The 288,358-nt window shown below is 45.4% G+C and overlaps 2 protein-coding genes and 1 pseudogene across 5 annotated transcripts; all 3 read left to right on the top strand.

The window, feature by feature from the left end:
* The first annotated feature begins 79,431 nt into the window (after window positions 1–79,431).
* LOC141270688 (uncharacterized) lies at window positions 79,432–167,765 on the top strand. 2 transcript variants are annotated; one of them, XM_073680786.1, is made up of 12 exons: window positions 79,432–79,518; window positions 79,648–79,827; window positions 79,911–80,034; window positions 80,118–80,215; window positions 132,716–132,865; window positions 132,995–133,174; window positions 133,258–133,381; window positions 133,465–133,562; window positions 133,761–133,851; window positions 140,343–141,876; window positions 149,711–149,724; window positions 166,792–167,764. In XM_073680786.1, the coding sequence occupies exons 1-12, from the start codon at window positions 79,447–79,449 to the stop codon at window positions 167,526–167,528; spliced, it is 3,402 nt and encodes a 1,133-aa protein (XP_073536887.1). In that variant the 5' UTR covers window positions 79,432–79,446; the 3' UTR covers window positions 167,529–167,764. The 2 variants fall into 2 exon arrangements, with proteins under 2 accessions (XP_073536887.1, XP_073536888.1); XM_073680787.1 differs by lacking the exon at window positions 149,711–149,724 and having other exon boundaries at window positions 140,343–141,902; window positions 166,804–167,765.
* Window positions 150,919–221,787, top strand: LOC141270620 (uncharacterized). 3 transcript variants are annotated; one of them, XM_073680689.1, is made up of 12 exons: window positions 150,919–151,152; window positions 204,636–204,780; window positions 206,875–207,024; window positions 207,154–207,333; window positions 207,417–207,540; window positions 207,624–207,721; window positions 213,222–213,329; window positions 213,459–213,638; window positions 213,722–213,845; window positions 213,929–214,026; window positions 214,226–214,316; window positions 219,701–221,787. In XM_073680689.1, exons 3-12 carry the CDS (start codon window positions 206,968–206,970, stop codon window positions 221,134–221,136), a joined length of 2,496 nt encoding a protein of 831 aa, XP_073536790.1. In that variant the 5' UTR covers window positions 150,919–151,152; window positions 204,636–204,780; window positions 206,875–206,967; the 3' UTR covers window positions 221,137–221,787. The 3 variants fall into 3 exon arrangements, with proteins under 3 accessions (XP_073536790.1, XP_073536792.1, XP_073536791.1); XM_073680690.1 differs by lacking the exon at window positions 150,919–151,152 and adding an exon at window positions 193,185–193,309; XM_073680691.1 differs by lacking the exon at window positions 206,875–207,024.
* Window positions 188,452–286,132, top strand: LOC141270625 (uncharacterized; annotated as a pseudogene).
* The last annotated feature ends 2,226 nt before the right edge of the window (window positions 286,133–288,358 follow it).

Raw genomic sequence — 288,358 nt, 5'->3', positions numbered from 1 at the left:
TATTATGAACTTTTGCGTCACCGCATTTCTCTAGTCCCACCTTTTCTATGTCCTCTTTATCACTGTATTAGGGTCTTGCATTGTATGGGATCTGCGGTCTTTTGTGGACATTTGGGGTACAGATAACTCTCTGATCGACTGTTATTGACATATTTTTGAGGAATGGAAAAAATGACAGTTATTACATCATTATTTTTGCACTTTCAATGTCCAATTACTGTTATATCAAACATTTCCTGGGAAAAATTAGTTTTATGCCTTCTCTTTCCAAAATCCTGAACTATTCTTTTTATCATGTTGCCTTGGCAGCTACCAATACACTGTGATCACATATGGAGTTGCCAATGATCTGAGTAACCATCAGGAAGTGACCATTACACCTGCAATTAGCCAGATGTAATCTCATAATGTACAAACTGCCTGAGAATCCTAATACATGCCTCTCAAATTTTTAAGAAGGGAAAGAGGGCCAGAATATGCGACACATGTTCTTTCTCACCTGGCTACATTAGGAAAACTTCATACAGTGATGGACAACCCCTTGAAGGCTGTGTTTACACGACCGATAAAACCTTTTGTTGTCCTGTCTATTATTAGACCAGAAAAATGGAAAGAAGCTCAGGATTTCTCATTGACTCCACAGCCATACTATCCCCACTGACTATAATGAGCTCAACTTTCTGTCCAGCTGCCCAGCACATTTCAAACCTAAGTTCTTGTTCCTATCAGTCCAAACTCAGGCCATCAGCTAGTTCTCATTTTTACCCTCAGGCAGTCTCCTCTGACCTACTATCTGCCCTCAGGCTGTTTCCTCGGTGCTCTTCTCTGGCCTTAGGCCATCTCCTCCTCAGGGATCCTATCTGCCCTCAGGCCATGTGATCTTCGTTAATCTTCTCAGTGCTTCCCTCTGTCCTCCGGCTATCTGCTCAGTGCTCCACTTTGCCCTTAGGGCGTCTCCTCGGCACTTCTCTCAGTCTGCCTCCTCACTGCTCCTCTCTGTCTTTAGATCAACTCCTCAGTGTTGCTGCCTGCCATCAGGCCGTTTCCTCAGCAGACCTCCCTGGCCTCAGGCCGTCTGCTCAGCACTCTTCTCTGCCTTCAGGCCATCTTCTCGGCACTTCTGTCTGACCCACGACGTCTGCTTAGCACTCTTCTCTGCCTTCAGACCATCTCCTTGGCCCTCCTCTCTGCTCTCAGGCCATCTCCTCCACAACTCCTCTCTGTCCTCAGGCCATCTCCTCACCACTCCTCTCTGTCCTCAGGCCATCTCCTCACCACTCCTCTCTGTCCTTAGGCCATCTTCTCACCCCTCCTCCCTGGCTGTCTTCTCATCACGTGTATGAATAATTTTATACTAAGTGTCGCTTTAAGAGTTAACTTGCTAGATGTGTTATTTCAGCTAAAATGCTGAAGTAACAAAACGTAGCCTCGAATAAGAGACAAGTAAAACTGTTCCGAGAGGCTTCTGCACTTCCGATCTTACGCAGTGTGCCTCTCTCTGAAGCCGGCATGCGTACACCCGCCTTCAGAGGATCAATGATGCGAGGGGAAGAAGCCACGTGCATGCGCGAGGTATGTATAGTTCTGGAGATAACGCCGGAGCTTGTAAGTCATGTTATCACGTCCACAGGGGCATGATAACATGCTAAGTGGCCCGACTAGCTTGGTGGGGACACTAACACCCCAACAATTAGTTAAACACCTCATTTACATATCATACTCGGACTTGAGAAATACTTCTTCTAAAGATCTGTTTTTGTATATAATGTAATATAGGGATTGTTAGGCAGAGTATTTACATCTTCAGACACAACTGCTAGTCGTTCTGGCGGCACAGAGGACCTGTCAGGTTCCCTTTAATAAGGATACCTTCAAGCTATTATGAGTGTGTGGATATATATTAATATAAATATTTTTTGTTATTCAAAGGGAAACTGTCACATTGCATAATGCTATTTTCCGACAGATATAGGGTTAATCTGCTGGTTAAGAGTGTTATGAAGGTGCCTGGACGCTGTACTGAAAGTAGGAATTATTTTTTTCCTCCCAGGAGCTGCCGGCTTTCAGTGACAAAGGTGTCACTGATTGGCTTCAGTCACTGCTCACAGCACAATGACCAATAGATATGTGATTAAGTGGATAGATACGTGATATGATAGATGGGTTAAGGACCCAGAAGGTTAAAAACGCTTTGCCTTGGTGTGTTTCTTATTGTCATTTTTTGGTATATGTCTTGTGCTGTATGCAAAGAGCCGTGAAGATGTTTTTAATTTTACCTAATAAACGCTTAGATTTTTATGAAGCTTATTATTTGGAGTTGAGTTGCCGTGCATCCGGCAGGTGAGTTGATTGGATTCTTTATTCCGTTGATATGATAGATATGTGATGAGAAAGAGAGAAATAGATATGTGATAGGGTAGATAGATACAGTCATGTCCAAAAGTGTTGGCACTCTTGAAATAGTTTCAGAAAATTAGGTATTTCTCTCAGAAAATTATTGCAACTACACATGTTTTGTTATACACATGTGTATTTCCTTTATCTGTATTGGAACAACACAAAAAAACTGAGAAAAAAAGGCAAATTGGACATAAGTTCACAGAAAATCCCAAAAATGGGCCAGACAAAATTGTTGGCACCATCAACTTAATATTTGTTTGCACACCCTTTGGAATAAATAACTGCAATCAATCACTTCCTATAACCATCAACAAGCTTCTTACAACTGTTAACTGGAATTTTTTACCACTCTTCTTTTGCAAACTTCTCCAGGTCTCTCATATTTGAAGGGTGCCTTCTCCCAACAGCAATTTTAATATCTCTCCACTGGTGTTCAATGGGATTTAGATCCGGTCTCATTGCTGGCTACTTCAGAACTCTTCAGCGCTTTGTTTCCATCCATTGCTGGATGCTTCTTGGGGTCATTGTCCTGGTGGAAGACCCATGACCTAGGACGCAAACCCAGCTTTCTGACACTGAGCACTACATTGCGACCCCAAATCCTTTGGTAATCTTCATACACTGTGTGCAGAATTATTAGGCAAATGAGTATTTTGATCACATGATACTTTTTATACATGTTGTCCTACTCCAAGCTGCATAGGCTTGAGAGCCAACTACCAATTAAGTAAATCTGGTGATGTGCATCTCTGTAATGAGGAGGGGTGTTGACTAATGACATCAACACTCTATATAAGGTGTGCTTAATTATTAGGCAACTTCCTTTCCGGGCTCTGAAAAGTCCAAAATTGTGAGATGTCTTGCCGAGGGATGCAGCAGTCTTGAAATTTCCAAACTTTTGAAGTGTGATCACCGAACAATCAAGCATTTCATAGCAAATAGCCAACAGGGTCGCAAGAAGTGGGTTGACCAAAAAAGGCGCAAAATAACTGCCCATGAATTGAGGAAAATCAAGCGTGAAGCTGCCAAGATGCCATTCGCCACCAGTTTTGCCATATTTCAGAGCTGCTCCATTACTGGAGTATCAAAAAGCACAAGGTGTGTGATACTCAGGGACATGGCCAAGGTAAGGAAGGCTGAAAAACGACCACCTTTGAACAAGAAACATAAGATAAAACGTCAAGAATGGACCAAGAAATATCTTAAGACTGATTTTTCTAAGGTTTTATGGACTGATGAAATGAAAGTGACTCTTGATGGGCCAGATGGATGGGCCAGAGGCTGGATCAGTAAAGGGCAGAGATCTCCACTCCGACTCAGAGGCCAGCAGGTGGAGGTGGGGTATTGGTATGGGCTGGTATCATCAAAGATGAACTTGTGGGACCTTTTCGGGTTGAGGATGGAGTGAAGCTCAACTCCCAGACCTACTGCCAGTTTCTGGAAGACAACGTCTTCAAGCAGTGGTACAGGAAGAAGTCGGTATCGTTCAAGAAAAACATGATTTGATGCAGGACAATGCTCCATCACATGCATCCAACTACTCCACAGCGTGGCTGGCCAGTAAAGGTCTGAAAGAAGAAAAAATAATGACATGGCCCCCTTGTTCACCTGATCTGAACCCCATAGAGAACCTGTGGTCCATCATAAAATGTGAGATCTACAGGGAGGGAAAACAGTACACCTCTCAGAACCGTGTCTGGGAGGCTGTGGTGGCTGCTGCACGAAATGTTGATCGAAAACAGATCAAGCAACTGACAGAATCTGTGGATAGAAGGCTGTTGAGTGTCATCATAAAGAAAGGTGGCTACATTGATCACAAATTTTTTTGGTTTTTGTTTTTGCATGTCAGAAATGTTTATTTCTAAATTTTGTGCACTGATATTGGTTTACCTGGTGAAAATAAACAAGTGAGATGGGATTATATTTGGTTTTTATTAAGTTGCCTAATAAATTCTGCACAGTAATAGATACCTGCACAAACAGATATCCTCCTAAGATAGCCAAATCTAAAAAAACACTCCAACTTCCAAAAATATTAAGCTTGGATATTTATGAGTCTTTTGGGTTGATTGAGAACATCGTTGTTGATCAATAATAAAAATAATCCTCTAAAATACAACTTGCCTAATAATTCTGCACACAGTGTATTTCATTATGCTTTTCACACAGTCAAGGCACCCAGTGCCAGAGGCAGCAAAACAACCCCAAAACATCTTTGAACCTCCACCATGTGTGACTGTAGGTACTGTGTTCTTTTCTTTATAGATCTCATTCCATTTTCGGTAAACAGTAGAATGATGCTTTACCAAAAAGCTCTATTTTTATCTCACCTGTCCACGAGACACTTTCCTAGAAGGATTTTGGCTTACTCACGTACATTTTGGCAAACTGCAGTCTAGCTTTTTTATGTCTCTTTGTCAGCAGTGGGATCCCCCTGGGTCTCCTGCCATAGCTTTTCATTTCATTCAAATGTCGACGGATTGTTCGCGCTGAAACTGATGCAGGACAGTTATTTCTTTGGAACTTGATTGGGGCAGCTTATCCACTATCCAGACAATCCTGTGTTGCAACCTTTCATCAATTTTGCTTTGACATCCACGTCCAGGAAGATTAGCTACAGAGCCATGGGTTGTAAACTTCTTGATTATATTGCGCACCGTGGACAAAGGAACATCAAGATCTCTGCAGATGGACTTGTAACCATGAGATTGTTGATATTGTTCAAAAATTTTGGTTCTCAAGTCCTCAGACAGTTCTCTTCTTCTCTTTTCTGTTCTCCATGCTTACTGTGGCACACACAGACACACAATGCAAATATTGAGTCAACGTTCCCTTTTTTATCTGGTTTCAGGTGTGATTTTTATATTGACCACACCTGTTACTAGCCAGAGGTGAGTTTGAATGAGCATCACATGTTTGAAATAAAGTTGTTTACCCACAATTTTGGAAAGGAGCCAACAATATTCTCCATCCCATTTTTATGGTTTTATGTGAAATTATGTGAAATTTGTCTTTTTTCTTTGTGTTGTGCCAATATACACAATGGAAATAAATATGTGTAATTGCAATAATTTTCTGGGAGAAATGCTTCATTTTCTGGAACAATTTCAAGGGTGCCAACACTTTCGACCATGACTGTATATGATAAGATAGATAGATACATACATACATAGAAAGAAGATAGCCAGCGATATAGATAGATAGCTAAAACAAGACTTAACACTATCTATTTGTCCGTCAAAAGCTCATAGCAGATTTCTGGGGGACGTATATTTCTTTTTTTTTCTTTAGTGTACATACAGTATTTTCCACTGTAGCTGAGGCATATCTAGGAGCCACAGTTACAGTGAAAATACCCAGTAGTAAGTTACTGGCTGAGCTGATCTGGGTGAGCTAGGACCTCTGTGTTAGGCAGAGACCCAGTGATCATGTGACTGCTGAGTGTAATAGAAGCCTTGACTGTGCTGAAGCTTCTATTCAGCACACTGCTTTCATTGAGTGCTTTGTGTCTACCGGAGAGAAGACAGTTTGCATTGATAAACCGCTTCTGTCTTCTCAGGGGACACTCAGAGCTGCGCAATATGAGCTCAGTAGGTCAGTGCTCACGCTGCGCACTCAGTGCTACTTCAAGGAAGGCGGGGCGGGACACTTGGCTCACTGCCTGGGACAGTCCCAAATTTGGGTCTCTGTTCCACTTTCAAGGATTCAGGATGGTTAGGAGCAATGCTAATGAATAGTTACAACACCGCTAAGGAAGGGATTAAAGAGATTTTCCAACCATCTGTAGCTGATAAATGATCACCCCATCAGTTCCCTACACTAGAGCGACCAGTCCCCACAATGAGAGAACAATATGTTGTCTTAAACGTTTCCTTATCATCCCCAGTAATTGTAGCATTACATGGGATCTTTATGATATGTCGGCTCATCTTTTCCCCATTCAGGTCTCTATAATATTCGATTTTCTCAGCAGAGATCTTCTATATAAGAGAATATTCCTCATTTACCCATCAAGGATGGATAGAAACATGGACAAGATGGCGGAGAGGATATTACATCTCACCCTAGAGATCCTCTTCCGGCTTACTGGAGAGGTGAGAGATTCTGATGACGTCACATTACATCATTCTTATCTATGGGAATAACAGATGGACAGAACTGGAGAGGTGAAGACTCTGGAAATGTCTGTAGTGAGATTTATTAATGTGTCTCTCCATAACCAGGATTACACAGTAGTGAAGAAGACCTCTAGTGAGCGCTGTCAGGGCCCTGTGTCTGAGGGATGTGGAAGACCCCTAAGTCCAATCACTGGGCCTCAACCTTACCCCCAGATACATGAGGACATCGATGACCAGAAGATCCTAGAACTCACCTACAAGATGATTGAGCTGCTGACTGGAGAGGTGACACTGCTGGGAATGCTGGGACATTATACATAACTCTATGAAGGGATCGGGGCATGATGGTATCATTCTATGTGTCAGGTTCCTATAAGGTGTCAGGATGTTGCTGTCTATTTCTCCATGGAGGAGTGGGAGTATTTAGAGGGACATAAAGATCTGTACAAGGATGCCATGATGAAGGTTCCCCAGCCCCTCATATCACCAGGTAATAGACAGAACTAAATACACACAGCCTATAATTATCTGTATATAAAAAACTAATTCAGTCCCTGTATGTGTTTCCTCCAGTTCTATCCAGTAAGAGGACAACACCAGAGAGATGTCCCCGTCCTCTTCTTCCACAGGACTGTAAACAAGAAAATCCCAATGTTCCTCCGGATCATCAGGTAGGTGGAGAGAAGGTGTCATGACATCTCCCCTATGATGTGTAGACGGCTGTGAAGGTCTTGTGTTCAGTCTCGTTCTATCCACCAGTATTATAAGTTTTATACTTGTGTAATGAGAACGGTGGCGATGGCAGGATTACAGCTGATAATAGATGTGACTTCTCCATCTGTCTGTGACTTTTACAATATTTGTTCCAGGGTGAAGATTTGACCCATATTAATACTACAGAGGAATATGGGGAGGGTGAGGAGTGGTGTAAAGTGGAGATTCCTACATATGACTACCCAGGTGAGTAGTAACCACTAAATCCACATAAGATGCATATTTCTCACAGTCACTGGCTGTAATATGTTTGTGCTGATTTTTTACTTTCATTTTATTTATTTTTTACAAATTCCCTTTTCAGTCAAAATAATTAAGTAGGGATGAATTAATTTTATAGGCGATAGCATGTGCTGTGCATTTTTAATTTCGAATATGGACATCAAATATGTCGATCTGAATGAGGATTATTTTCCTTTACCCTTGATAGCATGAGGAGTAAAGAGAGTCCATCCATTTCCAGGACAGGAAAACAGTAGGTATAAAAAGTTGATCCTTCCCTACTGCATCTGTGGTTTCCTGTCCTAGGTTTGAGACCTGTAGCTCAGGTGCTATCTTGGTTAAGATGAAGAAGGTAGTTTTCTTCTGTTACCAGTGGTGCTTTCACACTGAGGCTGCTCCTGTCTATTTTTCATAGTACCTGGTTGGATACTATCTCCCTGACCTTCCTACTGCTACCGTATGGGGTCCTATTTTAGCTTGGACCATGCATTCGCTGGATACAGCATCTAGGGTTGCCCAGCTGGTGTTTACTATGAAACTTTTTTTTTTCAGGATTCCTGATGAGGGGCTCTTTTCTGATTGTTGGGAATGTCTGCATCATGTGATGTGACACTGGTGTCTCTAGAACTAGTGTCCAGTTCACTTTCTGTGCATATGTGACATCCAGGATGATAATTAGGGCAGGAAGATCTTCTTTTTTTTCTCCTTATACCTGAGGATACAGGCTACAAACATCCAGAAATGACATAGGACACTGGGATATCCTCCAGTCATATGTATACTGTGTGCATGGAGTTGATTACGGATGAGGTGTGGTATCACCTCAAGTTCCTCATGCCTCTGGATTAATATGAAGAGCCCATTGTAACAATGCTGCTCACTTTTTGAGGTGGATGAGGTATCACAGGAATAATTTCTATTTAAAAGTCTGGCTGGTTTCTTGCAGTCCTCATAAACCACATCACAGGAATCTCAAATACAGTCCTTGTCCAGCTCAAAGTACAACATAAAGCAAAAATTCAAAACAATAGTGTTGGTTGGCCCACCTGGCTTAGAGTCCAGCTTTTTAGTCCATTAGCAAAGGCACTTAATCCAGAAGATCTGCACAGATCCATGCACACAGCACTGTGTGAGACAAACAGATCTCAATTTACAAAGTGAATCACACCCAGGGTTGGATACATGATGAGTAGCAGTCTCTCCCAACTCTTCAGCTGCTCACAATCAACCTGTTAAGGCCGATTTACCTCTTTTAGTCCTATATGTGCTAAATAGTGATGAGAGAGTTTGCTCGCCACTGCTCGTTACTAGCCCGATCATCTCACTGCTCGAGATGCTCGGCGAGTGCTTCTGGGATGCTCGGGCGGGAGCTAGGCGCCCCGCCCCGCATGTTTGACGCTCTTTAGACAGCCAATTAACATGCAGGGATTGCCTGCCACTCACTGTAATGCCGTAGCCATGTTGGTTGTGGCATTACAGTGATTGACTGGCCGCATAGCATCATCGGGTCTATTTAAGACCTGGTGACCCTATGCTCTTCAAAGTGTACCCCGGAAACAGGCAGAGTAGGGAGAGGTGCTGCTGAGTGAGGGAGAGAATTGGCGGTTTATTAGTTAGGTATAGATATTCCACAGCAAGATACATATCCATCTGAACTAACAGTCCTTCTAAGGACTAATCCAGCTGCGTACATTAATAGTGATAGCAGGAGTTAGGTAGGCAGAGTTTGTGGACACTGTACACAGCAGAATAGGGTCCATTTCACGTTCTGTCTGCTGCTGCTGTTACAGATATCCATAGCCCTACATATTAGGGCTATTTTTTTTTTTGCTCTTAATCCTGGTTATTTGTTTACAAAGCAATACAGTACACCATTTTACTGCTCCATTTGCTTGTTAGCAGAATACAGACAATTTTTTTTTTTTTTATTCGCATTGCTGTATTGTGGAACCAGAGAAACTTTTCCATCATTAGACTTGATCCCATATTACTGCAGTAATAATCATGACATTTTTGGAGCGGGCAAAATATTACACTCCATTTAAAGTCTGCCACTTGGGTGTTGTTCATCTTATTCACACTTGGTCGCTGACCAATACCACATCTATAAGGCCACTTCCTAAAACCATGGTCATCAGATGTGATCCCATATTACTGTGGTAATAATTGTGACATTTTTTGGAGAATACCAAATATTACACTCCATTTAAAATGGGCAAGGCACGTGGCAAGGGACTGGGGAGTGGACGTGATGGTGATGGCGCATGCAGAGGCCGAGGCCGTGGGCAAGATGAAACTGTGTCTGCTGAGGGAGCACAACAAACACCCACATCATGTCGAACTACCTTCCTGTCCCAATTACAAAGGTGCCACAGAACACCACTCTTGAAGCCAGAGAAGTGTGAAAAGGTTGTTGGTTGAATAGCAGATAATGCTTCCTGTCAGTTTGCCACCACAACCACCCTGTCTTCCACACGGTCAAGTTTTCAGTAGCCGTGAGTCTGGACCACATATTCCTCATGCTGATCCTCCTTCCTCCCACCATGCCGAGTGGCCAGAGACAACTGATCCCACACTTGGACACTCCAAAGAGCTGTTCACTTTTCCGCTTATAGATTTGGGCCTCTCACCCTGCCCACTTCAAGCAGGGCTAGAAGAGATTGTATGTAGCGATGCCCAAATATTTGAGGAGCCACGGTCACACAAAGGCGATGGTGGGAAACTGTCATAACAGATGAGTGATGATGAGACACAATTGCCACCAAGTCAGGAGGAGGTCCAGGGTGTGTACGTGGAAGACGAGGTGGTGGACGATGAAGTCACTGACCCAACCTGGCAAGGTCACATGCATAGTGAGGACAGCAGCACAGAGGGGGAGGAAGGTGTAGCACCTCAACAGGCAGAAACAAGCAGTGAGGTGGCCACAGACATAAGGCGGGCAACCGTTCCCCGGAACACCAACACGATGGAAGTTGCCAGTCCAACTGCTAGGTCTTCCAGAGTCTGGCTCTTTTTTAAAGACTGTCCAGATAACCCCAAAAGGCCATTTGCAACCTCTGCCATGCCAGCATCAGCAGGGGCAGCAAAACTACCAGCCTGTGCCAGCATGTACAGGCACATTACAGCAAAGCACCCGACTAGTTGGGCCGAATGCCAGTGTCCAGAAGCGGTATCTGCGGGTGACACCACTGCCTGTTCCGCTGTTGTGTTGTTGTCCCGCCCTTCACCTGTCGTTGCACACTTGCAACCATCACTGTCAGTGTCCACGTCCTTGTCCCAGCGCAGCGTTCAGTTGTCCCTATCGCAGTCTTTTGAACGCAATCGCAAATATGTAGCCAACGCCCCACAGGCCACAATACTAAACTCACACATTTCTCGAATGCTTGCACTTGAAATGTTGCCTTTTAGGCTTGTGGAGATGGAAGCTTTCCACAACCTGATGGCGGTGGCCGTCCCTCGGTACTCAGTCCCCAGCCACCACTATTTCTCCTGGTGTGCCATCCTTGCATTACCCAGGCACGTGTCCCGGAACATTAACCGTGCCCTCAACAATGTAGTTACTGGGAAGGTCCACCTAACCACAGACACATGGACAAGTGCTTATGGCACGGTACATCTTGCTGACGGCACACTGGGTCAATATAGTGGAAGCCGGGGCCCAGTCGGACTCTGGGACGGAAAACGTCCTCCAGACGCCAAGGATTGCGAGTCCTGAGTCAATCAGGGTTGCCCCCACATTCTACAGCTCCTGCACCTCCTCCTCCTTAGCCTCCATCTCTGATTTGACCATATCAGTCGGAAGCTGGAAGCACTGCAGCACTGCCTCGGCCAAGTGGCAACAGGTGGCAATCCGCACACCTCTGCAAAGTTTTTTGACAGCTGTAAAAGAGCAGGCAGATCTGTGGCTGTCACCACTGAACCTACAGTCAGGCATGGTCGTGTGTGACAATAGCCGGAACCTGGTGGCGGCTCTGAAGCTAGGCGAGCTCGCACATGTACCATGTACCATGTACCATGCCTGGCTAGTGAGCTCAACCTAGTGGTTCAACATCTTTTTAACCCCTTAACGACCGCCGTAACTCATTTTTACGGCGGCAGTTAAGGGTACTTTTCCTCAGCGCCGTGAAAATGCGTCACTGAGGAATAAGGCTGTAGCATCCCCCAGATTCGGAAATTCTCTGTGGTCTCAGCCACCCGGGGTAGTTGAGAACCCAGAGAATATGATCCGGGCCGGTTTTTCCGGTCCCTGATCACATGATCACAAAAAAAAAGTGTGCCCGCGGTTACAATCGTTTCTCCTCTGACATGATATACATGTCAGAGGAGAGAGAAATGAAGCCCCCCCGAGCACACCTGATACGTCTGCGTCTTCTTCCCCCGGCCCTCAGGCATCTTGCTGCAGAAAAAACTGGCGGGCACGTGCTCAGTGCGCCCGCTGAGGTCTGCCCGCCGGTATCCAGCAACAACAAGGAATTTTCCCTATTGGTTCCCTTTGATCACTGTGATAAAAATAAAAAATATATAAATCAAACCCCCTTTGTCCCCCCCTTAGTTAGATAAAAATTATAAAATATATATATTTTTTTTCCATTCTTTGCAGTTAGGGTTGTGTTAGGGTTAGGGTTGTGTTAGGGTTAGGGTTGTGTTAGGGATAGGGTTAGGGTTCTGATAGGGTTAGGGTTGTGTTAGGATTAGGGTTAGGGTTGTTTTAGGGTTAGGGTTGTGTTAGGGTTAGGGTGGAGGTTGGGATTTTTTCACACGTAAAGAAAAAAAAAATGATGACGATATGGTGACTAGTGTTGAGCGCAAGTGCTTGCTACTTGAGTTTGCTTCGGGTGATCGGATATGCACCGAGAATCGCGGGTGCTCGAGTGACATGCTTGAGTCTCCGCCTCATATGCTTTGCGGCCAAAAAAACCTTGCAGGGATTGCCTGCCATGCACGAGAGATCCCCCGCATGTTGTTTTTGGGCGTCTAACAACCGTGAAACATGCGGGGCGTGGGCTCGAGCATGTCACTCGAACACCCGCAATACATGATGCAAACTCAAGTAGCGAGCACTTGCACTCAAGACTAATGACAACTTATTCAATATGATGACCAAATGTTATCAAATTCTGTGTCATACCTCTGGGTACAAAATGTTCACTATACCCCTTGATAAAATCCTTGAGGGGTCTAGTTTCCAAAATGGGGTCACTTGAGGGGGAGTTTCGACTTTTTAGGTGCATTAGGGGCTCTCCAAACAACGCGACAAGGCGTCCACTCTCGATTCCAGCCAATTTTGCGTTCAAAAAGTCACACAGTGCTCCTTCCCTTCTGAATCCTGTCGTGGTTTTTCCCCACATATGGGGTATCGGCTTACTCAGGAGAAATTACACAACAAATGGTATGGTGCAATTTCTCCTGTTACCCTTATGAAAATCCAAAATTGGAGGCTGAAAAACACTTTTGTGGGAAAAATGTGAAAATTTTATTTTTATGGCTCAATGTTATAAACTTCTGTGAAGCAACATGGCGTTAATTCAAGCAAATTTTACATTCAAAAAGTCAAATGGCGCTCCTTCCCTTCCGAACCCTGCAGTGCGCCCAAACAGTGGTTTTCCCCCACATATGGGGTATTGATGTGGTCAGGAGAAACTGCACAACAAATTTCGGGGTCCATTTTTTTGTTACCCTTGCAAAAATAAAAAAAATTGGGGTCTAAAGTAACGTTTTTGTGATAAAAGTTAAATGTTCATTGTTTTCTTCCACATTCCCAAATTTCCTGTGAAGCACCTGGAGGGTTAATAAACTTCTTGAATGTGGTTTTGAGCACCTTATAGGGGTGCAGTTTTTAGAATGGTGTCACTTTTGAGTATTTTCTGTCATAAAGGCCCCTGAAAGTCACTTCAAATGTGATGTGGTCCCTAAAAAAATGATTTTCTAAATTTTGTTGGAAAAATGAGAAATCGCTGGTCAACTTTTAACCCTTATCACTTCCAAACAAAAAAAAAATTTGGTTCCAAAATTGTGCTGATGTAAAGTAGACATGTGGGAAATGTTATTTATTAACTATTTTGTGTGACATATCTCTCTGATTTAAGGGCAGGAAAATTCATATTTTGAAAATTGCGAAACGTTCAAAATTTTCACCAAACTTCCAATTTTTTCACAAATAAACGCAAGTCATATCCAATAAATTTTACCACTATCATGAAGTACAATATGTCACGAAAAAACATTCTCAGAATCAGTGGGATCTATTGAAGCATTCCAGAGTTATTACCTCATAAAGTGACAGTGGTCAGAATTGTAAAATTTGCTTTGTCATTAAGGACATAATTGGCTCCGTCCTTAAGGGGTTAAAACCTACCCAGATATGCCTGAGCTGCTTGTCAAAGTACGCTGCGTGTGTGCCCATTCTCGAAATTCACCTACAGCTTCCGCCGCCCTTGCCGTGCTTCAGCAGCGTTTGCAGCTTCCAGCTCACCGACTTGTGTGCGATGTCACCATGCATTGGAACTCAATGTTGCAGATGTTGGGAAGGATTTGTGAGCAGCAGAGGACAGTTGTTGAGTACCAGCTTCAACACGCCCGTCGTTATTCAGGTCAGCCTCCGCACATAAGAAGTGATAAATGGGCATGGATGTCAGACATCTGTGCCGTTCTCCAAAACTTTGAGGACTCCACCAAGATGGTGAGCGGCGATGATGCCATAATTAGCGTCACCATCCCGCTTCTCTGTCTACTGAAACGCTCGCTGCTCACAACTAAAGAGGAAGCATTGCAGGCACAGCACGATGAGATGGAGCAAGGAACCATACAGCCCAGCCTCATCTCATCCCAATGCAGATTGGGTGATAATGAGGATGAACAGGAGCTGGTTTCCTGCGCTACATACAGTACTACCCACACAACATTCATACCGTCTTTTCAGTGTGGATGGCCTGAGGAGAAGGAGAGCATGGACAATCGTCCTCTTGATCAGGACAGGGAAGACTTGGCTGTTCGCAGTCTGGCACACATGGCTGACTTTATGTTCCTCTGCCTTTCCCGTGACCCTTGTGTTGTACACATTTTGGCTGACAGTCATTACTGGTTGGTCACACTTATAGACCCACGCTACAAGGAGAACTTTCTATCTCTCCATCCCGTGGCGGAGAAGCCTAATAAAATGTTGCAGTTCCAGAAGGCCCTTGTGGAATTATTAAAAAAATTCCCATCTGAAAACGCTGGCGGCAGAGGTCACAGTTCCTTGGACAACCAAGGAGTACTGACGAGGGAGACACAAATATGACACATCAGAGGCAGGGGAACACTGTCAAAGGTCTGGGACAGTTTTCTCAGCCCCTCCCAGCACCCAGGCCCTGATGCGCAAGGAACTCTGACAAGAAGGGCAAAGTTTTGGAAGATGCTGAAGGAGTACCTTGCCGATCGTACCAATGTCCTCCGTGATTCCTCTGTGCCTTTTAACTATTGGGTATCCAAGCTGGACACGTGGAATGAACTAGCTCTCTATGCCTTGGAGGTCCTGGTCCGCCCTGCCGCTAGCATTTTGTCAGAGCGAGTTTTAGTACCACCGGGGGCATTATAACTGATCGGCGCATCCGCCTGTCAACTGAAAATGCTAACGGGCTGACTCTTATCAAAATCAACAAGGGCTGGATTGGCCAGACTTCTCAGCATCATGATAGCAGCGGAACATAAAGTCAAATCCAATAGCTTTTTTTGGGGGGGGTCTATTCCCATGCACCTCTTCACACCCAGACATAGGTATACGCTTCCTGATTTTGTATATTCTCTGTTCTCCTTCTCCTCATCCTCCACCACCATATCACCAGGTTGACCATGATGCAACACCCACATAATTTTTTTAAGGGTGTTTATGATGCCTGTAGGAAATTTTTTTAGATGCCTACCTCTGACATTCTTTATGTTATACAGTATGTTCATGTATACCCCCCAGGGGTAAATGTTTTTCAGCCCGCATTACCAGTATAGGAGACCCACTCCTTAACAATGGTATCAATTTTTTTAATGAGGCCCTCCTCTACATCTCTTCAAAGGGGTATTGGGGTGCGTCCAAATTTTTGGCAGCCCTTGCAGTCACTGCATACTGTAAGATGGCCGCCGGACAGGTCCTTGAGTGGAGATATGTATCATCGAGGTTGGTAGCTTCGGTGATGTAAACCCGGGAAAGCATGCTCCAGCACATGTAGTGCTGAGACAGTTAATAGGGCGTATCAGGGCCGGTTTTTACGAGCAGTCATAATAGATGGAAGGGAATGGCTGCTCACATATCCCCACCACAAGGTGTGTTTTTTTGTAAATAAAATGGAGACTGAGTGTCTCATTCAGTGTCTGTGGCTGGAGGTGTGGAGACCTCCAGCGTGTTTGTGCTGAAGGACACTGACCGCGAGTGGGCGAACCTGCAGTACTGTATGGACTGTTTATTTTACTGTTTTGTTACTCTGTGCTGGACTAGGCTGTGTTTCATTTACTTCTAAAGTGTGGTTTATAAAGTTACAATAAACCTGCCTTGGATATTTTTAAAGAAATCACTTCCTGTGCCTACCTCAAAAGCAGCTGAGTGAGTAAAACCCTACAATTGGTGCTAGAAGCACAGGCACGAATCCCAAGGGGCAGTGTGATTGATACAGGAAACCATTTATGTCCTGGGTGAAGGCCACCAGCCAGCAAGGGTCCTCCGGCAGCATGGAGGAGCTGCTAAAGCAACTGGTGCAGGCTAACCTCCAGCAGCAGCAACAGTGGCAACAGCAGTAGCAGCAGTGCAAACAGCAGCAGCAGATGCAGCAGCTACACAAGCAGCTGATGGAGCTCCTAGCTGAGGTGGTCTGTGGCAGGGCAACTGCCCCACCCCCAATTCCAGGTGATGACTCACATGTCAGGAAGACAGTAAAAAGAGCCTTACAAAAGATGACCCCAGGTGATGACATTGAGGCATTCCTGATTGTGTTTGAAAGGGTGACGGAACGGGAGAAATGGTCTCCTGAGCAGTGGGTGGAGGTTCTGGCGCCATATTTAACAGGGGCGCCGCAGAAGGCCTATTATGACCTCACCTTGCAGGACGCAAAGGAGTATGCCAAATTGAAAACTGAGATCTTGGCACGCTTGGGAGTGACTTTGACTGTCTGGGTGCAACGGGTGCACCACTGGGCCTATTGCAATGACAAACCTCCCCGGCCCCAAATGTTCAATCTCCTACACCTGGTCCAAAAGTGATTGAAACCTGAATCTTCCTCCCCAGCACAGATGGTGGAGAAAGTTGTCATGGACAGGTTCATACACTCCCTTCCGAGGTCAGTGCAATCCTGGGTTGCCCAGGGAGATCCCCGTAATGCTGATGACCTGGTGGGGTTGGTGGAAAGGTACCAGGCGGTAGAGTTACTTAGGGAAGCAAGGGGTCGTAGCATCTCCATACTGGGGTTCCCAAAGGGGGGCAGACACCCAATAGAGGGGCACTAGAGCCACAGCTGGGGTACATCCTAGATCCCAGGAGGGGTCCGAGTTGCTGCCAAAGGCCCCGTCCAGTGTCGTAGTTTGTTGAGGTGTCACACCCCAGGTCACATAGCCGCCCATTGCCCCATGACCAACAAGCCAATGCATTGCAGCGCTGGACGGCGCTGCTCGTATTTTGCATATCCTGCCTCCAGTGCTGTTCCTCAACCAGGCGAGGGTCCGCAAGCATGCCCCGTGTCAGTGAATGGAGTACAAATTACTGATTTGTTGGGCTCGGGGAGTTTGGTAACCCTAGTGAGGGCCACAATTCCTCATCGGCTGATTCCGGGAAAAAATGTCGGCATCTGTTGTATCCATGGGGACGCTAAGGACTACCCTGCGGCCTGAGTGGTCATAGACACAAACTGTGGCGCCGAGTCCCACAAGGTGGATGTAGTCAAGGATCTGTTGCACTCTGTTATAATAGGGCAGGACTTTGCCTTGTTTTGGGACTTGTGGGAGAAAGGGAGGAAGCCAGGTTGTCCGGACAACAACCAGGTGGCTCCTAAAGAAACCTCATTGCAGGCCCCTGCCGATGGATTTCCTTTTTGTGTGCTTGTTGGGGATGAGGATGAGCCAGCATCCCCGGAGGCAAACATCGGCTGATTCCGGGAAAAAATGTCGGCATCTGTTGTATCCATGGGGACGCTAAGGACTACCCTGCGGCCTGAGTGGTCATAGACACAAACTGTGGCGCCGAGTCCCACGAGGTGGATGTAGTCAAGGATCTGTTGCACTCTGTTATAATGGGGCAGGACTTTGCCTTGTTTTGGGACTTGTTGGAGAAAGGGAGGAAGCCAGGTTGTCCGGACAACAACCAGGTGGCTCCTAAAGAAACCTCATTGCAGGCCCCTGCCGATGGATTTCCTTTTTGTGTGCTTGTTGGGGATGAGGATGAGCCAGCATCCCCGGAGGCAAACATTCCTTAGCTGGAGGTGTCCGGGGGAAACTTTAGAACCACCCAGCTCAGAGAATTAACTCTAAAAGAGCCATTTGATAATGTCACTGTTCTGAATGGTGTTGCTCAAGAGCCGGGGACTGACACCTGATATCCGTACTTTGGCGTAAATAGGGAGTTACTATATCAGGTCACCAATTTCAGAGGAGAGGTGATAGAGCAGTTACTAGTGCCAGGCTGTACAGACGCAGGGTGTTAGATATAGCAAATGCACATGTCTTAGGTGGTCATCAGGGGGTAGAAAAAAAAATAGGAAAGGATCCTCCAGAGTTTCTACTGGCGCAGGTGTCATCGAGAGATCGTAAATTATTGTAGATCCTGTCCCACCTGTTAGCTGACCTCTCCGGTGGCTCACTTTAGTGCCACTGCCTATCATTGAGGTCGCGTTCGATCGCATCCCCATGGATCTAGTGGGACCACTGGTGAAGTCCGCCAGAGGACATCAGTATATCCTGGTGATACTAGAATATGCCACACTGTATCCGGAGGCCGTACCACTGCGAAACTCCTCTTCCAAGTGTATAGCCCGTGTGAAGACCCGGGGTCTTCCATGGGCGTAGCACTATTCAGACAACACAGGGTGAGGGTAAAACAGTGTGACAATACTTTATTGAACCACAAAGCTGACAATAAACAGATAGAACAGTCCCAGCAAGTATCCAAGATGGTGCAAATTATAGAGTCCTCACCCTTCCGCTGGCCCACCTGGGATAGAACAGCTGCGATTTCGGGGCTTCCAGGGCCGACTACCCCCACTAGTGGCCCCCTGCTTCTGGCAGGCCCCCACAGAGAGGAGGTAGTGGCAAGCTGAGGAAGCTAGCAGTTCATCTAGGTACAAGGCTAGGAGACCCGAGGATCCCACCCTGGCTTCTCCGAGAGTTTCCATGGGTTCCAGGCGACCGGAGGTTCCCACCTGGCTACCCTGAACAACATATCCATGGGGCCAGGTGACTTCATCGTCCCAACCTGGTCTCCCCACATGTATCCATGGGCTCTCTGATACACTGGAGCAGATCCAGTATCTTTCCAGTCAGGGCCTCGTACCCTTAGACCGGAATCATGTAGAATCCAAATCTGTGACTTTTTGGATGGAGCCGCCGTGCAATCCATCTACTGTCCTGAAGGATACCTCTCATTCTCCTTGTAAAGTCTTTCTGATGCTCCTTGATTCTGCTTGCAGCACTACAGACATCCCAGTTTATATTTGCATCTGTCTAAGGTCATCAGTCACAGATTGGGGGGAAAGGGCAGTGCTCAGATCTCATTGTTTGAGCTAATCAATTTATATAGTTGGTATACAGTGGGCTCTTTAAATCAACATTCAGCTGGCTTTTAGTACAATATATAATTAGCATATTAGCAAACATCTTTATTTTCAAATGAAGAGAAGTCAAATATTCAGTTTTAAACAAATAGTATGACATTCTTGACCAGCTACAGAAATACACATACATTTATAAGTCAACAGAAACACAAAGATAAGACCCTGCAAATCACACAACTCAGGACCTCAGTCTACCATCCACGGGCAGATGGCTTGGTAGAGAGGTTTAATAAAACTTTGAAGGTGATGTTGAAGAAGGTCGTAGAGAAAGATGACTGGTTCTGTCTACTGCGTACCTTCTATTCTCCATCAGAGAAGTCCCACAGGCCTCTACTGGATTCTCCCCTTTTGAGCTGTTGTATGGCCGACACCCCCGCAGACTCCTGGATGTAGCAAAGGAGACCTGGGAGGCGAAGTCTACAACCTACAGGAGTGTAATCGAACATGTGGCCAAGATGCAAGAGAGGATTGCAGAGGTGATGCCCATTGTGAAAGATCACCTCCTCAAAGCACAAGAGGCACAGTCGAGGGTGTACAATAGGTCGGACACTTCAACCCTGGGGATCGGGTACTGGTGCTGGTACATATGGTGGAGAGCAAATTTCTGGCTAAGTGGCAGGGCCCCTATGTAGTAGTGGAAAAGGCTGGTGATGTCAACTATAAAGTCCACTAAGCAGGGAGAAGGGAGCCCTACCAGGTGTACCACGTCAACCTGATCAAGCCATGGTGAGATAGGGAGCCCGTGGAAGCTCCGTGTATGGTGGCAAACTCTGAAGCATGGTGGCAGAGTCGCTGTCACCTGTCAAAAAGCAACAGTGCCAAGAGTTACTACAGCGGAACAGGGACCTGTTCTCGGATCTACTGGGGTGTACGCAGATCATAGAGCATGAGGTGCTTACGGAGCCTCATGTCCGAGTAAACCATGAAGCCATATCGGATTCCTGAAGCTTGCGGAGAAGTATTCTCGAAAGAGGTGAAGCTTATGGTGAGTCTGGGAGTCATTGAAGAGTCCAAGAGTGGCTGGTCTAGTCTCATAGTCTTAGTGCCGAAACCAGATGGAGAATGGCAGTTTTGCAATGACTATAGGAAACTGAATGAGGTCTCCAAGTTTGATTCATACCTAATGCCGAGGGTAGATGAACTAATTGAAAGGCTAGGGCCAGCCAGGTACATTACCACCCTTGACCTCACAAAAGGGTATTGGCAAATTCCTATGTCCCAAGATTCCAAGGAGATGACAGCCTTTTTAACGCCAGATGGGTGTTTTCAGTACACAAAGATGCCATTTGGGTTGCAAGGAGCTCCTGCTACCTTCCAAAGAGCCATGCACCGGATCCTAGCTCCCCACAAGAAGTATGCAACGGCCTACCCGGATGATATCGTAATCTACAGCCAGGATTGGAGAAGCCATCTAATGAAGTTCAGGCTGGTGTCAGACCATGCCCCACTAAGGTGGATGAGTGAGAAGAAGGGGAACGATGCCCAAGTGACCTGGTGATTCCTAGCCCTTCAGGATTTTAGCTTCCATGTAGAGCATGTGCCCGGGAAACTGCATGGCAATGCTGACGCATTGTCGTGGGTCCACTGCTTGTTAGCGGAAGGTGATACCCCCCCTCCCCATAATTGGAACAATATTTTTACTGAGGCCCTCCTCTATGTCTCTTTAAAGGACTATTGGGGTGCGCCCAAATTTTTGGCAGCCCTTGCAGTCACTGCATACGCAATAACAGTATAGAAGACCCGCTCCTTAATAATTTAGAACAACAAAGCATAGCCAGCTGATGGCCCTCTAACAATAGTGAGGGCCGACTACTGGCCCTCTAAAATAGTAAGGGCCGCCTGATGGTCCTATAAAAATAGGCTTTGTGACTTTCAGAGTCCCTCCTTTATAAATGAAACAGGATGTGTCTGATCATGTCTCACACACCACATGGGCAGATAAGGTAGTAAAATGTTAAAATGACATTTACTGGTGAATGTATTTTTCATTGTTGAAAGCAATGCAAAAGTGCAAAAACGCATCAAAAACACTATGTGTGAACATAGCCCAAGGTGTGGAGCAGCATTTTTTTGTGTGTGTTTTTTTGCCTTATGTACAAGTCATTACCCTGGAAAGAATGTCCCGTAACTTTTTTTCCAGGAACATCCATTTTGGCTTCGTTTTTGTGTGTTTTTATTGTGAGTCTGTAAAAGTGACTTAATACAACATTGTTCACAGCAGTGACCTGTGAGTCAGAGATGCTTACAGCGGTCTTCCCCTTGCTGTTCCCATGTCATTTCAGCTCTGTTCCTATCAGTTTGGTCAATTTTTAGGCCTCCTGCAGACCTCCAAGGGGGGGGGGGGGGATGCCGGAAAAATGCTCTAGTTTCCCATTGACTTACATTTTGCTCGTTGCTCGGGTCGAGCACCCGAGCATGAGCACCCGTGCATTTAGGTGCTCGCTCATCACTAGTGCTAAAGTATTTCTCCAGGTTTATCTCACATCCACTATGTGTCCTACAGCCACCTTACATACCTCCTCCCTCTGCCTAAAGCAAAGGGCTTGGCACCTTCTATCACTAGTCAAGGGATTCTCGAGAAGGATAAGGTATTACCATTTAACTCCCGGCTTTATGTTCCACATGGATGCAGAAATCCTGCAGGGCATGAAACCAGTGGGTAGCCTGAGCATTTTTTCCCTTTTTATCCCTCATCCACTTAAGGTGGGCATGGTCTGACACTAATAGATAATATCGCAATGTGTCCACCTCTCACTTTATGGCCAAGCATTCATTTTCTACAATGGAATAATTTTTCTCAAATATCGACCGTTTCCTACTCAGGTAGAGAACAGGATGCTCCTCTCTGTGTATCTCTGGAGAAAGGACCGCTCCTAATCCGACTTCTGAGGTGTCTGTTTGGAGTACAAATTCCTTCTTAAAGTCGGGGGCAACCAGAACCAGCTTCTTACACAGAGCTACTTTCAGTTCTTGTCATGGAAAACAAAAACAGTTGGAGCGCCAATGGTGAAGAGCCTGAGGTTTGAGGGAGGAAGAAGGGGGAGATGTTGTGACCACTCACCTGTTCCTGTTGTGCCAAGGAGCCCCGCACAACAAGGGAAAACGCTTCCAGGTGGGAGTCTGTATGATGACCGCCGCTTAACAAGGACTGCTGTTGCGCTAGAGAGCGTATTAAACAATAAAAGGTTTGTGTCTTATAACCTTAATTCCTTGTCTAGTTGTTCTAGCGCTTCCCTAACACCGCACAATTCTTTCCTTCAGTTCTTGTAAGGCTGTCTCCGCCTCCGATATCCATTTGACCTTGACTGATTTTGTCCCCCTTAAGGAGGTCTGTCACCATGGCAAAGTTTGGAATGAACCTCCTGTAGTACCCCACGATTCCCAGAAAGGCCCTAACTTGCTTCTTTGAGAGTGGTTTCAGCCAATTCTGGATTGTGTCCACTTTATTGATCAGGTGTGATTTTGCCTCTATATATATTACATATCCAAGGTATTTGGCCTTCTCTTTCCCCGTGGCACATTTTTTGGGATTTACAGAGAACCCCGCCTTCCTGAGAGCATCAAACACCGCCTGGACCGTTCCCAGATGACTTCCCCAATCTGAGCTGAAGATTCCAATATTGTCCAGTAATTGTCACTGTACTGATGTCAGATATCCCGGGACCAGGGGCTCCTTCCCTATCCCTAAAGCTAGGGGCCCCTTAGCTATCCCTGCTCCTCAGATTACTCCTAATGGTGAAAACACCAGGGTCACTTGAGTTCCTGAGCTACTGAAACAGCCCTTATCTGTCCTCTCCCCAACCCTGGGAAGTAGGGAGTAGTAGTGTGTAAGAATACACAAACCAGACTAACAAGGGAAGACGTACAGGGAGAAATGGAAATATCAGTCATACAAATATGCACTCACAAACAACAGAGTGGAACAACGGGGAGTTGAAAGGAAAAAAACAGAGGATGAGGATTTGCACACAGACTGATCACCAAGCAACAGTCTTTAGAATAACACACCAAACACCTCCTAAAACAACCAGCTCCTCCAACTCCAGAACCAGGCAGTATGAAACTAAGACTGGCAATCTAAGATTGCCAGACGCGAGTATATAGCAGAGGGGAGTGGCCAACACTGAACAGCTGAGACCATCAAAGCAGGACAGCTTTGGAAGTTCTCAACTGAACAGATTAACTCCTGCACTGCTAGCAGAAACCTGCACCGTTTAATATAGTGGTGAAGTGCTTCTGATCAGTGCTGGAGTATGTGAAATTAGACACCACGGTTTTCTGGCTCCTCTCTGTCACGGTGAACTCGTGACAAGTATGCTGCAGCGTAATTCTTATGGGGTGCGAGGATCCAATCCATGGCCCTATGGAAGGTGGCTGGAGCTCCCTGCAGTCTGAATGGCATCTGGACATATTGGAAGCTACTGTCGCGCATAGAGAAAGCCGTCTTTTCCTTGGCAACTTCTGACATGGGGATTTGCCAATATCCCTTTGTTAGATTCAAGGTGGTTGTGTACCTTGCTGGTCCAAGTCTGTCGATCAGCTCATCAACACGCGGCATCGGATATGCGTTGAACTTAGAGTCTTCGTACAGCTTCCGATATCATTACAGAATCTCGATTCTCCTTTGGGTTTTGGATCAAGGACAATCGGGTTAGACCACCCGCTCTTAGATTCCTCAATGACTCCAAGATTCAGCATACGCTTCACTTACTTGGAGATCAGTTCTCGGTGGGCCTCTGGAATTCGGCATGGTTTTGAATTCACCCACATATGGTGTTCCGTCACAACCTCTTGTTCTATGACAGCGTGCACAATAGGATGATATCCTATGGAGGGAGAGTAGGAGAGTGCAGGTTACGCTCACCTGGTGGAGTTGTGACAGGCACAACTATGTAGGTGTGAAGAAAAACCTCGTGGCTGGTGGATAAATCCTCCAGGAGCTATTGGATCCAGTTGGATGAACACGTAAGTGGGCTGCGCTGCAGGAATAAATTAGTTCTTCAGAAATGATGATGATGAAAGGCTTTTTATTCACAACGCGTTTCAACGCCATACTGGCGTCTTTTTCAAGTGAAAATAACAAATGTCACACAATAAAACATTTGTTTTTTTTCACTTGAAAAAGACGGCGTTGAAATGCGTTGTGAATAAAAAGCTTTTCATCATCATCATCATCTCTGAAGAATTGATTTACTCCAGCAGCGCCGCCCACTTAGGTGTTCATCCAACTGGATCCAATGACCCTAAATGAGGCAGATGACTCTAATACACATGTATTCACATCTGTAGGTGCGGTGGCATGGCTTGCAAATCTGGCTCCTTTGCATGACTGCACATCATGAATTCCTTGATGTTTTCAAACCTAAGAAATTCAAATCTCTTTTTTTTTTTTTAATATAGCGCCAACATATTCCGCAGCGCTTTACAATTCTGACAATTTACAGACATTATCGGCACTATCCCCATTGAGGCTCACAATCTACATTCCCTAACAGTATATCTTTGGAGTGTGGGAGGAAACCGGAGAACCAAGAGGAAACCCACACAAACACGGGGAGAACATACAAACTCCTTGCAGATGTTGTCCTTGGTGGGATTTGAACCCAGGACCCCAGCGCTGCAAGGCTGCAGTGCTAACCACTGAGCCAGCGTGCTGCCCAAAACTTCAAAATGTCTCCTGAAATGGAGAGCACTGTCTACTTTTCTCTTTTCTCTATTTTTGGTTAGGACTCATAAGAGTTTCAATGGGCCACCATAAATGTGCACAACTCATGTAATTGTTGAGAATGTGATATGTTGGTATGTGGTGGTGGCGAGACTGAAACTCCTTGGTTACCTTTAATAAAACTCTCCATTGCCTCTGCTGAATGTCTGACACCTAAATTTAAGACACTTCAGCTCTGGACTATGTTAAAAAGTTCTCTCTTAATGTCTAATGTTTCTTCTAGAAACTCATTATGTCTGACAGAAAATAGTTTGGATTGCCAGGAGCCCCAAGCACATACTCTACTTACCTAAAGATGTTTCACCACTCATTACTCAATCATTCACAATGAAGACTGTTGGGGTGGAGTGCGATCACTTTAGTAGATATGTTATTGTCTGTAGTCACAGTTGTTGTCTACAGTAGTTAGTGCCCAAAATCCTCTGTATTAACTTCTGCTTCCACTTTTGTTGTTCCTAACTAGGTCCCATTTTCAAATCTGATACACCGTGATTTTTACTACATAGTGCATTACCCTAATATCTCCTGAATCTGATACCCAATATGTGGTCAGAAACTGCCATTTGCAGACCCCCAGATGTACCAGAATAGCAGAACCTCCTTACCCCACAAGTGACCCCATTTCTAGAAACTACACCCCTCAAGAAATTTGTTACTAAAATAAGTGGATACAGCTAAACAATGTTCAGTTTTCCCATGGATAATTAGAAAAAAAAGTACCACTTAATTTATTATGCTACTTCTCCTGAGTACAGCAGCACCCTATATGTGGTACAGTGCTGTTTGGGTATATGGCGGGGAAGGGAAGATGCACCATTGGGCTTTTAGAACTGACATTTTGCTGGAATAGACCACCTAACATGCAGAATAGCAGAAAATCCCCAAATTGATCCCCATTCTGGATATTACACCCCTCAAGAAATTCATCTATAGATGTAGTGACAAGTTTGACCCATCAGGCATTTTCCGGAAATTAGCATGCTGTGGATCTTGCAACCAAACCATTTTAGTGTCTATACATAGTTCCCAGTTTAAGGTTCTGGAGACTTGCAACCCCGTAAATGATGACATTTTCCCCAGTCCACTTGATGTTGACTGCTGATGGGGCACACTGCAAGGCTTAGAAAGGAGGGAGACATTTGGAATTGCGAGCACGGATTTTACAGGGTTTGTTTTTTTGGGAACCGTTTCAGTTTTCCAGAGCATTTCGGCTTCATGTAATGTAGAAAGCCCCTACTTTTCTGTTGACAGATGATGAACCTGAGATGGGGTATGTTTGTTTTTTTGCTATATGAGTTTAAATTTTTACTGTTATCATTCTGGATTAGAAGCCATTTTTGATTGCCTTTTATTCTGATTGTTTTTGAGAGGCAGAATGAACAAATGAACGGCAATTTAAAAATGGCTATTTTATTTTGCTATTACGCATTTCAGTTCATTCCTGTTAGTATGATGAAAGCGATACCAGATTTCTATAGGTTTTTTATATTTTGCTACTTTTGCACTCTAAACAAATAGGGTTTTGCATGATTTAAATTTTTCAGCTGTAAGAGGGGTCGTTCTTTTGTGGGATGTATTGACATTTCATGATGCCATTTGTGCCTTTATGACTAGTGTTGAGCGAATTTGTTCAGCATTTCAAGTTCGTGTTCCGGCTTGTTCGCGCCAAAAAATCATCTCCGCCCATGAACATCCCTGATTTGCCACACTGTCACGCAGATGTTATTTGCGTGACACCGTGGCTAATCAGGGATGTTCATGGCCGGAGATGATTTTTCGGCGCGAACAAGCCGGAAATTCGCTCAACACTATTTATGACTATTAGGCCACGGTCACATGTTCAGTATTTTGTCAGTATTACACATCAGTATTTGTAAGCCAAAACCAGGAGTGGAATAAACAGAGGAAAAGTATAATAGATTCATGTTGTTATGACTCTTTTGTCGGATATCCCGTATTTTTCGGACTATAAGACTCACCGGACCATAAGACGCACCTAGGTTTTAGAGGAGGAAAATAGAAAAAAATTAAGCAAAAGATGTGGCCATGATGCACTGTTAAAGGGGAAGGGGGTCTGCTGCTGACACTGTTATAGGGGTAATGTCCCCCATCCTGGTATACATGGACCCTTCCTTCTTGTTATACTTGGCCCTCATCCCCATCCTGATATGCATGGCACTCCTCATCCCCATCCTGGTATGCATGGCACCCCAATCCGCCATCCTGGTATGCATGGCACCCCTTGATCCCCATCCTGGTATGCATGACACCCCTCATCCTGGTATGCATGGCACCCCTCATCCTGGTATGCATGGCACCCCTCATCCAAGTATGCATGGCCCCCATCATCCTGTTATGCATGGCACTCCTCACCCTGGTATGTATGGCACCCCTCATCTTGGTATGCATGGCACCCCTCATCCCTCTTCCTGGTATGCATTGCACCCCTCATCCCTCTTCTTGGTATGAATGGCACCCTTCATCCCTCACCTTGGTATGCACGGCCCCCTCATTTCTCTTCCTGGTATGTATGGCACCCTTCATCCCTCTTCCTGGTATTCATGGCAACCTTCATCCCTCTTCCTTGTATGCATGGCACCCCTCATCCTTCTTCCTGGTATGCTTGGCACCCCTCCATCCTGGTATGCTTGGCACCCTCTGATTCCCATCACGCTGCCCACAAAAAATAAACAATTATACTCACCTCCTCTGTGCTCCAGTGCTGCGTCCTGCTCTGCTGCCGACACGGATATCACTGTGTGAGCCGCGCATGGCGTAACTGCCATGCGCCCTCACACAGTGAGATGCTGTGCCTTAATAGTAACTGCTCCCTACGCTGCGACTGTGTGTGTGGGGAGCAGTGACTATTCACTCACCTTAATAGCGTGCACAATGTAGCCTGCTGCGGTTGGCGGTCTGTGTACCCGCTTTTAAAGACCATGAATATTCACTACAACCCATTGAAGTGGATTGTAGTGAATATTCATGATCTTTAACCCTTTCGCAACCTTGGGTTTTGTCGTTTTTATTTTTTGGTCAATATGGCCATGTGAGGGCTTATTTTTTGCAGGACGAGTTGTACTTTTCAACGCCATTACTAGTTTTACCATATCGTGTACGGGAAAACGGGAAAAAAATTCCAAGTGCGGTGAAATTGCAAAAAAAGTGTAATACCACAGTTGTTTTTTATTTTATTTTTTTACCACGTTCACTGAATGCTAAAACTGACCTGCCATTCTTATTCTCCAGGTCATTACAAGTTCGTAGATACCAAACATGTATAGGTTCTTTTTCATTTAAGTGATGAAAAAAAATTCCAAAATTTGGTTAAAAAAAAAAAAGCGCCATTTTCCGAGACCCGTAGCGTCTCCATTTTTGCAGGATCTGGGGCTGGGTGAGGGCTTATTTTTTGCGCGCCGGGCTGATGTTTTTATTGATAACATTTTGGGGTAGATCGGATGTTTTGATCGCCTGTTATTGCATTTTATTGCAATTTTGCGGCGACCAAAAACGTAATTCTGGCGTTTAGAATTTTTTTCTCGTTACGCTGTTTACCGCTCGGATTAATTCTTTTTTTATATTGATAGATCAGGCGATTCTGAACGCAGCGATACCAAATATGTCTATGTAGGGTTTTTTTTTTAATTATTTTATTTTGAATGGGGCGAAAGGGGGGTGATTTAAACTTTTATATTTTTTTTTTGTTTTTATATTTTTAAAAACTTTTTTTTTCACTTTTTGCATGCTTCTATAGTCTCTATAGGAGAGTAGAAGCAGCAACTGTCCGATCGCCTCTGCTGCATACAGGGGATCAGCAGATCCCCTGTATGCAGCAGAAATGGTCCTGTGCTATGAGCGCTGACCTCTAGGTGGCGCTCATAGTGACCAGCTCATGACAACCGCAGGCGTCTTCTGCAGACCCTGGGTTGTCATGCCCGCCCATCGGTGACCCGCGATCACGTGACGGGGGTCGCCGATGGACGGGGCTTAGGACGCGCTTCCCGGAAGCGCGCGTTAAATGCCGCAATTCCACCCGCGGCTGTTGCGGGCACATGTCAGCTGTAATAATCAGCCGACATGTGCTTGGTTCAGTGCGGGCTCACCGCCGGAGCCCTCACTGAACCGGGGGATTACAAGCTATTAGGGAAAATTAATATTCATTGCTCTCCACACCCATGGGCGTGGGGAGCAGTGAATATTCATTTTCTTAAGCAGCGGGCCCAGTGTAGGTTGCAGCAGGCGGCTGCTGCCTCATTTGCCCCGCTCATCCCCCGCTGCCGCTCCCTCCACCACACACAGCCATAGTATATATTCGGATTTTAAGACGCACCCCCTACTTTCCTGCAAAATTTTGGAGGAAAAAGTGCGTCTTATAGTCCGAAAAATACGGTGTCTTGCTGAGCTCCTGAATTAGCCCTTAATCTGTTCCCTACTCCACCCAGGGAAGTGGAGAATAGTAGTGTATAACAATACACAAACGAGAGTGACAAGGGAAGACATACAGGGATAAATAAAAATACCAATCATACAACTATGCACTCACAAACAACAGAGTGGGACACCAAGGAGTGAAGGAATGAAAAAAACTAAATAATGGAGGAAGAGGATTTGCATGCTGCCGAGTCACCAAGCAATAGTCTTTATATAAACACTCCATAAGCTTCCTCAAACAACCAACTCCAGAACCAGGAAGCATGAAACTAACACTGGCATCCCTGATAGCTAGAAGCGAGCATATATAGGAGAGGGGAGTGGCGAACACTGAACAGCTGAGAGCATTACCCAGGAAAGCTTCCAAATTACCAGTTTAACCCCTGCACTGGTAGCAGAAACCTGCACAGTTTAATATGATGATGAAGTGCTTCTAATGAGTGCAGGAGTAGGCGAAATCAGACGCGGAGGTCTTCTGGTACCGCTCTGTTGTGGTAAACCTGTGACGCACGTGCACCACTTCGGCATTTTTTCATACAACACTGAATATGTGAACATGGCCTTACGACATTACTTTTTTTTTTTACCAACTCACAATTGGTGCCGCTACGTTATGTCCCTCGAGGGAAAGATTATATGTTTCAACCTTTAATGAAATTTCATTCAAGATCCACTTACGATTCTGACATTTGTAGAATAGAGGTAGAGAGGAGTTCTCACAGTGGTTAGCGGCAACTTGCCGTCTTTCCCACTGACCATTCTGTTTACTACCTCCCGTGGTACAGAGTGAAATGTGATTAAAAAAAGAGAAATTTGACTTACCATACTCCTTGTGCTGTTCCAGTGATACTTTTCTTTTGCCTTTTTATGCTTGACTGCACAGATACCACAGATGGGCTCTACAGATACCACAGATGGGCTCTACAGCCCATCACTGGTCTGAATTTATACAGCATGAGGTGCAGCAGCCATGTACGTTATATATGACACATCCTCTCCACAACCACACAAAGGCCGGAGGAAAGCAGTAGAGTGGCAGTGCTCTAAAGGAGTTGTCCACTACAAGGACAAACCCTTCTTGATCTAAATATTTGGTCCTGATAAAATAAAAAAGCTTATACTCCCCTCCCGTGTTGGCGGCGTCCCAGCGGTGTCGGCACTCGCGGTCCCGGGGCTCTCGTGCAGTTGTTATGACACGCGGCCAATCAGTGCCGGCGTAACTGTTTCTGCCTTCGTACGAATTGAATATGAAGAGGAAGTCAGGGCTGCGGCTGTTCAATCCGTACGAAGGTGGAGAGAGTCACTGGAGGGTGATGGAGAGAGTCAGCACTGATTGGGCAGCGAGCTCACGTGTTTTATCCCCTTCACCCCAGGGCCATTTTCCGTTTTTGCACTTTCGTTTTTTGCTCCCCTTCTTCCCAGAGCCATAACTTTTTTATTTTTTGGTCAATATGGCCATGTGAGGGCTTATTTTTCATGGGACAAGTTGTACTTTTGAACAACACCATTGGTTTTACAATATCTTGTACTGGAAGACGGCAAAAAAAATTCCAAGTGCGGTGAAATTGCAATAAAAGTGCAATTCCACAATTGCTTTTTGGGGTTTTCTTTTACCATGTTCACTAAATGCTAAAACTGACCTGCCATTATGATCCTTCAGGTCATTACGAGTTCGTAGACACTCAACATGTATAGTTTCTTTTTTATTTAAGTGGTAACAAAAAATGCAAAGTTTGTTAAAAAAAAAAAAAAAAGTCACCATTTTCTGAGACTACCATTTTGGGGTAGATCCGATGTTTTGATCGCCCATTATTGCATTTTATTGCAATGATGCAGCGACCAAAAAAAGGTAATTCTGGCATTTGATTTTTCTTTTTCATTACGCCATTTACCAATCGGATTAATTCTTTTTATATATTGACAGATCGAGCGATTCCGAACGCGGCGATACCAGATATGTGTATATTTGATTTTCTTTTTATCGTTTTATTTTCAATGAGGCGATTTAAACTTTTATATTTTTATAATATTTTGAAAAGCATTTTTTTTAACTTTTTACATGCTTCAATAGTCTCCATGGGAGACTAGAAGCTGCGATGATCAGATTGCCTGTGTGTAACAGAAATGCTCACTTGCTATGTGCGCCGACGGCTGGGCGGCGCTCATAGCATCCTGGGAATGACAACCGCAGGGGTCTCCTGCTGAACCCAGGTTGTCATGCCAACCCATCGGCGACCCGCGGTTATGTGACATGAGCGCCGATGGGCGGGACTAGTGACGTCCTACCGCTGCTGCCAAGTTAAATGCCGCTGTCAGAGTTTGACAGCGGCATTTAACATGGTAACAGCCACGAGTGAATCGTGATTCCAACGGCGGCTGTTAGGGGCATATGACAGCTGATCAGATCAGCTATCATGTCCCTGGAAATGTGCAGGCTCATCGCTGGAGCCGATGCCGAAGGGAGAGACGCGCCATCTGCCGTACATGTACCGCAAATGTCGTAAAGGGGTTAACAATCACACGAGAGCCTCTGGACCACGAGTGCTGACATCATTGGAACTGCACCGGCACAGGAGGTGAGTATAAGCTTTTTTATTTTATCGGGGCCAAGCCTGTAGTATGAGAAGGATTTGTCCTAGCACTCCTTTAATGGCCATCGATTCAACCAGCAATTAATACTTGTTTTTATTATTTTATCACATCCCCACCAACAACTTTTTAAAATCTAGTACTAATCCCGTCTTATACTTTCTCTAAATTCATCAGTTTTTTCAAGCAGTACTATACTGCTACTCTGTTCTGCATTAAAGGACATGTTACTGTCAGTAATAGTGTGACAGCCCTGATGATTTTTTTATAGAAATTTTAAATTTTATAAAAAAAAATGTTATGGTTATTTTATTAAAAAATTATAATTATTTTTTTTCTTGGCAGATGACTGCACCAGGATATCAGAGGGACATGTGACAGCTTCAATTTTTAAACCAGATGACCTTGATATCACACAAGATACAATTGAAGTGTTTCCCTTTTTCCCAGATATTCCATCATCTTTTCACAATGAAGATCTATCTTTTGATTCTTTTAAACAGGTCCAATCTTCTGACTCATCACTTGCTATTAAAAAAAATGAAACTTACCAAACAGATGATAGAAATCAAAGTTCTCTAGCAGGCAATATGCCATTTTCATGTTCAGAATATGGAACATGTTTTTCTCTGAATACTTCTTTTGTTCCTTACCAAAAAATTCACACACTGGAGAAGAGATTTTCATGTTCACAGTGTGGGAAATATTTTAACCAGAAATCAGATCTTGTTAGACATGAGAGAATTCACACAGGGGAGAAGCCGTATTCATGTCCAGATTGTGGAAAATGTTTTAACCAGAAATCATATGTTCTTAAACATCAGAGGAGTCACACAGAAAAAATGCTATTTTCATGTCCAGAGTGTGGGAAATATTTTACAGAGAAATCAAATTTATATAGACATCAGAGAATTCACGCAGGGGTGAAACCTTTTTCATGTTCAGAATGTGGGAAATGTTTTACAAGTAAATCAAATCTTGTTTCTCATCAGAGAAGTCACACAGGAGAGAAGCCATTTTCATGCTCAGAATGTGGAAATTGTTTTACAAATAAATCAAATCTTACTACACATCAGAGAAGTCACACAGGAGAGAAGCCATATTTATGTTCAGAATGTGGGAAATGTTTTAAAGATATATCAAATCTTGCAACACATCAAAGAAGTCACAAAGGGGAGAAGCCATTTTCATGTTCACAATGTGGGAAATGTTTTCTCCTGAAAACAACTCTTATGAAACATCAAAGAATTCACACAGGGGAAAAGCCATTTTCGTGTCCAGAATGTGGAAAATGCTTTTCAAATAAATCCTATCTTGTTACACATCAGAGAATTCACACGGGGGAGAAGCCATATTCATGTTCAGATTGTGGGAAATGTTTTACAGAAAAATCAAATCTTGTTTCACATCAGAAAACTCACACGGGGGAGAAGCCATATTCATGCTCAGAATGTGGGAAACATTGTAGAGATAAATTCACTCTTGCTAGACATCAGAGAACTCACACAGGGGAGAAGCCATTTTCATGTTCAGAATGTGGGAAATGTTTTGGAGACAAATCGCATCTTGTTAAACATGAAAGAATTCATATAGAAAAAAAGCTATTATATCTAGAAAGTGAGAAATGTTTTTCTTGAAATTAATAATTTGTTGGGCATCAAAAATACTCGAATGGGTGAGAAGCCTTATATTTTGACAAATTGTACAATAAAACGTAGTCTAAAACAAAGGCAGTCAAAGAAAAGTAAATGAGGAAGGAAAATATGTTGAGTTTTTAAAATATAATATAAAAATGTATCTAGGTACTAATAGAATTAAGAAATATATCTAGTTATTAACAGACATCGATTATCCAAACGGCAAATAAAAAGTCACATTTAATGTGCACTGAATATTTTACATTGTGATATTTTTATATCTACACTATTTGGACAAAAGTAATGGGACATACCTTTTAATCACTGAATTCAAGTTAGTTTGTAAAACTTGCGTAAAGTCTCAAAGATGATTGCCGAATACTGAGGAGCATAGTGCATTAAAGTCGCCAATGCTCTCTTAACTTCATAACTGTAGGGCTACAAACTTCCTCAGGCATTAGTATCAGCACAAAAAACTATTCTCCATCTAGGAACTTCATGATATGAGTTTCCATGGACTAGCAGCTGCATGCCTTACATCACCAAGCACAATGCCAAGCTTTGGATGGAGTAGTTTAAATCACATTGCCATTGGAATATGGAGCCATGTTTCGTCCGTTGAATGACAAAACATGCTTCTTTTGGCTTTTACCATGAGAATGTTACCTGTCTGACTGCATTATGCCAACTGTAAAGTTTGGTGTAGGAGAGATAATGCTGCGAGCTTGTTTGTCATGGCTTGGCATCTGCCCCTTCGTTTTAGTGATGGGAAATCTTGTTGCTTTAGCATAGGAAGACATTTTGGACAATTCTTTGTTTCCAACGTAGTTTGAGGAAGGTCCTTTTTTAGTGTTGAACGAATTTGTTCGACATTTAAAATTCGTGTTCGTGTGCGGGGTTCCGACTTGTTCGCGCCAAAAAATCAGCTCCGCCCACGAACGTCCCTGATTTGTCACGCTGTCATGCAGATAACATGCCAAACAAATTCGCTCAACACTAGTCCTTTTCTGTTCCAACATAATTGTGCCTCAGTGTACAAGCCAAGGTCTATAAAGGCATGGTTGGGTGAGTTTTTCACACAGAACTCTGACCTCAACTTCCAAATCATTTTAGAAGAACTAGAACGAAGATTGTGAGAAAGGCCCTCTTGACCAACCTGATTTTCTGACCTCTCAAATGCTCTTCTGCTTGATTGTGCAAAAATGTCCACGGAAACACTCCAAAATCTTGAAGGCCTTCCCAAAAGAATGGAAGCTGTTACAGCTGCATATGGAATGGGATGTCATTACGGCTCTGTAGGTGTCCCAATACTTTTATCCATATTGCTGTGTATATATATGTGTATGTGTGTGTATATATATATATATATATATATATATATATATATATATATATATACTGTATATATAAACATACACACCATAGAGTGACAAGAATTGCAAGGTCTATCTTTGAGAGCAAGCACGCAAATTTTCATGCCGTAAATGCAATGAGACTGTACCCTGCTCTTTGGTTTAATGTTTATGTAATCTGTTTTTAAGGGTGATATTGTAAGATTGGAATAAACTAAACAGTTATCCGTGTACACAGAAGTTTGCTTTGTTTCATGGTGGTCTTTCTGTCTCCGGGGATATGTTCCCTCTTTTTTTAAAGTGGCTGTACCCTAGAGATACGAGAACCAATTTGCAGAACTCTGGTTCATTGTCCAAGTCAGTAATCTGTGACCACTTGACGAGTGGCCTGTGACTCGCCTTACCTCCCGCCATTCCCAGCTCCTTTTTCGGTTAACTGGACTAATCGCGGCATTGCGCAAACATGAAAAGCTGGGAATTCTGGGAGGTAAGGATATCCATAGGTCTCCCGTCACAGCTTATTGACCTGGTAGAAGGACAGGAGTTCTGCAAATAGATTCGCCCATCTGTACTATACCCTCAATGCTCTTTGTTGTGTAGTTGTATTGTAGTCCTCATTTTGTGCGTATTGTCTTTGTACTCCACTATGTACAGGTGCTTCTCACAAAATTAGAATATCATCAATTTTGTGCAGCTGAAGGCTGCTATCAAAACAACCTGGGCTTCCATAACACCTCAGCAGTGCCACAGGCTGATCGCCTCCATGCCACGCCACATTGATGCAGTAATTGATGCAAAAGGAGGCCCGACCAAGTATTGAGTGCATTTACTGAACATACATTTCAGTAGGCCAAGATTTTGGATTTTAAAAACATTTTTCAAGCTGTTGTTATAAAGTATTCTAATTTACTGAGATAATGACTTTTGTGTTTTCATTGACTGTAAGCCATAATCATCAACATTAACAGAAATAAACACTTGAAATAGATCACTCTGTTTGTAATGACTCTATATAATATAGGAGTTTCACTTTTTGTATTGCAGAACTGAAATAAATTAACTTTTAGTTGATATTCTAATTTTGTGAGATGCACCTGTATGTACTTTATAAATCAAGTTCTAATACTATAGTCCCAATCTGATTTGTTCTATATGTTGAAATCATGCAAACATTTATCATTAAAAACTCACTTAATCTTTAAACGTAGTCAAAGTTTCATGTTATTATTGCATTGATCCCATAACCTGCATCATCTAAGAAACACATCCTAATAACTGCATAATGTGAATGAGTTTGGAATGTGAAAAGAAGTTTGGTGATATGAAAGATCACTATATGAACAGACCTTTGATACTTTATTCCAGGCAATAGATGCACATTTAACATTTTTAGTTAAAGTAATACCTCACTCCAATATAAGGGTATACACATATATCGGTATCATTGGCATTTTGTGTTGTGGCTATCATCAACCATTATCGTTAGATCCATGAACGCAGGGAGTATTGCTGAATAATACATTTTGGTTCTTATAAAAAAAACAACTTTTTTTCTTATTTGCGGTAAAAAGCAAATACCATACACATAACAGATCCATATATATGTACATCACCCCTGACAGCCATTCTGAAATAGTGAGGGGATGATAGACTTTGTGGAATTAGCCTTTTTAAACTACCTTGCCTGGCTATCCAATAAACAAAACTGACAGCCCAGCATGCCCCTGAAATCCATAGGGCGGCTGAGCTGTCAATCTCTGTGACACAGTGAGTGGCGAAATCATGATGAATGGATCTCTCAGTCATTTGACACTTTTGGAGGTTGCCTATTACTTCTGCAGTACTGAAGTTGGGAAGTATTGATGCAAGTGCAGTGTCATATTTTGCTATAACAAATCTGTCACCTAATAGGGGGCCACTATGGCGAGAACTGGCGCTAATCATACTGCTTAGCAGGCTCCACAAATTCCAAGGCTTTTCACTTTTTAATCTCATTACAGAAATTTTTAAATTCAAATTGTCTCTTCAAAGAGGAAGAGGACTTGAACTCTAGTGCCACCTATTGGAAGTAGCAATCCTAAAAGTCAATATCGACCCTTTAACAAGCCCTAACACATGACTTTGATAAAAGCCATACTAGACACTCTTTGTTCCTTCTCAGTGCAAAGCATGAGATCTAATTTGGCTGGATGACAGTCCTCTGACTGGTGTCTATAAGTCTCTCCTTGTTGGGAGCACCAAGCCGGCGTAAGTAGACTTATAAGCCATGCAATTTTATCCTGTGTCATGTTACAAGGCTCTTAAGAGTGTTGATATTGACTTTTAGGATTGCTACTTCCTCTTCCTTTCTGAAAATGCAATTTACATATTTAGTTTCCCAAAGGCACATTGCATGGCCTATAAGTCTCCTTACGCAAGCTTGAAACACTCCACAAGGAGAGGTGAGAGATGTTACAACTTAGAAATTTAGACATTTACAGTAGGGCACCTGGATTGCATCTTGAAATTTGCTACTGATCAATGGTGCTGAGATTAAACCTCTATATGTGGTTTGCCCCTAGAAACACAGTGATACTGGTCACATTGAGAGATCACTTTCTTACCCTTGATAAAGCAGCCGGCGACACCGCGAAACGTACGTTGGGCTATAGCCGGGGCCGGCTCCAGGTTTTTGTGGGCCCCAGGCGAAAGAGTCTCTGTGGGCCCCTTTAACACATTCCAGGATTTAAGATGCACCCATTCACTGTGTAAGCCTCCCAACATGCCGCCCTGTGCCGGCAGCATCAGTCAAATTCCATGTTCCAGAGGAATGAAATGCAACATTACCCCCTTACATATGCAAGGCCCCAACATGCAACATTAACCCATTCCCTGTGCAAGCCCCCACAACATGCACGCATCACCCCCTTCCCTGTGCTAGACCCTCAACATCACCCACTTTTATATTCAGGCCCCCAACATGCAACATCACTCCCTTATGCAATCCCCCACAACATGCAGTGCCATGCGTGTATCACCCCCTTTACTGTGCAAGCCCCTCCAACATGAAGGCCTGTGCATGAAGCATCAGCACATTTCATGTGCAAGACCAATGACACACAACATAACCCCCCTTCCCTGTGCAGGGCCGACTACATGCTACATTAAAGAGGTTGTCCACTACTAGGACAACCCCTTTTCATAACCTACTCTTGACCCCAATAAAATAAAGCTTATACTCACCTCCTGTGCTGGCGCCATTCCTGCAGTGTCGGCACTCGCGGTCCCGGGCTTTATTATGCTATCTGGGCCAAAATAGGGGTATGAAAGGGGGTTGTCTTAGTAATGGACAACCCCTTTAACTCCTTCTCTGTAAAAGGCCCCAGAACATGCAGCACCATGCATGCATCACTGCCTTCCCAGTGCAAGACCCCCAACATCACCCACTTACTTATGCACATCCTAACATGCAACATTAACCCATTCCCTGTGCAAGCCCCCACAACATGCTGCACATGCATGCTTCACCCCTTCCCTGTGCAAGACCCCCACAACCTGCAGAACTGTGCACGCAGCTTCTGCACATTCCCTGTGCATGACAAAGGACATGCAACCCCCCATGTAGTAACCTGATCCACTTTTTATGCCCCCAGATCACAGTATCACACCACTTCCACTTAGTCCTATATATACAAAACTAAAATACATAATGCCTGTCTCCACACTGACCCATTATGCAGCTCCTCAGTCTTCTCAGGATCTGTAGTGAAGTATCACCTCATCTCCAGCAGCCTCAGCGGCACCACGCTGCTTCCTGGTATCGGTCCGCACTGAACTGGAGGAGGCCCCGTCCCTTCCAATCACATCATCACCTCCCGGGAGCAACTCCATCATAGACGCTACCCAGCTGATACCAGGAAGCAGCATTGTCCTAGATGGCCAGTGGGCCCCCCTGTTTGTCCAGGGCCCCGGCACTTGCCCAGGTGCGCCGGCCCTGGCTATAACAGTGATGCCATCTTCCATGTCTCCCCCAGACATGTGCATTGCATTTATGCTCATATGTCCAGCGGCAACTGCGGCTCTGTGGTATCCATACCACTTAGTAGAAATAAGGAGTTTGACTTACAAAAAAAAAAAAATTTCTGTCTTCACATCTTCTTATCTTAGCAATTTCAAACTTAATGTGCTATTGAATATATTGTTGTATTTATTAGGGCATAGGGTACTGTGCAATCGTTAAATCCCGTTGTATTTATTAGGGCATAGGGTACTGTGCAATCGTTAAATCCCGTTGTATTTATTAGGGCATAGGGTACTGTGCAATCGTTAAATCCCATTGTATTTATTAGGGCATAGGGTACTGTGCAATCGTTAAATCCCGTTGTATTTATTAGGGCATAGGGTACTGTGCAATCGTTAAATCTTTGGGATCTTTTTTGCTGATGTGTTGATGGGTCATTATTTTCCTACCGGACTCTGGTGCACTATTTCCATCTTTGCATGACCCCATTTTTGGGCGTTACTTAATTGTTATATCTACACTGAATAAAATGTTCATAATTTTTTAAACTTTATGCTGCAATGTTCTCCTTTTTCTAAATGTACTAATTAGCAACGGTTGCTTGGGTAATTTTCTGTTTATTTTATACGGTACATTGCCCAATTTCTTTTGATATATGATGTATTTGGCACTTTTGAGTTTTCTAATTATTGTTCCTGTGTTTTCCACAGTTGCCATTACTAATATGGATTATAGAGCCCGTGACAGCACGTGGCTCTCTATTGGATGATGTTCTAAAGGACAACAATGAGGTTGGGTCTGGGGGCTACAGAGACGTACAGGAGGCTGCTGCAAAATTTAAGGACCTACTCAGGAAACGCACTAGGGTTTGGTGGAACCATGCGTTCTTAGTAAAATATTTACAGAGGGGACTAATCCCTAGGGGCCTTTGGGTCCAAGTGTTTGCATCATTTCCAATACTTGATGAATCATTTAAAAGCCAATGGGAAGAGCTATCTGATACATGCTCCAAAGGCTTTCTTACTCTACTGGGGGACATGAATGCTAACTCCTTACAAGAAGTTGAATCAGAGATTGAGAGTCTCCAAGTCATTCTTAAAAATGGGCTGTCTGATGAATCTATAAAAAAGCTGAACGAAGAGATTGATACTGAGTTACAGAAGTGGGCCCATGATATTCAAATGAATAAATGCAAAAAATTCCAGAGAGATGTTCGGGATCAACAGATTCAACAAGTGTACAAGTGGAGAGGCCAATATGACCGTGCCTGCTCCAAATACCGAAATACATCATACTCTAGGTCGAGATCAAGGTCGGCCCAATCTAATAAATCACAGGAAGACGATTGTCCCACTACTTTGATTGGCGTCCCTCCAGTGGCACCGCCTATCAGCAACAAAATGTTAACCAGACCGTCCAGTAAGACTAAAGGCCCGATCCATGGTGAACCGGGGGCCTCCTCTCGGGGAGGGCTCCAGGTAATCAATCTATCTTCTCATATCTTAACTAAGGCACAGGTCGAGGTCCTGGGGAGGGGACTCACTTTCTCCCCACTAACGGTTTCAATTTTTTTACAGCGGTGAAAGATTTACAACTTATCTCCCTCAAACTCATCCTGAAGAACCTACATCACAGAGGTCCTGCAGTGGGGACCGTGGGCGGAGCCGAGGAGGAGACCTTATGTTGTTTGAAGGAGCTATTGGAAGAACAAGACAGTCGTCTACCAGGTGGGTTCCCTCAATCAATCCTAACAAAATCAACAAGATTTCCCCCCATGTCCCTTAGTCCAGCTGTTGATATATTCACTAAACTCATCACGGATAGTGTTGAGCCACCCCCGTAGTGTTCGGGTTCGGTTCGTCGAACACCGGGATGTTCGAGGACTGTTCGTCGAACTGTTCGTCGAACACCTTAGAACACCGTCGAACACCGTTAAAACCAATGGCAGGCAAACAAAAACACATAGAAACACATAGAAAACACCTGCAAAGGTGTCCAAAAGCTGACAAACTGCTCAGAAGACACTCTCTTTAAAAAAGCCGGCCGGCAAATTCAGCAGCGGCATACACCGGTACCCGACAATTTAGACAAGAAGGAATAGAGCATCACACATAGATTAGATAGATAGAAACATGTCAGTCACACATATAAGAAGCACAGTGACAGTGTTGGTTACTGCACTTGTCATTTAGTGTAAAGGATTTATTAAAAAAAATATTAGTGTTTTCATGCACCGTCTCTTTAAAAAAGCCGGCCGGCAATTCAGCATCTGTACCCGACAATTTAGAACAGAAAGAATAGAGCTTCACACATAGATTAGATAGATAGAAACATGTCAGTCACATATATATGAAGTACAGTGACAGTGTTGCTTACTGTACTTGTCATTTAGTATTAAAATAAAGGATTTATTATTAAAAAAATTGGCGTGGGGTTCCCCTTAATTTTAGGCTCTAGCGGAGGTTAAGCAGACGGCTGGGGCAGATGTTTGAAGCCTGGGAAGGGGGTAATACCCACGGAGCTTCCCAGGCTACTAATATCAGCCCCCAGCTGAATACATAGCCTTTACTAGCTATTAAAATGGGGGACCCCCCCAAAAAAATGACGTGGGGTCCCCCCTAATTTAATAGCTAGCAAAGGCTAGGCAGACAGCTGGGGGCTGATATTAATAGCCCAGGAAGGGAGCCATGAATATTGGCCCCCTCCCAGGCTAGAAACACCAGCCGTCAGCCGCCCCAGAAATGGCGCATTCATAGGATGCGCCAATTCTGGCACTTAGCCTCGCTCTTCCACGCTGCCCTGGTGCGGTGGCAGGGGGTAATAGGGTTGGGGTTGATGTCAGCTTATAATGCCAGCTGACATCAAGCCCAGGTTAGTAATGGAGAGGCGTCTATAAGATACCCCCATTACTAACCCCATAGTCAAAGTTAAAAAAAACACAAACACCCAGAATAAAGTCCTTTAATTGAAATAAAGACACAATCCTTTATTGTTCTAAATTAAACCATACTTACCATCACGCCCATTCCAGCTGAAGCCAACGATCTCCTGCAATAAAAGAAAAATAATAAAGCAACCTCATCCTTACCTTTCCATGGTTCCCACGACAGCTTCAGCTCTGCTACATCGAGATGACTGGCTGGACCGCAGCACAACGCTGCCATCCAGTCTGTCATCCCGCAGACACTGAGAAGCGCAGGCATGCTTGCGCTCCTCACTGTCTCGCTGTGACGGCATCCAGATGAGCCGAGGTCATGTCCAATGAACTCGGCTCACCTCATGCACGTCACTGACAGCGTGGGAAAATTCTCACGCTGAAGCGCTGATTGCAGGAGAATTTTCCCACGCTGTCAGTGACGTGCAGGAGGTGAGCTGAGTTTATTGGACATGAGCTCACCTCATGCACATCACTGACAGCGTGGGAGAATTCTCCTGCACTCAGCACTTCAGCGTGAGAATTTTTCCACGCTGTCAGTGACGTGCATGAGGTGAGCCGAGTTCATTGGACATGACCTCGGCTCATCTGGATGCCGTCACAGCGAGACAGTGAGGAGCGCAAGCATGCCTGCGCTTCTCAGTGTCTGAGGGATGACAGACTGGATGGCAGCGTTGTGCTGCGGTCCAGCCAGTCATCTCGATATAGCAGAGCTGAAGCTGTCGTGGGAACCATGGAAAGGTAAGGATGAGGTTGGTTTATTATTTTTCTTTTATTGCAGGAGATCGTTGGCTTCAGCTGGAATGGGTGTGATGGTAAGTATGGTTTAATTTAGAACAATAAAGAATTGTGTCTTTATTTCAATTAAAGGACTTTATTCTGGGTGTTGTGTTTTTTTTAAATACTTTACTAGAAATTCATGGCGGTCATGTCTAATACTGGCGTGACCCCATGAATTTTGGGCTTGGGGCCAGCTGATAATACCAAGCTGGCCCTAACCCCTTTATTACCCAGTGAGCCACCGCACCAGGGCCCTGGATGAGTTGGGTACAGCGCCAGAAGATGGCGCTTCTATGAACGCGCCATTTTCCGGGGTGGCTGCGGACTGCAATTTGTAGCGGGGGGGGGCCCAGAAAGCTTGGGCCTCCCTGCGCTGCAGATTCCAGCCCCCAGCTGCCTAGTTGTACCTGGCTGGACACAAAAATAGGGCGAAGCCCCACGTACTTTTTTTTTAATTATTTCATGAAATTCATGAAATAATTAAGAAAAAAAGGCCTTCCCTATATTGTTGTGTCCGGCCAGGTACAAATAGGCAGCTGGTGGTTGGGGGCAGCCCGTTCCTGCCTGCTGTACCTGGCTGGACACAAATATAGTGCGAAGCCCCACTTCAATTTTTTTTAATTATTTCATGAAATTCATGAAATAATTAAGAAAAAAAGGGCTTCCCTATATTGTTGTGTCCGGCCAGGTACAAATAGGCAGCTGGTGGATGGGGGCAGCCCGTTCCTGCCTGCTGTACCTGGCTGGACACAAATATAGTGCGAAGCCCCACTTCAATTTTTTTAAATTATTTCAGGAAATTCATGAAATAATTTAAAAAAAATTGACGTGGGGCTTCGCACTATATTTGTGTCCAGCCAGGTACAGCAGGCAGGAACGGGCTGCCCCCAACCACCAGCTGCCTATTTGTACCTGGCCGGACACAACAATATAGGGAAGCCCTTTTTTTCTTAATTATTTCATGAAATAATTTAAAGAAAATTGACGTGGGGCTTCGCCCTGTTTTTGTGTCCAGCCAGGTACAACTAGGCAGCTGGGGGCTGGAATCCGCAGCGCAGGGAGGCCCAAGCTTTCTGGGCCACCCCCGCTGCAAATTGCAGTCCGCAGCCACCCCGGAAAATGGCGCGTTCATAGAAGCGCCATCTTCTGGCGCTGTACCCAACTCATCCAGGGCCCTGATGCGGTGGCTCACTGGGTAATAAAGGGGTTAGGGCCAGCTTGGCATTATCAGCTGGCCCTAAGCCCGAAATTCATGGGGTCACGCCAATATTAGACATGACCACCATGAATTTCTAGTAAAGTATTTAAAAAAAACACAACACCCAGAATAAAGTCCTTTAATTGAAATTAACACACAATTCTTTATTGTTCTAAATTAAACCATACTTACCATCACGCCCATTCCAGCTGAAGCCAACGATCTCCTGAAATAAAAGAAAAATAATAAAGCAACATCATCCTTACCTTTCCATGGTTCCCATGACAGCTTCAGCTCTGCTACATCGAGATGACAGGCTGGACCGCAGCAGAACGCTGCCATCCAGCCTGTCATCCCGCAGACACTGAGAAGCGCAGGCTTGCTTGCGCTCCACAGTGTCTCTCTGTGAGGGCATCCAGATGAGCCGAGTTGATGTCCAATGAACTCGGCTCACCTCATGCACGTCACTGACAGCGTGGGACAATTCTCCTGCACTCAGCGCTTCAGCGTGGGAGAATTCTCACACTGAAGCGCTGAGTGCAGGAGAATTCTCCCACGCTGTCAGTGACGTGCAGGAGGTGAGCTGAGTTCATTGGACATGAGCTCACCTTATGCACGTCACTGACAGCGTGGGAAAATTCTCCTGCACTCAGCGCTTCAGCGTGGGAGAATTCTCACGCTGAAGCGCTGAGTGCAGGAGAATTCTCCCACGCTGTCAGTGACGTGCAGGAGGTGAGCTGAGTTCATTGGACATGAGCTCACCTTATGCACGTCACTGACAGCGTGGGAGAATTCTCCTGCACTCACCGCTTCAGCGTGAGAATTTTCCCACGCTGTCAGTGACGTGCATGAGGTGAGCCGAGTTCATTGGACATGAACTCGGCTCATCTGGATGTCGTCACAGAGAGACGCTGAGCAGCGCAAGCAAGCCTGCGCTTCTCAGTGTCTGCGGGATGAGAGGCTGGATGGCAGCGTTCTGCTGCGGTCCAGCCTGTCATCTCGATGTAGCAGAGCTGAAGCTGTCGTGGGAACCATGGAAAGGTAAGGATGAGGTTGCTTTATTATTTTTCTTTTATTGCAGGAGATCGTTGGCTTCAGCTGGAATGGGCGTGACGGTAAGTATGGTTTAATTTAGAACAATAAAGGATTGTGTCTTTATTTCAATTAAAGGACTTTATTCTGGGTGTTTGTGTTTTTTTTAACTTTGACTATGGGGTTAGTAATGGGGGTGTCTTATAGACGCCTCTCCATTACTAACCTGGGCTTGATGTCAGCTGGCATTATAAGCTGACATCAACCCCAACCCTATTACCCCCTGCCACCGCACCAGGGCAGCGTGGAAGAGCGAGGCTAAGTGCCAGAATTGGCGCATCCTATGAATGCGCCATTTCTGGGGCGGCTGACGGCTGGTGTTTCTAGCCTGGGAGGGGGCCAATATTCATGGCTCCCTTCCTGGGCTATTAATATCAGCCCCCAGCTGTCTGCCTAGCCTTTGCTAGCTATTAAATTAGGGGGGACCCCACGTCATTTTTTTTGGGGGGTCCCCCATTTTAATAGCTAGTAAAGGCTATGTATTCAGCTGGGGGCTGATATTAGTAGCCTGGGAAGCTCCGTGGGTATTACCCCCTTCCCAGGCTTCAAACATCTGCCCCAGCCGTCTGCTTAACCTCCGCTAGAGCCTAAAATTAAGGGGAACCCCACGCCAATTTTTTTAATAATAAATCCTTTATTTTAATACTAAATGACAAGTACAGTAACCAACACTATCACTGTACTTCATATATATGTGACTGACATGTTTCTATCTATCTAATCTATGTGTGAAGCTCTATTCTGTCTGTTATAAATTGTCGGGTACCGCTGCTGAATTGCCGGCCGGCTTTTTTAAAGAGACGGTGCATGAAAACACTATTATTTTTTTTGATAAATCCTTTACGCTAAATGACAAGTACAGTAAGCAGCACTTTCACTGTACTTCGTATATATGTGGCTGACATGTTTATATCTATCTAATCTATGTGTGAAGCTCTATTCTTTCTGTTCTAAATTGTCGGGTACAGGTGTATGCCGCTGCTGAATTGCCGGCTTTTCATGTTTCACTGTTGGCACTGTTCCCATCGATTTGGGCAATCACTGTAATGCCACAACCACCATGGCTGTGGCATTACAGTGAGTGGCAGACAATCCCTGCATGATTGGTGCTCTAAATAGCGCCAGCCATGCAGGACACGCTTTTGGTGCACGAACAGTTATCGAACATAACCTCGAACAGCCGAATTTTTTGCAAATCGTTCGGGTTCGTCGAACAACTCGAACACCGCCCAAAACAGCTCGAATTTGAGATTGGCGAACAGTTCTAGTCGAACACCGCTCATCTCTAATCACGGATGATTTTCAAAAACTATCTACCAAACATAGATTTGATAATTTGACATTACGCCATCGTCAGGCATTACAACAACTACAAACATTCCGTGACCAGCAAAAAAGGGCAGCAGTGTTTACCTGCCCAGATCTTCAAAGCCAAATGCACTACCAGGATGCAGCAGACCCACATAAAGATGGCGGATACACAGGTGCAAAATACTGATGAGACAATCACTCACAACCTACCATTTCATGGAGGGGGTGACTGCTTAGTATTAGAATTGCACAAAGATAGACTTGTATAGGGTGCTGTTCACACTAGGGTAGTGCACAGTATCCGGCTTACAGCCTATTAGTTACGCCCATACTATTCGACTAGGCGGCTGCCCGGTACTATCCAAGTGCACCCCCTGGGAACAGACACCCTAATTTACAATGCCCGCACTGATGGACCTGGGTGCACCCTGGAATAAAAGTGTGCAAAATTACATATATATAATATATGAGGTATTAGTTGATATTTTGGCCAAAATACGTAAGCTCGTAATCCGCGTCAAGGGTCCTCATGCTTACGAGTCCTACTCTAAACACTCACAGCAAAAACCACACTAAGAAGAATTAAAATTCCCCTAAAAATTCAAGAAAAACCAGCAAAAAAGGGCAGCAGTGTTTACATGCCCAGATCTTCAAAGCCAAATGCACTACCAGGATGCAGCTGACCCACATAAAGATGGCGGATACACAGGTGCAAAATACTGATGAGACAATCACTCACAACCTACCATTTCATGGAGGGGGTGACAGCTTAGTATTAGAATTGCACAAAGATAGGCTTGTATAGGGTGCTGTTCACACTAGGGTAGTGCACAGTATCCGGCTTACAGACTATTAGTTACGCCCATACTACTCGACTAGGCGGGCTGCCCGGTACTATCCAAGTGCACCCCCTGGGAACAGACACCCTAATTTACAATGCCCGCACTGATGGTCCTGGGTGCACCTTGGAATAAAAGTGTGCAAAATTACATATATATAATATATGAGGTATTAGTTGATATTTTGGCCAAAATACGGAAGCTCGTAACCCGCGTCAAGGGTCCTCATGCTTACGAGTCCTACTCTAAACACTCACAGCAAAAAACACACTAAGAAGAATTAAAATTCCCCCAAACATTCCATGACGTAGTTATTAAGGCTGCGGACAAGGGGGGCAATATCGTTATCTGGCCTTGCTAGAAATATGAATGTGAGGCGTTTCGCCAATTGAGGGACCCACATACCTATATAAAACTGCCTTCCAACCCTGTGGCCTCCTTCTCGACCCAGCTCTGGGACATACTTGCACGGGCCTTTGAGAATCCGATTATATCCAAAAAGCTATTGAAGGGGCTTACAGTCTGGTTCCCCAGGATCCCAGCCTTTTACCTTTTACCAAAAATCCACGAGGACCATGTCAACCCACCAGGGCGTCCGATCGTGTCTGGTATAGGTGGGCTATGTGAGCCTATCTGCAAATTTATTGATCACTATCTTAAACCGATGGTGGAAACTTTGCCATCATATGTGAAGGACACGACGGATGTCCTCACCAGGGTTTACGGGGTCCTTGTGGAGGAGGATACTCTCCTCGTCACTGCCGACGTCGAAAGCTTGTATACCAGCATCAACCACAGTGATGGTTTGTATGCTTGGGGGCCTCCAACCTGGACGGTCCCTTGTGTGAACTTATCCTCGAGCTGCTGGAGTTCGTCCTGACCCACAAATTTTTTGTTTCTAAAGTTTTTTTTTAAATCCAGAAGCGTGGAAGAGCCATGGGGGCGGCCTGTGCGCCCTCCTATGCCAACCTCTTCCTAGGGCAGTGGGAGATTTTTGGTTTTGGTGGGGGGGGGGGGTGGTTGAAAGGGGGGCGAGCCGGCCGCCAGCCATGTGCTATGCTGGCTGAGACGTATTGATGATATTTTAATTAACATACGTTTTTGACACCAAAAGGGTGGACTTCCTGGACATCTCCCTCAGCGTTGGTGCTAATTTGGGTATTCAAACTGATGTATACAGGAAGCCCACCTCTGTCAACTCCCTGATTCACGCTGGGTCTGCCCATAGTCCAGCCACTATTGGGGCCTTCCCAGTTGGACAGTTCCTAAGGATGAGGCGGATCTGCTCATCCGAGCAAAGCTTCGAACATCAGGCACTTGATTTGAAACAAAGATTTACACAACGTGGTTATAGCCAGAGATGTATTAAACGTGGATACGAGAGGGCCAGAAAAGTCCCCGTGTCACCTTGCTCCACCCCACGAAAATAAAAAATATAGGTGGGGATAAGATCAGGTTCATCTCTGTCTATAACCACAAGTGGTCAAATATGAGACAAATTATGAAAAAACATTGGAACATTTTGATGACGTGCCCTCCCTGAGAGAATGCCTGGGGGATTTTCCATCCATGACACCAAGGAGATGCCCCAATCTCGGTGATATTTTGGTTGAAAGCCTCTACGTCCCTGACATACCTCGCCCATTCGGCTCTAGGGGTCCTACCTTGGGATGCTTTAAATTTGGCCATTGCCTGACGTGCCCCAATGTCCTTAGATGTTCTACCTTTGGTTCAGCAGATGGCATGAGAACTTATAACATTAGACGTCACATATCCTGTAGTAAGTCTAATGTCATCTACTACGCCACATATGAGTGTCCCTTAACTTATGTCGGTTTGACATCGAGAGAGTTACGTGTGCCCATACGTGAACATGTGAGAGTCATTCGGGCCTCTTTTCTGAGGTGTGAGGGATGTGGATACATTTGTTAGGGGGTAGTCTTTTATAGTTTTTATTTTTTTGGTTTGATTTTTATGTTTTCCTCCTCCTTTGGTATTGATGGATACTTGAGATTCAAGGCTTTTGGACCAGGGTGCTATCTCAACTCACATCTTGGAACAGTGGACATTTCGGGACAGTGTCCAGATCCAGTTTTGAATATTTATACCATTATTATGCTCTTATGCTGTATATTTTATTGTCTCTGGACTATGTTATGTTCCTATATACTTGCAATTTTTGTTATTATTTCTTTTTCTTTCCTTGATGCTTTTCTGTCCCCATGTCCATGCTATCCAGGTTTCTGTCATGAAATACTTACCATCGCACCCGTGACGTTGTGCGCATGCGTGCGGTTGGGACCACGCCGTCCGCGCGCCCGGCTATCTTGTTGCTGCTCTGCGCCTGCACGGGGTTTTTGCTCTCGCGCATGCGCGATGGCGTTATGACTGCCTGGTCGCATGGGCGGTGTGCTACCGGCTGTACTCACGCGCCTTTCTTACGTCCTTTATCTCCAAGTCATGTGTCTCTGATGATGCGCACCCGGTTCTAGCTGGCCACTTCCGGGTGCGCGTCACACTGATCACATGACCGTCAGGTCCTTTAGGGTACTGTATAAATACAATTATATTGGTCACATTGAGAGATTACTTTTTTGCCCTTGATAAAGAGGCCGGCGATGCCGTAAAAGGTATGTCGGACTGTAGCAGTGATACCATCTTCCACGTCTCCCCCAGACACGTGCATTGCACCTTGGGTAGGTTAATACTCCTTCATATCTTTCTGTCTTCCACCCTCCTTCCACATGGGTGTTAATGAGCATTTATGCTGATATGTCCTGCGGCAACTGCAGCTCTGTGGTATCCATACCACTTAGTAGAAATAAGGAGTTTGACTTACACAAAAAAAAAAAAAATTTCTGTCTTCACATCTTCTTATTCATCTTTGATCTGAACCCTGATTAATTATAATATTGGCCTAATTCAATTTAAAATTTAATGTGCTATTGAATATATTGTTGTATTTATTAGGCCATAGGGTACCTTGCAATCGTTAAATCTTTGGGATCTTTTTTGCTGATGTGTTGATGGGTCATTATTTTCCTACCGGACTCTGGTGCACTATTTCCATCTTTGCATGACCCCCTTTTTGTCCGTTACTTAATTGTTATATCTACACTGAATAAAATGTTCATATTTTTTGAAACTTTATGCTGCAATGTTCTCCTTTTTCTAGAAACACAGTGAGCAGAACAAATTCTGATTTAAATGCTTAGCCAGTGCTGGTGTTTAATCATAAAACATTAGGCAAAAGAAGTATCAGGCAGCCCAATGGTCAAACCAGTAAAAGCTTCAGAAGAATGATGAGGAGCACTGCCATGTTAGATCACAGATGATGTGATTTAGACAATTAAAACAGTGCACACTGAGAAATAATTGCAAACTAGAGATCAGCAAACTAATTCAAATTTAATCAAATTCATGCCAAATAAATTGATGAAGCTGGCGAATTTGAACGATATGCAGTTGGCTTTGTGCGAGTTACCTAAAATGGTTGTCGCAATTTTACACATTGTAAAAGATGTCATCAGGCAGAGAAGGATGACATGAAAGTGACCACAGCCTGACGGGCTTCCCCATAATGTCATGCAGCAATCATATCACATGGTATACCACAGCTAATCAGGAGGGACAATCATAGTCTGTATAAAAGCAGAAGGAGGAAATTCAGCAGTCATTTTTTTGTGAATCTAGATAGTGAGAGGACATCACAGCTCTTGGCCATAGAGATAGAGAAAGGAAGCCATAACACATTGAAGAAACTGTACAGATAGTGCGGGACCGCACTGGAATGAAGATCAAGTCTGTGGGGCAGGGCAGTTTCTGCTAATTGCATGATCAGTGAAGTTATAGTGCTGCCACAATTCAAAAACATATTTGCTTTGCATTTATGCAGGAGCAAAGCGAGCTACCAATATTGATCTAAGAAAAATAAAACCTTTTTATTCTATGACTCAAAAGGTGTTTATGTCCTCACTGTGCTGATTTTTTGCACACCTGTTTTATTATAACAATGTGTTGTACATACACACCAAAACTACGGCCTGATGCTTAGTTTTTCTTATTTTTTTCTATCGTGCATAAATTGGTCATTCCTTTTTGGGAATGGGGAGAATTGTGGTTCAAAAAGCAAAATTAATTGTAGTGTAGTAAAATTTATGGTAAAAGAAAATGTGGCAATGGACCGAATAATTAAAAAAAAAACCTATGGCAACTCGCAATAATGTGGAATCTGCAATCTGCAGACGCAGCACCACCACTTACTTCTGCAATCTGGACAGTTGTACTGCCAAACACAAGTCATTATTGCCCTTCTTTGTCTGTGGGAAGCAGATATTATGGACCATAATGCACATATTACAGCAGAATGATGTTACCTCTAACAGTAACACCGTCAGTTTGAATCAGTGTTCAGCACATTCTTCTTCCTTCTCTGCTACTTTAACAGTTAATTGTTTCAATTGCAGACTTTTCATTCTATAAATGACATCTCTGTCTCTTTTCCACCTCTGTTTTTATGCCTTTTCCACCTCAGGCATAACATGCCGGATGATAATAAAAATGTTTCAAAACAACCTTTTCCAGTTGATCTGTTAGGTTAGAACTGTCACAGTTTGACGGAGGTGGCCGTCAAAACTGAAGTGCTTAAGTCTATTGGTGATTATAGTAGTAGCGGAACGGGAAGCCATAGTAGCAATGTGACTGAAAGCCAGGGCAAATCTAGAGGTGGGAATCAGGAGGATGCAGGGTAAGGAGCTCAAGACATCAAATGAGTCAGAGATGATGGTGATAACTTTGTGTAGCGGACAAGACATTGGAACCTAATTCTCATCTTTCTGATAGCTAGGCCGTATCCTCAAGTAATAACTGCTTGGTCTTATGATCACCGTTGTACTCTGATTACTCCTCCTCTGTTGCAGCATTAGTTATGCAAAACCTATTGTAAGGCTAGGAGACAACAATGCGCACCCAATCATTCACTTGTGTGCTAACTCACTTCCAATCCACTTGTGTGCCAACTTCCACTTATTCAATTTGCTGGTGGTGCAATCACTGCTGTACCATTTGCTGGATCCCACGGTCTATAGGAAAATTAAGTGTGCTCAACCACCATGTAAATGAATGTAGCAATTATAGACAGGTACAGTACACATCTTTCTTGGTTCCCTGGGTCAATGTTTTGAGCAATAGCTCTGCACCGCAAGAAAGTCAAGTGTTGACGCTTCCAAGGTTGGGTCCTAGGTCGGGTTCCAACACCAGGCAGCACTTATCTACCTCTTCATTCACATCCTCCTCACTGGACAACACCATAGCTTTCCTTGTCTTCATGCCTTTTTCTCTTCCTCCCCATCTTCTTCCTCAGACAGTCATTTAAATAAATAAATCATTATTCTCTTTTCTTGAATTTTGGTCTCCTCAGGAATTAAACCCACAACCTGCATCACTGAAGACAGCAGTAAAGCCTTTGAGCCACAAGCTGCATTGTAGAGACTGGGAGTTTTCTATACTTAAAACTGCATTGTAATGTGCTTCAATACAGGACTAATGTACTGGAATATACAGTAGAGATACATCTTTATATACCAGTGCATTTCTATATACCTATATTCTAGAGGACAAATATTTTTTTCTTTCCATAAACTTACTACAAAATAATAAAAAAAAATTACAATAATTATATTAATGCACTTTAAAAAAATAAGCATCACAAATCACCAGTTAAAATGGAAAAATGTGGTGTCTCTGTAATCGCAACAACCTGCACAATACAGTAAACACATTACTTACAGTGATCGGTCAATGGATTAAAAAATGGCGTGATTGATTTTTCTCTCAATTAAACCAGAAAAAATAAATAAAAATGTAACGCTGAGGCCGTGTTCAAACACAGTGTAAATGCTGTATTTTGTCTGCTGCTTTTTATCTGCACGTTTTCTGCAGGTGTCCGCATCATATCATGCAATATCAATGTTCAGTGCTTAGTGCTGTTTTTTAGGGTCTTTTCTTCTCTAATTTGATGTATTTTTGGTGCAAATTTGAAGCTGCGTTTTTAATGTTTTTTTTTAAAGTAAGAAAAGCTTTAATTCTGCACTTAAAAATGCAATGGCATTTCTTTAACCCCTTCACGACCTGACACATAGGTACATCATAGGTCTCCTTCCCCTGTTTGATGCAGGCTCCGGCGATGAGCCCACATCTTTTCCGGCACATGTCAACTGATTTTATCACTTGACATGTGCCCCTAACAACTGTGGGTGGAATCGCGATCCACCCGCGGTTGTCAACATGTTAAATGCCGCTGTCAAACTCCAACCGTGGCATTTAACATGGCAGCGCCGGAAGCGCGTCTCTAGCTCCGCCCATCGGTACCCCTGTCATATGATTGCGGGGCACCGATGGGTTGGCATGACAACCTGGGGTCGGCAGGAGACCCCTGTGGATGTCATAGCCCAGTGGCCGGCGCTCATAGCAGATGAGCATTTTTACTACACATAGCAGGGTTGAAGCTCTGCTATGTGTTACACAGGCGATCAGTTGATCTCAGCTTCTAGTCTCCCATGGAGACTATTGAAGCAAGTAAAAAGTAAAAAAAAAGTTTTTAAAAATATAAAAGTTCAAATCTCCCCCCTTTCGCTCCATTCAAAATAAAACAATTAAAAAACAATACACATATTCGGTATCGCCGCGTTCAGAATTGCCTGATCTATCAATCTATAAAAAGAATTAATCCGATCAATAAACGTCATAACGAGAAAAAAAATTGAAACGCCAGAATTAAGTTTTTTTGTTAGCTGCAATATAGCAATAAAATGCAATAACGGGGATCAAAACATTGTATCTATTCCAAAATGGTATCGATAAAAAAACGTCAGCTCGGTGCACAAAAAATAAGCCCTCACCCGCCCAAGATCACAAGATCATAAAAAATGGCACCATTATTTTTGGACAAATTTAGAATTTTTTTTTCACCACTTAAATAAAAAACAACCTATACCTGTTTGGTATCTACAAACTCATAATGACCCACTACTTATAATACTCATAATGACTAGCATTTAGTAAACATGGTAGAAAAATAAAAAAATTGTGGAATTGCACATTTTTTAAATTTCACCGCACTTGGATTTTTTTCCCATTTTCCAGTACACAATATAAATAAAAAAGTTATGGCTCCAGAAAAAAGGGGAGCAAATAACAAAAACGCAAAAAAACTAAGTAAAAGGGGTAAACATGCATGTTTTTCAGGCTCCATATAGAAACCTATTGAGAGAAAAAAAAAGGACCAAAACAGCACAGTTCAGCAGCGTCTTTAGACGCACAGTAGGCAGAGTTTTTATTAACCCCTTCCAGACATGCGCTGTATATATACTACTCTGCGGGAGCTGCGTTCCTGCAAAGAGCAGTTATAAATACAGCATAATGATTGTGCAGGCCTACGCCACGGTGATCAAATGCAGGTGTCAGCTCTATATGAGAGTTGACAACCCGCAGAAACGCCCATGATCAGTACTAGCACCGATCGTGGGCGTTTAACACCTGTGATGCCGCTTTCAATAGTGACAGCGACATCGCAGAGGGAGTGAGCTCCCTCTGTGATCCCATCAACACGACGCGATCGCATCACGTTGTGCTGATGGTCTCCATGGCGACCCCCGGTCCCAAGATGGCCGCAGGGTCACCTAGGGACGGTAGCCTGTCAGCTAAAGCTCAGGGCACGAGCTGACACGCCTCCTCCCTCCATGTCAGTGCAGATGTATCATAAAGTATTAGAGCAGTGATCAGGGCAGGAAAAGTTGATGTCCCATCCTGGAACAATGTGAAAATGTAAATAAAAAGTTAATAAGATTGTAAAAATATTTTAAAAATCCTAAAATAAAGAACAAAAAAAAAGAGAATACATTAATCCAATAAATAGATTTATGTAAAAAAAAAAATACACATATTTGGTATCATTGCATCCGGAACGACCTGACCTATAAAACTGTTCCACTACTTAACTCCTTCAGTGAACACTTTAAAAAAAAAAAAAAAAACTAGGCAAAAAGCTATGCTCTATCTTCATACTGCCGAACAAAAAGTGCAATAAAATGCAATCAAAAAGACGAATGTAAATAACAAATGGTACCGCTGAAAACCTCATCTTGTCCCGCAAAAAACAAGCCACCATACAGCTCCGTCAGCAGAAAAATAAAAAAGTTATAGCTCTTAGAATAAAGTGATGCAAAAATAATTATTTTTTCTATAAAATAGTTTTTATTGTGTAAAAGCCCCAAAACATAAAAAAAAACTATATAAATGTGGTATTGCTGTAATCATACTGACCCGAAGAATAAATCTGCCTTATCAATTTTAACACAAGCGTAAATGCTGAATTGCTGGTATTTGTTCATTCTGCCTCCCAAAAATCGAAATAGAAAGCGATCAAAAAATGTCTTGTGATCAAAAATTTTACCAATAAAAGCGTCAACTTGTGCCGCAAAAAACAAGCCGTCACATGACTCTGTCGGCCAAAATATGGAAAATTTATAGCTCTTAAAATATGGCGATGCAAAAACTAGTCTTTGCAAAAAAAAAAGCGTCTTTTAATGTGTGACAGCAGCTAAACATAAAAACCCAATATAAATCTCGTATCGCTGTAATCGCACTGACCCGAAGAATAAAGTCGTCTAATCACTTATACAGCATGAGGAACAGCGTAAAAAAATAAATAAAAACAATTCTTCACCTGCTGTTGATATGTTCATTCTGCCTCCCAAAGATCGCAGTATGGCTCAGCTCACATTTATCCCGCGTTCTGCGCTTACACCGGGGTTTCCATGTAAATCTCTGAAATACATGATTCAGACTGAACCCACGGCGAAAGATTCCCTATAATGAGGCAGATGGAGGCACTGAGGACACCGTCTGCCCTGTGATCCGGCTGTGTCCGTCTTTTTAGGCATGCATGAAAGTGCAGTTGGCCACAGTTTTGTGCACTTCTGAAAAGGACAACACTGAACAGAGGCCAGACTGAACCCAGAGTAACTCTGCTGCCTCATTATAGTGAATTGATCTGTCGGGGGTTTCATCTGTCACGTCAATCGGAGATTTAGATGGAAACCCCTAAAGTAAGTGCTCAACGTAAGAGCGCCGGATAAATGTGATCCAAAATGTTATGTAAAATGTTCCCAATAAAAGCTTCAACTCAATCCACAAAATAAGCCCCCACTCAGGTCCGTCATCTGTTATCGGAAATATAGGGGGCCTCCACGCTACTGGTAGTACAAAGTCTCAGGAAATGCGCTATGGCTCCTCACCCCCCAAAAGAAATTCAGCTCCCAAATCCCCCTCTCCCTTCTGAGCCCCAGTGTGTCTAAACCACATTTGGCGTCCACATGTTTGGCATTTCTGTAGCGATGAGAACCCACCTAATTTACGGGTGCGTGTCTCCATAAGCACGAGCTGGACACAATGTACAGGCACTACAATGTACAGTTCACTACAACAGCAGTTTGAAATTTCACTCAGCAACATCCACTACTACTTGTTTCTGGAATATACCCATGGAGTCAAAATCATCATTACACCTGTAAATAAGTTCTTAAAGGGATATATTTTCCAAAATGGGGTAACTTGAGGGGGAATTCTGCTCTTTTAGCACTTAGGGGCTCTATATATGGAGTCTGCAAACTATTCTAGGAAAATCTGTGCTCCAGGAGGCAAATAGCGCTCATTCCCTCCCGAGTCTCGCCGTGTGGCTAAGCAGTACTGTACAGCCACATAAGTGGTATTTCTACATTCAGCAGAAATTGTGGGACAAATTTTGGCGGCATTTTTACCTATTTCCCAGTGTGAAAATGTAAAATCTGGGGCTAAAACAAAAATTTGGTGGTAAAAATGTAAGAATCTTTTCTTCACTGCCCAATGGTATAAAATGTTGTCACACACCTGTGGTCCCTAGGGAGGTGTACTTTGTAAAATGGGGTAATTTATGGGGGGTTCGGCTGTTCTGGCACCTCAGGAGCTCTAGCAATGTGACATGGCACCTTTAAACCAGTTCAGCAAAATCTGAACTCCAATATGGCACTTCTTCCCTTTTGAGCTTTGCACTGTGCCTCAAAAGTAGTTTTGACCACATATGGGGTATCTGCTTACTCAGGAGAAATTGCAAAACAAATTATATGGTGCAATTTCTTCTGTTACCCTTATGAAAATGCAAAATTTGGAGCTAAAAAAACATTTTTGTGGGGAAAATGTGATTTTTTTTTTATGGCTCAACGTTCTAAACTTTTGTGAAGCACCTGGGGGTTCAAGGTGCTCACCACACATCTAGATAAGTTCCCTGAGGAGTCTAGTTTCCAAAATGGTGTCACTTATGGGGGGTTTCCACTGTTTAGACACATCAGGGGCTTTCCAATTTTACATTCAAAAAGTCAAATAGCGCTCCTTCCCTTCCGAGCCCTGTTGTGTGCCCAATCAGTGATTTTCCCCCACATATGGTGTATTGGTGTGCTCAGGAGAAATTGTACAACAAATATTGAGTTTCATTTACTTCTGTTACCAAGGTGAAAGTAAAAAAAAATTGGGTCTAAAGGAAATGTTTTGTGAAAAAAAAAGTTAAATGTTTATTTTTTCCTTCTACATTCCATTAATTCCTGTGAAGCACCTGAAGGGTTAATACTTCTTGAATTTGGCTTTGAGCAGCTTGAGGGAAGAAGTTTTTAGAATGATGTCACTTTTGCGTATTTCTGTCATAAAGACCCCTCAAAGTGACTTTAAATGTGATGTGGTCCCTAAAAAAATGGTTTTGTAAATTGTTGGAAAAATGAGAAATCGCTGGTCAACTTTTAACCCTTCTAACTTCCTAACAAAAAAAAAATGTTTCAAAAATTGTGCTGATGTAAAGTAGACATGTGGAAAATGTTATTTATTAACTATTTTGTGTGACATATCTCTCTGATTTAAGGGCATGAAAATGTAGCAATTTTCAAATTTTAGTTTTTAACATTTTCGCCAAATTTGCGATTTTTTCACAAATAAACGCCAGTCATATCAAAGAAATTTTACCACTATCCTGAAGTACAATATGTCACGAAAAAACAGCCTCAGAATCACCGGGATCCGTTGAAAGTTATTACTTCATAAAGTGACAGTGGTCAGAATTCAAAAAATTGGCCTGGTCAGGAAGGTGAAAACATGCTTCGGGATGAAGGGGTTAATTCATATCCACTTTGCTTGGACCGTTAGGCTGTATCCACACTTGGCATAAATGCTGCATTTTTTGTCAAAGCAAACTGGATGTGATTTCAGGAAAACTCCTGACCGCTGAACACCGAAAGATGCTGCTAAACTGCGCGTTTTTTGCGCTTTTTCTTTTATAGGCTTCTATGGAGAGTGTCTAAAAAGCATGTAAAAACAGCTGTGTTTTTAAGTGCAGAAAGAAAGACTTTCTCTACTAGAAAAAAAGAAACATTAAAAATTTGGCTTCACATCGGCATCAAAAATACATCAAATAAGAGGAAAAGGAGTAAAATGAAATGCATCAAAAATTAAATATTCAGAGAAGATTGTTATTGTGCAGTTTGATGTGAACAGAGCATAAAATGTGTAGATAAAAACAGCAGAAAAAATGCAGCATTTAGACTTTGTGTGAACACGGCCTTACAGACATGTTTGGCAAAAGGGCACTTAAAAAGTACTACTGCTCATCTTGCAAAAAGATAAGAACTCACATAGTGAAGATTACATATGACGCGCCCCCTGGGTCGTGGGGTACCCGGTGCCGGGCCGGTAGATGCTGGAGATTGTCACAGTGGCGGTGACCCGGTCCGTGACCCAGGGCGGTCAATAAAAGAGGGGAATTTTGATAGGGGATTTATAGAGTTCGTGACGCCACCTGTGGAATGCGGCTAAAGGGAGCCGCCGCTGCGGAGCAGTCCTCTGAAGCTGATGTTACTGCAGCAGGGATGGTGTGGCTCTCCACAGGAAGAGCTAGCTCCAGGGCAGTGTAGATGATGTTGCAGGTTGTGCTGGGCGCTGTAGTGCAAGGGTTGATGGAGCAGCAAGAAACACAGAGACAAGGAAGTGCAGTCCCAGGGTCTTTACTCAGTTATTGCAATCCAGATTACAGGCGCCAAAGTAATCTCCCTCGTCGTGCTGTGCTTACTCAGTGAGGAGTTCAGTCCACCCCCAGATAGGTCCGGAGTACTTAGCGGGACCCACTTCTGTGTCCTCTCCCTGGCCATTTCCCTGCACCTCACACCTAGTATCTCCAATCCGGTACCCGCGGGCTTTGGCGGGCGATGTCTGTTCCGTCCCCTGGGTCCTATATGGCTACCTTCTCGGTGAGACTGGCGTGGACTTGTGGCTACAGGACATAAAGTACTGCAGCCTCTGGTTTCTAGCTGAGACTTGCAATCTTCTACTAGTTGAAGGACCAGTTCCCCTTAGATGGCCTGACCCCTCCACCACCGGGCAGATGCGGGCGTACGGGTGGCCTTCTGTACGGCCCGTACCCCTAGGGTCCTTTCTTCTGTTCCTGACCACTGTCACTTTATGAGGTAATTACTCTGGAATGCTTCAACGGATCCCGCTGATTCTGAGACAGTTTTTTTTGTGACATATTGTACTTCATGATAGTGGTAAAATTTATTTGATATGACTTGCGTTTATTTGTGAAAAAACTGGAAATTCGGGGAAATCTTTGAAAATGTTGCATTTTCAAAATTTGAATTTTCATGCTCTTAAATCAGAGAGATATGTCACACATAATAGTTAATAAATAACATTTCCCACATGTCTACTTTACATCAGCACAATTTTGGAACCAACGTTTTTTTTGTTAGGGAGTTATAAGGGTTAAAAGTTGACCAGCGATTTCTCATTTTTACAACAAAATTTACAAAACCATTTTTTTTAGGGACCACAGCACATTTGAAGTCACTTTGAGGGGTCTATATGACAGAAAATACCCAAAAGTGAAACCATTCTAAAAACTGCACCCCTCGAGGTGCTCAAAACAACATTCAAGAAGTTTAGTACCCCTTCACGTGCTTCACAGCAATTAATTGAACGTGAAAGGAAAAAATTAGCATTTAACTTTTTTTCACAAAATTTTTACTTTAGACCCCAATTTTTTATTATCACAAGGGTAACAGGAGAAACTGAACCCCAAAAGTTGTTGTGCAATTTCTCCTGAGTACGCTGATACCCCATATGTGGGGGAAAGTCATTGTTTGAGCGCACGACAGGGCTCAGTAGGGAAGGAGCACTCTGACGTTTTCAACGCAAAACTCGCTGGAATTGACAGCAGACGCCATGTCGAGTTTGGAGAGCCCCTGATGTGCCTAAACAGTGGAAACTCCCCACAACTGACCCCATTTTGGAAACTATACCCCTCAAGGAACTTATTTAGATGTGTGGTGAGCACTTTGAACCCCCAAGTGTTTCGCAAAAGTTTATAACATAGAGCCGTGAAAAAAAAAAAAATGTTTCCCACAAAAACTATATTTTAGCCGCATTTTTTTATTTTCACGAGGGTAACATGAGAAATTGAACCCCAAAAGTTGTTGTGCAATTTCTCCTGAGTACGCTGATACCCCATATGTGGGTGAAAGCCATTGTTTGGGCGCACGGCAGTGCTCAGAAGGGAAGGAGTGACGCTTTGGAATGCAGACTTTGATGGAATGGGCTGCTGGCATCATGTCATATTTTCAGAGCCCCTGATGTGCCTAAACAGTGGAAATGCTTAACAAATGCCCCCTATTTGGAAACTAGACCCCCCAATGAATTTATCTAGATGTGTGGTGAGCACCTTGAACTCCCAGGTGCTTCACAGAAAATTATAACGTTGACTTGAGAAAAAAAAAAACAAAAAACATTTTTTCCACAAAAATGTAAATAAAAACTATTTTCACAAGGGTAAAAGGAGGAAGTGGACCTCAAAATATGTTGTGCTATTTCTCCTGAGTACACTGATACCCCATGTGTTGGAGAAAACTACTGTTTGGGTGCATGTCAGGGCTTGGAAGGGAAGGAGTGAAGCTTTGGAATGCAGACTTTGATGCAATGGTCTGTTTTCAGAGCCCCTGATATGCCTAAACAGTGGAAATGCCCAACAAGTGCCTCCTTTTTGGAACTGATACCTGATTTGTGAATTATATAATGTAGTGTCATTCGTAAGTTGTGTAGGACAACCTGACAAACACTAGACAACTCACGTAGGACAACCTGACGAACACTACGTCAGTTGTGTAGTGTTCGTCAGGTTGTCATACGTCGGAAATTAATTTAGTAGTGCATGGAAGTATGGTACCTTCTGAAGCATTCTTTCATGCACAGGTCAGGTTTGTCGGAGCAGGTGTCACATTGATAAATGGAGTCCTTGCGTATTCCCCTTTTGTAACACATTCGGCACTTCTTTTGTGACTTACCTTTTTTTCCGCTGTGAGAGACCTCCCCCGGGATATGCTGGCGTGGTACAATTCGAGGTCCTTCAGTTCTGGAAGTACTGGGGCCCGCTCCATCACCACTGCCAAATATCAGGGCCTTGATCACTACCTCCTGGAAGTGAAGGCATAACGTAGAAGTTTGGCCTGCACATCGTGATGGAAGGAAAGCGTTGTGCATTGCCATCTGTATGATGTGCACGGCAAGCTTCTTGTACCACACCTTGGCCTTTCTCAAAGCACTGTACGGCTGGAGCACTTGATCAGACAGATCAACTCCCCCCATGTACACAGTCTGGTTTGATGACCTGTGAAGAGGAATCACGTACAGTGCTGAGGGTGCTGCCATCACCATGTATGGTGGTCAAGAGAAGGACATCCCTTTTGTCCTTGACCACCAATGTGTGGTCACTACATTGGGCTCTGCTCTTATCCCTTCTGAGCAGCTGCCCAAATTAGCATCTTTGGTAGGCCTCTCCGCAGGCTGCGGTACCTCGCGCAGAGAAGGATTTGAAGAGAGGGACACTGGTATAAAAGTTATCCAGGTAGAGGTGATAACCTTTATCCAGCAGTGGGTGCACCAAATCCCACACAATTTTCCCACTCACTCCCAGAACAGGGGGGCATTCAGGGTGTTGAATCCGGGAGTCCTTCCCTTCATAAACTTGTGAGTGTACCCTGAGGTACTCTCACACAGTTTCTACAGCTTGATTCCGTACCTGGCCCTCTTACGCTTAAAATGGATTAAGGACTCATCCACGCAGATGTCCCTTTGGGGCACGTACACTTCAGCAAACTTGTTGTTGAAGTGCTCGATGACCGGCCAAACTTTGAAAAGACGATCAAAGTTTGGGTCATCGCGTGCAGGACACCTTGCATTTTCGTTGTAATGCAAGAACTTGTGGATGGCCTCAAAACGTGTCCGGATCATAGCCATGCTGAACACTGGAGTGTTATACAAAACGTCAACACTCCAGTATTGCTGAACTTCTGGCTTCTTCAGAATCCTCATATGAAAGACCAGACCCCAAAACGTCATCATTTCTACTGCGTACAAATTAGTTTGGCCCACCATGAGGTTTACAAAATCCTCAGAGAAAAAGACTTGCAAAAAGTCTATTTCTGTGAGGCCGGTGGTGTCAAACTTCATTCCTGATTCCGCCACAAAGTCAGGAATCAGTGGCTCATAATTTTCAGGGGGCGAGGTCCATATGGGGTCAGTAGTTGGGGGCGCTGGTTCATCTTGTCTCCTGGGACGACTGCGTGGTGGTTCAGCAGCACCTGAGGAGGAAGAAGAGGAGGAAGAGTAGGAGGATGATGAGAAGTCAGAAAAATAAAGAAAGGTGGGATCCTCTCCCTCGCTGTCAGTGTCAGAGGCAAGGAAAGGGTATGCCTCCTCCGCTGAATAGCGAGTTTGAGATGAGCGGGACATTTTTTTTTATGTGGTGCGTGTGTGTCCGTACTTTATTTAGAGTGTGTGTGTGTGTGTCAGTGTGCTTGGTGTAAACTTTTTTTTTCTGATAAAAAAAAGGAACAACCGTAGGTGGTGCAAACAGTGAGTATGAGTGCGGATCGGTGAACTAAGTCATCGATCAACGCTCGGCGGCTGCTGGATGTGTGTACGGATGTGGTGCAAAGGAAGGGAGGAGTGTAAAACAGTGAGAACGAGTGCGGACCAGTGATCTGCAGTCACTGATCAGTGCTCGGCCGCTGCAGTAAGCCCAAAAACACCTGACAAAAGTCGAGCGATCAAGTACTAATCAAGTAATGATCAGCACTTGGTGGCAGAAATGAGGATGGGAAGGGGGGTGAGGGGGATTGGGGTGGATGAGGAGGGATCAAAAAATCCTACTTACAGTTGTCTTCTGTCAGATGTCTTCTGCAGCAGCAGGAGCAGCGATTGTGGTGTCACAGGCTTCTGTGGCCCAGCACGGCGCACAATCGGACAGTGCGACCACCCTCTACAAAAGAAAAAGGGTTAGTGGAAAAAAGGTGTAAACTAGCGAGCGCGAGTGCTGATCGGTGACATGTCTCACCGATCAACGCTCGGCGGCTGCTGGATGCATGCACGGAGGTGGTGCAAACTGGGGGGGGGGGGGGGACAGGGGCCAAAAAAAAGAGTCTTGGAAACCAGCGAGCATGGACGTATTAGTACTGCCCACGTCAGAAAGGGGTTAAAGCCCCTCGCAGCCACCATATGATATCTCCTCCTGCCGGGGTAGATAGAAATAAACAGGTGACTAAAGGGGTGTGGTCAGGGGTGCAAACAAAAAAATAGCTTGGCACACCGAGTGCACTGCACAGTTTGTCTCTCTTTCGCTTCTGGAAAAGTTTGAAGGTATCGACATCACCCCGTACAGCAACAGGGCAGAATGTTGTATGCACTCCTCATCCTCAGAGGATATATTCATTGGGCCAAGAGGGAAACAGAAGATCTCTAGTGCACAAACATCGTACACACGCGGCTCCGCTCCGTCCACCTCGTACACACGCGGCTCCGCTCCGTACGCCTTGTACACACACGGCTCCTCTCTGTACATGTCATACACATGAGGCTCTGCTCCGTACACACGAGGCTCCGGTCCGGACACCTGGTACACACGCGGCTCCGCTCCGTGCACCTTGTACACTCACGGCTCTGCTCCATACACCTCGTACACACGCGGCTCGGCTCCGAACACACGCGGCTCCTCTCCGTACACCTCGTACACACGTGGCTTCTCTCCGTACACCTCGTACACACGCGGCTCCACTCCGAACGCCTCGTACATGCGCAGCTCCGCTCTGAACGCCTCGTACATGTGCAGCTCCGCTCTGAACGCCTCGTACACGTGCGGCTCCACTCCGAACACCTCATACACGTGCGGCTCCGCTCCGAACGCCTCATACACGTGCGGCTCCGCTCCGAACGCCTCGTACACGTGCGGCTCCGCTCCGAACGCCTCGTACACACGACGCTCCGCTCCGTACACCTCGTACACGCGGGGCTCCGCTCACCTCGTACACACACGGCTCTGCTCCGTACACCTCGTACACACGCGGCTCTGCTCCGCACACCTCGTACACACGCGGTTCTGCTCCGTACACCTCGTACACACGCGGCTCCGCTCCGTACACCTCGTACACACGCGGCTCCGCTCCGTACACCTCGTACACACGCGGCTCCGCTCCGTACACCTCGTACACACGCGGCTCCGCTCCGTACACCTCGTACACACGCGGCTCCGCTCCGTACACCTCGTACACGCGCGGCTCCGCTCCGTACACCTCGTACACGCGCGGCTCCGCTCCGTACACCTCGTACACGCGCGGCTCTGCACCGTACACCTCGTACACACGCGGCTCTGCTACATCCACACTGTAAACCCCTCCTGACCCCACACATAACCTTCACCTCATCCAGCACCATGACAACCAGCACAGCAGAGTCCTGCATCCACTGAGGCCCCTGATCATGTGACCCCTGACTCCTCCCCTCCTGTGACCTCATCACAGGTCCTGTGCGCACAGAACATCCATATATGTGGTGGCGGCTCTGCAGGTGGAGGTATGTGGAGATCCCCCATTACTGGGTGCAGGGGGCATTAACCCCTTCTGTCCCCAGCTTATTTTTGGAGTTTTCCCATCTTCTCCCATATAGCTGTATTAGAGAGTGATTGAGGTCCCGGTGGACCTGATCCCTTTGTTCCCTTGGATTTGGCTTTTTCTATCTGTAAGATTATTAAACCCTAGCGGAGCCTAATATATAGATTGTATATTATTCCAGTATTCTTACTGTTTTTGTAAATGGTGGGAAAGCAGTAAATATGGAGATGGTTGTAGGTAATTTATCTTTAGGATGCGTTCATACAGCAGAATATTCTCACAGATTCCCGTGTGTTCTGTACAACAAATCCGCGTCCCATTGCATTTAATGATCTATTTTGCCGATAACATTTCATAATTTTAAGGTTGAAGGTAAACTTAACCCCTTTATTCCCGAAGGTGGTTTGCACGTTAATGACCAGGCCAATTTTTACAATTCTGACCACTGTCACTTTATGAGGTAATTACTCTAGAACCCTTCAACGGATTCCCCTGATTCTGAGATTGTTTTTTCGGGACATATTGTACTTCATGATTGTGGTAAAATTTCTTCGATATCACTTGCGTTTATTTCTGAAAAAAATCAGAAATTTGGCAAAAATGTTGAAAATTTAGCAATTTTCAAACTTTGAATATTCATGGCCTTCAATCAGAGATGTCACACAAAATAGTTAATAAATAACATTTCCCACATGTCTACTTTACATCAACATGATTTGGAGCCAAACATTTTTTTTGTTAGGGAGCGATAAGGGTTAAAAGTTGACCAACGATTTCTAATTTTTCCAACAAAATTTACAAAACCATTTTTTTAGGGACCACATCACATTTGAAGTGACTTTGAGGGGTCTACATGACAGAATATACCCAAAAGTGACACCATTCTAAAAACTGCACCCCTCAAGGTGCTCAAAACCACATTCAAGAAGTTTATTAACCCTTCAGGTTCTTCACAGGAATTTTTGGAAGTAAACAATGAACATTTAACTTTTTTTCACAAAAATTTTACTTTAGACCCAATTTTTTATTTTTGCAAGGGGTAGCAGAAAAAAATGGACCCCAAAATTTGTTGTGCAATTTCTCCTAAGCACGTGATACCCCATATGTGGGGAAAAAATAGTTTGGTGCACAGCAGGCTCGGAAGGGAATGAGCGCCATTTGACTTTTTGAATGTAAAATTTGCTTGAATAATTAGTGAACGCCATGTCGCGTTTGGAGAACCCCTGATGTGCCTAAACAGTGGAAACCTCCCACAAGTGACCCCATTTTGGAAACTAGACCCCTCAGGAAACTTATCTAGATGTGTGGTGAACACCTTGAACCCCGAGTGCTTTACAGAAGTTTATAACATGGAGCCGTGAAAATTAAAAAATTCCATTGTTCCCAGAAATGTTTTTTTTTTTTTAGCCCCAAATATTTTATTTTCAAAGGGGTAACAGGAGAAAATGGACCCAAAATTTGTTGTGCAATTTCTCCTGAGCACGCAGATAACCATATGTGGGGGAAAACTATTGTTTTGGCACACGGCAGGGCTCAGAAAGGAAGGAGTGACATTTTGGAGCACAGACTTTAATGGAATGATCTGCGGGTGTCATATTGCGTTTGGAGAGCCCCTGAAGTGCCTTAATAGTGGGAAATCCCCACAAATGACCTCATTTTGGAAACTAGACCCCTCAAGGAATTTATTTAGATCTGTGGTGAGCACCTTGAACCCACTGGTGCTTCACAGAACTTTACGTGGATCAGTAAAAATGAAAAAAAAAAATTTTTTCCCACAAAATGTTGTATTAGCCCCAAATTCTTTCATTTTCACAAGGATAGCAGGGAAAATGGACCCCAAAATTTGTTGTGCAATTTTTCTTATGTACGACGATACGCCATACATGGTTGAAAACTACTTTTGATGCACAGTGCAAAGCTCAGAAGGAAGAAGCACAATAATTGGAGTTCAGATTTTGCTGAACTGGTTTGGGGGTGCCATGACACATTGGCAGAGCTCCTGAGGTGCCAGAAGGCAGACCCCCCATAAGAGGCTCCATTATACAAACTATACCTTGTGAAGACACGGGGTCTTCCGTGGGCGTAACACTACTTAGATAACACAGGGTGCAGGTAAAACAGCGTGGCAATACTTTATTGAACCACAAAGCGGACAATAAACACATAGAACTGTCCCAGCAAGTACCCAAGATGGTACAACATTACACAGTGCTTACCCTTCTGTTGGCCCGCCGAGAATAGAGTAGCTGCAATTTTAGGGGTTTCCAGGGCCGACTACCCCCACCAGTGGCACCCTGCTTTTGGCGGAGAGAAGGTAACGGCAAGCTTAGGAAACTAGCCGAAAGCAATGAAGTCTAGGGCCAGATGACCTGATTGACCCAACCTTGATTCTTTAAGACGTCTCTGAGGGTTTAGCAATGGTCAATGGAGCCGATCTGTATTCCTCCAGCTGGGGCCGAAGTCCCCTAACCTGACATGCTGTAGTATGACACAGAATAGAGGCAGAGACCCCTTTTTTATAGATCACAGTTGCCCTTGCAGCCATAACTCACAGGTCAAGGGTTAGGGATCAAGGAGGAAGAGGCTTATGACTCATTGAGCATTTAATTAACTTGCATGTTTTGGTATAATACATAATCAGCATATTATCACAGTATTGCTCCATGTCTCTATCTTGCAAGATTTGCAGACAATATGTTACAGTACATCTCAACTCAAGTGTCAACATTCAGGATTATTCAAACAGTAGTCTGTTAATCAACCAAAGTAGAACACCAATGCAAAAGTCAACATGAAGATAAAAGCATATAGCTCCTGGCTTACTGAATTTGTCTGGCATAATTAAGAAGAAAAGCTGTGATGTCACACATCTCTCAGTGAATTAATTTAGGGGTGCAGTGAGCATATTCACACCACAGGTGGATCACAGAATTTTCTACCATTGGGCAGTGAAGAAAAAAATAATTACATTTTTACCACCAAAATTTTGTTTTAGCCCCAGATTTTACATTTTCAAACTGGGAAATGGGTCAAAATGACACCAAAATGTGTCCCACAATTTCTGCTGAATGTAGAAATACCCCATATGTGTCTGTACAGTACTGCTTAGCCACATGGCGAAACTCGAGAGGGACAGAGCGCTATTTGCCTTCTGGAGCGCAGATTTTTCTAGAATATTATGTAGACTCCATATACAGAGCCCCTAAATGCTAGAATAGCAGAATCCCCCCCCCCCCCCCCTTCAAATTACCCTATTTTGGAAAGTACAATGGGTACGGAAAGTATTCAGACCCCTTTAAATTTTTCACTCTTTGTTTCATTGCAGCCATTTGGTAAATTCTAAAAGTTCTTTTTTTTCTCATTAAAGTACACTCTGAACCCCATCTTAACTGAAAAAAAAACAGAAATGTAGAATTTTTTGCAAATTTATTAAAAAAGAAAAACTGAAATATCACATAGTCATAAGTATTCAGACCCTTTGCTGAGACACTCATATTTAATTCACATGCTGTCCATTTCCTTGTGATCCTCCTTGAGATGGTTCTACTCTTTCATTGGAGTCTAGCTGTGTTTAATTAAACTGATAGGACTTGATTTGGAAAGGCACACACCTGTCTATATAAGACCTCAGAGCTCACAGTGCATGTCAGACCAAATGAGAATCATGAGCTCAAAGGAACTGCCCAAGGAACTCAGAGACAGAATTGTGGCAAGGCACAGATCTGGCCAAGGTTACAAAAGAATTTCTGCATTACTCAAGGTTCCTAAGAGCACAGTGGCCTCCATAATCCTTAAATGGAAGAAGTTTGGGACCACCAGAAGTCTTCCTAAACCTGGCTGTCCAGCCAAACTGAGCAATCGGGGGAGAAGAGCCTTGGTGAGAGAGGTAAAGAAAAACCCCAAGATCACTGTGGCTGAGCTCCAGAGATGCAGTAGGGAGATGGGAGAAAGTTCCACAAAGTCAACTAGTCAACTATCACTGCAACCCTCCACTAGTCAGGCCTTTAAGGCAGAGTGGCCCGACGGAAGCCTCTCCTCAGTGCAAGACATATAAAATTCCTCATAGAGTTTGCGCAAAAACACATGAAGGACTCCCAGACTATGAGAAATAAGATTCTCTGGTCTGATGAGACAAAGATAGAATTATCACCAAAAAGTTCTAAGCGGTATATGTGGAGAAAACCAGACACTGCTCATCACCTGCCCAATACAATCCCAACAGTGAAACATGGTGGTGGCAGCATCATGCTATGGGTGTGTTTTTCAGTTGCAGGGACAGGACGACTGGTTGCAATTCAAGGAAACATGAATGCGGCCATGTACAGAGATATCCTGCATGAAAACCTCTTCCAGAGTGCTCTGGACCTCAGACTTGGCCGAAGGTTCAACTTCCAACAAGACAATGACCCTAAGCACACAGCTAAAATAACAAAGGAGTGGCTTCAGAACAACTCTGTGACCATTCTTGACTGGCCCAGCCAGAGCCCTGACCTAAACCCAATTGAGCATCTCTGGAGAGTCCTGAAAATGGCTGTCCACCAATGTTCACCATCCAACCTGACGGAACTGGAGAGGATCTGCAAGGAAGAATGGCAGAGGATCCCCAAATCTAGGTGTGAAAAACTTGTTGCATCATTCCCAAGAAGACTCATGGCTGTACTAGCTCAAAAGGGTGCTTCTACTCAATACTGAGCAAAGGGTCTGAATACTTATGACCATGTAATATTTCAGTTTTTCTTTTTTAATAAATTTGCAAAAATTTCTACATTTCTGTTTTTTTCAGTCAAGATGGGGTGCAGAGTCTACTTTAATAAGAAAAAAAATGAACTTTTAAGAATTTACCAAATGCCTGCAATGAAAAAAGAGTAAAACATGTAAAGGGGTCTGTATACTTTCCGTACCCACTGTATACCCCTCAGGAAATGTATCTACAGGTGTAGTGACGATTTTGCCTCCATGGGTCTTTTCCAGAAACAAGCAGCAGCTGATGTTGCTGAATGAAAATTGCAAACTGCCGTTGTAGTGACCAGTACGTTATAGTGACCAGTACGTTGTTCCCAGCTCATGCTTCTGGAGACATGCACCCGTAAATTAGGCGGGCTCTCATCGCTACAGAAAAGGTTTAGGCACACTGTGGGGCTCAAAAGGGAGGTAGGCATTTGTATTTAGGAGCACAAAATTTGCTGAATTTGTTTTGGGGGGCAAGGGCCATTTCGCTTTTCCAGAGCCTTTGTGTTACTAGTAACGTGGAAACCTCCTATATTTCCGTTAACAGATGACGGACCTCAGTGGGGACTTGCTTTTTTTGTGGATTGAGTTGGAAGCTTTTATTGTGATCCAAAATATTATGGAAAATGTTCCCATTTATCCTCTGCTCTACGCTGAGCACTGATATCTATGTAAACTGCCCCATTGATGTAATGTGCATCACTGAAACGCTTTTTTTATTGAAATTGGTGCTAATATCATGAGTCTATAACATTTTATACACTTACATTTTGATACAGTACTCGTTTCACTGTGGATGTTGACATAATCTTACTAGCTTCCGCCATCATCTTTACAAGGTCTTTTGCTTTTGTCCTTGGGTTGATATGCACATGTCGGACCAAAGCACATTCATCTCTGGGACACAGAACCCGTCTCCTTCCTGAGCGGTATGATGGTTGGACATTCCCATCTTGTTTGTACTTGCACATAATTATTTATACAGATAAATGAGGCACTTTCAGGTATCTTGAAATTGTACCCAAGGATGAGCCAGACTTGTACAAGTCCACAATTATCTTCCTGATATCTTGGCTTATTTTTTTAGACTTTCCCATGATGCTAAACAAATAAGCAGTGTGTTTCAGGTGTGCATTTAAACACATCCACAGGTGTGTTTCTAACGCAGATGTTGCCAAAAAAACTATTCGAACCTTCCAAACACATGACATCATCATATGGGCAGTCCAGAATTGTTTAAAGGCATAGTAATCTTAGTGTATGTAAACTTTTGACTTTGCAGTAAGTAATAACAATGCCTTAAAACATTCTCGCTCTCTCATTATTCTGGCATTTGGCAACTATTTAAAATTATGGTAATCCTAATTGAGCTAAAACTGGAAAGGTTCATTCTGATTTCATGTCCGATATTGAGAAAAACATGCATATGTGTCTTTTTATATAATGTAAACTTCGGGTTTCAACTGATTGCACACCCAGGCAGACACGCACACATATACACACAGACATGCACATGCAGACACTCAAAGACATACACACGCACAGAAATGCTTCATTAAAAAAAAAAGTGCTTTTCTTTCAAAAATAATGACATTTCTAAATGACCCCAAACTTTTGAGCAGTAGTGTATACACATGCAGGCATATACATACAAATTCATATAAATATACTCACATATTAGGAGTGTTATTAACCTACCTTGGCTTGTCTCCTGTCTGGCCCATATGCTTTTGAAGCGCTTCTATGGTGGGATCTGGCAGTGCAGGGCGTGCTGAGTGATGTCACTTTTTGCAAACGCGTCTGCTGTGACACTGTCAAGCTCTCATGCTCCCTAGCCCATCCCGCCACTGTCCTGTCGAGCTGCGTGCGCGCGCTCCCCCTCTCTTAAAGGGGCCGCGCGCGCCGTCCTAAGGAGTCCCCGGCCAATGGCTGGAGGACCTCACCATATATAAGGCACCTCCTCCAAAATGGAGGTGCCCGAGCAATGTTGTTGCATAGCCTATCACTCTGCTTCAGCCCTCAGGTCCCGTTACCAGTTACCTGCCAGATTCCTGCTTGATACCTGCCTGTTACTTGTCTTTCTACTTGCATTCCTGCGGTCCGACAGTCTGCCTACCAGCCCTGCCAGTCTGTCTATGGATCTGATTGCTCGCTCACCTGGGAGCACTCATCTGCTACCTGCCTGCTAGCCTACCTGGAGGCTCTGCCGTCACGTGCTGTGACCACCTGCCTGTCCAGAGACTCTTACCCGCTCACCTGGGAGTGTCCGCCTGCTAGCCTACCTGGAGGCTCTGCCGTCACGTGCTGTGACCACCTGCCTGTCCAGAGACTCTTTCCCGCTCACCTGGGAGCGTCCGCCTGCTACCTGCCTGCTAGCCTACCTGGAGGCTCTGCCGTCACGTGCTGTGACCACCTGCCTGTCCTGAGACTCTTACCCGCTCAGCTGGGAGCGTCCGCCTGCTACCTGCCTGCTAGCCTACCTGGAGGCTCTGCCGTCACCTGCTGTGACCACCTGCCTGTCCAGAGACTCTTGCCCCCTCACCTGGGAGCGTCCACCTGCTACCTGCCTGCTAGTCTATCTGGAGGCTTAGCCATCACTTGCTGTGACCACCTGCCTGTTCAGAGACTCTTGCCCGCTCACCTTGGAGCGTCCACCTGCTACCCGCCTGCTAGCCTATCTGGAGGCTTAGCCGTCACTTGCCGTGACCACCCGCCTGTCAAGAGAATGTCCCCGTCACTTGCCGTGACCTCCTGCCCTTCTACCCAGAGACTGTCCCCGTCACTTGCCGTGACCTCCTGCCCTTCTACCCAGAGACTGTCCCCGTCACTTGCCGTGACTACCTGCCCGCCTACCCTGGGAGCCACCCGCTTCCTTACAAGGACTGCCCCTTTGTATCGTTGCTCAGAGGTTCCACCTCCCAGACCCGTTACAGTTTGCTCGGGCCATGGAACCTGGTGGCACCCAAGCTCCCTCGCTCTCGGACTTGTGTCATGAACTTTCCCGTCAGAGGTCCCAACAGGAGTCCATCCTGAGTCACCTGCTTAGTGTTAACTGCCGCCTGGACACATAGTCTACCTCTTCGGGAGCTCCACACGCACACTTACTACCCCGGCACCGCTGCAGCCCGTCAACACCATGGCATCTCTTCCCGGTCCCCGCCTCTCCGCTCCTCCTCGTTTTGGCGGAGATCCTAGCCAGGCACGGGGCTTCATTAACCAGTGCACTCTGCACTTCGAACTGTTGGCACACCAGTTTTCCACCGATCGAGCCAAAGTAGCCTTCATCATGTCCCATCTCACGGGAGAGGCACTGGCTTGGCTAAATCTTCTATGGGAGAGAGGAGACCCCCTGGTGTCCAACCTGCCCGCCTTTCTCACGGCTTTCCGGAAAGTCTTCGACAAACCAGGACGGAAGACCTCATCCGCATCATCTCTGCTACGCCTCCATCAAGGAAATCTCACCGTGGGCCAATATGCCATATGGTTCCGTACCCTTGCTTCGGAGCTGGCCTGGGATAACGACGCCCTGGTGTCTGTCTTTTGGGAGGGTCTGTCCGGCCATATTAAAGATCAACTCGCCGGTCGGGACATTCCTACCACCCTCGACGACTTAATAACTCTTGCCACCCGGATAGACATTCGGTTCCAGGAGCACGCCAAAGAGGTCACCCGTGAGAGGAGGTTTCCACGTCTAGCCCCTACCTTCCAGAAACCTGTCACTTCTCCCGTTACTCCCCAGGCGCACTCACCCGAGCCTATGCAGGTCGACCAGACCAAGATGGTCAAGACCCGTCAAGAGTTACGCCGAGCCGAGGGGAGCTGCTTCTACTGTGGCAGTAAGGAGCACCGGATCCGTTCCTGCCCGGAGAGGTCGGAAAACGCCTGTGTCTAGGATCGCTCAGAGAGGTCGTCCTAGATAAGAGTAAACCCTCTCCATCTCTGTTGCTGTCGGTCTCTATCATCTGCGGGGAGAACCGTTATTTTGAACTAGCCCAACTTGACTCTGGAGCTGCCGGAAATCTCATTTCTCAGTCCCTGGTAGAGAAATACCGCATTCCCACCAAACCTCTAGCTGTACCCTTATCTGTCGCTGCCGTAGATGGGGGCCTCTTACCACATCCCATCCAACTCATCACCGAATCCATAACCCTGCAGGTGGGAATGCTGCACTCAGAGAGCATCTTCTTTCATGTTCTGCCTGGACTCTCTCACGCCCTCTTGCTAGGCCTACCTTGGCTTCAGAAACATGCACCCGTGGATGATTGGCAGACCGGAGAAGTCCTTCGCTGGGGACAGGACTGCCATAAGACTTGTTTAGTTCCCGTCCATCCTGTCCGTCCTTCTCCTACCCCAGCCAATCTACCTGGTCTTCCGGTTCCCTATTGGTCTTATGCGGACGTCTTTAATAAAAAGGAGGCAGAGACATTACCCCCTCATAGACCATACGACTGCCCAATCGACCTGATGCCCGGCGCTACTCCTCCCCGTGGGCGTATTTACCCTTTGTCCGCTGCTGAGACCCGGTCCATGTCTGAATATATTGAGGAGAATCTGGCCCGGGGATTTATCCGGAAATCGACCTCCCCGGCGGGAGCAGGCTTCTTCTTCGTCAAAAAGAAGGACGGCTCACTCCGTCCCTGTATAGACTATAGAGGCCTTAACCAGATCACGATGAAGAATAAATACCCCCTTCCGCTCATTCCGGAATTATTTGACTGTCTGAGGGGGGCTAGAATCTTCACCAAGCTGGACCTCCGTGGGGCGTATAACCTGGTCCGTATCCGTCAGGGGGATGAATGGAAGACGGCATTCAACACCCGGGACGGCCACTATGAATACCTGGTAATGCCCTTCGGTCTCTGTAACGCTCCCGCCGTCTTTCAAGAGTTGGTCAATGACATCTTCCGGGACCTTCTCTACTCCTGCGTAGTTGTGTACCTAGACGACATCTTGGTCTTCTCTCCGGATCTTCTCACTCACCGGAGGGATGTTCGTCAGGTCCTGCTCAGGCAGAACCACCTCTACGCTAAATATGAGAAGTGCCTCTTTGAGCAGACCTCGCTTCCGTTCTTGGGCTACATAATCTCTCAGACCGGCCTACGAATGGATCCTGAGAAACTGTCTGCCATCCAGAAGTGGCCCCGACCAGAGGAGTTGAAGGCTATTCGGCGGTTCCTGGGCTTCGCCAACTACTACCGCCTCTTCATACCGCACTTCTCTTCCCGGACTGCCCCAATCTCTGCGCTCACCCGTAAGGGCACTAATCCCAGAGAATGGCCGCCCGAAGCAGAAGAAGCCTTTCTTTCCTTAAAACAGGCTTTCTCTTCCGCCCCGGTGCTGCATCGTCCGGACGGCAACAAACAATTCTTCCTGGAAGTGGAAGCCTCCTCCTCTGGAGCCGGAGCGGTACTTACCCAAAAGTCGTCTTCCGGAAGAATGGTAACTTGCGGCTTCTTCTCCAAACTCTTCTCCCCTTCTGAGCGCAATTATTCTATAGGAGACCGAGAGTTATTGGCCATTAAGCTGGCACTGGAGGAGTGGCGTTACCTGCTTGAGGGGGCTCTTCACCCGGTAATTATTTATACGGACCACAAGAACTTGGCTTACCTCCAGAGCGCCCAGAGACTTAACCCGCGCCAAGCCCGGTGGTCCTTGTTTTTTGCCCGCTTTGATTTCGTTCTTCATTTTCGCCCGGCAGACAAAAACATCAAAGCTGACTCCTTGTCCCGATCCTGGTGTCTGATCTAGAGGAGGAGCCTAAGCACATCATTGATCCCGCCAGAGTAATGCAGGTGGCCCCCGTGAATCTAAATCGTCTCCCTCCCGGTAAGACGTTCGTAACAGTACCTGATCGGAAGAAGATCCTACACTGGGGTCACTCGTCTAAGCTAGCTGGCCACGCCGGTCAGAAAAAGACCCTCCAGCTTATTACCCGGCATTACTGGTGGCCTACCCTGCACAAGGACGTAATAGACTTTGTTTCAGCCTGTGTGTCCTGCGCCCGCAACAAGGTTCCGAGACATCTGCCAGCCGGTCGCCTCCTTCCTCTTCCAGTACCTGCTGCCCCATGGCAGCATATAGCTATGGACTTTATAACGGATCTCCCTGTCTCTGCCGGTTGTACGGTCATTTGGGTGGTCGCTGACCTCTTTTCCAAGATGGCTCACTTCATTCCCCTGCCGGGCCTCCCGTCTGCACCCGAGCTGGCTAAAGACTTTATCCGCCACATCTTCCATCTCCATGGCCTGCCCGTCCACATCGTGTCGGATCGTGGGGTTCAGTTCACCTCACGCTTCTGGAGAGCCACATGTAAGCTGCTGGACGTCACCCTGGACTTCTCCTCTGCTTACCACCCACAGTCCAATGGTCAAGTGGAGCGGATCAATCAGATCCTGACCAGTTACCTCCGGCACTTCGTTAATGCCCACCATTCGGACTGGGTGGATCTCCTACCATGGGCCGAGTTCTCTTACAATAATCACGAGAGTGAATCTTCCTCCAAATCCCCGTTTTTTGTAGTCTTCGGTCAGCATCCTCGGATCCCATTTCCCGTCTCCACCTCGGTGGACAATCCGGCTGCGGAATCTCTCGTTAGCGAATTCTCCTCCATTTGGGAGAGTACCCGATCCGCACTCCTTCAGTCGTCCGAGCGGATGAAGAGACAAAAAACGCTGACAAAAAACGCCTGGATCCTCCACAATTCCGTCCTGGAGATAAAGTCTGGCTTTCGTCCAAGTATGTCCGGCTCAAGATTCCTTCCTACAAGTTAGGGCCTCGGTTCATCGGCCCACTGGAAGTTATCAAACAAATCAACCCAGTGGCCTATAAATTGAAACTCCCGGCCAACTTGCGGATCCCTAACTCCTTCCATGTATCTCTCCTCAAACCCGTGGTACTTAACTCTTTTTCCAAGTCTACAGGTACGCCTCCTGCTCCGGTTTCCGCTGAAACATTCTGGCCACCAAAAGGGTAAGAGGAAAGACCTTTTTTCTAGTGGATTGGAAGGGGTTTGGTCCTGAGGAGAGAACGTGGGAGCCCCGGGAGAACATCTATGCCCCTCTCATCCTTGATAAATTTCTGTCTGGCCTAAAAAAGGGGGGGCCTAAAGGGGGGGGTACTGTAGCGTCGGCTCTCACCTCTCCGCTCCGTGCCCGGCGTCCTCCTCCCGCTCTGCTGGCAGCGCGCGCTGCCTCCCGGCCACCGTGCTTAGTGCGCGCGCTCCCCCTCTCTTAAAGGGGCCGCGCGCACCATCCTAAGGAGTCCCCGGCCAATGGCCGGGGGACCTCACCATATATAAGGCACCTCCTCCAAAATGGAGGTGCCCGAGCAATGTTGTTGCATAGCCTATCACTCTGCTTCAGCCCTCAGGTCCCGTTACCAGTTACCTGCCAGATTCCTGCTTGATACCTGCCTGTTACTTGTCTTTCTACTTGCATTCCTGCGGTCCGACAGTCTGCCTACCAGCCCTGCCAGTCTGTCTATGGATCTGATTGCCCGCTCACCTGGGAGCGCTCATCTGCTACCTGCCTGCTAGCCTACCTGGAGGCTCTGCCGTCATGTGCTGTGACCACCTGCCTGTCCAGAGACTCTTACCCGCTCACCTGGGAGCGTCCGCCTGCTACCTGCCTGCTAGCCTACCTGGAGGCTCTGCCGTCATGTGCTGTGACCACCTGCCTGTCCAGAGACTCTTTCCCGCTCACCTGGGAGCGTCCGCCTGCTACCTGCCTGCTAGCCTACCTGGAGGCTCTGCCGTCACGTGCTGTGACCACCTGCCTGTCCTGAGACTCTTACCCGCTTACCTGGGAGCGTCTGCTAGCCTACCTGGAGGCTCTGCCGTCACCTGCTGTGACCACCTGCCTGTCCAGAGACTCTTGCCCGCTCACCTGGGAGCGTCCACCTGCTACCTGCCTGCTAGTCTACCTGGAGGCTTAGCCATCACTTGCTGTGACCACCTGCCTGTTCAGAGACTCTTGCCCGCTCACCTGGGAGCGTCCACCTGCTACCCGCCTGCTAGTCTACCTGGAGGCTTAGCCGTCACTTGCCGTGACCACCCGCCTGTCAAGAGACTGTCCCCGTCACTTGCCGTGACCTCCTGCCCTTCTACCCAGAGACTGTCCCCGTCACTTGCCGTGACCTCTTGCCCTTCTACCCAGAGACTGTCCCCGTCACTTGCCGTGACCTCCTGCCCGCCTACCCAGAGACTGTCCCCGTCACTTGCCGTGACTACCTGCCCGCCTACCCTGGGAGCCACCCGCTTCCTTACAAGGACTGCCCCTTTGTATCGTTGCTCAGAGGTTCCACCTCCCAGACCCGTTACACACTGTATACTAACAGGGATGTAAAATCACCCCTGTCAGTGTACATTGCTGTGCTGGAGGTTACTGGGGTTCATCAACTGAAGATCAGCTGATCAGCCCCGGTGAACTTACCACCATGGGAACCTTCGTCTGAAGGTTCCCACATTGGGGTCACGTGAGCATCAGCTGATCAGTCACGTGACCGATCAGCTGATACCTGACATCACTGCAGGTCCTGGCAGCTCAGTATACTGCGGGAAGCTAGCCCTCTCCCTGCAGTATACCGCCGGGAGCAGCGCATCGCCACCGGGGGCCGCTGGAAAGGTGAGTATGAGGATTTTTTTTTTTAATTTTACTTTTTTTTGTCTCTTTTTTTTTTTTTTACACCGCGGGCTGGACAGAACAAACCACTGCCTCTCCCAGGCACGCCGCTCCCGCTGTTATCAGCTTGAATGGGCAAGTCAATGGGCGCGAATTCACGGCGGGATCGTGCTAGAAATGGTCATGCTGTATTTTTTAACGCAATGCGAATCCGGAGCAGAAATTTCCGCATCATGTGCATAGCACATCCGAATTCACACTGTGATGCATGGCAGACCTATATTTTGCAGCGGGAAAACCGCCTCGAAAATGCATCAAAAACGCTACATGTGCACATAGCCTTACTCAAGGTTTTTGAAGGAACTCCGCAGGTAGGTTGTTCCAAACATCTTTGAGAACTAACTAGAAATCTTCTGTGGATGTCGGTTTTCACAAATCTTTTTGTCTCTCCATGTAGTCCCAGGTAGATTTTGAGCCTCTGCAGTTGGTGTGATGTAGTAAGGCCTCAAGTTACAAACTGCCTCATCTCCAGTATTTTGAGTGACAGTTTGAAAAGGATAAAGGGGATTTTCCAACCATTGATAATAAATGATCACTAGGAGCAAATTCATGACTACAGAAAGAATCCCAAGCCCCTGATAACTTCTTACTGATGGGAACAGACAAGTGCTGTACTCGGCTATCTTCATCACTTTTCCTGAAACAAGCCACCAGTACATACAACGAGATAATCCAACATCAATATGTTTCCCTTAATTATCTCCAGTAATTGTATTACACAGAATTCTTTTTGAAGTTACATAGGCTCATCTTCTTCCCATTCAGGTCCCTACATTATCGGATCCTCTCAGTTGAGATCTTCTATATAAGAAAATTCTGTTGACTGTACCATCAAGGACTGATATGGACAAGGACAAGATGGCAGAGCGGATATTACGCCTCACCCTAGAGATCCTCTTCCGGCTTACTGGAGAGGTGAGAGATTCTGATGACGTCACATTACGTCATTCTTATCTATGGGAATAACAGATGGACAGAACTGGAGAGGTGAGGACTCTGAAAATGTCTGTAGTGAGATTTATTAATGTGTCTCTCCATAACCAGGATTACACAGTAGTGAAGAAGACCTCTAGTGAACGCTGTCAGGCCCCTGTGTCTGAGGGATGGGGAAGAACCCTGAGCCCAATCACGGGGCCTCCACCTCACCCCCTGATACATGAGGCCATCAATGAGCAGAAGATCCTAGAACTCACCTACAAGATGATTGAGCTGCTGACTGGAGAGGTGACACTGCTGGGAATGCTGGAACATTATACAGTAATGCTATGAAGGTATCAGGGGACTGACAGTATCATTGTATGTGTCAGGTTTCTATGAGATGTCAGGATGTCACCATCTATTTCTCCATGGAGGAGTGGGAGTATTTAGAAGGACACAAACATCTGTACAAGGATGTCATGATGGAAGTTCCGCAGTCCCCCACATCACCAGGTAATAGACAGGACTAAATACACACGGCCTATAATTATCTGTATGTAAAGAATGAATTCAGTCCTTGTATGTGTTTCCTCCAGTTCTATTCAGTAAGAGGACAACACCAGAGAGATGTCCCCGTCCTCTTCTTCCACAGGACTGTAAACAAGAAAATCCCAATGTTCCTCAGGATCATCAGGTAGATGGAGAGAAGGTGTCATGAGATCTCCCCTATGATGTGTAGATGACTGTGAAGGTCTTGTGTTCAGTCTTGTTTTATCCACCAGCATTATATGTTTTATACTTGTGTAATGAGAACAGTGGAGATGGCAGGATTACAGCTGATCATAGATGAGATTTCTTCATTTGTCTGTGACTTTTACAATATTTGTTTCAGGGTGAAGATCTGATCCATATTAATACTACAGAGACTTGTATGACGGATGAGGAGTGGTGTAAAGAGGAGATTCTTACATATCACTACCCAGGTGAGTAGTAACCACTGGCTGAGGCTACTTTATCAGCCCTGCAGTCCGGCAATGTCGTTATCTAAATGTATATAGTCAGCAGTGAGGACCGCAGGGATCTGTGCTAGGGCCGATTCTCTTTAACCTCTTTATTAATGACCTTGGGGATGGGATTGAGAGTAATGTGTCAGTTTTTGCTGTTTACATCAAACTATGTAGGATATTAATATCTGATCTTGACATTACGATATTGCAGAACGATCTGGATAAGATGACTGAATGGGCAAACACTTGGCAGATGAGGTTTAATGTAGATAAATGTAGAGTAATGCACCTAGGACGGAATAATTGTATTGCTGAAAACGCATTAAATGGGAGTATACTCGGGACTACAGAACAAGAGGAGGACTTGGGTATTCTGGTTACCAGTAAGCTGAGCAACAACACTCAATGTCATGCAGCAGCTGCAAAAGCAAATAGATTTTAGGGTGTCTAGAAAGGGAGATAAAATCCCGCGATCCCAACATGGAAGGCCTCTAATATGATGAGCGGTTGGAAAAGTCAGGCTTGTTTTGCTTATAAAAAAGACGTCTCAGGAGATCTCATTTATATATATAAATATATGTGTGGTCAGTACAAAGGACTGGTACATGACTTATTCTTTCCAAAGACCATACTAATAACCAGGGGGCACTCATTACGGGTGGAAGAAAGGTAATTTCGGCAGCTAAATAGGAAAGGGTTCTTTACAGTCAGTGCAGTCAGACTGCGGAATGCCAACCACAAGAGGTAGTAATGGCTGACACTATAACAGCTTTTATACAAGGGCTTTTTGTTTTTGTCTTGTTGAGTTTTGCTACATAACTTGTATCTAAGGGGTAACATTTCTCCTTGCGGAGAGCGACATGTTAAGCATTTCACGGTGAGGAGACTTTTAAAGCCGCAATACTCACTTTGCACTGACAAGGGGCAGTACCCCAAAACACAGTGTCTGCAAATTGAGTTTCTGGTTCTGGCTTATATCCTAAGTCATGTGATAAGGCTTGTTAAAGGGTCATTATTGACTTTTAGGATTACTACTTCCTGTAGGTGACACTAGAGTTCTAGTCCTCTTCCTTTCTGAAGAGACAATTTGCATATTTCCCAGAGGAGCATTGCAACTTTAAAAGTCTCCCCACCGTGACATGCTTAACATGTCGCTCTCCGCAAGCAGAAATGTTACTCCTTAACTACCGGTCTGACGCCTCTCACCCAGCCAAGCCAGAACTCACACTTTGCACTGACGAGGGGCAGTACCCCGAAGCATAGTGTCTACAAATTAAGTTTCTGGTTCTGGCTTATATCCTAAATCATGTGATAAGGCTCGTTAAAGGGTCACTATTGACTTTTAGGATTGCTACTTCCTGTAGGTGGCACTAGAGTTCTAGTCCGCTACATAACTTGCCAGTTTTATGGATTTTATATACAGAAATCTTGTAAAAATAATTTTTTTCCGGTTATTTTATAATTGATTTTATTCTTGGCAGATGACTTTATGAGATCAGAGGGACAGCTGACATCTTCAATGTTTATATCAGATGACCTTGATATTACACAAGATATAACCGACGTCTATGCCCCTATTCCAGAAATACCATCATCCCTTCACAGCAAAGATCTATCATCTGATCCTTTTAAACAGGTCCTATCTTCTGATTCATCACAGACTATTGAAAAATATAAACGTCACAAAAGGGGCATTAATTATCAAAATGATCTTGCAGCAAAGAAATCATTATCAAATGCAGAATATGTAAAAAGTTTTCCCCTCAATATGTCTTTTGTTACACATCAAAAAAATCACACAAAGGAGAAAAGATTTTCGTGTTCAGAGTGTGGGAAATATTTTAATCAGAAATCAGAGCTTGTAACACATGAAAGAAGTCACACAGGGGAGAAGCCATATTCATGTTCAGAATGTGGGAAAAGTTTTGCCGATAAATCAAATCTTGTTAGACATCAAAAAATTCACACAGGGGAAAAACCATATTTATGTTCTGAATGTGGGAAATGTTTTTTCCGTAAATCGCATCTTATCAGGCACCAAAGAGGTCACACAGGTGAGAAGCCATTTTCATGTTTAGAATGTGGGAAATGTTTTATAGACAAATCAATTCTTGTTATACATCAGAGAAGTCACACAGGTGAGAAGCCATATTCATGTTCAGAATGTGGGAAATGTTTTAATCAGAAATGATAGGTATACATTAGAGAACTCGCATAGTAGAGAAGCCATTTTCATGTTCAGATTGTGGAAATTGTTTTGTTGACCATTGAAGTCTTGTTAAACATCAGAGAAGTCACACAGGGAATAACACTTGCGTATAAAAAATCGATCCCATTCTCCTTTAGAAAAGTGGTATGATTTTTTCCTCACTTGTCATTCGTGTGCTGTCCGTATGTAATCTGTTTTTTTATTCAGCAGCTATTAATCATTTACAAGATGATTTACAGTTTCCTATGCTATAGAATTATAATGTATCCGTAAAAATCGGATGCCATACTGATAGTCTGTATAGCATCTGATTTTTATCTCACCCCCATCTGATTTCGGTGTGAAATCACAGCATGCTGCAATTTTTTTCACATGCCGAGTACAGCAGAGAAAAAAATATGCATATCTGCACTGCTTCATTGAATAACATTGGTCTGATTGCAATCTGATTTATACGCAAGTGTGAACAAACCCTTAGCCATTTTCATGTTTTAGTTGGAAATTACATTTACTTGTACATGAGAGAACTCACGCAGGGGAGAAACCATATTCATGTTCAGAATGTGGGAAATGTTTTTAATCAGAAAATATTTTTAGTTGTACATCAGAGGAGTCACACAGGGGAGAAGCCATTTTCATGTTCAGAATGTGGGAAAAGGTTCACCCACTATTCAGATATACTTCACCATGAAAAAACTCACACACGGAACAAGCCACTAGAATTCTTAGAAGCTGAGAAATGTTTTACTTGAAAATCACGTTTTGTTGACCATCAAAACAACTCAAATGGGGAGAAAATAAAGACAGATAAGCAAACGAGAAAATGAAAGCAATTTAGAACATACATACAAAATATGTGAAGTTACTAATAGACATCTTTTATCCAAAAATCAACTAAAAAGTAATATTCTATACACATTCAGTATTTCAATTTGTTTTATATACACTGTATGGACAAAAGCATTGATGCTTCTTTTTCTTACATCTGATAACCTTACTTTTCCATTCTACTATACCAGATTCCTCCTACGTAAAACCCATCCAACCACCTGAAAAATATAACAAAAATACAAAAAATGTTTCCTCCTATTATGTATGAACAGGCGTCTTTATCTTATTTATATTAGAATAATAAACATGTTCATATCACAAATTCCTTATTACAAATATAGTCCATTCCTTCTTTGTAAGAACATCTGGTGGGAGCCATTCTTTTTTAAATCACTTTCTGTGCTAAGTATAGTAGTTTTTTCACCTTTATTAGGAACTGATTCCCTTCTCTATTTCCCAATACATATATTATTGGGTCTACAGGGACATTGATTTTACATACTTCCTTAATTGTCTCCGTAACATTGTTCTACAGCCAAATTGGTTCAGAGACAAAAACAGTTGAACTGAACTAATTTTGTGGTGCTGAAAACAAATATGATGCTTAAATTTGCTGACTGGCTCTAATTTTCAAGATCCAGAGGAGGTTGTAATTACTTGTGACACCTTTCCTAGATGCTTATAGAAAATTGCGTTTTTATTATTTCATTATCATTATTGCATTGTTAGTAGCTAGCCTTTTACATCATCTATTTAGTCTATAGAGCCTTCAGTATTCTATCATCTTTGGGTGACCAATCAAAAAGCAACTCAGCTTTGATGACGTAATCCTAATTACAGTTGCATCACCTACTTTTATATACCTTACCTTTGTGTAAGGTATACAGTTTTAGGATTTCTTAGCTTAGTTTCTTAGCATATTGACAGGATTCTATATGTTTTTTCAGATTTGCCTCGTTCTTGCATTAACAAAACAGATAGTTTTTGCTACATATGCAAAGACTGTCATGATAAAGAAAGCCTACAACCTGTATTTTAGCTGCAGAATAGGAGATGAGGACAAGAGTTGGGCTCCACACATATGTATCTTACCCAGTGGCTGCATGAGAAGAGGCAACCTATGCCTTTTGCAGTTCCAATGATCTGTAGAGAGCCAACTGATAACACTACCAATTGCTATTTCTGCATGGTGCCCCCCATTAGTAAAGGAGTTTCAAGGAAGAAGTGGACTTTACAGTATCAAAACATTCAATCTGCTATACGCCTAGTACTACATACAGAACAACTGCCAATTCCAAAAGCACCAGATACATTTTCAGCCTAGTCAAGTGAGGAGGAAGAGGGCGCTTGGTGTCATGAAGAATCCTCCTCTAACGACCCAGTCTTTGTCAGCAACCTCAACTGAACCACACCTTATCACACAAAGTGAACTGAATGATCTTGTTAGAGATTTGGATCTGCCCAAGAGTAAGGCTGAGCTCTTAGGTTCCAGACTACAGCAGTGGAATCTCCAAGCAGGCGCTGTTCGGATTTCTTTGTTCCACAACTGTGATAAAGATCTTGTCCAATACTTCTTCATGTAGGGTGATCTTGTGACATGCAACGACATCACCAGTTTAATGGAAGCTCTGAAGATAAGTCATAATCCAGAGGGGTAGAGGCTCTTCGTCAATTCGTCCAAACGTGCCTAAAAGCCATCTTGCTGCATAATGGCAATGTGCTACCTTCAAATCCAGTTGGTTATGCAGTCCACATGAAAGAAACCTATGGCAACATGAAACGGCTGTTGAGGTACCTGAACTATGACCAACAGTTGTGGCCCCTCTGTGGTGACTTACAGGTGGTTGCCCTCTTACTTGGTCTCCTGGGTGAATACACAAAGTACTGCTGCTTTCTGTGTGAGTGGCATAGTTGTGCATGAGAATATCAATACAATAAGAGACTGGCCTCTCCGACATTCACTTCATCCAGAGAGTAAAAATGTCCTGCATCCAGCACTTATTGACCCACATAAGATTTTGTTACTACCATTGTATATCAAGTTGGGCCTAATGAAGAACTTTGTAAAGGCGATGGATAAAAATGCAAAAGAATTCAAGTATCTCATTGATACATTTCCAAGACTGAGTGAAGCAAAGATAAAGGAAGGAGTCTGTATTGGACCTCAGATTAGTAAGATTCTTCAAGATGAGGAGTTTCTTCATTTGTTGCAGAGCAAGGAAAAGGCTGCATGGGTAGCATTCACATTAGTGGTAATTTTATTTTTTGGACATACTCAAGAGCAGATAACTATGAAAAGTTGGTGGAAAATCTCCTCCAAACATATAAGGATCTTGGCTGTAACATGTCCTTAAAGATTAATTTCTTACATTTGCATCTAGACATTTTTCCTTCAAACTGCAGAGCAGTGAGTGACGAGCATTTGAGAGATTTCACCAAGATGTTGCAGCTATGGAAAAATGATATCAAGGTGTAAGGTAGCCAGGAGCAAGATGATGCTCCATAGCTCCCTGGCACATTACAAATAAATTGTGTCCCAGTCTATAAGTGTTCTGCTGTGTAAGGTGGGTTACACTCAATTGGAGGCCAGAGGCCTTCGCTATCTCCGTGTCTTCAGCTCCAGGGGCAGCCACACACATCAGGGGACACCCAGTTCGTTTTAACAAGTACAACTTTACAGGACAGTTCAAGTACATCAGTCTTTAACACGCAGTATCGGGCACAGCACCCTTCTCTGGTTCTTGTTCCATCAACACAGTACTTTTCAATCATTTTCTTATGTTCAGCTCGGACTATCCCTACTTTAATTGTTAGCCCTAGGGATTCCCCTTCTGGCACTGCAGTATTCCCGAAATCCTCTACGTTTCCCTCATGCGGTTCCACATCCATCTTCCTCTGTATTGAACGATTGTCGTGCTCTCCATAGCCTCCGACTTGAGCATTGAGCTCCAGATGTTACAGGAATGTCCACTGTGAGTTTTGTATGACCTCATACCGCCAGAACTTTTTGTCTATACTGTGCTCCCAGCCCACTGCATCTTGAACTTTACCTTGCCTTCAACGAACACTTTCACTATCACTCACTAACTGATTGTAACTGACAAAACCGGGAAGTGGTTTCCTTTTTACTGGCCCTAACCCCTCCCACTGTAGGCTGGACCGTTCATTAACTGTCTCTTTACTCTGTCTTCCCGAGCAGTCTGTTTCTGGGCAGACTTAACCTTTCACCTATGTCACTATCTCTAACTTAAGCACTAAACTATATCCTATACTTTCCCTGCACCTGAGCTGAGTGTACCAGATTTACCTTAGGCATTACCTTTGCAGTATCCACACAGCAGAATCAGTACCTATCACACTTTGCATTGTTTACATTATCCCCTATATATTTTACATTACACACATCACCATAAAATGCATGACAGTATTCACAATACACAATTGTTGCCTTTAGCGGCAGAAACATGACAATCTCTGTCACACCCTTACAAAGGAAAATGGAATCCATCAATACTTGCAGATTACTGTTGGACAATTGTAAGAGATGATCCCATGCAGGAGTACAAGAGACAAGCAAAAAAGAGCAGTCACTGAATGAGGACCACATTTTGTAGTGCAATTTCTGTAACTTTATATTCACAATAGTGTTTAGACATGCTTTAGTTATTTGAATTGTTGCTAAGTTTCATCTAAATAAATATCGGAAAATTGGCATAATAAAATATTCTGCATCTTTATATTTGCAAAAAGAATAATGTTTCAAAGTACTTAAACTTTTATGCTTTAATAATATGTAGCAGTAAAAGGAAAACTCTTTGATATCATAGAAACAAGAGCACACTAAAAATTGTCTTGTCAGATTTGAATTCAGAAGGTCAAAATCATTAAGAATTTGCTCATTTCATAACTGAACCTGACAACTTTTGAAAATATGTAGAACAGTGTAATCTGAACACCCAAAATTTACACTTTAAAGCATAACAATAACATCTGAACGGTGTCCCCAACTTAATCTGACGCTCAAGGTCCCCTTTTATTATCCATCTTGGATCCAATACCTCTGATGTCAAATGAATCCTATGTATAATGACAATTGCAATATTCTATACTGCGGATTCTTAAAAGCAAAAGGTCCGAGTATTCTAGACCATTGTTCATTTATTGGTGATATTTCTTGATCCCATTTACTTTTTACCAGAGCAGAGGTTGGCCCATCCGTTTCCACATTATTGCATTATTATTATTTATTATTATAGAGCCATTTATTCCATGATGTTTTACATAATAAAAAACAAGTACAATAATCTTGGTACAAGTCACCGACTGGTACAGGAGGAGAGAGGATCCTGCCCGCAAGGGCTCACACTCTGCACGGGATGGGTGAGGATAGAGTAGGTGAGGGTAGAGCTAGTAGTGCAACGGTATGGTGAAACGAGGTTTGCAAGTTGTATGCTTGTCGGAAGAGGTAGGTCTTCAGGTTCCTTTTGAAGGTTTCTATGGTAGGCAAGAGTCTAATATGTTGGGGTAGATAGTTCCAGAGTAGGGGGGATGCATGGGAGAAATCTTGTATGCGATTGCGGCAAGAGGAGATAAGAGTGGAGTAGAGAAGGAGATGTTGTGAGGATCGTAGATTGCGTGCAGGTAAGTGTCGGGAGACTAGGTCACAGATGTATGGAGGAGACAGGTTGTGGATGGCTTTGTATGTCACTGTTAGGGTTTTCAACTGGAGTCTCTGGGCAATGGGGGGCCACACATATGATTGAGAAATATTACTGTTAGAAATTACACATTTAGTAAATATTGGAACGATCTCACCATTTGTAGCCTTCAATCCCAGATCTCACTACCCAATATGGTCCAGGTTTACCCTGTATGACATCACTGTGTCCAGGGTTTGTGCATAGGAACTTTACTCCTGACACGTTTCCTCTTGTAAAAGAATTATCAGGAGAGACTCAGGGCTAGTGTGTAAAAACAAACACCACGCTCACTATACACCATCACCGGTCTTCCTCGCAAGTTCCAATATTTACTAAATGTGTAATTTCTAACAGTAATATTTCTCAATCATATGTGTGGATCTCTCCCTATTAGGCTCATTCTTAAATGCCCACTATCTACGGTCTTGCAGGTTATTAGATACAGATCTCTAATTAAGTGTAACTTGCTATTGCTTGGACAGGATTCATGACTAGTGTTGAGCCACCCCCGTAGTGTTCGAGTTCGGTTCGGTTCGTCGAACACCCGTGTGTTCGCCGAACTGTTCGTCGAACTGTTCGTCGAACACCTTCGAACACCGTTAAAACCAATGGCAGGCAAACAAAAACACATAGAAACACATAGAAAACACCTTCAAAGGTGTCCAAAAGCTGACAAACTGCTCAGAAGACACAACTAACACATGGAAAAGTGACAAGTACATATAGTCATGCGAAAATAAAAGAGGTGGAGGAGTAAAAGGAGGGGGAGACACAGATATAGGCATGTCATGCCCTTCTAAAATCCAAAAAGTGAGAAGCCGACACGGCCAGTCCGCTCCTGCCCGTGCCACCTCCGTGTCGCCGGGTTTGTGCCAGAGCCGCGGTGAACCCTGATGGCCAGCCCCCCTCTCCCAATACTGGTGCCTGTCCGCTGGTGGGTCGAGCGAGCCCCCCTGTGGTGGAGGCAGCTCTAAGCTTTTTAATTTAAATTGTCTCTCTAATTTGAATGAATACACTTTAAATCCATTTACAAGGATCTATTGGAGGGCAAGTCTCATGCCAGCAGCCGCGTAATTCCAGCTCCAGTAGCGTCCACTAAAGCTGCTGCAGTTAAAAAGCTTTTATAAGGATCGAGCTCGGCTGTCCACCGCAAGGCATCCTACTGCCAGTCCCAGCCCCTATGCCTTGGGGTGCCTCCTGATGCTCTTCACTGAGTATCCCATGGTCCCGAAGCATTTCCTTTGAAAAAATTAAGTGTCTAAACTACAGGTGGTGTAGCTTGCTTAACAGCCGGGATAATCCGCTGACTAGCAGACACTGCTACTAGGCACAAAGTATTTCCTGGGCTAGATGCAGTTAAAAATTTGTAATTAGATACTCTCGTTGGATGCTGAGAAAGCATTCCATAGAGTCTCCTGGCACGCCATATATGATTCTCTTAAAAAGCTTGGGGTAGGGGTCTAGGGGACCCTTTTATAGCCAAAATCACGGCCCTGTATCGCAATACGTCACCTAGGCTGAAGATAAATGGAACTGTAGCACCCTGAGGGCTCGGTTGCTACAGACGTATTGCACCTCACCCAGAGGTGTGATATCTCACTCTCAGGTAAGGATGGAGTGTGGATCAGGACCCGACACCAGCATGCATTACACCACATTGCCGTGGGGCAGGGCGACCAATATGCCCCTGAGATGGGCACGACAGTCCCTGTCCCTGGCTGGAGTGGGGGGAGGGAACACTGAGGAAGGGGAACCCTGTAGTGCAGGAGCAGGGAGGAAGCAGTTCCTGGGTGCATTGAGAAGGGAGTATAAAAGGTGGGCACCATCTTAGTTCAGTGCAGAGAAGTCTGAGCAGAAGTGGCAGGGAGCAGGGGCTCTGCATGAGCTCTGCTCCGGAGGCGGGCCTAGTAACAGAGGCCCAGGCCTGGAAGAGGGAGAAGGAAGGAAGAGGAGCGGAGAAGGCTCCAGGAACGAGGAATGAAGGGATCCCAGGGGTGCGGACGGGCGAGTCGCCACCGCATGCCCGAATCCACCTGCGTGGAGGGGTCAGGCCAAAGGGGGAGACCGGTCCCCGAACTAGTGGAGGCAGGAAACGACCCTCAGCTAGAAACCGGAGGCTCTGACATTTTATGTGGCGCAGCCCCTCGCTACACCCGCTAGGAAGGCACCACATAGGGTCAGGGAAACTGGCGCCAAGTTTACCAAGAGGAGGCCCGAGGCAGCCGGACAGAAGTGTTGGTAAGAAAGGCCAGACAAAGGACACACAAAGGGGCTCCTGTGAAGTGCTCCAAAGTTATCTGGGAGTTGTCTGAGCCCCTCACCTGGTGAGCACAGTACGACGTGGGCAGCCGTTACCTGCAGACGTGGTCTGGATAATAAGAACTGTGAGTAAAGGCCCTGGACTGCATCACTGACTCCGTGTCGTTACTGCTGCTGCCCTGCACCATCACCCCCATCCTCCGCATACACTGCCCTGAGGCTATACTCCTCCCGTGGGGAGTTATGCTACGCTCTGCTGCACCCACAACACCAGCCTCAGCGGTCTGCCCTGTAGCGGCGGTTCACTCTGACCGCAATCCACGGGTGGCGTAGTCGGACATTTAAACATCAAAACCACCTAAATAGTTCCGCCACTGGTTTGACCGCCCTGAGCCACGGAACCGGGTCGCCGCCACGAAGACTACAACCACCAGCATCCACCAAAAAGGGTCCGGCTCCGGGTGTCCCAAGGCCCAGGGGGTGCGTCAGAACATTTTCATCACCTTTCACAATCACCAATGGGACAAGGCAGGGATGTCCTCTGTCCCCTCTCTTATACATCCTAGTGACGGAGCACCTGCTCTCATCAATTCGCCATAACCCCAATATTAGGTGGATTGAGGTGGGAGGCACCGAGTACAAGTGCTCTCTATTTGCTGATGATGTCCTAGTATATATCACTCAATCACATATATCCATCCATGCTGTTATGGCTGAACTAGATCACTTTGTTACATGGTAAAATTTTAAAATCAATGCAGCGAAGTCTGAGGCCCTCGATGTCTCCCTCCCCAAATCCATATAGGATTCCATCCAGTCCAACTTTCCCTTTGCCTGGCCCTCACAGGGTATCAAATACTTAGGAATTCCTATTCATAGAGACCTCTCCCATCTATGTTATCTTAATTTTGGGCCCTTTATTGAACAATTCCATACAGACCACGGTTGGCAAGTTAGAACTGTAAGATTCACTACGTGAACCGCTGGTGTTTTGTGGAAAAGCACATGTACACCGCGTTCCAAATTATTATGCAAAAAGTGTTTAGGAGTGATAAGGGAAGAATTTGTTTGTTTGTCAGTTAAACTCATTGATGGTGATGTGTGTCAGGGCTCTTTATATCACTGTAAGCAATTGCAGACACCTGTGCTAATTAGTTTGGCAGGTGTTTCCAATGAAAGGCAAGACTACTTAAGAAGGCTCTCTCACATTATTAAGCAGCCTACATTTTCTGCCAAAATGGGAAAGAAAAAGGATGTGTCGGCTGCTGAGAAGCAACAAATTGTGGAGTGTTTAGGTCAAGGCATGACTACAATCAACATTGTGCGATGATCAGGATGAAGTGTCTTGGCAATCAAGAAGTATGTAGCTGATTCACAGTACACACGTGTGCGTGCTGATAAGGGCAAATTGAGGACTCTTTCCTACAGGCAATTACGTCAGGTTGAAAGAGCAGCGGCAAAAAAGCCTTGTCATAGCAGCAGACAAGTTTTTGAAGCTGCTTGTGCCTCCAACGTCCCCCGAACAACAAGATGCAGGGTCCTTCAGAGGTTTGCAGCTGTGCATACGCCATCCTGTCGACCTCCTCTATCCACTTCACACAAGCAGAAACGGCTCCAGTGGGCCAAACATTACATGAAGACTGATTTCAAAACTGTTTTGTTCACGGATGAGTGCCGTGCAGCGCTCGATGGTCCAGATGGATGGAGTGGAGGATGGCTGGTTGATGGACACCCCACGCAAACACGGCTACAGCGCCAACAAGGAGGAGGTGGAGTAATGTTTTGGACTGGAATCATGGGGAGAGAGATTGTCGGCCCCTTTAGGATCCCTGAAGGCGCTAAAGATGAACTCCATAATGTATGTGGATTTTCTCAAACAGCACTTCCTGCCATGGTTCAAGAAGAAGAACCGTGTATTTCACAGCAAGATCATTTTTCTGCATGATAATGCACCATCTCATGCTGCACATAAAACATCTGCATCTCTGGCTGATATGGGCATAAAAGGGGACAAACTTATGGTGTGACCCCCATGCTCCCCTGACCTCTACCCCATTCAGAACCTTTGGAGCATCATTAAAAGGAGTGTCTATGATGGCGGGAGGCAGTTCACATCTAAGCAACAGCTCTGGGAGGGTATTCTGTCCTCATGCAAAACAATTGAAGCAGAAACCATCCAAAACCTGACAAATTCAATGGACGAGAGAGTTCAGAAGCTCCTTTCGAACAAGGGGTCCTATGTGAAAATGTAACATCACCTAGAATAAAGTTTTGAGTTGAAAACTGTTTGATTTCAGTTTCTAACAACCTGCTAATGCTTATAATTTCAAAAATGACCATTTTTTTGGTCTTTATTAAAATGAAAAGGTTGATCGAAAAGTTTGGGGGATCTAAGAGTGTGGCAACCCAGTAGTCATGATTACTTCGAATTCTGACAATATCATGCTGCAGGTAGTGCAGCAAGAAGGCACTTATGTGTCTTGCGCATCTCGGAGCCCCAAAATTATTTTCCGGGCTAGATGCAGCTAAAAATTATTTTTAATTTTAAATCTGGTGGAGCTTATTATAGATGGCCTAATAGGATCAGTGCTGCACACTGCTACAAAGCCCAAATTATTTTCCAGTCAAGATACAGATAAACATGATTAGTAATTTGAAAGCTTAAAACGTTTGGTAGGGTGATTTTAACCAATCATCAAGCTTTTACTCTCCCCAGGATGACACAGGGGTAGAAAAGTCGTTTCGGATCCATGATTTGTTCATCTTTATGAACGTGAGTCTGTCTACATTATCAGTGGAGAGCCGCGTGCGCTTATCTGTCAGCACACCACCAGCAGCGCTGAACACACGTTCAGACAGAACGCTGGCTGCGGGGCATGACAAGATCTCCAAGGCGTAAGTGGCTAGCTCCGGCCATTTATCCAGATTGGAAGCCCAAAAAGAGCAAGGGTCCAGTGACACAGTCGTGGCTTCAATGTTTACTTGGAGATACTCCTGTACCATCGTCTCTAGGCGTTGACTATGTGTCAGACTTCTTGTCTCCTGTGGCCTTGCAAAGGATGGGCTAAAAAAGTGGTGAAATGATTCCGCAAAATTGATGTTACCAGCAGATACTGTGGTTCTGTTACGGTTTGAGTGCTGAACAGTTGACGGTCCCACGGTTGGCAAGTTGGAACTGTGAGATTCATAGAATCATAGAATCATAGAATGGTAGAGTTGGAAGGGACCTCCTGGGTCATCTGGTCCAACCCCCTGCTCAAAGCAGGATTCACTAGATCATCTCAGACAGATGTCTGTCCAGCCTCTGTTTGAAGACGTCCATTGAAGGGGAACTCACCACCTCTCGTGGCAGCCTGTTCCACTCATTAATCACCCTAACTGTCAAAAAGTTTTTTCTAATATCTAATCTGTGTCTCCTCCCATTTAGTTTCATCCCATTGCTTCTAGTCTTTCCTTGTGCAAATGAGAATAAAGATGATCCTTCTACAATGTGACAGCCCTTGACATATTTGTAGACAGCTATTAAGTCTCCTCTCAGTCTTCTTTTTTGCAAGCTAAACATTCCCAAATCCTGCAACCGTTCCTCATAGGACATGGTTTGCAGACCAGTCACCATTCTGGTCGCTCTTCTCTGAACTTGCTCCAGTTTGTCTATGTCTTTTTTAAAATGTGGTGCCCAAAACTGTACACAGTATTCCAGATGAGGTCTGACCAAAGAGGAGTAAAGACCGATAATGACTTCACGTGATCTAGACTGTATGCTTCTGTTAATACATCCCAGAATTGTATTTGTCTTTTTTGCTGCTGCATCACACTGTTGACTCATGTTCAGTCTATGATCTATTAGTATACCTAAGTCTTTTTCACATGTACTGTTGCTTAGCTCTATTCCTCCCATTCTGTATATGCTTTTTTCATTTTTATTGCCCAGATGTAGTACTTTGCATTTTTCCCTGTTAAAAACCATTCTGTTGGTTGCTGCCCACTGCTCCAGTTTATTTAGGTCTTTTTGAATCCTCTCTCTCTCTTCTCTAGTATTAGCTATCCCTCCTAGCTTTGTGTCATCAGCAAATTTAATCAGTTTACCCTCAATTCCTTCATTCCTTCACTACGTGCACCACTGGTATTTTGTGGAAAAGCACATGTAAGATTCTGCAACAGTCTCTGCTGATACTCCTGCATGCGTGCATCCCTTTCTATGGCAGGAATAATTTCTGCAAATTTACTTTTGTACCGGGGATCTAACAGTGTGGCAACCCAGTAGTCAGGATTATTTCTAATTCTCACAATTCGAGGGTCATGTTGCAGGTAGTGCAGCAAGAAGGCACTCATGTGTGTTGCGCATCCAGGAGCACCAAGTCCCTGTTGTGTTGGTGGCGAGGTAACAATCATGCTTCCTTCCTCTGTCCTCTCCCCCCAACCTCGCACAACAGAAATGTGATCAAGGTCTCCCTCATCTGATGAGTCTTCCATCAGTTCGTCCTCCACTTCTTCCTGGGCTCTTGCACCTTCCTCACTAGTTTGGCTGCTACCATGCGCCCTGGTAAAACCATCTCCCCCACCCTCACATGCCTGCCGCCTTGGTGCTGCCGACCTTCTGGACCTTGCAGATGTTAGCCCTTCCGCATACAACTCCTCCTCCTCTACTTCCTCCACCTCCTCTTGTGCCACCAACTGACTCCGAATTCTGTTTAACATGTGCTCCAGCATGTAAATCACCGGAATAGTCATGCTGATAATGGCATCGTCAGCACTAAACATCTTCGTCGCCATTTCAAAACTGTGCAGAAGGGTGCATAGGTCCCTGATCTGAGACCACTCCTCCAGCATGATTTGCCCCACCTCTGAATCTCGTTGGCCCAGGCTATACGTCAGAACGTATTGCACCAGGGCTTGTCGGTGCTGCCACAGTCGCTGCAACATGTGCAGAGTTGAATTCCACCAGGTAGGCACATCGCATTTTAGCCGGTGAAGTGGCAGGCCCAACGACTTCTGTAGAGATGTAAGTCGCTGAGCTGCGGGATGCGAACGGCGGAAGTGAGCACACAGCGACCGTGCCCTCTGCAGAAGGCCATCTAGTCTGGGATAGTGGGCTAAAAATTGCTGGACAACCAGGTTCAACACGTGAGCCATACAAGGCACGTGTGTGACATTGCCCCGGCGAAGGGCCGCACCCAGGTTTGCAGCATTGTCGCACACGGCCTTCCCTGGTTTCAGGTCCAGTGGAGACAACCATTCATGAAATTGGTTCTCCAGAGCTGACCACAACTCCTCAGCTGTGTGACTCACATTTCCCAGACATTTCAATGTAAAAACCGCCTGATGACGTTGAGCCCTACTGCCAGCATAGTAAGGAGGTGTGCAGGATCCCTTCTGCGCAGTTAGAAAGCTTGTGGCATGACCAGACAGGCTTTGGGTGCAGGTGGAAGACCGAGAGGAGGTTGAGGAGGCAGAAGCAGTGGAGGAACTTTGACATAAAGAGGATTGACGCACAACTCGTGGGGACGGCAAGACTTGGACAGCAGCCCCTTCTCCTGCTGTCACCATAGTTACCCAGTGCCCAGTCAGCGACATGTAACGCCCCTGTCCATGCCTACTCGTCCAAGTGTCTGTGGTGAAATGCACCCTGTCACACACAGAGTTTCTCAAAGAAGCGGTGATGTTGTGTGCGACATGCTGGTGGAGCGCAGGCACACCTTTCTTTGAGAAGTAGTGCCGACTGGGCATCTGGTACTGGGGCACTGCGACGGACATAAGGTCTCGAAAATCCTCTGTGTCCACCAGGCGGAAAGGCAGCATTTCTGTAGCCAAGAGCTTGCAGATGGTGAAATTCAACCTCTTAGCTTTCTCATGGCTAGGAGGAAATGGTCTTTTACTTGTCCACATCTGAGGGACCGAGGGCTGGCTATTGTGCTTAGACGGGGTTGATAAGGGTGTCCCCGGGAAACTGCCGGTCTGTGAGGAAGATGCAGGCGGACATGTTAGGTTGCCTTCATCCAAAGGTGGTGCTATCGATGTCGGACAGCGCTCAACACCAGCTGGTGTTACCACCTCCAAAGAAAATGATGACCTGCCAATCACGCTGGCTGTTGCGGGTAAAGAGGTGGCAGGTCTGCGCCCCAAAACAGGTGTGACTGCTGTCCCCCCAGTCACAGAGGATGAAGAGGCCGCGGATGCACAAGATATGGCAGACGGTGGTCGGCCCGGCCGGCTAGGCCGCATTGTAGCACACTGAGCTTCTCACTGCAACTTATGCTTCATGTCCATGTGCCGGTTCATGCATGAAGTACTCAAACTATGTATTTTTTGGCCTCTACTTAGCTTTTGCTGACAAATGTTACAGATAACACGAGTTGGGTCATCTTTATCGATCTGAAAAAATGCCCAGGCTATGCAAGGCTTAGCACCCATGCGACCTGAAGAGCCACCACGACTTGTGGTGAGAGGCAGAGTTGTGTTTGAGGATGCAGTTGTTGACGTGCTTCCAGTACTACGTCTCTGTCCAGGAAGGCGCAACCTGACCTCGTCGTCACTAGCATCTTCCTCCACCTCCTCTGCTGACCTCATCTCTTGGCTGACTGTGGGTTGACAGTAAGTGGGATCTCCGACCTCATCATCATCACCCTGTGCGTTATCACACCCGTCGTCCTCAGAGCCAACCTGTTCCTGCCCTGACAAAAAACTAAAGTTGTCGCTCCAATCAGGTATTTGAGTCTTATCATCGTCTTCCTCATTGTCTCCACCAACAGGAGTTACAGTTTGGGAATGAGGGTCTACATTATGGTCAGAACCTTCTGCGTCTGGTCCTGGATCCGACTCATAAAGATTCTGGGCATCAGTGCAGATCATTTCCTCGTCTGGATTCACAGAAGCGCTGGAGTCGACCTCTGATTCCCAGGCTATAGTATGAGTAAACAGCTCTGCAGACTCAACCATCTGTTCTACCTCATACTCAGACGGGCAGCTGGAGATTTGGGAGCTGTGAGGAAGCAAGTGCGATTGGGGTGACACCTTTGAGGACTGGAGTATTTGTGATGTTGAAGTTGATGTGGAGGAGAGCCCACTTAAAGGAGCATTTGATATCCGTTGAAGCACCTGCTGTTTTTGTGCCTCATCTGGAATTTGTAGCGATTGGCGTGGCCGTAAGAAAGGGATCTTATCACATTGTCCGCTAAAAGAAGTAGACATTTTAGTTTGGCTGGAAGATGGTCTTTCTTCTGCAGATGTTACTGTTGCTTTAACACCTACCCCACGGACACAACCTTTTTTCCCCTTCCCAACACGCCTATTCCCCTTTCCACCAGCAGCAGGCCTTTTTCCACTCATTTTGGTGGTTAACTAATTCACAACTCTGGAGTTGTTTGCACAAAAAAACAATGGATGGTAACCGAGCAGAGCTGAGTGGCCAAACTGTGGTATTAGGCCAAAACTATTGGCTGGGTTAGATGCAGAAAAAAATTATTTTGAATTTGCAACCTGATGGAGGTCAGTATAGATGGACTAATAGAGAAAGTCCGACACACTACTAGAAGGCCAAATATTTTTTCAGAGCTAGATGCAGAAAAAAATTATATTCAGTTTGCAACCTGATGGAGGTCAGTATAGATGGATTAATAGAACAAGACCCACACACAGCTAGAAGCCCAATATTTTTTCAGAGGTAGATGCAGAAAAAAATATATTCAGTTTGCAACCTGATGGAGGTCAGTATAGATGGACTAATAGAACAAGTCCCACACACTGCTAGAAGCCCAAATATTTTTTCAGAGGTACTGTAGATGCAGATAAAAATTAGTTTTAATTTGCAACCTGATGGAGGTCAGTATAGATGGACTAATAGAGAAAGTCCGACACACTACTAGAAGGCCAAATATTTTTTCAGAGCTAGATGCAGAAAAAAATTGGTTTTAATTTGCAACCTGATGGAGGTCAGTATAGATGGACTAATAGAGAAAGTCCGACACACTACTAGAAGGCCAAATATTTTTTCAGAGGTAGATGCAGAAAAAAATATATTCAGTTTGCAACCTGATGGAGGTCAGTATAGATGGACTAATACAACAAGTCCCGCACACAGCTAGAAGCCCAAATATTTTTTCAGAGGTAGATGCAGAAAAAAATTATATTCAATTTGCAACCTGATGGAGGTCAGTATAGATGGACTAATAGAGAAAGTCCGACACACTACTAGAAGGCCAAATATTTTTTCAGAGGTAGATGCAGAAAAAAATATATTCAGTTTGCAACCTGATGGAGGTCAGTATAGATGGATTAATAGAACAAGACCCACACACAGCTAGAAGCCCAATATTTTTTCAGAGGTAGATGCAGAAAAAACTATATTCAGTTTGCAACCTGATGGAGGTCAGTATAGATGGACTAATAGAACAAGTCCCACACACTGCTAGAAGCCCAAATATTTTTTCAGAGGTAGATGCAGAAAAAAATTATATTCAATTTGCAACCTGATGGAGGTCAGTATAGATGGACTAATAGAGAAAGTCCGACACACTACTAGAAGGCCAAATATTTTTTCAGAGGTAGATGCAGAAAAAAATATATTCAGTTTGCAACCTGATGGAGGTCAGTATAGATGGATTAATAGAACAAGACCCACACACAGCTAGAAGCCCAATATTTTTTCAGAGGTAGATGCAGAAAAAACTATATTCAGTTTGCAACCTGATGGAGGTCAGTATAGATGGACTAATAGAACAAGTCCCACACACTGCTAGAAGCCCAAATATTTTTTCAGAGGTACTGTAGATGCAGATAAAAATTAGTTTTAATTTGCAACCTGATGGAGGTCAGTATAGATGGACGAATAGAGAAAGTCCGACACACTACTAGAAGGCCAAATATTTTTTCAGAGGTAGATGCAGAAAAAAATATATTCAGTTTGCAACCTGATGGAGGTCAGTATAGATGGATTAATAGAACAAGACCCACACACAGCTAGAAGCCCAATATTTTTTCAGAGGTAGATGCAGAAAAAAATATATTCAGTTTGCAACCTGATGGAGGTCAGTATAGATGGACTAATAGAACAAGTCCCACACACTGCTAGAAGCCCAAATATTTTTTCAGAGGTACTGTAGATGCAGATAAAAATTAGTTTTAATTTGCAACCTGATGGAGGTCAGTATAGATGGACTAATAGAATGATGCTATGCCCAAAAGATTTAACTTCACTAGGTGCAGTAAAAAAATTGGTATTCTATACACAGGTGGTATATCTTGCAACACAGATAGGCTACTCCACTGACTAACACACTCTGCAATAGGCCAAAAAGGATTAGCTTTGCTAGATTCAGCCAAATGCTGTGAAAAAAACTTGCACAGCACTGGCACAGACCTGCCTGGCAAAAACTGATAGGAACTCATGTAACCTAGTCCTGAAAAGGACTGCAATTACAATTAGTCTTTCCTCCCACAACCGATCTATTTAAGAGCACAGACCTCCCTGATAAAAGTCGTAGGAAATGCTGTAACCTAGTCCTTAAAAGGACTGCAATCACAACTATTCCCTACTCCCAAACTATCTGTATATTTGTGCGAAAATTGGCTTGAAATTAACAAGGTATAGCGCACACAGCAACAGCGGTGCCGTCTAACACGCAGCTGCAGCAGTGAGAAAATGGTGGCGACGGGGAAAATGGCTTGGTCTTATAGGGCAAGGACATGTGACATACACTGCCAATGACACATGCCCTTGCTTGTGTGAAAAAAAGCACTTCGCTCCGTGTGTGCGCTGCTGATAGGCTGACAGATTGCACCTCCCCACTGTAAATGCGGGAAAGAGAAAAAAAAATGGAGATCTTCATTGTTCCTGCAGAGATCCATCCCCTGCCCCTCCCCCCACCCCGCTGTACACTCAAACTGCGTATTAACATTAATTTTCATCATTACTGAGAAAAAATCCAGTTATGATTTTGGTGCACGAACAGTTATCGAACATAACCTCGAACAGCCGAATTTTTCTCAAATTGTTCGTGTTCGCCGAACGGCTCGAACACCGCCCAAAACAGCTCGAATTTGAGATTGGCGAACAGTTCGAGTAGAACAACGCTCATCTCTATTCATGACCCTGTAGAGGCTATTGTACACACAGAGTTGCCTGAATTTATTCTTTTGCCTTGCTGCACTTTTTTCACATATAGCACTTGGTTGCACTTTAGGTTTTGTGGACCTTTTTTAAGGTTGTAATATATTTTATATAAATTGAGAATAAAAGGTACATTTTAATGATATTCCCCACTATTTTCTAAAATTGTCAGGTGGTGTATTGGTCAAAAAAGGTGGTGGCTGGCCCTGGGGAGTCGGTAAAAGACAGCCAGTCTTCGCTGGCTGTGGTTTTTTTTTTTCCCTTTCTCCTTGGTATGGGTTCAGTTGCAGAGCTCGCAGAGACTTTTTCTTCCTTAAAGAATCTTTTCGCCACTGCACCTATACTCAGTCAACTCGATGTTTCCGAACCCTTTATTGTGGAGGTTGATGTGTCGGATGTCGGAGTTGGGGCTGTGTTGTCTCAGGATCCGTCCCCTGGTCAATGGCATCCATGCGCCTTCTTTTCTAAAAAATTGTTTTTGGCTGAGAGAAATTATGACATGGGTAATGGGGAACTTTTGGCGATCAAATTGGCGTTTGAAGAATGGCGACATTGGTTGGAGGAGCTGTCCATCCTATTACTGTTATTTCTTCCCCTAAGAACTTGTCATATCTCCAGTCAGCTAAACGTCTCAACCCTAGGCAAGCCAGATGGTCCCTGTTTTTAACTAGGTTCAATTTTGTTGTCACTTTTCGTTCAGGGGTCACAAATGTCAAGGCTGATGCTTTGTCCCAGAACTTCCCTGGTGGTGGTGACCATGAGAACCCTGCCCCAATATTACAGAAAGGGGTAGTCATTTCGGCACTGTATCCTGAACTGGAAGTTGACGTGTTGGAAACTCAGGGGGACGCCCCTGCCTCCTGCCCTTCAGGAAGGTTATTTGTACCATCTAATCTTCGCCACAAAGTAATTAAGGAACATCATAACTCTGTGCTTGCTGGGCACCCAGGTTGTAAGGCAACCGCGGACTGCCTCTCTCGTCGTTTTTGGTGGCCGGGTTTGCATCGGGATGTGATTGAACACGTATCTGCTTGTAGTATTTGTGCACGTTCTAAGGTTTCACGTACCCATCCGTCTGGTACTCTTCTTCCGCTACCTATCCCTAGTAGGCCATGGACACACTTGTCCATGGATTTTATTACTGACCTACCAGTTTCTGCATGGAAAACAGATCTGGAGTTCCAGATTTCGAGGATTGTAGATTCTCGTCTCCGTCGTCCTCTACAATACTTGGTGCACTGAAAGGGCTATGGTCCAGAGGAGAGGATGTGGATTTCAGCATCACAGGCGAACGCTCTCAGGTAGGTTTGTTCATTCCACACCTCTTATCCTGTGAAACCCAATCCTGAGTGTCCGTAGGCCACTCGTAGACTAGGGGGTACTGTCATGGGTGTGTCAGAAGTGACAGACAGTCGCCCTGCAGTTGGCTGCAGGAGATCTCTACGTTTGGCAGTACAGACACCTTCTTAGAGGCTATCTTCCTCTGGCTACCTTCCTCTGGCTAATTAACACTCTGGCCTGGGTGTATAAATACCTGCTGTCTGCTGAAGGAAGGTGCCGGCGATACTCACATGACCCTTTGTGAAGGCTCGGAGTAAGTGCATTAATTCATCCTCTCTGGAGCTATGAGGACGGGTGTTAATCTCTCTGAAGTCCACTAAAAGCTAAGCTATCTTCCCTTGTTTGTTCCCCCTTGTTATCTTTAGTGGTCAGTGGGGATCGACTAGTGCTCATCCCCCTCCCTTCCCTAGCCAGGGCCCAACGCCAGGGAAAGACAGGGTGAGATTCGCGTGCCGGGATTGGTGAAGAGCCAATACGGGGATGTTAGTGGAGATAGGGTGATAGTAAATCAGCTTAGGAGGTCTCCACTTCCCCCCCTTCCCTCTTCCTTTTGTGTTGCACTAAGTCTTTCCCATTCCTTGCGTGACAGAAAGTTTGTTGCAGACAGAGTGAGCATTCCATAGAGCTCCTCTTAGGGGAACTGGGGAGGTGGTGGCTGGACGAATGGGTATGGGGTTAGAAAGGTTGCAGAAATTTGTGATAGATCATGGATGGGAGGTAGAAGTGACTGTGGGGATGTGGTGAGGAGGACCAGGATTTGGTGAGATATCACCGGCAGTGAGGAGGAGCAGAGTAAGTGTTAGTAGGTGGGAGCGGGAGAGGGCATGAGATGGCTGTCCGTGCTTGGAGACAAGGGATTTATGTTGATGAACAGATCTGAGGAGATGGTGAGATGGATGGGGAGGATGGAGGGAGAGATAACCTGTTCATTGCAAGGTTTAGGGATTAGTATGAAGTTAGGGACTATGGGGGTGAGAGTGGAGACACACCGAAACATTGTTTACTGTGAATATTTATCCTATTACAGTGGGGAAAAAAAGTATTTAGTCAGCCACCAATTGTGCAAGTTCTCCCACTTAAAAAGATGAGAGAGGCCTGTAATTGACATCATAGGTGGAGGAGTGGGTCTTCTCCTCTCTAACAACTGCACCTTTAGCCCTACTCCTCCTCTTCCCTCCCTTATTCTCCCTTCTTTTGAAGTCCACTCTGTCCGCATTTACTCCCCCTCCAACCTCCAAGTGGCTGTCATATACTGACCTCCGGGCCCGATCACTGCCTTTATTGACCAATTCTCCTCCTCCTGGCTTCTTTACTTTCTCTCTGCGGACATTCCCACAATCATCATGGGTGATTTCAACATCCCCACTGACACTCTCCAGTCAGCAGCATCCAAACTCCTGTCGCTTACTTCATCCTTTGGACTTACTCAGTGGTCCTCCTCAGCCACCCACACAGACGGACACACACTAGACCTTATCTTCACCCGACTCGGCTCCCTATCTAACCTCACTACCTTCCCCCTAACCCTATCTGACCACCATCTACTCACATTCTCATCCCTGTCCTCCTCACCTGTCACCCATGTCCGGCAACTAGCACACCCCTGCAGAAACCTTGCACATCTAGACACTCACACACTCTCTGACTCTGTTCTACCACTGACATTCATATCCTCACACCATGACACAGACAGCGCCACCGCTTTCTACAATGCCACTCTCGCATCAGCTATTGACTCAGTCGCCCCTTTTGTGCATGGCAGAGCACGACGAGTCAGCAGGCAACCCTGGAACAACAACCTCACTAAACAGCTTCGACAATCGTTCAGGGTTGCGGAGCGGCTTTGGAAGAAAACATACTCAAGATGACTTCACTGCATTCAAACAAGCAACACTCGCATTCAAATCAGCACTCACCTCTACTAAACAGGTCTACTTCACAACCCTCATATCCTCCCTATCCTACAACCCCAAACAGCTGTTCAACACTTTTAACTCTCTCCTCCGCCTTCCACTGCCCCCGTCATCTCTGCTGAGGAGTTTGCCACACACTTCAAAAACAAGATTGACCAAACACGGCAAGTCTTTACTGTCCGATCACCACAACCCCTTTGTTTTCCACACCATTTCCTTAACCCCATAACCTCCCTTCCCAACATCACGGAAAGAGACCTTACTCGTCTCCTCTCCAAATCACACCTCACCACATGTGCACTCGACCCCATCCCACCTCCTCCCCAAACTCACCCCCACACTCATCCCATCCCTAACCCATCTCTTCAACCTATCACAATCTTCTGGTACTTTCCCCGCTGCCTTCAAACATGCCACAATCACGCCCATCCGCAAAAAGCCATCCCTCGACCCAACTGCCTTGTCCAGCTATCGCCCCATATCGCTGCTCCCATTTGCCTCCAAACTCCTTGAGCAACATGTTCACGCTGAACTTTCCTCTCACTTCTCATCTAACTCTTTCTTCGACAACCGACAATCCGGCTTCCGCCCCCACCATTCCACCGAAACTGCTCTTACCAAAATCACCAATGACTTACAGCCAAAGCTAACAGACAATTCTCTGTACTCCTTCTTCTTGACCTGTCCTCTGCCTCCTACTACAGATCCTCTCTTCCTTTGGCGTCAAAGACCTTGCCCTATCTTGGATCTCCTCATACCTTTCTAACCGCACATTTAGCATCTCCCACTCCCACACTACCTCCTCACCCCGCCCCCTCTCTGTTGGAGTCCCTCAAGACTCTGTCCTAGAACCCCTACTCTTCTCAATCTATACCCTTGACCTGGGACAGCTCATAAAATCCCATGGCTTCCAGTACCATCTGTACGCTGATGACACCCAGATCTACCTCTCTGGCCCAGACGTCACCTCTCTGCTTTCCAGAATCCCATCATGTCTAGCAGCCATATCCTCCTTCTTCTCCTCCCGCTTCCTCAAGCTCAATGTGGACAAAACTGAACTCATTATCTTTCCCCCATCTCGCATATCTTTCCCACTTGATCTTTCTATCACAATAAACCTACATCACTCTTTCCGCTATACCGACAATCCGCTGCCTCGGAGTAACCCTTGACTCTGCCCTGTCCTTCAAACCCCACATCCAAGCTCTCGCCACCTCCTGTCGCCTCCAGCTCAAAAATATTTCCAGAATCCGTCCTTTCCTCAACCCTCAATCTACTAAACTGCTTGTGCATGCCCTCATCATCTCCCGCCTTGACTACTGCAACATCCTCCTCTGTGGCCTACCTGCTAACACTCTCACACCCCTCCAGTCCATCCTCAACTCTGCTGCACGACCTCCTTTCATCAGTACGGGCATTGAAGATGAAACGTGGCTGGGTCTTTCAGCATGACAATGATCCCAAGCACACCTCCAGGGCAACAAAGGAGTGGCTTCGTAAGAAGCATGTCAAGGTCCTGGAGTGTCCTAGCCAGTCTCCAGATCTAAATCCTATAGAAAACCTTTGGAGGGAGTTGAAAGTCCGTGTTGCCCAGCGACACCACCAAAATATCACTGCTCTAGAGGAGATCTGCATGGAGGAATGGGCCAACATACCAGCAACAGTGTGTGCCAACCTTGTGAAGACTTACTGAAAACATTTGACCTCTGTCATTGCCAACAAAGGATATATAACAAAGTATTGAGATGAACTTTTGTAATTGAACAAATACTTATTTTCCACCATAATTTGAAAAAAATTTCTTTCCAAATCAGACAATGTGATTTTCAGGATTTGTTTTCTCATTTTGTCTCTCATAGTTGAGGTCTACCTATGATGTCAATTACAGGCCTCTCTCATCTTTTCAAGTGGGTGAACTTGCACAATTGGTGGCTGACTAAATACTTATTTTTCCCCACTGTACCTTCATTTCCTTTATCGTTCAATTCTGGTCTATTTCATTGCAATACAATTAGATGCTGCGCTTAGAAAAGGCACAGCAGACTAAAGTCTATGCAGATTTTTAACTGGCAATATATTTGCAAACAAGTGCATTCAGGTGTGAAACTGGGAGGAGGCCTGGACTTATCTTCTTGATCAGTTAATCAAGCTGAGCCAGATGTAAGATATTGCAGTCAGAGTAAACAAGTGAGTGGGGAGCGGGTAGAAGCATACCAGGGGTAAATAGCCGAGGCAAAGGAATATCAGGGTATGGAAAAGCTGTATTGCAGTGTCATATACATGCGGGAAGAGGAGAGAAATGGACATGCTGATTAGAGAGCGTTGGTAGCAGATGACCAGGTGCATTCCGTATACATCATATTAAATTCTGGTCTAATTCATTACAATTCACTTAGATGCTGTACGTAGAAGATGCACAGCAGCCTAAATACCATTCTCTTATTACTGAAATTTTTCACTAACAAAGCCGTAACTTTTTTTTTCCAAAAATATATCCTTTTTTTTTCCCTCTTTAAAGGGAATCTGTCTGAAGGATTTCTTACCCCAAACTATTTATATGCACATGTAGCTCTTTCACGGAAAAATCCAGCAATACCTCTACATGACCAGTTAGTTACTGAGAAATTAGCATTTAAATTGATATGCAAATGAATATGGTAGGACTGAAGCCTATACCACTCCGGCTCTATTCCCCCATAAGTGCCACCTCCTCTTGCTTGACTGACTGCTCCTTTGCCTGATGTCACTGAAGTCACACAGCATAGAGACTGTAAGTCAAGGAAGAGGAAGTGGCTTTGGGCAGGGAATAGAGCTGGAGTGACAGAGGCCTCAGTTCTACAGTATTATTTGCATATCCATTTAAACGCTGATTTTTCACTAATGGAGGAACAGACTGGACTTGTAAAGGTATCACTGCATTTATGTTTGAAAGAGCTACGTTTTCATATTAATAATGATAGTAATGATTTTCATCCTAAATGTCTATTTATTGTAATAATCTAATAGCTTTTATAATGTGTTTCAATTAAAAAGTCCCTATCGAAGTCCCTAGTCCCCCTCTAATCAAACTCAAAATGCTTTAATTTTTTTTACCTATTTCCATTTTAATGATGTTTTGTTTGAAAATTCTTAGTTCTTTCTTAAAATGCACACTGATAAGTGCGCTCTTTTGCCTACTCGTCACTTTTATTAAGAGTTGGTGAGTGAGCGCACTGTCACTGTGCACTGAGAATATTGCATAATGACAAAATCCTACTGAGCAAACGTCAGAATTGGAAACCAACCCATGCTCAGTAGAGCAGGGACTATCCCAGCCCCTGAAACTGTCCCCACCCTGAAACAAAACATCATCAGTGACATCAGAGGCTGCAGCACTGACATCAGCCTCTGCCCCAATGACATTCCATTTGGATGACGGAACATCATCCAAATGGAAATAGGTAAAAAATTAAATAACTAAAGCAGTTAGATTAGAGAGGGAACAATATGGACTTTTTAATTAAAGCATATTAGAAAAGCTTTTAGATTATTACAATAAATAGAGAAACATTTAGGATGAAGATCATTATTGATTTCAGACTACCCCTTTAAGACCTGCATAACAATTTAAGCCTTGGCCTTTCTCTAGGCTGGATAAGATTCCTTATCCTTCCACTCCAGCAACTGCGATATAAGGCAGTGACTGAGAGTCATGGGTGGAGTAACTGGAAAAGTCATGAATTTCGTAACTGAAAAGTCACGGATGGAGTATATGTTTCATTTAGGTTTCTCATCTACACTTGGTGAAAGGCTCCAGGTTAATCTCTCCAGGAAAGCCTTCAAGTTCAGGTTAGTACTGAACTTGAAGGCTTTGTAGAGTGCTAGGTGCAGAAGCCACTATTTCTCGTCCACTACTGATTTTGCTTGTGGTAAGGTCTTCTTTTTAAAGGCTGTACTGAGACCTAGAGAGATCTCTAGCTGGACACAATGTGGTCTTTTTCTGTGGACAGAGCAATGTGGTTGCTTTCAATCTACTTGCAAAGCACAGGTTCAGGTTGCTGCTATTTTATATGCAAGACAGACAGGCAACGAAGTCATATTGTTAAGTAAGTGCTCAGATGAGCAGGATTTTTGTTTTTGTTTCGGATCTCACAACCTGTATGCTTGTTACCAGTGCTGAATATACTTTAATAAAAGCCAGAAATGAGCCAATATTTGGACATTTGAAGCCCATCTGTGTTTCTGCGCTCTAATCAGTGAGCTAAATCCTCACATATTATTATTATTATTATTTATTATTATAGCGCCATTTATTCCATGGTGCTTTACATGTGAAAAAGGGGTATAATACAAGAACAATTACAATAATCTTGAACACAATGTGACAGCGACTGGTACAGGAGGAGCGAGGACCCTGCCTGCGAAGGCTCACAATCTACATATGGTGGAAGATGCGGGCATTGGGATCCTTAAAAGATGTTATGCTGAAAGAGACAGTGCATTTAACTTTCAAAAATGGAGGAGCTTATAAAGCAGCTGATAAAGGCTAATGTTAATCTTCATCAAGGCATGCACTACTGCATCAAGAGCATGAGGAAGCCGTGAAAGCCCAGAGTGAGCCTCTTCACCTGTTGGTTATAGCTTCCCAATCGTCTGCAAAAGAACAGTAATAGCTGTTAACGCCACGCCGGATCTCCGCTCTAACAAACAGGGTCTCCGCCGTGTCACTTCACTCTCCCGCACTGTGGCCGGCGCTTCCCTCCCCCGTGCTCTTCCTGCTTCCAGCAGGCTTCCAGCCGTGTCTTTAGGGCACGTGCTCCCGCCCTCTTAAAGGGCCAGCGTGCGCACTTGCTATTACGTCCCCAGCCAATGGCTGTGGGACATTACATATATATATATATTGCTTCCTCCCCACTGGGGAAGTGCCTGAGCAACCTTCCTGTTCTACAGTCTATGTTGTGTACTAGTTCATGTTACCAAGCCTCCTGCACTCCAGTGCAAACCAAGCCTGCTGCACTTCGGTGCAATCGTGCTGCACTCCGGTGAAACCCTGCTGTACTCCGGTGCAAACTAGCCTGTTGCACTCCAGTGCAATCCTGCTGCACGCCGGTGCAACCAGGCCTGCTGCACTCCGGTGCAATCCTGCTGCACTCCAGTGCAAACTAGCCTGCTGCACTCTGGTGCAAACCAAGCTTGCTGTACTCCGGTGTAATCCTGCTGCACTCCGGTGCAACCAAGCCTGCTGCACTCCGGTGCAATCCTGCTGCACTCCAGTGCAACCCAGCCTACCTGTCCTACTGGGTCCAGCCGCTGTGCGTCCGATGGTCTGTTTTGGAGTAGCACCTGGGCCACCTCCCTCGCCCCCCCTCGGATCATGGCATCGTAAAGCCGCCGTGTGTCTTGGTCTGTGGCACAGTGGTTCCACAACCCACATACGTGACAGTTTGCTCAGGCAATGGAATCCTCTGGGACCCGGCTCCCGTCTGATCAGACCATGTACCAAGAGCTCTGCCGACAGAAAGGCATGCAGAAGTTGACGATGCAGTAACAGTCCCTGACTACCAAGCTGGAGGCTTTAAATATCTCACCTGAGTCCTCTCATGTGCAAGCAGCCCTGTTGTCTTCGGGACCTTCTCCATCTGTTTATTTTGTCCAAGGTTCAGGACCCCGACTCGCCGCCCCATCACACTTTGATGACAATACGAAGCTGTGTCGGGGGTTCGTTAATCAGTGCCGGTTACATTTTGAACTTCTTCCTCACCTCTTCCCATCGCACCAAACAAATGTGCCATTCCTGATGTCGCATCTTGGAGGCGAGGCCCCGGCATGGTTAAATCCATTATGGGAAAAAGAAGATACGATCATTTCCAATTTGCAGGCATTCTTGGAGGCTTTTCGTAAAGTATTCGATGAACCTGGGCGAACCACTTCTTCGGCTTCCACTCTTCTCCGTTTACGCCAGTCCAGCTCATCGGTGGGAAAATACACTGTATGCTTTCGCACTCTGGCATCCGAGCTTGGCTGGAATAACGAGACGCTGGTGGCGACATTCTGGGTGGGGCTTTCTGGAAATATTAAGGATGAGCTAGCCGGTCAAAATCTACCAAATACCATTGAGGACTTGATCTCTCTCTCCATCCATATAGACCTTCGTTTCCAGGAGCGTTTCCGGGAGGTGGCAAGTGAGAGAGGATCGCAGCGCCTGGCTCCATCCTTCCAAAGGCCGCTTGTTCCTCCGCCATCCCCTGCCGTGGCTTCTCCTGAGCCCATGCAGGTTGACCACTTTGCTTTCGCTAAACAGTGACAGAGGGATCGCTGTGATAAAGGCCAGTGCTGGTACTGTGGAGACATAGGTCCCTTCATTCGTGCCTGTCCGGTGAAGCTGAAAAACTCCAGCATCTAGGGTTGGTAGGAGAGGCCTCCCTAGACGGAAAAGACAACTCTCTACCCCTGACCTTTACTGTGGCCGTGACAACCGGTGAATCCCAGTTTATTGAGACTGCGTATTTGGATTACAGGGCTGCAGGGAATTTTATCCTTCAGGCTGTAGTGGATCGCTTCCAAATCCCAGTTCGTCCGCTCCAAAACCCTCTGGCAATAACATCTGTTGATGGGAGAACTCTTTGGGAGACGGTTCGTCTGATCACTGAGCCACTCGAGGCCCGTAACAGGATGCTTCATACTGAGAAGATTGCCTTATATCTGCTTACCAACATGTCTCATTCCATTCTCTTATGTCTACCATGGCTACGACAACACGAGCCTGTGTTGAATTGGAGGACTGGGGAGGTGGTGCTCCGCTGGGGACATTCCTGTCATGAGAATTGGCTGGTCCCCGTAAGTACGCCTAAGGCCCGGTCTTCTCCAGCATCGCTGTCTGGTTTTCCGTCCGCCTATTGGTCCTTTGCTGATGTATTTGACAAAAAGGAAGCAGAGACTTTGCCGTCTCACAGGTGGTATGACTGCCCTATTGACTTGACTCCCGGATCTACACCCCCTAGAGGCAGAATTTATCCTCTGTCCCCAGCTGAGGAGAATTTGGCCCGGGGGTTCATTAAGAAGTCCTCCTCTCCAGCCGGGACCAGGTTTTTCTTCGTCAAGAAGAAAGATGGATTGCTCTGACCCTGTATAGACTATCGGGGTCTCAACCAGATCACGGTGAAGAATAAATATCCTATTCCACTAATCCCTGAGTTGTTTGATCGATTAAGGTGTGCCAGGATCTTCACCAAATTAGATTTAAGAGGCGCCTACAATCTAATCCGCATTCGCCAGGGAGACGAGTAAAAGACGACCTTCAACACCAGGGATGGGCATTATGAATATCGAGTGATGCCCTTCTGTCTCCGTAATGCACCGACAGTTTTTCAAGAGTTTGTCGATGACATCTTCCGAGACCTGCTTTATTCCTGCGTTGTAGTGTATCTGAACGATATTTTGGTATTTTCCCCTGATGTGGCCTCCCACAGACGAGCAGTCCGGCAGGTTCTTCAGCATCTTGACGAGAATCGACTCTACGCCAAGTATGAGAAATGCTTTTTTGAACAGTCCACCCTTCCCTTCTTGGGTTATATTATCTCGGATACCGGACTCAGGATGGATCTTGAGAAAGTCTCTTCCATCCTTAAATGGCCACTGCCCGTTGAAGTCAAAGCAATTAAGAAATTCTTTGGCTTTGCAAACTATTATCGACAATTCATTCCTCACTTCTCCACTCTTACCGCTCCCATCTCTGCCATTACCCGAAAAGGAACCGACCTCAGCCATCCTCTAAGGCTGAGGAGGCCTTCCGCTCCGTCCTGCTTCATCCGGATTTGAACAAATAGTTCTTAGAGGTGGACCCATTCTCGTTAGGGGCTGGGGCTGTACTAACTCAAAAGTCTTCCTCGGGTCGCCTGCGGTTTCTTCTCTAAGGCCTTCTCTGCTCCAGAGTGTAACTACTCCATCGGTAACCGGGAGTTACTCACCATTAAGTGGCTTTGGAACAGTGGCGATACCTGCTGGAGGGCACAGTCTATCCGGTGGTCATCTACACGGACCATGAGAACCTCGCGTATCTTCCGTCCGCCCAGAGACTTAATCCACTCCAGGTCAGGTGGTCTTTGTTTTTTGCCCGCTTTAACTTTTTGTTTAATTTCAGGTCCGGTGACAAGAATATCAGAGCTGATGCCCTCTCTCGCTCATTTCTGTCCGGGGACCAAGAGGATGATTCTCAAGTTATCATCGAATCATCCAAGATGGTTACTGTCACTCCAGTCAGACTGTCGCGAATTCCCCCAAGAATAACCCTTGTGGCCGAATCCGAGAGGGAGCGAGTTTTGTCATGTGGTCACTCATCCAAGGTGGCTGGTCACGCGGGACAAAGGAAGATGCTACAATTGATTTCTCGCCACTACTCGTGGCCATCCATGAGGAGGGAGATCTATGCCTACGTGGCTGCCTGTACGATTAGTGCTCACAATAAAATCCCCAGACAACTTCCTACCGGTTCTCTCTTGCCGGTTCGTGGCAGCACATAGCAATGGACTTCATTACGGATTTTCCAATATCCAAGGACTGCACCATTATCTGTGTAGTCGAAGATCGCTTCTCCAAAATGGCTCATTTTACCTTGTTATCTACTCTTCCGTCTGCTCCCGAACTGGCTGACAGCTTCATCAAACATATTTTCCGTCTGCACGGATTTTCACGTCACATTGTGCCCGATCGAGGTTTGCAGTTCACTTCCAGATTCTGGCGAGCTCTCTCTAAGCATCTGGATATTGTCTTGGACTTCTCCTCGGTCTATCACCCTCAGTCCAATGGGCAAGTGGAGCGTGTCAACCAGGTCTTGGATAACTACCTGCGACAGTTCGTCAATGCCCACCACAATGACAGAGTGAAATTACTTCTCTGGCGTGAATTTACGTACAACAATCACGTTGGTGAAGCCTCGGGAGAGTCTCCTTCCTACATTGTTTTCGTTCGGTAACCCAAGGTTCCTCTCCCAGTGACGGTTCCTTCTGATGTTACTGCGGCAGATGTCCTCTCCAAGGATTTTCTAAAGTTGTGGGAGGACAACAAAGCCACTCTAGAAGCGTCCTCTGCCCGTATGAAGTGACATGCAGACAAAAGGCGCCTGGACCCTCCATGCTTCCGCCCTGGTGACAAGGTATGACTCTCGGCCAGGTGCCCAGGCCAGGCTGAAGGTTCCTTCTTACAAGTTGGGTCCTTGTTTTATCGGTCCTTTCGAAGTGCTGAAGCAGATCAATGAGGTCTCCTATAAACTGAAGTTACCGCCTTCATTTCGGATCCCAAATGCTTTCCATGTATCTCTGCTGAAGCCGGTCGTCCTGAGCTCCTTCTTCAAGGATCCTAGTACCACGCTTATGCCAACTGCCTCGGATGATGTTTTTGAGGTGGAGAACATCTTGGCCATGAAGAAGGTGAGAGGCAAGACTTTCTTCCTCGTTGACTGGAAGGGATTTGGTCCCGAAGAGAGGTCCTGAGAGCCTAAGGAGAACATTCACGCTCCGATTCTCCTCCGGAACTTCCTCGATGGCCTGAAGAGAAGGAGGTGTAAAGGGGGAGGGGGGTACTGTTAGCACCATGCTGGATTCCCGCTCTAACAAACAGGGTCTCTGGCGTGTCACTTCACTCAGCTACGCTGCAGCCGGTGCTTCCCTCCCCTGCTTCCAGCAGGGCTTCCCTCTTAAAGGGCTGGCTCGCACACTTGCTATTACGTCCCCAGCCAATGACTGTGGGACATTACATATATATTGCTTCCTCCCCACTGGGGTGGTGCCTAAGCATCCTTCCTGTTCTACAGTCTATGTTTTGAAGGTTGTGTACTAGTTCATACTACCAAGCCTGCTGCACTCTGGTGCAAACAATCCTTCTGCACTCCAGTGCAATCAAGCTGCACTCCGGTGCAACAGAGTCCTACTGGGTCCAGCTGCTGCGCGTCCATTGCTCTGTTTTGGAGTAGCAGCTGGTCCACCTCCCTCGTTCCTCCTCGGATCACGGAGTCGTAAAGCCGCCATGTTACGTCCCTCCAGGCACTCCTCGGTCCATGGCACAGTGGTTCCAGAAACCACGTACTTGACAATAGCACTGGAACTGATTATTTACTGTAATGAGATTCAGAGATTTGTGTGTTCGGATACATTAGTTGGTCACCAGAAGCTTTGCTTCCTTCTCTGACCCTTTTCATTGACAAGTTTTTTTATGTCCACAAGTTCTCTTGTCATTGTATGTTGTTTCTCAATCACACTATTCTCAGTATGGCCTCAACACCACTGAATGAAAAAAAAACACTTAAAAGGTAAATAAGAGCCAGGATAAAGTATTTCCAAGTATTATTTTTTTTCTTCTACAGAAAATGTACAGACTTTTAAGAAAATATTCAGATCTGTTGATCTGATTGATCATTGATCCTAAGGTTAAAAATGAGAAATATCTCCTTGTTTGACCATTTATATTACTGTTTCATCCATTCTCAGAAATCCCTTGGACAATACAGTATGTATCCACCTAGATGGTGTTATGCAGGGCAGCCATAAATACTGTTCTTTTGGCACAGGCTATGAGACTTCAGCTTAACTTATTTTTTGTGTGCTGTCACATTGCTTTATCAGGGTTGTACAATTGGTACATGTTAAAGCCTGGATGATCTTATTTGGCTTAACTTTGGTTCCTCTTGGGGCAAATTCCTATCTACCACCGTCCTGCTACTGGAGAACTGCCCACTCTACAGCTGAATTCATTGCTGTGTTCCGTCCCTTTACTGGAATTTGGGGTCCCAGAATATCCCCACCTACATGGCTGTGGTTGCTTGATTGGCAATGTAGTCTCACCATATCACAACCATCCTGCCTCTAGACCAATGCATGCTCTTCTACCCAAAACTGTCCACATTACTTTGGGCATTGGAAGCACTTCTGTTGGAGTGATACGTGCTCCAACCAGAGCTTAGAGCTCTAATACACATGTATTAACGTCTGTATGGCCTGAAAATCTGGCACCAAGACTTGCTTCTACCGCAGAACAGCCCACCAAGAATTCCATGATCAAGAAATTCTAATTACAGCACAATCTCTCGCGAAAAGGAAAAGACAGAAAAATCCTTAATCCTAAAAAAAAAACCTATGTTGCTACTTATGTACACACATGGGAAGTAAGTTGTGCCAAGAGCTAGCAGTGTTGATGTGGCATGTATACCTGTTAAATTTGATCAGTAAAACAGTTGTGCAAAAATGTAATTTTATTTTAAATCAATATTCTCACTTCTCAACAAAAATTCCATAACCCTAAAAAACTATTTTGCTAGATAAGTACATGCACGGAAAGAAACTTGCAGCAACCACTAGCAGCATTGTTGCAGTGCATAATGAGAAATACTAAGTAGGTTCACGTCCCAAAAGCAAGCACTTGGAACAGGCCACTGGAATTGTGTAGCATGCATGGGTCTAATATTGGACTATTCCAACAATAAAGTGTGTAAAAATAGTTATCCTCTTAACAACAGGCACACTTTGTGAGTTATGTTTCATTTTTGGGGGAATTATCAAGATTTTTATTTTTTCTTTAAAAAAAATATTGTTTAGCCTGTGTCACAATCCAGGAAATACACTTTTTGTGACACACAAGCCTTGTTTTCAGGATTTTGATTTAGCAATAACACTAGTAATACAATTTTCTCTGTGTTTTCTGTGTGAAAAGTAAAAAAATTAAGGTGTTGTTTTATCACAGTGAGTGACTAGGCAGGTACAGCACCTCCATATGTCACTTGAATAATTTGATTATTATTCACAGACTAACAGGCACTCCCATTTTCGATGTGCTTCAGCAGTGTCATAATCTCTTTGTGGATTGAGCTATATGCTCTGACTTCCTATTCCTATGCTGTAAAAAAGCCTAAAATGGTGCTGCTTGGCCAACACTCATCTGTTATACTGACTGTGGTAGCTCACCTGATTGGCTGCATCAGACCATGTGATGTGATAACTGCATGGCATTATGCGAAAGCCCACAAGGTCATGCCTGAACTCTTTAGCATGCTCTTGGAGTCTTCAGCAATGTGTGAAATTGCTCCGGTCATTTTTTTTCCCATCCTCATTAATTGAATCGCAGCATGTTCAAATTTTTGAGGACTTACGAATTTGATGAAATTCAACTCGAAGTCAATCCTCTGGGAATTGATCTGTTCATCTCTGATTGTGACTGTCTCAGAAAGTGTGAGTGTCACATTGTTTTTGTATACTTCTTTTATTAGTATAATTTGTTGTACGTACACACCTATACTATGGCTTTCTTCCGGTGTAATTTTTCTTTTACATTTACCTAGCATAAATTTGTTGCTCCTTTTTAGGAAAGCAAAAATGAATTCTAGTATTGTAAAAATGTATTGTAATAGAATAAATTACACCAGTTTGTTCAGTAAAGTTTATTTTTGTACTCTGGTCTCACTCATTCATTTCTATTTTGTTGAGCACTGGCCTGCCATGTCAAGCAGCAACATGCAGTCTGCAGTGGCATACCCAGTCAGGATCCTCATTTTTCTGTCATATTCAGGGATTCGGAATGGACCCTCAGTCAGGGTGTCTGCCAATGTTACAGTTCGGTCAAAGTAAAATGATGATACTTCTAACAGTGACACTGCCAGTTTGAGTCAGTGTTCTGCACATTCATCCTCCACCACTTAATACTTTCAATTCTGTCAAAGACATCAATGTCTTCTCTGGCCCCTGGTGAAGTTCTTTTCTTCTAAGACCGGATCCACACAATCATGTGGTCTCTCAGAATTTGACAGCCTCACGTATGCCCATGAGGCTATTGAGTTTAGGCCTGGAGCCCCGTCATCAGTCCATGAATCATGGACTTTGACACACAGATGTGTGAATGCGGCCGAAGCCACCGCACTACTGATGCTATAGAAGATGTTTCAAAGCAACTTTTTTTCCAGTTGATGTGTTAGATGAGTACAGTCATCATTTGGACAGGGGCACAGGAGGTAAAAGTCAGGACTCAAACACATAGTTGTGTTGTTGGTGGTAAGGCTGTGTGCCCACGTAGCGTTTTTCAAGCGTATATGCTGCGGAATTTCCGCAGCGTAAACGCTTGAAAAACGCATGTATATCCGCACCCCATGGTCCCCAATGGCATTCCGCAATGTCAATGCCCATGCTGCGGATTTTTCCGCAGCGTATATGCTGCGGTCAAAAATCCGCAGCATGTTCATTAATTTTGCGGAAGCGCAGCGGAATCAATGTGCGGATGGTACCCAAGTCTGGATGAGAGGAGACTCTCATCCAGACCTGGGTACCAAAGAACCTGTAAAAAAAAGAAAAAATAAAGTTTATACTTATCTTCTGATGTTTTCCCTCCGTCGCGCTGTTGTCTGAAGGACCTGCCACGTCATTGAGTCATGTGACCCACCACATGACTCAATGACGTCACCGCAGGTCCTGCACACAACAGCGTGAGCCGCTCAAGCCTCCGGACGGGGCACAGAATGCATCAGAAGGTGAGTATAAAGTTTATTTTTTACCATTCTGAACAAGTTGTCAAGCACTTTTCCAAGTGATGCTTGGAGAAGTGCTTGATAACCCGCATGCGGAAATGCATGCAAAGACGCCTCACAAACGCTTCTACCTGGCGGGAAAACCGCATGTAATATCCGCATGCGATTTTCCCGCCAGGGAGAAGCGTAAAAAATATGCTTCAGGTCCGCAACGTGGGCACATAGCCTAATAGTAGTGGCTCTGTAGACATGGCATTCAGAGTTGCGGCAAATCCAGATGTGGGAACAAGGAAAGGCTGCATGGAGCTCAGGGCATTTTTCACAATGAGACAACCGTCAACCGAGTCAGGGATGATAATGATTGTGTGGTGGACAAGACAAGGGAATCAGATCGAAGTGTAGAATAGGTGATGTCAGCAGAGGAAGAGATTGTTCTCTTCCTCCTAATTGCAATCATCTATCTAGTAGCCATGTCTCATGCCCAAGTAGTATTTTATCAGTGTCATGGTCATCACTATAGACAAGCGAAAATATTCGAGTGGAATTGAATTCTACTTAAGTATTATAAAAATCTGCATTCTGCTAGCCGCCCATTTTTCTCAACTATAAAGGGCCATCAAAAGGTTAAAAAACCAAATACTTATACTCACCTTAATGGTCACCTCTTTGTCCCTCCACTCATCAACATCACCTGTCTGGTCAACGGTACGTTTTCTCATCACCACCATGAGCCTAAATCCCCGGTCCTCTTTAAGTTATGCTGGGATGTTTCATCACATTTGCATGCAAGGTCACAGCGCACATTGTGAAGCAATGACATCATGACTTTACATGTACTTGTGCAGAACCTTTCCAGGCCTCATCAGAGCCAGCAGTCCCAGCCTATCGTTAAAAAGCCCGGAGATTCAGCGCATGTGGCAGTAATCAGTAGATGCGACCAGGCAAGTGTCGGTGAGAAGCGAAGGGGCCAGAGAAGTGATGAAGGTGAGTTTAAGTATATTTTATGTTTATTATGCTCTAGGATCTGGAGCATAAAGGACTTTCAATTCGCAGAGAATAACTTCTGTGTAAATGGAATTTCCAGAGAAAATCTTCATAAACAAGCAAATTAGAATTTTGCCCAATCCGCTCATCTCTAGTCATCACCATCATCATCTACTACTTGCAGGACTCTGATTACTTCTCCTACTTCTTTGTTGTATCATTAGTTATTTACACCCAATTGTTTGCCCAGGAGACAACAATATTGGCTCATTCGATCAACAGTCTTTCGTAAACTGATGATGTATGGTCAGCCTCAATACCCAGCTCTAAGTTCTCACATGCAGGAGAACGTGAGCTACTCCTCATACTTGGCATAGCGTTCAAAAATGCATGAATTACGGGTAGGGACAGAATATGGCTTTTACGGACTACTAAGTCAATGTTTTGACTGGTACCAAGATAAGTGGTCACACTACCATGGTTCGGCACTGGTCTGGGTCCAACCCCAGGTTTTGCTAATCTATTCCCTCCTACACTTCCCCCACATCCTCCTCAATGGACATCTCCCCAACAGCAACAGACCAGAATGTTGAATTAATTCCCCCTATTCAGAATTTTCATTTGCTGCTCCAAGGGTCATAAACAATCCCTGATACATAAACATCATACACACAGCTCTGCTCCACACACATCTCACACAGCTCTGCTCCATACAAAGCATACACAACTCCGCTCCATACACAACATACACAAATCCGCTCCATACACAACTCGGCTCCATACACAACATACACAACTCTGATCCATATACAACATAAAAAATTCAGCTCCATACACAACTCCGCTCCATACAGAACATGCACAAATCCGCTCCATACACAACTCTGCTCCATACATGACATACACAACTCCACTCTATACACATCAGAAAAAACTCCGCTCCATACACAACATACATAACTCCGCTCCATACACAACTCTGCTCTATACGCAACTCTGCTCCATACACAACATACACAACTCTGCTCCATACACAACATACAAAATTCAGCTCCATACACAACATACACAACTCCGCTCTATACACAACATTCACAATTCCGCTCTATACACAACTCTGCTCCATACATGACATACGCAACTCCACTCCATACACAACTCTGCTCTATACACAACTCTGCTCCAAACTCAATCTCGCTCCATACACAACATACACAACTCCGCTTCATACACAACACCGCTCCATACACCACTCCGCTCCATACACAACTCCGCTTCATACACAACACCGCTCCATACACAACTCCGCTCCATACACAACTCCGCTCCATACACAACATACACAGCTCTGTTCCATACACATCTCCGCGCCATACATAACATACACAACTCCGCTCAGATCATATGCAAAAAGCTCTGCTCCATGCCCTTTATATATACACATCTTTGTGCACATCTTACACACACGGCTCTACTCCATGTACAATGTTATGGAATCCTTTGGCTCCTCCCATCCAAGAGATTGATCACATGACTGTGACCTCATCACAGGTCCTGTGCACAGAACAGCCATATATGTGGTGGCGGCTCTGCAGGTGGAGGTATGTGGAGACCCCCCATTACTGGGCGCGGGGGACATTAACCCCTTTGCAGTTTTTTTTTATCACTGCACTTTAAGACCCATCATTACTAGTACATACAAAAGTAGAGACTCCAACATCTACACACTATATCCCCTCATGCTGTATCTCCGGGTAATTGTACTGTTACATAGGATCCTCTATGGTTTTACACCGGTGGCTGATCGCTGTAAGTAGATCTCTTAATTGTTGCCTAACACTTTTGGAAGTTGGCCATTACTTGTGCCGTTCAGATGAGAAATCGGGAAATAATGATAATAATGCAGTGTCATATTTTGCTGTAACCAATCTGTCAAATATAAGAGACTATTATGGTCAGACATGGCGCTAATCATACTGCCGAGCAGGATCCAGGAGTTTGCTGGTTTTCACTCTTATTTCCCGTTACAGAAATCTTGCAATTTGTCTCTTCAGTGAGGAAAAGAACTTGAACGCTAGAACCATCTGTTAGTAAGTAGTAGTGTTGAACGAGCACTAAAATGCTCGGGTGCTCAAAGCTCGGGCCGAGCTCGCTGTGATACTCGGGTGCTCGACCCGAACAATGAGCCCAATGTTAGTCTATGGGAGACCCGAGCATTTTTGTGGCGGCACCCCCGGCAGTCTTTTAAAAGCCTAACAAGTGCCGAAAACGATAGTGACAGTGCTCAAATGACATGGGGACAGCATGGGGATCACCCCAGGAAGCATTTCTGACCCCCAGGTCACTGCTGTCAACAACGTGGTCAGGGGTATTAAGCCACTTTTAAGGGCTCACAATAAAACGTTAAAAAACGAAACAGAATAAAATTTCCTGTGAAATATGTTAAGGAAGTTCCTTTCCAGGGTAAAGACTTGTGTATAAGGTAAAATAAATAACCCCCCCCCAAAAATACTCCTCCACACCTTGGGCTATGTTCACAAGTAGCATTTTTTATGCGTTTTTGCACTTTTGTATTGCTTTCAACCGTGACAAATGCATTCACTGGGAAATGTCATTTTAACATTTTACAACCTTATCTGGCCATGTGCTGTGTGACACATGCATACAGTGCTGAAAAGACATGGGAACAGCATGGGGAAGACCCCTGGAAGCATCTCTGACACCCAGGTCACTGCCTAAAAGTGTGCCCATCAGAAGTGATCCTTGCCACATCAGAAGATGCAGACTTGCAACTATCCCAGTGCAAGTCCTTGTCCCAGGGCAGTGTTCAATTGTACCTCCCCCATTCCTTGCAATGCAAACAAATATGCAGCCAGCCAACCACCCACCCACCCGCAAGCTGCAATACTATACTACTAGCTTGCACTTGAAATGGGGCCTTTTAGTTTGGAGGAGGCCGAAGCTGGCTGCTTCGGCAGCGAGGTATCCATACTCAGTCCCCAGCCGCCCGGCGGCCGGGTGTCCACGCTCGGTCCCCAGCCGCCAGGGGGCGGCCGGGTGTCCATACTCGGTCCCCAGCCGCCCCGCGGCCGGGTGTCCACACACGGTCCCCAGCCACCTGGGGGTGGCCGGGTGTCCATAAACGGTCCCCAGCCCCCCCCCCTATTTCTCTTGTCACCTTCCCACACACTTTTCTTAGCCTGGCCTGCTTTAGGGCAGCATTGGACGAGCCCACCAGAGAACCAGACTCCTCCGGTGGGCCCTGGCTTCTCCATCAGGGGAGGTGAGAGTGCCAAGGTGAGGAGCATGATGATGATGATAGAAGTTAGCATCTGCTTTGTTTTCTTTAATGCAAGGGTAAGTGTGCAGCCTGCCACCCTCCCCCAGGCTGCAATACCATACTGCTAGCTTGCACTTGAAATGGGGCCTTTTAGTTTGGAGGAGGTTGAATCTGGCCACTACCTCATGGCTGCTTCGGCAGCGAGGTATCCATACTCAGTCCCCAGCCGCCCGGTGGCCGGGTGTCCACGCTTGGTCCCCAGCCACCAGGGGGCGGTCGGGTGTCCATACTCGGTCCCCAGCCGCCCCGTGGCCGGGTGTCCACACACGGTCCCCAGCCGCCTGGGGGTGGCCGGGTGTCCATAAACGGTCCCCAGCCGTCCCTATTTCTCCTGTCACCTTCCCACACACTTTTCTTAGCCTGGCCTGCTTTAGGGCAGCATTGGATGAGCCCACCAGAGAACCAGACTCCTCCAGTGGGCTCTGGCTTCTCCATCAGAGGAGTTGAGAGTGCAAAGGTGAGGAGCATGATGATGATGATAGAAGTTAGCATCTGCTTTGTTTTCTTGGAATGCAAGCGCATGTATGTAGTAGCAGCTAGGCCTGAGGTGGTCAGCGTTTTGGCGCATATCCTACCTCTTTCGAGGATTGCTGGATGTTTTCCTGCTACTATCCCAGTTCTATGACTCCCGTTAAAACAAAGCTTCAGGTGATAAATGATGGATGAGGTGGTGGCAAAGGAGAAAGAGCAGGAGGAACAGGGACCATTCACATCAATATCAGGCCAGTCAACCACATATGTCTTGTAGGATATGTTTCTGTAACAAAAGGAGCGGTTCGGCTGCACAGTTATAGGGCATACAGTGAGTGCAATGCCTACCAAAAATTTCGAGGCACTCCAATGCCCCTTGGAAATGACATGGAGGTCAGAGGGCCTTAACTAAACCTTTTTTTCCATTTATAGCAACTGGGTCTCCTGTACACTGTTGGCCTAAGCAGTGAATGGAAGGCTTTCCAAAAATTATGAGGAACTGCAATGCCCTTTGAAACAGACGTGGATTACAGCGTACTAAAAACCTTCTACCCATTATTGGGGAGTGGGTCTCCCTTAGTTTTCGCCTTTGCATTGAAAAGCAAAAGCTGACTAAAATTAGGAGGAAATGCAATGCCCGTTGGAAGAGTCGTGGCGTTCAGAGTGGTTTAAGAAGACGATTTTAATGCCCCTTTGAAGAGACGTGGAGGTCACAGTAGCTTAACAAGACGGTTTTAATACCCCTCGGAAGAGACGTGGAGGTCACAGTAGCTTAACAAGACGGTTTTAATGCCCCTCGGAAGAGACGTGGAGGTCCCAGTAGCTTAACAAGACGGTTTTAATGCCCCTCGGAAGAGACGTGGAGGTCACAGTAGCTTAACAAGACAGTTTTACTGCCCCTTGGAAAAGTGGTGGAGGTCGCAGTAGCTTAACAAGACGGTTTTAATGCCCCTCGGAAGAGACGTGGAGGTCACAGTAGCTTAACAAGACGGTTTGAATGCCCCTTGGAAGAGACGTGGAGGTTGCAGTAGCTTAACAAGACGGTTTTAATGCCCCTTACAAGAGCCATACAGTACAGCATCTTAAAAACATTCCCATTATTGGGGAGTGGGTCTCCCATAGTCTTTGCTTATGCCTTCCAAGCAAAAGCTGACAAAAATAAGGACAGAGGAACTTTCAATAATGGCAACGCGGACCACGGTCACCCTGGTGGTATAGTGGTGGTGGAGGCTGAGGATAAGGAGAAGAACATAAAACAGCCGAAATGAGGTAGCGTATACCCATGTGTGGGTGTGAAGCGGTGCATGTGAATAAACCTCCCGAAATAACACAGTGGATTTGACTTTATGTTACTCTGCTGTCATTTGGTGGTGATGAGAAGTCTTGCCCTATCCAGCCCTTGTTCATTTTGATAAGGGTCAGCTTGTCAGCATTGTCAGTTGACAAGCGAGTGCGCTTATCAGTTCTAATTCCCCAGCGGCACTAAAAACTCCGATAACACGCTAGCGGCAGGGCAGGCCAGGACCTCCAAGGCGTACAGAGCGAGTTCATTCCAAGTGTCCAGCTTGGATACCCAATAATTAAAAGGCACAGAGGAATCACTTTCCATTCCTTGTGAGAGTACCCCGCGCCTCAGGGTCTGTTCGAAGGGAGGGTCTGAGAAAACTGTCCCAGAACGTTGACAGTGTTCCCTTGCCTCTGCTGGATTGGAGTTGCGTCTCTCTCACATGTACGCCTTGGTTGGGCAACGAACTGTGACCTCTGCCGCTAGCGTGTTCAGATGGGAATTTTTTTAACAGTTCTGCAGGAAGGGCCTTCTGGTACTGCCCCATTTTTGTAGACCTCTCCACCTCAGGAATAAGAGAGTGAAAGTTCTCCTTGTAGCGGGAGTCTAAAAGTGTCACCAACCAGTAATGACTGTCACCCAACATTTTCACAACGCGAGGGTCACGGTTAAGGCAGCGTAACATAAAGTCAGCCATGCGTGCCAGACTGGTATCGGGCAAGACTTCCGTGTCCTCACCAAGATGACGACTGACCATGCTCTCCTCCTCCTCCCCCTCCTCCTCCTCCCACCTGTCCTCAGGCCACCCACGCTGAACCGATGGTATGACAGTTGTACAGGTACTACTGTCTACAGCGCATGATACAAGCTCCTGTTCTTCCTCCTCCTCATCCTCCTCCTCCTCTCCCTCATTGTCCACCAATGCACGTTGGGATGAGATGAGGCTGGGCTGTGTGTAATCGACCGCTACAGCTTCTTGATCCATCTCATCATACTCTGGCTGCAATGCCTCCTCTTTAATTCTCTGCAGAGAGCGTTGCAAAAGACAGACAAGTGGAATGCTGAAGGTAATGATGGCGTCATCGCCACTCACCATCTTAGTGGACTCCTCAAAGTTTGTCAGGATGGTACATATGTCAGACATCCAGGTCCACTCCTGAGGTCTTATGTGTGGAGTCTGACCTGAATATCGACGGCCTTGTTGCAGCTGGTACTCCACAACTGCTATCTTCTGCTCACAAATCCTTTGCAACATGTGGAGGGTAGAGTTCCAATGTGTGGGGACATCACACACCAGTCGGTGTGACGGAAGCTGCAAACGCTGCTGCAACACAGCAAGGGCGGCGGAAGCTGTAGCCGACTTGCGAAAATGAGCTGACAGGCGGCGTACTTTGATGAACAGATCTGGCAACTCGCGGTACGATTTAAGAAACCGCTGAACCACGAGGTTAAGCACATGAGCCAGGCATGGTACGTGTGTGATCTCGCCTCGCCTCAGAGCCGCCACCAGGTTTTGGCCATTGTCACACACGACCATGCCTGGATGTAGGTTCAGCCACAGATCTGCCTGCTCTTTCACAGCTGTCCACAACTCACAAGCAGTGTGAGGTTTCTCACCTAAGCTTATGAGTTTCAGTATAGCCTGTTGCCGCTTGGCGGAGGCAGTACTGCACTGCTTCCAGCTTGTAACTGATGTGGTGATATCTGAGATGGAGGCTGAACATGAGGAGGAGGAGGAGGATGATGCGCAGGAGCTGTACACTGTGGAGGCAACTCTGACTGACAAAGGGCCCGCAATCCTCGGTGTGGGGAGGATGTGTTCCATCCCATGGTCCGACTGGGTCCCTGCTTCCACAATGTTTACCCAGTGTGCCGTCAGGGAGATGTACCGTCCCTGGCCACAAGCACTTGTCCACGTGTCCGTTGTCAGGTGGCCTATCCCAGTAACTGCGTTGTTGAGGGCACGGCAGATGTTTTGGGACACGTGCTTGTGTAGTGCGGGGATGGCACACCGGGCAAAATAGTGTCGGCTGGGGACCGAGTACCGAGGGACGGCCACCGCCATAAGGTTGCGGAAGGATTCCGTCTCCACCAGCCTAAAAGGCAGCATTTCCAACGCATGCAGTCGTGAAATGTGCGAATTTAGGACTGTGGCCTGTGGGGCGTCAGCTGCGAATTTCCGCTTTCGTTCAAAGGTCTGGGATATGGACAATTGAATGCTGCGGTGGGACGTGGACGTGGACGTTGATGCTGTTTCTTGAGAAACTGCCATAACAAGTGAAGACTGAGAGGAGGGGGCATCTTTGCATGCAGTATGGACAGGGGATTGCCTTGCACACACAACAGGGGGTTCTATTGCACGCACAACAGCGGAAGAAGCAGTGGTGACACCTGCTGACACTGGTCGTGTACCCTGGGGTTCGCCCCACAAATTCGGGTGCTTTGCTGCCATGTGCCTGATCATGCTGGTGGTGGTCAGGCTGGTAGTTTTGTCACCCCTGCTGATGCTGGCATGGCAGGTGGTACAAATGGCCTTTTTGGGGTTATCAGCTGAGTCTTTAAAAAAATTCCAGACTCTGGAAGACCTACAGGTTGTACTGGCAACTTCCCTCGTGTTGGTGTTACGGGGAACAGTTGGCTGCCTTCTGTGTGCGGCCACCACACTGCTTCTTCCTGCCTGTTGGGGTACTCTGCCTCCCTCACCCTGTGTGCTGCTGGCTTCGCTCTGCATGTCCTCCTGCCACGATGGGTCAGTTACTAGATCATCCACCACCTCCTCCTCTTCCACTTGCGCACCACGATCCTCCTCCTCCCTTCCTGGCAATTGTGTCTCGTCATCGTCCACCTCTTGTGACAAATTGCCAGCGTCGACTTCCTGTGGTCGTGGCTGTTCAAATATTTGGGCATAGCTACATGGGATCTCCTCTTCCACCACTTCAAGAAGAGCAGGCGAGGGGCATAAATCTGGAAATGGACCACTGAACAGCTCTTCAGAGTGTCCAAGTGTGGGATCAGTTGCTGTCTGACGACACTCGGCATGGTGGGAGGAAGGAGCATCAGGGTGAGGAGGAGTATGCGGTCGAGACTCACGGCTACTAAGATTTGACAGTGTGGAAGACAGACCGGAGGTGGTGGTGCCCAGGTAACTGGAAGTATTATCTGCTATCCAATTAATAACCTGTTCACACTGATCAGTTTGCAATACTGGTGTTCTGTGCTTCCCTAGTAATTCGGTCAAGAAGTGGGAGCGAGAAGATGTGGCTGTTGATTGTGGCACATTTTCACCGTGGCCATGGCCCCGTCCTCTGCACGCACCATCACCAGAACGTCCAGTTCCACGTCCCTTGCCACGCGCCTTGCCCATTGTAAAGGAAGTAAAATAGCTTACACTCGCACTATCAATGGAAAAAGGGTAATAAAAAGTATTTGTTTACTGTAGTGATATTCTTATTTTGTATGTAATCCCTTATGTACAGCGCCATGGAATCAATGGCGCTATATAAATTAATAATAATAATTTACTGGTGTATACCAGACTTTTTTAAATATATATATTTGCGGCTGAACAGTGAGCGACACACTCAAACTGTTTTTTTTTTAGATACAAATGGCTCAAAAGTGGATAATACAGAGGTTTGAACCGTGGAACTGCAAAACCACACTTCTGTTTCTCTGGCCTACACCAGACTATTTTCAACAGATATATTTGTGTCTAAAAAATCAGGGAGATACTATTAGTTTTTATTTTACGGCAAAAAATGCCAAAAGCAGGATAATAGAGATTTTTTACAGTGGAACTGCAAAACCACACTTCTGTTTCTCTGGCCTACACCAGACTATTTTCAACAGATATATTTGTGTCTGAACTGTCACAGACACACTTTTTTTTTGCGGGGGGGGGGAACACCAAAAGGTTAATAAGACGGTTATTTGTACAGTGTGAACGAGGAAAAAAAAAAGTATTTAGATGAAAAAAAAAGGATTTTTCCTGGCCCCCTGAGACCTGGAGCTAAGTCCAGCAATTTCAGCAACAGGAGCACACAGGACTGTAATGGAGCATTTGCTGGTATAACCACTGCGTCTTCTATACAGCCTGCCTGCCTCCCTGCCTGATATTTGGGATGGTTATTAGTCCTGAGAAGGACTGTTTGTTTGATCTGGCAGCCTTTACAGACCCTACACTAACTATTTCGCAGTATATATCTCTCCTTAAATCAGCAGCGCTGTCCCTACACTGTCTGATCCCAGCCGTCTGTGTCCAAGATGGCGGCGCTCGGTTTTAAATACTTGAGGTGACACTGTGCGGCCAGCCAATCAATGTAATGCCCACAACCAACATGGCTGCGGCATTACAGTGACTGGCTGACAATCCCTGCATGTTCATTGGCTCTGTAAAGAGCGCCAAACATGCAGGGCGGAGATCCGATCTCCCGCCCGAGTAACCCGGAAATGCTCGGTGCTCGCCGAACATCCCGAGTAGCGTGATGCTCGGGTAAGTACCGAGCAGTGTCGAGCATGTTTGCTCAACACTAGTAAGTAGCAATCCTAAAAGTCAATATCGACCCTTTAACAACGATTGCCACATAACTTGGTATAAAAGGCAAACTTTATTTTCAGACACGTGTTCCAAGGTGTTTAACCCTCCTCAGTGCAAAGCAAGAGTTCTGATTTGGCTGGATGACAGGCTTCTGACAGGTTAACAAGGTTAACGTCTCTCCTTGTGGAGAGTGTCAAGCCGCATAAATAGTTATAGGTCAAGCAATTTTATCCTAAGTCATCTGGTAAGGGTCTTTAAAGGGGTGATATTGACTTTTAGGATTGCTACTTCCCAAAGGTGTCATTGGAATTCAGGTCCTCTTGCCCTCTGAAGATGCAATACATGTTTTCATAGACATATTGCATGGCCTATAGCTCTCCTTACATCAGCTTGGCACTCTCCACAAGGAAAGACGTTACCCTTTACAAATCTCACAATCACAGTAAGGGCCCCTGGGTTGCATCTTCAAATTTGCTACTGATTGGTGGATCTGAGATACTCACACATAAATGTGGGAAAACAAGGACTATTGTTGGATCTGAGATAATCACACTTAAATGTGGGAAAACAAGGACGGTGTCACACATATACACAGACAGAGCAACACGTGGAAATATCGGAGATTGGCTTCTGTCTGTTAGACGTAGACTCTTCTGCTAAATGTAAATCAACGTATTCTCTACATGTGACAGTTTTATTTTTCTTCAGCCTGTGCATCAAAGATTCTTTCTATTAACCTTCATGTGGATGTCAGCTTTGCCTAACCTACTCCAAGCTCTGCATTAGAGAGAGAGAACTGTGCAGCCGCTCAGCTATCTCAGTGATGAGAGCATATTGCTTATGAATACTCTACCCTATGATTTAAGGAAGCAATCTGGGAGGTCAGTGAATGCTGACCCTACTGACTGTGGACTATAAGACGCAGAGATCTTGCATGGAGCCCCAGACCGAGGAAGATTGACAGTGATCTTGTGTTTCTCCCATTTTCTAATAATTGTGCCAACAGTTGTTGCCTTCTCACCAAGCTGCTCGCCTATTATCCTGTAGCCCATACCAGTCTTGTGAAGGTCTACAATTTTGACCCTGGTGTCCTTAGACAGCTCTTTGGTCTTGGCCATGGTGGAGAGGTTGGAGTCTGATTGATTGTGTGGACAGGTGTCTTTTATACAGGTAACGAGTTCAAACAGTTGCAATTAATACAGGTAATGAGTGCAGAGCAGGGGGGCTTCTTAAAGAAAAACTAACAGGTGTGTGAGAGACAGAATTCTTGCTGGTTGGTAGGTGATCAAATTATTTCATGCAATAAAAGCTAACTAATTATGTAAAAATCATACAATGTGATTTTCTGGATTTTTTTACGATTATGTCTCTCACAGTTGAAGTGTACCTACGATAAAAATTACAGACTTCTCCATTCTTTGTAGGTGGGAAAACATGCAAAATCATTAGTGTATCAAATACTTATTTTCCCCACTGTATGCACTATACAGTACCACTTTTTCTGTCCTGCTGATGGAGAAGCGGCATTAGACTTGGGCATGGTTAGTATTTGTGTTGTTTTTTTTTTTTATGCCTTCAAATCTATGGGCAAATAAAGTTAATCCTGACCAATTTGTTTAAAGGGGTTAGCTCAAGCTTCAAAGTTATCCCTTATCCTTGAGTAGGGGGGATCACTTTGCGATTGCTGGAGGACCGACAGTTGGGATCCCAACCAAACATTGAGGATTCCCATGTGAATGGAGCGGTGATTGATCATATGCACATCTGCTCCATTCACACATGGCTCTTCAGAGCCTCAGTTCTCAGGATCAGTGGGGTTACAAGCGGTTGTTCTCCAGTGATCAGGAAGTTATGGTCAGGATAAAGCCAAATGGCCTGGGGTCTTTGTGCACAACACCATCTTTTTGCCAAAATTTCACAGGAGTGCAGACAGGGTTGGGATAGAAAATAACTCACTCCTTTGTGCTTCCAGCAAAGCCAACGGGCACCTCTCCCTCCTGGCAGTGGTAGGGCAGAGTCTGTTTACCAAAAAATGGACTTTTCTGTCACTCTCCCTGATTCATACATTCATACAACTCACTGGTGATGCCAGATCTTGGAACGTGCGTACAACCTTGTCTATAAGAATAAACTGCTTCTAACAGTGCTACAGCTGAACGTTTCACTGTCGCGGGAATCCACCACACAGCTTCCGAATAAGCTGGTTGACCTCATTCCCAGGTTTTGGCACCATCTTCTGTTATAGCTTTTTGTTCTGACCCAGAGAAAAAGTATGGGATCACCAGTGAGGCCTTATTTAGGGAGATAGGCTTTGCTCAATATAAGCAAGGAGGGTTACTTTATACTCGCTCACAGATCGTCGGCAAAAGTTGTTTAACCAGACAGTAAGCAGCACTTTATACCATTTACAGACAAAGTAGCATCCCATGCTAGGTTCCCATGGGAAATTCCACCAAACCCCCTCCCCTCAGAGTTTATTTCATAAAATATGAGACTAGAAAAATCTTAACTTTTCTATATCCTCCCCTATCCCACACATAGGGTATAACTTCCAAATTGGAGACATCCCCTTTAAAAAGTGAGCAGGGGAATGACCAAATAAAGCAAAATTCTCTGAACCTTGCATAGCGCCTTGATGGGGGATGGTGTGTCAGGTCTGCTATTTTGTCTAAGTCTGACTTTGTAGATGGCACTATACACAATATGCAGCACAGTACTAGCGTCCGCCTCATCTGCAGCGAGTGTCAGCGGTATATCCTAGATCACATATTGCTGCAAGACTGGGATTATAGATAGCTCATCCTTGCTATTTATGCAAATTGTCTCTTCAGAGAGGAAGAGGATTTGAAGTTTCATGCCACCTATTGGAAGTAGCAATCCTAAAGTCAATCCTAAAAGCCTCTCACCCAGCCAAATCAGATCTCATACTTTGCACTGATGAGGGGCAACACCCTGAAACACTGTGTCTGCAAATTGAGATTCTGATTTGGCTTTTATCCTAATTCATATGACAAAGCTCGTTAAAGGGTCGATATTGACTCTTCGGATTGCTGCTTCTAATAGGTGGCACGAGAGTTCAAGTCTTCTTCCTCCCTTAAGAGGCAATTTGCATATTTAATTTCCGAGAGGAGCAGGCATGGCCTATAAGTCTCCTCACTCTGACATGCCAGGCTTGGTTTGTCACTCTCCACAAAGAGAAATGATACCCCTTAGATCCTGACCGTTTAAAAGCTCAGATGCCATGGCCAATAGGAACACGGCATCTAAGTGGTTAGACAGACTGAGAGGGCTACTCGGGTGACCTTACAGCTATAATTGCAGATTGGCAATAAGTTGTGATAGTAGCTGTAGTTTAGCCAAAGACATTTGCACAACGCGGAGCAATGCACAGAGAGGCAAAAATACACTGCGATACAGAGTCACTGTGGTATATTATATGAGTGAGCAAAAGAGTTCACTGTCAAGTTGTGTAGCAGTACAGAAAATACTTTTTTATTTTTACATCGATATGGCCATATGAGGGATTGCTTTTTGCAAGAGGAGTTGTGGTGTAGTTTTGAATGACGCCGTTCATTTTATCATAAAATGTGTTGTAATACAGGAAACTAATCCAAGAACTATGAAATTACGAAAAGAAAACCCGTAATGTAATTCAGCCATTGTTTCTGTTTTGTTTTTATGGCATTCATTATGTTATATAAATGACTTTGTGAGATGATTATCCAGTAAGGTATGACTACTTAAATTCTGAAAAAAAAACTCTAAAATGTATCTACATTATATTTTCAGGTCACAAGAACTGCACTCCCCCGTGTAACACCCTCTATCACACACGCACACACGTCAGCTCTACTCACTGCTGTTAGATACAGATGATGGCTGTGTAATACAGCCTTCATCTGCTGGTAATGATGCAGGCTCAGTTCCTGAGATTGCACCAAAGACAGGACCCACAACATGTACTATTGCAGCATATGTCAGGAAAGGGTTAAAATGAAACAATGAAAGGAACTTAAAAGCAGGTGTGAGTAAAGTCTTACAATAGAAGATGAGACATTACATTTTTTTTAAAATTCCCTGCCAACTAAAGTGGATTATTACTGTAACGACGTCCCGCTGCTTTATACATTTTTGACTGTTGCATGACAGACTGTTCCATCTGATGGAATTTTGCATTACTATTATCACTGTCAGTGACTGCTGAAGTAATGTTTTGTGATGGCACACTATCTCATAATGTCCAAGAGACCAGGAGGGGACCAGGGATAGATGTCTATAGAAGCTCCAGGTGTGATTAATATACTGTATTTTTTTTAGACTTATTTTGATCAAGTTTAGCAAAAACAACAGAAAATTGTTATATTAATCAATATTATAATCATTCAATTATAATTGAAAATGGTCTAAAAGTTTTTTTTTTTTTAAATTAACACTTTATTTTTAGTTAAAATCACCTAGCCCTAGTTTTCTCTCCTAAGTTCCCCTCTATCATACCCATATTCAGAGCCTGCACTCCCAAGTCCCTCTCTATCACACACACAGACTGCACCCGCATGTCCAACTCTACAGACAAGTACTGTACTAACCTGTCATCACAAACTAGAGGGACCAGTCCTTACAAAGAGAGAATACAACATCAACACATTATACCTCCTCATCCTATGATCTCCAGTAATTGTATTTATTACATGGGATCTTTATGATGTTACATCACCATCTTCTTCCCATTCAGGTCCCTACAATATCGGATCCTCTCAGTGGAGATCTTCTATATAAGAGAATATTCCTGATTGACCCATCAAGGATGGATAGGGACAGGAACAAGATGGCGGAGAGGATATTGCCCCTCACCCTAGAGATCCTCTTCTGGCTTACTGGAGAGGTGAGAGATTCTGATGACGTCACATTACATCATTCTTATCTATGGGAATAACAGATGGACAGAACTGGAGAGGTGAGGACTCTGGAAATGTCTGTAGTGAGATTTATTAATGTGTCTCTCCATAACCAGGATTACACAGTAGTGAAGAAGACCTCTAGTGATCGCTGTCAGGACCCTGTGTCTGAGGGATGGGGAAGACCCCTGAGCCCAATCACAGGGCCTCCACCTCACCCCCTAATACATGAGGATATCAATGACCAGAAGATCCTAGAACTCACCTACAAGATGATTGAGCTGCTGACTGGAGAGGTGACACTGCTGGGAATGCTGGGACATTCTACAGTAACGCTATGAAGGGATCGAGGGGCTGATTGTTTCATTTTATATGTCAGGTTCCTATGAGGTGTCAGGATGTTGCCGTTTATTTCTCTATAGAGGAGTGGGAGTATTTAGAAGGACACAAAGATCTGTACAAGAACGTCATGATGGAAGTTCCCCAGCCCCTCACATCACCAGGTAACAGACAGGACTAAATACACATGGCCTATAATTATCTGTATGTAAAGAGTGAATTCAGTCCCTGTATGTGTTTCCTCCAGATCTATCCAGTAAGAGGACAACACCAGAGAGATGTCCCCGTCCTCTTGTTCCTCAGGACTGTAAACAACAAATTTCCAATGTTTCTCAGGATCATCAGGTAGATGGAAAGAAGGTGTCATGATATCTTCCCTATGATGTGTAGACGACTGTGAAGGTCTTGTGTTCAGTCTTGTTTTATCCACCAGTATTATATGTTTTATACTTGTGTAATGAGAATGGTGGAGATGGCAGAATTAGAGCTGATCATAGATGTGACTTCTACATCTGTCTGTGACTTTTGCAATATTTGTTTCAGGGTAAAGATCTGACCCATATTAATACTACAGAGACATATGTGATGGGTGATGAGTGGTGTAAAGAGGATATTCCTACATATGACTACCCAGGTGAGTAGTAACCACTAACTGCAGAGAAGTCAAAGATTCTTCTCAGTCACCCTCTGTGGCTGCTTTATCGACAGTGTATTCTCATTATATCACAATCGTGTGGTCACCATTCTGCCTCTAGAATGCCACATGCTCCTCCACTCAACAAATATTTCCATTACTTTGGGCATTGGAAGACTTTTTGTTGCATAGTCCTCTTTTTGGCCAGAGCTTACAGTCCAGTGATTCCACACTACTCCTGGAAGCAGGATATGCTGACCCTTAGCTTCTCAGATCTCTAAACTGCAAAGCCAAAGAACAGCATACAGCTTAGAAAATCATTAGAGGAATAATATCATCCATATCATGGGCTTATAAGAGAAAGCGGAGGGTAATGATGCTATTGTCTTCCCGAATACTGGCATCTCTTTGGATGAATCTACCATCTCTCCCTTCTGTGTTGCTGAATGTGCTCATATGATCTGTACAAGACCAGGTCCAGTCTTTCTGGCTAAACTTTGCTTTTATGTCTGAGATACTTTAGCCTGACTTTTCAGTTTCCGTGATCAAAAAATAGACAAACTTCAAAGAGGTTCATGAAAAACTACACAAAAAACATTACACTTATGGCGTATTATATCTCTAAGTTGTGCGCGGTTGGTGGCTCTAATGACTCCTAAGCCATAAATTCCATTATGTTTTTGATTCTAAGAAATTCAGAATACTGCACAATCTCTCCTAAAATAGAGAAAACCAACATTTTGTCTACTCATAGTATCTTTAAGGGTCCATCATAAGTGATTACAACTCCTGTTTAGTGTTAGACCTCTCTCCCCTGAACATACTGTCTTGATCGGGATCTATATGTTGCCATGTTATTGGGTTTTTTTGTTTGTTTTTTTACTAGGTCTTCTATTTCTACACATTTCCTATCTATATGTTTGATTGTTGTATCATTGGCCCACCTCCCATCTGCAAGTTTCTGTTGATCTTTAAAAAAAGGTCTCCATTGTCTCTACCAAATGTCAGAGACCTAAAGTTAAGACACCTCAGCTCTGGACTATGATAAAAAGTTATTTTTTTTATTTTATTTATATACAGCCATCATAGTCTACAGCACTTTACAGACATTATTATCATTGCCTCCATTGGGACTCACAAACAGGGCTGTGGAGTCGGAGTCAGAGTCGGAGCCCATTTTGGTGGAGTCGGTATAAAATGGACCGACTCCGACTCCTAAGATATATAATAAATTGGGTACAGTAGTTCAATGCAGTTTGTGGGGAATATTTTTTTATAAGAATTTGGGAAAGTTATGAAATGTCCTATTCCTGATCTAAGGGTCTAGACTTTTAGCTGAGATGAATCTGTGCTACAGTAAATTTATCACTTAAACATGAGCCATGTATGAGGGAGTCGGTGTCGGTGTCATGGAAATTGAGGAGTCTGAGTCGGAGGTTTGGCTTACCGACTCCACCGCCCTGTCACAAAGTATGTCATTGGACTGTTGGATGAAACCCAGACAATTCGAGGACAACATTCAAACTCCTTACAGATGTTTGCTTTGGTGGTATGCAGGACCCTAGTGCAGCAAACCTACAGTGCTAACCACTGAGCCACCATGCTGCCTAATATGTTTTCAAAAAACTCGTCTTACAGAAAATATTGGCCCATACGATAGTTTGGATTACCAAGAGCCACCAAGTCACATAGTCCAGAGATTTTTCACAACTAGTTACTAAATCATTACCGATAAAAACTGTTGGGGCAAAATACGATCGTTTTAGTAGATATGTTATTGTCTATGGTCACAGTTTATATCTACTGTAGTTATCGCCCAAGATAATCTGATTAAAACCCCTTGCCACGGCAGCCAATTTTACTATTCCTAACCATGCCCTGTTTTTCAAATCTGACGCGTCATTTTACATGGTAATAACTTTGGATGCTTCTTCGATTCGGAATGATTCTGAAAATTATTTTTTTTTTGTGACACATTGAACTTTGTTAGTGGTAAATTTAAGTTGATATATTTTATGATCGTTTATAAAAAAAAATCTAAAATTTGCCAAACTTTTGCAGAATTGGTAATTTTTAAACTTTGAATTTGTATGCACTTAACTCAGATAGCGATACCACACACAATAGTGACCAAATACCGTATTTTTCGGACTATAAGACGCACCAGACCATAAGACGCACCTAGGTTTTAGAGGAGGAAAATAGAAAAAAAAATGTAAGCAAAAAATGTGGTCATGATGCCCTGTTAAGGGAAAGGGGGTCTGCTGCTGACACTGTTATAGGGGTAATGTCCCCCAATTCTGTTAATATCCCCATCCTGATATATATGGCCCCCTCCTTCCTGTTATATGTGGCCCTCATCCCCATCCTGATATGCATGGTACCCCAATCCCCCATCCTGGTATGTATGGCACCTTCATACCTCTTCCTGGTATGTATGGCACTCTTCATCCCTGTATGTATGACCCCCCCTCATCCTGGTATTTATGGCCCCCCCTCATCCTGGTATGTATGGCCCCTTTCATCCCTGTATGTATATCCCCCCATCCTTCATCCCTGTATGTATAGCCCCCCTCATCCTTCATCCCTGTATGTATGGCCCCCCTCATCCTTCATCCCTGTATGTATGGCCCCCTTCATCCCTGTATGTATGGCCCCCCTCATGCCTCATTCCTGTATACATGGCTCCTTCATCCCGGTATGTATGGCCCCCCTCATCCCTTTTCATGGTATGTATGGCACCCTTCATCCCTGAATGTATGGCCCCCCTCATCCAGCTATGCTTGGCACCCCCTGATCCCCGTCACGCTGCACAGAAAAAAAATAAACTTTCATACTCGCCTCCTCTCTCCTCCAGCGCTGTGTTCCGCTCTGTGCCAGAATAGTCACTGCTCCCCACGCCGGGACCGCGTGCGTGGGGAGCAGTGACCATTCATTCTCCCAAATAGCGCGCATGCTGTAGCCGCAGCGCGGCTCCTGCTGCGCCCATCTGTCAGTGTGCCCACTATTGAAGGCCATGAATATTCACCACACCCATGGGAGTCCCAGCGTGGGGAGCAGTGACTATTCCTGCACAGAGCGAGACACCGCGCTGGAGGAGAGAGGAGGTGAGTATGAAAGTTTATTTTTTTTCTGTGCAGCGTGACGGGGATCAGGTGGTGCCAAGTATACCTGGATGATGGGGGCCATACATACAGGGATGAAGGGTGCCATACATACCGGGATGAGGGATGGGGAGGGCCATGCATAGAGGGATGAAGGGTGCCATACATACCAGGAGCCGTGCTGCGGGCACAGTGTAGGCTGCAGCATGCGGTTGCTGCCTGTGCACCGCTACTCCGTCACTGTTGCTTCTCTCATATCCCCCACCACACACAGCCACAGTATTTATGTATATCGGACTATGACGCACCCCCACTTTCCTCCAAAATTTTGGAGGAAAAGAGTGCGTCTTATAGTCCGAAAAATACGGTAACACTTTCTGTTTTCTTACTTTACATCGGCAGCATTTTTCAAACATCCTTTTATTTTCTTTTGTAGCATGTTAGAAGGCTTAAAAGTTTAGCATCCTATTAACATATGTTCTTGAATTTTACAAAACCTATAGTTTTGGGTAACAAATCACTTTTGAAATGACTATAGGGGACCTATATGTTAATTGCATGTCTCATTGCATCAAAAACTACATTCCTACTGTAAAAATAGCAGCACTCCAGTCGTGAGATAGTGAAACGAAACAGTGGTCTTTATTCACCCATGTATGTGCGACTGTTTGTCTCTTCAAACTGTGACTCTTTCTCAAGTCATAACACCACATTCAGTTAGTTCATTAACTTTTTAAGGACTTTACAGGAATTAACATAATTTTTTAATTTTCACAAGGAGTATTAGGAGACCCCACAATTTATTCTTCAACTCCTGCTGAATTTAAAATCCCCTATATTCATATATAATATATTGTATAGCATAATCCAGCCATCTTTCTTGGATGGAGAGAAAATGGTCATGAGCACCTACCCTAAGGCTGAGAAGTTAGGGGGGACATTTGGCTTTGGAAGCGTAGCTTTTGCTGGATTGGTTTAAAAAGCTCATGTTGTTTTTTAAGAGTCGTTGGGCTACTAGTTATATGGAAATTTTCTATTTTTCCATTGTTATATGAAGAACCTGAGTGGGGGCTTACTTTTTTTTTGTGAGATGGGTTGAAGTTTTTCTTATCAATTTAAGCTACAAAAGATTTTTTTATGGGTTTTTATTCAACTATTTAAGGAATCTGGGTAGGAAAAAGACTGGGACAGAAAGGGAGCGCTACCTGAGCGCAATAAATAGATTCAAATGTAGGAAAAAAATAAAACCTGTATATGCTAGACAAGGCACAACTCTGGTATAAGTTTTGTATCTTGGGTGGGGTCACCAATGATGGTATGCAGCTCATCCCAAAACCGTGGTAATTCCCTTGCTCTTGCCCGACAATGGACTCCACGTGTAAGAAGGAGAAAACAGTAATCCTGGAGGCTGTCCCGTGTGGATATATGGAGATCCCCGTACTGAAACTTGATTAAATCCGTGGGTATGTGCTAGTACCACAAATCCCAGTCGACTTTTTAAAAAAAGTTTTCAATAAAAAATAAAAACATTTCAAAAGTCATAATAGCAGATGACTGTCAAATGGTCGCACAACGTGTTTCTGCTCGTAAGAGAAGAGCCTTCATCAGGTGCATGGTACTATACAACTAAGAAACTTTATATACCCATTGCCGTTCATTAGAAGGCAGGATGTTCTGTGCTCATAGTTCATTTAGAACAGCTGATGACCTCTCTGGGTAATATACACACCTACCATTGTATTATTCCCCGTGTCACTCAGCACACAATATCTTCACTAACACAGCAACACCTACTTTAAAAAATCATCACATTTCTAAAATATATATTTAATAACTAACACAAATCCATTTGCGGCCCTATAGTGCATTTTAACGGCATAGAGGACCCACAATATATATGAATTGATTCTAAATTAATCTATAGAAATTTATATAGTGTTTTATCCATAACATACTCATCTCCTAGTGCCAGAATCATTTATATCGTTAACTCTACTAAAGGCTAAATAGTTTATATCCATTGTATTATGTATTCATACTCATATGGATTTTTCTTATTTAAAATGAGTGGATGTACAATCGTCACAATCCGCCAAGGACAACCCATGCATGGTAAGTAAGGTAAAATAAAATCAGGTACTAATTAATCATAGAAGAAATCATGTGCACTAATACAGTGTGGCTATCTAGTGGATGGTAGGAGATATTACAGCAAATTGAAAATTATAGCCATTTTAGGAAATAGTTTTCAAAGAGGAAAATATTGCATTTTCCATTTGGGATTTGACTCATTGTCACTATCATTTTTGGCAATTGTATTATATATTGTCTGCTACCTCATTACATTTTCCTATTAGGTAGGTGCCCATGACCATTTTCTCTCCATCCAAGAAAGATGGTTGGATTATGCTATACATGATTTCTTCTATGATTAATTAGTACCTGATTTTATTTTACCATACTTACCATGCATGGGTTGTCCTTGGCTGATTGTATCTATACTGGGTGATGTGTCGCTCTGTTCTGCATCTTTCTCCCCATATTTTTAGTGTCTTTTGTTTTATTTATTCAATAAAAATATTCTTTTACTTTATTGGGTTTATACACTTCCTGTCTTTTTTTGGATAAATATTGTGTTTGGGAGTATCCTTACATTGTATATGGTCAAATATAAGTATTAATTATTCAGTATTCTCAGCAATATTTGGTTTGCAATATGTTATGTACTATGAACTTTCCTCCTACGCACTGATCCTATGTGTAACTCTCTTCCGCAAGAGTGCTTTATCTAGGCTTTAACTTTCTGGCATATGCCCTAACAGGACTTTGCAAGGCACATATACACACACATGGTAAAAATTGTTGGTACCCCTCGTTTAATGAAAGAAAAACCCACAATGATCACAGAAATAAGTTGAATAACTTGTCTGACTTTCATTTGTTCATTTTCATAGATTTTTAATTTATTATTACTTTTGTCAGATTCAAGTTATTTCTGTGACCATTGTGGGTTTTTCTTTCATTAAACGAGGGGTACCAACAATTTTGACAACTTGTGTATTTGACATTTGTCTTTACTTTAGTCCTTTTGGAGTGTGGTGCATTTTTGTATAAGTATATTTTGCCTACAACAACCATAATACCTGTAATACATGATACTTGTTTTTGTGGGATTTATTTGCTACTTCTCCTGTTTTTTTTGTTTTTTTTTAATATTCAATTTGAAATAAAGATGTTATATTTTAATAATTGAAGCAGATATACTTTGTTTTTGCTATTGGATTTGTAACTTGAAATTTATGTGGATTTTGTATCTACAAATGTTGTAAACATATACTTTTGATATTTATTTTACTAAAAAGTAATAATTGCCTTTATTCTTTACAGATGACTATACCAGGAGATCAGAGAAGGAACTGACATCTTCAGTTTCTAAAACTGATGAATCTGATATCACACAAGATACAATAGAAGTGTATGCTACAATTCCTGATATATCATCATTTTTTCACAGCAAAGATCTATCATCTGATCCTGGTAAACAGGTCCTATCTTCATCACAGACTAGTAATAAAAACAAATATCACAAAAGGGACAAAAGATATCAAAGTGCTCTGACAGCAAAGAAGACATTTTCATGTTCAGAGTATGGAAAAAGTGTTTCCCTCAATATGTCTTTTGTTACACATCAAAAAATTCCCACAAAGGAGAAAAGATTTTCATGTTCAGAGTGTGGGAAATATTTTAATCAGAAATCCGAGCTCGTCATACATGAGAGAGTTCACACAGGTGAGAAGCCATATTCCTGTTTAGAATGTGGAAGATATTTTTCTGCTAAATCAAATCTTGTTAAACACCAGAAAATTCACACAGGGGAGAAGCCATATTCATGTTCAGAATGTGAGAAATGTTTTGGAGATAAAACACATCTAGTTAGACATCAAAGAATTCATACAGGGGAAAAGCCATATACATGTTCAGAATGTGGAAAATGTTTTTCAGAAAAATCAAGTCTTGTTTCACATCATAAAACTCACACAAGGGAGAAGCAATTTTCCTGTTCAGAATGTGGGAATTGTTTTGCAAATAAATCATCTCTTGTTAAACACCAGACAATTCACACAGGGAAGAAGCCTTATTCATGTTCACAATGTGGGAAATATTTTAACCAGAAATCAGGTCTTGTTAAACATGAGAGAATTCACACAGGGGACAAGACTTTTTCATGTTCAGAATGTGGGAAATTTTTTGCATGTAAATCATATCTTGCTAAACATCAGAGAAGTCACACAGGGGAGAAGCCATTTTCATGTTCTGAATGTAGGAAATGTTTTACCGAGAAATCTTATCTTCTTAAACATGAGAGAATTCACACTGGAGAGAGACCATATTCATGTTCAGAATGTGGAAAGTGTTTTAGAGATAAATCAAATTTTATTGCACACCAGAGAATACATACAGAGGAGAAGCCATATTCGTGTTCAGAATGTGGTAAATGTTTTATCCAGAAGTCACAACTTGTCAGACACCAGAGAATTCACACTGGTGACAAACCTTTTTCATGTTCAGAATGTGGAAAATGTTTTGCAGACAAATCAAATCTTGTTACACATCAGGGAAGTCACACAGGGAATAAGCCATATTCATGTTCAGAATGTGGGAAATGTTTTACTCATAAATCATTTTTAGTTGTCCATCAGAGAACTCACACAGGGGAGAAGTCATTTTCATGTTCAGAATGTGGGAAATTCTTTAATCAGAAATCATTTTTAGTTCTACATCAAAAAATTCACACAGGGGAGAAACAGTTTTCATGTTCAGAATGTGGAAAATGTTTCACACAGAAAGTAAATCTTGTTGGACATCAGAGAAGCCACACAGGGGAAAAGCCATATTTGTGTTCAGAATGTGGGAAATGTTTCACCCACTATTCAGATCTTTTTAAACATGAAAAAACTCACAAACAGAAGAAGCCAATATAATACCTAGAAGGTGAGAAATGTTTTACTTGAAAATCATATTTTGTTGACCAAAATCAAAACAACTCAAATGGGGAGAAACCATATATTTTACTGATAAATAGTACAAGACAACACCTAATTGAGACAGTCAATGTAAAAAAAATGAGTAAACGAAAAAAAAAGAAAGCAATTTAGAAGTTACATTGGAATTAAGAATATATGCAGTCACTAATAGACATCTGTTATCCAAAACTCTAATAAAAAGTAATATTCTATACGCATTGAGTATTTCACTTTCATTTTATATTCCCTATATGGACAAAAGTATTGTGATGCTCCTTCTTTTCTTATAGTCTCTTAACCTCAGTTTTCCATTCTACTATTCCTTATCCCTCCCACATAAAACCCAACCAACCACCTGAAAAAAATGTAAAAAATATATATTTTCCTCCTCCTTCCTCACAACATTTTTGAACAAATGTCTTTAACTGATGTATGTTAGAATAATAATCATGTTCATTTTGGAAATCATTTGTTACATCTACGTTCCATCCCTTCTTTGTAGGATCATCTGGTGGGATCCTTTTTTTTTAATCTCTTTCCGTGATAAGTATAGTAGGTTTTTCGCCATCATTGGGAATGATTCCCTTCTCTGTACCCCATTGCACATATTAATTGGGCTACAGGGACTTAGATTTTAAAGACTTCCTCAATTGTCTCAATAACCTGACCCCATAAAATTATCACTGTAAACCATAACATGTAATAGGTGTCCCCCAACTTAATCTGACACTTAGGACACTCAGGGTCCCTTTGCTATCCATATCTGACAATACCTCTTGTGTGAAAATGTGTAACGCTATTGCTGGTGACCCTGCATTGTTCCCCTTCATGCAGGGACGCCAGCATACTCACTGCCCCAGCCACACGGCGTAGTCCTCCGGTGTGCTCATTGCTTCTTTCCTGTTCTGATTCCCGGCAGCATCACTAGGGTGCGCTACTCCCCTGCTCTTAACAGGGTAGCGCACGCATATAGCATAATGCATTTAGTGCAAGGGTTCACCTACAAGGTGGCTGCCAGCCAATAGCTGGGAGGCATCTTGTTTAAAACACAAGCCAAGCCAAGCAACACATTGAGTCATTAGGTAGTTTGGTGTTGTAAGGTCCCCTGGTCCTGGTGTGGACAGTGTTCTGAACCCGTATCTCTGTTCCTAGTGTGGCCAGTGTTCTGAACCCGAAATCCCTGGTGCTAGTGCAGCCAGTCATGGACCTAAAGCCCTTGGTCCTAGTGCGGTCAGTCTTTAACGTGTATTCTGTGTCTCTGGACTTCTGCAATCAGTCTCCGAACACTGAAGCCACATCGGCGACACCTGAACCCTGAAGCCACTCCAGTGGTGCCTGAATTAGTTCTGCCCCTCCGTGTCAGTAACCGTTCTGCCAGAGGATCCAGAACTTAGTAGTCTGAACGGAGTCCCAAGTTCATATCCATGTTTGCGTAAGAGAATCCAGAACTTAGTAGTTTGAACGGAGTTCCAAGTTCATATCCATGTTTGCGTACCTGACCCCTGGGGTCAGCAGCTGTGAAGTCTATATATAGTCTCTCCTCACATCCACTCGTAACGCGCCCCAGTGGATGTAAGTGTGGCCTATTATCCCGACCAGTAAAGGGGAACCTAAGCAGAAGGCAATATTGATATTAGAACTCAAACATACAGATTTATTGCAAGTTAACTATTGCCTCTGGTCTCACGTATGATAAAAAACGTTTTGTTTCCCAGCTCCCTATGCGTTTGACGGTTTCCGTGCTTAGACCGCACGCCGCCGCCTCTGTAGCGGCCCCTATCCTGAAGGAGTGAGGAGCAAAACTGAGCGGATCCAGTCCCACCCTTTTCAGACATTTTCTAAAAATGCTGGTGAATTTGTACCTTGATAGAAATGACCTATCCTCGTGACATAGTAGGGGATCACTTGGATTCCCCCCAAACCTCTTGAAACGCTCGAAGGTCTTTAAATGGCACATTTCTGACCCCTGCACCGCTCCCAACCATACTTTCTTCCTTCTTCCCAGCTGGTCCATTTTAGATTGCCTCAACCAAAATTCTGCTCCTTCCTTTGTTGCCAACGCGTCCCTTGCTAGTACCCCCCCACCTTCCTTCTTAGATGGGGCTACAACCTCGCTAACTCGTAGAGCCCCGAAAAAGGCCCAGGAGAAAGCTGGAAGGAAGAGCGTTATCTCATACTCTGAGCTGCAGATTTCTAGCAGTTCTTTCCCCAAGCGTTCCAGAAGTTTGAACGACACTGGGCGCCGACCATCCCTCTGCGCCCGCCTCCGACGAAACCCTTTTACCGCTTGTTTTACTAATTGATTCTTCATCAAGTCTCTAAGTCCCCCGCACTTAAAACCAAATCCCATGCCTGCGATTACCCGATTTACCTTGGCGACTGACCAACCCTCCCAAGCTCCTTCCCTGAACCATAGGAGCAGCACGACTACCTGATCGTCTTCGGACAAAGCATTACCTATACCCTATTTTCGACCCTCCCACAACCCCACAGGCTGTCTGATATGTCTTCCACGTGTTTAGGGATAAGGACGATTTAATTAAAGGTTGGACTGCACAAATGCCAATTTCCATAAGTGTTACGGGCACTCGAGCCCCTTCTCCTCCACTTCCGGGGCCATCGACTGAAAGCGGTCCCACTGAAAACAAGAGAGGGCGTCAGCGATCACATTTTTTCGCCTGGTATGTGTGAGGCCGTTATACAGGCATTTATCAATAAACATTCCAATACTAGTTGCCTTAAAACCCTTATTACTGGTGGGGAAGAGGCTGATAAATTATTAACTACCATTACTACCCCCATGTTATCGCAGCGGAATCAAATACATTTGCTGCGCAGTTGCTGGCCCCACAATGTTACCGCTACCGTGATTGGGAAAATTTCGTGCAACGCTATTTTTTTTACTAACTCTGTCTCCTTCCAATCATCGGGCCACTCCCCTGCACACCATTGGCCCCTGAAATACGCCCCAAACCCTGTGCTACCTGCCGCGTCCGTGAACAGTTCCAAATCGACATTGTCCATCATCTCCTCCATTATCAATGAACGCCCGTTATACCCTTCTAAGAATGTGGCCCACACTGTCAAGTCCTCTTTATGTTCTTTTGTCAGTCTGATGTAGTGATGCGGGGCCCTCCTCCATGCCGTCGCCCCTGCCAACCTAAGGGAGAAGATGCGTCCCATGAGTATCACCCTACATGCGAAGTTCAGCTTGCCTAATAATGATTGTGTCTCCCTCAACATCAACTTTTTAAGTCGCCTAGCCCTTGCCTCTTCAGCCCTTAGTGCCACCACCTTTTCCTATGGTAACCGAAGTTCCCACTTCTCGAAGTCGATGACAATCCCCAGGAAGCACATTTGCGCGGCCGGGCCTTCAGTTTTTCCAGGTGCTAAGGGGACCCTGAATAACTTCGCTACCCACTCCATGGTGTTTAATGTGGATTTACATCTCGGTGAGTCTTTTGGGCGAAAGCACAAAAAATCGTCGAGGTAATGAATAATTGGTGCCCCACCAGACACGTCTTTTATGACTCATTCAAGGATGGAGCTGAACTCTTCAAATAAGGAGCAGGAAATGGAACAACCCATGGGCAAGCAGCGATCTATATAGTATGTTCCTTCCCAAAAATAACCCAGTCGAACACTATCCGGGTGTACCGGCAGTAATCTGAACGCCCCTTCAATATCTGTCTTGGCCATCAGCGTACCCCTTCCTAATAATTTTACACACTTGACTGCTTCATCAAAGGAGGTATAGACCACTGAGCTTAGTTCAGCGGAGATGCCGTCGTTCACTGAACTACCTCTTGGATAAGAAAGATGGTGGATCAATCTAAATTTATTGGGTTCTTTTTTAGGAAGAACAACGAGTGGGGACACCACTACATTTTTTAATGGTAATTCCTTGAATGGTCCTGCCATTCTGCCTAACGACACCTCTTTTAACTTTTCCGTAACTACTGCCGGGTACTGGTAGGCTGATTTTAGGTTTCTATTGGTAACTGGGACCTCGACTGTGACGGAAGGAATCTGGAAGCCCACTTCAAAGCCTGCCTCCAGCAACTCCACTATTTCCTTGTCTAGGAACCTATTTAGGAAGGGAAGCATTTTTGCTAGTTTCATCAGCATCGCTCCTTTGGGAATTGCCGGGAGTGGCCCCCTCTCTTCCTTTTTTAAAACATTTATCAGCCCCGTGTGACGCCCCATTATAGAAGGAGCAGGTATGCCTCTACTTACAGTGGGCAGCGTATTTGCACTGGCTTTCATCGAACTGTCAGCATAATCCTGACCTCTGCCCGCCTGCATGCCCCCCTTGTCCTTTATCTCTTCCCTTGCTTCCGTGGTGGCCGGATGACCCGGCCCCGCCGGGGCCATTACCCTCAACCATAGCCCTATATCTTTTTGGCCCCATTTTATTGCTGGTTGAACTTCTTTTCTTTGACTAAATTGCTCGTCGTATCTCAGCCATGTTTGGCCCACGTACACTCTATAAGCCTCCCCAATAGCGTCTTGGTAGCAAAACAGGGCTGATCAGTTCTCCGGTGCCCTCTCGCCTATGACACTTGCTAGGATGGAGAAAGCCTGCAACCAATTCAAGGTTTGTGGGATTAATGGCCACCTCTGTTTTTTTTTTTTTCATCCTCTTTTTTTTTTATTATCGTTGTTCTTATTCGTGTCTAGATTAAATTTCTCTAACGGCAGAAGGGAAAATATTTTGACATACTGAAAAACAGGCATTCCTCACATGTATTTAAGCTATCAAACAGTCGCAAATCATGTTCACGGAGCAACGAAAACTTAATGCCCGAGCACGCTGAAGATAATAGGTGCTCGCCCGAGCATGCTCGTAAATCTCGAGCAACGAGCATGCTCGATCATCACTAGTAGTAACACTTCCATGGTTCAGCACCGGTATGAAAACACCAGGTGATGCTTATCTTAACCTCCTACAACCTGTATACATCCTCCTCAATGGACATCTCCCAAACAGCAACAGGCCATCTCCCCACTACAATTACAATGCATTCCAAATTATTATGCAAATGCTATTTTTCTCTGATTTTCCTAAATGGTTGATGCAAATTAGTCAGTATAATGTTCAAATCAACCGGTAGAGTTTAAATCAAATTTTATTGGACAAACCTCCGAATGATAACTTTTTTTTCTTTATGAAAAAACTCAATGTGCTGTTCCAAATTTGTACGCACAACCAACAGAGTTTCCAAACATTGTATACGTTGTAAAGAACTGAAAATGGCCATTTGTTGACTTTTCAGAATTAAGATACAAATTGCCTCTTCAGAGATGAAGAGAACTTGAACTCTATAGTGCCACCTATTGGAAGCAGCAATCCTACAAGTCACAATCAACCCTTTAACGAGTCATGAAATATGACTTAGGGTAATAGCCAAATCAGAATCTCAATTTGCAGACACACTGTTTTGGGCTGTTGGCCCTCATCAATGCAAAGTATGAGAACTGATTTGGCTAGATGAGAGGCTAGAGGAGCATTGCACTGCGAATAAGCCTCCTTACCTTGGCACCCACAGCCTGTCACTCTCCACAAGGAGAAACGTTGCCCCTTAGACAGCATTAAGATGTCACATTTACTAAAATCAAAATCCTTTTCAATCAAAAACATCTTAACAGGCCACGTTACATACTAACATAGGACCCCTTCTTTGATATCACCTTCACAATTCTTACATCTATTGAACTTGTGAGTTTTTGGATAGATTCTGCTTGATTTTCTTTGCAGGATGTCAGAATTGTCTACCAGAACGGATGTTTTGATGTGAGCTGCCTCCCACCCTCATAGATCTTTTGCTTGATGTCAGGGAAGGTTGGTGGCCACACTGAGTTTCTCTCCTTTTTATGCCTCTAGCAGCCAATGACTCAGAGGGTATTCTTTGCAGCATGAGATGGATCATTGTCATATATGAAGATGATTTTGCTACAGATGGCACGGTTCTTCTTTTTGTACTGTGGCACCCCAGGGGTCTGGTTTCCACAGTAACAGCAATGTTATGTCTGAGAGCAGGTGGGAGGTCTCTTGGTCAGGAATCCTATGCATGCCACACCTCCTGCCCAGTCCTGGGAGGGGAAGAACTTCCCCTATATAAACCTGGGGCTGAGGCAGGGTTAGAGAGTTCAGAGGGAGAGTTCAGCCAGGAGGGCTGACAGGGAGCTGTGGCTCCGGCTGGGCCCAGCTCCTGGGCCATGCCAGAAGTAGAGACAGAGAAGAGAAGCAGCTATGGGAAGAAACATCAGGAGCTCTGTGGGAGCAGTGTTACAAGGAGTCAGGGGCTGGCAGCTGCAGAAGCTCGCCCTGACTGAGAAGTTATCACCGGACCCGGAGTCCGAGGCTGTGGGGACTAACTCCTACCCAGCAGCAGAATCCGTCAGGCAGGGGATTTCAGGTCCTCTGGCCAAGAAACCCGAAGGCACGGTCACACGCATGGGACCAGCACCGCCGTCGTGGAGCGGAAGCTACTAGAAGGCCCCGAGTCACCGGCCATACGGGTGAGCACCACACGGTACACTCAGGGACGTGGGCTACTTACTCCCGCCTCTAGCAAGGTAGCCAGAAGAGTACAGTTAGTTTGGGAGGCCTACAACTCCGCCTGGCCAGGGGAGATCCCATCTGCTCAAGGACTGACCAGGCCCCAATCGCTAGCCAGTACTCCGGGAGGGTCTATCTTTGTCACCAGTAAAGACCCTGAACTACACCGTACCGTCTCCGAGTGGTTCCTGCTACCCCCATCATCCACATCTGCTGCCCTGAGGCCATACCCCTCCCGTTGGGGGTTATACCATCTACGCTGCACCATCCATCCACCGGCCTTAGCGGACTGTCCTGCAGCGGCAGCTCCATAGCTGCATTCAACGGGTGGCGTAGTCGTACAACATCTACCGCTGATTCAGCGCCACTTAGTCTGACTCCCTGGGCACGGACCGGGTCACCGCCACGAGACTACTACCCTCAACAGATCCGGCTCCGGGTAAGCTCCCGCGTGCGCAACGCTGCGCGACACAGGCCCAGGGGTGCGTCAGTACTATGGAAGAAAGTGGTCAGTCAGAAACTATATACTTTGCCGAGTTCATTTTCATACCTTCAGGGACTGTAAAGGGGCCTACCAGCTCCCTCCCATGATTCTGGCCCAAAACATTCTGCCACTTCTTGCCAGTGTCACAGCCTTCTTGGGATATGATGGCCATCTACTAACCATTCAATACTCCATCCATCTGGACCATCCAGGGTTGCACGGCACTCTTCAGTAAAGAAGATTGTTTGAAAATTACTCTTCATGTATGTCTGGGCTCACTGCAACTGTTTCTGCTTGTGAGAAATTGTTTAGGGGTGGCTGAATAGTAAGTTTATGCACAACTGTAAGCCTCTGGAGGATCCTACACCTTCAGGTTCAAGGGACTTCAGGGGCACCAGAAGCTTCAAATAACTGTTGGCTGCTTTATAATGGTATTTTAGTTTTCTTAATCTGATGAATTTGTCTGCCAGAAACCTTCCTCATTATGCCTTTATCTGCACGAACCTGTCTGTGCTCTGTATCAGCCACAAATCTTTTCACAGTATGCTGATCATGCTAAAGTTTTCATGTAATAACTTTTCATACCTTGTCCCAGCCATTATACTATTTGATGCTTTTTGGCAGCAGAGAGCTCCTTTTTCTTTCCCATTTGAAACCTGTGGCTGCTTAATAAGTAGTTTTCCTCTAATTGGGCCTCACGTGGCAAACTAACTATCACCGGTGTTTGAGATTGATTTCAGGGATCCAAAGACCCTGAGACACAAACTATCCCTACAGTTTATGTGAAAAACAAAAAATTACATCTTAAATCCAATTTGCATAATAATTTGGAACGAGGTGTAGTTAGAATTTTCATTTGCTCCTTCAAGAGGGTAACATACACAATGCTTGGTGCATACACATAATACACAGCTCTGATCCATACACAACATGCACCACTCTGCTCCATGCACCACTCTGCTCCATGCACCACTCTGCTCCATGCACCACTCTGCTCCATGCACCACTCTGCTCCATGCACAACATACACAGCTTTGCTTCGCACACAACACACACAGTTCCGCTCCGTACACAACACACACAGCTCCGCTCCGTACACAACACACACAGCTCCGCTCCGTACACAACACACACAGTTCCGCTCCGTACACAACACACACAGCTGCGCTCCGTACACAACACGCACAGCTCCGCTCCGTACACAACACACACAGCTCCGCTCCGTACACAACACACACAGTTCCGCTCCGTACACAACACACACAGCTCCGCTCCGTACACAACACACACAGCTCCGCTCCGTACACAACACACACAGCTCCGCTCCGTACACAACACACACAGCTCCGCTCCGTACACAACACACAGTTCCGCTCCGTACACAACACACACAGCTGCGCTCCGTACACAACACACACAGCTCCGCTCCGTACACAACACACACAGTTCCGCTCCGTACACAACACACACAGCTCCGCTCCGTACACAACACACACAGCTCCGCTCCGTACACAACACACACAGTTCCGCTCCGTACACAACACACACAGTTCCGCTCCGTACACAACACGCACAGTTCCGCTCCGTACACAACACGCACAGTTCCGCTCCGTACACAACACACACAGTTCCGCTCCGTACACAACACACACAGCTCCGCTCCGTACACAACACACACAGTTCCGCTCCGTACACAACACACACAGTTCCGCTCCGTACACAACACACACAGCTGCGCTCCGTACACAACACGCACAGCTCCGCTCCGTACACAACATACACAAACAACTCATCATCGTACACAACATGCACAGCTCCGTATACATCATACACAGCTCGCTCTACTACAGGCACACTTTTATGGAATTCCTTGACTCCTCCCTTCCATGTGACTGATCACATGACTGTGACCTCATCATAGGTCCTGTGCGCACAGAGCAGCCATATATGTGGTGGCGGCTCTGCAGGTGGAGGTATGTGGAGATCCCCCATTACTGGGCGCAGGGGGCATTAACCCCCTCAGTGCTGAGGCTATTGTGACCTCTGCCTCCTCCCCTCCTGTGACCTCATCACAGGACCTGTGCGCACAGAACAGCCATATATGTGGTGGCGGCTCTGCAGGTGGAGGTATGTGGAGATCCCCATTACTGGGCGCAGGGGGCATTAACCCTTTTGGAGTTTTGCCTCACTGCATTTTAAGATCCTTCATTACTAGTTCATACAAAAGTAGAGACTACAACATCTACACTTTCTATCTCCTCACATGTTTCTCTTAATATCTCCAGTAATTGTATTTATTACATGGGATCTTTATGATGTTACATCGTCATCTTCTTCCCATTCAGGTCCCTACAATATCGGATCCTCCCACTGGAGATCTTCTGTATAAGAGAATTTTCCTGACCCGTCAAGGATGGAAGGGAACAGAGACAAGATGGCAGAGAGGATATTACACCTCACCCTAGAGATCCTCTTCCGGCTTACTGGAGAGGTGAGAGATTCTGATGACGTCACATTACATCATTCTTATCTATGGGAACAGATGGACAGAACTGGAGAGGTGAGGACTCTGGAAATGTCTGTAGTGAGATTTATTAATGTGTCTCTCCATAACCAGGATTACACAGTAGTGAAGAAGACCTCTAGTGAGCGCTGTCAGGCCCCTGTGTCTGAGGGATGGGGAAGACCCCTGAGCCCAATCACGGGGCCTCCACCTCACCCCCTGATACATGAGGACATCAATGACCAGAAGATCCTAGAACTCACCTACAAGATGATTGAGCTGCTGACTGGAGAGGTGACACTACTGGGAATGTTGGGACATTATACAGTAATGCTATGAAGGGATTTGGGGGATGACGGTATCATTGTATGTGTCAGGTTCCTATAAGGTGTCTGGATGTCGCTGTCTATTTCTCCATGGAGGAATGGGAGTATTTAGAAGGACACAAAGATCTGTACAAGGACGTCATGATGGAGGGTCCCCAGCCCCTCACATCACCAGGTACTAGACAGGACTAAATACACACAGCCTATAATTATCTGTATGTAAAGAATGAATTCAGTCCCTGTATGTGTTTCCTCCAGTTCTATCCAGTAAGAGGACAACATTAGAGAGATGTCCCAGTCCTCTTCATCAAGACTGTACAGAAGAAAATCCCAATGTTCTTCAGGATCATCAGGTAGATGGAGGGAAGGTGTCATGAGATCTCCCCTATGATGTGTAGACGGCTGTGAAGGTCTTGTGCTCAGTCTTGTTTTATCCACCAGTATTATAAGTTTTATACTTGTGTAATGAGAACGGTGGAGATGGCAGGATTAGAGCTGATCATAGATGGAACTTCTCATCTGTCTGTGACTTTTACAATAATTCTTTCAGGGTAAAGATTTGACCCATATTAATACTTCAGAGACATCTGTGATGGGTGTTGAGTGGTGTAAAGAGGAAATACCTACATATGACTACCCAGGTGAGTAGTAACCACTAAATGCAAAGAAGTCACAGATTCCTCGCAGTCACCGGCTGGTACCATTCTGTGATGATTATTTACTGTTTGTATCTCTGTTAGTTTTTTAGTTGTATGTTTTATTTTCTTCAACCAAATATGGATGGAATTGTTTTATTGCTCTAGGTGATAACTCAGGCTGTGCAATTATAATATGGACATGATGTATACATCCCATAGGAGTAGATTGTAGTGAATATTCATGGTTTTTAATAGCGGTAACACTGACTGCAGAGTGGCAGCAGGAGCCACGCTGCGGGTACAGTGTGCGCGCTATTAAAGAGAATGAATGGTCACTGCTCCCCACGCACACAGTCCCGACGTGCAGAACAGTGACTATTCCGGCACAGCATCTCACAGTGTGAGGGCGCATGGCAGTTACGCCATGCGCGGCTCACACAGTGACATCCCTGTCGGCAGCAGAGCAGGACGCAGCGCTGGAGGAGAGAGGAGGTGAGCATAATTGTTTATTTTTTGTGTGCAGCGTGATGGGGATCAGAGGGTGCCAAGCATACCAGGAAGAGAGATGAGGGGGCCATATATATCAGGAAGAGGGATGAGGGGTGCCATACATACCAGGAAGAGGGATATGAGGGGTGCCATACATTCCAGGAAGAGTGATGAGAGGTGCCATACATACCAGGAAGAGGGATGAGGGATGCCATACATATCAGAAAGAGGGATGAAGGGTGCCATACAGACATTGCCACCTGGGACCCCACTCCACCAACGCCTCGGCCCCCCAGGTAAGTTGATTATAACACGCATCGGTTTATAAAAAAACATTTTTCCTATTCTCCTCCCCAAAATTTGGGGTACGTCTTATAATCCGGAAAATAAGGTATGTTTCCCATCTTGAGCCCATCCTGGTATTTATGTCTCCTGTCCTGAGCCCATCCTGGTATATATGTCCCCCATCCAGATATACACACGTGGTCAAAATTGTTGGTACCCCTCATTTAATGAAAGAAAAACCCAAAATGGTCACAGAAATAACTTGAATCTGACAAAAGTAATAATAAATTAAAAATCTATGAAAATGAACAAATGAAGGTCAGACATTGCTTTTCAACCCTGCTTCCACAGAATTTTTAAAAAAAATTAAACTCATGAAATAGTCCTGGACAGAAATGATGGTACTCTTAACTTAATATTTTGTTGAACAACCTTTTGAGGCAATCACTGCAATCAAACGATTCCTGTAACTGTCAAGACTTCTGCACCTCTCGACAGGTATTTTGGCCCACTCCTCATGAGCAAACTGCTCCAGTTGTCTCGTGTTTGAAGGTTGCCTTTTCCAGACGGCAGGTTTCAGCTCTTTCCAAAGATGCTCAATAGGATTTATGTCAGGGCTCATAGAAGGCCGCTTCAGAATAGTCCAATGTTTTCCTCTTAGCCATTCTTGGGTGTTTTTAGATGTGTGTTTTGGGTCATTATCCTTTTGCAAGACCCATGACCTGCGACTGAGACCAAGCTTTCTGACACTGGGCAGCACATTTCTCTCTAGAATCCCTGGATAGTCTTGAGATTTCATTGTACCCTGCACAGATTCAAGACACCCTGTGCCAGATGCAGCAAAGCAGCCCCAGAACATAACAGAGCCTCCTCCATGTTTCACAGTAGGGACAGTGTTCTTTTCTTGATATGCTTCATTTTTCCGTCTGTGAACATAGAGCTGATGTGCCTTGCCAAAAACTTCCATTTTTGTCTCATCTGTCCATAGGACATTCTCCCTGAAGCTTTGTGGCTTGTCAACATGTAGTTTGGCAGATTCCAGTCTGGCTTTCTTATGATTTTTTTTAACAATGGTGTTCTCCTTGGTCATCTCCCATGAAGTCCACTTTGGATCAAACAGCGACGGATGGTGCGATCTGACGTTGATGTTCCTTGAGCTTGAAGTTCACCTTTAATCTCTTTAGAAGTTATCCTGGCCTCTTTTGTTACCATTCGTATTGTCCGTCTCTTTGATTTGTCATCAATTTTCTTCCTGCGGCCACGTCCAGGGAGGTTGGCTACAGTCCCATGGATCTTAAATTTTTGAATAATATGTGCAACTGTAGTCACAGGAACATCAAGCTGCTTGGAGATGGTCTTATAACCTTTGCCTTTAACATGCTTGTCTATAATTTTCTTTCTAATCTCCTGAGACAACTCTTTCCTTTGCTTCCTCTGGTCCATGTTGATTGTGATACACACTATGTCACCAAACAGCACAGTGACAATCTGTAGCCCTATATACAGGCCCACTGACTGATTACAAGATTGTAGACACCTGTGATGCTAATTAGTGGACGCAACTTGATTTAACATCTCACTTTTGTCACATTATTTTCAGGAGTACCATCATTTCTGTCCAGGCCTATTTCATGAGTTTAATTTTTTTTTTTAATTCTGTGGAAGCAGGGTTGAAAAGCAATGTCTGACTTTAATTTGTTAATTTTCATAGATTTTTGATTTATTATTACTTTTGTCAGATTCAAGTTATTTCTGTGACCATTGTGGGTTTTTCTTTCATTAAACGAAGGGTACCAACAATTTTGACCACGTGTGTATATGTCGCCCATCCTGGTGTATATACTGTATATCCCCAATCCTGGGCCCATCCTAATATATACGGTATCTTATGTCCTAGGCCCCATCCTGTTATATATGTCTCGTATTCTGGGCCCATCCTGGTATATATGTCTCCCATCCTTGACACTTTCTGGTATATATATCCCCTATCTTGCCATATATGACCTCCATCCTCGTACATATAGCTTGCCAAAAGACATATGGGAGACTCCCCAAATGTATGGAGGAAGGTGCTGTGGTCAGATGAGACCAATATTGAACTTTTTGGCCACCAAGGTAAATGCTATATCTGGCGCCAAACCAACACAGCTCATCACCCCAAGAACACCATCGCCACAGTGAAATATGATGGTGGCAGCATCGTGCAATGTTTTTTCGGCAGCAGGGACAGGGCAAATGGTCCGAGTCTAGGTGAAGATAGATGGTGCAATGTACAGGGATATTCTTGAAAAAAAACCTGTTTTCAGTCAGTCCGTGATTTGAGACTGGGACGGAGGTTCACCTTCTAACAAGACAATGACCCAAAGCATACTGCTAAAGCAATATTCGAGTGGCTTAAGGAGGAACGTGTAAATGTTTTGGAGTGGCCCAGTCCTTAATCCAATTAAGAATCTGTGCTCAGACTTGAAGATTGCTGTTCACTAGAGGAAACCATCTAACTTGAAGGAGTTGGATCAATTTTGCCTTGCAGAATGGGCAAAAAGCCAAATGGCAAGATGTGGAAAGCTCATTTAGAGACTTGCCCAAAGCGACTTGCAGCTGTAATTTTTGCAAAAGGAGGCTCTACAAAGTACTGACTTTAGGGGGGTGAATAGTTCTGCACTCTGGAACTGAGCTCCAATCGCTCCTATTAAGCATTTGAATGCTGTTGTCAATCTCTGGGTCTGCTAAAGGCCCCGGTCACTACCACTGTGGCTGTTCTGTGAATAGGAGCCTCATAGGAGACTGTGATTTTTAATATACATTGCAACACTATTTTATTGTAGTAAATAGTATACGTGATCAGATTAAGTTCAGGTCTGCTAAGGGGACAAAAAAAAATGATATCCAAATTACTTCAATCATTTGAAAATAAAGAAATGAAAAAAAAACTAAAGCTATTTGGTATCCCTAAAAGTCCAGTCTATCAAAATATTAAATTCATTAACCCATTCGATAGATGTCGTAAAGAGAAAAGAAAAAGTCAAAATGTCAGAATTGCTTCTTTTTTGGCCACTAAACCTACCTAAAGAAATTCAGTAAAAGTTACAAAAATGCATTTACCCCAAAATGATATCAATAAAACCCTCAGCTCGCCACTCAAAAAACAAGACCTCACAAAGCTCAGTTAATTTCAAATTGAAAATGTTATGAGTCTCGGGAAAATGGCAACACAAACCCTCAATTTTTTTTTTTTTTTACAAACTTCTGACATTGTTTTTACCTTTAAATAAAAATAATCAAAGTGCGTTTGGTTTTACCATAATTGTACGGAGCTGGAGAATTAAGCTGATTGGTCAGAACGAACGCATAAAAATAAAACTGAATAAAAAATGGTGGAATTGCATTTTTTTTTTACACCTTTTCATCTCACTTGGAATTTTTTTCCTGTTTTCCAGCACATTTTATAGTAAACTGGATGATGTCATTTAAAACTACTTCATACAACTATGACGACAGGAAAATAAAGAAAGTGTTGGTTCTTAGATGACGGGGAAGAGAAAATGCAAACGTAAAAATCAGCTTTAAAGGGTTGTTTCCTTTCAATAAATGTGAATACTAGGCTGCAGGTTATTATATAGTAACAAACTGCGCCATACTCACTTTTCCCTGGTTCACTGAGTCTCGCCGCTGTCGGGCTTTAGCTGCGACGCTGAAATAATGTTAACACCCAATCAGTGAGCTCTGCTGCTCTGAGTAGGGTGTTCCATCTACGAGGGCAGAGCCACTCACAGTTTTTAAGCTCACTAATTGGCTGTCGATGTGACCAAAGCCAGGCTCCGGGGCAGCAACGAGACTTGCCGTTAGACCTGGTGAAGGTGAGTACAACCCAGTTTGTTTCTTTAGAATAACCTGCATCTGGGGATTAACATTTATTGAAAGGAAACAACCCCTTAAATGAAAAAAATCCTAAACCCAGTGTCTGGCAAACAAAGTGTGCATATCACAAGCCACTGTATTGAGTTTTTCCAGTTTTTTTGTTCAATTCTTTTTAGGAGGGGTGTAATAATTAGGTTTAAAAAACACAAAAGAAAATCGCCCAAAATCCAGGCTTTTAACTGTGACTGTTTACATCACAAAGTGTGCGTGTCACAAACAGCACATCTGTTTTAATAGTCGAAATGTGACCACCATACATGTCACACCAATACTGACCTATTGCCACAATTGACTCTTTGGACATGTACAGAGCATTTTTTTGTTCAGTCCTTTTTAGGAAGAGGAGATTAATTGTGTTTAAAAAAAAAAAATTCAAAAACAATTTGCAGAAATCAGATATTTTCCCGTGACTGTTTTAGTTGTTTAGTATGTATTTTTAGCTGTATTTTTATTATTGTACTTTTGGCTTGGTAAAGGCCATTTATGGTTGAAACGTTGCCTTGTGTACTTCATTTTTTTATAGTTTTTTTTTTATCTACAAACTTTATCTGGTGACTTGGATCTTTTGATATTTTTGCTGTTTCTAGACCAGGTGGGAGATTCATACCAAGTTAGCACAGAATTACCATTGATACATGAGAACTACTCACTGGAAAACAGCTGTTCAGTAGTCAAAACTTGCTATACATATATTGCGGAAAAGAAGTATTTGATACACTGCCGATCTTCGCCAGTTTTCCCACCTACAAAGAATGGAAAGGTCTGTAATTTTTATTGTAGGCACACTTCATCTGTGAGAGACAAAATCTTAAAAAATTCATAAAATTACATTATATGATTTTTACATAATTAATTTGCATTTTATTGCATGAAATAAGTATTTGATACAATAGAAAAACTGAATTTAATATTTGGTACAGAAATCTTTGTTTGCAATTACAAAGGTCAGACATTTCCTGTAGTTCTTGACCAGGTTTGCACACACTGCAGAAGGGATTTTGTCCCACTCCTCCATACAGATCTTCCCCAGATCTTTCAGGTTTCGGGGTTGTCCCTGGGTAACATTGAGTTTCAGCTCTCTCCAAAGATTTTCTATTGGGTTCAGGTCTGGAGACTGATTAGGCCACTCCAAGACCTTGAAATGCTTCTTACGGAGCCACTCCTTAGTTGCTCAGGCTGTGTGTTTCGGGTCATTGTCATGCTGGAAGACCCAGTCACAACACATCTTCAATGCTCTTAAAGGGGAAGAAGTTGGTGGCCAATATCTTTCTGCACATGACCATTTGCAGAAAAGCACGCTTGAAGTATGTTGTTTTCCCCATCATGCTTCACGGTTGGAGCCGGGTTCTTGGGGTTGTACTCATCCTTCTTCTTCCTCCAAACACGGCAAGTGGAGTTAATACCAAAAAGTTCTATTTTGGTCTCATCTGACCACATGACCTTCTCTCATGCCTCCTCTGCATCATCCAGATGGTCATTGGTGAACTTCAAATGGGCCTGGACATGTGCTGGCGTGAGCAGGGGGACCTTGCGTGCCCTGCAGGATTTTAATCCATGACGTAGTAGTGTGTTACTAATGGTATTGTTTGAGACTGTGGTCCCAGCACTCTTCAGGTCATTGACCAGGTCCTCCCAAGTAGTTCTGGGCTGATTCATGACCTTTCTCAGAATCATCCTTACCCCACGTGGAGAGATCTTGCGTGTACCCACAGACCGAGGATGACTGACAGTGATCTTGTATTTCTTCCATTTTCTAATAATTGTGCCAACAGCTGTTGCCTTCTCACCAAGTTGCTTGCCTATTGTTCTGTAGCCCATTCCAGCCTTGTGCAGGTCTACAATTTTGTGCCTGGTGTCCTTAGACAGCTCTTTGGTCTTGGCCATGGTGGAGAGGTTGGAGTGTGATTGAGTGTGTGGTCAGGTGTCTTTTATACAGGTAATGAGTTCAGATAGGTGCAATTAATACAGGTAATGTGCGCAGAGTAGGAGGGTTTCTTAAAGAAAAACTAACAGGTCTGTGAGGGCCAGATTTCTTGCTGGTTGGTGTGTGATCAAATACTTATTTCATGCAATAAAATGCAATTTAATTATTTAAAAATCATACAATGTGATTTTCTGTTTTTTATTTGTAGATTCTCCCTCTCACAGTTGAAGTGTACCTACGATAAAAATTACAGACCTCTTTATTCTTTGTAGGTGGGAAAACTTGCAAAATCGGCAGTGTATCAAATACTTATTTTCCCCACTGTACATGCTGTCACGGTTTACCGCGACAGAGAGGGGCCAGAAGACCGCAATGTCTGATTTCACGTACTCCTGCACTGATTAGAGGCACTTCAACATCATATTAAACAGTGCAGGTTTCTGCTAGCAGTGCAGGGGTTAATCTGTTCAGTTGAGAGCTGCTGCAGCTTTCCTGCTTTGATGGTCTCAGGTGTTCAGTGTTGGCCACTCCCCTCTGCTATATATACTCTCCTCTGGCAATCAGGGATTGCCAGTGTTAGTTTCATGCTGCCTGGTTCTGGAGTTGGAGGTGTTGGTTGTTTGAGGAGGCATTTGGAGTGTTGTTCTTAAGACTGTTAATTGGTGATTCGTCTGTGTGCAATCCTCATCCTCTCCTGTTTGTTTTTTTTCCTTCCTATAATTCCCGGCATTCCACTCTGTTGTTTGTGAGAGCATATTTGTATGATTGGTATTTTCATTTATCCCTGTACATCTTCCATTGTTAGTTGTTAGTCTGGTTTGTGTATACTTGTATAGTAAAGTTAATTATAGTGTAATTAACATTGTATGGTAAAAGAGAAAATCGAAATTGAAGGGGTGATGTAAAAAAAACATGACACTAAGACATTTTGCAATGTGAGCATTAATAGGTGGAGGAAAAACAGCGACATGTACTTGTTCTTCGCTGCCCTAGGATATTTGGGATCCTCATGGACAATGTCGCACGCAGCAGAATGTGATAGGGTAGGAGCAGCAGGTGGATGTGGGAAGGCAGATTTTGATGGATTGGTTTTTACAAGCTTTGTTGCTTTTTCATAGCCTTTGGGCTACTACTAATGTGGAAACACCCTTTTTTACATTGACCGATTATATATTTGAGTTGGGGCTTGTTTTTTGCTGGATTAGTTGAAGTTTTTATTGGTAACATTTTGGGTATCGAAGAATTGAAGTTTTTTATTCTTCTAACATAACAATACGATTCTCCAATGAACAATTCGTTACAAAATAGTAATGCCAGAAATACTGAAACAGTGAGATTGCCAGATTTAAAACAGCATTTGAAAACTTCTGCAGACTAATGGTGGTGGTTTCCTCGTATCACGACCTACCAGTCCTTTTTCTGATGTTTACTGTGTAAGGCGGCGGTGTTCATACCGTGCAGTAACTGAGGCAGTGACCCAAGCAAGTCCAACATAAACAGCTTTTATTTCAGCAACTCACGGGTTAACAGAAAGTCCTCCGGTTCTCAGCCGGGTTACCAGAAAGTCCATACACAATGGTTGCCGGGGACAACGGCCGTGCCGGGCCGCTCAGAGCCTGACAGGTGCAGAGCCTTCCTAGGCAGTGGTTCAGCCACACACAGTCCTGCTGAGCTTTCCTGCTGTGCTCCTAGCAGGTTGCAACATAGAACAACACTAATAGTTAGTGCAGGAGTTTTAAAGGACCTGTGGCAAGAGCCACTGGAAAACCCGGGTTGGAGGGAGGAGGCCGCCCCACTGCCTCCTGTGACCTCCTCCAAGAAATGAAGGCCCTGCCGGGTTTTTACTTAATCTGCCTTAGCCAGGTAGTCTGACCAGGTGATTGCTCACCTTCATTCCTGCATTGCAGCCGCAGCTGTGTGTGTGACTGCAATGCACTCCAATGGATTTAATAGGTCTCTGTACACATTCTGGGGGATATATAACGTCCCTCGTATACGATCCCGGTCACTGCCTCACATATCCCCCCCCTCTGTTCAAACTTGTGGGGTTGAACATTTGCCACCATACAGGGTGCCCGGGACAGGGCATCCGCGTTTGCTTGCAACTTCCCAGGGCGATGTTCTACAGAGAAACTGAAATTTTGCAGAGACAGGAACCACCTGGTGACTCGCGCATTCCTCTCCTTGGCATTCCTCATCCATACCAAGAGTGAGTGGTCCGTCACCAAGCGGAACTGCCGCCCGAGTAAATAATAACGTAGTGATTCCAAGGCCCACTTAATAGCCAAACACTCCTTCTCTACCACGCTATAGTTTTTCTCTGCCGGGACAAGTTTTCTACTCAAGTAGGTGACCGGGTGCTCTTCACCATTCACTTTTTGTGACAATACCGCCCCTAGGCCTACCTCCGAGGCATCTGTCTGTACAATGAAGGTTTCCTTGAAGTTGGGGCTGATGAGGAACGGCTGTCCACACAGGGCCAACTTCATGGACTGAAAAGCTTCTTCTGCCTGAGGGTTCCACCGAACCATTACCGATTTTTTTTTTCCCTTCAAGAGATCGGTCAGGGCCGCCGTTCGCCCAGCAAAATTAGGTATAAACCGGCGGTAATACCCAAGGATGCCAAGGAACACCCTCACCTGTTTTGTACTTGACGGTTTAGGCCAGTTTTTTATAGCCTCAACTTTATTGATTTGGGGCTTGATAGCTCCTCGGCCTATCACATACCCCAAATATCGGGCTTCCTCTAGCCCTATCGCACATATTTTTGGGTTTGCCGTTAACCCTGCGGCTCTGAGAGAATCCAGCACTGCCTGTACCTGTGATAGGTGCGTATGCCAGTTGGTGCTAAAGATGATAATATCATCTAGATACGCGGACACGTACTCCTGATGAGGCTTGAGCACTATGTCCATCAACCTCTGAAATGTAGCCGGGGCCCCATGTAACCCAAAAGGTAAGACCACATAGTGGTATAGACCTTCTGGAGTTACGAAAGCGGTCTTTTCCTTCGCCGAATCTGTGAGAGGTACCTGCCAGTAACCCTTGGTGAGATCGAGCGTGGTAAAGTACTGGGCCTGCCCCAGTCTCTCAATCAGCTCGTCCACCCGAGGCATTGGATAAAGGTCGAACTTTGACACTTCATTCAATTTCCGGAAATCGTTACAGAAGCGTAATGATCCGTCTGGTTTTGGAATCAGTACGATGGGGCTAGCCCACTCACTCCTTGATTCCTCTATGACGCCTAACTGAAGCATTTGTTTTACCTCAGCCGTGATGGCTTGCCTCCGGGCCTCGGGTACCCGGTACGGTCTTATTCGTACCCGTACCCCAGGTTCGGTGACAATGTCATGTTGGATAACCGTAGTCCTACCTGGTAGCTCTGAGAACACGTCGGTATTGTGCTGCACCAGCGAGCGAGCCTCCCGTCGCTGCTGTTTAGTGAGGGCATCACTTATCCTGACCTCCCCCTCGGATGCTTCCCTGGCTGAAGGTAGAGAATTCTCTGGTGATATGCCCGGGGTGACGTCTGTAACTAAACACTCTCGATCTTTCCAAGGTTTTAGCAGGTTTACATGGTAAAGCTGCTCAGGTTTCCTCCTTCCGGGCTGATGCACCCGGTAATTTACCTCCCCCACTTTTTCTCGAATCTCATATGGTCCTTGTCACTTGGCCATGAACTTACTCTCGGCTGTGGGTACCAGTACTAACACCCGATCACCCTTGTTAAAAGTTCTGGCTCTTTTATTATATGTGCGCCTCTGAGCTGCCTGGGCATCTAACAGATGCTCTTTCACGATGGGCATGACCGCCGCGATCCGGTCCTGCATACTAGCCACGTGTTCAATTATACTCCTATGCGGAGTTGGCTCTTGTTCCCATGTCTCTTTGGCTACGTCCAACAGACCCCTAGGGTGTCTGCCGTACAATAACTCAAAGGGAGAGAACCCTGTGGAAGCCTGGGGTACCTCACGGACGGCGAACATCAAATAGGGTAACAACATGTCCCAATCCCTTCCATCCTTAGAAACCACCCTTTTTAACATGGACTTGAGGGTTTTATTGAACCGTTCAACTAGCCCGTCGGTTTGAGGGTGGTACACCGAGGTGCGCAATTGTTTAATTTTTAGCAATTTGCATATTTCCTTTGTCACTTTGGACATAAAGGGGGTCCCCTGATCCGTCAGGATCTCCTTGGGTAGTCCAAGGCGACAGAACATGGCAAACCGCTCCCGTGCAATCAGTTTTGCCGAGGTGTGGCGTAGTGGTATAGCTTCCGGGTACCGAGTGGCATAGTCGACGACTACCAGTATATGTTGGTGTCCACGGGCGGATTTTACAATGGGTCCAACCAAGTCCATTGCAATCCGTTCAAAAGGTACCTCTATCACCGGCAGGGGTACCAATGGGCTACGGAAACTTGCAGTGGGTGTGGTCAACTGACATTCGGGGCAGGATTCGCAGTACCTTTTGACCTCCGCGTAAACCCCAGGCCAAAAGAACCGCTGCAAGATACGTTCTAGCGTCTTTTTTACCCCTAAGTATCCACCCAGCAGGTGTGAGTGTGCCATCTCGAGAATCGCCCGACGGTACGACTGAGGTGCCACTAACTGATCCACAACCTCGTCCCTGATCTTATCTATCCTATAGAGCAACTCACTGTTGATTACCATGCGTGGAAATACAGTATCGGCACCGGGCTGTTGGGCTACGCCTTTTACCTCTACCACCCTTTCCCGCGCCTGAGCCAGGGTGGGATCCTGTAGCTGAGCCGTCCCAAACGTGGCCCTGGACACTTCCAGCTCGGGGATCGATGGGGTCTCCTCGACCTCTCCTGCCAGCACCTCTAAGGGAAACCTATCGGGGTCACACTCTGTCCCTAGGTTGGACACCCCTACGGCAGGTTCCCCTGGCTCCGGTTCGTCGGGTACAACGCCTGTAATACATTTTACCGGGGGAGAGTGGATTTTGTTTTTCCACAGAGTCCAGAACAGGGGCAAGTCTCTTCCCAACACAGTCCCATAAGGAAGAGTTTTTACCACCCCTACCACATGTTTTATTTCTCCACACGGCGTGGACAGGACTACCTCCTCAGTTGGGTACTCTCGGAGGTCCCCATGGATACACACAACCCCAACGGGCCGTTCACCGGGGTTGTCTCCTGCCACCAACGACCCATGTACCAAAGTCACAAGGCTCCCTGAGTCCAGGAGGGCCTCCGTGGGGTACCCATTAACCAGTACCTGGCATAGTTGGAGTTCACTGTCCCGGGTTTCGGCGCTCGCTGTGCAGACGGTCTGGGTGTACATTGAGACCCGGCGGTTATATCTGCAGTCCATGGGTTCCGTAGTTAGGGGACAATTAGCAATCACATGTCCCAGCCCCTGACACCGCCAGCACCTAAGGGTGGTGGTACTGTTAGGTCTTATGACAGTTTGGGAGGGAACCGGTCTCCTGCCACTCTCACTCCGGGGTTCCCCTTCAGCACGGGTACGGTGCTGACTGTCCCCAGCAGAGGGGCGCGACCCCTTTCCCAACTCCTGGGTTGGCAGGGATCGGCGTGACAGCCGAGAGGGGGCGGAGTCTCGAATGAAGTCCTGAGTAGCCGAGTAGCGCTCGACCAAACTGACCACCTGGTCGAGGGTGCCGGGGTTTCCTTGCCCCACCCAACGTTGGATAGCGACTGGCAGAGTCCTCACCAGCCGGTCAACCACCACCCTCTCCACTATCTGGGCTGGGGACAAAGTCTCAGGTTGGAGCCACCTCTTTACCAGCTGCAGGAGGTCATAAGCCTGAGACCGGGCAGGTCGGGTCTCCACATAGGCCCACGAAAACACACGCTGAGCCCTCACGTATGTATTGACCCCCAGTCGGGCAAGGATCTCACCTTTGAGCCTCTGGTAGTCCTGGGCGTCCTCCTGACTGAGGTCGAAACAGGCCTTCTGGGCATCGCCAACCAAAAACGGAGCCACCACTTCCGCTCACTGGTCGGCTGGCAGGTTTTCCCGCTCTGCTGTGCGTTCGTAGATGGTAAGGAAGGCTTCCACGTCGTCCTCCGGTCCCATCTTCCTCAACGCTGAGCGAACCTTGTCCCGGGCGTCTCGACGTTCCGGGGCTGATGCCGTTGGCGTCTCCCGCAGGGCAGCAATCTGTTCATTTGTTTTTTGCTGCTGCCGTTGGAGATCCTGGTGCAGCTCCTGCTGTTGCCGTTGGAGACTCAGATACTGCTCCTGCTGTTGCCGCTGAGACTGCATCTGCTGCTGCTGGGTGAGTACCAGCTGCTTAAACAGCTCCTCCATTTTGTCCATGGGGTGGAACTGAAAGGTGGCAGGCCGAATTGTGGTCATGCAGCGGCCGGTGGGGTATGCCTCAGTCACTATGCCCGCATTCTCCACCAAGCTGTAAGGCGGCGGTGTTCACACTGTGCAGTAACTGAAGCAGTGACCCAAGCAAGTCCAAGGGTATCGAAGAATTGAAGTTTTTTATTCTTCTAACATAACAATACGATTCTCCAATGAACAATTCGTTACAAAATAGTAATGCCAGAAATACTGAAACAGTGAGATTGCCAGATTTAAAACAGCATTTGAAAACTTCTGCAGACTAATGGTGGTGGTTTCCTCGTATCACGACCTACCAGTCCTTTTTCTGATGTTTACTGTGTAAGGCGGCGGTGTTCACACCGTGCAGTAACTGAGGCAGTGACCCAAGCAAGTCCAACATAAACAGCTTTTATTTCAGCAACTCACGGGTTAACAGAAAGTCCTCCGGTTCTCAGCCGGGTTACCAGAAAGTCCATACACAATGGTTGCCGGGGACAACGGCGGTGCCGGGCCGCTCAGAGCCTGACAGGTGCAGAGCCTTCCTAGGCAGTGGTTCAGCCACACACAGTCCTGCTGAGCTTTCCTGCTGTGCTCCTAGCAGGTTGCAACATAGAACAACACTAATAGTTAGTGCAGGAGTTTTAAAGGACCTGTGGCAAGAGCCACTGGAAAACCCGGGTTGGAGGGAGGAGGCCGCCCCACTGCCTCCTGTGACCTCCTCCAAGAAATGAAGGCCCTGCCGGGTTTTTACTTAATCTGCCTTAGCCAGGTAGTCTGACCAGGTGATTGCTCACCTTCATTCCTGCATTGCAGCCGCAGCTGTGTGTGTGACTGCAATGCACTCCAATGGATTTAATAGGTCTCTGTACACATTCTGGGGGATATATAACGTCCCTCGTATACGATCCCGGTCACTGCCTCACAACTGTTAGAATGTGAACTGTTTTGCCACCACTGTCTTAGTGACTAATTGAATTTTGCTTCATGACTTTCAATTAATATGGATATTTTACATGAAAAATATTATAAAAAATATAATTTTAGTATAATTTTATTAAAGAATAATAATTACCTTTATTCTTGGCAGATGACTGTAGTGGGACATCAGAGGTGATATTGTTTAAAATAGAGGACCCTGATAACACAGAAGATACATATGAAGATCATGTCATTATCCCAGATATACCATCATCTCTGCACACCAAAGATCTCTCAGCTGATCCTTTTAAACAGGTCCTATCTTCTGATTCATCACAGACTATTGAGAAAAATGAATGTCACGAAATGGGTCTTCAAAATCTAAATGATCTGGTGGGAATGAAGTCATTTTCGAGTTTAGAATATTTGAACCACAAATCAGATCTTGATGAACATCAAAGAAGTCACAATGAAGAGAAGCCATTTTCATGTTTAGATTGTGGAAAATGTTTTAAACATAAGTCAAAATTGGTTACTCATCAGAGAACTCACACAGGGGAGAAGCCGTTTTCATGTTCAGTGTGTGGAAAAGATTTTCAACAGAAATCTTATCTTGCTAGACATGAGAGGACTCACACAGGGGAGAAGCCATATTCATGTTCAGAATGTGAAAAATGTTTTGTAGATAAAGCAAATCTAATTACACATCAGAGAAATCACACTGGGGAGAAGCCATTTCCATGTTCAGAATGTGGGAAATCTTTTACAAATAAACGAAATCTTGTTAGACATGAGAAGAGACATAGAGGGGAGAAGCAGTTTTCATGTCAGGAATGTGGGAAATGTTTTGAAGACAAGCCACATCTTTTTAAACATCTGAGAGGTCACACAGGGGAGAAGCCATATTCGTGTACAGAATGTGGAAAATGTTTTGTGGACAAATCAGTTCTTAATATACATCAGAGAAGTCACACTGGTGAGAAACCGTTTACATGTTCAGAATGTGGGAAGTCTTTTACACATAAATCCGATCTTGTTAGACATCAGAGATGTCACACAGGGGTGAAACCATATTCATGTCTAGAATGTGGGAAATGTTTTACCCTCAAATCGCATCTTCATAAACATCAAAAAACTCACACAAGGAAGGAGCCATTATCATTTCTAAAAGGTGAATAATGTTTTACTTGAAAATCATGTTTTGTTGACCATAAACAAAGAGGAGAAACCATATATTTTACTGACAAATTGTACAAGAAAACCTATAACTGAAATAGTAAAGTCATACAAGAAAAAGAGAAAGCAATTTAGAGCTTAAAGGGCTTCTTCACTTCTTCACAGAGATTGAGGCAGAGGCCAACCCTTAAAATAGAAGTAATAAATGTATACAATTAATAATAGATGTAATGCAATAAAATACAAATAAAAAAGCAATATTCATTGTGCATTATTGGGACACACTTTTTACTCATTTCATTCAAGTTTTTCACTCGGTGGCATTGCCAAAATTAAGCAATGCAGTCTGTCTTCACTAGGATTTGTGACAGAATGTCTCATTCTGAATGAATTTGAGTGTGGTCGTCTATTAAGATGCCACCCTTGTAACAAGTCAGTTCATGACATTTGTTCTTCCTACATATTCCAAAACCACCTATGACTGGTATTATTGAAAAAAGGAAGCCCTTATTAACCTTAGCAACTCAGTCACAAAGTGGCAAAATATGTAAAGTTACAGAACAAGGCTGTCAAGCGCTTAGGTGCATAAAAGCCACTGATGCTCTGTTGAGTCAATAACTGTAGACTTTAAAACCTCCTCTGGCATTAACATCAACACAAAAGCTAGGAAACGTTGTGCCAGGAGCATGAAAGCATGGGATTTCATGATAGAGCAGCTGCATGCAAGCCTTTCATCACCAAGTACAATGCCAAGTGTAAGATCAAGTGGTGAAAAGCACACTGCCACTGGAGTCTTTAGCAGTGGAAACACGTTAAGCAGAGTTATAAATCTCGCTTCTATATCTTTTAGTTTGATGGATGAATCTGTGTTTGGCAAATTCCAGGCAAATGTTACCTGCCTAACTGCATTGTGCCAGTATTAAAGTTTGGTGGAGGAGAGATGATGCCATGGGGTTGTTTTTCAGGGGTCAGCACTGGGCCCTTAGTTCCAGAAAAGGGAAATGTTAATGCTTCAGCTTACTAAGACAGTTTGGACAATTGTAACTTCCACTTTGTGAGAATAGTTTTGGCCCTTTTCTTTTCCAGTATGTCTGTGCCTCAGTGCACAAAGCAAGGTCCATAAAGGCATGGGTGCAAGTCTATAGCTGAAGGACAGATGACAAATCAGTACGAGAACAGTAGGTTGATCTTTTGGGCATACAAATGATCCTTGAAATTGTTTATTAAAAATTAATCTTTGTAGGGGCATGGCCTGGGCTCTGGCATGACTGGTCGTGCATGATCTTTGCTCCTGCTCCCAGGCCACGAAAAATATACAAAAAACCCAGCTTTTCTTCCACTCCAGCACCTGTAACCTCCAGTTCCCCTCTCTATCACCTTGTGGAGACACCAGGTCACACTTATCCCGGTGACGGCCAGGAGGACCGAGGAAAACGCCACGGAGACTCTGGAGCGGCGTGACTGGAGCTGTGGTGGAGCTTCCTGCCCGGTCTGCACTGCCTGCGCCTCTCCGGATAGTTTGGTGACACGGCGGTGAGCTGCGCGGCCTCAGGAGACCCTGGGTGACTGCCACGGACCCACCGGCAGTTGAAGAAAGCTAGCACGGAGGACGGCTGCGGGGCCCGAGCTGTCGGGTGAGCGAGGGACAAGGGGGCGGTGACGCTTACCTCTCAGGGACGGAGCGGGGGCCATCAGCGGGTGTCGGAGACTCTGTGCCCACATCAGTTAGATGGAGAGCACCTGGTGGGATCCAGTGGTGGGTACCTCTGCCTCCCGTGGGAAACAGTAAGCCAGCGCCATCTTTCCCTGCATAGCTCCGCCCACGAAGCCTTAGGAGCGGGAAAGGCGCCATTGCACTGTTGCCACTGCTGCTGTTGCTGCTCTCCTCAGCTAACAAGCTCGGTTAACCCCCAAGCGCCTGGAGAGAAGTTGCTGGTAGCTGAACTGTGCACTCATTAACCCCTTACTGCCTGGTGGGGAAGCAGTCCCCAGTGTCTGCAACATCTATAGGACACAAATATATCCCTGGGGTAGCGATAAACTGCTGGAGGGGAAGAGCTGTGACCTTACTACTGTGGCCCATTCATGTACAGGCACCGACACCATTTCAATTTCTCTTATGCACAGCTTCCTCTGCCTGAGTGCTGGTATTCATCAATTTGTGGAGTGAGAGCTCCACCTGCTGGAAGAATTGGGTTACTACATCTCTACACTTTTTTGGGATTATAATCTCCACAACTATGCCCAAAGTCGGATAAATATGCAGATACAATGACTTTTCTGATGTAACCAGTGGTGTTTATAATCGCCCGTAATCAGCCGCCTCATGATGGCTCGCACAGATCATAAAATTCGGGCAAAAAGCCTCCAACGGCAAACTTCTATTACTTAGTCTACCACACCTAGGGGAGATATGGAAAAATTCCTAAATAAAAAATTGGGAATGTCGCAGTCACCAGATAAACAAAAGGTCCGTAGTGGGGCGACTTCTGTGGTTAATGATCACTCTGACGAAGGCCCGGGTGACTCAGACTACGGATCTACTTCGGAAGACTCTGCTCCTCTCTCTAGGTCATATATGAAATCTTTGCTGGAATCTACGGTACAACCCTTGATCAAGGAGCTGTCTGATCTCAGAGCAGATGTAAGACATATAGGGCATAGGGTTGAAACACTTGAGAACACACAGACGGACTTGATAGAGGCCTCTAACACCCTTGGCGATCATATTCTTGTCCATCAACAACATATCAATTCCGTATATCTGACACTGGAGGACCAGGAGAACAGGTGCCGGAGAAAAAACGTGCGTCTTCGCGGCATTCCTCAGTCGTTCGCACCAGAATCCCTTAGAAAGGTGTCCAAAGAAATATTTGCAGCTATACTAGGCACTGAAAGGGCGGACGCTGTTTTCATCGAGAGAGTTCATAGAGCTCTTAGACCAAAGCCCAAACTTAATGAGCGCCCAAGGGATATAATTTGTGGTCTCCTCAGCTATGTCGATACGGCAGCCATTTTGTCTGGAGCAAGGGAAAAATCTCCACTGACGTATGGAGACTTCAATTTCCAAATCTTCCAGGATATCTCCCCAACTACATTGGCCAAGAGAAAAATTCTCAAACCATTGACAGATGCTGTACTAGGCCAAGGCTTGCGATTCAGGTGGTTATTCCCTTTTGGGGTGGGTATTACTAAGGCGGATCGTCAGATCACCATCCGCACCCCGGAAGACCTGGAGGCTGCCTGGGAACCCTTACAAATGGATCCCATATCCATTCCTTCATGGATGCCACTCGACATCGGTTTGCCCATCCCACGGCTTGATAAGCCCGAAGATTGGTCGATTAAAAAGAAGTCGACATCACCAAAGGCCAAAAAGCAAGCAAGTAGGCAACAACACACATGAATGTGACTATCACCTTTCTTTCAAGGGGACTCTGTCTGATGAGACAGGTTTATGTAATGGATGTAGATAGAGACTGTTAATCTCAAGCAATTTTGCATCCAGTACTCGTTTACATGTCGGTCCTATGGACACTGGGACCGACCGCCTATGCTGTTCTTCTCCCCCTGGGGGGCTTTGGGGTGACGGTGGGGATCCTTGTACTTTTATCTATACCCTAACTTTCCTCCCCCCCCCCCCTTTTTTACTTCTTAACCCTGCTCTTCCTATCTATCCCATTTCCCCACCTTCCCTCATTTAGCTGATCTTCCACTTCTCTCCCCCCCGCCTCCCCTGACCTCGTTTACCAGAAAGAATGGGAGTCTTCGGACATGGGTCCCCTCTAGTTATAGACACAGACCATGAAAGTGTAGGGCTGCGCTTATCACTTACAGTTCTTTTCTGACTTTTAGCTGACAGTTTAATGTGTACATGTCTCTTTCTTGTTACATGTTAATAACTACTTGAATTATATTTGAACACCACTTGGTTGCTATGAATCTCATCTTCAGCAATTGGGTCCTTACAATCCCCCCCTGCGGAAGATGAGATTATCTTTGTTTTTATACATAGTTTTGTTTTGAATTTGTTTAATTCCCACTACAGGATTATTTTGCAGGAAGAGGTTACCGATGACGCATATGAATATGGCTAGTGGCGCTGGGGAAGGTTCGCTCACTGTGGCGTCTCTCAATGCAAAGGGACTGAATAGCCCCGTCAAACGTAGCCAGATCTTGTCCCTTTTGAATAATAAGGCTTACTCCCAGGTAATTTTTTTTCAGGAAACTCACTTCAAGAGAGGCAGATCCCCCAATATGTCTTTTTCTAGGTATCCAATTTGGTTTCATAGCTGCCCGGGGTCAGCCTCCAAGGGGGTCAGTATAGCTTTTAAGAGGGGACTCCCCTTCACCCTAAAAGATAGTATCACGGACTCAGAGGGTAGATACGTTTTTGTGAAAGGTCTTCTGTTCAATACCCCAATTACATTTGCAAACGTCTATGCTCCAAACCAGGGACAGGTTGAGTGGCTGTCGGACACTTTGGACGCACTCTCACTGTTCATGGAAGGACTATTAATTTTGGGGGGTGACCTTAATTTGACGTTACAACCGGACCTGGACTCTTCCTCAGGGAAGTCTACAATTTCTTATAAAGACCGGAGAAAACTGATCAATAAACTACAAACCATTCACTTAATAGATCCCTGGAGATTGGCCCACCCCAATGAAAAGGATTACACGTTTTATTCTTCCCCTCATGACACGTACCACAGAATCGATTATTTATTAGTCCAATCTTCGGCCATTAAACTGATCACTTCTACTTCGATCGGATACATAACATTATCGGATCATGCCCCGATCTTCCTGTCGGTTAAAATAGACTCACTATCACGGCTCCCTCCCTCATGGCGTTTAAACGAAACACTCTTAGGTAACGCCGACAACGTTTCCCAGATCACCATTTCATTGCAAAGGTTTTTTGGGGAGAATAAGGTAGACGGGAAACGTACCCCCATGATATGGGAAGCCCATAAAGCCGTCCTAAGGGGGGAACTGATTTCCCTGGGGTCACACATAAAAAAGAAAAGAGATAAAGAAATTTTCTCTCTTTTGCATCAAATCAATGTCATGGAGCGTTTAAACAAAAGAAAACGGACAGCATCCGAACAGAGTTGAGGGATCTGAGAGAAAAACTAAAGGACTTACTTAACGTACGTTCAGCCAAAATGTATGCATGCTGCAAGCAAAAAATATATGTACACGGCAACAGAGGCAGCAAACTTACTTCTAGAATGCTAAAGGCACAGAGGGACAAATGCTTCATTAGGCAGATTCGAACGGAGGGGGGAGAGGTAGTCTCGGAGTCAGAAGGGATAGCAGAGGCCTTCTGCACATATTATCACTCCCTATACAGCACTATACCTCCTACAGCACTCCATCGCATACATGACTTTCTATCTACTCTTGCGCTTCCTGAGATCTCCGCTTCAGGACATTCTGTTTTACTTGCCCCAATTTCCTCTCGAGAGGTAAAGGAGGCACTTGCCTCTACTCCTGGTGGAAAGACCCCGGGTCCGGACAGCTTCCCCATCATTTATTACAAGACGTTTGCGGAGGTTTTCGTTCCTCATCTGGTTGAATTATTTAACCTTTTCCTCTCGGGTTCGGTACCCCCACCACAGGCTCTAGAGGCACATATCGCTGTGCTTCCTAAGGAGGGGAGAGATGGCACCTTGTGCAGCAATTACCGCCCTATCTCCCTGCTGAATGCGGACCTCAAACTCTGGGCTAAAATTTTAGCTAATAGAATACATCTAGTGTTGGCCGACCTAGTTCATCCTGATCAGGCTGGTTTCGTTCATGGAAGAAAGGGAAGGGACAATACTACTAAAGTTTTACAGGCGATTTCTTATGCTAGGCACAATCGTCAGCCGCTTATATTACTTTCCACGGATGCTGAAAAGGCATTCGATCGCATCAGTTGGCGCTATATGGCGTGTGTTCTACATAGGTTCGCCTTCCCCCCTCCTTTCATAGACGCAATCATGTCACTGTATACCTTTCCTACGGCCCGGGTTAGGGTGAATGGGACTCTGTCAGCGCCCTTTAATATCACTAATGGCACAAGGCAGGGTTGCCCTCTCTCCCCTTCTTTATTCGTCCTAGTGATGGAATCATTTATCCAAGCAATCAGGCAACAGCCTGAGATTGAGGGGTTGAGGATTAATCATTTGGAGTTGAGAGCGGCTGCCTTTGCGGATGATCTCTTGCTTCTCTTATCCAATCCCAAAATGGCAGTCCCAAAGATTTTGGAACTCTTCTCCTTATTTGGAGAACTTTCCAATTTCAAGATTAATCTGGACAAATCGGAGGCTTTGAATATATCAGTGCCTAGAGAGGACGTACAGATTCTAAAGAGCCTTGCCCCCTTTAAATGGCAACAACACAAACTTAAATACCTGGGGATATATATAACGGACGACCCTAGTACGCTTTTCCAACACAACTTCTCCCCACTGGTAAGTCAAACTGAAACTCTCCTGCGCTCCTATGATACCCCTCTCATGTCCTGGCTCGGCAGGGTAAATGTGTTTAAGTCCTATGTTTTCCCCAAAATTTTCTATGTGATGAGCATGATCCCAATCCAACTCCCCGTTTCCTTCATACGCTCTCTCAACCACTTAATAGCCAAATTTGTTTGGAAATACAAAAAAGCCAGACTACTTTTGAAACTTCTGATGCGCTTAAAATGCGGGGGAGGAGCAGGTCTACCTAACCTAACCTTCTATCACCAAGCCATCCTTCTGGCAAATTGGCTAAAATTAATAAGATGGGCGGAGAAGGGTCATGACTCGCACGTTGAAATGCAACTCCTGGGAAAACATGCTTTGAAATATTTATGGACAGACTGCCCCCTTCCAAGAGAGGGATTGGGAGACTTTCTCCTAGCCACTCTACAAACCAGACGTGCACTGATTCCAATCCGAGCACCAACTTGTAATTTTATAGATAAAATACCAATATGACTTATCCCCTACCTCTTCTCGCCTGACTTTATAGATCCCTACGAACTGTGGTCCTCCCTACCACAAAAACCCATTTCACATTTGCTACAAGGGAAAATTCCGTGTGTTAACGGTTGGCCATTGGCGGCTGGGAAATGCCCCCTGAATCATCTACAACATCTACATGTTGCCCATTATATGAATTCGACCTCAAAACTACCTCAAACCCGCACCAAATGGCTCTGGCTGGAGATTCTAACAAAAGTTAATCATCCTGTCCCGAAAATTGTATCTAAACTTTACTCTAATCTCACAAATATGGCAGACAATGCCTTACCGTTATTTTTACACTCCTGGGAGACTGAACTGAATATCCATCTCTCTCCACAGGATAAACAAAAGATATGCCTCAATTCACATGGTTTTTCCACGATGTGTGGTATCACAGGAATTGGCGTACAAATTGCTCTCGCGATGGTACTACACGCCAGATAAACTTCACCATTTGGGGCTAATTAACTCCCCTCAATGCTGGAGGTGTGAGGGAGCGCGAGGCACTTTTGTCCCATATCTTCTGGTATTGCCCGGCCCTCCGACAATTTTGGTCTGGGGTTATGGGGGTTATGCGATCTCTCAAACTATTTGAGACAGATCTGACGGCTGCGGAGGTGCTCTTATCCCTCTCCACAGATAACTTTCAACCAAAAAATCATGAATTGGCCCCACTGATGCTAGGGGCGGCAAAACATCTGATAGCCCTTAAGTGGAAACAGCAAACCCCACCGACGCTAGAAGAATGGAAATGTAAAATGAGAGATCTATTCAGGTTAGAAGAACTGACGAGTTGGGACTCTCTGACCCATAACAAGTTTAGGAAGATCTGGGCCCCGTGGACACAATATACGGGATGACATCGCCTCCTGGTCCCTGGGTGTGTGGGGGACGCCACAGTGGTCGACTGAGTGGCCAACCACCACTGGGTGTTGTGGGTGGCAATACTAACTTCTCATATATATTGCCAAATCTTGTAAGGTGACCCGGGGGCACAATACCCTATAGAGTGTTAGCTTGGTGGGGAGCAGGTATTTCGGATCTCTCTTATGTATACTCAAAATCGGTACACCTCAAGAAATGGTTTAATTTCAAGAATACGCTAATACATTACTGATACTCTCCTGTAATTGGGAATGTTTTGACTTGTTTCGTTTTGCATTATCTCTCTGTTTGTTAAGAGAAAATTGTTAAATTCTGTATTTACTGTATCATAACTGTGTGACTCAGTGATTGTTTTCTCTGCTAGTGGAACCAATATGTGTCGCTGAGTTACATAGTATTTCTTCTTTGATTCTAAATTTAAAATAAAGAATTGAAAAAAGAAATATATTTACTTAGAAAATTGAAAAAAAAAAAAAAATTAATCTTTGTAATGTACGATATTATTTTGATTTAGAGATAAGCAAAAGCTGTGTACCAGAATTTGGATTTAAATTCTGCAGCCTTTGGGGGGCAAGTGAGACCCTAGAATCACTTTTACAGGAATGAGAAACATAACAGGATAGACCCCATCTGTTTCACTACTTAAAACCATGGTCTCTATTGACCCCAGCATTTATAGAATTAAAGGTATTTTTTTGCCACTTTTTAATTTAAAGGGAACCTGTCATGTCAGTTGGAGCGTGTAAACTGCCCCCATGTTGTTGTTATTGATGCAATATGCCTGGGAATAAGTGGTACAGTTCGTGCTGTTCCCAAGCGTCGGGTGCTGGAGGCAGCTCTCATCATTGTCTCCTGCTTGCGCTGATATCAGCCCGAACAGGGGACAATTTTAAGAGTTGAATTCTGCCTCTGCTTTCTCCAACAAGTGTAAAAACAACATTAAAATAAAAAACACAGTATACTCACCTTTACATCAAATTCCCTGAAGCCATTGTCCCCTGTAAACCAACCAAAAATAAAAAAGAACAATATCCCTCACCTGTCCGAAGATGAAATAATCCAGTGTCCCACGCCGTAATCCATCTGACCAACATTTCTTCATCAGCGTGAGCTCTGGCTTGAGGCGAACGCACATGCTGAGTAGCAGGGGAGAATGACTCCGAAGCAGTGAGCGGGCCCCTGACATGCGCTGAGCTCACTGAGTGACAAGACCCCGCTCAGTGAGCTCAGCATAGTTCAGGGGCCCGCTGAGTCCGTGGAAACACACTGACGTGCGCAGACCCATTCATTTAAAATGGTCTACATGTAAGTGTCTCCAGCACGTGTGAAAATTGGCACCACACGTACTGAGATATGAATGAGGCCTTAGATCATGCTCAGAGCATGGTTTAAGATGCTTCTGTCAATGCAGCACTGATTGGTATAAAGCATTGCACGGCTGGTATGTTGCAATTCTTTATACCAGCTATCAAAGTGAAAAAAGTGAAAGCCCCATAGAGTGACTAAGTAAAAAAGTAAAACAAATTGTAAAAATATTAAAAAAAAACACAAAATAATAAAACTACGCATTTATGGGTATTTTTTTTTTATGTAAAAAATTAACAAAAAAAGTACACATATTTGGTATTGGTGCGTCCGGAAAAACCAGATGTATAAAATTGTCACACTAGTTAACCCTTAGAGTGAACGCCATAAAAAAAAAATTAAATAAAAAAAATGGCAAGATATGGTTTTTATCATACCACTGAAAAAAAGTGGAATAAAACGCGATAAAAAAGACGAATGTAAGTAAAAATGGAATTGCTGGAAACGTCATCTTGTCCCACTAAAAAACAAGCTGCCATACAGGTCCATCAGCAGAAAAATAAAAAAGTTACAGCTCTCAGAATAAAGCGATACAAAAACAATCTTTTTTCAATAAAATAGTTTTTATTGTGTAAAAGTGGCAAAACATAATGATATAAATATGGTATCCACAACAATATTCAAAAAGCATGTATAGTACATAGTGGCTAGAGATGTACATCAATCAAATCTCCTCATTTGTAATAAAGTAGAATACAGTGGATTATGAATCATTAACCTATATTTTGGATGCAGAGCAGCCAAAAACACCACCAACAAAAACCATATGAAATTGATAAACGTTATTGATATAATATATAAAAGAATGTTGTCTAAATACGCATACAATGTATTAACAACTACAGAGATGACACAAAAAAGGATATAGCAAGTAACAACAGGTTATATGGCCCACAATATAATAGTCTGCCTAGTAAGGTCTTACCAAAAGGTAATGCATGATCTCAAGATAAGGGGAGAGATCAAAAAATGCAATCATACAAACATAAGGCTCTCAGTGTCCCATCATCTATCTCAGAATATAGTAAGAATGTAATCATGTGATCAGCTCAACTGTCGTCTAAGCCTAGATATACAGCCATATGGTATAATATACTACCATATCGTCAGAAGTATGAGTATGATATACTGTTAGACCTACCCATATTCGTGCTCAATAGTGCGGGCCACCACCATATGCCCCGACGCGCGTTTTGAACTTCCGGTTTTCTCAAGGGGAGTGTATGTGTTTCGTACTGCCACCCTGTTTAAATATACCCTGTGCCTCACCATGGTCCAATCATAGGTTGCGCATGAACAAGCTGCTCCTGGGTTCCAGCCACAAACAAACTCCGGCATTCATTTCCGGAGCGCATTGGGGAAATCCCCGTTGGCGTCATAGACGCGCCCCGGAAACGGTCAGAAGCCTTTGTTGATGCCAGAATTCCCAGGTTGCGGCGCGCATACGCCTGTCGGCACCATCTTTGTGAAGTCCATGTGGGACACGCCATCTTACTGAATCCATATTAAAGCTCCACAATCACTCATTCAAACATGCTGCAATCATTCCACATCCCAGGAAGTTCGCACGATATGTTTGTATGATTGCATTTTTTGATCTCTCCCCTTATCTTGAGATCATGCATTACCTTTTAGTAAGACTTGGCTAGGCAGACTATTATATTGTGGTCCATATAACCTGTTGTTACTTTGCTATGTCCTCTTTTGTGTCATCTCTGTAGTTGTTGATACATTGTATGTGCATTTAGACAATATTCTTTTATATATTATATCAATAAAGTTTATCAATTTTATATGTTTTTTGTCAGTGGTGTTTTTGGCTGCTATAAATAAGGTATCGCTGTAATCGTGCTGACCTGAAGGATAAAGTTGCCTTATCAATTTTACCACACGTGAACGGCATAAAAAAACCCCCAAAAAAACAGTCTCTGAGTTGCTGTTTTTTGTTCATTTTGCCTCCCAAAAATTGTAAAAGAAAGCGATCAAAAAACGTTATGTGCCCGAAAATAGTACCAATAAAAACGTCAACTCGTCCCGCAAAAAAACAAGCCATCACATGACTCTGTTGGCAGAAATATAGCTCTTAGAATATGGTGATGCAAAAACTTGTTTTTGTAATAAAAACAAAGAATCTTTTAGTGTGTGACAGCAGCCAAACATAAAAACCCGATATAAATCTGATATCGCAGTAATCACACCAACCCGAAAAATAAAGTAGTCTAATCATTTATACCACACGAGGAATGGCGTAAAAAGTAAATTAAACCAATTCTTCACCTGCTGTTTTGTTCTTTCTGCGTCCCAAAGATCGCAGTAAGGCTTGGCTCACATTTATCCTGCGCTCTATGCTGAGCGCTTACACCGGGGTTTCCGTGTAAATCTCTGAAATACATGATTCAGACTGAAGCCCTGGCAGAAGATTCCCTATAACGAGGCAGATGGAGTGGAGACGCTGTGGATGCCGCCTGACCTATAATCCCACGGTGTCCATCTTTTTAGAAGTGCATAAATGCGCGGTTGACCACAGTTTTATGCACCTCTGAAAACAACACTGCCGAACAGAGGCTCGACTGAGTCAAACGTAACTCTGCTGCCTCATTAGGGAATGGGTCGGCTTTTTCATCGGAATCATGTCATTCGGAGATTTAGATGGAAACCCCGAGGTAAGTGCTCAGTGTAGGATAAATGTGATCCAAAATGTTCTGTATCCCAAAATGCCACCAATAATAGCTTCTACTCAACCTACAAAAAACAAGTCCTCACTCAGGTTTGTCATCTGTTAACAGAAATATAAATATTATTGAAAGCACAAAGGCTCTGGAAAAGTGACGTGGCTCCCACCAAAATAAATCCAGCAAAATCTGCACTCCCAAATTTAAATTCCCCCCTCCTCCTCCCACAGTTTGTCTAATCTGTAGTTAGCAACCACATGTTTGGCATGACACATGACAGCCACTTAATTTATGGGGTGCATATCTCCAGAAGTACAAGCTGGTTGCAATGTACTGGACACTACAACGGCATATTTGCATTTTCACTTAGCATCATCCATTGCTAGCAAAATCATCACTAAACCTGTAGATGAATTGTCAGAGGGGTTGCAATTTGCAAATTGGGGTCCATTTTGGGGGGATTCTGCTGTTCTGGCACTTGGGAGCTTTGTATATGGAGTCCGCAAACTATTCTACAAAAATTTGTTCTCCAAGAGTAAAATAGCGCTCTGTCCCTTCTGAAAACAAAGCTGGCCAGATAAATACTATGGTGTAGAACATGGTGCTAAGACATGTTGTCCGGCACCAAGTTCAAATTGCCTACTCTCAAACAATATAAGAAAACCGGAGAAAACACGAGTAGTATAGCAAAGAACAAAATATATTTATTTATAATTAATCAACATGATAATAAAGGGTTACACAAAAAAGATAGTGGTAAGGCAAGAGGATCTTAAAAGGCAGTGCCAGACACAGTGACCCATGGCAGTAAAACTGCGAGGCAGTCCCAGATAAAAGGGCATCATCAAGTGTACAAGCATCAGGACACACCAAATAACAGTACATAATAGCAATACATGATTACAATAAATAACCCTCAATAGGGCACAAGTCAAAAGAAGGACCATATAGCATACACAGGTCTCAAGAGGTAATGGCTATATATGGAAATAGTATAATGTCAAGAACAGAAGTGCTGACTGCTAGGCGCCCATAAGATGCATGGGAACACAGGGAAATGCCCAAAGAGATGGAGAGAATCACTCACCCAGATAAATGACACCGGGTGACGGAAAGCCCGCAGACTGCCAGAGGGATCACAGAGGGTGCCGGCAGGTGAAAGCGCGCCCCGACGCGCGTTTCGCTCTTCTTTTTCAAGAGGCGCTGTTTAGTGTACCTGACAGGACCTGAATATATACGCCCACCGCTGGTCACGTGATGGGTAGGGACGCGATTCATTGGTGTGGGACGGCGCGTGTCCTCGAAGCCGCGCCCCCCGCCGCACGCATCACAGCCACCAATACCCGAGCGCGCGCCCGGGGGCGTGCCTAGGAAACGCCCCCAGGAGCGCGCCCGGGGCATGAGGCAGCCAGATACGGGCGCAGGAAAGCCCAGGATCAGGGGACACGCGCACCACCAATGAATAAGTGAGGATAACAAGGTGGAATATGCATAAAAGACAGAGAGCATGAAATACAAAAAACATCAAATAGGGTAGAATACTCACTGTCACAATACAGTAGATATAACAGATGACTGGGGCATCAATATACAAAGGATCCAAAAACAGTCACATGCGTGATTGAGAAAATTCCCAAAGTGGGTATAGATCACAGAGTATGTACATGGATACAATTCAACATAGAACCGCATTCCCCCAAAAAACAGGAAAGATGATAGTCATCAGAGGGCTCTTGAGAGATGCTCCAAGTTGTCAGCTGTAGGATATCTTGAGCAATAAATAAGACAAGGTCCATAAGGTGCACATAGTAAAGGGTTCATAGCCATAAGTCTAAAAGCATAAAAAAAAAGAAAAATAAGGAAAGCAGAATAAAAAACAGGCTAAAAACTGAGGCACAAACTACAGATCGGAGAAGGTCAGCGCTGAGGGAGAGCATCACCAAGCAAAAGGGCCCAATCATAAAAATGAAGAAAAATTCAAATTTTCATTAAGGCCGCGCGGTACCAGGGTATTTTTTATTCTGCTTTCCTTATTTTTCTTTTTTTTTATGCTTTTAGACTTATGGCTATGAACCCTTTACTATGTGCACCTTATGGACCTTGTCTTATTTATTGCTCAAGATATCCTACAGCTGACAACTTGGAGCATCTCTCAAGAGCCCTCTGATGACTATCATCTTTCCTGTTTTTTGGGGGAATGCGGTTCTATGTTGAATTGTATCCATGTACATACTCTGTGATCTATACCCACTTTGGGAATTTTCTCAATCACGCATGTGACTGTTTTTGGATCCTTTGTATATTGATGCCCCAGTCATCTGTTATATCTACTGTATTGTGACAGTGAGTATTCTACCCTATTTGATGTTTTTTGTATTTCATGCTCTCTGTCTTTTATGCATATTCCACCTTGTTATCCTCACTTATTCATTGGTGGTGCGCGTGTCCCCTGATCCTGGGCTTTCCTGCGCCCGTATCTGGCTGCCTCATGCCCCGGGCGCGCTCCTGGGGGCGTTTCCTAGGCACGCCCCCGGGCGCGCGCTCGGGTATTGGTGGCTGTGATGCGTGCGGCGGGGGGCGCGGCTTCGAGGACACGCGCCGTCCCACACCAATGAATCGCGTCCCTACCCATCACGTGACCAGCGGTGGGCGTATATATTCAGGTCCTGTCAGGTACACTAAACAGCGCCTCTTGAAAAAGAAGAGCGAAACGCGCGTCGGGGCGCGCTTTCACCTGCCGGCACCCTCTGTGATCCCTCTGGCAGTCTGCGGGCTTTCCGTCACCCGGTGTCATTTATCTGGGTGAGTGATTCTCTCCATCTCTTTGGGCATTTCCCTGTGTTCCCATGCATCTTATGGGCGCCTAGCAGTCAGCACTTCTGTTCTTGACATTATACTATTTCCATATATAGCCATTACCTCTTGAGACCTGTGTATGCTATATGGTCCTTCTTTTGACTTGTGCCCTATTGAGGGTTATTTATTGTAATCATGTATTGCTATTATGTACTGTTATTTGGTGTGTCCTGATGCTTGTACACTTGATGATGCCCTTTTATCTGGGACTGCCTCGCAGTTTTACTGCCATGGGTCACTGTGTCTGGCACTGCCTTTTAAGATCCTCTTGCCTTACCACTATCTTTTTTGTGTAACCCTTTATTATCATGTTGATTAATTATAAATAAATATATTTTGTTCTGTCCCTTCTGAGTCTCGCCTTGTGGCCAAACAGAACTGTACAGCTACCTATGAGGAAATGCCATGTTCACAAACAAAAATTTGTGTAACAAATTTAGTGGTAATTTTTAACCATTTCACATTATGAAAATTTAAAATTTGGGGTTCAAACAACATTATAGTGGTACAATTTTAATTTTTTTTTCTTCACCACTCAGTGGTATAACATTTTGGGAAACACATGTGGTGTCAATATGCTGACTGCACACCTAAATGAATTCATTAAGAGGTGTAGTTTGTAAAATAGTTTGTAAAATGGGGTCACTTATGGGGGGGTTCTGCTGTCTTGACACCTCAGGGTCTCTGCCAAAGTAACATAGCACTCGCAAATCATTCCAGCAAAATCTGCAGTACAATATAGCTCTCCTTCCCTTCTGAGCTTTGCACTGTTGTACGCAGCAGACAGTGTGTAACAAATTTTGTGGTCCATTTTCTCCTATTAGCCCTTTTGAAAATAAAAAACTTGGTGCTAAAACAACATTTTAGTGCAAAAAATGTAACTTTTCATTTTTACAGCCCAAAGTTATACAATTCTGTGAAATACCTGTGGATTTAAAATGCTCACTACACCCCTATAGGAATTCTTTAAAAGGAGTAGTTTCCAAAATGGGGTCACTTGTGGGGGTTTCCACTGTTTAGGCACATCAGGGGCTCTCCAAATGCGACATGGCGTCCACTATTGATTCTAGACAATTTTGCACTCCATAAGTCAAATAGCACTCCTTTCCTTCCGAGCCCTGCCGTGTGCCCAAACCGTAGTTTTCCGCCACATATGGGGTATCGGCATACTCAGGAGGAATTGCACAACAAATTGTATGGTCCATTTTCTCCTGTTACCCTTATGAAAATAAAAAAAATTGGGGCTGATTTTTTATTTTTACTAAAAGAAGGTAGTGTTCTTAACAGGACTCGGTCCTGTACAAATATAAGATAAGACTCTCTGGAAGCCAAAGTCTGGATCTCACTCACCCTCCTTGTAGACGTAAGCGCCACAAAAAAGGTCTCGAGGGATAGGTACTTTATATCTGCCTTCTCCAGAGGTTCAAAAGGAGCCTTACCGAGTTGCCCCAAGACAATTCCTAGGTCCCATCTAGGAATTGGATCTGTGATAGTAGGTCAAATTCTTTGGACTGCTTTCATAAACCTCTGGATAAGTGATTCCTGGGACAATCTTTTCCCCAGTACTGCTGACAGGACAGATATCTGGACTTTGATAGTATTAGGTTTTAGACCTTTGTCAAAACCTTCTTGCAGGAAGTCCAGAATGTTCTGCAAGTTAGGAGAATGAGAGGGCACCTGGTTCTTGAAACGCAGAGCCGAAAAAAACTTTCTTTTTTAATCAAATAATTTTTATTGAGAAACTCCAAATACAAATTTTCCATCTTTCAAATAACATAAATGACATAGTAATTCCATAGTATAAAACATGAACAAAGTATCTCAACTTCAATTCCCTAACCCACCCTTAACCCAAATCCCAACATTCCAGGGAGAACCATTTTCAGAGCAGTTCTAGAATAACGGAGTATAACGTTCGTAGAAGGGGGAAGAAGATAAAAAAGTGACTAACAAAGGGATAGCATCGTTAATATTCTGTCTCCAATTAGAAGATATGTGGACCCTGGAGTATCCAACCAAGGACTTAAGTTTATGATAGACTCCTCGTTCCAACCAGATTTGAAAAAACCTTTCTAATTCTAGTATAGGATTGTTGATGCTTGCACGTCAGGATTGGAGAAGGGTATTGTCTATAGCCCTATCTTCTCCAAAAAGGGGGCGATCAACCTCCAAGCTGTAAGATGAAGGTGGACCAGGTGAGAACATCAGCCTTTTTGAGTCACCAGATAAGGGATGATGGGAAGCCTTCAATACATTCCCCTACTCATAACCATCATGCCCTCTTGGGCCAATAAGGGGATATCATTATCACCGAGGCCTGCTCTCTCTTGATCTTCTGCAGGACTCTGGGAATCATCGGTATAGGCGGAAGCACATACTCTAACCAGAACCTCCATGGTGTTGATAGAGTGTCCAGTGCCAAAGGTCTGTCGCTCTTATAAAGGGAGCAAAAGCAATCTACCTTCGCATTCTCTCGGGTAGCCATCCGAGGGTTCCCCCATAATTCTGTAATATGCTGGAAAATGCTCTTGTCCAAAGACCACTCCCCCAGAAGGGGTAGATCACGACATAGCCTGTGTGCTAAGACATTCCGGCACCCCTTGATATATACGGCTGTGAACATAGGCGGATTATAATGAGGGCAATCTGGGCTACCGCCCGGGGCCTGCGGCTCCGGGGGGGCCCATGGTCCGAGAGCTAATTGCCCCCATTATAATCCGCATGTAACTGCCGCAGCCGCAGGTCATTTATGATGCTGGGCCCGCCCTGCTGCATGAAGTCTGGCAGGATATACCCAGTATACAGAAGGCAGACACATCTGCTGAAGCCACATCTTCTATCTCCTGAAGCTACTCTTACTGTCTGAAGAAGAGGAGCTTCAGCTTGTATTGGTGGTTCTGCCGGCGCTCTTGACTGAAGACTGAGGGGAAAAGCTGCCGCTCCTGCTTGCCTGGTCTCCCTCCTCAAGTCCTCGTTCTGCACAGTAGCTGCTGCCTCCACTGGATCTGCCATTATTTAAAGTATGTATAATGTGGCAGATAGGCAGTGGTGGTAGGCAGTGGCGCTCTGCATGAAAGTGCATGGGGGCCATTATTGTCATTTTTAAAATATGTATAAAATGTGGGGGATGGGAGTTAACTGAAACTACATGGGGCAAATGCCCCAGCACACTGTGTACCCCTCCACTTTGGAAACTTTGCTAGCGTCATGTGTTTATAGGTATGACGCAAGCAAAATTTCCAAGGTGGTTGGGCCCACAGTGTGCTGGGGCATTTAATATTATGCAAGTAAAATTTCCAAGGCACATAGTGTGCAGGGACACTTGCCCCATGTAGTTTTCGTCTACTCCTATCTCCCACATTTTATATACAACAATAAAAGGCTGATTGCCCTTAGTTACAGAGCACCACTGCAAATTCTGCTTCTGCTCAAATATACTACTGTCACTATTTCATGGTCTGCAGTTACATAGCGTGACTGCAGACTAATGTTAGGAAACAAGAGAAGCCCTTTAAAAGGAAACTGTCTAGTAAAGTATACGTTATTAACCTGCAGATACAGGGTTAATCTGCAGGCTAAATCACAGTTTTTCTGTGCAAATTTGGGTGCATTTACGTCTTTATATATTGGGTTTTTAAACTAAATAACGATAATTTTTTACGTTTTTTTTTGTTATGGTTTACATGTATAAGGGCCCCATAGGTTGTTGTTTGTGGGTGCTATGAGGGAGCTCATATTGTATGTAGGGGGATGTCAGCATACTTAATTCTGCTCAATATTAAGTCATACAATTAATAAAAAAAATAATTATAATCAATATGTTAATATTGAGCAGAATTAATTTCAGCCTATTGTTTCGGACTCCACAACAGTCAAGGTCTCTAATGTGACCTCCAGGAAAATTAATCTCCCACCCTTGCCCTATTATGTATAGCGCTATGTTATGTATTGTGCTGTACATAAGGGAAAAATTTGCACGACGCTATCTGTTATTTTCCATCTACAGATGTGCACCAGATCACTTGTGTTACTCACATGACCTATCATGTGATCTATCCAAAGGGGATCATGTGACATGTCAGGTGATACATTGGGTACGTGGGGGGGGCCCACACCTTCTAAACTGCCCGGAGCCCCCGCTACTCTTAATCCACCCCTGATGAACAGCATCGTTATCTCCTCCCTCAGTAACGTGAGAACATGTCTGCACTGAAATTAGATTTTGGTCACATCCCCACCTTCAGTATTTGGTCAGTATTTTACATCAGTATTTGTAAGCCAAAACCAGGAGTGGAACAATCAGAGGAAAATTATAACAGAAACACGTTACTAAATTTTTTTATCATAAACATTGTACACACGGGGCTCCGCTCCGTACACCTCGTACACACGGGGCTCCGCTCCGTACGCCTCGTACACAAGCGGCTCCGCTCCGTACGCCTCGTACACACGGGGCTCCGCTCCGTACGCCTCGTACACAAGCGGCTCCGCTCCGTACGCCTCGTACACACGGGGCTCCGCTCCGTACGCCTCGTACACAAGCGGCTCCGCTCCGTACGCCTCGTACACACGCGGCTCCGCGCCGTACGCCTCGTACACAAGCAGCTCCGCGCAGTACACCTCGTACACGCGCGGCTCCTCTCCGTACACCTCGTACACGCGCGGCTCCGCTCCGTACGCCTCGTACACACGGGGCTCCGCGCCGTACGCCTCGTACACACGGGGCTCCGCGCCGTACGCCTCGTACACAAGCAGCTCTGCTCCGTACGCCTCGTACACACGCGGCTCTGCTCCGTACACCTCGTACACACACGGCTCCGCTCCGTACAACTCGTACACGCACTGCTCCGCACGCCTCGTACACGTGCGGCTCCGCTCCGTACGCCTCGTACACGTGCGGCTCCGCTCCGTACACCTCGTACACATGCGGCTCTGCTCCATACGCCTTGTACACGTGGGGCTCCGCTCCGTACGCTTCGTACACGCGCGGCTCCGCTCCGTACACCTCGTACACATGCGGCTCTGCTCCATACGCCTTGTACACGTGGGGCTCCGCTCCGTACGCTTCGTACACGCACGGCTCCGCTCCGTACACCTCGTACACGCGCGGCTCCGCTCCGTACACCTCGTACACGTGCGGCTCCGCTCCGTACGCCTCGTACACGTGGGGCTCCGCTCCGTACACCTCGTACACACACGGCTCCGCTCCGTACAACTCGTACACGCGCTGCTCCGCACGCCTCGTACACGTGCGGCTCCGCACGCCTCGTACACGTGCGGCTCCGCACGCCTCGTACACGTGCGGCTCCGCTCCGTACACCTCGTACACATGCGGCTCTGCTCCATACGCCTTGTACACGTGGGGCTCCGCTCCGTACACCTCGTACACACACGGCTCCGCTCCGTACACCTCGTACACGCGCGGCTCCGCTCCGTACACCTCGTACACGCGCGGCTCTGCTCCATACGCCTTGTACACATGCGGCTCTGCTCCATACGCCTTGTACACGTGGGGCTCCGCTCCGTACGCCTTGTACACGTGGGGCTCCGCTCCGTACGCTTCGTACACGCGCGGCTCCGCTCCGTACACCTCGTACACGCGCGGCTCCGCTCCGTACACCTCGTACACGTGCGGCTCCGCTCCGTACACCTCGTACACGTGGGGCTCCGCTCCGTACACATCGTACACGCGCGGCTCCACTCCGTACACCTCGTACACGTGGGGCTCCACTCCGTACACCTCGTACACACGCGGCTCCGCTCCGTACACACACGGCTCTGCTCCGTACACCTCGTACACCCGCGGCTCTGCTCCGTACACCCGCGGCTCTGCTCCGTACACCTCGTACACACGCGGCTCCGCTCCGTACACCTCGTACACACGCGGCTCTGCTCCGTACACCTCGTACACACGCGGCTCCGCTCCGTACACCTCGTACACACGCGGCTCCGCTCCGTACACCTCGTACACACGCGGCTCCGCTCCGTACACCTCGTACACACGCGGCTCTGCTACATCCACACTGTAAACCCCTCCTGACCCCACACATAACCTTCCCCTCATCCAGCACGATGACAACCAGCACAGCAGAGTCCTGCATCCACTGAGGCCCCTGATCATGTGACCCCTGACTCCTCCCCTCCTGTGACCTCATCACAGGTCCTGTGCGCACAGAACAGCCATATATGTGGTGGCGGCTCTGCAGGTGGAGGTATGTGGAGATTCCCCATTACTGGGCGCAGGCCCTGTTAATATGATATAAGGCTCTGATAACTCGTAATAACATTTTTGGTGAACAAAGGACAGACAACCGTTCCTCTATTACTACTGAATATTAAGTGTACAATTACTGTGATAGTTACTAGTGTTGAGCGAGCATGCTCGACACTACTCGTTACTCGCCCGAGCATCACGCTACTCGGGATGTTCGGCGAGCACCGAGCATTTCCGGGTTACTCGGGCGGGAGCTCGGGTCTCCGCCCTGCATGTTTGGCGCTCTTTACAGAGCCAATGAACATGCAGGGATTGCTAGTCACTGTAATGCCGCAGCCATGTTGGTTGTGGGCATTACAGTGATTGGCTGGCTGCACAGCGTCAACTCGAGTATTTAAAACCGGGCGCCGCCATCTTGGACACAGTCGCTCCGGATCAGCCAGTGTAGGGACAGCGCTGCTGATATAGGGAGAGATATATACTGCGAAATAGGTAGTGTAGGGTCTCTAAAGCCTGCCAAATCAAACAAACAGTCCTTCTCAGGACTAATATCCACCCCAGATATCAGGCAGGCTGTATAGGAGATGCAGTGGTTATACCAGCAAACGCTGCGTTACAGTCCTGTGTGCTCCTGTTGGTCAAATTGCTAGACTTATCACCCTGGTCTCAGAGGCCTGGAAAAAAATATTTTTTTCATCTAAATCCTGTATTTTTTTCCCCTCAGTCAGACTGTCCAAATACGCGTCTTATTAACCTTTTGGTTTCCCCCTCCCCCCCCCAAAAAAAAAAAAATTAAAAAATTGAGTGTGTCTGTGACTGTTCAGACACCAATATATCTGTTTAAAAGAGTCTGGTGTAGGCCAGAAAAATAGAACTGTGGTTTTGCAGTTCCATGGGTCAAATCTCTGTATTATCCAGCTTTTGGTATTTTTTCTGTAAAGAAAAACAGTAATAGTGTCTCCCTGATTGTTCAGACACAAATATATCTGTTTGAAAGATTCTGGTGTACGCCACATAACTATAACTGTGGTTTTGCAGTTCCACTGTTCAAATCTCTGTATTATCCTGCTTTTGGCCTGTTTTACGTAAAAAAAAACAGTAATAGTGTCTACCTGTCTGTTCAGTCACAAATATATCTGTTTAAAAGAATCTGGTGTAGGCCAGAGAAATAGAACTGTGGTTTCCTCTTCCACGGTTCTAATCTCCTTTATATTACCCTTTTTCCATTGATAGTGCAAGTGTAAGCTATTTTACTTCATTTACAATGGGCAAGGCGCGTGGCAAGGGACGTCGAACGGGACGTTCTGGTGAAGGTGCGTGTAGATGACGGGGCAGTGGCCACAGTGAAAATGTGCCACAATCAACAGCCACATCTTCTCGCTCCCACTTCTTGACCGAATTACTAGGGAAGCACACTACAACACCAGTATTGCGAACTGATCAGTGTGAACAGGTTATTAATTGGATAGCAGATAATACTTCCAGTTACCTGGGCACCACCACCTCCCGTCTGTCTTCCACACGGTCAAGTTTTAGTAGCCGTGAGTCTTGACTGCATACTCCTCCTCACCCTGATGCTCCTTCCTCCCACCATGCCGAGTGTCGTCAGACAGCAACTGATCCCACAGTTGGACACTCTGAAGAGCTGTTCACTGGTCCATTTCCATATTTGTGCCCCTCGCATGCTCTGCTTGAAGTGGTGGAAGAGGAGTTCCCATGTAGCGATGCCCAAATATTTGAACAGCCAATTTGTCACAAGAGGTGGACGATGACGAGACACAATTGCCACGAAGTGAGGAGGAGGATCGTGGTGCGCAAGTGGAAGAGGAGGAGGTGGTTGATGATCTAGTAACTGACCCAACGTGGCAGGAGGACATGCAGAGCGAGGCCAGCAGCACACAGGGGGATAGAGGCAGAGTACCCCAACAGGCAGGAAGAAGCAGTGTGGTGGCCGCACACAGAAGGCGGGCAATAGTTCCCCTTAAAACCAACACAGCGACGTTGCCAGTACAACCGCTAGGTCTTCCAGAGTCTGAAACTTTTTTAAAGACTCTGCTGATAACCCCAAAAAGGCCATTTGTACCACCTGCCATGCCAGCATCAGCAGGGGTGACAAAACTACCAGCCTGACCACTACCAGCTTGATCAGGCACATGTCAGCAAAGCACCCGACTTTGTGGGGTGAACCCCAGGTCCACGACCAGTGTCAGCGGGTGTCACCACTGCTTCTTCCGCTGTTGTGCGTGTAATAGAACCCACTGTTGTGCGTCCAAGGCAATCCCCTGTCCATACTGCATGCAAAGATGCCCCCTCCTCTCAGTCTTCACTTGTTATGGCAGTTTCTCAAGAAACAGCATCAACGTCCACGTCCCACCACAGCGTTCAATTGTCCATATCCCAGAGCTTTCAACTAAAGCGCAAATTCGCAGCCAATGCCCCACAGGCCACAGTCCTAAATTCGCACATTTCACGACTGCTTGCGTTGGAAAAGCTGCATTTTAGGCTAGTGGAGACAAAATCCTTCCGCAACCTTATGGCGGTGGCCGTCCCTCGGTAATCGGTCCCCAGCCGACACTATTTTGCCCGGTGTGCCATCCCCGCACTACACAAGCACATGTCCCAAAACATCTGCCGTGCCCTCAACAACGCAGTTACTGGGAGAGTCCACCTGACATACGGACACGTGGACAAGTGCTTGTGGCCAGGGACGGTACATCTCCCTGACGGCACACTGGGTAAACATAGTGGAAGCCGGGACCCAGTCGGACCTTGGGACGGAACACATCCTCCCCACACCGAGGATTGCGGGCCCTATGTCAGTCAGAGTTGCCCCCACAGTGTACAGCTCCTGCACATCATCCTCCTCCTCCTCCTCATGTTCAGCCTCCATCTCAGATATCACCACATCAGTTACAAGCTGGAAGCCCTGCAGTACTGCCTCAGCCAAGCGGCAACAGGCTCTGCTGAAACTCATAAGCTTAGGTGATAAACCTCACACTGCTTGTGAGTTGTGGACAGCTGTGAAAGAGCAGGCAGATCTGTGGCTGAGACCGCTGAACCTACATCCAGTCATGGTCGTGTGTGACAATGGCTGTAACCTGGTGGCGGCTCTGAGGCGAGATCACACACGTACCATGCCTGGCTCATGTGCTTAAACTCGTGGTTCAGCGGTTTCTTAAATCGTACCCCGAGTTGCCAGATCTGCTCGTCAAAGTACGCCGACTGTCAGCTCATTTTCACAAGTCGGCTACAGCTTCCGCCGCCCTTGTTGTGTTGCAGCAGCGTTTGCAGCTTTCGGCACACCGACTGGTGTGTGATGTCCCCACACGTTGGAACTCTACCTTCCACATGTTGCAAAGGATTTGTGAGCAGAAGAGAGCAGTTGTGGAGTACCAGCTGCAACAAGGCTGTCGATATTCAGGTCAGACTCCACACATAAGACCTCAGGAGTGGACCTGGATGTCTGACATTTGTACCATCCTGACAAACTTTGAGGAGTCCACCAAGATGGTGAGTGGCGATGACGCCATCATTAGCGTCAGCATCCCACTTGTCTGTCTTTTGCAACGCTCTCAGCAGAGAATTAAAGAGGAGGCATTGCAGCCAGAGTATGATAAGATGGATCAAGAAGCCGTAGCGGGCGATTACACACAGCCCAGCCTCATCTCATCCCAACGTGCATTGGGGGACAATGAGGAGGAGGAGGAGGAAGAACAGGAGCTGGTATCATGCGCTGTAGACGGTAGTACCTGTACAACTGTCATACAGTCGGTTCAGCATGGGTGTCCTGAGGACAGGGGGGAGGAGGAGGAGAGCATGGTCAGTCGTCATCTTGGTGAGGACACGGAAGTCTTGCCCTTTACCAGCCTGGCACGCATGGCTGACTTTGTTACGCTGCCTTAACCGTGACCCTCGCGTTGCCAAAATGTTGAGTGACAGTCATTACTGGTTGGTGACACTTTTAGACCCCCGCTACAAGGTGAACTTTCACTCTCTTATTCCTGAGGTGTAGAGGTCTACAAAAATGGGGCAGTACCAGAAGGCCCTTGCTGCAGAACTGTTAAATAAATTCCCATCTGAACACGCTAGCGGCAGAGGTCACAGTTCGTTGACCAACCAAGGCGTACAGGCGAGAGAGAGGCAACTCCAATCCAGCAGACGCAGGGGAACACTGTCAACATTCTGGGACAGTTTTCTGAGACCCGCCCAGCTTACAAGCCCTGAGGCGCGGGGTACTCTCACAAGGAGTGGAAAGTTTCAAAAGATGGTGAGGGTACCTGCGTCCTCCGTGATTCCTCTGTGCCTTTTAATTATTGGGTATCCAAGCTGGACACTTGGAATGAACTCGCTCTGTACGTCTTGGAGGTCCTGGCCTGCCCTGCCGCTAGCGTGTTATCGGAGCGTGTTTTTAGTGCCGCTGGGGGAATTATAACTGATAAGCGCACTCGCCTGTCAACTGACAAGCTGACCCTTATCAAAATGAACAAGGGCTGGATTGGGCCAGACTTCTCATCACCACCAAATGACAGCAGAGTAACATAAAGTTAAATCCACTGTGTTATTTAGGGAGGTGTGTTCACATGCACCGCTTCACACCCACACATGGGTATACGCTTCCTCAATTCGACTTTTTTTTGCTCTTCTCCTTATCCTCAGCCTCCACCACCACTATACCATCAGGGTGACCATGGTTCGTGTTGCCAGCATTGCAAGTTCCTCCGTCCTAATTTTTGGCAGCTTTTGCTTGGAAGGCATAGGCAAAGACTATGGGAGACCCACTCCCCAATAATGGTAATAATGTTTAAATATGCTGTACTGCATGGCTCTGGTAAGGGGCATTAAAACCGTCTTGTTAAACCACTCTGACCTCCACATCTCTTCCAAGGGGCATTTAAACCGTCTTGTAAAGCTAGTGCAACCTCCCCGTCTCTTCCAAGGGGCATTAAAACCTTCTTGTTAAGCTAATGTGACCTCCACCACTTTTCCAAGGGGCATTAAAACCGTCTTGTTAAGCTAATGCGACCTCCACCACTTTTCCAAGGGGCATTAAAACCGTCTTATTAAGCTACTGCGACCTCCACCACTTTTCCAAGGGGCATTAAAACCGTCTTGTTAAGCTACTGTAACCTCCACCACTCTTCCAAGGGGCATTTAAACCGTCTTGTTAAGCTAATGCGACCTCCACCACTTTTCCAAGGGGCATTAAAACTGTCTTGTTAAGCTACTGCGACCTCCACCACTCTTCCAAGGGGCATTAAAGCTGTCTTGTTAAGCTACTGCGACCTCCACCACTTTTCCAAGGGGCATTAAAGCTGTCTTGTTAAGCTACTGTGACCTCCACCACTCTTCCAAGGGGCATTAAAATCGTCTTGTTAAGCTACTGCGACCTCCACCGCCCTTCCAAGGGGCATTAAAACCGTCTTGTTAAACCACTCTGACCTCCACGTCTCTTCCAAGGGGCATTATAACCGTCTTGTTAAGCTACTGCGACCTCCACCACTTCTCCAAGGGGCATTAAAACCGTCTTGTTAAGCTACTGTAACCTCCACCACTCTTCCAAGGGGCATTTAAACCGTCTTGTTAAGCTACTGCAACCTCCACGTCTCTTCCAAGGGGCATTAAAACCGTCTTGTTAAGCTAATGCGACCTCCACCACTTTTCCAAGGGGCATTAAAACCGTCTTGTTAACCTAGTGCGACCTCCACCACTTTTCCAAGGGGCATTAAAACCGTCTTGTTAAGCTACTGTAACCTCCACCACTCTTCCAAGGGGCATTTAAACCGTCTTGTTAAGCTAATGCGACCTCCACCACTTTTCCAAGGGGCATTAAAACCGTCTTGTTAAGCTACTGCGACCTCCACCACTTTTCCAAGGGGCATTAAAGCTGTCTTGTTAAGCTACTGTGACCTCCACCACTCTTCCAAGGGGCATTAAAACCATCTTGTTAAGCTACTGCGACCTCCACCACTCTTCCAAGGGGCATTAAAACCGTCTTGTTAAACCACTCTGACCTCCACGTCTCTTCCAAGGGGCATTAAAACCGTCTTGTTAAGCTACTGCGACCTCCACCACTTCTCCAAGGGGCATTAAAACCGTCTTGTTAAGCTACTGTAACCTCCACCACTTTTCCAAGGGGCATTTAAACCGTCTTGTTAAGATGCTACAACCTCCACGTCTCTTCCAAGGGGCATTAAAGCCGTCTTGTTAAGCTACTGCGACCTCCACCACTTTTCCAAGGGGCATTAAAGCTGTCTTGTTAAGCTACTGTGACCTCCACCACTTTTCCAAGGGGCATTAAAGCTGTCTTGTTAAGCTACTGTGACCTCCACCACTCTTCCAAGGGGCATTAAAACCGTCTTGTTAAGCTAATGCGACCTCCACCACTTTTCCAAGGGGCATTAAAAATGTCTTGTTAAGCTACTGCGACCTCCACCACTTTTCCAAGGGGCATTAAAGCTGTCTTGTTAAGCTACTGCGACCTCCACCACTTTTCCAAGGGGCATTAAAGCTGTCTTGTTAAGCTACTGTGACCTCCACCACTCTTCCAAGGGGCATTAAAACCATCTTGTTAAGCTACTGCGACCTCCACCACCTTTCCCAGGGGCATTGATATTGTCTTTTTATTCCACTGCGACCTCCACGTCTCTTCCAAGGGGCATTAAAACCGTCTTGTTAAGCTACTGTGACCTCCACCACTCTTCCAAGGGGCATTAAAACTGTCTTGTTAAGCTACTGCGACCTCCACGTGTCTTCCGAGGGGCATTAAAACCGTCTTGTTAAGCTAATGCGACCTCCACCACTTTTCCCAGGGGCATTGACGTTGTCTTTTTTATTCCACTGCTACCTCCACGTCTTTTCCAAGGGGCATTAAAACCGTCTTGTTAAGCTACTGTGACCTCCATGTCTCTTCCAAGGGGCATTAAAACCGTCTTGTTAAGCTACTGCGATCTCCACCACTTTTCCCAGGGGCATTGATATTGTTTTTTTATTCCACTGCGACTTCCACGTCTCTTCCAAGGGGCATTAAAACCGTCTTGTTAAGCTACTGCGACCTCCACCACTTTTTCAAGGGGCATTAAAACCGCCTTGTTAAGCTACTGCGACCTCCACCACTTTTCCCAGGGGCATTGATATTGTCTTTTTATTCCTCTGCAAACTCCACCATTCTTCCAACGGGCATTGCATTTCCTCCTAATTTTAGTCAGCTTTTGCTTTTCAATGCATAGGCGAACACTAAGGGAGACCCACTCCGCAATAATGGGTAGAAGGGTTTTAGTATGCTGTAATCCATGTCTGTTTCAAGAGGCATTGCAGTTCCTCATAATTTTTGGAAAGCCTTCCATTCACTGCTTAGGCCAACAGTGCACAGGAGACCCAGTTGCTATAAATGGAAAAAACGGTTTAGTTAAGGCCCTCTGACCTCCATGTCACTTCCAAGGGGCATTGGAGTGCCTCAAAATTTTTGGTAGGCCTTGCACTCACTGCATGCCCTATAACTGTGTAGCCGAACCTCTCCTTTTGGTACAGAAACATATCCTACAAGACATGTGTGGTTGTTGACTTGCCTGATATTGATGTGAATGGTCCCTGTTCCTCCTGCACTTTCTCCTTTGCCACCACCTCATCCATCATTTATCACCTGAAGCTTTGTTTTAACGGGAGTCATAGAACTGGGATAGTAGCAGGAAAACATCCAGCAATCCTCGGAGGAGGTAGGATATGCGCTACCTCAGGCCTAGCCTCTACTACATACATGCGCTTGCATTCCAAGAAAACAAAGCAGATGCTAACTTTCATCATCATCATCATCATCATGCTCCTCACCTTGGCACTTTCAACTCCCCTGATGGAGAAGCCAGGGCCCACCGGAGGAGTCTGGTTCTCTGGTGGGCTCGTCCAATGCTGCCCTAAAGCAGGCCGGGCTAAGAAAAGTGTGGGGGGATGTTCCAATGAGAAATAAGGGTGGCTGGGGATCGTTTATGGACACCCAGGCGGCTGGGGACCGTGTATGGATACCCGGCCGCGGGGCGGCTGGAGACCGAGTATGGACACCCGGCCGCCCCCTGGCGGCTGGGGACCGAGCGTGGACACCCGGCCGCCGGGCGGCTGGGGACTGAGTATGGATACCTCGCTGCATTGCAAGGAATGTGGGAGGTACAATTGAAAACTGCCCTGGGTCAAGGACTTGCACGGGGATAGTTGCAAGTCTGCATCTTCTGATGCGGAAAGGATCACTTCTGATGGGCACACTTTTAGGCAGTGACCTGGGTGTCAGAGATGCTTTCAGGGGTCTTCCCCATGCTGTCCCCATGTCTTTTCAGCACTGTATGCATGTGTCACACAGCACATGGCCAGATAAGATTGTAAAATGTTAAAATGACATTTCCCGGTGAATGCATTTGTCACGGTTGAAAGCAATACAAAAGTGCGAAAACGCATAAAAAGTGCTACTTGTGAACATAGCCGAAGGTGTGGAGGAGTATTTTTGTTTTTGGTTATTTATTTTACCTTATACACAAATCTTTATCCTGGAAAGGAAGTTCCTTAACATATTTCACAGGAAAACAGTTTGTTTCGTTTTTGAACGTTTTATTGTGAGCCCGTTAAAGTGGCTTAATACCTCTGACCACGCGGTCATGGAATGTCCTTTCACACCACCGTGAGCCATACAAGAGACCGGACGCAGCGGAGAAAAGATCGGGGGACATCAGAAGGTAAGTATAATGTTTATTTTTTATTTTAAATTCTTTTTTTTAGCAGGTACCATGGTACCCAGGTCTGTAGGAGAGTCTCCTCTTCTCCAGGCCTGGGTACCATCCGCACATTGAATCGCTTCATTTCCGCGTGTGCAGATGTAGTGATGCGGATATTAAGCGATTCAATGCAAGTCAATCGCGGCAATTACGCTGCGTGTCCACAAAATTAATGGACATGCTGCGTATTTTCCGCAATTTCATTGGGGACCATGGGGCATGTATTACCAAGCGTTTTTTAAGCGTTTTTGCTGGGGAAATTCAGTGGCAAAAAACGCTTGAAAAACGCATAGTGGGTACACAGCCTAAGTAAAGGCTTTTTTTCTGGCCACTCTTCCATAAAGGCCACCTCTATGAAGTGTTAGGCTTATAGTGGTCATATGGACAGATACTCCAGTCTCTGCTTCTTAATTCTACAGCTCCGTCAGGGTTACCTTTGGTCTCTGTGCTGCCTCTCTGATTAATGCCCTCCTTGCCTGGGCTGAGAGTTTTGGTGGGTGGCCCTCTCTTCGCAGGTGTTGTGGTACTACGTTCTTTCCTTTTGATAATGGATTTCATGGTGCTCCGGGGGATCATCAGAGATTGGGATATTTTTTTTTTTTATAACTGAACCCTGACTTGTACTATTCATCACCTTTTTCCTTTACTTTTTTGGAGATCTCCTTGGTCTTCATGGTATTGTTTGGTTAGTGGTGCCTCTTGCTTGATGGTGTTGCAGCCTCTGTGGCCCTTCAGAAAACGTGTGACAGACCATGTGACACTTTTATTGCACACAGGTGGACTTCCTTTCACTAAGCATGTAACTTAGGCTATGCGCCCACGATGCAGAAATGCTGCATATTTTTTACGCTTCTCCCTGGCAGGAAAAACGCATGCGGATTTTAAATGCGGTTTTCCCGCCAGGTAGAAGCGTTTGTGAAGCGTCTTTGCATGCATTTCTGCATGCGGGTTATCAAGCACTTTTCCAAGCGATTTTAGCATCACTTGGAAAAGTGCTTGACAACTTGTTCACACTATATAAATCCATGCAACCGGCATGGATTTATAGTAGTGTGACCAAGTTAGTTAAAAAAAAAAGAATAAGAATGGTGAAAAAAAAAAGTTTATACTCGCCTACCGATGTCTTCCCGGTGTTTTGTCTGCTCCGTCCGGTGTCTTGCACTGCTTGCGGGGGTGTGAAGGACCTGCGGTGACGTCATTGAGCCATGTGATGGGTCACATGACTCAGTGACGTCATGGCAGGTCCTTCACATCAACGCGAACATTGCAAGACACCGGACGGAGCAGACAAAACACCGGGAAGACATCAGTAGGTGAGTATAAACTTTATTTTTTATTTTAAATTCTGTTTTTTACAGTTTCTATGGTACCCAGGTCTGGATGAGAGTCTCCTCTCCTCCAGACTTGGGTACCATCCGCACATCGAACCGTGTGATATCCACATGTGCAAATGCAGTGATGCGGATGTCACGCGGTCCAATGCAAGTCAATGGCGGCGATTACGCTGCGTGTCCGCAAAATTAATGGACATGCTGCGGATTTTTGAGCGCAGCATAAACGCTGCGGAAAAATCCGCAAAATGGGCATTGAAAGTGCGGCTTGTCATTGGGGACCATGGGGGCGGATTACCAAGCGTTTCCCAAGCGTTTATGCTGCGGAAATTCCGCAACATAAACGCTTGTAAAACGCTACGTGGGCACCCAGCCTTATGAAGGTAATTGCTAGCACCAGAAATTTTTAGGGGTTTCATAGCAAAAGGGTTGAATACATATGCACATGCCAATTTTTAGTTATTTGATCCCATAAATTTTATTTATGCCTATATTCTTATCACTTCATCTAAGAGAATTGTAGAGTTAGGCCTCATACACATCTTTAAAACTTTTGAGCGAGGGTCGCCTGTTTACCCTCTCAAGAAACAACTAGGATGGGATGAACGCAGGGGTCCACAATCAATGTCTGCGGGTGACAACACTGCCTCTTCCCCTGTGGTATGTGCTTCCCAATCTGGTGTCCAAGACGCAGGCGCGGATGCCTCCCATTCTGCACCGGTCATTGCACTTTTGCAAGCATCATAAGCAACCACATACAATTCCAGCGTTCACCTGTCACTTCCCCAAACCTTGAAACGCAAAAGAAAATATCCAGCCACCTCCAACAGGCCCAAACACTAAACGGGCACATTTCCAGACTGCTTGGCCTGGAAATTTCTGAAGTTTAGGCTTGTGGGCACTGAGGCTTTCCCAGGCACCCTTTCCACCCAAAAAAGGGTATACTGTTCATGTTTTGTTTCTTTTCTTGTTGTACTCCTCCACTATATCATTCTGGTCATCATACGGCCCCTGCTCAAAAATTTTACAGTCATCAAGTGGCCCTCTCTCAAAATTTTTAGGAGGTAAACAGGCGGCCCTTGTTCCAAATTTTTACAGGGTAAACAGGTGGCCCTCGCTTAAAATTTTTACACGGTTATCAGGCTTCCCTTTTCATGGCTACCTATTTTCTTTTGCCTATTAATACCGGAAAATTTGCAGGCTTCCATTATATACCTAACTTAAAATGTGCAAGGTGTGCGATAAGGGATGGGGAAGTGGACATTTTGCTGATGGTGCATGCTGGGTCCGAGGCCGTGGGCCAGGTGAAACTGTGCCGGCTGCAGTAGCACACAAAAACACGCTCATCCATGAGACCTAGCTTCCTGTCCCACTTTGCAGGGGACCATGGGACACCACTCTTGAAACCAGAACAGTGCGAACAGGTGGTCGGTTGAATGGCAGATAATGCTTCCAGTATGTTTCCTGTCTTACACACAGTCCAGTCTCATTTGCCAAGAGTCTGGACCACATAATCTCACCATCATCCTCCTTTCTCCCACCATTGTGAGTCCCAGGAGACAAGTGATCCCACGCTCGGACACTCCAAGTAGCTCTTTACATTTTCATTTATTGATTCTGTCCTTTCGCCCTGCCCAAATATTTGAGCAGCCACGGTCAGAGGAATACCACAATGGAGGATGGCATTTATTGTCTCAAGAGGTAGATGATGATGAGACACAGTTGTCAACAAGTCGAGAGGACCAGAGTGAGGAAGTGGACGACGAGGTGATGGACGTGGAAGTCACTGACCCAACCTGGCAAGGTGCCATGCAGAGCCAGGGCAGCAGCGCAGAGGGGGAGGCACCTGCAACACCGCAAGAGGCAGTGGGGTGACCAGAGGGAGAAGGTGGGCAACTGTTTCCCAGAAGAATATACTGTTCATGGTTTCTTCTTTTTCTTGTCCTCTTCCTCATCCACTAAATCAACAGGGTCATCAAGCGGCCCCCGCGCCAAATTTTTCAAGGGTCATCATGCGGCCCTCACTCAAAATCTTTAGATCAGGGGTCCCTAAGCTGTAGCTCAAGAACCAAATGTGGCTCGCAGGCCCGTGATGTGTGGCTTGCGGCTGTATGCCAGCTGGTGCATTAGCACCTGCTGTAGCAAACAGCTATTGAGAGTAGATCTCTAGATTGTGACTTTTGTGTAACCCTTGTGATAGGTTCACTGGCGATATATGTGAGCTGAGATATGTGTGTCACGGAGGTTGTTATCTTCCGTTATGCGAAACCTAGAAGCTTGTCTTCAGCATGTTAGGTCCTGAAGAGGTTAATCAGCCATGTTTGGGTTGTTTTTTTTGTGAGTAGGTGTGAGATGGGCGGGACGCCTATTCACCATATCTACACCTCAAGGGTGTGGCTGGAGAGTTTTTTTTTTTTTTGTGGTCTGTTTGGAGACCAGGACGTCTCCTGTGTGGAACTTCAGGGAGAGCTGAAGTTTACTATAACCTGAGCGGGCGAGTCCCGTATGCATAAGGACTGTGTAATACTTTACCTTTTTGTTTGCCAGTAGGCCAGCAAGGCTGTGTCTGATTTGTTGAGCCTGCAGTACTTAATGCCATATTGAATAAACATGCAGATGAAAATGTTCCTGTGTCTACCTCTGAAAGCAGCCAAGTGAGTCAATCTACCACACCCTGCACAGAAGAGCAGATCTGAATGGGGGTAAGATAGGAAACCCTGGAACTTGGCATACTGCCTTGGTGTGATTTCATTGGAAAAGCTTTGAATGTCATTATACCAGTAATGGGAGCTCTGGATGTCGTTACTGTGATGGGGGCAGGAGCTGAATGTGGCTCGCGACTTTCTCTCAGAGCTGAATGTGGCTCGCGACCAGTACCAGGGGTAGGCAGGGTAGGCACCTGCCTAGGGCGCTACCTCCTGCCTCCTCGAGGGGAGCACAATTTGGGGAAAAAATACCTACCGACATTGCTGAATGCCTGTAGTTGCTCAGTGCCTTCCCCCAGCCACAGGCATTTAGCACAGTGACACAGGAGAGCAGTATCAGTCACTGACACCGCTCACCGCTCTCTCTGCCTGTGCCCCAGGCAGCGCTTCTTCCATGCACTCAATTGTATTCTTGTTTATCAGACGCAAATACAATTGAAGTGAGCGCCACCCCAGACTGTAATAGACTCCCTGTTCCACCGGTGACTCCATGAGAATGCAGGCCATTTCTGGCCTGCGCACTGAAGGAGACGGCGCACGCAGAAGACGTGGGATGGTGTAATACAGTGGCGCCATCAAGCGTCCACTGCTGCACTTCATAGAAGAAGAGATGGCGGCTGTGCTGGATGGCGATCCTGGATTAGGGGAGTATGAGCTTTTTTTTTTAAAAAAAAAAAATGTACTTATAATATGATTATTATTTATTTATTTATATAGCGCCATTGATTCCATGGTGCTGTACATAAGGGGTTACATACCAGATACAGATATATCTTACAGTAAACAAACTAACAATGATAGACTGGTACAGAGGGAAGAGGACCATATTAGTTGACTAATGAATGGGGTCATCACAAGAGGGCTTGTGGGGATATTCTACTGAGGGATGCTGGCTGTTGGCCTATCACACTGCGGGGTACATATTTTACTGGGGGCCTATTACACTATGGGATATATATATATTATAATGCAGGCTGACTGTGGGGAACATTAATACTGGGGGCCTATCACACTATGGGGTACATATTATACTGGGGGCCTATCACACTATGGGGAACCAGGAAGATCCAGCTGAACAAATCTTCTAAAATCCATATTTTATTGGGTCATGCAAAAAATATTAAAAGTCCACCTTGGAGAGCAATGATTAAGAACTTATAGTTCGAAACGCGTTTGCTGTTCCTCTCCAAGGTGGACTTTTAATATTTTTTGCATGACCCAATAAAATATGGATTTTAGAAGATTTGTTCAGCTGGATCTTCCTGGTTCCTCATTGTTCGTCTGGTAGCACTCCTGGCTCCGTGCTGTTGATCTTCTAGGTGGGTGAGCTGATTTTTCTCTTTCTTTTTCTATCACACTATGGGGTACATATTATACTGGTGGCCTGTCACACTATGGGGTATCAATAATATAACGCTACAAGCGTCCCTCTGTCTGAAGCCTCTATAGACTGCGCAAGCGCGACACGCCTGCGCAGTCTGGCTCCAGACAGAAGAATGCATGGATCCGTTACAGGTAACAGAAGTGTATGGCACCGGAGATCACGGTATGCGTAGACACTGAACACATACCACGATCTCCGGCGCCATACTTACATATTTATCTGACCGGGAGGAGCGTTGCCGCGGCGCCTTTCTTCTCGCAGGAGACCGGGGCAGGAGTGAAGGCGTAGGAATTGGCGCATGCGCATAGCGCTATCCGGTGCTATTTTACTGAAGACACATTTGCAGTGTGTCTTCAGCAAAATGGTGCCGGACAGCGCGGTATGGGCACGCGCGTACTCCGGCGCCACACTCCTCCTCCGGCAGAACAGGACACAGCAGCGCTGGAGCACAGGGATAAAAGGTGAGTATGTGGGTTTTTTTTTTGTATGTGTGCAGCGTGAAGGGGGTGAAGGGGCCACACATACCAGGATTGGGGGGTGAGGGGGCCACACATACCAGGATTGGGGGGTGAGGGGGGCCACACATACCAGGATTGGGGGGTGAGGGGGGCCACACATACCAGGATTGGGGGGTGAGGGGGGCCACACATACCAGGATTGGGGGGTGAGGGGGGCCACACATACCAGGATTGGGGGGTGAGGGGGCCACGCATACCAGGATTGGAGGGTGAGGGGGGCCACGCATACCAGGATTGGGGGGTGAGGGGGGCCACGCATACCAGGATTGGGGGGTGAGGGGGGCCACGCATACCAGGATTGGGGGGTGAGGGGGGCCACGCATACCAGGATTGGGGGGTGAGGGGGGCCAATCATACCAGGATTGGGGGGTGAGGGGGGCCACGCATACCAGGATAGTGATGAGGGCAGCACATAACAGGATGGAGGAACAGGATTGAGGAGCACAAATACCAGAATGGGGGCAGCACATACCAGCATGGGAGATCATATACCAATAAAAATGCTCGCCACCCAGGCTTAGAACGGGCTCAATAGCTAGTATATTATACTGAAGGCCTATCACACTATGTGGTATATATTATATTGGGGCTGGCTGTCCGGAACATTATACTGGTGGCCTATCACACTATGGGGTACATAGTAAACTGGGTGCCTATCACACTATGGGGTACATAGTGTGATAGGCACCCAGTTTACTATGTACCCCATAGTGTGATAGGCACCCAGTTTACTATGTACCCCATAGTGTGATAGGCCCCCAGTTTACTATGGGGTACATAGTATACTGAGGTTGGTAGTAGGGGACATTATACCTGGCTGTCATACTGTATATTGATATCATACTGTGTGGGGTATTGTACAGTATATAAGGGTCTGTGGGGGCCATTACACTGTATTGGTGACTATGGGGGTTATTATACTCTTTGGGGTGCTGTAGCCGTTATCACACTATATATGAAGGGCTGTGGTGGACATCATATGGTATACTGGGGGTCTTTTGTGGATATTATACTGTAGGGACAGCTGTGGTGGCCATCATACCTTGTAGGGGGACAGTGTGAGAAAGGTCACAGAATGGATATGGAGAGGGGACACCATGAAATGGGGGCACAGTATGGAGAGAGGTTAGCATGGCAGGGGGAGATATAGGGGCAGTGTGGATATATAAAGAGTGTAAGGGAAAACATCGGAGAGGGGACTACCAAGGTATAGGCTGTGGTTCATAAGGGTGGACGGTGTCACAGTTATATCTGATAATGGCAGACAGTGGGGTGGTTATAGATCATTAAGGCAGACAGTGTGGTGTGTGTAGCTCCTAAGGGCAGAGAGTGTGGAGGGCCATATACCATAGAAGACTTATTTAGGTCATAGTATGGAAAGATATTTTTATGTAGAGGGAATTTTAATAACACTTGTATTATTTAGGGCACTATGTGGGGATGTGCTGCAGAAGACCGGAGAAGAGGGAAGTCTGCAGACACGAGATGTGGATGTGAAAAGTCATCATGAAATCTGGACAAGATGGAGACGAAAATAAAGAACAACTCCAATCAGAGAAGTCACTTATAAGGTACCTGGATGTAAATGTTTATTTGTGATCCTGCATGCATATCATCAGTACTGTGGTACCTGTATGGTCCACAGTCTGATAATGATTGATTGCAACAACCCCCAGAATCTCTTTTCCATTGTTAAGGACATACAGGGAGTTGTAGGTTCATACGATAAAACTGTATTTGGGGCCAACTTGACAAAGCAATTGATTGCTATACTAAGCTTTAGGCTATAGTCATGTACTTATAGTGATTCTGGTGATACATTTGTGTACTGATTGTGGTTCTGGTAATGGATTCATGTACTGATGATGGAACCGGTGTATTTATTTACTGGTGGTGGATCTCATGATGCATTAATGTTCTGATGGTGGTTCTGGTCATGTATTCATGTACTGGTAGTGGTTCTAGTGACCTATTTAATTACTGATGATGGTTCTGGTGCCATATTTATGTACTATTGATGGCTCCTGTGTTCTGTTTATGTACTGATGATGTTTTGTTTTCGTATTCATGAACTGATGATGGTTCTGGTAATGAATACAGCACAAGAACAACCTTCAGTACATGAATGTCACCAGAACCACCATGAGAACAAGAATATGACATCAGATACCAGTTTTTTTTTACTTTTGCTGGTATTTTTTGGTGAAAAAGGTAACAATTTTAGTGGTCATTAAAGCTTGTTACCTGACCCATAGGAGGGGGAAAATGGGTTGCGTTAGGTATCCTGTTACCTTAATCTCTGACCCATTCCTTTGCTTGGGGGCTGAGGGGTCATTAGGGAGGGCATCATTGGCTTCATGTGTCTAGGGCACCAAAATACCTAGTCCCTGCCCTGCTCAGAAAGGTTGGGGACCTCTGCTATAGAAGGACTGTAAGGCAATAAACCCTGTCTAAATGCCTCTAATCCAAAACTATCCCTCCACTGAATGCAGGTAACAGCAGTTTTACTACAGAAAGGAAAATATGTAGCCTTGAAAAGGAATCTTGTTTTAATGCTGCAGGAGCGGAATACAAGTACTGCAAAAGAAATATTATTAAGCCCCGACTATATCTCTGCTCTAAACTATGTTCTCCCTCCTATAACAACTCCCTGAACACAGTGTGCCGAACATCACGTCACCGGTTCTTAAGACCCCATGACGCAATGCGGCTGGACAACACAGTAATGGCAGTATCCAACATGGCTAGGGCATTACCATGTACAAGAGCAATCCCCACTGTTTCATTGGCTGTCAAACAGGAGGCAAACGTGCGGGGAGGAGACTTGAGCTTGGCGCCGTGTAGCCGCGATACTTGATCGAGTAGCAAGCGCTCATCACTAATAAATACATACAGGGGATACTTGTACGACTTTCCGCAATCTTCACATTACTTGTGAAGAAATTTTATTTTTTTATGTCATCAGTCTCAAAGCACACAGATCTGTTATTTTTCTTGCTACCATGGCAACAATCGACGGCCTGCGATCACACAGCGAGATGTTGATGCAACTATCAACCACCCGGATGAGATGGTCGCTATTGATCACCGCATCTAAGGAGTTAAACAGCCCGTGCAATTGGCATATCGTAATAGTATATGACAGTGAGCAAACAGCCTCGGCATCGTGATGTACAGCAATGGCAAATATCAGGGAGAGATTAAGGGTATGTGCCCACAGTCAGAAGCCGCTGCAGGTTTGAAGCTACGTGTTTATACAGCATCAAACCCGCAGCAGCCAGATGTTACAGCATAATGGATGGGATTTCTACAAATCCTATGTCCACTATGCGTATCTGTGCACCTGCGGATCACTCCCGGAAACTGACATGCGGCGCGTCTTTAAGACCCGCAGCATGTCAATTCCTCTTGCGGGTCTGCTAGTGGACTTTCCCCATAGATTAACATCTATGAGGAAATTCTGCAAGTGAAAAAAAAAATCGCACCATTCATTTGCATAAAATAAGGGCAGAAGCCACGCAGCTGTTCAGTAGCGTGGAGCCGCAGCGGCTCCTGACCATGGGCACATACCCTAGAGGGATTTTCCAACAATCAATAAATAAAAAATCTACATGTCAAATCTGGGAATCTTTATGATGTTACATCGTCATCTTCTCCCCATTCAGGTCTCTATAATATCGGATCTTCTCAGTGGAGATCTCCTATATAAGAGAATTTTCTTGATTGACCCGTCAAGGATTGATAGGGACAGGGACAAGATGGCAGAGAGGATATTACACCTCACCCTAGAGATCCTCTTCCGGCTTACTGGAGAGGTGAGAGATTCTGATGACGTCACATTACATCATTCTTATCTATGGGAATAACAGATGGACAGAACTGGAGAGGTGAGGACTCTGGAAATGTCTGTAGTGAGATTTATTAATGTGTCTCTCCATAACCAGGATTACACAGTAGTGAAGAAGACCTCTAGTGAGCGCCATCAGGCCCCTGTGTCTGAGGGATGGGGAAGACTCCTGAGCCCGATCACGGGGCCTCCACCTCACCCCCTGAAACATGAGGACATCAATGACCAGAAGATCCTAGAACTCACCTTCAAGATGATAGAGCTGCTTACTGGAGAGGTGACACTGCTGGGAATGCTGGGACATTATACAGTAATGCTATGAAAGGATCGGGTAGATGATGGTATCATTGTATGTGTCAGGTTCCTATAAGGTGTCAGGATGTCGCTGTCTATTTCTCCATGGAGGAGTGGGAGTATTTAGAAGGACACAAAGATCTGTACAAGGACATCATGATGGAGGCTCCGCAAACCCTCACATCACCAGGTAATAGACAGGAGTAAATACACACGGCCTATAATTATCTGTATGTAAAGAATGAATTCAGTCCCTGTATGTGTTTCCTCCAGTTGTATCCAGTAAGAGGACAACACCAGAGAGATGTTCCCGTCCTCTTCTTCCACAGGACTGTAAACAAGAAAATCCCGATGTTCCTCAGGATCATCAGGTAGGTGGAGAGAATGGGTCATGAGATCTCCCCTATGATGTGTAGACGGTTGTGAAGGTCTTGTGCTCAGTCTTGTTTTATCCACCAGTATTATATGTTTTATACTTGTGTAATGAGAACAGTGAAGATGGCAGGATTAGAGCTGACCATAGCTGTGACTTTTACATGTGTGTGTTTATATACACCAGGATGCATTTGATAAATGGTTGCCTCCCGAGGATTCCCATCACCAATTGTAAAGACAAGTAACTGTTTAATATATGTATCTCTTACAGGTTATCTGTCTATCTATTTTATGTAGTGGTGCATTCTACTTCACTATTCTATGCTTTTATTAGTGCTGTACCATAGCACCCAACCGTCCCAGATCCAACGGGACAGTCCCGATTTAGAGGAGCTGTCCTGGGAAGTAAGAGCTATGTCCCAAACTTTCACTCACTTTGTGCAATATCTCGTCTCCTGCCGTGCAGCAACTGCCTATTGCTGGGGTTATTGCTCAGTTCCTCTTCCTCCTCCTCAGTGGGAGGGGCCGGCATCTCTCTACTCATACTTACATTCAGTTTAATAACCCATTCTTCTGTTTTATTAAAGTAGTTCAAACTCCCAAATTGTAGCATTGGAGGCAGCAGCAATAGAAACAAGTCACAGGCTGTCTGCCAAGTATAGGAGAATTCTCTACTTGAGCGTGACTCGTATTCTTCATTAGAGGAACATTGTACTGGTAAATAGAGCTACATCTTTATATTCCAGTGCATTTCTTTATACCTGTATTATAGGAGGAAAAGAAAACTCAGAGTCTGTTTTCTTAACCCCTTCGCCACCCTGGGATTTTCCGTTTTTGCATTTTCGTTTTTTGCTCCCCTTGTTCCCAGAGCCATAGCGTTTTTATTTTTTGGTCAATATGGCCGTGTGAGGGCTTATTTTTTGCAGGACGAGTTGTACTTTTCAACGCCATTACTAGTTTTACCATATCGTGTACGGGCAAAAAAATCCAAGTGAGGTGAAATTGCAAAAAAAGTGCAATACCACAGATGTTTTTTTTTTATTTTTTTACCACGTTCACTGAATGGTAAAACTGACCTGCCATTATTATTTTCCAGGTCAGTACGAGTTCGTAGACACCACACATGTATAGGTTCCTTTTTATTTAAGTGGTGAAAAAAAATTCCAAAGTTTGCTAAAAAAATAAATTGAGCCATTTTCCAAGACCCGTAGTGTCTCCTTTATTCGGGATCTGGGGCCAGGTGAGGGCTTATTTTTTGCGCGCCGAGCTGACGTTTTTATTGATACCTATTTGGCGTAGATCTGATGTTTTGATTGCCCGTTATTGTATTTTATTGCAATGTTGCGGCGACAAAAAAGCGTAATTCTGGCGTTTAGAATTTTTTCTCGTTACGCCGTTTACCGATCGGATTAATTCTTTTTTTCTATTGATAGATCGGGCGATTCTAAACGCGGCGATACCAAATATGTGTATGTAGGGGTTTATTTTTTTATATTTTATTTTGAATGGGGCGAAAGGGGGGTGATTTAAACTTTTATATTTTTTTTAATTTTTTAAAAACATTTCTTTTTCACTTTTTGCTTGCTTCTATAGTCTCCATAGGAGACTAGAAGCAGCACTTGTCTGATCGCCTCAGCTACATAGAGGTGATCAGCAGATCACCTCTGTGTAGCAGAAATGGTCCTGTGTATGAGCGCTGACCACAAGGTGGTACTCATAGCGACTGCAGACCCAGGGTTGTCATGCCCACCCATCTGTGACCCGCGATCACGTGACAGGGTCATCGATGGGCGGGGTAAGTGACTCGCTTCCGGCGCAGCGATGTTAAATGCTGCTGTCAAAGATTGACAACGGCATTTAACTGGTTAACTGCCGCGGGTGGATCGCGATCCACCCGCGGCTGTTGCGGGCACATGTCAGTTGTAATAATCAGCTGACATGTGACCGGTTCAGTGCGGACTCAGCGCCGGAGCCCTCACTGAACAGGGGGTGACAGCCTTGTGCGTACAAATACGACACAGGCTGTAAAGTGGCTAATATAACATTACTAAAAAACATTAAAAACAATTATAATGATTACATTTTAATGCATTTTCAAAAAAGATAAAAAAAATGTCTCTACTAAACCCATACAGCTTTGAATAAAAATGTGATGCTGAGCCTGTGTTCACACATAGTGCACATGCTACTTTTTTCTGATGCTTTTTTATCAACACGCTTTCTGCAGTTGTCTGTACCACTCTACACTATACCAATCTTCTCTGATTATTGCATTTTTGCTGCGCTTTTTATACATTTTCCCCCATATTTGATGTTTTTTTGGTGCAGATTTGAAGCAGCATTTTTACTGCTTTTTTATAGTACAGAAAATCTTTGATTCAGCACTTAAAAATGAAACTACATATTTGTTTACATGCATTTTCTTTAGGCTCCATATACAGGTGCATCTCACTAAATTACACTGTGTGCAGAATTATTAGGCAAGTTGTATTTTAGAGGATTATTTTTATTATTGATCAACAACTATGTTCTCAATCAACCCAAAAGACTCATAAATATCCAAGCTTAATATTTTTGGAAGTTGGAGTGGTTTTTTTTAGATTTGGCTATCTTAGGAGGATATCTGTTTGTGCAGGTAACTATTACTGTGCAGAATTATTAGGCAACTTAATAAAAACCAAATATAATCCCGTCTCACTTGTTTATTTTCACCAGGTAAACCAATATCCGTGCACAAAATTTAGAAATAAACATTTCTGACATGCAAAAACAAAAAAAATTAGTGATCAGTATAGCCACCTTTCTTTATGATGACACTCAACAGCCCTCCATCCATAGATTCTGTCAGTTGCTTGATCTGTTTTCAATCAACATTGCGTGCAGCCGCCACCACAGCCTCCCAGACACTGTTCTGAGAGGTGTACTGTTTTCCCTCCCTGTAGAGCTCACATTTTATGATGGACCACAGGTTCTCTATGGGGTTCAGATCAGGTGAACAAGGGGGCCATGTCATTATTTTTTCTTCTTTTAGACCTTTACTGGCCAGCCACGCTGTGGAGTAGTTGGATGCATGTGATGGAGCATTGTCCTGCATGAAAATCATGTTTTTCTTGAACGATACCGACTTCTTCCTGTACCACTGCTTGAAGAAGTTGTCTTCCAGAAACTGGCAGTAGGTCTGGAATTGAGCTTCACTCCATCCTCAACCCGAAAAGGTCCCACAAGTTCATCTTTGATGATACCAGCCCATACCAGTACCCCACCTCCACCTTGCTGGCGTCTGAGTCGGAGTGGAGCTCTCTGCCCTTTATTGATCCAGCCTCTGGCCCATCCATCTGGCCCATCAAGAGTCACTCTCATTTCATCAGTCCATAAAACCTTTGAAAAATAAGTCTTAAGATATTTCTTGTCCCATTCTTGACGTTTTATCTTCTGTTTCTTGTTCAAAGGTGGTCGTTTTTCAGCCTTCCTTACCTTGGCCATGTCCCTGAGTATCGCACACCTTGTGCTTTTTGATACTCCAGTAACGTTGCAGCTCTGAAATATGGCAAAACTGGTGGCGAATGGCATCATGGCAGCTTCACACTTGATTTTCCTCAATTCATGGGCAGCTATTTTGCGCCTTTTTTGGTCAACACGCTTCCTGCGACCCTGTTGGCTATTTGCCATGAAATGCTTGATTGTTCGGTGATCACGCTTCAAAAGTTTGGAAAATTCAAGACTGCTGCATCCCTCTGCAAGACATCTCACAATTTTGGACTTTTCAGAGCCGGTCAAATCTCTCTTCTGACCAATTTTGCCAAAGGAAAGGAAGTTGCCTAATAATTAAGCACACCTTATATAGGGTGTTGTTGTCATTAGTCAACACCCCTCCTCATTACAGAGATGCACATCACCAGATTTACTTAATTGGTAGTTGGCTCTCAAGCCTATGCAGCTTGGAGTAGGACAACATGTATAAAAAGTATCATGTGATCAAAATACGCATTTGCCTAATAATTCTGCACGCGGTGTAGAATATCGTCAAAAGTTAATTTGTGTTTTCATTGGCTGTAAGTCACAATCATCAACAGTAACAGAAATAAACACGTGAAATAGATCACTCTGTTTGTAATGACTCTATATAATATATGAGTTTCACTTTTTGTATTGAAGAACTAAAATAAATTAACTTTTTGATGATATTCTAATTTAGTGAGATGCACCTGTATTACTATTTAGAGAAGAAACTCCAAAAAACACACAGTTCAACATAGTGGGTATGAGTTTTCATGAAATCCTATCCACTTTCCTTGGACCTTTTAGGCCGCATTCACATGTAGCATAAATGCTGAGATTTTTTCTGCTAGATTTGTTTGCGCAAAAAAATAAAATATTCTGCATTTAACTGTCCAAGCAAAGATGATGTGATGTCATGAAAACTTCAGACCACTTATCTACTAAAGTTCCTATTGAACTGATAAGTTTTGGTGTTTTCTTTTCCTTTTCAGGCTCCCCTAGGCTTTCATGGGGAGCCTAAAAAGAACACAGTTAAAAATTGCTGTTGTTTTTTTAAGTTCTAAATAAAAAAATTTCTGTACTGTAAAAAATACATTAAAAACGCCGCTTCACATCTACACCAAAAATGCATCAAATAAGGGGAAAAATGCATAAAAAATGCAATAATCAGAGAAGATTGCTACTGCGTACTTTGGTGCAGTCACTTGCCGAAAACTTGATAAAAAGGAGCAAAAAGATTGCAGCATTTGCGCTACATGTGAACATGGCCTTACACGCACGTTTGACAAAATTGCATTTAAAAAAAACTACACTACATTTAGCAAAAAAATAAGAATATGGTGTAGATTACATAAAAATGATAAAGGTCTGGCTGCTACAACTATGAATGAACAAAAGTAAATTTGTAGGTCCCAAACGTTGAATCCAGCGGGACTGTCCCAGATTTGCATCTACGCCCTGCAGTCCTGGGTGGTCTGCTACATGCCCCTCAATGCAACCATGTCACCTCTAACATCTTCTGCCAGGGTAGAAAGAAATGGTGAATGGGTGTGGCATGGGGGTGTCGCTATGGGCTTGTCAAAAAACTTGCTGTGGCTCTCTATGCGCCCCGAATAATTTCTCCCTCTTTCTCTTTTGTAAAGGTTGGGAGGTATCGGTGTATTATCAGATACCAGACAATGAATCCCCTCCTACTGTCCCATGGTGGACTGATTGTACTCTGCAGTTCCAGTGGGGAAGGGGCAACTCCTCAATGTCAAAGTGTGAAATGACCGTCTAGCAACAGTCTGTCAGAGTCCTATTTTTTATTTCTAGCAGAGCTCACTTCACTTTTTTTTTTCCAACTAAGCCTCTGCCGGGGCCTCAGAGGTGCCCCAAATAGTACTGTCCCTACCTCTGCACCTCTTATGTACTCTCTCCAACCATTGTTACTCCAGAATGCTACCATATGTCATCGGCAGTCTCCATGCCTACCCACAGTAACCCTCTCTTCTTCAGATATATAGAAAGCGCTTTCTATGTATGGTTGAGCCACTACGAACTCCAGTGACGGCGGAAAGGATATTACACCTCACCCTAGAGATCCTCTTCCGGCTTACTGGAGAGGTGAGAGATTCTGATGACGTGACATTACATCATTCTTATCTATGGGAATAACAGATGGACAGAACTGGAGAGGTGAGGACTCTGGAAATGTCTGTAGTGAGATTTATTAATGTGTCTCTCCATAACCAGGATTACACAATAGTGAAGAAGACCTCTAGTGAGCACTGTCAGGCCCCTGTGTCTGAGGGATGGGGAAGACCCCTGAGCCCAATCACGAGGCCTCCACCTTGTCTCCTGATACATGAGGACATCACTGAGCAGAAGATCCTAGAACTCACCTACAAGATGATTGAGCTGCTGACTGGAGAGGTGACACTGCTGGGAATGCTGGGACATTATACAGTAATACTATGAAGGGATCAGAGGGATGACGGTATCATTGTCTGTTTCAGGTTCCTATAAGGTGTCAGAATGTCACCATCTATTTCTCCATGGAGGAGTGGGAGTATTTACAAGGACACAAAGATCTGTACAAGGACGTCATGATGAAGGTTCCCCAGCCCCTCACATCACCAGGTAATAAATAGGGCTAAATACACACGGCCTATAATTATCTGTATGTGAAGAATGACTTCAGCCCCTGTATGTGTTTCCTCCAGTTCTATCCAGTAACAGAACAATACCAGAGAGATGTCCTCCTCCTCTTCTTCCACAGGACTGTAAACAAGAAGATCCCGACGTTCCTCAGGATCATCAGGTAGATGGAGAGAAAGTGTCATGAGATCTCCTCTATGATGTGTAGACGTCTGTGAAGGTCTTGTCTTCAGTCTTGTTTTATCCACCAGTATTATATGTTTTATACTTGTGTAATGAGAACGGTGGAGATGGCAGGATTAGAGCTGATCATAGATGTGACTTCTCCATCTGTCGGTGACTTTTACAATATTTGTTTTTAGGGTAAAGATCTGACCCATATTAATACTACAGAGACATATGTGAGGGGTGATGAGCGGTGTAAAGAGGAGATTCCTACATATGACTATCCAGGTGAGTAGTAACCACTGCATGTAGAGAAGTAACAGATTCTTCTCAGTCACTGGCTTTGGCTGCTTTTTGGGTTGTGTTGTCCATCGTGTGGTGATCAACTCACTTTGCTGCTTAAAGAAGTAGTCACAGAAACACTTTTTCGCTTAAGTTTTCAACTGGTTTATTAAAATTGTACTGCATAACAAGTCCAAAATTAGGTAAACCAACCCTGCCCTTCCGGCATAACAGGAAAAACAAAATAGCATACAGCACAGTCTGTGTTGCTGCGGGGATCCGCCCCCTCGGGGGAACAAAATAAGGTTCAGTTGTCTTTAACACGAGCACAGCTCTGGAGCTCTCATCTCCAGACACACCGAACACTGAATGAATCCAAATGCTCCACATTTACCTTCTGGACCACACCCTGGGGTGGAGATATGGTGAACAGCCTCCCACCCACAGAAACCCAGCCCTTAATATGGCCAATTAACCCCTCTCAGTACTTAGTATACTGGAGTATTTTTCCAGGTTCATATCACTGAGGTTAACATCCTGAGTGACACATATCTTCAATCCAGTATTTTACCAGTGACCTTCTCACAATCCATATCACAATCATGTGGTTTCCATTTTTTCAGTATACCATTGCATGCTCCGCCACCCAAAACAGTCCACATTAGTTTAGACATTTATATAAGATATTGTACTGGAGCCATCCATTGTTGAATCTGAGATACAAGAAAATAAAAAAAAACCTTCTTAGAAAAGTAAATTAAGTTTAATTTTTAACCTTAACCAAATGTGAATTTTTGTACAATAACAGCAGAATTTCCCTTTTTCCTGACTTTTCAGTTTCTGTGAGAAAAGAACCAACTAACTTTAAATAGGTTCACGATAAACTACACAAAAAATTATACTTCTCTGCCATGATATGTCTCTAACCTCTGCGTGATTGATGGCTGTAAATGATTCCATCACATAAATTCCATAATGATTTCAACCTAAGGAATGAAAATTACTGGGCCATCTCTCCTGAAATGCGAAAAACTAATACTTTTTCTACCTTTACCTTTCTAGTCAGGACTTATAGTAGCTTCAATTATCCATCATGAATGAGTGTAACTCCGATTTAGGTTTTCTCTAAATATCTAAAACTCATCTGGCAGAAAATATTGGATAGTTTGGATTGCCAAGTCATATACTCTAATTACCCAGAGATGTGTCACCATGAATTCCTAAATCATTGACGATAAAGACTGTCGGGATGGGGAGCAATCCTTTTAGTAGATATGTCACCCTTTTATATATACAGTTATATGAAAAAGTTTGGGCACCCCTATTAATCTTAAGCTTATTGTTTTATAAAAATTGGTGTTTTTGCAACAGCTATTTCAGTTTGATATATGTAATAACTGTTGGACACAGTAATGTTTCTGCCTTGAAATGAGGTTTATTGTACTAACAGAAAATGTGCAATCTGCATTCAAACAAAATTTGACAGGTGCATAAGTATGGGCACCTCACCAGAAAAGTGACATTAATATTTAGTAGATCCTCCTTTTGCAAAAATAACAGCCTCTAGTCGCTTCCTGTAGCTTTTAATGAGTTCCTGGATCCTGGATGAAGGTATTTTTGACCATTCCTCTTTACAAAACAATTCCAGTTCAGTTAAGTTTGATGGTCGCCGAGCATGGACAGCCCTCTTCAAATGATCCCACAGATGTTCAATGATATTCAGGTCTGGGGACTGGGATGGCCATTCCAGAACATTGTAATTGTTCCTCTGCATGAATGCCTGAGTAGATTTGGAGCTGTGTTTTGGATCATTGTCTTGCTGAAAGATCCATCCCCTGCGTAACTTCAACTTTATCACTGATTCTTGAACATTATTGTCAAGAATCTGCTGATACTGAGTGGAATCCATGCGTCCCTCAACTTTAACAAGATTCCCGGTGCCGGCATTGGCCACACAGCCCCAAAGCATGATGGAACCTCCACCAAATTTTACTCTGGGTAGCAAGTGTTTTTCTTGGAATGCTGTGTTTTTTTGCCGCCATGCTTAACGCCTTTTTGTATGACCAAACAACTCAATCTTGGTTTCATCAGTCCACAGGACCTTCTTCCAAAAAGAAATTGGCTTCTCCAAATGTGCTTTTGCATACCTCAGCCGACTCTGTTTGTGGCATGCTTGCAGAAGCAGCTTCTTTCACATCACTCTCCCATACAGCTTCTCCTTGTGCAAAGTGCGTTGTATAGTTGACCGATGCACAGTAACACCATATGCAGCAAGTTGATGCTGCAGCTCTCTGGAGGTGGTCTGAGGATTGTCGTTGACTGATCTCACCATTCTTCTTCTCTGCCTTTCTGATGTTTTTCTTGGCCTGCCACTTCTGGCCTTAACAAGAACTGTCCCTGTGTTCTTCCATTTCCTTACTATGTTCCTCACAGTGGAAACTGACAGGTTAAATCTCTGAGACAGCTTTTTGTATCCTTCCCCTGAACAACTATGTTGAATAATCTTTGTTTTCAGATCATTTGACAGTTGTTTTGAGGAGCCCATGATGCCACTCTTCAGAGGAGATTCAAACAGGAGAACAACTTGCAAGTGGCCACTTTAAGTAGCTTTTCTCATGATTGCATACATCTGGCTATGAAGTTCAAAGCTCAGTGAGGTTACAAAACCCAAAAAAGTGCTTTAGTAAGTCAGTAAAAAGTAGGTAGGAGTATTTAAAACAAGAAAATGATAAGGGTGCCCATACTTATGCACCTGTCAAATTTTGTTTGAATGCAGATTGCACATTTTCTGTTAGTACAGTAAACCTCATTTCAAGGCAGAAACATTACTGTGTCCAACAGTTATTACATATATCAAACTGAAATAGCTGTTGCAAAAACACCAATTTTTATAAAACATTAAGCTTAAGATTAATAGGGGTGCCCAAACTTTTTCATATAACTGTATATATATATGAGTTTTAGGCTTTAAAAGTTCCACAACCAGTTTTCATATGTTCTTGGAAATTTACAAAACCTATTTTTTGAGGGGTTTATATTTTAGAAAACTGCACTCCTGATAGTACAAAACAACACATTAAGGCTGTGTGCCCACAAATCGGATTTAATGCGTTTCAGTGGCGGTATTTCCGCTGCGGAAGCGCATTAAAATCGCTTGTTAAGAGGTCTCCAATGTTTCCCGATGATAATCCGCATGTGCTGTGCACATGCTGCGGAAATTTCCTCTGTGGATTATCATTGCGGAAAAATCCGCAGCACTACCAAAATGGGCGAAATTTCACAGCGAAATCGCGCCCATAGACTTGCATTGGATCGCGGCAAACCCGCATGTATATACATGCGTATTTGCCGCGGTTCAATGCGCAGATGGTACCCGGGTCGGGAGAAGAGGAGACTGCTACTCCTCTCATCTGACCCGGGTACCATCATTCCCTCAAGTTAAAAAAGAATTATAAAGTAAAAACTAAAAAAATTTTTTCATACTCACCTCTCCGGCGGCTCCCGGTCAGCGGTTAGCTGATGGTTGCGTGACCATCAGCTGATAAATGACGTCATCAAAGGTCCTGGCAGTACACCGCGGGCCGCCGAGAAGAGAGGATCGCCGCCGGGAGGAGACCGGGTTTTTTTTTTTCTTTTTACTTCTTAATTCTTGTTTGTTTGTTTTTTACTATAGATGCACTATTTGAAAGCAGAACTCTCCTCATAAGTTGGTCACACAATATAAATCTAATTGTATGGATTTATATTGTGTGACCAACTTATATTGTCAAGCCTTTTCCAAATGCATTTGAGTGATGCTCAAAATCGCTTGAAAAAACGCATGCATAAACGCATGTAAAAACGCTTAAAAAACCCATGTAAAATCCGCATGCATTTTTTTTGCCAGGGAGAGGAAAAAACGCTGAAGAAATTTCTGCTTCAAATCTGCATTGTAGGCACATATCCTTAAGAAGTTTGTTCGCTGTGCAAAAAATATTGCAAAGTGGAATGCAATAATTAAAAATTATCATTATTTTTCCTCAAAAATGTTGATGTACCCCAAATATTTTTTAACCCCTTCATGATCTTGCGATTTTCCGTTTTTCTGCTTTTGCTCCCCTTCATCCCAGAGCCATAACGTTTTTATTTTTCTGTCAATAGAGCTATATAAGGGACTTTTTTTGTGGGACAAGTTGTACTTTTGAATGACACCATTGATTTTACCATACAGTGTACTGGAAATGGGGGAAAAAAATCCAAATGCAGTGAAATTGTAAAAAAAAAAGTGCAATTCCACTATTGTTTTGTTTTTTTTTATTTACCAAAATCACTATATGATAAAACTGACCTGCCATTATGATTCTCTAGGTCAGTACCAGTACGCGTATACCAAACATGTATAGGTTCTCCTTTATTTGAATAGTGAAAAAAAATTCCAAAACTGGAAGGAAAAAATTTTGCTTATGTCACCAGTTTCTGAGACCCCTAGCATCTATATTTTTCTATGGCTGGGTGAGAGCTTATTTTTTGAGTGCCACATCAAAAGCAGGGACACGACCTTTGAGGTACTAATACGTCAAAGGTTGTGAAGGGGTTAATTTTCACAAAGGGTAATAGAAGAAAGTGGGTTCCACACTTTATTCTGCAGTTTCTCCGGAATTTGCCAGTTCCCTATATATAGTTGTACTTTACTGTCAGGGCGCATGGCAGGGCTCAGAAAGGAAGGAGCGCCATTTGAATACTGGAAAGCAGATTTTTCTGTAATAGTTTGTGGTCACCATTTCTAGACTCATAACGTGCCAAAATGGCCGAAAACTAAATCAGTAGAAAACCCCATAAAGTGACGCCAAGTTTGAAAAATATACCCCTCAGGGAATTCATTTATCGGTGTAGTGACTCTAGACACTTTTTTTCATAAATTATGCTGTGGATTTGCAGAGCTAAAATTACAAGTATGCCATTTTAGTGCCCAATACGTTATGCTCAGTTTTTGCTTTTGGAGATTCGCCCATAATAAATTGTGTTCTTCCCTATACAGCAATGCCATATATGTGGATCCTAATTGTGGTTTGAGCACACTGCACAGCTTAAAAGGATAAAGACATTTGACTTTGAGAGTGTGGATTTTGCTGGATTGGTTTTTGGAAGTTGTATCTGTTTGGGCTACATATTATTTTTGATGTTTTTTTAGTCCACTGTTTAGGAGGCAAAATGAACAAAAACAACTGAACATCATGCCCTAGTGGTTCATACTGAGGTCTATTGTTATATTATGAAATGTTTTTTTTTCCTTGTTGAATTTTGCAACAAAAATTTGCGTTTTTTATGTATATTTTACATAGAGATGTTGTAAAAATATAATTTTTAGGATTATTTTATTGAAAAATAATAATTGTTTTTATTATTGGCAGATGACTATACCAGGAAATCAGAGGGACATCTGTCATCTTCAATTTTTAAATATGATGACCTTGTTGTCTCAAAAGATATAACTGAATTGTATAACACTGTTCCTGATACACCATCATCACATGAGAGCGTCCACAGAGAGAAGTCATATTCATGTTCAGAATGTGGAAAATGTTTCACAGTCAAATCAAGTCTGGTTAATCATGAGAAAACTCACACAGGGGAGAAGCCATTTCTATGTTCAGAATGTGGGAAATTTTTTAACAAGAAATCAAATCTTGTTAGACATCAGAGAATTCACACAGGGGAGAAGTCTTTTTCATGTTCAATATGTGGGAAATGTTTTCCAGATATATCTCATCTTGACAAACATCAGAAAAGTCACACCGGGGAGAAGCCGTTTTCATGTTCAGAATGTGGGAAATGTTTTCCAGAGAAATCAAATCTTGTTAAACATCAGAGAACTCACAAAGAGGTGAAGCCATACTTATGTTCAGAATGTGGAAAATGTTTTACTCATAAATCATTTTTAGTTCTACATGTGAGAACACACACAGGGGAGAAGCCATTTTCATGTTCAGAATGTGGGAAATGTTTTACACAGAAAATAAATCTTGTTGTACATCAGAGAATTCACACAAGTGAGATGCCATATTCATGTTCAGAATGTGGGAAATGTTTTAACGAGAAATCAAATCTTATTAGACACCAGAAAATTCATACAGGAGTGAAGCCTTTTTCATGTTCTGTATGTGGGAAATGTTTTACGCAGAAAATAAATCTTGTTAAACATCAGAGAATTCACACAGGGGATAAGCCTTTTTCATGTTCATTATGTGGGAAATGTTTTCCAGACATATCACATCTTGTTAAACATCAGAGAATTCACACTGGGGAGAAGCCATTTTCATGTTCAGAATGTGGGAAATGTTTTCCAGAGAAAGCAAATCTTGTTAAACATCAGAAAACTCACACAGGGGTGAAGTCTTGTTCATGTTTAGAATGTGGGAAATGGTTTGCAAACAAATCAAATCTGCTTATACATCAGAGAGGTCACACAGGGAATAAACCAAATAAACCATATTCATGTTTAGATTGTGGGAAATGTTTTACTCATAAATCATTTTTAGTTGCACATGAGAGAACTCACAGCGGGGAGAAGCCATTTTCATGTTCAGAATGTGGGAAATGTTTTACACAGAAAATAAATCTTGTTATACATCAGAGAACTCACACTGGAGAGAAGCCATATTCATGTTCAGAGTGTGGGAAATGTTTTAAAGTGAAATCCCATCTTATTAGACACCAGAGAATTCACACAGGTGAGAAGCCTTTCTTATGTTCAGAATGTGGGAAATGTTTTACACAGAAAACACATCTTGTTGAACATCAGAGAATTCACAGAGGGGAAAAGCCACATTTATTTTCAGAATGTTAGAAATGTTTCACTTACTATTCAGAACTTTTTAAGCATAAAAAAATGCACACAGAAAAAATCAATATAATACATAATTTTTATAATACAATAAACTGAGAAATGTTTTACTCGAAAATCATAAATGGTCGACCATCAAAACCATATATTTTATTGACAAATTGTACAAGAAAACAGAACAGTTAAAGTAAAGACGAATAAATGAGAAAAAGAAAAGCAATTTAGAGCTCGCATTAGAATTAAAAAATATATGAAGCACCACCAGACATCTGTTACCTAAAATACAAATAAAAAGCAATATTCCACATGCATTGTATATTTCACCTTGTTTATTCAATATATGGAGAAAAATATTGCGACTTTCCCTTTTTTTCTTACAATAATCAGTTTAAGGAAAGTATACAAAAAATATATAGGAACATACAAAATGCATACATGTGATTTATAAAACATAGAGAGTGAAATTGAACATCTCTTTAACCCCTTCCTTCTGGAGCCCAATTTCATTATTGTGGTTTTTTTCACCCTTGTTTTTTATTATTTTGCAGGACGAGTTGTAGTTTTAAATGAGACCATTCACTTAACCATTCTGTGTTACTGAAAGACTGGAAACTTAATTTCCAGGTTTTTGTGAATAAATACAATTCTGCCATGGTTTTTGTGTGTTTTGTTTACATTCTGTGTTAAAAATTACTTTAAATCATGATTCTCCAAATCAGTACGATTACATGATGCCAAACTTGTAAAGATTTTTTTTTTAATTCTTTTAAGCGGATAAAAAAAAACCTCAAGATTTGTAAAAAAAAAATTTTGGTGTTTGTGTTGCCATTTTCCAAGACCTGTAACATTGCTGTGCGTTTATCGATTGAGCTGGGTAAAGGCTTGTTGTTTTGCATGACGAGCTGATATTTTTATTGATACCATTCTTGGCTGTACATGATATTTTGATCCTTTTTTATTACATTTTTAGGGAGGAGTAGGAACCTAAAAAACCCACGTCTAGCGTTTACTGATTGGGTTGACTAATTTTTATATTTTGATCAGACTTGTATGAACGTTGCAATGTGATATACACTGTGTGCAGAATTATTAGGCAAATGAGTATTTTGATCACATGATACTTTTTATACATGTTGTCCTACTCCAAGCTGCATAGGCTTGAGAGACAACTACCAATTAAGTTAATCTGGTGATGTGCAATTCTGTAATGAGGAGGGATGTTGACTAATGACATCAACACCCTATATAAGGTGTGCTTAATTATTAGGCAACTTCCTTTCCTTTGGCAAAATGGGTCAGAAGAGAGATTTGACGGGCTCTGAAAAGTCCAAAATTGTGAGATGTCTTGCAGAGGGATGCAGCAGTCTTGAAATTTCCAAACTTTTGAAGCGTGATCACCGAACAATCAAGCGTTTCATGGCAAATAGCCAACAGGGTCGCAAGAAGCATGTTGGCCAAAAAAGGCACAAAATAACTGCCCATGAATTGAGGAAAATCAAGCGTGAAGCTGCCAAGATGCCATTCGCCACCAGTCACTATTTTATTTGGTGCACAGGAGTATGCCAAATTAAAACAGATATTGGCATGCTCAGGAGTGACTATGTTGGTCAGAATGCAAAGGGTCCACCACTGGGTATACTGGTGAAAAAACCTCCCCGCTCACAGATGTTTGACTTGCTACATCTAGTCCAGATGTGGCTGCAGCCAGAGTCTTCCTCTCCTGCCCAGATGATTGAGTGCGTGGTGATGGACAGGTTCATCCATTCCCTACCCAGGCTGGTGCAGACCTGGGTTGCCCAGGGCGACCCTCAGAACGCGGACGACCTCGTGAGCCTGGTAGAGAGGTACCAAGTGGTCGAAAAATCCCTGGGGAAACCGGACATGGTCAATTCCTTGTATTGGAGTACCCAAAAAGGGATGGGCTCACCATGTAAGGGGTCTACAGTCACAAACGGGGGTCATCCAAATCCCACTGTGGGCCCGGCAAAGACTGCTGTAAGGGATGTGGAATGTTGGTGGTGTCATAATCCGGTGCCATATGTCTCCTGAACCAATGGACTGCAGCCTAGGCCAGCGTTGCTCCTATTATGCCTATCCGGCCTGTAGCATAGATGGTCAACTTGGTGAGGGGCCGCAGGCATGGGCCGTGTCCATCAATTGGGTCATGGTGCTTGGACTGTTGGACCCAGGGAGTCTGGTAACCTTAATCAGTGCCACCCTTCCCCACCTGCTGATCCCTGACAAAATTGTGGGCATCCGATGCATACATGGGGGCGCCAAGTATTACCTGGTGGCCAGAGTGACAGTGGGAACGGACTGTGGTGCCCAATCCCTCGAGGTCAGAATGGTCAAGGACCTGATGCATCCCGTAATATTGGGGCACGATTTTTCTTTGGGGGAAGGGAACTCGACTGAGTCGCGTGAACAAAAGCCAGGTCCCTAGGGAAATACCCCTGATGAAATCTGAAGTGGATGAGTTCCCATTGTGTGTCCTTGTCAGTGACGAGGACAAGACTATGACTGAGGAGGCTGACCTCCCTAAGTTAGAGGTGCCTGGGGAGAACTTTGGGGCAGCTCAAGTTCGGGACTTGACCTTGAAGGGAGCGTGGGACAATGTTACTGTTTGTAATGGGGTTGCTCAAGAACCGGGGGAAGACAGTTATTGTACCGGGTGACCAAACTAAGAGTTGAAGAGATAGTGGAACAGTTATTAGTTCCAGGGCAATACTGATGGAGGGTATTAGATATGGTACATTCACATGTTCTGGGGGTCGAGAAAACCCTGGAGAGAATAATGAGGAGGTTTTATTGGCCAGGATGTTACCGGGAGATCCTAAACTATTGTAGGTGCTGCCCCACCTGCCAGATAACCGTGCCCTCCTCCCACTTCCGTAGTCCCTTAGTTCCACTACCGTTTCTGAGGATTGCCATGGACCACGTGGGTCCCTTTGTTAAATTGGCCCGGGGCCACCAATGCATCATGATGGTCATTGACTATGTGACCCGGTTCCCCGAAGCAGTACCCTTAAGGAACTCGTGTGGTAAGAGTATAGCCCAGGAGCTGGTCCATATTTTTGCTCAAACTGGTCTGCCAAAAGAGATTTTGACAGACCAGGGAACCCCCTTCATGAGCAAAGTGATGAAGGAGCTATGTAAAGTCCTTCAAATTGCCCAAATACGGACCTCAGTTTACCATCCACAGACAGATGACCTAATGGAACGCTTTAACAAGACCTTAAAGGCGATGCTCAGGAAGGTCGTTGAAAAGGATGGGCGAGACTGGGACTACCTGATTCCATTTCTATTCTTCTCTGTCAGAGAAGTTCCTCAAGCCTCCACTGGCTTCTCGCCAAGGACACCTGGAAGGCCGAGGTCACGCCCCACCGGAGCATCATCGAACATGTCGCCTAGTTGCAGGAGAGAATGGCGAAAGTGATCCCCATTGTGAAGGAGCATCTCCTCCCGGCGCATTAAGCCCAGGCGAGGGTGTATAACCGGTCGGTGAGGCTGAGACAGTTCCAGCCTGGGGATCGCATTCTGGTTCTTATTCCCACCGTTGAAAGCAAGTTCCTGGCCAAGTGGCAAGGCCCATATGAGGTGGTGGAGAAACTCAGTGAAGTGAACTACAAAGTCCACCAGCCTGGCTGAAGAGAGCCGCACCAAATCTACCATGTAAACCTGCTCTAGCCGCGGCAAGATTGTGAACCCGTGGGAGCTCCTTGCCTGGGAGCCGTTCCCGAAGGCAAAGTGGAAGATGTCACGATAGCGGAGACTATTGCCTGCCCAGAAGCAACATTGGGACCTGTTCTCAGAGTTGCCGGGGCATACACAGGTGGTAGAGCATGACGGTTTAACACAGCCGCATGTCAGAGTGAACCTAAAGCCCTATAGGATGCCTGAAGCACGCCGGGAGGTGATCTCATCTGAGATGAAAAGGATGTTAGACCTCGGTGTGATAGGACTCGACCACTCACTCTTTGACTCTTCTATCGTTCTTGTGCCAAAACGCAATGGGTAGTGGAGGTTTTGCAATGAGCACCGCCGGCTGAATGAGGTATCCAAGTGTGATGCATACCCAATGCCCCCGGCTTGGACCTGCGAGGTATATTACCACCCTCGACTTGACGAAGAGCTACTAGCTGATCACCATGGCCCAGACGGCCAAGGAGAAGACAGCGTTCTCAACACCCGATGGGTGTTTCCAGTACACCTGAATGCCTTTTGGACTGCGTGGGGGTCCCAGCTACCTTCCAGAGGGCCATGGATTGGATCCTAGCCCCACATAAGAAGTATGCCGCAGCCTACCTTGACGACATTGTGGTCTTTAGCCCAGACTGGGCTAGTCATCTGCGATTCTGGATGCTCTGAAGGAGGCGGGCTTTACTATAAATCCCAAAAAATGTGCCATTGGAATGGAGTAGGCCAAGTACTTGGGCTATGTCGGCGGGAGAGGCAAAATTAAGCCACAAGTCAATAAAGTCGAGGGCAATCCAGAACTGGCTGCAACCACTCTCCAAGAAGAAAGTGAGAGCATTTCTGGGAATTATGGGGGTATTACCAGCGGTTTAGCCCAAACTTTTCCATGATGGCCGTGCCACTTACGGATCTCCTCAAAGGCACCAGATCAACGATGGTGAAATGGACGGATGAAATGGAGGCGGCATTCCAACAGTCGAAGCTGGCACTGTGCAAGCAGCCGGTCCTGGTCGCACCAGACTTTGAGAAGGAATTTGTGGTCCAGACAGATGCTTCAGAAGTTGGCCTAGGAGCCGTGCTCTCTCAAGAGATAAATGAGGAAGAACATCCCATTCTCTATCTGAGCCGGAAGCTCTCTTCCTGCAAGAAGAACTACGCTATAGTAGAAAAAGAGTGCTTAATAGTGTTGAGCGAGTATGTTCTATTAACCCTTTCGCCGAGTATGCTCGGGCTGAGCTTCGAGTATTTACAGCTGCTCGGTGATGAGGTTAAATTGCTCCTGTGTGCATGATTTGCAACTGTTTGACAGCTTTATTACATGTGAGGAATGTCTATTTCTTACACATTCCTCACATGTAATAAAGCTGTCAAACAGTTGCAAATCATGCACACGGGAGCGATTCAAACACATCACCGAGCAGCTGTAAATACTCGGAGCTCGGCCCGAGCATACTCGGACAGAACATACTAGCTACACTGAGATATTACCTACTATGCCGGAAGTTTAAACTGGTGTCAGACCATGCCCCTTTGAGATGGTTGAGGGAAAAGAAGGATAAGAACGCCCGGGTAACTAAGTGGTTCTTGGGTCTCCAGGACTTTAGTTTTCACATGGAGTATAGGCCCGGGAACTTACACGGAAACACTGATGCACTCTCTAGAATTCCCTGTCTGGTGTCTGAAGGTGCCCAAACCCCCGGCTTTGGGCAGAGGGGGGGGGGAAATATGTGACAGAGTCACTTGTGTTATATGTGAGGGGAGGTATGTTTTGCCACGGCTGCTAGTCTTGGCAAACTTAACCTACAACTTTCCTCCAGCATGTTATATGTTGGGGGGGGGGGGTAAATCTCCTTAAGGGAGTGGTTTTGTGTGAATGACATAGAGATGGGAGGGAAGTCATTCACCCTACCTTCACCTCAGGGTGTGGCTGAACGAGGTTAAATGCTCAGTCACAATTTTTTTTTTTCTGTGGTTGTGTGTTTGGAGAGACAAGACTCCAGACTGAAAAGCTTCAGCTTAGAAGGAGCTGAAGCATGTGCTATAACTTGTGAGGGCGGATCCCCCCACACACATATGGAATGTTCTATCGTTTATCTTTTGTTTTGCCGTTATGCCAGAAACACCATGTTTATTTTGCTGAACCTGCAGTGCTTTATGCCGTTACAATAAACCTGCAGAGGAAACCGTTTTCCTGAGTCTACTTCTGAAAGCAGCCGAGTGAGTCGTCTTGCCACAATATATATTTTTCTTTATTTTCATTTGGGATAAAGGGAGTTGATTTTAACCTTTTTATATTTTTTTAAAAAAAAGTTCATATATTTTTTAAAAATATTTCTTTTATTTTTTACTTGAGCCTATGATTGTCCAATTGCTTATACTATATAATGCAATACCACAGTATATAGTGTAGATCTTAGTCTCCTTTGATGCCCAGTATATAGATAAGCTTTAGAGGAGTACGAAGATGGCAGCAATTGTGGCCTTCCACAAGCCTGGACTGCAATAGCAACCCATTGGCGACTTGTAATTGCATCACATGGTGCTGATGATAGCCGTTAAGTGGAAGCTGCGGTACACATTCCATTTAAATACTGCTGTCAGAAACTGACAGCAGCCTGTAACTGCTTAATAGTCGCAGACATAGCTCATATCCGGCCGCCACTGTCTGACACAGATGCCGGCAATTTAATATATTTGGTATCTGCTTTGTGTGGAGAGAGCATAATTGTAGTACCTAAATTGCCAATACTTTGGTCTTGCCTGATGTTAAGTTAAAGGACACAAGAAGGGTAAATAGTCGGATATTCGGAGGCAAAACACACCATGCGCCAAAGTCCTTGATTTTGGACACTACATCCACATATGGTGTAACTGTTCACCATTTTTTCCAGTGCATGAGAGACAGATGTTTATCCCCCATCCACTTCAATGCTATCACTTTGTGTTCAAAGAACAAGGTTCCTTCAGAAAGATATGGGTATAATGGAGCCAAAAAGTTTCATCCTGTAGGCGAAACAAGCAGATTTCTGGTGTGCACGGGACAGGGGTCTGCAAGATATCTATCATTGCCCCTAACACTTCTTCCCAAAATGACTGAATGTAGGAACATGTGATGAAAATCAGCACATCAGGAGACTTGTGTGGATGGCATCTATCATGGGGCAGTCTACCCACCTTTTGCAGATGTTGGGCAGATAAGTTATTTGATGTAACAAGCATAACTGTGTCTTATTATTCACTGCGGGGGAAACATAATGAGGATTCTAGTTCTTCCCAGACCTCTGCATCTAAAAGGGTTGTACCACGAACGAAGTACATTTTAATCAATAGTTCCACAATTGGATGTGTTCAAATTTTTTTTCCTGTGCTGAGAAAATCATGTAAATGTTCCTCTGCTGTGTACTGTGTAAATGGCTGAATCTGACAGTGCGGAAACATGGTCTGATCATACCACAATAAAGTATACACACAAGAGAGCATGGGATCGCAGCTGACTCTTTCTGTGAAGTAAAACATTGTTTTTAAACGGGCAGGAAATGTTTTACCTCACAGAAAACCACACCTACTATCCTCTTCTATTCTGTCTGCATACTCTTCTGCTTGTTCCCCTGCTCTAGAGATGTGGTATGTGCAGACCATGCTTCTTTTTCCAAGGGACCAAAAGTAATTGGACAATTATCTCAAAAGCTCTTGAATGGACTGTATTGGTTATTTCCTCGTTAATCCATAATCAATTAAGCTGGTATAAGGGCTGGAGCTAATTCCAGGTGTGGCATTTGCATTTGGAATTTATTCCTGTGAACCTGACGCGCCCCCTGGGCCTGTGTTGTGCAGGGAATACCCGGAGCCGGATCGCTGGGGGTTGTAGTCTCCGTGGCGCTGACCCGGTCCGTGCCCAGGGTGGTCAATTCAGTGGCAGTCTTATTAGTGATATAATAGTCCGACTACGCCACCCGTGGATTGCGGTCAGTGGGGACCACCGCTGCAAGGCAGACCGCTGAGGCCGGTGTTGTGTGTGCAGCTAAGAACGGGATGACTCCCCACAGGAGGAGTATAGCCTCAGTTAGTGTGGATGATGGGAGTGATGGTGCACGAGCGCAGCAGGAATAACTCAGAGTCCGTGCAGTGCAGTTCAGTGTCTTTACTGATGTTATAAAGCAGACCCTCCCGGGAGTACTGGCTAACAGTAGAGGCCTGGTCAGTCTGAGAACTAGCAGGATCTCCCCTGGCCAGGTGGAGTTGTAGGCCTCCCCGTCTATCTGTACTCTTTCCTGGCTACCTTGCTGTGTGCGGGTAGAAGTAGCCCACGTCCCTGAGTATACCGTGTGGTGCTCACCCGTACGGCCGGTGACTTGGGGCCTTCTGTTAGCCTCCGCTTCACGATGGCGGTGCTGGTCCCTTGCTTGTGACCGTGCCTCCGGGCTTCTCTGGCCAGAGGACATGGAATCCACTGCCGGTTGTATTCTGCTGCTGGACCTGGATGTCCCCACAGCCTCGGACTCCGTGTCCGGTCTTAATGTCTTCAGCCAGGGCGAGCTATCTAGCTTCCAGCCCCTGGCACTCGCTACTGCTCCTACAGAGCTCCTTGCTGACACTTTCCCTGTGTCTGGAACTGTCTCCAGGCTCTGACTCAACTAATCCCACCCCAGACCCAGTTTATAAGGGCAGATTCCTCCTCTCCCAGGTCTGGGCGGGCGGTGTTGCATGCTTAGGGCTCCTGACCAGAGAAACCTCCCACTTGCTCTCAGACGTAATATTTCTATTACTGTGGTAACCAGACCCCTGGGGTGCCACATTCCCCCCTAGTAAAATTTAGTACTCCGGGACTAAACATATTTTTAAAGAAACATAAATGCAGGGTATAACAATAACAAGACAACATGAAAAAGTACATTTTGTGGTCACGGCGTTTCCGTAACCGGATGTCCATATCACCCAAGGTGAAGTTTTAAGCGAGGTAGGGGACCTGTCCAAAGAAAACCCCTTGCGTTGGCCTTGGGTGTGGCTGCAAGGCTGAAGCTAGCTACTTTGGGCCGCAAGGAGGCCACGCCAGACAGGTTTTCTCTTCCGCGGCCGTCTTCGCATGAGGCACAATGTGCAACTATCTACAAGATTGTTCCGGTTATCCAGCGTCCATAACCTGTTAGTCCATAGAAATCTGCAGGGTAACTGAGAAACATAATTAATAACAGGCAACAACAAAAACCGTAAACATTTTCAAGAAACAGGTAAATTTACAGTGCATTACTTTATATTCTCCAGCGAGCGGGTATCTGACCTCTAGTGACTCTAGTGGACCTACGCAGCTCACTAACTGGTCCTGCACTACAGGGTGTAGGAGGTGTTATAGGTAAGCTGGGCAGCTGTCTGCATACTCTTTGGCTCACTAGGGGCACGGCAGGCTCACTACTAGCAGAGGGTTGATCCTCCTGCGCTGCTGGTGTGGACTCTTCTGCCTCCTGGGCCGGCTGCTCCTCCAGCTCTACCTGGTCTTCTGTAGGCACTTGAGGGGCTGGCTGGAGAAAGGTGAGGACGGGCACCACGATAGCGTTGTTTACTTGTGTCCAGGACCGGGGAAAGTCTCCGAGTACGGTGCTGATCATTTCCTCCTTTTCCTCTACGGGTTGAGGGTCTTCCTGATCTTCATCCGTGCTTTGCAACTTCTCGGGGCACTTTTTCAGGTGGTCTCTGGAGACAGTGGCTGTGGTCTCTCCTCCATCCTTGCTGATGACGTACACCTTTGGATTATTGTGGCTTGAGGGCAGTACGGTGTACGGGTCCTTTTCCCACTGGTCGTCCAACTTATGGAGCCGCCTTTTTCTTTTCAAGATCTGCTCTCCAGGTACCAGGGGAACAGCGGGAGCATGTTGGTTGTAAGTCCTCTCCTGCCTTTCTCTTGATTGACAGAGACTTCGCTCGACGCTCTCCTGTACTTTCCGGTACTGCTGCTGCCGTTCTGTATCCCAGTCTGCCTCTGGCGAGGTGTCCTCGGGTGTCAGGACTCCCATATCCAGGTCAACAGGCAGCTTACCAGGTCTTGCTCGCATTAGGTAAGCCGGGGTACAGTTGGTGGAACCTACCGGGATGTGGTTATACAGGTCCACCAGATCGGGCAGTTTCTCAGGCCACAGACTGCGTTCTTCCATGGGCAATGTTTTTAGCAGATCTATCACCACCTGGTTCATCTTCTCGCAGAGTCCATTGGTTTGGGGGTGATAGGGCGTTGTTCTTATCTTCTTGCAGCCATACAGGTTGCAGAACTCCTGGAAGACCTCCGCTTCGAAGGCTGGTCCTTGGTCCATCAGCACTTGGTCCGGGTACCCGTGTGGGCGGCAGAAGTGCAGCTGGAAGGCTCTGGCTGCTGTCTGAGCCGTCAAGTCTTTGACAGGGACCACCACCAGGAACCGGGAGTAGTGATCCACGATGGTTAGGGTGTAGACATACCCGCTTCTGCTTGGAGCCAGTTTAACATGGTCCAGAGCGACCAGTTCCAGCGGCTGCCTGGTGGGGATGGGCTGCAGGGGAGTCCTCTGGCTGGCACGGTCCCTCCTTCTTAGATTGCACGGGCCACAGTCTCTACACCATCTCTCAATGGCTCCTCTCATGCCTATCCAGTAGAACCGTTCACGCAGCAGGAACTCCAGCTTCTTCCATCCGAAGTGCCCTGCCCCATTGTGGTAGGCCACCAGCACCATAGCTGCGTCCCGTCTCGGTACCACAACCTGCCAGATCAGTTCATGTGTCCGGGAATTGACCATTCTGCGGCACAACTTCTCCTTGTAGAGAAACAGTCTGCTTTTTTCCGTCCACAGTTGCTTGGTCTCTTCCGGAGCGTCTGGGTCCAGGCGGGCGTCAGCCTGGGTCAGCATCTCCTTCACCAGACGGACTGCGGGGTCACTGTCTTGCGTCTCCGCCCAGTTGTAGTGGGGTAAGGGGTTGAACGTAGCGGATCGCTGGCCCCTCACACGGTGGGAATACTGGGTAATCCCATGACGGTGGAACGCAGGGAGTTCGACCTCTTCCAGTTCTTCTGGATCTTCCCCTCCGTCCGGTAGGTTTGGCATCCTGGACAGGGCGTCCGCGTTGGTATTGGAGCGTCCTGCCCGGTATTTGATCATGAACTCATAATTGGACAGGCGGGCCATCCATCTCTGCTCCAGGGCACCCAGTCTTGCAGTGTCCAGGTGTGTCAACGGGTTGTTGTCCATGTACACGGTGAACCTGGAAGAGGCAAGATAATGCTTAAAACGTTCGGTTACCGCCCACACCACTGCCAGGAACTCTAGCTTGAACGAGCTGTAATTCTCAGGGTTTCTTTCCGTGGGTCGCAGTTTTCGGCTGGCGTAAGCAATTACCCGTTCTCTCCCCTGCTGGATCTGGGACAGTACGGCTCCTAGCCCGATGTTGCTTGCGTCTGTGTGGAGGATAAAGGGCTGGCTGTAATCAGGGTACGCCAGGATTTCATCCCCCGTGAGGGCCATCTTCAGCTGGCGGAATGACTCCTCTTCCAGCTTTTCCCATCTGAAGGGTGGCTTCTGGTTTTTGGCCTTCCTGGACTGGCCTATCAGGAGGTCCTGCATAGGAGCTGCCTTCTTGGTAAAACCGGGAATGAATCTTCGGTAGTAGCCTACCAACCACGTGGAACTGCCGCACTTCCTTTATGCTGGATGGTCTTGGCCAGTCCTTAATCACGGTGATCTTGTCAGGGTCGGGGGCCACTCCGTCAGCACTCACCACGTGTCCCAGACACTGTACCTTTGGCTTCAGTAGATGACTCTATGAGGGTTTTACCTTTAGGCCATAGTTTGCCAGGGCTTCAAACACTTCTGCCAGGTGTTCCAGATGGTCCTCATAGGTCTTGGAATAGACGATGACATCGTCCAGGTATAACAGGACCGTCTCGAAGTTCCGGTGTCCCAGACAGCATTCCATCAACCGTTGGAAGGTTCCTGGTGCGTTGCAGAGCCCGAACGGCATACAGTTAAGTTCGCTGAGTCCCATCGGGGTGGTGAATGCGGTCTTCTCCCGGTCCGCCTCTGCTACAGGAACCTGCCAGTACCCGCTAGTGAGATCCAAAGTAGAAAAGAAGTTAGCAGATTTTAATGCGGCTAAGGACTCTTCTATCCTTGGTAACGGGTACGCATCTTTGTGTGTGATACGGTTGACCTTCCTGTAGTCTACACACATTCTCATGGTGTTGTCTTTCTTTTTCACTAGGACTAGTGGAGCTGCCCAGGGGCTACAGCTGTCCCTAATTACCCCAGCCTCCTTCATGTCTTTTAGCATCCCCTTGGCGTGTTGATAGTGTGCAGGGGGTACGGGTCGGTATCTCTCCTTTATGGGAGGATGGTCTCCCGTGGGGATGTGATGTTCTACCCCCTTTACTCGCCCGAAGTCCAGCGGGTGTTTACTAAACACTCTCTCGTACTCTTGAACCACCCGATAGACTCCCTGTTTTTGGTGTGAGGGAGTGGAGTCAGTACCCAAATGCAGTTGCTGACACCAGTCCTCCATTGGTTTCTTAGAGCCGTTACCTTCCTCTGGTTGAGATGGAGGCAAGGGTTCCACGGCCTGTACAGAGTTCTGGTTGATGGTGAACAATTTGGCTAGCGTGGCATACCGGGACAGGTATACTTCTCTCTCCCCGATATTTATGATGCGGACGGGCACCCTCCCATGGCGTACATCGACCACCCCCCGTGCTGTCAAAATGGTGGGCCTACTGTCTGAGTAGACGGGTTCTACCATTGCTTGGTAGTCTCTACCTCTTAGACCAATAGCTGCCCGGCACAAAATCATCATCTCACTTTTCGGGGGCATGGCAATTGGGAACGGGTCACACATTCTCACGCTACCAATCTCACCACCAGATAGTTCCACCTGTTGCCGTTTCATCAGTGCCCGGATCTCTTTTTAAAGGACACGCTGCTGGCTGGAACTGGCGTTCTTGGCAACTTGTTGCAAAATAAGAATCACCTCTGCAAGACAGTTTTCGATTACGTTAGTACCTAGGGTTATTTTTGGGTGACTCTCGCGACGGTCACTGTCCACAATGATCAGTCCTTGTGCCGGCAGTTCAACCTTACCGACCTTGATGGTCACCTCTTTAAATCCTATCTGTGGCACGGGCTGACCATTGCTGGCGATAATGCTCAGGTCGTCATCTGGGTAGCGGGTTATGTCCGAGTCATTCCAGTACCGCTTAAAGAGCACGTATGGGATGGTAGTCACCTGTGACCCAGTGTCTAGTAGGGCACTCATAGGAATGCCATCCAGTACCACAGGCAAGACCGGACGTCCCCCTACGTATTTATCATGCCAGTTCGATGGGCCTGATGATCTTATGCCTGGGGGTTGGCCCTCTACCCCAGGTTGTGCCCGTTTAAATGACAGTACCTTGCCATATGTCCGGGTTGATTGCAGCGGCGGCAGATGGGTTGTCCGTCCTCGTTGTATCGGTCTCTGGGTCTCCCTCTGGCCGGTGGGGTCCTCCTTAGTCGGCGCCACGGGACATCCTCCGGTCCGGATGCCAGCTGGATCTTTTCTGGAGAAGAGACCTGTAAAGACTGCACAGTTCTGGTTAGCGCGGCAACGCTCTTAGTCAGCTCTTGGACCTGATGGTGCAGGTCTGTAGCCGGGTTATTGTTCAAAGCCTGCACATCAGCTCCCACAGGCCCTGCAGACAAGGGCGCCGCGTCCTGGTGATAAGTGATAGCAGGGCGCCTGTGGGTCACAGCGCCACCTGGTGCCGGTTCTCGGAGCACCCGGATGGCTTTGTCCTTGAACTGTGCAAAGTCTAGGTCAGGGTCCTGTAAGGCCATTGCCCGCAACTGGGTTCGGTGGGCATTGCACAGTAGACCCTCAATAAATTGTTCGGTCAACAGCATGTCTTCATTCCCCACGCTGTCAGGGTCTGCCTGCTTAATGGCTCTCAGGGCCTCTTGTAGGTTTAGAGCTTAGTCTCTTATACTTTCATGTGCCCGTTGTTTGCACCCGTAAAATCTGAGCTTTATTTCGGCTGAGGTGCGGGTATCAAATGTGTCTTTCAGCCGGGCTAGTATTTCTCTGACAGTCCTCTTCTTCCTAGGTGGCCAGGACTTTACCTCCCTTTGGGCTGCCCCGATTAACTGGGCCACCAGGATGCTCACTTTTTGCTCTTCCGTGAGGGGGTATACCTGGAAGAGGCTATCCAGTCTTTCCCTAAAGTCACTTATGGTATGTGACTCCTCTGAGTACTGGGGTAGCCAGTTGCCCCCGGGATATAGGGCATGGTGAATGGCATGACCACAGCAGCGGTTGCGCTGGCGGCAGCTATGGCGGTGGAGCCTCCCTCTGTATCCGACATCCTCCTTCCCTCCTAGTGGACCGTGGCCTACCTTGCGATGATCTTCTTCCGTAGGCCGCGGCTCCGCAGTCGATCGTCGGGGTTGAGGACCTTGCGTTGCACTCCTGTGACGTCAGCGTCGCTCCCTCTTCCCTCCAGGACCTTGCGCAGTGTCAGCTCGTGGAGCAGAGCTTCGGATCTCGCGCGCTTTCGGCGTCCACGCCCCTCTTCTTCCCGCGCGGCGTCTCGAAGATGGCACCGATGGCGGGAAGCGGCTGCGGATGGCGGGAAGACGGCAGAATATGGCGGGAAACTACTCCGGACGGCGGGAAACTTCTCTCAGGTAAGTGCAAAAGTCTTTTTTCAGGCACGCAATACCCGTTGGGGCGGGTTGGTTTGAATCCTGCCGACTACGCCAAAGTTGACGCGCCCCCTGGGCCTGTGTTGTGCAGGGAATACCCGGAACCGGATCGCTGGGGGTTGTAGTCTCCATGGCGCTGACCCAGTCCGTGCCCAGGGTGGTCAATTCAGTGGCAGTCTTATTAGTGAGATAATAGTCCGACTACGCCACCCGTGGATTGCGGTCAGTGGGGACCGCCGCTGCAAGGCAGACCGCTGAGGCCGGTGTTGTGTGTGCAGCTAAGAACGGGATGACTCCCCACAGGAGGAGTATAGCCTCAGTTAGTGTGGATGATGTGAGTGATGGTGCACGAGCGCAGCAGGAATAACTCAGAGTCCGTGCAGTGCAGTTCAGGGTCTTTACTGATGTTATAAAGCAGACCCTCCCGGGAGTACTGGCTAACAGTAGAGGCCTGGTCAGTCTGAGAACTAGCAGGATCTCCCCTGGCCAGGTGGAGTTGTAGGCCTCCCCGTCTATCTGTACTCTTTCCTGGCTACCTTGCTGTGTGCGGGTAGAAGTAGCCCACGTCCCTGAGTATACCGTGTGGTGCTCACCCGTACGGCCGGTGACTTGGGGCCTTCTGTTAGCCTCCGCTTCACGATGGCGGTGCTAGTCCCTTGCTTGTGACTGTGCCTCCGGGCTTCTCTGGCCAGAGGACATGGAATCCACTGCCGGTTGTATTCTGCTGCTGGACCTGGATGTCCCCACAGCCTCAGACTCCGTGTCCGGTCTTAATGTCTTCAGCCAAGGCGAGCTATCTAGCTTCCAGCCCCTGGCACTCGCTCCTGCTCCTACAGAGCTCCTTGCTGACACTTTCCCTGTGTCTGGAACTGTCATCAGGCTCTGACTCAACTAATCCCGCCCCAGACCCAGTTTATAAGGGCAGATTCCTCACCTCCCAGGTCTGGGCGGGCGGTGTTGCATGCTTAGGGCTCCTGACCAGAGAAACCTCCCACTTGCTCTCAGACGTAATACTTCTATTACTGTGGTAACCAGACCCCTGGGGTGCCACAAACCTACAACATGCGGTCTGAAAAGCTCTCAATGGAAGTGAAACAGGCGATCATTAGGCTAAAAAAAAAAGAAGACATCTATCCGAGAAGAAGCAGAAATGTTAGGAGTGGCCAAATCAACAATTCCATTCCAACAGTTTCCATTCTGAAAAAAGAAAGGGCGCACTGGTGAGCTTGGGAACTCAAAAAGGCTTGGTGTCCACGGAAGACAACAGTGGTGGATGATCACAAAATCCTTTCCATTGTGAAGAAAAACCCTTTACAACATCCACCCAAGTGAAGAACATTCTCCAGGAAGTAGGTGTTTCATTATCTAAGTCTACCATAAAGAGAAGACTTCATAAGAGCAAATACAGAAGGTTTCACCACAAAGTGTAAGCCATTAATCAGCCTTAAAAATAGAAAGGCCAGATTAGACTTTGCCAAAAAAAACTTCTAAAGAAGCCAGCCCAGTTCCGGAAAAGCATTCTTTGGACAGTTGAAACGAATATCAACTTGTTCCAGAATGATGAGAAGAAGAAAGTATGGCGATGGCTTGAAACGACTCATGATCCAAAGCACACCACATCTTCTGTAAAACATGGTAGAGGCAGTGTGATGGCATGGTCATGCATGGCTTCCAATGGCACAGGGTCACCAGTATTTATTAATGATGTGACTGAAGACAGAAGCAGGCGGATGAAATCTGAAGTGTACGGGGTGATTTCTGATTCAAACAAATGCAGCAAGGTTGATTGGATGGCACTTCACAGTACAGATGGACAATGACCCAAAAATACTGTGAAATTAGGTGTTTTTAAGGCAAAGAGGAATATTCTGCAATGACCGAATCATCACCACATCTCAACCCCATCGAGCTGCATTTCACAGGCCGAAGACAAAACATATGGCAGAAGGATCCATAAACAAGCAACAACTGAAGTCAGCTGCAGTAAAGGCCAGGAAAGCATCACAGAGGAGGAAACCCAGCGTTTGGTGACGTCCATGGCTTCCAGACGTCAGGCCGTCAATGCCTGCAAATAATTCTCTACAAAGTATTAAAAATGACCATTTTATTTATAATAAATTTACTTTGTCCAATTACATTTGAACCCCTGAAATGAGGAAGTTTTATAGGAAAATAGGTTACAATTCAATTCCTAAATATTTCACATTATATTTTTGTTCAACCCCTTTAAATAAACCTGAAAGTCTCCACTTCAATTGCATCTCAGCTGCTTCATTTTACATCCAAAATCATGGCCTGCAGAGCTGAAATCACCAAGCTTCGGTCACTGTCCAAACATTTCTGGACATAACTGTGCCCCCTTTTGCTATGTACAGCACGGTACCTTATATGTCAGATTCTCGTTAGTTATAGCGCCCTGTTTATTATTACATACCATCCTCTCTTGTTAGATATAAAATGAAGTGACGGCTGATGGAACATTTGAAAGCCTCTTTTCTAATGGAGGAGCTGATGGACTGGTCTTCTGGTCAGATGCTGCCCCATCAGCAGTCATTTTATATCTAACAAGAGAGGACTGTGTGATAGAAGGCGCTGTGATTAACAAAAATAAGGAGAATAAGTTATGAAAGGGATGGTGATATATATATAACAAGAAATAATACTGTGTAATAATGAGACTGCTCTTTATATAACAAAAAATATATATATAATCTGAGACTGCATCGTACATTACTAGAGAGGATGCTACATAATAAGGGTCGGTAAGAAGAAAATATGTGATTAAGAAGTGTGCTATATAGAACAAGAAAGTACACTCTATACTAAGGGATGGCGCTATATATTTTTTTTATAACTGCAATAAGTTTTGTACATTTTTTACAGTCAAAATAAGCACAAAGAATTCACATATTATGAAGCAAAAAAAAAAAAGTCAGTGAGGATGGAATAAATTAAGTTTAACTAATAAGAAACATTGCCCTCTAGTGGCACCAAAACACATTTCATGGTAAAACAATAAAAAAAACTGAGGTACCAGTAATTCTTCATACACTGGTTACACCTGATGCCATAATAAAGCAAACTCCATCCACTTATTCAATGATCCTAGTTATTATTTTGAGGCCATAAATATTCCCAAGGGACCCAGAAAACATCAAATTGGTCCACCTTCGCATTCATTAAAGCTGTTATTCTGCGAATATCAGCAATTCTGTTTAATAAGTTCTGGTAAGAGGGAGGATTGCTCTGTTTCCATTGGAGAGCGATCAAACATCTTACTGCAGTTAATATATGCAATAATAATTTAGATGAGTTCTTCCCGATCACTCTAGGAGAAAAAAATGAGTAAATAGGTTGCAGGGTCTAGCCCAGCTTCCATGAAAAGTACCCTTTGTATTAGAACTTTTGCTTAATCCCAGAATCCTGCCACCCCAGGGCAGGACCAAAAGATATGATATTGAGAACCATCTGCTGAACCATAGCGCCTACAAGTATTCGGGAACTGGAAATTCAATTTATGAAGGAGCTCGGGGGTGTGGTACCAGAACATCAAGATCTTATATTGATTCTCTTTTATATAAAGTGCAAATGGAGGTTTTTGCCGCTTTGTCCAAAATGGCCTGCCAACATTGTGGAGACAGATCCTGTAAATCTCAGAAATCAACCCCTTAGTTGACGGGCCCCTTCTACACAACCTCTCAAACATAGTTGGTTGGGAGTCATAGAGCCAAATAAAGAAAGTGTCTGGTATTTAATGTACTTAAATTGGAAGAACTCTCGATTAACTATGAGATTTAGCCAAATCAAAAGGGAGAATTTCTAATGTGTCCCTATCTACCAATTCTGCATATCTGAAAAATTTGCTGAAATCCACGGAAGAACCATTATTGGTCCTAAGCTATTCACGATCAAAGGTTGATAAAGGATATCATTGGGGAACTGGGAGAGGCCAAACTTATCTTCTAAACAGCATAGGACCCAGTAGGAGAAATTATATCTTAATAGACTTAGTTGTCCACAAAAGGGAATTCGGATGAACAGGAGCCAGTCATAACTTTTTTATTTCAGTCCATTTATTATAAACAGATGAACAAATATCTCAACTCCAGGGTTACCTTGCTAGATATATAGAGTGAACACCATATTTAATAATAAGAAATAATACTTTATTAACTGAATATTTAAAAACATTTCATAAAAAAGAGGCACAAAACCAGTTCCACACATATCTCATTCACAATATACCAGTCTCAGAATTAAGCAAGTGTCTCCTAGTCATGTAATAGCTGTCACAGACGTGTATTTAAATAAAGGAGTTCAGCTAATGCTATGGGTATAATTACCTGGGTAAGTGTCACAGTGGGGATCATAATAAGTGTAGTGTGGGCTGGTCCTGCATCCCTCTACCCCGACGTGCGTTTCATGGCACTTCCTCAGGGGGCGTGTTTCATCTAACATTTACTATAAGCCCATAATGAAGCCAACAAAGGAATCCTTTTTAGGTCTCATGCCCAATAGTATTTAATAATATCCGGGACCGATAAACTCACCTGTGATCTATGAGAAGTGAGAACCTGTTTAGAGATTCTATGTCGTCTATCATTCCAGATAAATCTCATAATGGCAGCTTGGAGGAACCCAAGTTCCCTTAGAGGAACCCTGATAGCCCTGATAGAGAGAATCTCAAAATAATAAATTAGCTTGGGAAGAAGACACATTTTAACTGAGGCTATATGACCGATAGTGGCATCCACTTATTCAGTAGCCTCTTCAATTCTCCAAAGACAGGTGGGAAGTTATTGTTATATAGGTTATAATAGGAAGAGGATACGTTAACCCCTAAATATTTAATGGTCTCAGTTTTCCACCTAAACTTAAAGTTTGTTATTAATTGCTCTAAAGTATTAGGAGGAATGTTCAAGGGTAAGGCTTCCGTTTTGGAGGTGTTTATTTTATACTCCGATAAGTGTCCATATTCCTTTAGTGTATCCATGAGGTTAGGAAGCATTGTGTGGAGCTTAGTGAGGGTCAACAAAGCATCGTCCGCAAATAGTGATATCTTAAATATCTTATCTTTCATTTCCACTCCTGATATATTAGGGTTCTGACATATCATTGCTGCCAGGAGCTCGATACACATTACATATAAAAGGGGAGAGAGGTGACTCCCCTGTCTTGTGCCATTCGAGATGTTGAAGCTAGGGGAGATATGGAAAGGAAGTTTTATTGAGGCTGAAGAGGATTTATAAAGTGTCTTTAAGGATGTAAGAAAAGCACCTGAAATACTAGATGTCCTCATTGTTTCAAACAAAAAAGAACAGTTAAGGCGATCAAAAGCCTTCTCTGCATCTAGGGTCAAAATGAGTGTTTGTGTTTTACTTTAATTAGATGCATCAATCAAATCTATCGCCTTTCTAGTGTTATCCCCTCCTTGACAAAAAGGCACAAAGCCTACCTGATCCTTATTAATTAGTTGAGGTAGCCAGTAGTTAAGCCTGTTAGCCAACATACACGTACATTTTTTCAAATCAGAATTTAATAAGGCTATTGGACGATAATTAGAGTAATCCAGGGGGTCCCTACCCGACTGGTAATTTGGGGTTAGATAAATAACCCAATGGTTCGGATTCGAGGCAAGAGTCTACTGGAGATTGTATAATTTTTGATAAGTTATAGAAAATATTCAATATTTCAGAGGGGTTATAATCAATTGAACCATCCTTATCCCTAAGAGCCTGAGGACTCGAGGACATGGCACGATCCTTCAACTGGCGGGCCAGTAATGTGTGGGCCTTATTACCTTTTTCATAATATTTTTGTTTTGTATATAGGAGCAGTCTTTCGACTTTTTGTATGGATAAAGCTTTCAGTTTATCTCGGATCTCTAATACCTTTCTCAAGGTTCTCATAGAAGGAGATGAGGCCTATTTATGCTCCACAATTTTAAGTTGGGAAGTTAGGTTATTATTAGTGATGATCGAGCATGCTCGTTGCTCGAGATTTACGAGCATGCTCGGGCGAGCACCTATTGTCTTCATCGTGCTCGGGAGTTAAGTTTTCATCACTCCGTGAACATGATTTGTGACTGACAGCTTTAATACATGTGAGGAATGCTGGAAAAACAGGCATTCCTCACATGTATTAAAGCTGTCAAACAGTCGCAAATCATGTCCAGGGAGCGACAAAAACTTAACGCCCGAGCACGCTAAAGATAATAGGTGCTCGCCCGAGCATGCTCGTAAATCTTGAGCAACGAGCATGCTCGCTCATAATTAGTTATTATATAAAAATGTTGCTTTTTTTTCAACCTAGACCCTTCCTTGATACAATGACTCCTCATAACCGTCTTGTGTGCTTCCCATGAAACAAAGAGGAAGGACATCGAACCTTCATTGAACTGGAAAAATTCAGAAAGATGATCAAATAATGTTTTCTAATATTTGGATCCTTAACCAAGAATTAATTTAAATGTCAATGTTAAGCCCAAGTTAAAGAATGGGAAGGTTTTAGGTCTAATGATATTGGGGCGTGGTCAGACCAGGTAATTGGGCCCATTTCTACTTTTTCAAGTAACATAAGGGTTAAAATATTAGCAAAAAATAAATCTATTCTTGTATAGGTATGATGCAGGGGAATAGAAAGAGTAGGACCTTTCCTTAGGATGGTCTATTCTCCATAGATCAAATGGAGAATTAGCTCTAACCAATTTCCTAAACTCCAATGCTAATCTAGACAAATTTGGTGAAGGAGTGATACCCCCTATTGAATGCCTATGAAAAATTTCCGAAAAGGGGACATTAAAGTCGCCTTCTATTAGTAGTGTTGCTTGAGGTAATTTCTGAAGAAAGACAAATACATTTAGCAAAAAATGTATCTGTCCTACGTTTGGTGCATAAATGTTACATAGGATTATTGGTCTGCCCCTCAGGAGTGCCTCCAAAACAACAAACCTACCCCCTGGGTCACTATGTGATTTAGTCACATGTAAGGGGCAGTGTGAAGATATTAAAATTGCTACCCCACCTTATTAAAGGCTCAGAAGGCAAAGGGGAAGGGGTTGACTGCAAATTTAAATGTGCCTGTTTTGTCATAATGGATCTTCTGCAAGTACAGTATGTCCACTCTCTGAGACTTTATCTCCTGCAAAGTGAGCCTTTTCTTCCTAGGGGAGTTAAGACCACTTATATTAAGTGATATTATGCTTGTCATGATGAATAATTAGAGGATAGTGTCTGCAGATGTCAGTTTTGTTACTCGCTCATTTGGGATACTCTGACCCTGTCTCCCGTCTAGGACCTCTTGATGGATGTCGATTTCCCTGACAATCATAGGGTTTCTCGAACATCAAATGAGGGAGTTGTTCTGGCGCAAAAGGTAGGGGTGGAAACACAAGGATAAGAGGTAGACATAGATGCCAAAAAACTTTACGTGAAAATACTAACTTTGATATAAAAAATACCATGAGAACTCCTGGAGAGGGGTTACTCCTGTGTTACAAAATGAGCCCACTAGGAAATTTGGTGGAATAAGTTAACACTTAGATTATTTTTCATGGGGGAAGAGCCCAGGACTATTTCTGTGGGGAAAAGAGAGAAGAAACTTCTAAATGAGCCCCTCCCAGGCATATAATGCTTATAACCTGCGGTAACACCGCATAACTTAAGAACTACTCTAATCACAGTAATAATCAGAATGAAACTACTGGCTAGTACTTAAGGAGAGAGACCCATAGGTACAATGTTCCCAAGACAAAAGAAAGATATTTAGTAACAAAAGAAAATAATTAGTAACATCATCAATAAGGATGTTCTCAATGAGGTCTAGAGGGAGCGACCCTCCCTTGATCACCCCCGTCACCCAGACCCCTCCGATCCCTTTTTTCTTATTGATTCCAGATCAGGGGAGGTGTTTCTGAAGGTGAATGAGCTACCCTTTTCAAAATCTTCGGAGGGCGCAGTCCCAAAGATTCACACAAAAAGTTGGCAAATTCTCCAATGAATGCAGTGTCGCAGATGTTCCTTCACAATGGGCTGTCAGGGCAAAAGGGAAACCCCATCTGTGCTGGATTCGCTGGTCCATCAGGATTTTTAATAGGGGTTAAAGGTGTCTTCCCTTCTGAAGGGTTATACGTGATAAATCTGGAAACATTTGAATTTCGGTACCCAGATATGTTATGTCCTTCTGGGACCTGGCCTTTGTCATTATCTTTTCTTTAGTCTCGTAATGATGCAGACGGCGGATAATATCACAAGGGTAAACTAAAGAACCTTTAGGCTGCAGGGCTCGATGCGCTCTGTGAAACTTAATTGGCGTAGAAGGTGGATCCTCCAGGACAGAATTAAAGATCGTTTGAAGCATTAGTTTAGGATTTTCCTGATCATTTGATTCTGGAATGCCCCTCATTCTTATATTACATCTCCTGCCCATGTTATCAAGATCCTCTAAGTGGGCATGAAGATATTTTATAGTCTTTTGTTGTGAAAGCACTACCTGATGAAGGTCAGCTACATGAGATATAGTGGTGTCATGGTCCTCCTCCAGATTTATCCATACGGCCCGCAAGGTGCTGCAGATCCTGTCTTACACTAGCTATTCCCATTCTCCAGGCGTCTTTAACCTCATTTATTACGGTTTTAAGATCCTCCTTGGAAAGGAAGTGTGCCATGAGTTTCCTCCAAGATGCTGAGGGAGGCTCATGTGATAGCCATTCATCTTCCGCAGAAGAGTCATCAGGAGGTTCATTCCATCCCCCCTAATGTTAGTAGAGTTAGATGCTTTAGGTTGGCCCCTTAAAGTAGGCAGGTCTCCTGTGCCCAGTCAGCCTGGACCCTCTTTAAGGAGGTTCTCCCTGTTCTAGGTGGAAGTTGAGGTCCAGGGATTTGATGCTGCAATTTGGGGTGAGGGGAGGGTTGGTTTTTTATTTTATCAGAAGCCGAACGGCCATCTTGTGCATTATTCTGTGAGAAGGGGCCGAATGTGTCCGACCCAGCCTGAGCCTGTGTATGCAGGCAATCAATGTCCGTCTGCTGATCCGATTCTCCCCTTCCAAGCTCATCTTCCTCTCCAGTAGAGGCAAAGAATTCCCCCCCGTGTCAGGTCCTCCCATCTCCCCGTCCTCCTCGCGTGTGACTGCTGCTTCAACACTGGAGCAAGGTGGAGTCCACCAGCTCTCTGAGCAGAATGGCGTCTAAGGCCACGGCCCCACTATCAGTATTTGGTCAGTATTCTTTCTCAGGAGTGGGAGCCAAAACCAGGAGTGGGTGATAAATGCAGAATTGGTGACTTGTTTCTATTATACCTTTTCTCTGATTGTTCCTCTCCTGGTTTTGGCTCCCACTCCTAAGAAAAAATACTGACCGAATACTGGCCAAATACTGATAGTGAAGCCATGCCATAAGGCTGTCACTGGAGCGGCGGTTGCTGGACCCGCGTGTGCAGGAGTTTTGACTCTCCTGGGACCCATCTGGTAAGCCTGATAGGCCGATATATATGGAGTTGTACAATAAGAAGTGCCTGGCAGGAGCTCTCCTGACCCGTGTATCCTCAGTACAGCATCCCAGAGACACCCCCAGGACTGCGCTATTCTTAATAAGTACACTGTATACTAAGTGACTGCACTATATATAATAATAATAATCGTTATTTATATAGCGCCAACATATTAAGGCTACATTCCTGTAAACATGTGGAGTGTTGTGCTGCCTGATTTTTTTCCTGGACAGCTCACAGACGCATTGAGTGTGTCCTATTCCTATCCTCATAATCGGAATCAGAATACAAGTCTCGCTGATCTCATTCTCGGATCTGTGATTTTCACGGCTATGTGAATGGGTCTATAAAACTGTAGGAGTCTGTGTGCCGTCTGATAAAAAATGTCTGGCAGCACACAGACATTTCATTGTGAGAATGTGATGTAAGGGAGGTTGCTTTACAAATAACAAAATTAATCCAAGTCATACAGTGTAAAGAATAATACTTAAATCCAGCGATCCCTAACATATCGTCTGATTAGAGCCATTTTCTGTTGTTTCTTCTCCATCTGGTCAGACCTTGATGTTAACATCTCCTAGTCACGATTCTTCTTGTCACACTGATCACTGCAGCCCTGAAAATAACAATGTCACATATATTGTATATATACATTTCTCTCCCGAATAAAAAATCCCCCACACTGAGCTTCTGACTACAAAAATGTACCCCACCATTAATATACTATTAGCCACACCCCATTCAAAATATACATTGATAATTCAGCACGGTGCCCACCATTAACTAAAATCTCCGCCGCCCAATAAATATAAATTAATCAGTGCCTGTGACTCTCCCCTCAATTCATTATAAGGCTATGTGCACACGTTGTGTTTTTTGTTGCGTTTTTCTCCATGGATTTATTGCGGAAAATATGCAACCTTTTACAGTACAAGCAAAGTGACTGATATTCCTGAATTCTTTTGCACATGTTGCTTATTTTTTCTTTGCAGATTTGCTGCAGTTTAAAATCTGCAACATGTCAATACTTGCAGCATTTTTGCAGCGTATTTCACCCATACTAATGAGTGAGGAAGAATCCGCAGCAAAAATGCGTATTTTATGCAACGTCTTTCCTGTCAACACATCAGAATTAGCTGCGAATTCTGAACATGTGCACACAGCCTTAGTCCTGGCCCTGTGTCCATTACTCATTCGTTATAAGTTCCTGATACCTGTGTGCACCCCCCCCCCCCCATTCATTATAAGTTCCTGATAGCATCATAATGAATTAGGGAATGGGAGAAGATCTTATTAGGGTCTTATAATGAATTGGGGAAGATTCTATAAGGTACTTAGCAAAATTTGGACCTGGGCCCTACTTGCATGTTGGTCAGATGTATGCGCCCTTGTAGCGTTCTAGATCCTATAAAGACATGTGTTGGCCTTCCCTATAATAATTACCCACCGCCTGGTATAATGTCCCCCATCCTATAATAATGTCCCCCCATTCTGGGCTCATTTTTTGTAAAATGTTCCCCATCCTGGGCCCCTTCTAGTAATAATGTTCTCTATACTGTGTTCTGAATTATTAGGCAAGTTGTATTTTAGAGGATTATTTTTATTATTGATCAACAACTATGTTCTCAATCAACCCAAAAGACTCATAAATATCCAAGCTTAATATTTTTGGAAGTTGGAGTGGGTTTTTTTTAGATTTGGCTATCTTAGGAGGATATCTGTTTGTGCAGGTAACTATTACTGTCCCGAATTATTAGGCAACTTAATAAAAACCAAATATAATCCCATCTCACTTGTTTATTTTCACCAGGTAAACCAATATCAGTGCACAAAATTTAGAAATAAACATTTCTGACATGCAAAAACAAAAACCAAAATAATTAGTGATCAATATAGCCATCTTTCTTTATGATGACACTCAACAGCCTTCCATCCATAGATTCTGTCAGTTGCTTGATCTGTTTTCGATCAACATTGCGTGCAGCAGCCACCACAGCCTCCCAGACACTGTTCCGAGAGGTGTACTGTTTTCCCTCCCTGTAGATCTCACATTTTATGATGGACCATAGGTTCTCTATGGGGTTCAGATCAGGTGAACAAGGGGCCCATGTCATTATTTTTTCTTCTTTCAGACCTTTACTGGCCAGCCATGCTGTGGAGTAGTTGGATGCATGTGATGGCGCATTGTCCTGCATGAAAATCATGTTTTTCTTGAACGATACCGACTTCTTCCTGCTTGAAGAAGTTGTCTTCCAGAAACTGGCAGTAGGTCTGGGAGTTGAGCTTCACTCCATCCTCAACCCGAAAAGGTCCCACAAGTTCATCTTTGATGATACCAGCTTATACCAGTACCCCACCTCCACCTTGCTGGCTTCTGAGTCGGAGTGGAGCTCTCTGCCCTTTACTGATCCAGCCTCTGGCCCATCAAGAGCCACTCTCATTTCATCAGTCCATAAAACCTTTGAGAAATCAGTCTTAAGATATTTCTTGAACCATTCTTGAAGTTTTATCTTATGTTTCTTGTTCAAAGGTGGTCGTTTTTCAGCCTTCCTTACCTTGACCATGTCCCTGAGTATTGCACACCTTGTGCTTTTTGATACTCCAGTAACGTTGCAGCTTTGAAATATGGCAAAACTGGTGACGAATGGCACCTTGGCAGCTTCACGCTTGATTTTCCTCAATTCATGGGCAGTTATTTTGTGCCTTTTTTGGCCAACACGCTTCTTGCGACCTTGTTGGCTATTTTCCATGAACCGCTTGATTGTTCAGTGATCACGCTTCAAAAGTTTGGAAATTTCAAGACTGCTGCATCCCTCTGCAAGACATCTCACAATTTTGGACTTTTCAGAGCCCGTCAAAACTCTCTCCTGACCCATTTTGCCAAAGGAAAGGAAGTTGCCTAATAATTAAGCACACCTTATACAGGGTGTTGATGTCATTAGTCAACACTCCTCCTCATTACAGAGATGCACATCACCAGATTTACTTAATTGGTAGTTGGCTCTCAAGCCTATGCAGCTTGGAGTAGGACAACATGTATACAAAGTATCATGTGATCAAAATACTCATTTGCCTAATAATTCAGAACACAGTGTATTCTGTTCTTCAACACATTTTAAAAAAATAAATTATTTTTCTTATCTTCATCCTCTTACTCGACTTGCACTGTCCTCTTCAATAGCTGGCATAGAATCCGGCAGCTGACATTGGTTTGCCCGACAGAGCGCATGACATCACTGCCATGTGCGCATTCTGTGACGGGCATGTCGATGTCAGCTGTCGGCCTCTGGTTGGCCGGCAGCTTGTATTGCAGTTGAGGGAGACTTCGGGTCTCTCTTCTGCAATTTTCAGCTTGATGTGCGTCCAAGGTGAATATGGGCTGTAAATGTTGGGGAACTAATAACAAAAGAGTGACTGTCACTTCCAAACAGAAAACAGGTGTGTACAGGTGCAAACTAAGAGTAACCATCTCCATGTATAACCAACAAATAAAGTTCATGCTATAGCATGAACACATGAGAAATATGAAATTTGAATTGCATTACTGCTCTAGAAAATAGGAAAAAATGAGAATACTTAGTGTTAGAACTCTCCTGTTGGTTTTTTTCTAGTTTGCTGGTCACATGACCTTTTTTGCCTATTTAATCCGGCTCCACCCTCCTGGCCTTGCTGGACTTCATTGTATTTCTACTCTTAAGCTAGCTTGGTGCTCTGTTACCTTTCTCTGTTAGTTTTGCTAGGTCTTCTGACCTCTTTGTTCTATGTTGTGTGTTTGTCTTTTACTGCTACAATTTCTGCTAGGAGGTGTCCAACTTTATCCCAGTCCCTAGATCTTGTAGGGATCCCTCCCTTGCATCTATAGGTCTTCGTACAGACTAGCTGAGGACTTCAGCGGGTCTGATCGCAGGATCAGGTTCCCCGTTACATCGTAGGGATCTAGCTTAGTTCTATTGTAGGGACAGATCTCCTGTCTTTCCTTAGTGCTTGTAGCAGATCATAACAGTAAGTCCAGCCTAAAAAAAAAAAAAAATTCTCTAAGGAAAGACCTTCAGTTTCCATCATGGTCTCGGTTCAAGATTTGGCTCAACGCTTGCAGGGACTCTCTCTGGAGGTGGCCGAGCTCCAACAACACGTGAGTAGCTGTTCTGGAGCACATTTTGTGGAGCCAAAGGTACGTCTGCCTGATCTATTTTTTGGTGAACAACAAGATTTTTTTTCTTTTAAAAATGCTTGTTTATTGTATTTTCGTTTAAGACCCAGATCCTCTGGTGATGAATCACAGCGCATAGGGTTCATAATGTCACTTTTGCGCAAAGATCCTCAGGGATGGGCCTTTTCTCTCCAACCTAGTGATCCGTGCTTTAGATCAGTGGATAGTTTTTTTTCTGCTTTGGGTTTGTTGTATGATGATCCTGATCGTGTCTCATCTGCTGAGTCTGAATTGAAACATCTGAGGCAGGGATCAGGTAATGTGGAAAAATATTGTTCTCACTTCCGTCGGTGGTCTGCCCAGGTGGGGTGGAACGATTCAGCTTTGAAAAGTTTGTTTCTTGCAGGGCTAGGTGAAAGGGTAAAGGATTTGCTGATTGCTTATCCCACACCTGGAAACTTGCAGGAGGCAATGCAATTAGCTATACGGGTGGACAGGAGACTGCGTGCAAGGGTTAATGAGAGTAAATCCTCTGCCATGTCAGCTCCGAGTCTTGAGAGGGTCTGTGCTGACAAAGGAGAGGCGATGGAGATTGGGGCGATGGCACCCCGCTCTCAGGAAAAAGACCGCAGGCTTTCCGGAGGTTTGTGCTTCTATTACGGAAATTCTGGTCATTCATTAAGAACTGTGTGCTTCGTATGAACAAAGAGAAAAAAATGGTCAGTCATGCACGTATAGCCTGTTTAAATATTAAGGGAGTATTCCTATCTGCTACTACCGCTGCTCAGGAAGAATTAATTGAATTTCGGGTATTTGTGGATTGTGGTTCTACTCTGAATGTGATTGATGGGGGATTCTTGGAAAAACTTAAATTAAAACCTAAACCTTTGTCATTCCCTATTGCTGTGGTTTCTGTTGATGGCTCTCTCTTGAAGAGTGTTACTCACAAGGTCTGTGAATTTCCCCTCACTATTAATGGTATTCATCAAGAGAATTTGGATTTGGTAGTATTAAATAATTTGCTTTCTCCAGTAATTTTGGGGTTGCCCTGGTTAAAATTGCACAATCCTGTACTGGATTGGTCTACCAATGAAATTAAGTCCTGGAGCCCTAAATGTTATGACAAGTGTTGTAACGGACGTATTGCTGCGGTGGAAAAAGGGGAATTACCTGTACCTATTCAGGATTTTTGGAGAGTTTTTTTCTGAGGAGGAGTCACAAATTTTGCCTCCCCATAGAGACTATGATTGTACCATTGAATTTGTCCCTGGAGCGACTCTTCCTAAAATTCGTTTATTTAATCTTACTATTCCTGAGAGAAAGGCTTTGGAGGAATACATACAGACAAGCTTGGCCGCCGGTCACATTAGGCCTTCCAAGTCTCCTGTGGCTGTTGGATTTTTTTTTGTAAAAAAAAAGATGGCGGTTTATGTCCTTGTCTGGACTTTCGTGAGATTAATAAAATTACTGTACGCAATCCTTACCCACTGCCATTGATTCCTGATTTTTTTAACCAGTTAGTGGGGGCCAAGTGGTTCTCTAAAATTGATCTCCGGGGGGCATACAATTTGTTGCGCATGAAGGAGGGTGATGAATGGAAGACTGCTTTTAACACTCCTGTGGGTCATTTTGAGAATCTGGTTATGCCTTTTGGTCTTACCAATGCTCCAGCATTTTTTCAGAATCTTATTAATGACATCCTTAGACCTTTGATCGGCAAAAATGTGGTTGTGTATTTGGATGACATTCTGATTTATTCGCCTGATCTGGAGTCTCATTGGCGGAGCGTACGTGAGGTTTTACAGTTATTAATGGACAATTCGCTTTTTGCTAAGCTAGAGAAATGTGAGTTCGCTGTACAGAGAATTAGTTTTTTGGGTTACATTATCTCCAGTGAAGGTTTTGAGATGGACCCGGTTAAAGTTCAAGCTGTGCAGGAATGGCCTAGGCCTATTGGTTTGAAATCGATACAGAGGTTTTTGGGTTTCGCCAATTATTACAGAAAATTCATAAAAAAAATTTCTATTATTGTCAAACCGCTGACCGATCTCACCAGGAAAGGTGCTAATGCAGTTCAGTGGACTTCTGAGGCCATTGAAGCTTTTGTGTTTCTAAAGGAGAGGTTCAGCCCTGCTCCCATCCTTATGCAGCCTGATGTGACTAAGCCGTTTTTGGTTGAGGTTGATGCTTCTTCTGTGGGGGTCGGTGCGGTGTTGTCTCAGGAAAGCAAGGATGGAGTACATCCCTGTGCCTTTTTTTCAAAAATTTTTTCTGAGACTGAACTTAATTACGATATTGGTAATCGGGAATTGCTGGCTACTAAACTCGCATTTGAACACTGGCGTCATCTCTTGGAAGGTGCTGAATTTCCCATTCAGGTTTTCACTGATCATAAAAATCTGATCTATCTTGATGCTGCCAAGCGCTTGAATGCCCGTCAGGCTAGGTGGGCACTTTTTTTCTCGCGGTTTAATTTTTCCGTTACTTACATCCCGGGTACCAAGAATGTTAAAGCGGATGCTTTGTCTCGCAGCTTTTCTCCCATGGTCGGTGCTGAGGAGGAGGAGGAGAGCATTTTACAAGAAGATGTTGTGATTGCTGCATTGGACTCTGTTTTGGAGGATGAGATTCTTAAAGCTCAGGAGAATGCCCCATCTAACACTCCCCATGGGAGGTTGTTTGTGCCTAGGACTTTTAGGAGAGATTTGTTTGTTGAGTGTCATGAATCTCGGTTGGCAGGTCATCCAGGAATTTCTGAGACCAAGAGACTTGTGGGTCGCAGTTTTTGGTGGCCTGGATGGCAGAAGGAAGTCATTAAGTGGGTGCGTCAATGTACTGTGTGTGCTAGATCTAAGTCTTCGCATGCTCCTGCTGCGGGGTTGCTTTGCCCTCTGGAGGTTCCTAGTGCACCTTGGACACATCTGGCTATGGACTTTATTACTGACCTTCCCCCCTCTGAAGGTTTCACGGTCATCTGGGTGGTTGTGGACCGTTTTAGCAAGATGTGTCACTTGGTTCCCTTCATCAAACTGCCTTGCGCTAAGACACTCGCTAAGGCCTTTGTCAAGGAAATTGTCAGACTACATGGCGTTCCTACTGACATTGTTTCTGATAGGGGACCTCAGTTCGTGGCTCGTTTTTGGCGTGCATTTTGTGACAGGTTGGGAGCTCATTTGTCGTTTTCATCCGGATATCATCCTGAGTCTAATGGCCAGACAGAAAGAAAGAACCAGGATGTTGAGCAGTTCTTGCATTGCTTTGTGGCAGACATTCAAGAGGGGTGGTCTGAGTTTCTGCCACTTGCTGAATTTGCTCTTAACAACCATACATCCTCTTCTGCTGGGTGTTCGCCTTTTTTTTGTTGTTCTGGGAGACATCCGTCTTTTGGGTCATTCTCCAAATTGGTATCGGCTGTTCCTGAGGAGGAGAGTTTTTCCGGTGATTTGGAGAGAGTTTGGACGGATGTGCGTGATAATCTTCAGGAGGCTAACAAAAAATCTAAGAGGTACTTTGATAGGAAACAGCAAGAGGTTTCGTTTGCTATTGGTGACATGGTTTGGTTGTCCTCTAAGAATCTGCGATTGAGGATTCCTTCTAAAAAATTGGGTCCCAAGTTTGTAGGGCCCTTTAAGGTGCTTCAGATAGTTAACCAATCTGCCATTAGGTTGGGGGTTCCTACCTCCTGGAAGATTAATCCGGTGTTTCATGTTTCTCTGTTGAAAAGAGCTGATGTGTCGGTTGGTGACGCCTCTGCCACTGTTCCTCCGGTGGTGGAGGACGGGGAGTATGAAATTTCCCGCATCCTAAATTCTAGACGGTATAGAGGGAGTTTGCAGTATCTCGTCGCTTGGAAGGGTTTCGGACCCGAGGATAACTCATGGGAGAGGGCGGATGATGTTTCTGCTTCCAGACTTGTCAGAGCATTTCACAGGAGGTTTCCTGATAAGCCCGGGCCTAGGGCATCCGGAGGATCCTCCTAGAAGAGGGGGTACTGTTAGAACTCTCCTGTTGGTTTTTTTCTAGTTTGCTGGTCACATGACCTTTTTTGCCTATTTAATCCGGCTCCGCCCTCCTGGCCTTGCTGGACTTCATTGTATTTCTACTCTTGAGCTAGCTTGGTGCTCTGTTACCTTTCTCTGTTAGTTTTGCTAGGTCTTCTGACCTCTATGTTCTATGTTGTGTGTTTGTCTTTTACTGCTACAATTTCTGCTAGGTGTCCAACTTTATCTCAGTCCCTAGATCTTGTAGGGATCCCTCCCTTGCATCTATAGGTCTTCGTACAGACTAGCTGAGGACTTTAGCGGGTCTGATCGCAGGATCAGGTTCCCCGTTACATCGTAGGGATCCAGTTTAGTTCTATTGTAGGGACAGATCTCCTGTCTTTCCTTAGTGCTTGTAGCAGATCATAACACTTAGCACATAAATTGACCAACTCATGTGTACCCATTAGCCGCAATAAGGCGATTCTCTCTGCTGGGAACCTACCTAGTGTGAATCCTCTCCTAGGCTACATTTACTGTATATGGGTAGATAGGATCCTGCTGTGATTAAAACCGCCAGACGCTGATGGGTGGAGTGCTCAGTCAGAGAGCCTATGCATACAAATATCAAAAGACTGACCGTCACTTCCAAACAGTCAGTCTTTTGTTATAGGTACATATTTTGATTGATCTTACCAGACGTTTTGTATAGCCATCGTTATATACACTGCTCAAAAAAATAAAGGGAACACTCAACACATCCTAGATCTGAATGAATGAAATATTCTCATTGAATACTTTGTTCTGTACAAAGTTGAATGTGCTGACAACAAAATCACACAAAAATCATCAATGGAAATCAAATTTATTAACCAATGGAGGCCTGGATTTGGAGTCACCCCCAAAATTAAAGTGGAAAAATACACTACAGGCTGATCCAACTTTGATGTAATGTCTTTAAAACAAGTCAAAATGAGGCTCAGTATTGTGTGTGGCCTCCATGTGCCTATATGACCTCCCTACAACGCTTGGGCATGCTCCTGATGAGGTTGCGGATGGTCTCCTGTGGGATCTCCTCCCAGATCTGGACTAAAGCATCCGCCAACTTCTGGACAGGTGGTGCAACGTGACGTTGGTGGATGGAGCGAGACATGATGTCCCAGATGTCCCAGATGCCTTCATCTTGCAGGAACTGCTGACACACTCGAGCCACATGAGGTCTGTCATTGTCCTGCATTAGGAGGAACCCAGGGCCAACCGCACCAGCATATGTTCTCACAAGGGGTCTGAGGATCTCATCTCAGTACCTAATGGCAGGCAGGCTACCTCTTGCGAGTGACGCGCCCCCTGGGCCGTGGGGATACCCGGAGCCGGGCCTGTAGACGCTGGGGGTTGTAGTCACCGTGGAGGCGACCCGGTCCGTGACCCAGGGCGGTCAAACCAAGGGGTAGTCTATGTGTAAAGGTGTTTATAATGTCCGACTACGCCACCTCTGGAGTGCGGTTATTGGTAACCGCCGCTGCGGAGCAGTCCACTGAAGCTGGTGGTATGTGCAGCAATGTGATGTGACTCCCCACAGGAGGAGTGTAGCTTCAGCAGCGTGACTGGATGATGGTGGTGATTGTGCAGGGCGTTCTAGTACTGTGAGTGCTGGCGTCGCAAAGAACACAAAGACAAGATGGTGCAGTCCCAGATCCTTTACTCACGGTCAAAGCAGTTCCAGTTACAGGCGCCAGTGCAAGGCCCACGGCGTCCTGTGTTCACGCAGTGAGGGGTTCAGCCGACCTTCAGGTATCTCCAGAGTATTTATCAGGACCCCCTTCCGTGTGTCCTCTCTGGCCTTCTCTCTGGCCTTCTCTCCTCGTACCTCACACCTAGCGGCACTTCTGTCCAGTGTCCTCGGGCCTTAGCGGGCGATGTGTGTTCCGTCCCCTGTGTCCTGTGTGGCTACTTTCCTAGTGGCTGGTGTGGACGGCCTGCTGTACTTAAAGTCCTGCAGCCTCCGGTTCCCAGTTGAGCCCTGTAGTCTCTGCTGGTTGGGGGACCCGGTTCCCCTTTTGTGGCCTGACCCCCCTACTCTTCTAGTAGCGGCGGGCGTACGGGTGGCTTGCTGCACGGCCCGTACCCCTAGGGTCTCTTCGGTTCCTGGAGCCTTCCTGCTCCCTCTCCTCTCTTCTCCTTCCAGGCTCAGGCCTCCTGACTAGGCCCACCTGTGGAGCAGAGCTCATACAGAGCCCCTGCTCCCTGTCTTCACCTCAGTCTATCTGACTGGAACTGAACTCCTTCCTAAGATGGCTTCCCACTTTTATACTTCTCTACTCAGTGCACCCAGGATCTGCGTTCTCCACCCACCCACTACATAGTTCCCCCTAACTAGGTGGTTCCCCCCCACTCCAGCCAGGGACCAGGGACTGTGCTCTCCCGTAGGAGCAATCTCGCCCTGTCCCCCGGAAATGTGGTGTAGTGAATGCAGGTGTTAGGGACTTGAGCTGTACTCCTTCCTTACCTGAGAGTGAGATACCACATCTCTGGGTGAGATGCAATACCTCTGTGGCGACCGAACCCTCAGGGGCGCCACACGAGCACATGGAGGGCTGTGCGGCTCTCCAAAGAAATGCCACGCCACACCATTACTGACCCACTGTCAAACCGGTCATGCTGAAGGATGTTGCAGGCAGAAGATCGCTCTCCACGGCATCTCCAGACTCTGTCACATGTGCTCAGTGTGAACCTGCTTTCATCTGTGAAGAGCACAGGGCGCCAGCGGCGACTTTGCCAATCCTGGTGTTCTGTGGCAAATGCCAAGCGTCCTGCACGGTGTTGGGCTGTGAGCACAACCCCCATCTGTGGACGTCGGGCCCTCATACCACCCTCACGGAGTCGGTTTCTAACCGTTTGAGCAGACACGTGCACATTTGTGGCCTGCTGGAGGTCATTTTGCAAGGCTCTGGCAGCGCTCCTCCTGTTCCTCCATGCACAAAGGCGGAGGTAGCGGTCCTCCTGCTGGGTTGTTGCCCTCCTCTGGCCCCCTCCACGTCTCCTGGTGTACTGGCCTGTCTCCTGGTAGCGCCTCCAGCCTCTGGACACTACGCTGACAGACACAGCAAACCTTCTTGCCACAGCTCGCATTGATGTGCCATCCTGGATGAGCTGCACTACCTGAGCAACTTCTATGGGTTGTAGAGTCCGTCTCATGTGTAAGGCGGCGGTGTTCACACCGTGCAGTAACTGAGGCAGTGACCCAAGCAAGTCCAACATAAGCAGCTTTATTCAGCAACTCACGGGTAAAAAGGACAGTCCTCCGGTTCGCAGCCGGGTTAACACAAGTCTTTAAACAACGGTTGCCGTGGGCAACGGCCGTGCCGGGCCGCTCAGAGCCTGACAAGTGCAGAGGCTTCCCAGGCGTGGGTTCAGCCACACTTAATCCTGCCTAGCTTTCCTGATATATTCCTAGCAGGTTCCAACATAGAACACCACTAATCCTTAGTGCAGGGATTTTAAAGGACCTGTGGCAAGAGCCACTGGAAAACCCGGGTTGGAGGGAGGTGGCTGCCCCACTGCCTCCTGTGACCTCCTCCAAGAAATGAAGGCCCTGCCGGGTTTTACTTAATCTGCCTTAGCCAGGTAGTCTGACCAGGTCATTGCTCACCTTCATTCCTGCATTGCAGCTGTGTCTGTGACTGCAATGCACTCCAATGGATTTAATAGGTCTCTGCACACATTCTGGGGGATATATAACGTCCCTCGTATACGATCCCGGTCACTGCCTCAGATATCTCCCCCCTCTGTTCAAACTTGTGGGGTTGAACATTTGCCACCATACAGGGTGCCCAGGACAGGGCATCCGTGTTTGCTTGCAACTTCCCAGGGCGATGTTCTACAGAGAAACTGAAATTTTGCAGTGACAAGAACCACCTGGTGACTCGCGCATTCCTCTCCTTGGCGTTCCTCATCCATACCAAGGGTGAGTGGTCCGTCACCAAGCGGAACTGACGCCCAAGTAAATAATAACGTAGTGATTCCAAGGCCCACTTAATAGCCAAACACTCCTTCTCTACCACGCTATAGTTTTTCTCTGCCGGGACAAGTTTTCTACTCAAGTAGGTGACCGGGTGCTCTTCACCATTCACTTTTTGTGACAATACCGCCCCTAGGCCTACCTCCGAGGCATCTGTCTGTACAATGAAGGTTTCCTTGAAGTTTGGGCTGATGAGGACCGGCTGTCCACACAGAGCCAACTTCATGGACTGAAAAGCTTCTTCTGCCTGAGGGTTCCACCGAACCATTACCGATTTTTTTTCCTTTCAAGAGATCGGTCAGGGCCGCCGTTCGCCCAGCAAAATTAGGTATAAACCGGCGGTAATACCCAAGGATGCCAAGGAACACCCTCACCTGTTTTGTACTTGACGGTTTAGGCCCGTTTTTTATGGCCTCAACTTTATTGATTTGGGGCTTGATAGCTCCTTGGCCTATCACATACTCCAAATATCGGGCTTCCTCTAGCCCTATCACACATTTTTTTGGGTTTGCCGTTAACCCCGCGGCTCTGAGAGAATCCAGCACCGCTTGTACCTGTGATAGGTGCGTATGCCAGTCAGTGCTAAAGATGATAATATCATCTAGATGAGGCTTGAGCACTATGTCCATCAACCTCTGGAATGTAGCCGGGGCCCCATGTAACCCAAAAGGTAAGACCACATAGTGGTATAGACCCTCCGGAGTTACGAAGGCGGTCTTTTCCTTCGCCGAATCTGTGAGAGGTACCTGCCAGTAACCCTTGGTGAGATAAAGCGTGGTAAAGTACTGGGCCTGCCCCAGTCTCTCAATCAGCTCGTCCTCCCTGGGCATTGGATAAAGGTCAAACTTTGACACGTCATTCAATTTCCGGAAATCCTTACAGAAGCGTAACGATCCGTCTGGTTTTGGAATCAGTACGATGGGGCTAGCCCACTCACTCCATGATTCCTCTATGACGCCTAACTGAAGCATTTGTTTTACCTCAGCCATGATGGCTTGCCTCCGGGCTTTGGGTACTCGGTACGGTCTTATTCGCACCCTTACCCCAGGTTCAGTGACAATGTCATGTTGGATAACCATAGTCCTACCTGGTAGCTCTGAGAGCACGTCGGTATTGTGCTGCACCAGCGAGCGAGCCTCCCGTCGCTGCTGTTTAGTGAGGGCATCACTTATCCTGACCTCCCCCTCGGACGCTTCCCTGGCTGAAGGTAGAGAACTCTCTGGTGATATGCCCGGGGTGACGTCTGTAACTAAACACTCTCGATCTTTCCAAGGCTTTAGCAGGTTTACATGGTAAAGCTGCTCAGGTTTCCTCCTTCCGGGCTGATACACCCAGTAATTTACCTCCCCCACTTTTTCTTGAATCTCATATGGCCCTTGCCACTTGGCCATGAGCTTACTCTCGGCTGTGGGTACCAGTACTAACACCCGATCACCCTTGTTAAAAGACCTGACTCTGCCTCTTTTATTTTATGTGCGCCTCTGGGCTGCCTGGGCATCTAACAGATGTTCTTTCACGATGGGCATGACCGCCGCGATCCGGTCCTGCATACTAGCCACGTGTTGAATTACACTCCTATGTGGAGTCGGCTCTTGTTCACATGTCTCTTTGGCTACGTCCAACAGACCCCTAGGGTGTCTGACGTACAATAACTCAAAGGGAGAGAACCCAGTGGAAGCCTGGGGTACCTCACGGACGGCGAACATCAAATAGGGTAGCAACATGTCCCAATCCCTTCCGTCCTTAGAAACCACCTTTTTTAACATGGACTTGAGGGTTTTATTGAACCGTTCTACTAGCCCGTCGGTTTGAGGGTGGTACACCGAGGTGCGCAATTGTTTAATTTTTAGCAATTTGCACAGTTCCCTTGTCACTTTGGACATAAAAGGGGTCCCCTGATCCGTCAGGATCTCCATAGGTAGTCCAAGGCGACAGAACATGGCAAACAGCTCCCGTGCAATCAGTTTTGCCGAGGTGTGGCGTAGTGGTATAGCCTCCGGGTACCGGGTGGCATAGTCGACGACCACCAGTATATGTTGGTGGCCACAGGCGGATTTTACAATGGGCCCTACCAAATCCATTGCAATCCGTTCAAAAGGTACCTCTATCACTGGCAGGGGTACCAATGGGCTACGGAAACTTGCGGTGGGTGAGGTCAACTGACATTTGGGGCAGGATTCACAGTACCTTTTGACCTCTGCGTAAACCCCAGGCCAAAAGAACCGCTGCAAGATACGTTCTTGTGTTTTTTTTTCCCCTAAGTGTCCACCCAGCAAGTGTGTGTGTGCCAAATCTAGAACCACCCGATGGTACGACTGAGGTACTATCAACTGTTCCACGACCTCGTCCCTGATCTTATCTATCCTATAGAGCAACTCACCGTTGACTACCATGCATGGAAATACAGTATCTGCATTGGGCTGTTGGGCTACGCCTTTAACCTCTACCACCCTTTCCCGCGCCTGAGTCAGGGTGGGATCCTGTAGCTGAGCCGTCCCAAACGTGTCCCGGGACACTTCCAGCTCGGGGATTGATGGGGTCTCCTCGACCTCTCCTGCCAGCACCTCTAAGGGAAACCTATCGGGGTCACACTCTGTCCCTAGGTTGGACACCCCTACAGCAGGTTCGTCGGGTACAGCGTCTGTAATACATTTGACCGGGAAGAGTGGATTTTGTTTTTACACAGAGTCCAGAACAGGGGCAAGTCTCTTCCCAACACAGTCCCGTAGGGAAGAGTTTTTAACACTCCCACCACATGTTTTATGTTTCCACATGGCATGGACAAAACTACCTCCGCAGTTGGGTACTCTCGGAGGTCCCCATGGATACACACAACCCCGACTGGCCGTCCACTGGGGTTGTCTCCTGCCACCAGCGACCCATGTACCAGAGTCCAGGAGGGCCTCCGTGGGGTACCCATTAACCAGTACTTGGCATAGTTGGAGTTCACTGTCCCGGGGGTCGGCGCTCGCTGTGCAGACGGTCTGGGCATAAATTGAGACCCGGCAGCTATATCCGCAGTCCATGGGTTCCGTAGTCAGGGGACAATTAGCAACCACATGTCCCGGCCCCTGACACCACCAGCACCTAAGGGTGGAGGTACTGTTAGGTCTTATGACAGTTTGAGAGGGAATCCGTCTCCTGCCACTCTCACTCCGAGGTTCCCCTTCAGCACGGGTATGGTGCTGATTGTCCCCAGCAGAGGGACGTGACCCCTTTCCAGACTCCTGGGTTGGCAGGGATCGGTGTGACAGCCGCGAGGGGGCAGAGTCCCGGATAAAGTCCTGAGTGGCCGAGTAGCGCTCGATCAGGCTGACCTCCTGGTCCAGTGTGCCAGGGTCCCCTTGCCCCACCCAACATTGGATAGCAGCTGGCAGAGTCCTCACCAGCCGGTCAACCACCACCCTCTCCACCATCTGGGCTGGAGACAAAGTCTCAGGCTGGAGCCACCTCTTTACCAGCTGCAGGAGGTCATAAGCCTGAGACCGGGCGGGTCGGGTCTCCACATAGGCCCACGAAAACACACGTATGTATTGACCCCCGCCCGGGCAAGGATCTCACCTTTGAGCCTCTGGTAGTCCTCTTGACTTAGGTCGAAGTAGGCCTTTTGGGCATCGCCGACCAGAAACGGAGCCACCACTTCTGCCCACTGGCCGGTCGGTAGGTTTTCTCGCTCCACTGTGCGCTCATAAATGGTCAGGAAGGCTTCCACGTCGTCCTCCGGTCCCATCTTCCTCAACGCTGAGCGAACCTTGTCCCGGGCCTCTCGACGTTCCGGAGCTGATGCCGTCAGTGTCTCCTGCAGGGCAGCAATCTGTTGCAGCAGCAGTTCGTTTGTTTTTTGCTGCTGCTGGTACAATAGCTGTTGCTGCTGATTACGCTGCTGCTCCCGCTCCTGCTGTTGCCGTTCCCGCTCCTGCTGTTGCCGCTGGAGACTCTGTTGCTCCTCCTGCTGTTGCCGCTGAGACTGCAGCAGCTGCTGCTGGGCGAGTGTCAGCTGCTTTAATAGTTCGTCCATTTTGTCCACGGGGTGGAACTGAAAGGTGGCAGGCCGGATTGTGGTCATGCAGCTGCCGGTCGGGTATGCCTCAGTCACAATGCCCGCATTCTCCTCCAAGCTGTAAGGCGGCGGTGTTCACACCGTGCAGTAGCTGAGGCAGTGACCCAAGCAAGTCCAACATAAACAGCTTTATTCAGCAACTCATGGGTAAACAGGACAGTCCTCCAGTTCGCAGCCGGGTTAACACAAGTCTTTAAACAACGGTTGCCGTGGGCAATGGCCACGCCGGGCCGCTCAGAGCCTGACAGGTGCAGAGACTTCCCAGGCGTGGGTTCAGCCACACTTAATCCTGCCGAGCTTTCCTGCTATGCTCCTAGCAGGTTCCAACATAGAACACCACTTATCCTTAGTGCAGGGATTTTAAAGGACCTGTGGCAAGAGCCACTGGAAAATCCGGGTTGGAGGGAGGAGGCCGCCCCACTGCCTCCTGTGACCTCCTCCAAGAAATGAAGGCCCTGCCGGGTTTTACTTAATCTGCCTTAGCCAGGTAGTCTGACCAGGTCATTGCTCCCCTTCATTCCTGCATTGCAGCCGCAGGTGTGCCTGTGACTGCAATGCACTCCAACGGGTTTAATAGGTCTCTGTGCACATTCTGGGGGAGATATAACGTCCCTCGTATACGATCCCGGTCACTGCCTCGCACATGCTACCACGAGTGTGAAAGCACAACCAACATTCAAAAGTGACGAAAACAGGGGGAGGGAGGCAGAGTACCCCAACAGGCAGGAAGAAGCAGTGAGGTGGCCGCAGACAGAAGGGGGGCAACCGTTCCCCATAACACCAACACGAGGGACGTTGCCAGTACAACCGGTAGGTCTTCCAGAGTCTGGAATTTTTTTAAAGACTCTGCTGATAACCCCAAAAAGGCCATTTGTACCACCTGCCAGGCCAGCATCAGCAGGGGTGACAAAACTACCAGCCTGACCACCACCAGCATGATCAGGCACATGTCAGCAATGCACCCGACTTTGTGGGGCGAACCCTAGGGTCCACGACCAGTGTCAGAAGGTGTCACCACTGCTTCTCCCACTGTTGTGCGTGTAAGAGAACCCCCTGTTGTGCGTGCAAGGCAATCACCTGTCCATACTGCATGCAAAGATGCCCCCTCCTCTCAGTCTTCACTTGTTATGGCAGTTTCTCAAGAAACAGCATCAACGTCCACGTCCCACCGCAGCGTTCAATTGTCCGTATCCCAGACCTTTGAAAGCGCAAATTCGCAGCCAACGCCCCACAGGCCACAGTCCTAAATTCGCACATTTCACGACTGCTTGCTTTGGAAATGCTGCCTTTTAGGCTGGTGGAGACGGAATCCTTCCGCAACCTTATGGCGGTGGCCATCCCTCGGTACTCGGTCCACAGCTGACACTATTTTGCCCGGTGTGCCATCCCCGCACTACACAAGCACGTGTCCCAAAACATCTGCCGTGCCCTCAACAACGCAGTTACTGGGAGAGTCCACCTGACAACGGACACATGGACAAGTGCTTGTGGCCAGGGACGGTAAATCTCCCTGACGGCACACTGGGTAAACATAGTGGAAGCCGGGACCCAGTCGGACCTTGGGACGGAACACATCCTCCCCACACTGAGGATTGCGGGCACTATGTCAGTCAGAGTTGCCCCCACAGTGTATAGCTCCTGCGCATCATCCTCCTCCTCCTCCTCATGTTCAGCCTCCATCTCAGATATCACCACATCAGTTACAAGCTGGAAGCACTGCAGTACTGCCTCAGCCAAGCGGCAACAGGCTGTGCTGAAACTCATAAGCTTAGGTGATAAACCTCACACTGCTTGTGAGTTGTGGACAGCTATGTAAGAGCAGGCAGATCTGTTGCTGAGACCGCTGAACCTACATCCAGGCATGATCTTGTGTGACAATGGCTGTAACCTGGTGGCGGCTCTGAGGCGAGGCGAGATCACACACGTACCATGCCTGGCTCATGTGCTTAACCTCGTGGTTCAGCGGTTTCTTAAATCGTACCCCGAGTTGCCAGATCTGCTTGTCAAAGTACGCCGCCTGTCAGCTCATTTTCGCAAGTCGGCTACAGCTTCCGCCGCCCTTGAGGTGTTGCAGCAGCGTTTGCAGCTTCCGGCACACCGACTGGTGTGTGATGTCCCCACACGTTGGAACTCTACCCTCCACATGTTGCAAAGGATTCGTGAGGAGAAGAGAGCAGTTGTGGAGCACCAGCTGCAACAAGGCCGTCGATATTCAGGTCAGACTCCACACATAAGACTTCAGGAGTGGACCTGGATGTCTGACATATGTACCATCCTGACAAACTTTGAGGAGTCCACCAAGATGGTGACTGGCGATGACGCCATCATTAGCGTCAGCATCCCACTTGTCTGTCTTTTGCAACGCTCTCTGCAGAGAATTAAAGAGGAGGCATTGCAGCCAGAGTATGATGAGATGGATCAAGAAGCCGTAGCGGGCGATTACACACAGCCCAGCCTCATCTCATCCCAACGTGCATTGGGGGACAATGAGGGAGAGGAGGAGGAGGAGGAGGAAGAACAGGAGCTGGTATCATGCGCTGTAGACGGTAGTACCTGTACAACTGTCAAACCGTCGGTTCAGCATGGGTGGCCTGAGGACAGGGGGGAGGAGGAGGAGAGCATGGTCAGTCGTCATCTTGGTGAGGAAGTCTTGCCCGTTAGCAGTCTGGCACGCATGGCTGACTTTATGTTACGCTGCCTTAACCTTGACCCTCGCGTTGCCAAAATGTTGGGTGACAGTCATTACTGGTTGGTGACACTTTTAGATCCCCGCTACAAGGAGAACTTTCACTTTCTTATTCCTGAGGTGAAGAGGTCTACAAAAATGGGGCAGTACCAGAAGGCCCTTGCTGAAGAACTGTTAAAAAAATTCCCATCTGAACACGCTTGCGGCAGAGGTCACAGTTCGTTGCCCAACCAAGGCGTACAGGCGAGAGAGACGCAACTCCAATCCAGCAGAGGCAGGGGAACACTGTCAACATTCTGGGACAGTTTTCTGAGACCCGCCCAGCTTACAGGCCCTGAGGCGCGGGGTACTCTCACAAGGAGTGGAAAGTTTCAAAAGATGGTGAGGGAGTACCTTGCCGACCGTACCAGCGTCCTCCGTGATTCCTCTGTGCTTTTTAATTATTGGGTATCCAAGCTGGACACTTGGAATGAACTCGCTCTGTACGCCTTGGAGGTCCTGGCCTGCCCTGCCGCTAGCGTGTTATCGGAGCGTGTTTTTTGTGCCGCTGGGGGAATTATAACTGATAAGCGCACTCGCCTGTCAACTGACAATGCTGACAAGCTGACCCTCATCAAAATGAAGAAGGGCTGGATTGGGCCAGACTTCTCATCACCACCAAATGACAGCTGAGTAACATAAAGTGAAATCCACTGTGTTATTTCGGGAGGTGCATTCCCATGCACCGCTTCACACCCACACATGGGTATACGCGTCCTCTTTTTGGCTGTTTTTTGTTCTTCTCCTTATCCTCAGCCTCTACCACCACTATACCACCAGGGTGACCGTGGTCTGTGTCGCCAGCATTGCAAGTTCCTCCGTCCTAATTTTTGGCAGCTTTTGCTTGGAAGGCATAGGCAAAGACTATGGGAGACCCACTCCCCAATAATGGGAATAATGTTTTTAATATGCTGTACTGCATGCCTCTTGTAAGGGGCATTAAAACGTCCTGTTAAGCTACTGTGACCTCCACATCTCTTCCAAGGGGCATTAAAACCGTCTTGTTAAACCACTCTGAACTCCACAGCTGTTCCAATGGGCATTGAAATGTTGTTTTTAATTACCTCTAACCTCCACGAATCTTCCAACGGGCATTGCTTTTCCTCCTAATTTTAGTCAGCTTTTTGCTTTTCAATGCATAGGTGAACACTAAGGGAGACCCACTCCCCAATAATGGGTAGAAGGTTTTTAGTACGCTGTAATCCACGTCTGTTTCAAGGGGCATTGCAGTTCCTCATAATTTTTTCCATTCACTGCTTAGGCCAACAGTGTACAGGAGACCCAGTTACTATAAATGGAAAAAACGGTTTAGTTAAGGCCCTCTGACCTCCATGTCACTTCCAAGGGGCATTGGAGTGCCTCGAAATTTTTGGTAGGCATTGCACTCACTGTATGCCCTATAATTGTGTAGCCGAACCGCTCCTTTTGGTACAGAAACATATCCTACAAGACATGTGTGGTTGACTGGCCTGATATTGATGTGAATGGCCCCTGTTCCTACTGCTCTTTCTCCTTTGCCACCACCTCATCCATCATTCATCACCTGAAGCTTTGTTTTAATGGGAGCCATAGAACTGGGATAGTAGCAGGAAAACATCCAGCAATCCTCGGAGGAGGTAGGATATGCGCCAAAACGCTGACCACCTCAGGCCTAGCCGCTACTACATACAGTTAGGTCCATATATATTTGGACAGAGACAACATTTTTCTAATTTTGGTTCTAGACATTAGCGCAATGAATTTTAAACAAAACAATTTAGATGCAGTTGAAGCTCAGACTTTCATCTTTCATTTGAGGGTATCCACATTAAAATTGGATGAAGGGTTTAGGAGTTTCAGCTCCTTAACATGTACAACCCTGTTTTTAAAGGGACCAAAAGTAATTGGACAGATTAAATAATTGTAAATAAAATGTTCATTTCTAGTACTTGGTTGAAAACCCTTTGTTGGCAATGACTGCCTGAAGTCTTGAACTCATGGACATCACAAGAAGCTGTGTTTCCTCCTTTTTGATGCTCTGCCAGGCCTTCACTGCGGTGGTTTTCAGTTGCTGTTTGTTTGTGAGCCTTTCTGTCTGAAGTTTAGTCTTTATCAAGTGAAATGCATGCTCAATTGGGTTGAGATCAGGTGACTGACTTGGCCATTCAAGAATATTCCACTTCTTTGCTTTAATAAACTCCTGGGTTGCTTTGGCTTTATGTTTTGGGTCATTGTCCATCTGTAGTATGAAACGACGACCAATCCGTTTGGCTGCATTTGGCTGGATCTGACCACACAGTATGGCTCTGAATACATCAGAATTCATTTGGCTGCTTCTGTCCTGTGTCACATTATCAATAAACACTAGTGACCCAGTGCCACTGGCAGCCTTGCATGCCCAAGCCATCACACTGCCTCCGCCGTGTTTTACAGATGATGTGGTATGCTTTGGATCATGAGCTGTACCACGCCTTCGCCATACTTTTCTCTTTCTATCATTCTGGTAGAGGTTGATCTTGGTTTCATCTGTCCAAAGAATGTTCTTCCAGAACTGTGCAGGCTTTTTTAGATGTTTTTTAGCAAAGTCCAGTCTAGCCTTTTTATTCTTGATGCTTATGAGTGGCTTGCACCGTGCAGTGAACCCTCTGCATTTACTTTCATGCAGTCTTCTCTTTATGGTAGATTTGGATATTGATACGCCTACCTCCTGGAGAGTGTTGTTCACTTGGTTGGCTGTTGTGAAGGGGTTTCTCTTCACCATGGAGATTATTCTGCGATCATCCACCACTGTTGTCTTCCGTGGGCACCCAGATCTTTTTGCATTGATGAGTTCACCAGTGCTTTCTTTCTTTCTCGGGATGTACCAAACTGTAGATTTTGCCACTCCTAATATTGTAGCAATTTCTCAGATGTTTTTTTTCTGTTTTTGCAGCTTAAGGATGGCTTGTTTCACCTGCATGGAGAGCTCCTTTGACCGCATGTTTACTTCACAGCAAAACCTTCCAAATGCAAGCACCACACCTCAAATCAACTCCAGGCCTTTTATCTGCTTAATTGAGAATGAACGAAGGGATTGCCCACACCTGTCCATGAAATAGCCTTGGAGTTAATTGTCCAATTACTTTTGGTTCCTTTAAAAACAGGGTGGCACATGTTAAGGAGCTGAAACTCCTAAACTCTTCATCCAATTTTAATGTGGATACCCTCAAATGAAAGCTGAAAGTCTGAACTTCAACTGCATCTGAATTGTTTTGTTTAAAATTCATTGTGGTAATGTCTAGAACCAAAATTAGAAAAATGTTGTCTCTGTCCAAATATATATGGACCTAACTGTACATGAGCTTGCATTCCAAGGAACAGAAAGCTAAGGAGATGGATGGCCTCATGATCATGAATAATTTACTCGTTGTGTAGGAGGCCGACCACTGCTGCTGTCTACCTTCTGAACTATGTGTTGAAGCCTGATTGACCCAGGATCCGCAATCCTCTATGTCTGGAGGACGTGTTGCATCCCAGTGTCCAAGCTTCCACAATATTAACCGAGTGTGAAGGCGTCAGTGAGATGGACCATCCCTGGCCACATTCACTTGTCCACGTGTTTGTGGTTAGGCTGTCCTTCCCATTAAATGCACTGGGGAGGGCACAGGTAATGTTTTGGTATGCGCGCTTGTGTATAAGGCGCACCGGGACAAATAGGGGCGGCTGGGGACCGTTTATGGACACCTGGCCGCCCCCAGGCGGCTGGGGACCGTGTGTGGGCACCCGGCCGTGGGGCGGCTGGGGACCGAGTATGGACACCTGGCCGCCCCCTGGCGGCTGGAGACCGAGTGTGGACACCCGGCCGCCGGGCGGCTGGGGACTGAGTATGGATACCAGGCCGCCGACGCAGCCATGACATGGTGGCCGGCGTCTGCCTCCACAAGCCTAAAAGGCCTCATTTCAAGTGCAAGCAAGCTAGCAGTATGGTATTGCAGCCTGGGGGTGGGTGGGTGGCAGGCTGCACACTTACGCTTACATTCCAAGAAAACAAAGCAGATGCTAACTTCTATCATCATCATCATGCTCCTCACCTTGGCACTCTCAACTCCCCCTGATGGAGAAGCCAGGGCCCACCAGAGGAGTCTGGTTGTCTGGTGGGCTCGTCCAATGCTGCCCTAAATAGGCCAGGCTAAGAAAAGTGTGGGGAAGGTTACCAGGACAAATAGTGGCGGCTGGGGACTGAGTATGGAGACCTCGCTGCCGAAGCAGCCATGAGGTAGTGGCCAGCTTCGGCCTCCTCTAAACTAAAAGGCCCCATTTCAAGTGCAAGCTAGCAGTATGGTATTGCAGCCTGGGGGTGGGTGAGTGGCAGACTGCACACTTACGCTTGCATTCCAAGAAAACAAAGCAGATGCTAACTTCTATCATCATTATCATGCTCCTCACCTTGGCACTCTCAACTCCCCTGATGGAGAAGCCAGGGCCCACCGGAGGAGTCTCTGGTTGTCTGGTGGGCTCGTCCAATGCTGCCCTAAAGCAGGCCAGGCTAAGAAAAGTGTGGGGAAGGTTCCCGGGACAAATAGTGGCGGCTGAGGACTGAGTATGGAGACCTCGCCGCCGACACAGCCATGAGGTAGTGGCCAGCTTTGGCCTCCTCCAAACTAAAAGGCTCCATTTCAAGTGCAAGCTAGCAGTATAGTATTGCAGCCTGCGGGTGGGTGGGTGGTTGGCTGCATATTTGCGCTTGCATTGCAAGGAATGGGGGAGGTACAATTGAACACTGCCCTGGGACAAGGACTTGCACGGGGATAGTTGCAAGTCTGCATCTTCTGATGCGGCAAGGATCATTTCTGATGGGCACACTTTTAGGCAGTGACCTGGGTGTCAGAGATGCTTCCAGGGGTCTTCCCCATGCTGTTCTCATGTCTTTTCAGCACTGTATGCATGTGTCACACAGCACATGGCCAGATAAGGTTGTAAAATGTTAAAATGACATTTCCCGGTGAATGCATTTGTCATGGTTGAAAGCAATACAAAAGTGCATAAAAAATGCTACTTGTGAACATAGCCCAAGGTGTGGAGGAGTATTTTTGTTTTTGGTTATTTATTTTACCTTATACACAAGTCTTTACCCTGGAAAGGATGTTCCTTAACATATTTCACAGGAAAACAGTTTCAGTTTCGTTTTTGAACGTTTTATTGTGAGTCCGTAAAAGTGGCTTCATACCTCCGACCACGTTGTTGACAGCAGTGACCTGGGGGTCAGAAATGCTTCCTGGGGCGATCCCCATGTCATTTGAGCACTGTCACTATCGTTTTGGGCACTTTTTAGGCTTTCTACAGACTGCCGGGGGTGCCGCCGCAAAAATGCTCGGGTCTCCCATAGACTAACATTGGGCTCGTTGCTCGGGTCGAGCACCCGAGTATCATGGTGAGCTCGGCCCGGAGCTTCGAGCACCCAAGCATTTTAGTGCTCGCTCAAGACTAATCATGACCACACTTGGCTTTGCTCCGTACACACCGTTTCACTCCTGTACACACACGACTTTGCTCTGTATGTGTAACACAATCACACACATTCAGAACACACTTAGCTTCACTTCGTACACACACGGCTCTGCTCCGTACACCTTGTACACGCGCGGCTCCGCTCCATACACCTCTTACGCGCGCGGCTTCGCTTCGTACACCTCGTACGCACGCGGCTCTGCTTCGTACACCTTGTACGCACGCGGCTCTGTACACCTCGTACGCACGCGCGGCTCCACTCCGCACACCTCGTACACACGGCTCCGCTCCGTACACCTCGTACACACGCGGCTCCGCTCCGTACACCTCGTACACACGCGGCTCCGCTCCGTACACCTCGTACACACGCGGCTCCGCTCCGTACACCTCGTACACACGCGGCTCCGCTCCGTACACCACGTAGACACGTTGCTCCGCTCCGTACACCACGTAGACACGAGGCTCCGCTCCGTACACCTGCGGCTCCGCTCCGTACACCTCGTACACGCGCGGCTCCGCTTCGTACACCTCGTACGCGCGCGGCTCCGCTCCGTACACCTCGTACGCGCGCGGCTCCGCTCCGTACACCTCGTACACGCGCGGCTCCGCTCCGTACACCTCGTACACGCGCGGCTCCGCTCCGTACACCTCGTACACACGCGCGGCTCCGCTCCGTACACCTCGTACACACGCGCGGCTCCGCTCCGTACACCTCGTACACACGCGCGGCTCCGCTCCGTACACCTCGTACGCGCGCGGCTCCGCTCCGTACACCTCGTACGCGCGCGGCTCCGCACACCTCGTACGCGCGCGGCTCCGCTCCGCACACCTCGTACACGCGCGGCTCCGCTCCTTACACCTCGTACACACGCGCGGCTCCGCTCCGTACACCTCGTACACACGCGCGGCTCCGCTCCGTACACCTCGTACACGCGCGGCTCCGCTCCGTACACCTCGTACACGCGCGGCTCCGCTCCGTACACCTCGTACACGCGCGGCTCCGCTCCGTACACCTCGTACACGCGCGGCTCCGCTCCGTACACCTCGTGCACGCGCGGTTCCGCTCCGTACACCTCGTGCACGCGCGGCTCCGCTCCGTACACCTCGTGCACGCGCGGCTCCGCTCCGTACACCTCGTACACACGCGGCTCCGCTCCGTACACCTCGTACACACGCGCGGCTCCGCTCCGTACACCTCGTACACGCGCGGCTCCGCTCCGTACACCTCGTACACGCGCGGCTCCGCTCCGTACATCTCGTACACACGCGGCTCCGCTCCGTACACCTCGTACACACGCGGCTCCGCTCCGTACACCTCGTACACACGCGCGGCTCCGCTCCGTACACCTCGTACACGCGCGGCTCTGCTCCGTACACCTCGTACACGCGCGGCTCCGCTCCGTGCACCTCGTACACACGCGGCTCTGCTCCGTACACCTCGAACAGGCGAGGCTCCGCTCCGTACACACGCGGCTCCGCTCCGTACACCTCGAACAGGCGAGGCTCCGCTCCGTACACACGCGGCTCCGCTCCGTACACCTCGTACACGCGCGGCTCCGCACACCTCGTACACACGCGCGGCTCCGCTCCGTACACCTCGTACACGCGCGGCTCCGCTCCGTACACCTCGTGCACGCGCGGCTCCGCTCCGTACACCTCGTGCACGCGCGGCTCCGCTCCGTACACCTCGTGCACGCGCGGCTCCGCTCCGTACACCTCGTGCACGCGCGGCTCCGCTCCGTACACCTCGTGCACGCGCGGCTCCGCTCCGTACACCTCGTGCACGCGCGGCTCCGCTCCGTACACCTCGTGCACGCGCGGCTCCGCTCCGTACACCTCGTACACGCGCGGCTCCGCTCCGTACACCTCGTACACACGTGCGGCTCCGCTCCGTACACCTCGTACACACGTGCGGCTCCGCTCCGTACACCTCGTACACACGCGGCTCTGCTCCGTACACCTCGTACACGCGCGGCTCCGCTCCGTGCACCTCGTACACGCGCGGCTCTGCTCCGCACACCTCGAACAGGCGAGGCTCCGCTCCGTGCACCTCGTACACACGCGGCTCTGCTCCGTACACCTCGAATAGGCGAGGCTCCGCTCCGTACACCTCGTACACGCGCGGCTCCGCTCCGTACACGCGCGGCTCCGCTCCGTACGCCTCGTCCGCACGCGGCTCCGCTCCGTACACCTCGTACACACGCGGCTCCGCTTTGTACACCTCGTACACACGCGGCTCTGCTCCGTACACCTCGTACACACGCGGCTCTGCTCCGTACACCTCGTACACGCGCGGCTCTGCTCCGTACACCTCGTACACGCGCGGCTCTGCTCCGTACACCTCGTACACGCGCGGCTCCGCTCCGTACACCTCGTACACGCGCGGCTCCGCTCCGTACACCTCGTACACGCGCGGCTCCGCTCCGCTCCGTACACCTCGTACACGCGCGGCTCCGCTCCGTACACCTCGTACACGCGCGGCTCCGCTCCGTACACCTCGTACACGCGCGGCTCCGCTCCGTACACCTCGTACACGCGCGGCTCCGCTCCGTACACCTCGTACACGCGCGGCTCCGCTCCGTACACCTCGTACACGCGCGGCTCCGCTCCGTACACCTCGTACACGCGCGGCTCCGCTCCGTACACCTCGTACACGCGCGGCTCCGCTCCGTACACCTCGTACACACGCGGCTCCGCTCCGTACACCTCGTACACACGCGGTTCTGCTCCGTACACCTCGTACACACGCGGCTCCGCTCCGTACACCTCGTACACACGCGGCTCCGCTCCGTACACCTCGTACACACGCGGCTCTGCTCCGTACACCTCGTATACACACGCGGCTCTGCTCCGTACACCTCGTACACACGCGGCTCCGCTCCGTACACCTCGTACACACACGGCTCCGCTCCGTACACCTCGTACACACGCGGCTCCGCTCCATACACCTCGTACACACGCGGCTCCGCTCCGTACACCTCGTACACACGCGGCTCTGCTCCGTACACCTCGTATACACACGCGGCTCTGCTCCGTACACCTCGTACACACGCGGCTCCGCTCCGTACACCTCGTACACACACGGCTCCGCTCCGTACACCTCGTACACACGCGGCTCCGCTCCGTACACCTCGTACACACGCGGCTCCGCTCCGTACACCTCGTACACACGTGGCTCCGCTCCGTACACCTCGTACACACGCGGCTCTGCTCCGTACACCTCGTATACACACGCGGCTCTGCTCCGTACACCTCGTATACACACGCGGCTCTGCTCCGTACACCTCGTACACACGCGGCTCCGCTCCGTACACCTCGTACACACGCGGCTCCGCTCCGTACACCTCGTACACACGCGGCTCTGCTCCATACACCTCGTATACACACGCGGCTCTGCTCCGTACACCTCGTACACACACGGCTCCGCTCCGTACACCTCGTACACACACGGCTCCGCTCCGTACTCCTTGTACACACGCGGCTCCGCTCCGTACACCTCGTACACACGCGGCTCCGCTCCATACACCTCGTACACACGCGGCTCTGCTCCGTACACCTCGTACACACGCGGCTCTGCTCCATACACCTCGTATACACACGCGGCTCTGCTCCGTACACCTCGTACACACGCGGCTCCGCTCCGTACACCTCGTACACACACGGCTCCGCTCCGTACACCTCGTACACACGCGGCTCCGCTCCGTACACCTCGTACACACGCGGCTCTGCTCCGTACACCTCGTACACACGTGGCTCCGCTCCGTACACCTCGTACACACGCGGCTCTGCTCCGTACACCTCGTATACACACGCGGCTCTGCTCCGTACACCTCGTACACACGCGGCTCCGCTCCGTACACCTCGTACACACGCGGCTCCGCTCCGTACACCTCGTACACACGCGGCTCCGCTCCGTACACCTCGTACACACGCGGCTCCGCTCCGTACACCTCGTACACACGCGGCTCCGCTCCGTACACCTCGTACACACGCGGCTCCGCTCCGTACACCTCGTACACACGCGGCTCCGCTCCGTACACCTCGTACACACGCGTGGCTCTGCTCCGTACACCTCGTACACACGCGGCTCCGCTCCGTACACCTCGTACACACACGGCTCTGCTACATCCACACTGTAAACCCCTCCTGACCCCACACATAACCTTCCCCTCATCCAGCACCATGACAACCAGCACAGCAGAGTCCTGCATCCACTGAGGCCCCTGATCATGTGACCCCTGACTCCTCCCCTCCTGTGACCTCATCACAGGTCCTGTGCGCACAGAACAGCCATATATGTGGTGGCGGCTCTGCAGGTGGAGGTATGTGGAGATCCCCCATTACTGGGCGCAGAGGACAATAATATTATATAATGCCCTGATAACTCTTAACTCCTTACCGCCCTTGGATGTGTGGATACGTCCAGGCGATTTTGCACCCACAGGAGCTGTGAGCGCGCGATCGCAGCCAGGCTGATATGACAGCTGACACCTGGCACTCACTGTCCGCGCTGCTCCCGGCAGTTTAACCCACTAAATACTGTGATCACTATCGATCGCAGCATTTAGAAGGCAGGCCGACGTGACGTGACGTGATCGTGGGGGCCCGATGTCGTCATGATGTCATCCGGGTCTCCAGGCTCTCAGAAGCTTGTTACACCATGCTCAAAGCATGGTGTAACAAGCTTGTGTGAGACCAGAAGTGACAGTTTATAAAGCAGGGGTCTCAAACTCGTCTAAGTATATGGGCCGCACATAGAGAAAATGTGAATTTGAAGGACCGCATTCTTTGCAGAATGCTATGAAATTTTTAATGATACCATATTGTTTTTTCTATACAACTTTTGGATCATTTTTTTGAACATTTTTGGCTTTTTTATTTTATTCTTTTAAATGGCATTCATTTTATGGGCTATGGTACAGTTTTACAGTTTTTATAAATTATTTCCTTTTTGTGTCCCCTAATTGGCCACATACAGTGATTTTTTTTTTCTTCTTACAATTGGCACCATTTCTGACCAACTTCTTATAGCAGTTTCCCCATCTTGTAGTAATGGGCCCCTCCCAGTCCCCACCTTGTAGAACATTCAACTGAAAAGAATCATTGACTTCGGCGACCCTCCGAACCAGGCTGGAATCATTACGGAGACTCCGATACCTGCGGGCCGTTTTAAGTAGCCTCAGGGGCCGCGTGTTTGAGACCCCTGTTATAAAGCATAGCAATGCTCGTGCATTGCTATGCTTTATACGTGGTCAGAGTGTAAAAAAGTGAACGTCCCATAAACGGACTAAGTAAAAAAAAAAAGAAAAATATATTGTATCCATAAATAAATATTTTTATGAAAAAAATAAACAAAAAAAGTACACATATTGGCTATATTCGCATCCGTAACAACCCGACCTATAAAACTGTCCCACTGGTTAACCCTTTCAGTGAACACTAAAAAAAAAAAAAACCTAGGCAGAAAAGAATGCTTTATCATAATACCACCAACAAAAAGTGGAATAAACGCAATCAAAAAGACGAATGTAAATAAAAATTTTATTACTGAAAACGCCATCTTGTCCCACAAAACACAAGCCGCCATACAGCTCTATCAGCGGAAAAATAAAAAAGTTACAGCTCTTAGAATAAAGCGATGCAAAAATAATAATTTTTTTTTTCTATAAAATAGTTTTATTGTGTAAAAACCCCAAAACATAAAACAAAATATATAAATGTGGCATCGCTGCAATCGTACTGACCCGAAGAATAAATAATATGTCATATCAATGTTACCACATGTGGAACGGCATGAAAAAACAGTACCTGAATTGCTTGTTTTTGTTCATTCTGCCTCCCAAAAATCAGAATAAAAAGAGATCAAAAAATGTCATGTGACCGAAAATGGTACAAATTAAAATGTCAACTTGTCCCGCAAAAAACAAGCCCTTACACGAATCTGTCGGCCAAAATATGAAAAAAATATATATCTATCAAAGTATGGCAATGCAAAAACTAGTCTTTGAAATAAAAAGCGTGTTTTAGTGTGTGATAAAGTCGTCTAATCACTTATTCCGCACGAGGAACGGCGTAAAAAATAAATAAAACCAATTCTTCACCTGCTGCTGATTTGTTCATAGATCACAGTAAAGCTCGGCTCACATATATCCTGTGCTAAGCGCTTACACCGGGGTTTCCATGTAAATCACTGAAGTACGTGATTCAGACAGAACCCCCAGCGGAATATTCCCTATGGTAAGGCAGATGGAGGCACCGTGGAATCTGTCTGGCCTGTGATCCCACGGTGTCCATCTTTTTAGGTGTAAATAAGTTAATCAACCCATGCAATTGGCATCATGTAATAGTATGTGACAGCGAGAAAACTGCCTCTGCATCGCGATGTACAGCAACGGGAAATATCAGAAAGAGATGCAAGGGATTTTCCAACTATCGATAAAAACAAAATCTAAAGATTACATCTCCTGGGATTCTTTATGATGTTACATTGGCCTCATCTTCTCCCCATTCAGTTCCCTGCAATATCGGATCCTCTCAGTGAAGACTTTCTATATAAGAGAATTTTCCTGATTGATCATCAAGGATGGATAGGAACAGGAACAAGATGGCGGAGAGAATATTACACCTCACCCTAGAGATCCTCTTCCGGCTTACTGGAGAGGTGAGAGATTCTGATGACGTCACATTACATCATTCTTATCTATGGGAATAACAGATGGACAGAACTGGAGAGGTGAGGACTCTGGAAATGTCTGTAGTGAGATTTATTAATGTGTCTCTCCATAACCAGGATTACACAGTAGTGAAGAAGACCTCTAGTGAGCGCTGTGAGACCCCTGTGTCTGAGGCATGGGGAAGACCCCTGAGCCCAATCATGGGGCCTCCATCTCACCCCCTGATACATGAGGACATCAATGAGCAGAAGATCCTAGAACTCACCTACAAGATGATTGAGCTGCTGACTGGAGAGGTGACACTGCTGGGAATGCTGGGACATTATACAGTAATGCTATGAAGGGGATCGGGATGATGACAGTATCATTGTTTGTGTCAGGTTCCTATAAGGTGTCAGGATGTCACCGTCTATTTCTCAATGGAGGAGTGGGAGTATTTAGAAGGACACAAAGATCTGTACAAGGATGTCATGATTGAGGTTTCCCAGCCCCTCACATCACCAGGTAATAGACGGAACTAAATACATACGGCCTATAATTATCTGTATGTAAATAATGAATTCAGTCCCTGTATGTGTTTCCTCCAGTTCTATCTGGTAAAAGGACAACACCAGAGAGATGTCCCCGTCCTCTTCTTCCTCAGGACTGTAAACAAGAAAATCCCCATGTTCCTCAGGATCATCAGGTAGATTGAGAGAAGGTGTCATGAGATCTCCCCTATGATGTGTAAACGGCTGTGAAGGTCTTGTGTTCCGTCTTGTTTTATCCACCAGTATTATATGTTTTATACACTGCTTAAAAAAATAAAGGGAACACTTAAACAACAGAATATAACTCCAAGTAAATCAAACTTCTGTGAAATCAAACTGTCCACTTAGGAAGCAACACTGATTGACAATCAATTTCACATGCTGTTGTGCAAATGGAATAGACAATAGATGGAAATTATTGGCAATTATCAAGACACCCTCAATAAAGGAGTGGTTCTGCAGGTGGGGACCACAGACCACATCTCAGTACCAATGCTTTCTGGCTGATGTTTTCGTCACTTTTGAATGTTGGTTGTGCTTTCACACTTGTGGTAGCATGAGAAGGACTCTACAACCCACAGAAGTTGCTCAGGTAGTGCAGCTCATCCAGGATGTCACATCAATGTTAGCTGTGGCAAGAAGGTTTGCTGTGTCTGTCAGCGTAGTGTCCAGAGGCTGGAGGCGCTACCAGGAGACAGGCCATTACACCAGGAAACGTGGAGGGGGCAACAACCCAGCAGCAGGACCGCTACCTCCGCCTTTGTGCAAGGAGGAACAGGAGGAGCACTGCCAGAGCCCTGCAAAATGACCTCCAGCAGGCCACAGATGTGCATGTGTCTGCACAAACGGTTAGAAACCGACTCTATTAGGGCCCGACGTCCACAGACGGGGGTTGTGCTCACAGCCAAACACCGTGCAGGACGCTTGGCATTTGCCACAGAACACCAGGATTGGCAAAGTCGCCACTGGCGCCCTGTGCTCTTCACAGATGAAAGCAGGTTCACACTGAGCACATGTGACAGAGTCTGGAGATGCCGTGGAGAGCCATCTGCTGCCTGCAACATCCTTCAGCATGACCGGTTTGGCAGTGGGTCAGTAATGGTGTGGGGTGGCATTTCTTTGGAGGGCCGCACAGCCCTCCACGTGCTCGCTAGAGGTAGCCTGACTGTCATTAGGTACCGAGATGAGATCCTCAGGTACCGAGATGAGATCCTCAGACCCCTTGTGAGACCATATGCTGGTGCGGTTGGCCCTGGGTTCCTCCTAATGCAGGACAATGCCAGACCTCATGTGGCTGGAGTGTGTCCGCAGTTCCTGCAAGATGAAGGCATTGAAACTATGGACGGGCCCGCCCGTTCTCCAGACCTGAATCCGATTGAGCACATCTGGGACATCATGTCTCGCTCCATCCACCAACGTCACGTTGCACCACAGACTCTCCAGGAGTTGGCGGATGCTTAAGTCCAGGTCTGGGAGGAGATCCCACAGGAGACCATCCGCAACCTCAACAGGAGCATGCCCAGGCGTTGTAAGGAGGTCATACAGGCACGTGGAGGCCGCACACAATACTGAGCCTCATTTTGACTTGTTTTAAGGACATTACATCAAAGTTGGATCATCCTGTAGTGTGTTTTTCCACTTTAATTTTGGGCGTGACTCCAAATCCAGGCCTCCATTGGTTAATAAATTTGATTTCCATTGATGATTTTTGTGTGATTTTGTTGTCAGCACATTCAACTTTGTACAGAACAAAGTATTCAATGAAAATATTTCATTCATTCGGATCTAGGATTTGTTATTTGAGTGTTCCCGTTGTTATTTTGAGCAGTGTACTTATGTAATGAGAACGGTGGAGATGGCAGGATTAGAGCTGATCATAGATGTGACTTCTCCATCTATCTGTGACTTTTACAATATTTGTTTCAGGGTGAAGATCTGACCCATATTAATACTACAGAGACATATGTGACGGGTGATGAGTGGTGTAAAGAGGAGATTCCTACATATGACTACCCAGGTGAGTAATAACCACTAAATGCTGAGAAGTCTTTTCTTCTCAGTCACTGACTTAGGCTGCTTTTTGGGTTGTGCTGTCCATTTTTATCACAATCATGTGGTCTCCATTCTGTCACTATACCACTGCATGCTTTTCCACCCAAAACTGTCCACATTAGTGTAGGCATTTATATAAGATCTTGTACTGTTGAATCTGAGAGCCCAGAAACTAAAAAGCCTTCTTCTTAGAAAAGCAAATTAAGTTTCCTTTTTAACCTTGAACAAATGTGAATTTCTGTACAATAACAGCAGAATTTCCCTTTTTCCTGACTTTTCAGTTTCTGTGAGAAACGAACCAACTAACTTTAAAGAGGTTCAATATAAACAGTGGCGTACCGCCAATGGCGGGAGATCAAACGGCCGCTATGGAGCCCGTGAGTCAGGGGGTTCGAGTGCCAGCGCCGGCACCTGGCTTCTCCAACCCTGCATCGTTCTTTGAACTGTATCGGCGTCTTGGTCCTGGATGCCGATACAGTAGTAAACAATGATGGGAGAGGTAGCTGTCAGCTGACGCTCCCTCTCCCATCATTTCCCCTCTTCGTCTGAGCTCTGAGACGTTTCAGAGCAGAGGGCGCGATGATGTCGCTACAGCATTATACTGTATGAAGGGCTATGTGGGGCCCGTTATACTGTATGGAGGGCTATGTGGGGCCCGTTATACTGTATGGAGGGCTATGTGGGGCCCGTTATACTGTATGGAGGGCTATGTGGGGCCCGTTATACTGTATGGAGGGCTATGTGGGGCCTGTTATACTGTATGGAGGGCTAACGGGCCCCACATAGCCATTTATGCAGTATAGCGGGCCCTCCATACAGTATAACGGGCCCCACATTGCCCTCCATACAGTATATGTTGGGCCCATTAGCCCTCCATACAGTATAATGGGCCCCACATAGCCCTCCATACAGTATATGTGGGGCCCATTATACTGTATGGAGGGCTATGTGGGGCCCATTATACTGTATGGAGGGCTATGTGGGGCCCGTTATACTGTATGCAGGGCCCGCTATACTGCATAAATGGCTATTTGAGAGCCTTTATAATGTTTACAGGATTATATGGGGGCTGTTCTACTGTTTCCAGGTCCATATGGGGTGGCGTTATACAGTTTGCAGGTCTATGTGGGAAGGCGTTGTACTGTTTGCAGGTCTATGTGGGGGGGGTGTTATATTGTTTGCAGGACTATGTGGGGACCATAATACTGTTTGTAGGACTATGTGGGGACCATGATACTGTTTGCAGGACTATGTGGGGAGGTCCATTATACTGTTAGCAGATTTATGTTGGAGGGCTATGAGGGGCTATTATATTGTTTGGAGGGCTATATGGGGGCCGTTATACTGTATGTAAGAAATAATACAGTGGGAATGTTTTTGTGGGGTCCATAATACTGTGTTGGGGGCTGTGTGGGGGTCAGTATGCTGTTTAAATATTTGGGTGGGGGCCATTATATTATTTGGAGGGCTAGTGGGGGCCATTTTTCAGTGTGGATGGTTGTATTGGGGCCATGATACTGAGTTTAGGTTTGTGGGGGCCATTATACTGTATGGAGGCTCATTATACTGTATTGAGGTCTGTGTGGCGATCATAGTTGGGGCATCTTACAGTGTTGGGGTCACCATACTTTGCAGAGGTAGGGATAAGGGGGAGGGGGAACAGCAGGGTCATAATACCGTATGTGTGGAGGGTACTGTGGAAGAGCTCACTGTGGGGTTATCATACTGTGTTTCGGGGGGACACTATAGTTGGCATCATACTTTATGGGGGCAATGAAAGGGCAATATAGGGGCTTCAATAGTAGGAAAATGACTTTAAGTGCTGCAAAGTTGTGAGATATGCTCTTTTGTGACCCCGTCGACTATTAAGGTTTTTTTTGTGGGGGGCCCTTCTGCTGAGGCCCCATGATTTCTATGTATACCTCTGATAAACTACACAAAAAATGATACTCCTTTGCTGTGATATACAGTACAGACCAAAAGTTTGGACACACCTCATTTAACGATTTTTCTGTATTTTCATGACTTTGAAAATTGGACATTCACACTGAAGGCATCAAAACTATGAATTAACACATGTGGAATTATATACTTAACAAAAAAAGTGTGAAACAACTGAAAATATGTCTTATATTCTAGGTTCTTCAAAGTAGCCACCTTTTGCTTTGATGACTGCTTTGCACACTCTTGGCATTCTCTTGATGAGCTTCAAGAGGTAGTCACCGGAAATGGTCTTCCAACAATCTTGAAGGAGCTCCCAGAGATGCTTAGCACTTGGTGGCCCTTTTGCCTTCACTCTGCGGTCCAGCTCACCCCAAACCATCTCGATTGGGTTCAGGTCTGGTGACTGTGGAGGCCAGGTCATCTGGCATAGCACCCCATCACTCTCCTTCTTGGTCAAGTAGCCCTTACACAGACTGGAGGTGTGTTTGGGGTCATTGTCCTGTTGAAAAATAAATGATGGTCCAACTAAACGCAAACCGGATGGAATAGCATGCCGATGCAAGATCCTGCAAATTCATAGTTTTGATGCCTTCAGTGTAAATGTACAATTTTCATAGTCATGAAAATACAGAAAAATCTTTAAATGAGAAGGTGTGTCCAAACTTTTGGTCTGTACTGTATCTCAAAGCTTTGCGTGATTGATGGCTCTAATGACTCCACAACCTAAATTCCATGATGTTTTCAATCCTAAGGATTTTAGCAATCTCTCCTGAAATGCGAAACAATAATACTTTCTCTACTTTTCTGGTCTGGACTCATAGGAACTCCAGTTCTCAATCATAACTGAGTGTAGCTCCAGTTTAGTGCATTGTGTTAAAAAGTTCTCTCTAAATGTCTAAAAATTCTGTAAGTAACTCATCTGTCAAAAAATATTGGATAGTTTGAATTGCCAAGTCATATACTCTAATTACCCAGAGATGTTTCACCATGAGTTCCTAAATCATTGACGATGAAGACTATTTGCTTGGAGTGCGGTCATTTTAGTATATGTGTCAAATTTTTAGGCTTTAAAAGTTTAGCAACCTGTTGTCCTTGGAAATTTACAAAACCTATTTTTTGAGGGAACAAGTCACTTATGAAATGACTTTGAGGGGTTTGTATTTTAGAAAACTGCACTCAAATTTGGGAGGAAAATGGTGGGTGCTTCTTATGGTCTGAACGTAGCTTACCGAGTAGTTGCGGTGGTGGTGGAGCGGGATCGTAGGGTCCCTCCCTCACTCGGGAGCCCGGCGGCAGGGCTCAAAAGGGAAGGAGCGCCATTTCAATACTGGAAAACAGATTTTTTTTTGGAATAGTTTATGGTCACCATTTCTAGACTCCTAACGTGCCAAAATGGCAGAAAACCAAATCAGTAGAAAACCCCATAAAGTGACGCCAAGTTTGAAAATTATACCCCTTATCGGTGTAGTGACTCTGCAGACACTTTTGATAAATTATGCTGTGGATTTGCAGAGCGAAAATTACAAGTATGCAATTTTAGTGCCCAATACATTATGGTCAGTTTGTGCTTTTGCAGATTCACACATAAAAAAATTGTGTTCTTCCCTATACAGCAATGCCATACATGTGGATACTAACTGTGGTTTGAGCACACTGTACGACTTAAAAGGATAGAGACATTTGGCTTTGAGAGTGTTGATTTTGCTGGATTGGTTTGTGGAAGTCGTATCCCTTTGGGTTACATATACCGTATTTTTCGGACCAAAAGAAGCACTTTTTTCCCCCCAAATTTGGGAGGAAAATGGTGGGAGCGTCTTATGGTCTGAACGTAGCTTACCGAGTAGTTGCGGTGGGGGTGGAGCGGGATCATAGGGTCCCTCCCTCACTCGGGAACCCGGCGGGATCATAGGGTCCCTCCCTCACTCGGGAACCCGGCGGTGAGATGCTGCGGGGCCGGTGTCGGCGGTCAGGCAGAGTGGATTGCATTGCTTTTCCAACGGCCATCTTCCTGAAGATATGATCTACAGGAAAATGGCCACCCGAGCCAGCGCATACACAGACTGGGATCTCGGCGGCCATTTTCCTGAGGCTCACAGCTTCAGGAAGATGGCTGCCGAGATCCCAGTCTTCGCATGTGCCAGATCGGGGTGCCATTTCCCTGTAGATCAATTCTTCAGGATGATGGCCGCGGCCACCGGGAAAGCAATGCACTCACAACTAATAATACTGTCTCTACTTTTCTGGTCAGGACTTATAGTTGCTCCAATGCTCCATTATAAATGAGTGTAAAGCACTGTGTCTAATATTTCTACAAGAAGTTCAACTGACCGAAAATATTGGATAGTTTATATTGCCAAGTGCTTGAAAGTTCCTCAGAGATGTAGGGTCATTTGGCTTTGAGAGTGCAGATTTTGCTGGATTATTTTTGATTGCTGTTTAGTCCACTGTTTAGGAGGCAGAATAAACAAAAATAACCGAACATCATGCCCTAGTGGTTCGTGCTGAGGTCTGCTGTTCTATTGTGAACTGTTTTTGTCTTATTGAATTTTGCAACAAAAATTAGCATTTTTTTATGTATATTTTACGTAGAGATGTTGTAAAAATATAATTGTTTGGATTCTTTTATTAAAAAATAATAATTGTTCTTATTCTTGACAGATGACTATACCAGGAGATCAGAGGGACATCAGACATCTTCAATTTTTAAATCACATGACCTTGATGTCTCACAACATATAACTGAAAAGTATAACACTATTCCAGATATACCATCATCCCTTCACAGATCCGATCTTACAGCTGGTCCTATTAAACTGGTTCTGTCTTCTGATTCATCACAGAATATTAAGAAAAAAAAATGTCACAAAATGGGCGTTAAATATCAAAGTGCTATTACAGCAAAGAAGCCATTTTTACATTCTGAGTATGGAGAAAATGTTTCCCTCAACGTGTCTTTTGTTGCACATCAAAAAATTCACACAAAAGATAACATATTTTCTTGTGAAGAGTGTGGGAAATATTTTAACCAGAAATCACAGCTTGTTACACATGAAAGAGTTCACACAAGAGAGAAGCCATATTCATGTCCACATTGTGGAAAAAGTTTTGCAGGTAAACAAAATCTTATTAAACACCAGAAAATTCACACAGGAGAGAAGCCATATTCATGTTCAGAATGTGGGAAATGTTTTACAGTCAAATCAAGTCTGGTTGATCATGAGAAAACTCACACAGGGGAGAAGCCATTTCAATGTTCAGAATGTGGGAAATTTTTTAACAAGAAATCAAATCTTGTTAGACATCGGAGAAATCACACAGGAGAGAACTCTTTTTCATGCTCACTATGTGGGAAATGTTTTCCAGACATTTCACATCTTGTCAAACATCAGAGAAGTCACACTGGGGAGAAGCCATTTTCATGTTCAGAATGTGGGAAATGTTTTCCAGAGAAATGCCATCTTGTTGCTCACCAGAGAACTCACACAGAGGTGAAGCCATATTTATGTTCAGCATGTGGGAAATGTTTTACTCATAAATCATTTTTAGTTATACATGAGAGAACTCACACAGGTGAGAAGCCATTTTCATGTTCAGAATGTGGGAAATGTTTTACACAGAAAATAAATCTTGTTGGACATCAGAGAATTCACACAAGGGAGATGCCATATTTATGTTCAGAATGTGGAAAATGCTTCAACGAGAAATCAAATCTTATTAGACACCAGAGAATTCACACAGGAGAGAAGCCATTTTCATGTTCAAAATGTGGGAAATGTTTTGCACAGAAAATAAATCTTCTTGGTCATCAGAGAATTCACATAGGAGATGAGCTTTTTTCATGCTCTCTATGTGGGAAATGTTTTCCAGACATATCCCATTATGTTAAACATCAGAAAAGTCACACCGGGGAGAAGCCATTTTCATGTTCAGAATGTGGGAAATGTTTTCCAGAGAAATCCAATCTTGTTAGACATCAGAGAACTCACACAGGGGAGAAGCCATTTTCATGTTTAGAATGTGGGAAATGTTTTGCAAACCAATCAAATCTTATTATACATGAGAGAGGTCACACAGGGAATAAACCATATTCATGTTTAGATTGTGGGAAATGTTTTATTCATAAATCATTTTTAGTTATACATGAGAGAACTCACACAGGTGAAAAGCCATTTTCATGTTCAGAATGTGGGAAATGTTTTACACAGAAAATAAATCTTGTTGGACATCAGAGAATTCACACCGGGGAGAAGCCATATTCATGTTCAGAATGTGGAAAATGTTTTAAAGTGAAATCAAGCCTTATTAGACACCAGAGAACTCACACAGGTGAGAAGCCATTTTCATGTTCAGAATGTGGGAAATGTTTTGCACAGAAAATATATCTTGTTGGACATCAGAGAATTCACACAGGAGAGAAGCCACATTTATTTTCAGAATGTTAGAAATGTTTCACTCACTATTCAGAACACTTATAAGCATAAAACATATAATACAAAATCATACCTATAATACAATAAAGTGAGAAATATTTTGTTTGAAAATCATAAATGGTCGACCATCAAAACAACTCACATGGGGAGAAACCATATATTTTATTGACAAATTGTACAAGAAAACATAGAACAGTTAAAGTAAAGACAAATAAATGAGAAAAAGAAAAGCAATTTAGACCTTGCATTAGAATTAAAAATTATATTAAGTTACTAACAGTCATCTGTTACCTAAAATACAAATAAAAAGCAATATTCCACATGCATTGTATATTTCAAATTGTTGTATATCCACTATATGGAGAAAAGTATTGCAATGTTCCTTTTTTTCTTACAATAATCAGTTGAAGGAAACTATATAAAAAACAATATAAGAATATACAAACCAGAGCTGTGGAGTCAGTAAGCCAAACCTCCGACTCTTCAATTTCCATGACACCGACTCCAACTCCGACTCCACAACTCCGACTCCCTCATCCATGGCTCATGTTTAAGTGATAAATTTACTGTAGCACAGATTCATCTCAGCTAAAAGTCTAGACCCTTGGATCAGGAATAGGACAGACATTTATAGGACATTTCATAACTTTCCCAAATTCTTATGAAAAAATATTCCCCACAAACTGCATTGAACTACTGTACCCAATTTATTATATATTTTAGGAGTCAGAGTTGGTCAATTTTATACCGACTCCACCAAAATGGGCTCCGACTCCACAGACCTTACAAACTGTATACATGTGATTTGTAAAACATAGAGAATGAAGTTAAATATCTCTTTAACCCCTCCCTTCTGGAGCCCAATTTAATTTTTGTGCTTTTTTTCCCATCCACCTTTTCCAAGAGGCATAACTTACCATTCAATGTACTGAAAGACGGGAAACTAATTGCCACGTTTTTGTGAAATTGGGAATAAATGCAATTCTGCCATGTTTTTTTTGTATTTTGCTTTTGTGGCGGTCATTCTGCGGTAAAAGTTACTCTGATTCATGATTTTCAAGTCGGTACAATTACTTGATGCCAAACTTGTAAAGATTTTTTTTTATTTAAGTGAAGAAAAATAAACCTTAAAGATTTGTAAAAAAAAAAATGTTGGTGTTTGTGTTGCCATTTTCCGGGACCTGTAATATTGCATTGTTTTTATCGATTGATCTGGATGAAGGCTTGTTATTTTGCATGATGAGCTGATGTTTTTATTGATACCATTTTTGGCTATACATGATACATGATATTTTGATCTGTTTATTTTGCATTTTTAGGGAGGAGTAGGAACCAAAAAATTCCACATTTCTGGCGTTTTTATTGTTTTTTACTGATCAGGTTGACTAATTTTATATTTTTATCAGACTTGTTTTTTTAAATATATATATTTTCTAAAACTTTTCTTTTATTTTTTTACTTTATCTTTTTAGTCCCCACAGTAGACTTGAGCCTACAGTCGTCCGATTGCTTATACTATATAAGTATAGAGTATACTATATACATTATATAGTGTAGATCTCAGCCTCCTTTAAAGCTCAGCATTAGATGAGCTTTAGAGGAGTACAAAGATGGCTGCGAATGGGGCCTTCAGCAGGCCCCTGACTGCCATAGCAGCCCATCGGCGAGTTGTAATTGCATCACATTCCACTGATGATAGCCGTATGTGGAAGCAGTGGAGATAGGTGATAGATCATCTATCGTGCTGTGACACTGGGCTGTCAATGTTGGGGAACTGACTATGGAGGGTATAACACAATTGTAAATATCTATGAAAAAACAATTATTTCAAAATATTTGCTAAAAATACAGGGTGGTCCAAAAGTAGGTGGACAGAAAGTGTAATAAGGTTATGAAGGGGGAGATTTATCAAACATGGTGTAAAGTGAAACTGGCTCAGTTGTCCTTAGCAACCAATCAGATTCCACTTTTCATTCCTCACAGACTCTTTGGAAAATGAAAGGTGGAATCTGATTGGTTGCTAAGGGCAACTGAGCCAGTTTCACAGATCTAGTTTTCACAGATAGATCTCCCCCAAATCTGTTTTCTTTTTAGATAATTCAGATAACACATAATGGCAAATAATTTAAATACAGATCAAAGAAAATGGATTTTAACAGAGTATTGGAAACCTCAAAATGCTGAAACCATTAGAGCTAATTGGGTTGAAACATTTGGTACTCGAGCCCCAAAGAGATAAACCATTTACCGCATTCGTGACAAATTCAATGCCACTGGCTCGATCCTTAATGCTCCAAAAACTGGTCGACCCAAAACAGTCTGTACAGAAGATAATAAACAACTTGTTGATGAAACATTTGTTCAGACTCCAAAAAAGTCCACCAGAAGAGCCTCTTTGGAATTGGGAATTTCACGAGCTTCTATCATGCGAATCCTGAAATCTATTGGGTGGAAAGCTTATCGTCCACGTCTAATTCATGGTTTATTGGAGGATGATCCAGACAGGCGGCTGCAATTTAGTGTTTGATAAATCTCCCCCTTCATAACCTTATTACACTTTCTGTCCACCTACTTTTGGATAAGGATATGTAAAAAACATATATACATCCACACATCATATACATGAATACAGGCGTGAATCTGCATATAATAGTATGAAAAAAATGTCCTTGACAAGTTATGATTAAATAGTGTTTTTCATATAAATATCACCAAGAGTATAAACATTGTGAGCCTTCTCAAAGTCATAGCACCCAACCGTCTTGGAGTCAGCGGCACTGTCCCGATTTGAGTGCTCAGTCCAGGCACGTCAGGGCTTTCTCCCAGCTTTTAATACTCGCCTCTCTCTGACATCTTCATCACTCCTCGGGGGTGGGGCCGCATCTCTCTGCTCAGTACATAAATTAAATTATATTATTCACACTTCTCCCGTGATCGTGTGTCCCTGGGACTTGGACTCCTATCTCCATGTTTTCAGGCAGCAGCTCTAGCTAGGAGCCATAGCCCATAATGATAAATGTGAGCTGCTTGCCTTGTTCTAAGACTATTGGACCAACGCACGTAGAGTGGAGTCCACGGCTCTAAGGGATGCAGACTTTTTCCAGCATGGAGAGCCGGTTCCATTGATTTTATTATTGTTAGAGATTTGCTTGCTCGTCAGTTCAGCCTCAGGAATCAATGTTTCCATTCAGTGGCAGTGAGCAGAGGAAGAAGTACAGACTGGATCTTATGCATACATAAGGCCAGACACAAGATTAGTTATCAAGAAAAGCCATCGTTCCATTAATCTTGTTAGTATCTAAGGGGCCTTAAGCCATTTTTCTCAC

The sequence above is a fragment of the Phyllobates terribilis genome, unplaced genomic scaffold (assembly GCF_046119375.1).
Source record: "Phyllobates terribilis strain yellow unplaced genomic scaffold, ASM4611937v1 Scaffold_5__5_contigs__length_657084704, whole genome shotgun sequence".
Lineage (NCBI taxonomy): Eukaryota > Metazoa > Chordata > Amphibia > Anura > Dendrobatidae > Phyllobates > Phyllobates terribilis.
This window is presented reverse-complemented; position numbering and strand designations above follow the sequence as displayed.

Excerpts from the sequence above, each read along its gene's own strand:
- LOC141270688 (XM_073680787.1), top strand. The coding sequence starts at position 79,447 with ATGGACAAGGACAAGATGGCAGAGCGGATATTACGCCTCACCCTAGAG. Across the intron at positions 133,382-133,464 it reads CCAGCCCCTCACATCACCAG|ATCTATCCAGTAAGAGGACA; the intron begins GTAACAGACAGG and ends TGTTTCCTCCAG. Across the intron at positions 133,563-133,760 it reads ATGTTTCTCAGGATCATCAG|GGTAAAGATCTGACCCATAT; the intron begins GTAGATGGAAAG and ends TATTTGTTTCAG.
- LOC141270620 (XM_073680689.1), top strand. The coding sequence starts at position 206,968 with ATGGCAGAGAGGATATTACACCTCACCCTAGAGATCCTCTTCCGGCTT. Across the intron at positions 213,330-213,458 it reads TCTTCCGGCTTACTGGAGAG|GATTACACAATAGTGAAGAA; the intron begins GTGAGAGATTCT and ends CTCCATAACCAG. Across the intron at positions 213,846-213,928 it reads CCAGCCCCTCACATCACCAG|TTCTATCCAGTAACAGAACA; the intron begins GTAATAAATAGG and ends TGTTTCCTCCAG.